Source organism: Bubalus bubalis, chromosome 6 (genome assembly GCF_019923935.1).
Source record: "Bubalus bubalis isolate 160015118507 breed Murrah chromosome 6, NDDB_SH_1, whole genome shotgun sequence".
Classification (NCBI taxonomy): domain Eukaryota; kingdom Metazoa; phylum Chordata; class Mammalia; order Artiodactyla; family Bovidae; genus Bubalus; species Bubalus bubalis.
This window is the reverse complement of record NC_059162.1, coordinates 59,601,694-59,838,325: the sequence shown is the minus strand read 5'-3', so window position 1 is coordinate 59,838,325 and position 236,632 is coordinate 59,601,694. Positions and strand designations below refer to the sequence as shown.

General features: G+C 37.7%; 1 protein-coding gene across 8 annotated transcripts; it reads left to right on the top strand.

The window, feature by feature from the left end:
- The first annotated feature begins 22,138 nt into the window (after positions 1-22,138).
- Positions 22,139-170,838, top strand: PRKACB (protein kinase cAMP-activated catalytic subunit beta). 8 transcript variants are annotated; one of them, XM_044944785.2, is made up of 12 exons: positions 22,142-22,419; positions 75,179-75,253; positions 75,362-75,505; positions 110,508-110,569; positions 112,942-113,070; positions 125,411-125,509; positions 126,503-126,585; positions 129,750-129,876; positions 130,771-130,866; positions 133,862-133,984; positions 155,851-156,015; positions 167,591-170,838. In XM_044944785.2, coding segments are annotated over exons 3-12 (1,011 nt in total). In that variant the 5' UTR covers positions 22,142-22,419; positions 75,179-75,253; positions 75,362-75,504; the 3' UTR covers positions 167,717-170,838. The 8 variants fall into 8 exon arrangements, with proteins under 8 accessions (XP_044800715.1, XP_044800720.1, XP_025144170.2 ...); XM_044944781.2 differs by lacking the exons at positions 22,142-22,419; positions 75,179-75,253; positions 75,362-75,505 and adding exons at positions 95,199-95,223; positions 103,702-103,725; positions 105,389-105,412; XM_044944780.2 differs by lacking the exons at positions 75,179-75,253; positions 75,362-75,505 and adding an exon at positions 49,529-49,624 and having other exon boundaries at positions 22,139-22,419.
- The last annotated feature ends 65,794 nt before the right edge of the window (positions 170,839-236,632 follow it).

Below are 236,632 nucleotides of genomic sequence, written 5' to 3'. Positions count from 1 at the left end.
TCCATCCTAAAGGAGATCAGTCCTGGGTGTTCATTGGAAGGGCTAATGTTGAAGTGGAAACTCCAATACTTTGGCCACCTGATGCGAAGAGCTGACTCATTTGAAAAGACCCTGATGCTGGGAAGGATAGAGGGCAGGAGGAAAAGGGGACAACAGAGGATGAAATGGTTGGATTGCATCACCGACTTGATGGACATGGGTTTGGGTGGACTCCGGGAGTTGGTAATGGACAGGGAGGCCTGGCATGCTGCAGTTCATAGGGTCACAAAGTGCTGGATACGACTGAGCGACTGAACTGAAGTGAACTGAGCAAGCTCTGGGAGCTGCTGATGGACAGGGAGACCTGGCGTGCTGCCGTCTGTGGGGTTGCAAAGAATTGGACACGACTGAGGGAGTGAACTGAACTGAACTATGGTAAATAGTTTGGAGGTTCTTTAAAAAGCTAAAAATGAAACTACTATATGATCCACCAATTTCACTCCTGGGTATATATCTGAAAAAAATGAAAACACTAAAATTCAAACTGAACCAGAAAGAAATAGAAAATCTTAACAGACCCATCACAAGCACAGAATTTGAAACTGTAATCAGAAATCTTCCAGCAAACAAAAGCCCAGGTCCAGACGGCTTCACAGCTGAATTCTACCAAAAATTTAGAGAAGAGCTAACACCTATCCTACTCCAAATCTTCCAGAAAATTGCAGAAGAAGGTAAACTTCCAAACTCATTCTATGAGGCCACCATCACCCTAATACAAAACCTGACAAAGATGTCACAAAACAAAGAAAACTACAAGCCAATATCATTGATGGACATAGATGCAAAAATCCTTAGCAAAATTCTAGCAATCAGAATCCAACAACACATTAAAAAGATCATACACCATGGCCAAGTGGGCTTTATCCCAGGGATGCAAGGATTCTTCAATATCTGCAAATCAATCAATGTAATACACCACATTAACAAATTAAAAATAAAAGCCATATGATTATCTCAACAGGTGCAGAGGAAGCCTTTGACAAAATTCAACATCCATTTATGATAAAAACTCTCCAGAAAGTTGGAATAGAAGGAACATACCTCAGCATAATAAAATATGACAAACCCACAGCAAACATTATCCTCAATGGTGAAAAATTGAAAGCATTTCCCCTAAAGTCAGGAACAAGACAAGGGTGCCCACTTTCACCACTACTATTCAACATAGTTTTGGAAGTTTTGGCCACAGCAATCAGAGCAGAAAAAGACATAAAAGGAATCCAAACTGGAAAAGAAGAAGTAGAACTCTCACTGTTTGCAGATGACATGATCCTCTACATAGACTCCACCAGAAAATTACTAGAGCTAATCAATGAATATAGTAAAGTTGCAGGATATAAAATCAACACACAGAAATCCCTTGCATTCCTATACACTTATAATGAGAAAATAGAAAGAGAAATTAAGGAAACAATTCCATTCACCATTGCAATGAAAAGAATAAAATACTTAGGAATATATCTATCTAAACAAACTAAAGACCTATATATAGAAAACTATAAAACACTGGTGAAAGCCACAATAAAGAGAACTCCACAAACTGCCAGAATACAGAAAGGACACCCCAAACTCAGCAATTTAAACAAGATGAAGAGACAGAGGAATACCCAGCAGATAAAGGAACAGGATAAATGCCCACCAAACCAAACAAAAGAGGAAGAGATAGGGAATCTACCTGATAAAGAATTCCGAATAATGATAGTGAAATTGATCCAAAATCTTGAAATTAAAATGGAATCACAGATAAATAGCCTGGAGGCAAGGATTGAGAAGATGCAAGAAAGGTTTAACAAGGACTTAGAAGAAATAAAAAAGAGTCAATATATAATGAATAATGCAATAAATGAAATTAAAAACACTCTGGAGGCAACAAATAGTAGAATAACAGAGACAGAAGATAGGATTAGTGAATTAGAAGATAGAATGGTAGAAATAAATGAATCAGAGAGGATAAAAGAAAAACGAATTAAAAGAAATGAGGACAATCTCAGAGACCTCCAGGACAATATTAAACGCTACAACATTCAAATCATAGGGGTCCCAGAAGAAGAAGACAAAAAGAAAGACCATGAGAAAATACTTGAGGAGATAATAGTTGAAAACTTCCCTAAAATGGGGAAGGAAATAATCACCCAAGTCCAAGAAACCCAGAGAGTCCCAAACAGGATAAACCCAAGGCAAAACACCCCAAGACACATATTAATCAAATTAACAAAGATCAAACACAAAGAACAAATATTAAAAGCAGCAAGGGAAAAGCAACAAATAACACACAAGGGGATTCCCATAAGGATAACAGCTGATCTTTCAATAGAAACTCTCCAAGCCAGGAGGGAATGGCAAGACATACTTAAAATGATTAAAGAAAATAACCTACAGCCTAGATTATTGTACCCAGCAAAGATCTCATTCAAGTATGAAGGAGAAATCAAAAGCTTTTCAGACAAGCAAAAGCTGAGAGAATTCTGCACCAACAAACCAGCTCTCCAACAAATACTAAAGGATATTCTATAGACAGGAAACACAAAAACGGTGTATAAATTCAAACCCAAAACAATAAAGTAAATGGCAACGGGGTCATACTTATCAGTAATTACCTTAAATGTAAATGGGTTGAATGCCCCAACCAAAAGACAAAGACTGGCTGAATGGATACAAAAACAAGACCCCTACATATGTTGTCTACAAGAGACCCACCTCAAAACAGGGGACACATACAGACTGAAAGTGAAGGGCTGGAAAAAGATTTTCCATGCAAATAGGGACCAAAAGAAAGCAAGAGTAGCAATACTCATATCAGAGAAAATAGACTTTAAAACAAAGGCTGTGAAAAGAGACAAAGAAGGTCACTACATAATGATCAAAGGATCAATCCAAGAAGAAGATATAACAATTATAAATATATATGCACCCAACACGGGAGCACCGCAGTATGTAAGACAAATGCTAACAAGTATGAAAGGAGAAATTAACAATAACACAATAATAGTGGGAGACTTTAATACCCCACTCACACCTATGGATAGATCAACTGAACAGAAAATTAACAAGGAAACACAAACTTTAAATGATACAATAGTCCAGTTAGACATAATTGATATCTATAGGACATTTCATCCCAAAACAATGAATTTCACCTTTTTCTCAAGCGCACATGGAACCTTCTCCAGGATAGATCACATCCTGGGCCATAAATCTAGCCTTGGTAAATTCAGAAAAGTTGAAATCATTCCAAGCATCTTTTCTGACCACAATGCAGTAAGATTAGATCTCAATTACAGGAGAAAAACTATTAAAAATTCCAACATATGGAGGCTGAACAACACGCTGCTGAATAACCAACAAATCACAGAAGAAATCAAAAAAGAAATCAAAATTTGCATAGAAACGAATGAAAATGAAAACACAACAACCCAAAACCTGTGGGACACGGTAAAAGCAGTCCTAAGGGGAAAGTTCATAGCAATACAGGCACACCTCAAGAAACAAGAAAAAAGTCAAATAAATAACCTAACTCTACACCTAAAGCAACTAGAAAAGGAAGAAATGAAGAACCCCAGGGTTAGTAGAAGGAAAGAAATCTTAAAACTTAGAGCAGAAATAAATGCAAAAGAAACAAAAGAGACCATAGCAAAAATCAAGAAAGCCAAAAGCTGGTTCTTTGAAAGGATAAATAAAATTGACAAACCATTGGCCAGACTCATCAAGAAACAAAGGGTGAAAAATCAAATCATAAAATTAGAAATGAAAATGGAGAGATCACAACAGGCAACACAGAAATATAAAGGATCATAAGAGACTACTATCAACAATTATATGCCAATAAAATGGACAACGTGGAAGAAATGGACAAATTCTTAGAAAAGTACAACTTTCCAAAACTGGACCAGGAAGAAATAGAAAATCTTAACAGACCCATCACAAGCACGGAAATTGAAACTGTAATCAAAAATCTTCCAGCAAACAAAAGCCCAGGTCCAGACGGCTTCACAGCTGAATTCTACCAAAAATTTAGAGAAGAGCTAACACCTATCCTGCTCAAACTCTTTCAGAAAATTGCAGAGGAAGGTAAACTTCCAAATTCATTCTATGAGGCCACCATCACCCTAATACCAAAACCTGACAAAGATCCTACAAAAAAAGAAAACTACAGGCCAATATCACTGATGAACATAGATGCAAAAATCCTTAACAAAATTCTAGCAATCAGAATCCAACAACACATTAAAAAGATCATACACCATGACCAAGTGGGCTTTATCCCAGGGATGCAAGGATTCTTCAATATCCGCAAATCAATCAATGTAATACACCACATTAACAAATTGAAAAATAAAAACCATATGATTATCTCAATAGATGCAGAGAAAGCCTTTGACAAAATTCAACATCCATTTATGATAAAAACTCTCCAGAAAGCAGGAATAGAAGGAACATACTTCAACATAGTAAAAGTTATATATGACAAACCCACAGCAAACATTATCCTCAATGGTGAAAAATTGAAAGCATTTCCTCTAAAGTCAGGAACAAGACAAGGGTGCCCACTTTCACCATTACTATTCAACATAGTTTTGGAAGTTTTGGCCACAGCAATCAGAGCAGAAAAAGAAATAAAAGGAATCCAAATTGGAAAAGAAGAAGTAGAACTCTCACTATTTGCAGATGACCATGATCCTCTACATAGAAAACCCTAAAGACTCCACCAGAAAATTACTAGAACTAATCAATGACTATAGTAAAGTTGCAGGATATAAAATCAACACCCAGAAATCCCTTGCATTCCTATACACTAATAATGAGAAAACAGAAAGAGAAATTAAGGAAACAATTCCATTCACCATTGCAACAGAAAGAATAAAATACTTAGGAATATATCTACCTAAAGAAACTAAAGACCTATATATAGAAAACTATAAAACACTGGTGAAAGAAATCAAAGAGCACATTAATAGATGGAGAAATATACCATGTTCATGAATTGGAAGAATCAATATAGTGAAAATGAGTATACTACCCAAAGCAATTTATAGATTCAATGCAATCCCTATCAAGCTACCAACAGTATTCTTCACAGAGTTAGAACAAATAATTTCACAATTTGTATGGAAAACCAAAAAAACCTCGAATAGCCAAAGCAATCTTGAGAAAGAAGAAAGGAACTGGAGGAATCAACCTACCTGACTTCAGGCTCTACTACAAAGCCACAGTTATCAAGACAGTATGGTACTGGCACAAAGACGGAAATATAGATCAATGAAACAAAATAGAAAGCCCAGAGATAAATCCAGGCACATATGGACACCTTATCTTTGACAAAGGAGGCAAGACTATACAATGGATTAAAGACAATCTCTTTAACAAGTGGTGCTGGGAAATCTGGTCAACCACTTGTAAAAGAATGAAACTAGAACACTTTCTAACACCATACACAAAAATAAACTCAAAATGGATTAAAGATCTAAATGTAAGACCAGAAACTATAAAACTCCTAAAGGAGAACACAGGCAAAACACTCTCCGACATAAATTACAGCAGGATCCTCTATGACCCACCTCCCAGAATATGGAAAATAAAAAGAAAAATAAACAAATGGGACCTAATTAAAATTAAAAGCTTCTGCACAACAAAGGAAACTATAAGCAAGGTGAAAAGACAGGTTTCAGAATGGGAGAAAATAATAGCAAATGAAGCAACTGACAAACAACTAATCTCAAAATATACAAGCAACTCCTACAGCTCAATTCCAGAAAAATAAATGACCTAATCAAAAAATGGGCCAAAGAACTAAATAGACATTTCCCCAAAGAAGACATACAGATGGCTAATAAACACATGAAAAGATGCTCAACATCACTCATTATCAGAGAAATGCAAATCAAAACCACAATGAGGTACCATTTCACGCCAGTCAGTGAAAAAGTCTACAAGCAATAAATACTGGAGAGGATGTAGAGAAAAGGGAACCCTTTTATACTGTTGGTGGGAATGCAAACTAGTACAGCCACTATGGAGAACAGTGTGGAGATTGCTTAGAAAACTGGAAATAGAATTGCCTTATGACCCAGGAATCCCACTGCTGGGCATACACACTGAGGAAACCAGAAGGGAAAGAGACACGTGTACCCCAATGTTCATCACAGCACTGTTATAATAGCCAGGACATGGAAGCAACCTAGATGTCCATCAGCAGATGAATGGATAAGAAAGCAGTGGTACATATACACAATGGAGTATTACTCAGCCATTAAAAAGAATACATTTGAATCAGTTCTGATGAGGTGGATGAAATGGGAGCCTATTACACAGAGTGAAGTAAGCCAGAAAGAAAAACACCAATACAGTATACTAACACATATATATATGGAATTTAGAAAGATGGTAATGATAACCCTGTATGTGAGACAGCAAAGGAGACACAGATGTATAGAACAGTCTTTTGTACTCTGTGGGAGAGGGAGAGGGTGGGATGATTTGGGAGAATGGCATTGAAACATGTATAATATCATATAAGAACTAATCACCAGTCCAGGTTCGATGCAGGATACAGGATGCTTGGGGCTGGTGCACTGGGATGACCCGGAGGGATGGTGCAGGGAGGGGGGTGGGAGGGGGGTTCAGGATGGGGAACATGTGTACACCCATGGTGGATTCATATTGATATATGGCAGAACCAATACAATATTGTAAAGTAATTAGCCTCCAATTAAAATAAATTTAAATTAAACAACAACAACAACAAATATATATATGTACCCCAGTGTTTTTAGCAGCACTGTTTATAATAGCCAAGATAGGGAAACAGTCTAAGTGTCTTTCAACAGACAAATGGATAAGTATTTAATTCATTCAGTGACCATCTCAGCTCTAGAATTTCTGTTTAGTTCTTATTGTGTGTGTGTGTGTGACTTAGCATCTCTTTGTTAATTTTCTCATTTTGTTGATATATTGTTTCTGTGATTTTGTTGAATCGTCCTTCTGTGTTTTCTTGTAGCTCATTGAGTTTCCTTCAAGGTATTTGGGATTTTTCATTGGGTAAACCACAGATCTACATGTCTTTTTGTTCAGTTACTGAAAGACTGTTGTGATCCTTTTTTGGTTATGTTTCCTTGATTGTTCATGTTCCTTAGAGTTTTGTGTTGCTGTCTTTGCATTTGAGTAGCAGGTCCGTCTTCCAGTCTTTACTAACTGCTTTTGGGTGAGAATTACCTTCCATCAGTCCTACTAGAGATTTTAAGGCCTTAGCAGACCTTCTGTGATTACACCTGCTCCCTCTTGTGGCAGAATTCTTAGTGAATTACATGATGTAATATATTTTCAGGGTTTAGTGCAGAGCCTGGTACACAAAGAATATTCTATGCATTTTAGTTATGATTATAATTGTTGGTGGTGGTAGTGATGGTGGTGGTGACGGTTGTTGAGCTATTTAATTCTCTATAAAACATTGATTTAAATTCCTGTTATGTGGATTTTAGTATCCAAAGCCCTCCTTATGATTTTGTACACACTTCTCCTGGGCTTATGTTTTCATGGACCACTCTGACTTTGATTTCCTGTCTCTGAGGAATTTTTGTTCCTTGCTCTAAAATAACTAATGACTCTTCACTTCTTATTGGGTGGGGTCCCCTTCCTTTTTGACCCACAAGAAGCCTTCCTATTCATGTGCAGACAGAGAAGTCTTCCTTGACCTCAGGAGTGGGCACCTTATCTCTTTATTTTAGTAGAACTCAGCTTTTGCCACTAGCTTTGTCCTTGGAGTGTCTGGGTGAGAACAAAGCTTGCATTTTACTCTGCTTGACAAAAATCAGGTGTCTAGCCCAGGGGCCCATCTATCTCCTACCTCACTCTGAAGGAAATGATGACAGACAATCTAGCCTTTGACCTAAAAGTATGATGGAAAAGTGAATAGCCATTAGTTATTTCAGAGCAAGGAACAAAAATTCCTCAGAGACAGGTCTCTGCAGTGGGATCCATCTTAGAAAACAGCTGTGCACGCATTTTGGAGAGGATCCAAAGACCAGTCAGATGTGAAGAAAGAAACAAGGTAATGGGCCCAAGGTAAACGAAGACCCAGAAGGATTCACCTCTTTACTGTGCTCTTCCTCACTCAGGACACCGGCACTCCTTTCTGGGTGTGTCTCTGCCTAACTTCTGACTTAAGAGGCTACTCCTTATTAAGGGGGATGCCCACACACTTTCTCTCTGGTTGTGTATTTCTGCCTAGCTTCTCTCTTAAATAAACAAACTGCCTTTCTGTGTGCTCTCCCATACATGTTAGGCTGTGTCTCTAATTATAAACTTTACACCTGTTTTTACAATTTTTGCCTCTTTGAAACATTCTTGCTTTCAAATGAGGGAAAGAGCCAGGGCCACATTGCTGCTAGTGCCTGGTGGTCTGGCAGCCAGAATACCTGGTTTTCATCTAGGTTACCCAGGTTCAGACCCTGGGCAGGGAACCAAGATCTCTTTACAGGACTGCTCACTGCTCTCCCTCCAAGATCAAGAGCAACCACTAATACAAAGCTGTTTCATGTAGCAGAAATCTAGTTGAAGATTTGGGGGCTATTTTATATGTTAAGACTCTATACATGGACATCACCAGAAGGTCAACACCGAAATCAGATTGGTTATATTCTTTGCAGCCAAAGATGGAGAAGCTCTATACAGTCAGCAAAAACAAGACCAGGAGCTGACTGTGGCTCAGATCATGAACTCCTTATTGCCAAATTCAGACTTAAATTGAAGAAAGTAGGGAAAACCACTAGACCATTCAGGTATGACCTAAATCAAATCCCTTATGATTATACAGTGGAAGTGAGAAATAGATTTAAGGGCCTAGATCTGATAGATAGAGTGCCTGATGAACTATGGAATGAGGTTCATAACATTGTATAGGAGACAGGGATCAAGATCATCCCCATGGAAAAGAAATGCAAAAAAGCAAAATGGCTGTCTGGGGAGGCCTTACAAATAGCTGTGAAAAGAAGAGAAGCAAAAAGCAAAGGAGAAAAGGAAAGATATAAGCATCTGAATGCAGAGTCCCAAAGAATAGCAAGAAGAGATAAGAAAGCCTTCTTCAGCAATCAATGCAAAGAAATAGAGGAAAACAACAGAATGGGAAAGACTAGAGATCTCTTCAAGAAAATTAGAGATACCAAGGGAACATTTCATGCAAAGATGGGCTCGATAAAGGACAGAAATGTTATGGACCTAACAGAAGCAGAAGATATTCAGAAGAGATGGCAAGAATACACAGAAGAACTGTACAAAAAATCACGACCCAGATAATCACAATGGTGTGATCACTGATCTAGAGCTAGACATCCTGGAATATGAAGTGAAGTGGGCCTTAGATAGCATCACTACGAACAAAGCTAGTGGAGGTGATGGAATTCCAGTTGAGATGTTTCATATCCTGAAAGATGATGCTGCGAAAGTGCTGCACTCAATATGCCAGCAATGTGGAAAACTCAGCAGTGGCCTGCTGCTAAGTCGCTTCAGTCGTGTCCGACTCTGTGCGACCCCATAGATGGCAGCCCACCAGGCTCTGCCGTCCCTGGGATTCTCCAGGCAAGAACACTGGAGTGGGTTGCCATTGCCTTCTCCATTGTGTGAAAGTGAAAAGTGAAAGTGAAGTCGCTCAGTCGTGTCCGACTTGTAGCGACCCCATGGACTGCAGCCTACCACGCTCCTCCATCCATGGGATTTTCTAGGCAAGAGTACTGGAGTGGCTTGCCATTGCCTTCTCCAAGTAGTGGCCACAGGACTGGAAAAGGTCAGTTTTCATTCCAATCCCAAAGAAAGGCAATGCCAAAGAATGCTCAAACTACTGCACAATTGCACTCATCTCACACGCTAGTAAAGTAATGCTCAAAATTCTCCAAGCCAGGCTTCAGCAATATGTGAACTGTGAACTTCCTGATGTTCAAGCTGGTTTTAGAAAAGGCAGAGGAACAAGAGATCAAATTGCCAACATGCACTGGATCATGGAAAAAGCAAGAGAGTTCCAGAAAAACATCTATTTCTGCTTTATTGACTATGCCAAAGCCTTTGACTGTGTGGATCACAATAAACTGTGGAAAATTCTGAAAGAGATGTGAATACCAGACCACCTGATCTGCCTCTTGAGAAACCTGTATGCAGGTCAGGAAGCAACAGTTAGAACTGGTCATGGAACAACAGACTGGTTCCAAATAGGAAAAGGAGTACGTCAAGGCTGTATATTGTCACCCTGCTTATTTAACTTATATGCAGAATACATCCTGAGAAACGCTGAACTGGAAGAAGCACAAGCTGGAATCAAGATTGCCAGGAGAAATATCAATAACCTCAGATATGCAGATGACACCACCCTTATGGCTGCTGCTGCTGCTAAGTCGCTTCAGTTGTGTCCAACTCTGTGCGACCCCATAGACGGCAGCCTACCAGGCTCCCCCGTCCCTGTGATTCTCCAGGCAAGAACACTGGAGTGGGTTGCCATTTCCTTCTCCAATGCATGAAAGGGAAAAGTGAAAGTGAAGTTGCTCTGTCGTGTCCGACTCTTCGCGACCCCATGGTCTGCAGCCTACCAGGCTCCTCTGTCCATGGGATTTTCCAGGCAAGAGTACTGGAGTGGGGTGCCATTGCATTCTCCAACCCTTATGGCAGAAAGTGAATAAGAACTAAAAAGCTTCTTGATGAAAGTGAAAGTGGAGAGTGAAAAACTTGGCTTAAAGTTCAACATTCAGAAAATGAAGATCATGGCATCTGGTCCCATCACTTCATGGGAAATAGATGGGGAAACAGTGGAAACAGTGTCAGACTTTATTTTTTTGGGGCTCCAAAATCACTGCAGTTGGTGACTGCAGCCATGAAATTAAAAGACGTTTACTCCTTGGAAGGAAAGTTATGTCCAACCTAGATAGCATATTCAAAAGCAGAGACATTACTTTGCCAACAAAGGTCCATCTAGTCAAGGCTATGGTTTTTCCAGTAGTCATGTATGGATGTAAGAGTTGGACTGTGAAGAAGGCTGAGTGCCGAAGAATTGATGCTTTTGAACTGTGGTGTTGGAGAAGACTCTTGAGAGTCCCTTGGACTGCAAGGAGATCCAACCAGTCTATTCTGAAGGAGATCAACCCTGGGATTTCTTTGGAAGGAATGATGCTAAAGCTCAAACTCCAGTACTTTGGCCACCTCGTGTGAAGAGTTGACTCATTGGAAAAGACTCTGATGCTGGGAGGGATTGGGGGCAGGAGGAGAAGGGGACGACAGAGGACGAGATGGCTGGATGGCATCACTGACTTGATGGATGTGAGTCTGGGTGAACTCCGGGAGTTGGTGATGGATAGGGAGGCCTGGCATGCTGCAATTCATGGGGTGGCAAAGAGTTGGACAGGACTGAGCGACTGAACTGAACTGAACTTACATGTTACATAGGAAACAACTTAGAGTTACAGTTAGAACTTTTAGCTGCCATTGTCTGCATCACTCCATATAAAAACTCATCTTCTGACATCTTGTTAATTCTTCCTTTCTAATCTCTCCTCTTCACTCCTTTCCTCTGGGATTACTCTGGACTTTTGAATTTTCTCTTAATTACACTGAGCAGCTCAGTTTCTCTAGCCATTCCTAAACTTGCACAATTATTCTTAAAAAGTAAATAGCACCTTTTATTTAACAAGAGTCAACATTTCTCAGAGAAATAAGTAGTACATTGTTGTTGTTGTTGAGTCATTAAGTCATGTCTCACTGTTTGAAACCCCATGGAACCCCATGGACTGCAGCACACCAGGCTTCCCTGTCCTTCACTATCTCCTGGAGTTTGCTCAAACTCATGTCCATTGAGTCAGTGATGCCATCCAATGATCATATCCTCTGTCTCCCCCTTCTCCCCTTGCCCTCAATTTTACCAAGCATTTAGGTCTTCTCCAATGAGTCAACTTCTACATAGTATAAGCTAAAACCTTTGGAAATAAATATTGAGAAGAGTGATTGCCAGATTTAAAGTAATAAACAAATAAATAAAAATCCTTAATTTTCAAACATGGTTCTGTCACATTCCACAGATGTTATTTAAATACCCTTTAAACTTCCAGATCAGAAAAACTAAATTTTATTTAAACTTCCTTCTCTTTAATAAGACACTCAATAGTCATTTAACAGGATCATTTAGGAGAAAATTAAACTTCCTTTTCCTTCTTTATTCTGTTTCCAGGAAATCAGTGTTTCCAAATAATGAGGTTCAATGGTAAGAATTTCTAATACTCTTGGGTGAAGTGCAATGAACTCTAGCTAGAATCTAGAGCCTGGGTTTCAGTCTGGATAATTTAGCAAATTTTTTAACCTAGCTCCCTCTATTTTAAAATAGTGTTGGGTGTATTAATTTTTTATTGCTGCTGTAACAAATTACCATAAAATTGGTAGTTTAAAACAACACAAAACTATTATCTCACAGTTCAAGAGGTCAGAAATCTGACTCCGATCTCACTGGGCTCAAGGTCTCAGGAAGACTGGGTTCCTTTCTGGAGACTCTGGGAGAGAATCTTTTTTTTTTTTTTTTTTTTAATTGACTGCACCAGGTCTTAGTTGAAGCACGTGGTATCATTAGTTGAGGCATGCAGGATCTTTAGTTTAGGTCTGCAGGATCTAGTTCTCTGACTAGAGGTTGAACTCTGGCCCCCTGCATTGGGAACGGAGAGTCTTAGCCACTGGACCACCAGGGAAGTCCTTCTAGGAGAGAATCTTACTCTTACCAACTCTATCGGCTGCCCACATTTCTTGACTTTTGGTTGACATCTTCTTCCCTCTTCCACTTTTTTACCTCTGTATCATTATTGCGCCCACAGGAATAGTCCAGAATAATGAGTTTTAGTGGTAAGAATTTTTTTCCAGCTAATTATCAACTTCAATTCCTTCTGCAACCTTAATTTTCCTTTGCCATTCCAGGTAACATATTCAGATTCTGTCAATTAGGACATGGACATCTTTTGGAAGGGCATTATTCTGCCTACCACATCAGGTAACAAAATATTTCTGGTATATTTAAATGAAGAAAGTCTATGATTTTTTTTTTTTTAACAAAATCCAGCACGTATTTTTGGAGGAGAGAAAGGGTAGTTCATTACACCTCTACTGAAGAGAAACATTTGTCTTTACTAACACTGTTTAATAAATCCTCTGCAGTGGATATTGCTATCTTACTGAGTGCTCAGTTTCTATTCCATCTTGTTTTGTTACTGAGAAACTTCTGCTTCTCCACTAATGAGTCCCATGGGACTGCAAGTCAGTTACCTTGTTCTGCAGAAGAAGCAGAAATTTAACCCAAGGTGGCAACTGAATTCTCTCCTTAGAAACTGAATTATGGGAAAGGAGCAAGACTGAAAATAGTGTATGTTTTGTTGTTCCATTAGCTATTTCAGGGGAAAATGTCCAAGCAATAACTACTATTTGGACTCTGTGGGGTTGCCTGGTTCTTGAGCATGCCAAGTCTGGTTTTTCAGTTTTCTTCTTCTTCCTATAAGCAACTGTATATTCTTTAAATAAATTTCTGTTTTGCTTATTTTAAATAGAGTCAATTTCTAGTATGCAGTCAATCTAAGTGATAGTCCACTTTCTTTCTTAACTTGTATAAGTACATTTGCTGGTTCTGTTTCAGCTTGTCTGACCACTCCAGGCTCTTACATCAGGATTGTTTTAGCATTCCTCTCTCTTCTCTGTTCTGTAAGTGTCTGTTCCTGTTGCTTTTTTCTCCACCTTTCTCTTTTCTCCCTACGTGATTTTTTTCAGAGCTGTGGCTTTGACTCTCATCTTTACACTGATTCATGACTCCTGAACTGATATAACTCTGCGTTTGCCCATTATTCATCATCCCCACATATTAATAGATGCTACACAACCAACTTTAGGATTGGAATGAAAACTGACCTTTTCCAGTCCTGTGGCCACTGCTGAGTTTTCCAAATTTGCTGGCATATTGAGTGCAGCACTTTCACAGCATCATCTTTCAGGATTTGAAACAGCTCAACTGGAATTTCATCACCTCCATTAGCTTTGTTCGTAGTGATGCTTTCTAAGGCCCACTTGACTTCACATTCCAGGATGTCTGGCTCTAGATCAGTGATCACACCATTGTGATTATCTGGGTCATGAAGATCTTCTTTGTATAGTTCTTCTGTGTATTCCTGCCACCTCTTCTTAATATCTTCTGCTTCTGTTAGGTCCATAACATTTCTGTCCTTTATCGAGCCCATCTTTGCATGAAATGTTCCCTTGGTATCTCTAATTTTCTTGAAGAGATCTCTAGTCTTTCCCATTCTATTGTTTTCCTCTACTTCTTTGCATTGATCTCTGAGGAGGCTTTCTTATCTCTTCTTGCTATTCTTTGGAACTCTGCATTCAGATGCTTATTATCTTTCTTTTTCTCCTTTGCGTTTCGCTACTCTTCTTTTCACAGCTATTTGTAAGTCCTCCTCAGACAGCCATTTTGTTTTTTTTGCATTTCTTTTCCATGGGGATGGTCTTGATCCCTGTCTCCTGTACAGTGTCACGAACCTCAGTCCATAGCTCATCAGGTACTCTGTCAATTTTTATTCCAATCCCAAAGAAAGGCAATGCCAAAGAATGCTCAAACTACCACACAATTGCACTCATCTCACACACTAGTAAAGTAATGCTCAAAATTCTCCAAGCCAGGCTTCAGCAATATGTGAACTGTGAACTTCCTGATGTTCAAGCTGGTTTTAGAAAAGGCAGAGGAACAAGAGATCAAATTGCCAACATGCACTGGATCATGGAAAAAGCAAGAGAGTTCCAGAAAAACATCTATTTCTGCTTTATTGACTATGCCAAAGTCTTTGTGTGGATCACCACAAACTGTGGAAAATTCTGAAAGAGATGGGAATACCAGACCACCTGATCTGCCTCTTGAGAAACCTGTATGCAGGTCAGGAAGCAACAGTTAGAACTGGTCATGGAACAACAGACTGGCTCCAAATAGGAAAAGGAGTACGTCAAGGCTGTATATTGTTACCCTGCTTATTTAACTTATATACAGAGTACATCATGAGAAATGCTGAACTGGAAGAAGCACAAGCTGGAATCAAGATTGCCAGGAGAAATATCAATAACCTCAGATAAGCAGATGACACCACCCTTATGGCAGAAAGTGAAGAGGAAGTAAAAAGCCTCTTGAAAGTGAAAGAGGAGAGTGAAAATGTTGGCTTAAAGCTCAACATTCAGAAAACGAAGATCATGGCATCTGATCCCATCACTACCTGGGAAACAGATGAGGAAACAGTGGAAACAGTGTCAGCCTTTATTTTTTGAGGCTCCAAAATCACTGCAGATGGTGACTGCAGCCATGAAATTAAAAGAGGCTTACTCCTTGGAAGGAAAGTTATGACCAACCTAGACAGAATATTAAAAAGCAGAGACATTACTTTACCAACAAAGGTCCATCTAGTCAAGGCTATGGTTTTTCCAGTGGTCATGTATGGATGTGAGAGTTGGACTGTGAAGAAAGCTGAGCACCGAAGAATTGATGCTTTTGAACTGTGGTGTTGGAGAAGACTCTTGAGAGTCCCTTGGACTGCAAGGAGACCCAACCAGTCCATCCTAAAGGAGATCAGTCCTGGGTGTTCATTGGAAGGACTGATGTTGAAGCTGAAACTCCAATTCTTTGGCCACCTCACGAGAAGAGTTGACTCATTGGAAAAGACCTTGATGCTGGGAGGGATTGGGGGCAGGAGGAGAAGGGTATGACAGAGGATGCGATCGCTGGATGGCATCACCGATTCAAGGGACATGAATTTGGGTAAACTCTGGAAATTGGTGATGGATGGGAGGCCTGGCGTGCTCTGATTCATGGAGCCGTAAAGAGTCGGACACGACTGAGCGACTGAACTGAACACAACCAACTTAAACACAGTACGACCCAAATCACGCATCTCTCACTGATTTACTAGTTTTCTCTCCTTCATTCCTGATATCTCTTATCCAATCTCCCAAGAAGGAAGATTGATTGAGAACTTTACATTTTTCTTATTTTCACTGTATTGAGTGTCTATTGCTTTTGTCTATCCTGTACAATAATTTCTTCCAGAAAATGCATTTCTTACATTCCATGCCAATCATAGTATCCTCCCTCCTCTCTTCACAGGAGTGGTCTTGTGATCCATACAGAACAAATATGTAGAATATATCTATAATAGATGGATACTGAGAAAGAAAAGGCATTGTTCTTTAAGTTGCTAAGCTGGAAGCATATAAATCTGTCATATGAAGAAAGCCTATTTAGCAGAATACACTCAATGTATAAGCAGAATTAAGGTGAATAGGTGGAGATACACAGCCTTGAATCTAATACTAAAGTCGAGTCCAATCTAGACTTTCCAGTTCTTTGTCGCAATACATTTTATTTGTCCTTAAGCTAGTTTGAATTGGGCTTCCATGACTTTTATTATGCTAAAGAGCATAGTATTTAGCAAGAGTATTATGCTAAAGAGCTTTCAGTTTCTAAATCCTCTTGCCCTTAAATTCAAATGCCTCACATGCATTCTTTCCTTCTCTTCTATTACTGCTATACCACCCAATGATTTCAAATCATTTTTCTATTACAACAGCTGCCATATGGCTCAGCTTGCTGCCAATCTATAGTTCATTCAATATATCCATCACATTGTTATCAGTTAGCTTACTAATAAAATGTGAATTATATTACTCTTTTCTTTAACTATCTTCAATGTTTCTCTATGACATACTGAACAAAGCCCTCACTTTTTAAAAGTCATGTAGTTGTTGTTCAGTCACCCAGTCATGTCAGACACTTTGTGATCCCATGGACTGCGGCACACCAGGCCTTCCTATCCTTCACCATCTCCCAAAGTTTGCCCAAGTTCATGTCCATTCCATCAGTGATGCCATCCAGCCATCTCATCCTCTGACGCCCTCTTCTGCCATCAATCCTCCCCAGCATCAGGGACTTTTCCAATGCATCGGCTGTTTGCATCAGAAGACCAAAATACTGGAGTTTCAGCTTCAGCATCAGTCCTTCCAATAAGTATTCAGGGTTGATTTCCCTTAAGATTGGTATGATTTCCTTGCTGTCCAAGGTACTCTCAGGAGTCTTCTCCAACACCATAATTTGAAGGCATCGTTTCTTCAGCATGTAAGGTTACCCCAAATGAGTATGATCTTGTCTGAGATTACCATTCATTCACTTATTCATTCATTCAACAAATGTTTATTGAGCTCCACTTTTTTTTTTCCAGACATCATTCTGGATAGAGTTGACATGGTGATGACAAAATAGCTTACATCCTGGCGGGAAGATTACGAGTCTTAACAACATCCTTCCATAATATATGATCTGGTGTGATCTAAGGATAGTTGTATAAGCCTCTGCTCTTAGTTTGCTGTTCTTAGTTTTCGTTGATCTTCCCCACCTGCTTAAGAGCAAAATCCAGTGCTAAATTCTCTATTTGGTTGATCATTTAATAGTACTTAAGTCTCCTTGGTGATTTATTTATTAGTCTTAATTAGTCTTATTTTACATAATTACTTCCAGGTCCTTCTTGCCATAAACAAAAACTTCTTGAGGGCAGGGAACAGATTGTATTCATCTTTGTACCCTTATCATGCTTAATGTAAAAGAAAAATTTTTTAATATTTATTTATTTCACTGCACTGGCTCTTAATTGCAGCATGAGGGATCTTTGATCTTTAGTTGCATCATGTGGGATCTAGTTCCCTAAGCAGGGATGGAACTCAGGCCCCCTGCATTAGGAGTGCAGGGTCTTAGCCACTGGAACACCAGGGATGTCCCCTCATCATGTTTTGAATATAATGCTCTTCAAATTTGCTTTAATCATATCTGTTGAACAATCACTGTTGAAACATAAATGCAAAGAATACACCGTTTTATTGGGTTATTGTACCTATTATATAACAAGTTACCATAGATGCTTTTCATAGATGATTTAATGTTAAATCATTAAAAATAATCATAATTTTATGATGGTTAAATAAATTCTCATTTGCACTTTTTGATGTAAAATACAATATAAAAACAACAAAATGACCTGGTCATATTTCCAACAATTATTTCAGCTTTTTCTGTCCTGGTGATTGTAAAGGAAAAACAAGTATTTATGACATACATTGCTTCTGAGGGTGCTTTACTTTAAAAGGTCTTGGAAATCTAGTTCATAATTAAGCAAAAACTACAAAATAAACAGGAATAACAATTTACTAATTTTCCCCCACTTTATCACTCCTTTCTGAAAAGGTGACTCTTAAGAAGAACAGGGGGCTCTTTGTTCCTAAGCCTTAGTTTTCTCATTTGCAAAATGTGGATAATAAAAACTAATCTTAATGAGATTGAGATTACATTTGTCTCTCACGGTAATGGTATATAATCTAGTACTCTGCTACTTACCATTTGAGTGACCTTGGCCTAGTTACGTCACTTCTTTGAACTTTTTTCTCATTTGTAAAGTGTAGCTAATATAATGTAGGTTTGTAGTGGGAATCAGATAAAAAATGACATGTGAAAACGTTTTTATAACTAGAAAATGTAAGGATAGTTATTTCCAAAGCAACTACCACTGGTTCAATTTTCCCTGTGACAGAGTGTTGCATGTTCTTAGATAAAATATTATATGGAAGGTAACTCAAAGTCTTTTCTCCATATCACTTCCTTCTCTCTGCATCTGCTTTCCTAGGGAAACAAGATATAGTTCTTCCTCTGTACTTGTCTAGGTTATAGAAAAGGCATTAGTGGCAAAGAATAGCAGTTGCCCTATGCTAGTCCCAATCATTCAAGAATAACAGTTAATGAAATTTCCAGCCCTTCTACAAGTAAAAAAACAAAACAAAACAATAACAATTCTTAAAACAAGTCTTTTAGATGCTATATAAACAATGGATTTCTAAAGAGAACTTTCTCTAATAGTGAAAAAGCAATTTTTATATAATTACAACTAGATGATCGTGAATGTTTACTAACTGAAAATCATTCATGAAACTAAACTCAACGTATAATCTTCCCTGAACAAAGTAGCAGTCTAATATAGCAGTTTTTATTATTAACATAAAAAACAGAAATAATAGTATACAGAAAAAAGAAAATAAGATATTTCCAATTGTTGATCATTTTTTCTTAATTAACAATTTCTTAACCAATGAATGATAAAGTTAAATTGAGAGAGAAAGGGAGAAATTTCTAAAGTTGAATTTTTGCTTATTAACTTTCCAGGATGTAGTTATTAGGTATCTTAACTCTGTAATCCCCGTCAACAGTCTCTTCTGCAAATTAATAATTTACTAAACAAATGGCTGTCCTCTTGTTAGAGACCTAGAATTCAAAATCATGTTAAGGATAGGGACAAGTTATGCACATAAACCTGTTTTATTATTAAAGTGGAAGTGTTAGTTGATCAGTCGTATCTGACTCTGCAAGCCCATGAACTGTAGCCTGCCAGGCTTCTTTGTCCATGGAATCTTCCAGGAAAGAATACTGGAGTGGGTAAGCCATTCCCTTCTCCAGGAGATCTTCCTGACCCAGGGATTGAACCCTGGTCTCCTGCATTGCAAGCAGATTCTTTACCATCTGAGTCACCAGGGAAGCCCATCAGCTCTGTTACTAAAGCTGGTCTCTGAAAAGGTATACATTTTAAAACTCATACCAATGAGGGCAGCATGAGCATTCCAGGATTCCAGAACAAAGTGTATCAAAAAGTTGTTCTTAATTTGGTATGTGGCTTAATGCTATTTGGGGGCTTCCCTAGTGGCTCAGTTAGAGAAGGAAATGGCAACCCACTCCAGTGTTCTTGCCTGGAGAATCCCAGGGACGGGGGAGCCTGGTGGGCTGCCGTCTATGGGGTCGCGCAGAGTCAGACACGACTGAAGCGACTTAGCAGCAGCAGCAGCTATGGCTCAGATGGTGAAGAGTCTGTCTGCAATGTAGGAGATCTGCATTCAGTCCCTGGGTCAGGAAGATCCCCTGGAGGAGGAAATGGCTAGCCACTCCAATATTCTTGCCTGGAGAACTCCATGGGCAGAGATGCCTGGTAGGCTACAGTCCATGGGGTCGAAAAGAGTCTGACACAACTGAGCAACTAAGACACTTCTAATGCTATTTACTGAACTTGCTGTGTGGGTATGGTGAAATATCACACCCACAACACAAAACTAAATGTGACTGGAAGGATGTGACATTGTTGCAGCACTGTTGCATGCTGACACAAACCTTACACCTAGTCCAAATCCTCCTCTACAATTTTTATATTACTTGGATTTAGTGGAAACCCAGAAAATGATATAATGAATTTCCCCAAGAAATAAACTCATTATGCATGCATCTTTTCAAGACAAGGGGATTTAAATGGAGAGAAAGCAATTTACCATAACATCCACATAACACTATGGATAAAAAGTCATACTTTGGAGCACCATTGCTGCTGCTGCTGCTGCTGCTGCTGCTGCGTCGCACCGTCCCTGGGATTCTCCAGGCAAGAACACTGGAGTGGGTTGCCATTTCCTTCTCCAATGCAGGAAAGTGAAAAGTGAAAGTGAAGTTGCTCAGTTGTGTCCGACTCTCAGCGACCCCATGGACTGCAGCCTACCAGGCTCCTCTGTCTATGGGATTTTACAGGCAAGAGTACTGGAGTGGGTTGCCATTGCCTTCTCCTGGAGCCCCATTACAGAGGTTCAAATCCTGCTTCCACAATATACTAGCTGTGTAATCTAGGGCAAACTGCTTAACATCTTTGTGCATTAGTTTGTTCATAAGTGAAATCATGATAGTAAAACTCCATCTCATAGAGTTCTTGAGGATCCAATGAGTTGCTATCTGCATGGTAGTACTTGGAATACAGTACCTGATATAAACCTTTGATAAATTAACAGAATTAGTTATAAGAAATAATGGGAAGAACTTACTGAGAAATTTCTACAGTTACCACTCTGCTTTTGTCAGTAATGAAAGCTATTTTAAAAAATTCTGAGAGATTTCCAATGCTGACTTTGAAATCTACAAGTATCCACTAAATATCTTCTGTGCCTGGTGTCTTGGGGACACAAAATAAATTTACGTAGTCTCTGTGCCTCCTGAAGTTATTCTACACTAAATTTAGAATAAGGACTTGCCTGGTGGTAGAATAAATGCTCACAGCGCAAAGTTCAAAGAAATATGCAACAAAAAACACTAGAGTGCCACATAAATTACTTGGTTTCAGTTCAGTTCAGTTTACTATTCACAATTCAAGTGCTCTAAGATGTATACTAAGGAAAACGCCACTACCAATTGGGAATGCATTTATTTTGACATCTACGCAGACAGTTGCTAAATACAATGACTCACATCAACAGACGTTCTGCAGAAACAGCAATACTTTCCGTTCTTTCCGCTTGGGGTATCTGACAAAACCTGAGAGCAATCCCGCAAAACCACAGCGGATGAAAGTTGCACGGGAAACATCAAAGGGATAGTGACCGACGATCTAAGAACCGGGAGGAAAGCGTGGTGGGCTCGGCGAATACCTGGATCTGGGACGCAAAGAGAGGCTCCGAACCACGATCGGAATTAGGGACGAGGTTGTTTCCATGGCTTGATACTGATCAGTCCGCAAAGCCCAGAGGCGAGAAACAAGGGGTTCCCCTCCTGTGCCATCTCCTCCCAGACCGTGCGATCCTCTCGGACCGGTGGGGCTATGGGGCCACGGAAGCTTCTGAGCGAGGAGCCGCCGCGATGCGGGGCACAAAGAATGCAATGCAAACCGCTTTAAGGCCTCCCGCGGCCCCGCTCCAGGGCATGACCAACGCCATCTAAGAGACGACAGGTTCCTGAAACCTAACGGTCCCGACGCCGCCTCCCATATCTCTGGGATGGGCATCCGAGAGTAAGCCCGGGCCACCACATGCCAGCCCCGTGGGCCGCTGAGGTGCCAGGCCGGGTTACCCGGACAGAGGCTCCCCTCAGCCCGCCGCCCGCGTCCCGGGCCGTCACGTCACTTCCGGCGCGCGCGCCCGCTGGCGAAGAGGGACAGGGTCCCGGGCCCGGGTGCGCGACTGCCCGGGGGCGCGCAGGGGGGGCGGGGCGGGGGAAGGGGGAGTGTCTGCCCTCCGCCGCCGCCGCCGCCACCGCCACCGCTGTTGCCGCCGGGGCTGAGTTCGCTGAAGCCCTGGCTTCAGAACCTGCCCAGTCTTCCCGCCCGCATTCTGGGCGCCAGCCCCGGGAGCACTGAGTGCTGTGACCGGTGTAGAAGTGGGAGCTGCCGTAGCCTGTGGAGCGGCGGGGACGGTGCCAGCCCCGCTTCCCTTCCCTTCCCTCACCCCTTCCTCCCATCGCCCCAGTCATGGGGAACGCGGCGACCGCCAAGAAAGGCAGCGAGGTGGAGAGCGGTGAGTCAAGGGCCGGGTCTGGGGGCCCGCTGGGCGGGCTGGCGCGGGGTCGGAGCCCGGAGGCCGCAGGCATGGTCCAGGCCTCAGCGGCCGCCGGGAACCACTCAAGGGGGCCCCAGGGACCAGCTGCCTTCCTCCTCCACTCCCTCCCCCCAGCTCCGGCGAGAGAGCTGAGCGTCGAGGGCCGGATGGAGAGGGCGAGGGAGGAGAGAGGTCCCCGTGACTCCCTTTTACACTAGAGCGGGGGGACTCCCGAGATTAGACACTTCCCCAAATATGGTCGGGATAAAGAAGTCTCGTGGACCATCCCAAGCCGTCTCTCCCTCCCCGCCCCCTGACCCCGTCCCCCGCTTTGGGAGCCACAGGTAGTGTTGACTCTCTTTCCTCCATCACTTGGGTCTAACCCAATTTTATCGTCAGGTGAGGGACTGCTGCTCTGGTTCTCCGCAGGTGAGGTTAATCCTAAATGGGTAACTGTTTTAGAGATCCTCCATCTCTTCAGGTTAGGAGTTGAATCATAAGAGTGAGCAGCAACTTTTCCCATTAGAGAAAAAAAGCAGGACAGATTTGCCTTCTCTTGAGACATGCAAAAATTTGCTACAATGTCTGTAAAACTTAAAGGTTACTCCGAGTTGAAGTGCTTCCAGAATACCATGGATTTCTTCTGAGAGCTGCAAGTGCAGGCTCTCTGCACTTTACTGTATGGCCATATGGTTTTGTTTATTTATCTGTGAGTCTGTCTGTTAGTCAGTCAGTAAATCTGGATGGTTTTTGCCTTTGCCCGGTACAACTCAGATCTTATAATTCAGAATGAACAGATAACAAGTATTTGTTTTGTCACTAGGAGTAAATGACATGTAAGCCCTTGAGGCAATGCCAGATGAATAGGGGATACCTGATGATTTATTCCAGTTTGTGTAAACAGTATTTTTTAATGTTTCTGTGTTTGTAACGTGTTTTAAGTTAATTTCATAATTTAGTCTCCCTCTCACCCCAATATCAGGGCTTCCCTTATGGCTCAGCTGGTGAAGAATCTGCCTGCAATGCGGGAGACCTGGGTTCGATCCCTGGGTTGGGAAGATCCCCTGGAGAAGGGAAAGGCTACCCAGTGTTCTGGCCTGGAGAATTCCATGGACAGTAAAGTCCATGGTGTTGCAGAGTCAGACACAACTGATAGACTTTCACTTCACTTCACTTCCCCCATAAGCAGGATCAATTTGGAAAGATCTAGTCATTCATTTTGTTTAATATGAATAGTTAGGTCAAATTATGTGGTTTGTGTTTCACCAATAAGATCTTGGTGTTAATTTTCAGGAGCTCCAGAAAAGTTCAATGTCTTCACTATGTGAGATGGACATTTTTAAAAAAATAATGTAGAGGTGGAACTTCAGTGGTCTTTTTTCTTATAATTGCACAAATGTAACTGTATAGAAAGTATTAAAAATGAGGGAAGTGTAAAGAATTGTTTCTGCTTTTTGTCATTTTCCTAATTTGAAGTTCTATTAACATAAAGATAAAATATGTACTAATGTATTACAAAGTGTGCTTGGTAATTGAATCATATCAGTGATTTTTTTTTTATTAACAAGTACTGGCCTGTACAATGTTTATATTTTTAATGGTGATAGTTGACTCTTTTGTGATCTATGTATTTCCGTTATTAAGGTTATCAAACAAATTCTCCCCTAGACATTTGAAGCTCCTAGCTATGAGATAATCTTAGAATATTTACTGGAAACAGAATGGAAACTTTAAAAATGTTTGAGTAAATTCTTTCATAAACTTTAACTGTTAGTGACAGCCTAGTTCTTAAGTATGTTAGCCAGCTTTTTATAGAAGTTTATTTATGGAAACTGAAGGTCATTATAGTAGTTTGAATACATATTCTGAAGTGATAAGAGAAAATAACTGTCTCACTGGACAATCATTTGAAATGTCACATGTTGATTAGTTTGTAATTTCATTTGGAGCAATGTTATCAGGTACATGTTGCTGCTGGTCTACCATGGTGAACAAAGACATTTTAATCTATGTATCTTAAAATTTAATGAAAGAATAACTTATACCATTATATAGCTAACTGATTTGTATAGTTTTAGAAAATTACTTTTGAAAATATATGGCTTTCAAATTTTGAATATTTAAACTTCAATATATGCCTTTCAGACTTTGAATGTAGTTATTTAAACCTGGCATGCTATCATCCATGGGCCAAAGGGTAGACACGACTGAGCAACTGAGTTGAATTTAAACTTCAACCAATACATAAAAGTATAAGCGTTTAGAAATGTAAGTGGTCCTAGAGATCAGCCTATGTAATCATTCCTTTTCAAAGCCAGAGAACTTGACCTTTGAAGAAGCAGGAGCTGAGATCATATTGTTAGTGATATCAGAGTAAGGAATTGAATCTGGTCCCCTGACCCATTCTGCATTACTAACTAATCAAGTAGCACAAATATTTTCAAAGTGTCTACCAAGCGTATTAGTTTCATATGGAGACCCTGTAAGTAAAAGCTCAAGAAGTTTTACTATCTAATGTGAAAGAGAAAATATACATGTAAAAGTTAACTGAAAAGCAAAATATGACAAATGCTAACATTATGGAATATGAGATTAAAACTCTGAAAACTACCAATAGGAAAGTGTTTGATTTGAAATGATTTAAAAATATCAGGTCAGTTAGGATTTGAGGTTTGGCTCATCCCTCATACAGGTGACTCTGGACCTTAGTTCTAAAAATATTCCAGAACAATAAAGTTGGGCATAAAAATATTTGAGAAGGGTCTTAGTTAGCTTGGACCATCTGGTGCTTATGTTGTATTGTACTGAAATCTGTACTCCAATGCTTGCTGTACTGCGCTCAGTCATGTCCAACTCTTTGTGACCCCATGGGCTGTAGGCCACCAGACTCCTCTGTCCATGGAATTTTCCAGGCAAGAATATTGGAGTGGGTTGCTATTTCCTTCTCCAGGCGATCTTCTCGACCCGGGGATTGAATGCATGTCTCTCTTGCGTCTTCCCCATTAGCAGGCGGGTCCTTTACCACTGTGCCACCTGGGAAGCCCAACATTAAGTTGGGTACCTATTCTACTGTGGTAAACTGAGAAATTGTATTGAGATGTCTTAAAACTTAATGAAAGAGCAACTCTTACTTTTACATACCTGCTTGTTTTGTATATTTAAAAAAAAGTTACTCTCATAAATATCAGTCAGTTCAGTTGCTCAGTTGTGTCCGGCTCTTTGTGACCCCATGGACTGTAGCACGCCAGGCTTCCCTGTCCATCACCAACTCCTGGAGCTTGGTCAAACACATGTCCATCGATTCGGTGATGCCATCCAACCATTTCATCCTCTGTCATCCCCTTCTCCTAAATATAGTAAATAAATATAGGAGTCTTCTCATAAATTTAGGGGTCTCAAAATTTGAATGTAGTTATTTAAACCTCAGCTAATAGGCAGAAGTATAAATTTTAGAAAAATAAGTGAACGTATAAAATTCTCTGAGAAATTTTAAACTTGTCATTCAAAATTGTTTCACTTATCCTGTCTTTCACTTTATTCACAGTCCCCAACATAAAAATCATGTCACCTATTTTAACCTGAAAGTGTTTTTTAATTTCATGAAAAAAAAAGAAAAACCACACACACACACAGTGGATTTCCGTTCCCCTCGCATGTTGCCTGTGGGCTTTATGTGTAACACTGTCAGAACCATGGTGCTGAGGCCTGTGGTTACAGTGTTGGTAGAGGTTTGGGTGCACATTCTTCTGTGACTACAAGTGCTAGAGCCACTAGTGTTCATACAATGATTTTTATTTTTATGTTTTCCAGAGTGTTTCTCTGTCTTAAGAACCTTTGAAGATGAATGGAAGCTAGTCACCCACTAGTAGACTAGATTCAACCAAAATGTAGGTTTCATAAAAACCAGCATTTTTTAAGGGTTTACTATGTGCCAGATTCTTTCAAGTTTGCATGCATAGTTTTCTTAATCTTTTCAGCTATATAACATAGTTCAGTTATTCTCCATTTTATATTATAGATGAGAAAAAGGAGGCTCAGAGAGCCTAAATGACTTGCCTAAGGTTGCACAGCTAGTTCAGTGAAAGGGTAACATTTGAACTAGGCAGGTTAACCTTAGAACCTGAAATCCTAACCACCGTGCAAACACCCTCTGTATGTAACAGAAAAGCTTATTCTGAGACACACAGAATAGCTTAGACTTCACTTTAATCAGTATTATTATAGGAAATTTTGGTTGTTTTCAATAGTGACTATTTGGATATAATAGATACCTTAAATGAAAGTTATTTTTTTTCCTTGTGCTTGTCTTCTAGATTCAATTTCTATAAAATGAGGATGAATGATTAAATTACCTTGAAAGTCTTTTCAGATTTAATATGGTATAATTTCAGAGTAAGCCATAGAGAATTGATTTTATATACTTAAACCTTCATTAATATTTGTATTTAATTTTTTCTTCTCATTCATATATGTATAGTTTCCCTTTCTCTGAAATAGCCAATTGAAAAATTACTTTTTGAACTTGTACTGCCATTTTAAAAGTATTTAGAAATTTGCATTTTATACCATGGTTTGCATGGTTTGGCACTATCTGATCAGACTTTCTGCTGTGATAGAAATGTTCCTATCTATATTGTCTTTTGTGGTTGCCACTAGCTGCCTGCAGCTATTGAGCACTTGAAATGTAACCAGGGCAACTGAGAAACTGAATTTTTAACTTACATGCGGCAGTTAGTGTTTGATATATTGGACAGCACAGGTTTAGAGCATAGCATAGTTTAGAGCATGGTGGTGGTGGTGATTTAGTCACTAAGTCGTGTCCGACTCTTGCGACCCCATGGACTATAGCCTGCCAGGCTCCTCTATCTATGGAATTCTCCAGGCAAGAATACTGGAATAGGTTGCCATTTCCTTCTCCAAGTTTAGAGCATAGCATGTAATAAAAACACCAACCTATCTTTCCATCATCTTTGTAATTTGTAGATCCTCACAAGTGTTCATAGATGAACAAAATGCTATATTTATCTTTTCTCATACTAGAAATTAACTTATTTCTTCAGTTTTTCCTCTAAATAAGCTTTTACAAACCTAGTGAACTAGTAATTTGTATATAATCTGTAGAGTTAGGTACAAAGTTAATTTCCTTATTGGACTCTACTAGAAGTAGAATTTTTTAGTTTTTAATACTAGAACTCAGTGAATATATTTCAATGAAAATTTTTATAGCTTTGAATAAGAACAAATTTAGTGATCTCATATCTTATTCATGTCTTTAAACTTTCAGTTAGTTTTTAAAGGAAAATTGGTAACATTCCATTTTGATAGATTCGCAGAAGAATTTTGGAATAGTCTTCATTAGTTTAAAAAATAAAAAAAATCAAAACAAACAGCCACACTATTTGGATGATAAATACTAATATCACATTCAGTTCCATGATTCTGTGATTCAATTTTATGCAGATTATTTACTGTATAAAATTACCTCCTGTTCATGAGCCATTTTTCTCATTCTCCTGGTCAGTGTCCTACACTTAGGATATTGTTGCTTTTCATTGCCAGCAACAGGATAATTAGAGCCATGAAAGCTAGTTTAGAAAAGTAAGCCATGGCTGAGTGGTAGAAGCAGCACATGAAAAGATCCTAGGTAAGTCAGCATATAGCTATTAAGATTCTTTCAGATAGTGTATGCTAAGTTACTTCAGTCATGTCCCACTCTTTGCGACCCCGTGGACTGTAGCCTGCCAGGCTCCTCTGTCCATGGGATTCTCCAGGCAAGAATACTGGAATGGGCTGCCATGCCCTCCTCCAGGGGTTGGAAAGGGATTGAACCTGCGTCTTTAACCTGTCCTGCATTGGCAGGTGGGTTCTTTCCCACTAGCCCCAGCTGGGAAGCCCAGATAGTCAGGAGTTGACCATAATCATTCTGATATTCCATTAAATTAATAAAATAAGTAATTAGTATAGTTTATAAAATTGTCTGTATATGTGATAATAAATGCTAGTATACATATATGTCCAAATTTCCTCAAAGGAATAAATCTTAAGGTTTTTAGTGGGGAAAGAAAAAAACTACGTTAAATAGAAAAATGTGGAATTTATGGGAGGTAAATATACCTAGGTCAGTACCATATTATATTGAGTATTTTTCTTAATTTAAAAAATATTCCTTCAAGAGTATCTTCTGTTGTTCTTTTCTTTGTTCATTCAGTCATGCTTTCATTTATTCAAACATATTGAGTGCCTAAAACGTGACAGATTTTATGCAAGTCTGTGGGAATAAAGATTGAATAGGACCCAGTACCTGCTCCAGAATGCCCGTATTTCAGAAGAGGGAGACAGACATGTCAACAACTTAATTAAAGAAAAAAAAAAACAACTGTTAAAAATGGCTTCTTGAGTTCACTGGGGGAACCAGTAGAAAGTATAGTCATTTCCACTGAGGTGGGTGGGGGTTGAAGTCCAAAAAGGCCTTCAAAGAAGAGGTGAGTCCTGGGTTGAGCATTGAAAACAGTAAGTGTTCAACAGTAGAATTACAGGAAGAAGAAGTGTGTTCTGAGAAGACGGAACACACAGAGTGAGCAGATCTAGAGGGTTGAAACAGCATGACATATTCCAGGAAGAAAGTAAGTTGTTCATTTTGACTAAAAAGGATGGGGTTGGTGGTAGGAAAGAGGGGAGATTGTACAATGAAAGATGAGACTCAAGAAATGGACAGAGACCATAAAATGCAGAGTCTGAATTTCATCCTATGGGATAAAACTATCAAAGCTACTGTGGACTCTGAAATAATAGAAAGATATGATAAAATTTGGATTTTAGAGAGATTATTTAGATGGTGATGTGAAAATGGCATATGGAACAAGTGAAGTGGAGGCAGGAAATCTATTAGAAGACTCTCTCTCTCAAGTGAGGGACTTTGAGGGTCTGGATCAAGATGGTAAAGGTAGGGGTACAGGAAGGACCTAAAATGTAAGAAATTTGGAAACTAAAAATGAGCAGACTATGCTTTACTGATTGCATTTGGGAAATGAAGTAAAGGAGAGATTGGGAATAACTCCCAAGTTTTTAGCTTCTTTGCCTTGGTGGGTGGGTTGTGATGCCAGTAATGGAGTCAGGAAATGAATATAAGGGAAGGAACAGATTTGGGGGCAGGGCATGTTGAACTTAGGGTGCCTATGGAATTTCTGAGAAATGATATCTGTTTGGTTATTTCATATGTGGATTGTATATAATTCTCTCAACTGTGGGGGAAAAATGACCTTGGATGATCGGATGCTCTTTTCCGATCATCTCAGGGGATCGGAGCATCTCAGTTTGCTCCCCTTCTAAGGCCAGCTGTTTAGAATCTATAGAACTGTGTATGACATCTGATGTAACTTCTATAAATTAAGAACTGTAGAAACTAAAAGTTTAGCTTTTTTTGAAAAAAGTAAAAGCCAGAGCACTGATGAGAACATTGTAACTTTTAAAGAAACAAAATTAAAGTCAGATAAAATGTGTTACTTTCATAATTAAAGTATGCATCCTGTAAGCTATTGAGCTTTGTAGAGTCATGTGGAGTAGCAGAAAAACATGTAAAATATTGTACCAACATATATTGTACTAAGTATCAATATTCTTCTCCCAGAGATCTTTAAAATAGATATTGAAAAGTTAAAGTGTGATTTAATAGTAAGAGTGTGAACTCAGAATAAGAAAAATCTAAATTCTATCTTCTAATTATTTCCATTAGTTCACTTTAGATAACTGTTTTAATACCTCCAAGCTGTACTATAAAATTAAGAAGGACAAATTTGTTACAGAGGTTATGGTCTTTTCTGGCCTTATAGTTCAGTGATTTCCATATATGTTTATTAAAAGAAAGAAGGTTTATTTTTAAAGTAGCAAGACTTGAGAATTAAAGACTATCACAAAATTATGTGGGTAGAGAATTGGCAAATGAGCCTCAGTGTAAGCAAATACACAGTAATATATTTAGGGGAAATTTTTTGATCTGTACTTAAAGAATTATAGTTTCTGAATTTTGGCCTAAGAAACAAATTTTGAATCACTATTGATCCTTGAAGATATTCTCATGTTCTACTGTAGGTAAAGAGACCATCTAAATATTGGTCATCAGGGGAGTAGATTTGAAACAAGACATAAAACGTTCTGTTCTTAGTGAAAAACCCTTAGGATGTTATGTGTAGTATTGATGTTTCGTGTATAGCAGAAGTGGAGAAAAGTTAAAATCAGGGAGAGCTAATAGGAGCAAGAGAATTGAACATCTGTTGTTTAAGGATAAACTAAAAAACGAAACAAACCTGGAAGTCTCTATTCTGTAATAGGTCTACATGATTGAAGTATATAAACCAAATAGTATAGGTAGAGAAAATTGTTCAGATCAGATCAGACAGATCAGTTGCTCAGTCGTGTCCGACTCTTTGCGACCCCATGAATCGCAGCACGCCAGGCCTCCCTGTCCATCACCAACTCCCGGAGTTCACTTAGACTCACATCCATCGAGTCAGTGATGCCATCCAGCCATCTCATCCTCTGTTGTCCCCTTCTCCTCCTGCCCCCAATCCCTCCCAGCATCAGAGTCTTTTCCAGTGAGTCAACTCTTCGCATGAGGTGGCCAAAGCACTGGAGTTTGAGCTTTAGCATCATTCCTTCCAAAGAAATCCCGGGGCTGATCTCCTTCAGAATGGACTGATTGGATCTCCTTGCAGTCCAAGGGACTCTCAAGAGTCTTCTCCAACACCACAGTTCAAAAGCATCAATTCTTCGGCACTCAGCCTTCTTCACAGTCCAACTCTCACATCCATACATGACCACAGGAAAAACCATAGCCTTGACTAGATGAACCTTTGTTGGCAAAGTAATGTCTCTGCTTTTGAATATGCTATCTAGGTTGGTCATAACTTTCCTTCCAAGGAGTAAGCGTCTTTTAATTTCATGGCTGCAGTCACCATCTTCACCTGAATTTAAAACATGAGAACTTACAAGCTATTCCTCAAAACTTATAAAAGCTAGTTGTACAGCAATAAAAGAAGTACAGTGAAACCTTCATAAACTTGGCTTCAGTTCAGTTCAGTTGCTCAGTCGTGTCCAACTCTTGGCGACCCCATGAATCGCAGCACGCCAGGCCTCCCTGTCCATCACCAACTCCCGGAGTTCACCCAGACTCACGTCCATCGAGTCAGTGATGCCATCCAGCCATCTCATCTTCTGTCGTCCCCTTCTCCTCCTGCCCCCAATCCCTCCCAGCATCAGAGTCTTTTCCAATGAGTCAGCTCTTCGCATGAGGAGGCCAGAGTACTGGAGTTTCAGCTTCAGCATCATTCCTTCCAAAGAAATCCCAGGGCTGATCTCCTTCAGAATAGACTGGGTGGATCTCCTTGCAGTCCAAGGGACTCTCAAGAGTCTTCTCCAACACCACAGTTCAAAAGAAAAAAAAAGAAAAAGTAAAAAAAAAGCATCAATGTTTTCCAGCAATTTTTAAGTTACTAAAGATACTAGCTGAATTTATAAAAACAAATGCTTTTACCTTTAAACACAAATAATCAGTTAAATATATTTATTCTTGGCTTAGAGAATAAATATATTTCCCTGATATGAGGTTATAACCATAATGCAAATAATAAATTATTTCCCTGATATGATAACTTAAATTGCTTAAATAGAAATGGAGATATAGCTTAAATTTTTATATTTTAATGTATTATAATTCATCTATTCATTTATACGTATTTTTTATTTTGGAGGAGGGTCATGAAGGAGATAGAGAGTTGCCTTCTTGTTGCTCATAGTATAGTGAAAGCTTTAAATAAGTAAATGTACAAACACAAGAATTTTGTTTGGAAGTACAGTATAGAGTATTTCCTGTGGTAATTTGGTTTTTCACTTTTTGATTATAATATAAATTAGATTCAGTAATGTTCTGTATCTTTGTGGATAGTTTTCAGAACCAAATTTGGGACTCCTTTAGAGAAATGAAATAATTGACAGTTCACAGTGAGGGCTGACTCTGTGGTACATTTGACATTAGGACTGCCTCACAAAATCCAATGTAAATTCCCTATCTTTAGCTGACTTGCTATTAAAAGGTATAAAGTCCCAGGCTTTATGGCCATTGTTTTAAGGTTGTATTCCCTGTTGCCTACTGTTCATATAATGTTAACTTTTCAATGACTTAAAACTTTTGTTTTTTAGTAAAACAACTATTGAATCTAAACCTGTAAGTCCTTGGCAAATCTGTATTACCCATCTGGACCTTGACTCAAAAAATTAAAGATATTGTGTTGAGATCTCATTATTTTGGGGTCCTACTTAATAAAATAAGTATTCAATTTCTGTAGCACTTATTCGAGTAGAAGACTATAGAGCATCAGCAGACCACTGTGGTATGTGAGCCACAAAGTTGAGAGAACATGTTTGTACAGATGTTACTTAGCTTCTTTTGTAAGAGTCGGTTCTGTTTATAATTTAGCTCCTCCTATTCTAGTTCAGCTTGCTAGATGTATCATGGATAGTAAGTAAGTAGTCAAGCTGGAATTTGAACTTAGGCAGTGTGGCTCTAGAGTCTGTGTTCTTAACCACCATGTTATATTAGCTACTTCATTAAAAATTTATAAATGCTTTAGTTATCTCTTTCATAATAATCTTACCAGTGCTAGAAAACTCAGTCCTATATTAGCAAGGGTTCTGCCAGAGAAACATTGTTAATAGGCTATATATTAAGAGCTATACTGCAAGTTGGGGGCTGGCTGGGCAAGTCTGAAATCCATGGGGTAGATTGTCAGGAAGAGCATGCTGGAACTCTCAGATATAGGCTGAAGCTGCAGCCCACAGGCTGACTTCAGGGAGACTTCAGTTCTGCTCTTCCAAGACCTTTCAGTTGATTGAATCAGACCCACTCAGTTTATCTAGGATAATCTTCTTTACTTCAAGTGACCTGATTATGGACTTTTCATCACATCTACAAAATACCTTCACAGCAACACCTAGATTAGTGTTTCATTATCTGAAGACTGTACCCTAGCCAGATTTATCTCAGACATCTTTTTCTTTTTTAACCCTGAGCTGGAGGATGGGGGAAGCTTTTCATTTTCCTAAGCCAGAAATGGAACTTTCTATTTTATTGTCAGTCTTCATTTATTTATTAATCACTCTTGGACCTCCTCAACATCAGCCCCCCCAGCCCCCCTTGCTATTACCACAGCTAAAGATTTCAAGTGTTTTGCTAGAGAAGGCATTTATATGAACCATGTTATCTTTAAAGTAAAATTAAAAAAAATAAACAGGAGTCTCAAAATAAAAGGCAGAGAAAGATTGAACCCGAAAACTGATAGTGAGATTAGTTACTATATTTGAGCATAAAATTTAGCACTTTTTACATAGCAAGGAAGTTACACAGTATAGAACCTCTTTTGAATTCACTGAAATTCTAACAGGAACTCAGTATTGAATTCTAACAGAAATTTAATCTATCTAAAAATAAGGAGCTTTGGTCTACATAATTCATAAGATAACTATTGTTTAATAAAAGAGAGAAATCTCTCTAGAATCCTAGATACAAGAAGGAGGGTTTCAGAAAGTTGCCTGCAGTTATTACTACTTTGGGGGGTGTAATTCTTATTTGGGGGTAATAATAATAGTGTAGTACTTAAGTATCATAAGTGCTTTAATCCCATTTATTTTATTTGATCCACCTCACAGCCCAATGTGGTCTGTAATTTCATTAACACCATTTGCAGGTGAAAAAACTGAAGCAGTTAAGTAATTTGCCCAATAGCATATAAACTGGGATTCAAATTCAAGTAGTCTTGGCTGCTCAGTCACTTCAGTTGTGTCTGACTCTTAATAATCCTATGTAGCCTGCCAGGTTCCTCTGTCTGTGGGATTTTCCAGGCAAGAATATTGAAGTGGGTTGCCGTGCCCTCCTCCAGGGGATCTTCCTGACTCAGGGATTGAACCCATATCTCTTATGGCTCCTGCATTGGCAGGTGGGTTCTTTACTATTAGTGCCACTTGGGAAGCCCAAGTAGTCTTTAGAACCTGCAATTTTAACCATTACCTAATCTGCCATCTATAGTATACATTGTACTTTTTTCATTTTTATGTCATGAATTTTCCCATACAGTCAGATGTCATTCTGTAGGGAATTTTTAACATTCAGTGTGTTAAATTTATTAAAATAATAACATTTATAGAACTAATTTTTTAACTCTTCACTTCAATAGTAACCATTCTCCCTACTTCCAATAGCTTTGATTAGTTTTGGTTACTTTATAAATGCAATCATACAGTGGGTAATCTTTTGTGTCTGATTCATCCCTACTGTTGAGTATAGTTAGAAACTATCCATTCTCTTGGCTGTATTGTATTCTATTGTTTGAGTATATCACAATTTACTCATTCTGTTGTTGCTATATGTTAAGTTTCTATTTGAAGGCTATTATAATGGTGCTCCTCTAAACATTCTGGTACATGTATACAGGTGAACATATGTATGAATTTCTATTGAGTATATACTTAGTTGTAGAATTCAGTTTTAATAGATATGGTTAATAGTTTTCTGAAGTTGTGGTGCCAATTTGCGTTACTATCAGCATTGTATGAGCCTTCTCAAGTTCTACAATCTCAACACCTTTTGGGTTTTCTTTCCTTTTTTACTGTAGCAAAATACTTGTGTTCCATTGTATGATTATGTACTATCTTTTTAAAAAGGCAGCTCCTGTTGTTGGGCATTTAAGTTGTTTCATTCTTTTTTGAAAAGTGTTGAGATTAGTATTATTGTAGATTTATTTTTTAAGACTCCTGATACATGTTTTCTATGTACATAAACATACAAAAACATGAGGGTTTGTTTCATTGAAATATAAGAATGTTACTGTAACTTTTAGATTTTTAGTTACTCAGCATGAAATAGCATCTCATACTTTTCAGTTGATTTTATTGCCAGCAAAAGTTGAACTTTCTGTTTTTTAGTAATTTTTGTATTTTTAATGAGTAACCTGTGCTTATATTTCAGTTGAAATATTTGAGTGTCTTTATTATCATTATTAACCTTTTTCTGGCTCTGTGTTATAAACTTTTCCTATTTATCTTTCAGCTTTACAAAAATTTAAATTTTTATGTAATCAAAAGTATGTTTTACAGTTTTTATCTTTGGTATCATGCTTTAAAAGACCTACTCATATTTTCGACTATTCAATTCCACACTCTCTTCTTCCCCTTTATGTATGTGTATGTGTACGTATATACATGTATTTGTACTGTAAACATATATATATGTATATTCAAGTTTTATCATTTGAAAAATAATATGAAAATGTAAACTTTCTTCCTCTGTGCTGTGTTCTCTCATTTTTATCAAATCTCCTTCAAAACCAAACTTCTTAATAGGCTGATTTCACAGTTTCTACTTTCTTTCCTTTTATACTTCACATCCTAAGGTTGATCTCTATTCCTGCCTGCTTTGGCAAGTATCATCAGTAATCCTCTTTTTGACCTTTTTTCTTTAGTTTCTCTGTTCGTGGTGTTTCCCCAGTGAGTCATCCACTCAAGTTACTTCAGGTACTGCCACTTCCTATTCCTATCTTTGTGCTAATAGATGTCTTTCTTCAGTTCTCCAGTCATGTTTAATTTTTACTTGGCTATGTTACCTGGAAAGTCAAGTTGAGGAAATTTTCTTTTCCCTAAATCTGTATCCCCTATTTTGGTGAAAATTGAGAAACAAGTCATGTAAGCCAGAAATCTGGGAGTCATTTTAGATTGTTTCATTTTCCTTTTCCCCTACCTCTCATTGGTAACTGGGTCTTGTCAGTAATTTGTCCTCTCATTTCTCCTTATAGTCCTCCTATCTTAGTTCAGTTATCATCCCTTTCCAGGATATCTAAAAATATTTGCTTCATCAGTTTCCTTACCTTTGGTTTTCTTATGTGTATGTGTGCGTTTGTGCTCAGTTGTGTCTGATTCTTTGTGACCCTATGTACTGAAGGCCGCCACACTACTCTGCCCGTGGAATTTTCCAGGCAAGAATACTGGAATAAGTCACCATTTCCTCCTCCAGGGGATCTTCCTGACCCAGGGATCGAGCCCTCATCTTTTGTTGCATCTCCTGCATTGACAGGTGGATTCTTTACCACTGTGCCACCTGGGAAGCCCTCAGTTTTCTTAGCTATCTCCCAAATCTGATCTGGTTGCTCCCTACGTAAATCATTTTTATTTTACTCCATTGAATGTACAATAGAATCTATTCTTAGCATGGCATATAACGCCTGTCATAATTTGACCCTAGTATCTTGTTTGACTTCCTTCCTATCACTTCTTATAGCGCATTTTAAGATACAATAAGACATTGTTATTACCATGATTACCTTGGCATTGTTACTGACTTTAACACCCAAAGCTGTAGTATTCAGAAGCATGCCCCAAATGCAAAAGGATTGTTTTGCTAGCTAATGTTTATTAATATATTACAAATAATTAGTTTGAGCAAAACAAATCAGTCTACTGTGGGAAAAATGTATTGGGTTAATTTGAAACTAAATCAAAATAATTTTGTCTGCTATTTCTTGTTTATCTATATTAATATCTCCCATTAGTGTGGATTATTGAAAATTTCCTTGCCAAATATCTTCTTCCATTTTCTGATTTTATATAAACCTCTCAAAAGAGAATTGTGCATGTCTCAGATGGTAAAGAATCTGCCTGCAATGAAGGAGACCTGGGTTCGATCCCTGAGTTGGAAAGATCCCCCGGAGAAGGGAGTGACAGCCCACCGCAGTATTCTTGCCGGGAGAGTTCTGTGGACAGAGGAGCCTCTCAAAGGAATTAACGAAAGATATAAATAGTACCTGTACATAATTACTGATTTCCTGATAATCAAAAATACCCTTTTTAAGCTATAATTTCTGAAATTCACCCGGATATTTTTCTTTTATAAGACCTTTACCCATACTGTTTCTTGTCTGAAAGTCTTTTTTTCTCTTTTCCTTTCACCTTATTAACCCTTTATCACATCCTTCATATTTTATTTCAATTATTATGCTTTCAGGAAGATGTTCTCTGATCTCCCCACACTAGATTAAGGTCTCCTGTTATATATTTTCATGGAATCATGCCATTTTGTTTTAATAGTACAATTTTCCCCACTAAATTATAATGTCAGTTTTTGCTGTTGACTGAAATCTATCACATGGTGATATGCTCAGCACATAGTAGAGACTCAGGAAATACTTGGTGAATAGAGGAATACAGTTTCTTGATAGACAGAAGAGGATAAACTGGCAGTGTTTTTTTCTGAGAGATGCTTGTTTTAAATATAGTCATAACAATCTTGATATATCTAAAAATTACTGTAAAAAATATCTACTGATCCTATAGAATGATGTGCCAACTGGTGCTTGTAGTTTTTATTTTGTATATATTTCTAATATAAGATTGGAGAGATAGCCATCAAAATACTTCTGCTGGGTGGTAGAGAAGACTAATTATGTTCCTTGAAATAATTATATCTTTGTACTTGAATCCGCCTGCAATGCAGGAGACCCTGGTTCGGTTCCTGGGTTGGGAAGGTCCCCTGCAGAAGGGAAAGGCCGCTCACTCCAGTATTATGGCCTGGAGAATTCCATGGACGGTATAATCCATGGTTGCAGAGTTGGACATGACTGAGCCACTTTCACTTTTACTTGAACTTCAGGCCTGGTTTACTTGTTATATTAGAAGCAAAGTCTTAACAAGAAACTAATATTGCAAATGAGTCTTGTGAGCTTGACTCAAAAACAGAAGATCAAATGGAGATTTATTTTGCAGAATTGAGAATATAGTGGTATAGAAATGAATATCCATTGATGGCATTGCCATCAGATTGGAGGTTGAGTATCTGTCTATTCATAAGAGACAATATATGTAGTGCTTCTTGTTGTTGTTCAGTCGCAAAGCTGTGTCTGACTCTTTGCAACCTCAGGAACTAACACACCAGGCTCCTCTGTCCTCCACTGTTACCTGGACTTTGCTCAGATTCATGTCCATTGCGTCTGTGATGCTATCTAACCATCTCATTCTCTGCTGTCCTCTTCTCCTTTTGCCTTCAGTCTTTCGTACCATCAGGGTCTTTTCCAATGAGTCAGCTCTTTGCATCAGGTAGCCAAAGTGTTGGAGCTTCAGCAACAGTCCTTCCAATGAATATTCAGGGTTGACTTCCTTTAGGATTAAGTGGTTTAATCTCCTTGCAGTCCAAGGGACTCTCAAGAATACTCTACAATACCAAAGTTTGAAAGCATCAGTTCTTCAGTGCTCAGCCTTCTTCACATCTGTATATGACTACTGGAAAAACCATAGCTTTGAATATACAGACCTTTGTCAGCAAAGTGATGTCTCTGGTTTTTAATATGCTGTCTTAGGTTTGTCATAGCTTTCCTTTCAAGGAGCAAGAGTCTTTTAATTTCATGGCTGCAGCCACCACCTGCAGGGATTTTGGAGCCCAAGAAAATAAGATCTGTCACTGCTTCCACTTTTTCTCCTTTTATTTTACATGAAGTGATGGGGCTGGATACCATGAGCTTAGCTTTTTTTTTTGATGTTGAGTTTCAAGCCAGTGTTTTCACTCTCCTCTTTCACCCTCATCAAGAGGCTCTTTAGTTCCTCTGCATGTTCTGTCTTTAGAGTGGTATCTGCATATTTGTGGTTGTTAATATTTCTCCTGGCAATCTTGATTCTAACATGTGTTTTATCTAGCCTGGCATTTTGTATCCATATACCCTGCTTATAAGTTAAATAAGTAGGGTGACAATATACAGCCTTGCCAAACACCTTTCCCAGTTTTGAGCCTGTCAATTCTATGTCCGATTCTAATCGTTCCTTCTTGACCTGCATACTGGTTTCTCAGGAGACAAGTTAAAGTGGTCTGGTTTTCCCATCTTTTCAAGAATTTTCCATAGTTTGTTGTGATCCACACAGTCAAAGTCTCTAGTATAGTCAATGAAATAGAAGTAGATATTTTTCTGACACTCCCTTGCTTTCTCCATGATCCAGCAAATGTTAGCAATTTGATCTTTGGTCCCTCTGCCTCTTTGAAACCCAGCTTGTACATCTGGAAGTTCTCAGTTCATATACTGCTGAAGTCTAGCTTGAAGGACTTTAAATATAACCTTGCTAGCATGTCAGAGAAGGCAATGGCAGCCCACTCCAGTACTCTTGCCTGGACAATCCCATGGACGGAGGAGCCTGGTGGGCTGCAGTCCTTGGTGGGGTCACGAAGAGTCGGACACGACTGAGCAACTTCACTTTCACTTTTCACTTTCACGCATTGGAGAAGGAAATGGCAGCCCACTCCAGTGTTCTTGCCTGGAGAATCCCAGGGACGGGGGAGCCTGGTGGGCTGCCATCTATGGGTTCACACAGAATCGGACACGACTAAAGTGACTTAGCAGTAGCAGTTGCTAGCATGTGAAATGAGCGCAATTGTACAGTAGTTTGAACGTTCTTTGACATTGACCTTCTTTGGGATTGGAATGAAAACTGGACCTTTTCCAGTTCTATGGCCACTGTTGAGTTTTCCAAATTTTCTGACATATTGAGTGCAGCACATCTTTTAGGATTTTAAATAGTTCAGCTGAAATTCCATCATTTTTGAGATTGTACCTAAATATTGCATTTTGGACCCTTTTGTTGACTATGAGGGCTGCTCTTCTTCTAAGTGATCCTTGCCCACAGTAGTAGTTACAGTGGTCATCTGAATTAAATTCACCCATTCCTGTTTATTTTAGTTCACTGATTCCTAAGATGTTGATGTTCAGTTGTGCCCTCTCCTGCTTGACCACATCCAGTTTACCTTGATTCATGGACCTAACATTTCAGGTTCCTATGGAATGTTGTTCTTTACAGCATCAGACTTTACTTTCACCACCAGATGCATCCACTGTTGGGCATCATTTCTGCTTTGGCCCAACCACTTCATTCTTTCTGGAGGTATTAGTAATTGCCCTCCACTCTTCCCCAGTAGCATATTGGACACCTTCTGACCTGGGGGGCCACTCTTCCAGTGTCATATCTTTCTGCCTTTTCATACTGACCCGTGGGGTTCTCCAGGCAAGAATATTGGAGTGGGTTGCCTTTTCCTCCTTCAGTGGACTGCATTTTGTCAGAACTCTTCACTATGACCCATCTTAGGTGGCCTTGCATGGCATGGCTCATAGCTTCATTGAGTTATGCAAGCCCCTTTGCCATAACACAGCTGTGATCCATGAAGAGGGTCTTAAATGCATTGCTTCTCAATTGTGGCTTACCTCCTTTGGTGCCTGCCTTAATCTGATGTTGTTTTCCTAACCATTCTATGTTCTACCCATTTAATGAATTCCTTTTTTTTTTTCCTTAAAATACTAATATCAGTTTTTATGTTGTTGTTTGCTTTTGTTTTTTAACAACTTGACTAGTACATGTCCAAAAGTAGCCTAATTCATTTGTCCTCCCAGGAAAGGCAGCTAGAGGTCTTACTTGTATGCATATTTCATAGGACACCTGGGGAAACAATGAAATGTACTCTTAGCATGGATAGTTAAGTTCTTAGTCACAGGAATCAAGGAGCATAAGACTGTAATTGATAGTAGTTGGGAGAAATGTTTTGCATAGAACTCTGAAAGATGTTACTCCAAATTTCTTAAGAGATTGAGAGGAAATATTTTTAATGCATAAAACTGACAGGATTAATATCCAGAATAAAAATCATTTTATAAGTCAACAAAAAGATATATAAATGAAAGAAAAATACAGTAAAGGATATGAATAGGTACATTACTAAAGATGAAATCAGGTGATCAATTGACATATGAAAGGTATTTGACTTTAGTAATAATCAGTGAAGTGTGATTTAAAATGAGATGTCTTTTTTTCACTCATCAGATTAGCAGAGATGAACAGGTCACACAGTATTATGTACGGCAAGCATGATGAGTGTAAATTGAGCTAGCCCCTTCTGAGATGATATGGTTCTAACTATTACAACTGAAATGGGTATAAACAATAATCCAGGAATTCCCCTTTTAGGTATCTTCTTGATGGAAACACTTACACATGTGCAAAAATAAATTTGTATTTTTAATAAAGACAAGTATTGGCAAAAGTGTGAAGAAATTGGACCCTCATACACTTCCAGTGGAAATGTAAGATGGTGCAGCCACTTTGGAAACTGTTTACCAGTTTCTCAAAATGTTAAGCACCAAACTGCCATACCCAGCAGTTTTTACTCTTAGAAATTTATCCAGGAGATTTAAAAACATATGTCTACCCAACAAGTTGTACATGAATGCTCATAGCAGCATTATTTATAATAGCCATGAAGTGGAAACAACTGGTGAAACAGAATGTGGTGTATCTGTACAATGGAATACTATTCAGCAATAAAACTTAGCAAAGTATTACATGCTACTACATGGATGAAACTCAAAAACATTATGCTAGGTGGAAGAAGTGAGACACAAAAGACTGTGTATTGTGTAATTTCGTTTATATGAAAGTGAAAAAAATCTATGGATAGAAAGTAGAATAGTCGTTGCTCAGGGCATGTGGTGGAAATGGAGAATGACTGCAAATGGGCATGAGGTTCCTTTTGGGGTGATGGATATCTAAAATTTAGTAGTGGAGTTGGTTGTACAACTATAAATTTACTTTAAAAACCCCACTGAACTGTACACTTAGTACTGGTTAATTTATGATATGTAAATTATATCATTAAAACTGTTAAAAATTATTATTGGCTGGGGACTTTATAAACATTGTAACCTAAGATGGTAGGCAAACACTTGCATGAAGGATTGTGGAAAAAATTAAGACCAGAGGTATAGCATGTCTTTTATTAGGAGAAATAAAATGAGAAACAGAGGGAAGAGATGAGGAGGAGAGGAAGATATAGAGAGAGGAGAGGGAAGAGGGAAGAATACAGATGTTCCTTACACTTTGTTTGTAACAATGGAAACTGAATAACCTAAAGGCATCAATAGAGAAACAGCTAAGTGAAATATGATGGATTTGAAATAAGTAACTTGCAAAAAGGTATGCAGATCATGATACCATTCAGGTATATTAAAAATTAGTATATATGATATTTGTGGAAATTACATATGTAAAAATATAAAAAAGAAACTTTAAGGCTACAAGAAAATTTAGAATAGTGGTTGCTTCTAGGGAGCAGAGCAGGAGAATCAGGATAGGGTGGAAATCAAGAGGGCCTTTAGTACTGTATATAATCTAATTTCTAAATAAATACTACATTCAAAATAGTATAATTTTTTACAGTATAAACAGAAAAAATTGACCTTAAGCAAATATTCTAAAATATAAATAGCAGTATTTCTGGATAGTCAAAACTATGGTTTTTGCAATAGTCATGAAACTCCAGTACTTTGGCCACCTCATGCGAAGAGTTGACTCATTGGAAAAGACTCTGATGCTGGGAGAGATTGGGGGCAGGAGGAGAAGGGGACTACAGAGGATGAGATGGCTGGATGGCATCACTGACTCGATGGATGTGAGTCTGAGTGAACTCCGGGAGTTGGTGATGGACAGGGAGGCCTGGCGTGCTGCGATTCATGGGGTTGCAAAGAGTCGGACACAGCTGAGCGACTGATCTGATCTGATCTGATCTGATGTAGAGATGTGAGAGTTGGACCATAATGAAGGCTGAGTACTGAAGAACTTATGCTTTGTAATTATGCTGGCGAAGACTCTGGAGAATTCCTTGGACTGCAGGGAGATCAAACCAGTCAATACTAAAGGATATCAACCCTGAGTATCCATTGGAAGAACTGATGCTGAAGCTCCAGTACTTTGGCCATTTGATGTGAAGAGCTGACTCATTGGAAAAGACCCTGATTCTCGGAAAGATTGAGGAGAGGAGAAGAAGTGGCAGAGGATGAGATGGTAGGGTAGTATCACCCAGTCAATGGACATGAATTTGAGTGAATTCCTGGAGATAGTGGAGGACAAAGGAGCCTGCTTTGCTGCAGTCCATGAGATCACAAAGAGTTGGGCACAACAACTGAACAACAATGTTTCTGGATGGTGGAAATAAGGATGAGGAGAGAACTAAATCTAAGAAACAAATATAAAAGAGCATCCTTCTTTTTAATTAGCTATTGTAGAGCTGTAGAAAAATACTGAAAATGTAAAAGTGAAAAAAAAGTCTGAGAAGTGGCACTGATAACCCTGCAAGCCCAAACAAAGGCAACCTGAGGAGGAGGAGAGGAGCAGAGCAACAGCTTACCATCAAGGTCAATGAGTTTTGGAACAGAACATCATTTCAGTTCAATTCAATCACTCCTTCGTGTCTGACTCTTTGTGACCCCATGAACCACAGCACTCCAGGCCTCCCTGTCCATCACCAACTCCTGGAGTCCACCCAAACCCATGTCCGTTAATTCACTGATGCCATCCAACCATCTCATCCTCTGTCGTCCCCTTCTCCTCCTGCCCTCAATCTTTCCCAGCATTAGGGTCTTCTCAAATGAGTCAGCTCTTTGCATCAGGTGGCCCAAGTATTGGAGCTTCAGCTTCAACATCAGTCCTTCCAATGAATACCCAGGACTGATCTCTTTAGGATGGACTGGTTGGATCTCCTTGCAGACCAAGGGACTCTCAAAAGTCTCCTCCAACACCACAGTTCAAAAGCATCAATTCTTCAGCATTCAGTTTTCTTTATAGTCCAACTCTCACATCCATACATGACCACTGGAAAAACCATAGCCTTGACTAGACGGACCTTTGTTGGCAAAGTAATGTCTCTGCTTTTTAATATGCTGTCTAGGTTGGTCATAACTTTCCTTCCAAGGAGTAAGGATCTTTTAATTTCATGGCTGCAATCGCCATCTGCAGTGATTTTGGAGCCCCGAAAAATAAAGTCAGCCACTGTTTCCCCATCTATCTGCCATGAAGTGATGGGACCGGATGCCATGATCTTCGTTTTCTCAATGTTGAGCTTTAAGCCAACTTTTTCACTCTCCACTTTCACTTTCATCAAGAGGCTCTTTAGTTCCTCTTCACTTTCTGCCATAAGGGTGGTGTCATCTGCATTTCTGAGGTTATTGATATTTCTCCCGGCAATCTTGATTCCAGCTTGTGCTTCATCCAGACCAGCGTTTCTCATGATGTACTCTGCATATAAGTTAAATAAGCAGGGTGACAATATACAGCCTTGATGTACTCCTTTTCCTATTTGGAACCAGTCTGTTGTTCCATGTCCAGTTCTAACTGTTGCTTGCTGACCTGCATATAGGTTTCTCAAGAGGCAGGTCAGGTGGTCTGATATTCCCATCTCTTTCAGAATTTTCCAGTTTATTGTGATCCACACAGTCAAAGGCTTTAGCATAGTCAGTAAACCAGAAATAGATGTTTTTCTGGAACTCCCTTGCTTTTTCGACGATCCAGTGGATGTTGGCAATTTGATCTATGGTTCCTCTACCTTTTCTAAAACTAGTTTGAACATTTGGAAGTTTTGGTTCATGTATTGCTGAAGCCTGGCTTGGAAAATTTTAAGCATCACTTTACTAGAGTGTGAGATGAGTGCAATTGTGTGGTAGTTTGAGTATTCTTTGGCATTGCCTTTCTTTGGGATTGGAATGAAAACTGACCTTTTCCATTTACCACAGCAGGAAAACCTAGGATTCTTTCTGGAAGCAGAGGGAATTTAGGGATCATGGTATTTTATTGGCAGGGGCCATTATAATCCATATTATAATACTTTGAACATTTATAGCCACATGTGACACACTTGCCATTCTCCTGTATTTTTTATTCAGCAATAATCTTGCTTATAAAATTTGACAGTGTTTTTCAAATCACTGTAACACTATTCACTTTTTCAGTTCAGGAAGTTGGGAACTCGCTTCTCATTACCTAGCTGCTCTTAAAAAGAGTTTATATATAGAAAATTGTTGATTTTTGTAAGAAGTGAGATAAAAAAATTATATTTATTTTCAGAATATGTATTAAATTAGTGTCTTTCAATTGCAAAAAGCAGAAACCAATTCAAACTGATTGAAACAAAGAATATTTTAAAGTAATTTGAAAGTTCAGATGATAATCTGGCTTTAGGTATTGCAGAATCTAGGACCTCAAATGATACTATTAGATTTTTCTTTCTCCCTGTCTTTTTATATGGTATAGTGTTGACAGGATCTTTTTCATGGGCAGAAGCTGGATGTCATGGAATCACTGCTTCTGGGAAACCTTATTTTCATGACCATGCTTGCCATCAGAAAAATACAAAAAAGGGGTTCCAGTTCTACCTTCCAAATATCTTAGAAGGACATCTAGTGGGAAAAATGTTATTTGCATCTCAAACTTTGGAATCGGAAGTCCGGGAGGTATATTTTATAGGCTTTCAACCTCTCCTACTATTATAAATAGAAGATAGAAAAAAGCTTATCCATTTTATAGCTTTTCAGCCTTGTCTGAATGGAAAGAATGTTACAAGAGCCAGTTTGCAATATGTAATAAAGTCCACTTTACTGTTTATCGCCTTACATATACCCTTCTACTGACATTCCCATACATAATGGCAATTGCAATATGCTACATCTAACTTAATGTTACTTTGCCAATAAAGGTCCATCTGGTCAAAGCTATGGTTTTTGTCTTAGGAGGGAGAGAGTCAAAATTCCATCAATCCTTGTGTCAGTCTCTGGATGATACTCATCTCAGTTAGCCATGATATCACTCCTCCCTGTGCTACATTGTAATTTTCTCCTCCCTGTGCTACATTGTAAAGTCCACCACCTCTATCATAACTTACATAAAATTACTAAGGAAAGGGGAGAAGGATATTGATGTGTTAGATATATGCACACGCACATATACATACACATAGCAGAGCAAGGTGGTATTTATAAGTAGCTGTTACTGTCATTATTCTGTCTAGAAATTGGGATGGGTGTGTGTGTAAATATATATATATATATATATATATATATATATATATATATGTAACATCTTCACAGCACCTTCACTGTTATTCCCTCTGCCAGCATATAAAGTAGAAGGGGTTCTATTTCAGAATAGTTGTTCAGAATTGTAGTTTAGACCATCATTCTTGAGTTATTGAGACCTTGATAGTGTTTCCTGTATTGGGCTGTGAAGTATCACCACTCATTATGGAAATTATAAGAATATACTCCCACAAGATCTCCAGTCTTGTTCTTCCCTGCATACAGTTTGTAACAAAAATGTATGTCTTATAGATAATCAAGATTAAATACCTAAACAATAATAACTCCCTTTTTTTGCCTCTTCTCTTAAATATAAAAATTGTAACAAAGCATAATGTTGTAATTTAATTGTTCCACTTTCTTAGTGGCACATAAAATAGTGATGAGTCTTACAATGGCAGTCTTAGATTCAGTGAAGTAAATGGTGAGGTCTGCCACTCTCAGCTCTATTCCAGTGGTTCCCACGTCTTTGTTTTCTGGTTGAAGAAGCACCACCACCATATACTGGTGACTGACATTTCTTTTGTATATGAGTTGTAAGATTTCAGGAAACTTCAGGTTTTCTTGGCAGTAATTTTTAAGTTTGAACTAACAGTGTTCATTTATCATTTTTTTCTTTGGTGTCCTAATGGTACTGGCTATTGGGAGTTTTATGTATCTCCATCAGTGTTAGAATTTTGTGTTAAATCAGCAAGAAACTTAAAAATATTTCATTCTGTTTGTTAATTTGATTATGAAATAATTCAGGTGCCTAATCATTATTTTACTTAGAATTAAAAAAATAATTTAGTTCTTTTGTTTGATCTAGAAAATTTTATGATTTACTTTTCTAAATAAGAATAATTTTTATTTATTCAAAGGTATTTTTCATCTTCTATTATGTTTGTATATTCCATTATGTTTTATCTAAGTTTTATCTTTTTTAAAAAATACATTAATTTAAAGATTAAAAAAGCCAAGGTACTTTTCAATATGTTCAAATCATGAGTCTGTAATTTCTTTTTTTATTGAAAAAGTCTCAAATTTCTTCCTAATTACAGTTAGAATGACATATTCTTATCTCAGTTTTACTTTAGCAAAGTTTCTAAAATGCTGTCAGTCATTCCTGACATAATAGGAAGTGTAAAGGAGGAATGGTTGGAATGAAAAGAACAATTTGAACAGATTGTAGTTAAAATATCTTTGCAAATTTTACAAAATCATATATCTTTGTGAGCACAATGCTAGAGTCTCTCCCAGGGTGTTAGAATTTCCCCTGCACCTGAGGGTTTCTGAATTTTAAGCTTCTTTAGCTTCACCGTATGTATACCTGCTGTGGATCTTGGGTTTTAGTTCTGTTGCAGGAAGGGAGACCCCTTCCAGGGCTTGGAAGTGGGCTCTTGTCTAACACTCGGAAATGAGTTGTCCAAGGAGATACATGTACTGACAATGCAAAAGATTTTATTGGGAAGGAGAGCCAGGCAGACAGCAGTAGGGTAAGGGAACCCAGGAGAACTGCTGAGACTGCTCTGGTCGCAGTCTCAGGTTTTATGGTGATGGGATTAGTTTCCGAGTTGTCTTTGGCCAATCATTCTGACTCAGAGTCCTTCCTGGTAGTGCACACATTGCTCCACCAAGATAGATCCCAGCGAGAAGGATTCTGGGAGGTGGTTGGACATGCGGTGTCACCTTTTAACCTTTCCTGAACTCCTCCGATTGGTGGTGGCTTATTAGTTCCATGTTCCTTACCAGGACATCATGTCGTAAAACAACTCATGCAAGTTGTTACTATGGTGTCTGGCCAGGGTGGGTGGTTTCAGTCAGTGTACTTCCCCTAACGGTTCCCTTTATGAGGGAATGCCTCTCCTCTGCTTGACCACTTATGACTGCCTTCCTCACTCTCCTTTTTCTGAGATCCAGAGGACAGAGATGCATTTTCCCTGCCATTGCAAAGGGTGTTCTGACAAGTCTTTAGTCTGCCACTGGGCTTAGGTGGCTCCATCCACCATTAAGTATCTATATTTAATACATTTGGTGAGTCTCTGTAACAGCCCCTAACTACTGTCAACTCTTGAGAATGTCAAATCTTTGAGTGGTTCCCTAGAAGCACCTCATTTGATTTGAGGTGAGGGTGAAACACCTCTTCTCCTAAATGATGTTGCCTATCTCACAACTTAATCCACTACAGTTGTCTCCCAGACTCTTCAGCATCTCTCTCTGATGTAAATTGGCTAATGTTAACATATCTGGTTTTATGATCTGTTGGTTTGTAAGTAGCCTAGTCCTTAATTGAGATGAATTAGTACCTATTATTTTGTGTTGTGTTTGAGGGCTGGTCACCTGATGGAAAAATAAAGAAAACAGATATCTGCTTCATTGCTTTTAGCCTTCTGTTTTCTCCTTGATACCCTGCTTATGTGTTCTAGGTCCTACAATAAGTACCATGAATGCAAAGGTAAACGATCTATTGCATGTGTGTTTAGTTGCTCAGTTGTGTCCAACTCTCTGCAGCCCCATGAACTGTAGGCCATCAGGCTCCTCTGTCCATGGGATTTCCAAGGCAAGAATACTGGAGCAGGTTTCCATTTCCTACTCCAGGGCTCTTCCCAACCCAGGGATTGAACCCATATCTTTTGTGTCTCCTGCAGTAGCAGGTGGATTGTTTACCACTGGCTCCACCTAGGAAACCCTTTGTGAGCATTCAAATACAATATGAAGAATAATGTGGTTAACCTGCCATATGTTAAACCATAGTGCTTAAACCCCATTTTAAAAACCCAATGTAAAAACAACTGTTTTATTTGAAGTTATATGAGATTTTACAGATGATTTCACTTTTCCACGTTGACTTAAAAATAGTCATAACCTAAAAGTTGAAAGTTATGTTTTATTTGGTGGGAATTTTTAGGACTTCAAGCCTGGGAGAAAGCATCTCAAGTAAGCCTGAGAGAACTGCTCCCAAGAGGCAAGGGGAGGAGCCCGATTATATAAAAGTTTTACAACAAAGGGCAGGTAGTCTGAGCATCAAAAGATTATTGTTAATTAAAAAAACCAGATAAGTTAAGGAATTTAGCACTTTTCTATGTATCGGAAGATTCAAGAGTCTGGGCTCCCAGAAATCATTCCTTTTATATGTTTCTCAGCTATCCTAGGGCCAATGTCCTGTCTTTTTCACATCCTGAGCTTCCTTGGGGCTCACCATAGGGAGTGGCTGAAGTCTGAAGGCTGCAAGATCACAGGTATTATTCTCCTTGCTGAGTGCCGCCAGGGCTCACCAGGCCACACTGGAGGCCTGCAAGCATTGATGACTATGACATCCTTGCTTACTGATGCACGAAATATTCCATTTCTTAGCAGCTGTTAGTAACTATGATTGAACTTATGAAATTAAATATATTACATAATAAAACATTTAGTAGTAGTTCTTCATCAGATTGTTAGTGAATTCAGATGTGATATTGGAATAACATGGGTGACTTTGAGAGTCAAAGTTGCTCAGTCGTGTCTGACTCTTTGCGACCCCATGGACTATACAGTCCATGGAATTCTCCAGGCCAGAATACTGGAGTGGGTAGCCTCCCTTCTCCAGAGGATCTTCCCAACCCAGGGATTGAACCCAGGTTTTGCACATTGCAGGTGGATTCTTTACCAGCTGAGCCACAAGGGAAGCATGGGTTACTTTGGAGGGCTTCATTTTTTCATAGTGTGAAAATAGGGAAAACCTGTCAAGGGGGGAGAATGAAGATTCATTTCTAATATGGTTGTCTATGTGGGAGATTTATAGTTTGCTTTCTATACATGAAATAATGCTTTTGCATATATCTAGTACATAAAATTCTTATTTATATAAGGATCTAAAATTGTGATTTTTGTGTGCTGTTAAAACCTAAGATAATGACAACAAAAGATTTTTCTGGATTTGTATGTGAAGCGTAAGTGGCCTCATTCTGCCACCTTCTGGCTGACTCCATATCTTATAGTGCTATGAATTTAGTGTCATCTAACTGTTTCTGCTATGACTGGCATCAGATCATCTATTTGGGGACCCAGAGATTTCAGTTATAGTCTAGTTAAGCTGTAATGTGGTTCTTGTGCCTTAGGCTCATGTTTATTTCTTAATTCTAAAACGTCAGAGCTTATTGAAATAGGGTACCACATGATGTTGGGTTATTTCCTCTAATGTTATATATTTACAACTACTATTGCTTTTCCATAGATACTAAAACTATATCAAGTTTGTTAGATGTTTCTCATGGTCAAAATAAGAAAAATACTTGGAGAATGAGAGAGAAATCAAAGTTGCTGAAATTGCTGCTAAGTTCTTATAGAAAAACTAATGTCACATTCAGTAATCACTCTAAAAGGAAAAATGTGTGTGTTAATGAAATCTTGGTATTTTATACACTAGGTTTTATTACTCTAAAGTCTACTTTGTTTATTACAAAAGATTTTGGTAAAGGCTTAAAACTTAAAAATGTAATTCATTTTCTTAAAGTATGATATTCTTTCTGGGGGAAGGTAGGAAGTAAGAATTAATAAAGAAGATTGCAGTCTTGTCACTTTTTACAACATGCTTTACCTCTCTGTACCTCTGGAAAATTAGATAATAAGACTCAGTTAGAGGTGAGTTTTGAGGAATAAATGTTATTTCATATAAAATGCTTAAGAACAATACCTAACATACTAAGAAGTTAACATTATCAACAATTTTACAAACATTCAGAATATATTACATATTTTATATAATTTATAAGTAAATAGATTCTAAAATATCCTAGACAGTAAATTTTGTATTTTCTTATAGTTTTATATCCAATATTTTTTTTTAATTAGAGAAATTGAAGATCGTGGAAATAGCGTAGAAATATATATGATGTACTGTAGCCTAATGAAGGCCCTCTATTTCCATGTACAGGGCTTCTCAAGTGGCACTAGTGGTAAAGAACCTTCCTGCCAATGCAGGAGACAAAAGCGACTCATGTTTGATCCCTGGGTCAGAAAGATCCCCTGGAGGAGGGCATGGCAACCCACTCCAGTATTCTTGCCTGGAGAATCCCATAGACAGAGGAGCCTAGTTGGCCACAGTCCATAGAGTCGCAAAGAGTCAGACATGACTGAAGCGAATTAGTACACACACATGCATTTCCATGTACAACTCATCTTTGACTTGAGAAACCTAAAATTATCCCCAAAAGAGCTATGGTGCTCTAAAAATTTAATCAATTCAAAAACATTTCTTAAATGTTTTTTATGTGGTTACTATTGTGTTAGATTCTAGAAGTAGAAAATTATGGAAGAAGCTCAAAAAAGAGAAGTATAAGCATATAATTATTGTACAATGTGTGAGTACAATAATGTGGGTGTTAATACATTTTAGGATCTAGAATAGAGGAAGTAATATTTAAATAGACTTTAAGTAACAGCTGAGAATTTGCTGGGAGAAAATCATCTTAAATAAAACTTTTAGGTTGATTTTTTTGGACTACTGGTTTTTCTGTACATTCTAAAATTTCATAATAGTGCTACTATACTTGGGGCTTCCCAGGTGGCTCACTGGTAAAGAATCTGCATGCTAATGCAGAAGACACAGGTTCGATCCCAGGGTTGGGAAGATCCCCTGGAGAAGGAAATAACAATCCATTCCAGTATCTTGCCTTGGAAATCCTATGGACAGAAGAGCCTGGCAGGCTATAGTCCATGAGATCTCAAAAGAGTCAAGCACAGCTTAGTGACTTAAAAACAATACTATAACTGCTTTTCATATCCATATTCCCTCAAGAATGAGGTTTTCAAGTATTTGTATTTTAATAGGGAAGACTGGACTTCCATCATAGTAATTCTAGGTGAAGGTGAACTGTATCTTTCTGGGCGGACATTTGCGGTGTGCTCTCTGAGCTAGTAGCTCCCTGCATTCACTCCCTGTTCTGTGGAGCCAGACCTACCATGCTATCAGTCAGGTGCCTGAGGCCTAGAACTTGCCCCTGTGTACACTGATGAGGACACTCATGTGGGTGAGAAGAGTGACTCCATTTGTATAGTGGTGGTGGGAGTTGAGAGGATAATTTTCATCTTCTTTATTTGTGTTCCAGGTATTTGAAAGTCCGTAAGTGGAAACTTAGGTATGGGGCTGCCTGTACTTTATCTTGGGTAATGTGTCAGTAGTGGCCAATGGTAAAGTGCTAATCACCATGAAGAACTAAAGGGCTAGAGGGAGAGAGTGCCTGTGTCAATCATGACTACAAGTTTTATATTTTCATACTTCATATAGTTTGGTACTCTGGAAATAGAATACCACTTTTGCAATCCTTGTCACCTCATTACATTTAGATCCGGTATTTTTCTATTGCTGCCATAACAAATTACCATAAATTTAAAAGTTAAAAGCAATACCCATTTATTATCTCACAATTCTATAAGTCAGAATTCTGACAGGCTCTTATCTAGGGTTTCTGGGGAAGAATCCACTTCCAAGCTCATTCATATTTTGGCAGAATTCAGTTTCTAGTGATTATAGGATCAAGGTCTCTGTTTCTTTGCTCTGTGTCACCTTGGGACTGCCCTTAACTCCTAGAGGCCTCTCTCTGGTCTTTACACATGGACCCTAATATTTTAGAGCCAGGAGTCGTGCAGTGAATCATTTTCATCCATGGAATCTGACAATTTCTTGCCTAGGCTCTTTTCTGCTTCAAGCTGGAGAAAGTTCTCCACTTTTAAGAGCATGTGTGATTAGATTGGGCCCACCTAGATAATCCACCAGGATTTATTTTAAAGTGTTTCATTAGTAACCTTACCAGTACCTGCAGCATTTATTTAGCCATGTATTGTAGCATATTTACAGGTTCCAGGCAATAGATAGGACAAATTGGGGGAGAGGAGGGGATTTTTGCATATCACAAGTCTGTTAGCTTTCAAGTATGGTTTTTGAACCAAATCGGAGATTGTTTATGCAAATGCACAGAGTTAAGGAAAGGGTAAGAAATGTTCTCAAGAAATGGCTGTTAATTTGGTACTATTATTGTTGAGATATAAACTGGTAAAATGGAGCTAAATGAAGATCTGTTGAAGATTCCCAAAGGTCCTGGATTAATATGCTAGGAATTTGGATTTTTTAGGCCATGGGAAGTCAATTTGAGTTTGTTTTCCTTGGGAATGACATGGAATCATGTATGACAAATATGATGAGAATCAGATCGAAGATGTTGGGAGTTTGGAGAGAAGAGGAAGTACAGAGAGACTGACCTTTGGAATGCATATCAGACTCAGTCACCTTGAAAGGAGGATTTATTTAGTAGTTAAAAGTAAAATTAAGCCATTCTTTATTTCCCTGAATAACCAGAAATATAGAACAGTTGATAACAGATATGCTGTAGGTAAAATAAAACTTAGAAAACAATGATGTATTCTAGACTCATATCCTGCTCTCTTTTTGGAATCTCCAATTTGATGTCTAATAAATGTGTTTAACAAAATCTTTCTTTATTAGAACATCCGTCCAACCTCTTCCTTCTTCATCCTTCCTCCTCTTAGTAATTGGCATCCCTGTTTACCCAGATACTCAAGCCAAAAACATAGGCAATTTTTTTTGATAACGTCCTTTTATTCATTCCATCTATCAGCAAATCCCCCTATTACTCCAAAATATATATATATAATGTGTCCATTTTTCTCTCTCCCACCAGTATCTCAGTTCAAGTGGCTACGATCTCTTATTTGGACTGTTAACAGTACTCTCAGTGGTTTTCTCTGCATCTACTCTTCCTCTCAACTTAGACTGTTTCACAGTCCATTCTAAGCCCAGTAGCTATACTGTTTCTGCCTCATTTTTCTTTCAAAATATTTAACTCATTGTTCCTTCTGCCTGATGTACTCTTTTTCCATCTTCCCTCAACTTTCTCCTTTTAATAATACTTCAGATCTTACAATGCAAAAAAAGTCATGTTATTCTGACATTTCTTCTCTTATTTTCTTTTATTTATTTATTTTTGGAATTTTCTTTTTTATGTTTCTTACTGTGAAAAAGAGAGTGAATGGGGAGAATATAGTGTGTCATTCTTGCCTTTATTCATATATTTTTATCTTCTTGAATTACACTTTTTACTTTTTCTGGCCTATCTAAATTTTACCTGTTCTACAAGATCCTTCTCAAATTTCATATATTCCATTGCATTTTCCTCAAAACCTAGTATACACGGAACTTACCTTTCTAAAGAAAGCTCCTTTCTTTGTGGAGCTTTAAAGTTTCCTTAGTCCTTTAAAGCCCCTTAAATTGAACATACTAATGGTCAGGGGTGTTAGACTTCTAAAATTACCAAACTTTATATTTGCTATAATGTCTTCCATACAGATCGAGTGGCTGGCGTTCCTTGATATGTCAGAAGTTATTTCACAAATGTGTTTGGATTAGTGTATCATTAGAGTTACTTTGTTAAAAATTCTTCAAGAATAAATGTTTAATTATCCCTTGAGCGACTTCACTTTCACTTTTCACTTCCATGCATTGGAGAAGGAAATGGCAACCCACTCCAGTGTTCTTGCCTGGAGAATCCCACCGACGGGGGAGCCTGGTGGGCTGCCGTCTATGGGGTCGCACAGAGTCGGACATGACTGAAGCGACTTAGCAGCAGCAGCAGCAGCAGCAGCAGCAGCAGCAGTATATTACTAGTGGACTGTATCTGACTGTGATATAAGTGAAAATTTTGTGTTTTTTTTTTCTTTTTCTTTTTTTCTTATATTTGATAGCCATACGCAGCAAATTTAGTCCCTGTTGGACTCTGACTCTTGAAGATATTTTAATAACACATTGAATTGTCTGTATTGGCTCTTTTTATCTGGGGATTTATTAGTTTTCAAAGTACTTCCAGTGAAAACATTTTGTGTTTTGAATAAAACATAAAATTTCCTATTTTTATATCATAGAATTGTATTAAAGATAAATATATATTCACTGAGAGTTTTTATTTTAAGAAAACTGATTTGCAAAGTTTTTCATTATGCAAACAAAAGGCTTTGCCCAGGACAGTTCAGAATCGAATCTATTTTTTATTACAATTATTTTCATAATATAGGTGCCTTACCTTCTAAAAAGCATGATTTTAAAAAGGATGTCTTGATATGTAAGATGTATTAGACAGTATGGGACACAGAAAATTGACACCTCTCATATATTAAGAGCAATTAGTTTGCCAACAAAGGTCTGTCTAGTCAAGGCTATGGTTTTCCCAGTAGTCATGTAGGGATGTGAGAGTTGGACCATAAAGAAAGTTGAGCGCTGAAGAATTGATGCTTAACTGTGTTGTTGGAGAAGACTCTTGAGAGTCCCTTGAACTGCAAGGAGATCCAACCAGTCCATCCTAAAGGAGATCAGTCCTGGGTATTCATTGGGAGGACTGATGTTGAAGCTGAAATTCCAGTACTTTGGCCACCTGATGCAAAGAGCTGACTCATTTGAAAAGACCCTGATGCTGGGAAAGATTGAGGGCAGGAGGAGAAGGGGACAACAGAGGATGAGATGGTTGGATGGCATCACCAACTCAATGGAAATGAGTTTGAGTAAACTCCTGGAGTTGGTGATGGACAGGGAGGCCTGGTGTGCTGTGGTCCATGGGGTTGCAAAGAGTCAGACATGACTGACTGACTGAACTGAACTGAACTGATTGTCTTGATGTCATTGGACTGTCTAGTCAGACCTACAGTGTTCTGTCCAGACTGCATAAATTGACTGCTATGGCACACCAACCGCTTTCTTATTTGTTGTGTTGTTCAGTTGGTAAATCGTGTCTGAATCTTTGCAACCCCCATAGATTGCTTGCAGCATGCCAGGCTTCCCTGTACTCCACTATGTCCTGGAGTTTGTTCAAACTTATGTCCATTGAATCGGTAATGCTATCCAACCATCTCATCTTTTGCAACCATCTTCTCTTTTTGCCTTCAAATCTTTCCCAGCATCAGGGTCTTTTCCAATAAGCTGGCCAAGCATTGGAGCTTCAACTTCAGCATTAGTCCCTCCAATGAGTATTCAGGGTTGATTTCTTTTAGGATTGACTGGTTTGATCTCCTTGCTGTCCAAGGGACTCTCAAGAGTCTTCTCTAGCACCACATTTCGAAAGCATCAGTTCTTCGGTACTCTGCCTTCTTTATTGTCCAACTCTCACATCTCTACATGACTACTGGAAAAACCATAGCTTTGACTAGACAGACATTTGTTGGCAAAGTAATCTCTGCTTTTTGATATGCTGTCTAGTTTTGTTCTAGTTCTCCTTCCAAGAAGCAAGCATCTTCTAATTTCATGGCTGCAGACCATCCTCAGTGATTTTGGAGCCCAAGAAAATAGTCTGTTACTGTTTCCATTGTTTCCCCATCTATTTGCCTTAAAGTGATGGGACTGGATTCCATGATCTTAGTTTTTAGAATGTTGAGTTTTAAGCTGACCTTTTCACTCTCCTCTTTCGCTCTCATCAAGAGGTTCTTTAATTCCTCTTTATTTTCTGCTATTACAATATTACAACACAATAGTTTCAAAAAAATCTTACTTGCACCTTTTGGTGTTTGAATGCTTCCAGCATCTAGACATTAAAAAATGATACTAAAATATAGTTTGACCTTCCTTAATCTAAGTTAATAATTGCCATATATTATTAACCAAATATGTTAATGTAATACCAGTCTGTATTTTTATAATATTACAAAGCCATTTCACTTACATCATCTTATTTGAGTCACACATAAAAGCAATGATATAGTCAGGTAAGGTATTAATGATCTTGTTTTGCGGAAGAGGAAACCAAGAATTGTAGAAAAAACTGACTAGTTTAAAATGTCATAAACCCATCTCTCAGCAAGCATAACAAATCCTAGGTTCTTTAAAATACTCAACGTGAAAGGAGTCAGTTAATTCATAGGAATAACTAATCCCAGTCTCCATAGTTCTTCCCATCTATAGTATTCTCTTCAAATATTCTATTCAGAATGCTTACAAAAGTAATATCTATCAGCGGTTTTTTAAAATTATCAAGATGTTTATGGTTATTCAGTGATTAAGTGGATAATCATTGCAGATAATACAACTTTCAACATCTTTTTTCCTATATAGTTTGATCCTGGGTATTTAATCAAATATGTTTTGTTATGTTTGTTTTTAATTCTAGTACAGATGGCCCCCCTGACTTATGATAGTTTGACTTAATAACTTTTTAGCTTTATGATGGTGTAAAAGCATTCATTAGAAACTGTACTTCCAAGTTTTCATATTTTCCCAGCATGGCAATATGCAAATACATATGCGAATACAATACTCTGTCATCATGCTGGCCACCAGCAAGCTGCAGCTGCCAATCAGCCACACTATTGTGAGGGAAAACAACGGATGCACTTACATCTATTTTGTGCCCATATAACCGTTCCGTTTTTTACTTTCAATACCGTATTCAAGAAATTACCTGAGATATTCAATACTTTATTATACAGTAGGCTTTGTGTTAGATTGTTTTGCTTAACTCGAAGTAAATGTAAGTTTTCTGAGCACCTTTAAGCACCTTTAAGCACCTAGACTATGATGGTTGGTAGGATAAGTGTATTGAATGCATTTTCAGCTTACAGTGGGTTTATTGGGGTGTAACCCTAGTTGGTTGAGGAAGATCTATTATAAAATTCTATTATAAAATTTAAGTGATTTTAATGTCATTTAATAATTTATTTGATTATTTAATAAGTCAAGCATTGACTCAAACATATGGCTTGATGAAATCACAGGTTTAAATAAATCATAATATGCAGTAAGTCCTGAAAATAATTCCAATGGGAAATTCAAAAATAAGTTTATATTTAAAGCATAATAGTTTAAAATTCTTCTCATCATAAGTGTAAACTAGTAAGGGCTCACAGAGTTCTGGCCTATGGATATCTCAGGAACTGTGCCTCCATAAAATTTTGAATGTTTCTATTGCCCAGTTCTGTCTAATAGAACTTTCTCAGATGATGAAAATGTTCTATATCTACATTATTTAAAAGGCAACCACTAACCAAATATGGCTATTCAGCATTTGATGTATAACTAGTGTAATTGAAAAACAGAGTTCAATTTTGGTGAATTTTGGTGAATTTTAATTTAGACAGCCACTTGTTGTGACTACCATATTGGACAGTGTATTCTAGACTCAAATGTCTGAATAAAGTAGTTTAAAATCTTGAAAAAGAAATTATAGAATATTTCTCTTTCAATGTAAAAATATGCTTTTTGAGCAATTATATGTTCTTACATTAATATTTCAAGATTCATATAATGTGGATTGTGGATTCAAATGTGGAATCAAATCCTCATTTGATGTAGATTAGTAAAATACTATCTTTGTTTCTTGTACTAATTTATCTTATTGCTTACCATTTAGCAGGATTATAAACTTCTTTAGATTGTTATACACTGGGATTTATGTGTTATCTTTAGGTGTTATGGATAGCTTAAGAATGAAAATATGGGATATGACCATGAAATTTTGTTTATTTCTTTTAATTTGTTAATTTTAATTGGAGGCTAATTACTTTACAATATTGTAATGGTTTTTGCCATACATTGACATGAATCAGCCATGGGTGTACATGTGTTCCCCATCCTGAACCCCCCTCCCACCTCCCTCCCTATCCCATCCCTCTGGGTCATCCCAGTGCACCAGCCCTGAGCACCCTGTCTCATGCATCAAACCTAGATTGGTGATCTGTTTCACATATGATAATATACATGTTTCAATGCTATTCCCTCAGATCATCCCACCCTCTCCCTCTCCCACAGAATCCAATAGACTGTTCTATACATCTGTGTCTCTTTTGCTATCTCGCATACAGGGTTATCGTTACCATCTTTCTAAATTCCATATATATGCGTTAGTATACTGTATTGGTGTTTTTCTTTCTGGCTTACTTCACTCTGTATAATAGGCTCCAGTTTCATCCACCTCATTAGAACTGATTCAAATGTATTCTTTTTAATGGCTGAGTAATATTCCATTGTGTATATGTACCACAGCTTTCTTATCCAGTGGTCTGCTGATGGACATCTAGGTTGCTTCCATGTCCTGGCTATTGTAAACAATGCTGCGATGAACATTGGGGTACACGTGTCTCTTTCCCTTCTGGTTTCCTCAGTATGTATGCCCAGCAGTGGGATTGCTGGGTCATATGGCAGTTCTGTTTCCAGCTTTTTAAGGAATCTCCACACTGTTCTCCATAGTGGCTGTACTAGTTTGCATTCCTACCAACAGTGTAAGAGGGTTCCCTTTTCTCCACACCCTCTCCAGCATTTATTGTTTGTAGATTTTTGCATAGCAGCCATTCTGACCAGCATGAGATGGTACCTCATTGTGGTTTTGATTTGGATTTCTCTGATAATGAGTGATATTGAGTATCTTTTCATGTGTTTGTTAGCCATCTGCATGTCTTCCTTGGAGAAATGTCTGTTTAGTTCTTTGGCTCGTTTTTTGATTGGGTCATTTATTTTTCTGGAATTGAGCTGCAGGAGTTGCTTGTATATTTTTGAGATTAATTCTTTGTCAGTTGCTTCATTTGCCTCTCTTTTCTCCATTCTGAAGGCTGTCTTTTCACCTTGCTTATAGTTTCCTTCTTTGTGCAAAAGCTTTTAAGTTTAATTAGGTCCCATTTCAGAGAAGGCAACGGCAACCCACTCCAGTACTCTTGCCTGGAAGAGGGCAAGACGGAGGAGCTGGTGGGCTGCAGTCCATGGGGTCTCTCAGAGTTGGGCACGACTGAGCGACTTCACTTTCACTTTTCACTTTCATGCACTGGAGAAGGAAATGGCAACCCACTCCAGTATTCTTGCCTGGAGAATCCCAGGGACAGAGGAGCATAGTGGGCTAGCGTCTATGGGGTCGCACAGAGTCGGACACGACTGAAGCGACTTAGCAGCAGCAGCAGCAGCAGGTCCCATTTGTTTATTTTTGCTTTTATTTCCATTACTCTGGGAGGTGGGTCATAGAGGTGATTTATCTCAGAGAGTGTTTTGCCTATGTTTTCCTCTAGGAGTTTTATAGTTTCTGGTCTTACATTTAGATCTTTAATCTATTTTGAGTTTATTTTTGTGTATGGTGTTAGGAAGTGTTCTAGTTTCATTCTTTTACAAGTGATTGACCAGTTTTCCCAGCACCACTTTTTAAAGAGATTGTCTTTTCTCCAGAAATTTTGTTTATATATTTGAAAATGAATCAGTTTTCCAGGCATGTAAGTTAATTCCATATTAATGATGGTACCATCTTTGTTATTAGTAAATTTTATATGCTATATTTTTCAAAGAAATGTGTGCATTTAACTTTTTTGTCACATGAAGTACAGTAGCAAAATACTACAGTGTTATTGTGGGTTTATTTAGAGGATATATTTGTTAATTGTACACTGATCAAGGTGGAGCATATTGAAAGTTCAATTGTATCCTTTAAATTACTATTGAAAAGTGGTGAAATTGCTTGATAGTTCTAATTAAAGTGGAATAAGCATATATAATGCTGTCTATCCTACTGATTACACCTAAAATCATTGAACATAACATGTTGTGTAGTTATGGGAAGATTTTGAAAATAGTAGTAAGCAGACGAGAATGGAAATCCAAATTTGAAGAAAGATACAGTAGTGAATTTCCTTGTTTTTCTGTTTCCTCTCACATATCACTGTTTAGATTCAAGGTAGTCTGCATCCCAGAACTGAAGCTTTTTCAGGAAGTAACATGTGAGGAAATTTTTTTTTCCATATCCTGTCTCTAAGTAACACTGCACTCCTGTGGCAGTGGTGGGAACAACAGCCACTGTACAGCTGCCTAAAGCTCTCAGAGAGAATGAGATGACAGAGAATTAGTATAGAAGGTCCAAAGAATTTTTTAAATGTAAATAACAGAAAATCAATAATTTTAAAAGAACAGAGCTTTAGAAACTGTGGTACAATAGAAAAATATCTAATATACATGTCATTTGGTGACTGAAAGATATGCACAACCTAAAAGTTGAGAATTATGTCTTATTTGGCAGACAAAACTGAGGACTTAAATCTGGGACAAGCCTCTCAGATAGCTCTGAGAGACTGCTCTGAAGAGGTAAGGGAGGAGCCAGGACATATAAGAATTTTTGCAACAAAGACCAGGCAGTAGGAACATCAAAAGATAAAAGAAAACCAGGCATCTCTAGTTAATGATGTAGTGCTTTTCTATGTATGTGAAGATGAAAAGTCTGGGCTTATTGAATCTTTCCTTTGACATACACCTCAGCTATCTGGGGCCTGTGCTGTCTTCTCAGGGTTCACCACTTGAGGGTGGTTATAGTGGCTCATGGCTTGGTGGCAGGCATCCTGTTTCTATCCGAGTTTCCTCAGGGCTCACTGGAGGGGCAGCTATATGTGATGGCTTGATGGCTGCAGTATCCTTTGTATACTGAGATGGCAGGCACAATATTTTCATTGACACATTAAAATTATAGTAGGAGAGGGAAAAGATTAATGCAGAAAAAAATGAAGAAATATGTCTTAAAATTCCCCAAATTTGGCAAAACATAATTTACAAATTTAAGAAGCTCAAGAAAATCACACCCAAATACATTGTAGTTAAATTACTAAAACCAAGGATAATTTTTCACCAGAAGTTTTGCTCTAAAAGAAATGGTAGATGAAGTTATTCAGGCAGAAAAGAAATGACACCAGAGAAAAATTTGGAACTTCATAAAAGGACAAGGAGCAACAGAAATGGTAAATATCTGGATAAATGTAACAGACTGTTTTTCTCTTGGGTTGATTGAAATATGGTTGAAATAAAAAATTATAATGTCTTATGGGATCTCCAATGTATGTTGATGTATAAACATGACAACTGCAATATAAAGGAAGAATTTAAAGGAAACCAAATGTTTATAAGGCTCATAAATTTCACTTGAAGTAAAATTTTAATCTAAGTAGACTATGAGAAGTGAAGTATGTATATTGTAATCTCTAGAAAAACACCAAAAAAAAAAAAAACCCAACTGTACAAATGTGCAGTATTCAAGTAAGAAAGAATGCAGGAACAAGGAAACAGGAATAAAAGAGGAAGGAAAGAGACTTCTAGTTTCAGCTCTGATGGTATAACAAAGCTAGAAGTCATCACTTCTTTTTTTTTTCTTTTTTTTTTTTAATTTTTAAAGAGCTTTTATTTATTTTTGGTTAGGCCACATGGCGTGTGAGATCTTAGTTCCTCAACCAGGGATCAAACCTATGCCCCCTGCAGTGGAAGCACAGAGTCTTAACCAGTGAACCATCACTCCTGATCTTACAAGAGCTGCCACCAACCTGAAATCTGGAGTGAGGCAAATCCAGAGACTTGCAGCAAAGATGAGCTTACGAAGTTGAGAGCAGAAGCCATTGGAGCCATACATCATTAGGACATTTAAATGATAATATTGTTAAGTTTCTGGAGGCTGAGTATGGACTTGCATGAGAGTGTAAAACTTGTGAGAGCAAGTATTAGGAATCAAAAGAAAATGGTAAACGTAAAAAAAAAAATACTGTAACAGAAATAAATGTTTTGATGGGTTCATCAACAGATTGGACAGAACACAGGAAGGTATCAATGAGGCTGAAGATTGGTCGATAGAAACAGTCTAAATTGAAGTACAATGAGAAAAAAGAATGGAAAGAAACCCAGAATAGAACATCCAAGGATTATGGGACAGTTTTGAAAAGTGTAACATACAGCATAATTGGAATACCAGAAGGAAAAGTAAAAGCAGCAAAAGAAATTTTTGAAGTGATAATGGCAGAGAAAGTGTTACAAAATTAATGATGAACATCAAAATACAGGCCCAGGAAGCCTAGTTTGAAAGTATCAAGCAAAGTAAATACCAAAATAACTACACTTGGGCACATCACTAAATACTGCAGGAAACCAAAGACTAAAAGAGTCTTGAAAGAAGTCAGAGGAGATGGAAAAAAACTTACTTGAAGAATCACAGAATAAGAATTATGGCAGGCTTCTCATCACTATGCAGGCAAGAAGAGAGGGCAGTAAAATATTTAAGAGGAGAAAGAAAAAAACCCACTAACCTATAATTAATTTTATATCCAGTGAAATTATCCTTCAAAAGTGAAGGACAGAGACTCTCTCAGACAAACAAAAATGAAGGCTATTCATTGCCAGCAGATCTGTCTTGCAAAAATTGTAAAAGTTCTTCATGGAGAACAAAAATTACATAGGTTAGAAATTTGAATGTACATAAAGAAAGGAAAAGTATTGGATAAAAAGTGAAGGTAAAATAAAAATCTTTTCTTATTCATCATTGCTCTAAAAGGTAACTGTATAATAATGGTAACAATATACAGGCTGATTATAGCATATGGCTAAGGGAGATGAATGACAGCAGTGTCAAAGGGCTAAGAGAAAGGACTTGGGAATACACTGTTATAACGTAGCTGCACTACAAATGAAGCAATATACTGTTATTTAAAGATGGACTTAATTCAGTTAAAAATGTATATTGCAAACTAGGACAACAACTAAAAAATTCTGAAAAGAAGTATAATTGATGTGTTGAGAGGAGATTAAAATTGTATAAAACATCAAATAAATTCAGAGGAAGCAGAAAAATAGGGGAAAAAAAGAAAAGTGCTACAAGAAGTAGGAAACAGTTACAAACAACAGTGAATATTAATCTATTTCAACAGTCACTTTAAATATGAATGGTATAAATACATCAAAAGAGATTGTCAGAGTGGATTAAAAAACAAGACCCTCATGTATAAAAAAAGAAGACCCAGCTATGTGTTGCTTGTAAGAAATTCACTTTAAATACAAGAAATCAGGTAAAAAAGTGTCAGGTTGTTATATTTCTCTCTCTTGGATCTTGTCTCCTCCTAACAAAGATTTGGAAGGCTGGACCACTTGTAGCTGAAAGAGGCAGGATTTTTATTAAGCAGGCAGCAGGCGGTGTTCCTAGGACAAGCTAGTTACAGCTTAGTTACAGGTCAACTGGGCAGCAGGCTACCACGAGGCAAGGGCACAGTGGCCCAGGAGGCAGCTCCATGTCTTCTTGGCTCCCCCTTTTATACTTTTTGTCTCCTCCCTATGGTTCCTGATTGGTTACACTGTATGCAAAATAGGGGATGGGTACCAGTGTTCACCTGATTGGTTACAGCCAGGACTAGTCACAGGAGAGGGTGTGTTTTCCCAGTTTAGGTCCTATGCAAGTAGGGGTTGGTACCAGCATTCACCTGACTGGTTATATCCATGACCACAGGTTCTCATTCAAGTTCTTGATTTCCCCTTTTATACGCTTGTTCTCCATTTGTGTGATTCCACTATCTTGGAATCCCTTTTTTTTTTTATCTACCTGACAAAAGAAAATGAAAGGAGAAAAGATATGCCATTTTATCGCTAACCATAAGTTACTTGGATTACCTATATTACCTTTAGGCAAAGATATTTTAGAACAATGAAAATTATGAGGAATACAAAGGGACATTATATAATGATTTGGTGGTCAGTTCTCCAAGTTTTAACAATTCTAAAAATTAGCTTTTAACAACAGAGTGTCAAAATACGTGAGGCAAAAGCAGATAGAATTGAAAGGAAAAATAGACAGATGCACTATTACAGTTGGAAACTTAGATCCCTGTTTTGATACTTGATACTTGATATGCCAAGCAGGCGTAAAATCAGTAAGTATGTTGATGACCTGAACAACACTATCAATTAGTCAACTTGATCTAATAACATGTATAGAATATGCCAACAACATATTTAACAGAATGTAGATTTTGTTATTTCAACAGAATCTACATTCTTCTCCAACTTGCATGGAAAATTCACCAAGATACAGCACATTATGGGCTGTATACCACACCTTGAAAGTTTAAAAAATAGTACTCATGCAAAGTATATTTGTAGATCACAATGGAACTGAATGAAAAACTGATTATAAAAAGTAAGCTAGAAAAATTTCCAAATACTTGGAAGTTAATTACAGACCATACGTCTAAGTAACACATGGGTCAAAAGACAAGGTCTTGAGAAATTAAAAAAAAACTTTTGAACTAATTTTTTATTATGAAAATACAACTTAACAAAATTTGGGGGATTTAGAAAAAGCAGTACTTAGAAGGCAATTTATAACCTTGAATGCATGCACTGGAAAAAGTAATCATCTACATTCACTAAAGATGGCATATAAGCATATGAAAAGATGCTTAACTTTATTTGTTACTAAGGATTTGAAAGTTAAACAACAATGAGATACCACTGTACATCTTTTAGAATAGAATGATTAAACACACACACACACACAGAAAATTCCTGACAAGAATGCAGAGCAATAGGAACTTTTTAGTGATTCAGTTCAGTTCAGTCGCTCAGTAGTGTCCAACTCTTTGCGACCCATGGACCGGAGCACGTCAGGCCTCCCTGTGCATCACCAACTCCCGGAGTTTACCCAAACTCATGTCCATTGAGTTGGTGATGCCATCCAACCATCTCATCCTCTGTTGTCCCTTTCTCCCCCTGCCCTCAGTCTTTCCCAGCATCAGGGTCTTTTCAAATGAGTCAGCTCTTCGCATCAGGTGGCCAAAGTATTGGAGTTTCAGCTTCAACATCAGTCCTTCCAATGAACACCCAGGACTGATCTCCTTTAGGATGGACTGGTTGGGTCTCCTTGCAGTCCAAGGAACTCTCAAGAGTCTTCTCCAACACCACAGTTCAAAAACATCAGTTCTTCAGTGCTCAGCTTTCTTTATAGTCCACCTCTCACATCCTTACATGACTACTGGAGAAACCATGGCCTTGACTAGACGGACTTTTGTTGGGAAAGTAATGTCTCTGCTTTTTAATATGCTGTCTAGGTTGGTCATAACTTTCCTTCCAAGGAGCAAGCCTCTTTCAATTTCATGGCTGCAGTCACCATCTGCAGTGATTTTGGAGCCCAAAAAAATGAAGTCAGCCACTGTTTCCCCATCTGTTTGCCATGAAGTGATAGGACCAGTTGCCATGATCTTCGTTTTCTGAATGTTGAGCTTTAAGCCAACTTTTTCACTCTCCTTTTTCGCTTTCATCAAGAGGCTCTTTAGTTCTTCTTCACTTTCTGCCATAAGGGTGGTATCATCTGAATATCTGAGGTTATTGATATTTCTCCCAGCAATCTTGATGCCAGCTTGTGGTTCTTCCAGCCAAGAGTTTCTCATGATGTACTCTGCATATAAGTTAAATAAGCAGAGTGACAATATACAGCCTTGATGTACTCCTTTTCCTATTTGGAATCAGTCTGTTGTTCCATGTCCACTTCTAACTGTTGCTTCTTGACCTGCATACAGATTTCTCAAGAGGCAGGTCAGGTGATCTGGTATTCCCATCTCTTTCAGAATTTTCCAGTCTATTGTGATCCACACAGTCAAAGGCTTTGGCATAGTCAATAAAGCAGAAATAGATGTTTTTTTGGACAGTTCTTGCTTTTTTGATGATCCAGTGGATTTTGGCAATTTGGCCTCTGGTTCCTCTGCCTTTTCTAAAACCAGCTTGATCATCTGGAAGTTCATTTTTATTGCTAGTAGTAATGAAAAGTGGTATAGCCATTTTGGCAATTTCTTGGAAAGCTAAACATAGTCGTTCTACAATCTAGCAGTCACACTCCTGGGAACTTATTACAGAGATTTAAATACTATGTTCACACAACAACCTGCACATGAAAGATGGTGGCAGTGTTATTCATGATTGCTGAAAACTAGAAGCAACCGAAATATCCTTCAGTAGGTAAATGTATAAACAAGCTGTGGTATATCCATATAATGGAAAATTATTCAATGATTATTAACAAATGAACTATAAAGGCACAAAAAGATATGTACAAATTTTAAATGCATATTGCTAAGTGATTACAGTCTGAGAGATTCTGTGGAGTATGATTTGAGTTAAATGACATTCTGGAAAAGGCAAATTTCTGGTAATTATAAAAAAAAAAGTCAGGAGGTGCCAAAGATAGGGATGCATTGGAGATTTATTAATACTAAGGTGGTAGTTTATTCTGTATGATGCATAATTGTGGATACATGACAGTATGTATTTATTCAAACCTATAGCTTTTGAAGTACAAAGAGTAAACTTTAATATATGCAAAATTAAAAAAAATCATTTAGTAGGTTGAGGAATCCAAGAATGAAAGGCAGAATGTGAGAAAACATTCTAACTGTATTACAAATGTGTGAAACAGCTTCACTAAACATGACACAGTAGGTGCTGACCTAAGTAAATTTGGAAGTAAGTAGAGTCTCTAATAGCAGAGGCTAAAGAAACTGTATAGTAGTGTACTCTAGTTGATAAAGTTGTTTCCCATGGGGATAACGTTTTTAACTGGATCAGATTCACAATGCTGGTGTTGCCATGTGTGTATACTGAAATTAAGTAAGTAAATGGATGGCACATGGTTGAAGCCAAGTTTCTCACTATTGGAGAGGGAGTTTTCAGGTAAGCAAGGGAAGAAGCTAAAATGAATTGTAGAGTAATGAATTAGAGTTAGCAGTACCAGGAAGAATTTATGTTTATCTTACTTTAGATGTAGGTGGTTACATATAGAAATATTTTTTAAAATGGATATACATATATGTTAGTATTCACATACATTTCTCTCTTTCACAGCTAAGAGGGCTTGGAAGCAACAACATCCCAGTAGCCGTAAGCGCACCTAGTTTGAAATTCTTGATTTCTAATACTCTTCTCCAGTAAAGGAAGTAGGGCTTATTGGAGAAATGACTGATTTGGGGACTGGAGCAGTAAGTACAGAAAATGAGCATGGCCCATTTTATAGTGACTTAGCAGCAGCGGCAGCATTTTATAGTGGTAGAAAATAAGTAAGTGCTCAAATACACATGCATGCACATGTGTGTATGCACACATGATTACGTATCAAAAGACATAGAGGCAATTGAGTTTCCAGTGCTCAAAGCTTGAGTAATTTTAACAACAAAATAATGTAGTATTGGATTAGGGCCCAAAATATAGAATAAATATCCATGAGTTCATGTTGATGTTAATAAATGATTAAATAAATAAATAGGCAGAAGAGATACATTTCCCAGGCAGAATTCCACTATGCCTTCAATGAGATAGTATAACTCCCTATTCTTGAAGTGCCCTGGGCATAGTGAGTTTATTTCAGAGAGTACAGTATGGAAAGAAACGGGGAAAAGTAATTATAAGTGAAGTCACCTGATAAGAACTACTTCAGCCAGGTGATCAATGCTTCCAGGTCAGTATCCACAGTGATAAGCCTTGTTGATAGTATATAGCTTTGATATGATATAAATGCAACTTTGCTTCTTTTGTCCTCTTCTTATTAAGAACCATAACCCTAGCTAATCATTAAAAAAAAAATCACACAAATACCAACAGAGGTATACTCTACAACATACCTGACCAAAACTGAAAATTGTCAAGGTCATCAAAGCAAGGAGAGTTTGAGAAACCATCACAGCCAAGAAGTGCCTAAAGAGACTTGAACACTAAATGTAATGCGGTATCCTAGAGGAGATCCTGGAACAGGAAAGGACATTAGGTGAAAACTGAAAAAGGAAATCTGAGTAAACTTTGGACTTTAGTAACAATAAGGTATTAATATTGGTTTATTAACTGTACAAATCTACCATGTTAATGTGAGATGTTAATAATAATGGAGACTGATGTTGGGTATATGGTATCTCTCTGTACTAGTATCTTAGCAATTTTTTCTGTAAATCTAAAATTATTCTAAAATAAGTTTCAGTTCGGTTCAGTTCAGTCACTCAGTCGTGTCCGACTCTTTGCAACCCCGTGAATTGCAGCACGCCAGGCCTCCCTGTCCATCACCAACTCCTGGAGTTCACTCAGACTCACGTCCATCGAGTCAGTGATGCCATCCAGCCATCTCATCCTCCATCGTCCCCTTCTCCTCCTGCCCCCAATCCCTCCCAGCATCAGAGTCTTTTCCAATGAGTCAACTCTTCCCATGAGATGGCCAAAGTACTGGAGTTTCAGCTTCAGCATCATTCCTTCCAAAGAAATCTCAGGGCTGATCTCCTTCAGAATGGACTGGTTGGATCTCCTTGCAGTCCAAGGGACTCTCAAGAGTCTTCTCCAACACCACAGTTCAAAAGCATCAATTCTTCGGCACTCAGCCGTCTTCACAGTCCAGCTCTCACATCCATACATGACCACAGGAAAACCAGAGCCTTGACTAGATGGACCTTTGTTGGCAAAGTAATGTCTCTGCTTTTGAATATGCTATCTAGGTTGGTCATAACTTTCCTTCCAAGGAGTAAGCGTCTTTTAATTTCATGGCTGCAGTCACCATCTGCAGTGATTTTGGAGCCCAGAAAAACAAAGTCTGACACTGTTTCCCTATCTATTTGCCATGAAGTGATGGGATCAGATGCCATGATCTTCATTTTCTGAATGTTTGAATATTAGTAACTGTGATCCACCATATTAGCAGACTAAAGAAGGCTAAAGCCATATGATCAAACCAACACATGTGAAAAACCATTTGATAAAATTATCCTTTTTATATAAAAGCACTCAGCTAACTAGGATTACAAGTGAAGTTCTTTATCTCAGTACGGAGCATGTACAAAAAATTTCTACAGTTGACATCAAAATTAATGATGAGAAACTGAACCCTTTGTTCCTAAGATTGGGAATAAAGCAAGAACGTTCAGTCTTACCACTTGTTTAATGTGTTCCTGGAAGTCCTAGCCAGTACAGTATGGCAAGAAAAGTAAATAACAAAGGAATTAAAAAGGAAAAATAAACCAAACTGTATCTGTTCAAAGGTAACAATTTTCTACAAAGAAAATCTCAAGCAATCTACAAAAGGAAAAGATTCCTAAAGCTTAATAAGTGAGTTTAGCCAGGTTCCAGTACACAAGGTTAGCATACAAAAATAAGTCATATTTCAATATACTAGCAATGAACAGTTGCAAACATCTTTCAAAGTACCACTTATAATAGCTCCAATTAAAGAGCAGTAAGTACTCAGGTATGCTGCTGCTGCTAAGGCGCTTCAGTCGTGTCCGACTCTGTGCAACCCCACAGATGGCAGCCCACCAGGCTCCGCCCTCCCTGGGATTCTCCAGGCAAGAACACTGGAGTGGGTTGCCATTTCCTTCTCCAATGCATGAAAAGTGAAAAGTGAAAGTGAAGTCGCTCAGTCGTGTTCAACTCTATGCGACCCCATAGACAGCAGCCTACCAGGCTCCTCTATTCCATGGGATTTTCCAGGCAAGAGTACTGGAGTGGGTTGCCATTGCTTTCTCCATACTTAGGTATAAGACTGACAAAATATGTACAGGGTGTGTATGCTGAAAAATATAAAACATTGATGAAGGAAACCAAAGGCCCTGAAAAATGAGATACGATATGATCATGGATTGAAAGACTCAACCTATTGTTATCATTTCTCTCAATAAACAATCTCAATTAAGTTCTAGCAACATTATTTTTGTAGACATGGACAAACTTTTAAAATTTATATAGAGAAGTTAAGAAATTATAATAGCCAAAACAATTTACAAAAAAATGTTGAAAGATTCATACAATCAGTTTGAAGACTTACTTAAAAGATACAGTACCCAACACAGTATCCCACTGATGAAAGAACTGGCACATAGGTCAGTAGAACAATGTAGAAAATCTAGAATAGACCTACACAGTTATGGGTAACTGATTTTTGACAAAGGTGCAAAGGCAATTTGATTGTACATGTATATATAAATTGTGGTAAATCCATACAGTGGAGTACTAGTCAATAAAAAATTAGTAAGCTATTGAAAAACACAACATGGATGAACCTCAGTTGTTATGCTGTGCTAAATGCAATCAGCCAGTCTTAAATAGTTGAATTCACTTATAAAAGGTATGAATCCATTTTGGGAAAGGCAAAACTATTACTCTAAAACCTTTATTTGTATAGCAGGGGTCATGGTCATATCATTTGCCCTCTGCCTGCAGCAGATATATTATTTACATATCAAATATGCTTCCATGTTTTTTTTTTTAAATTTAACCTTCAAACTCTAAAGTATATAGTTCTTCTTGGCCCCAACATGATTATAAACATAAATGTGGACAGTGAAATTGCATGGCTATAAGGTCACCATCTGAATGAACATTTTCTCGTAGCAGAATCTCAGACTCTGGAAACTATTTCCATCTCCTACTAGCCGTTAATCTCTACTTCCCTACCCTTGTTTGAAAAAGTCTTTACTGTGGAAATCATTTTGTCAGTACAGATAGCCTTGATGGGGTCTCTCAGAGTCAGACACGACTGAAACAACTTAGCAGCAGCAGCAGCAGGAAGCAGAGGACATAGGTGACTTTTGGCAAGTCACTTAATATTTATAAGTTTGTTTTCTAATCTTAAAATAAGGATAATAATACCTGTCCTGTTTGCTTCTTTTGAAATCAGTGGAAACCATTTTATATGTTGTAAAAGGTTTTTGTAAATGTAAGGTATCATCATTACTATTATTTAACATCAGAAATAAAGCAATATTTTGTGATATGGCAATCAAAGGAGGTTCAACTCTGAAAATTATTATGAATTTTAGAATTAACGCAGAATGAATAATAAAGATTTTATAACTTCTAGGTTGATTACTCACTAGTTTTATTATCGTAGTGAAAGGGTTAGTCGCTTAGTCATGTCAGACTCTTTGTGACCCCATGGTCTGTCCATGGGATTTTCCAGGTGAGAATGCTGGAGTGGTTTGCCTTCTATTCTCCAGGAGATCTTCCCGACCCAGGGATCAAACCCAAGTCTCCAGCAATGCAGGCAGATTCTTTACCATCTGAGCTACCAGGGAAGCCCTGGTATAGTTTATTATCATACATTATTTAAACTATTAATAGAATATAAGATATGTTGTTACAGCAAGTTTTGGGTAGATGGCTAGACATCTTAGCACAAATTCAGGTTATGAAGATACTATCAGGGTAACAAGCAAAATACTTCTTAAGATTAATTTAAATTATGAAGAAATTCAGTTTTAGTTAAAGCTGTAGTTATTTCCTTCTAGCAGTAGATGACAGTAGCGTTCTTTGTAGTAAGAATCAAATTGCCTAAGTACTTATATAACAACAGCTTCCTGGTCACATTACCATATATAGAAATACTGCTGGAAGGACTAAAGATTTTACTTTCTATAAGGACTTTTTAACAGATAAAAAAGAGTTTTATTGAAGAAAAAGGATAAATTTTAAATGTTGAAGATTACTCCTTTCTCTGCTTCCTCCACCTCCTCCCCCACTTTCCTATGGTAATTTTGTTATAAAGTTTATACATTGCTTTAAATAAATTAATCTGAGTGTTATAATTAGAAATCTGGAATATTTGTACGAAACTCCAGCAATGTTGGATATGTCTAAGCTAGACGTGTTAAAAACAGATATTTTGGGCTGAAATATTAGAATTAGCTTATACTTTTGGCAAGGGAATACTGTGAGTGTAATATTTTGGGGAGGTTCATATGTCAGAGATGAGTGATTGCAAGGAGTGGCTGGAAGAAGGGAAAAGAAGTTATTTTAGAAATCCACATTTGCACTAATAAAAATGAAACTCAAAGAATGAATAAAATTTTGTAACAGATTAAATAGAGAAGTTAAATGACATTACTTCCATTGCTGTTGTCTCTATATATGAACAGCTAGGTGGTTGTTGGATAATTTACAAATATGATCCTATCATAAGTAAAATATTTTCAAGTGTTTGATTCTACTTAGACCTTTAACTTATTAAAAATGAATGAATACTTTTATATGTATATTTATTATGTTTGAGACATAAATTTATAAACAAATTTTAACATAAAATCCCAAGATTATTGGAAACAGCAGGGAGAGCAGTTTATTTTTCCAGGAAATGTGTGGGAAACATTACCATGAAGAGGTGACATCTTTGCGGAGCCTTGAGGATGAATAGAATTTATCCCAAGAAAGCAAGTGAAAGATTCAGGAATTTTATCCACTTTACACCCATTAAGAGACAGCTCATAGTCTGCTAAGCTAAGTCACTTCTGTCGTGTCTGACTCTGTGCTACCCCATAGACGGCAGCCCACCAGGCTCCCCTGTCCCTGGGATTCTCAAGGCAAGAACACTGGAGTGGGTTTCCATTTTCTTCTCCAATGCATGAAAGTGAAAAGGGAAAGTGAAGTCGCTTAGTCGTGTCCGACTCTTCACTACCCCATGGACTGCAGCCTACCAGGCTCCTCCATCCATGGGATTTTCCAGGCAAGAGTACTGGAGTAGGGTGCCATTGCCTTCTCTGATAGTCTATAGATGTTTATTAAAGACTGTAGACACCTGTTGATGGTGTGTTTTGTGTTAAGTTGGTTGTTAATAAAGAAATTATCTATTATATACACACATTTCTCAGAAAGCTACAATTTAAGAAGTTTGGTCTTGTAGATATTGTTGCCTGTTTGTTTAAATTGATACTAATTTTATTGCACAAAATAAAATGTACACAAATGAGCTCTTACTTGGCAAAATGCATTAGTCAGTGTTTGCTTTGTATGCATGTGTGTGTGTGTGTGTGTGGTATCCTAATTTGATTACATATTATTCCTTTTTATTCTGCTTGTCATTATTGTTTCTATTTTGTTTGCTAAGCAGTAGGCAGGAAATCATAAGATTTTTTGATAGATTACTTTTTTATAATTTATTTTTTAATTGAAGAATAATTGCTTTACAGAATTTTGTTGTTTTCTGTCAAACCTCAACATGAATCAGCCATAAGTATACACATATTCCCTCCCTCTTGAGTCTCCCTCCCATCTCCCATTTGATTTTTTTTTTTTAAAGATCTTTCCTTTCGCTCCTTCCTCCCCCCTTATCATCCTTTAATAAAAATGTCACAAGGCAAGTACCCAGAATCATTTTTAAATGTCACAGGTTACTTTTTTGTGCAAATGGACAGTTTACTTTTAACTGAAGGAGCTGTTTCAAAGTGAGATCCCTAAATCAAGACATCAGGTAAAAGCAATCCTCAGTGTCAAGTCTAGAAATTAACATATCTCAGTCAACTAGAAGGATTTTTTTCCTCTCAATTGAAATTTCTTGCTGTGACTGATTTTATATATTTTAAATCAATATTTTTTCAAATCATAGAATGTTTTAAAATGTACTGCTGATGTCCACTTGTCAGCAAATTATGTTTGGTAAGCAAAGAATCCCAGGGACAGAGGAGCCTAGTGGGCTGCCGTCTATGGGGTCACACAGAGTCGGATATGACTGAAGCGACTTAGCAGCAGCAGCAGCAACTACCATACTAAGTTTTTGTAATTTCTGTATGTATTAGATTTAAGTCAGTGAGTTAGCAATGTTGAGGTTTTTTTAATTATAGTTCACATTTTTTTCATTAAAAGTTATGTTTGTTTTTTAATGTTTTGCAATATCTGTTCCATATCAGTTTTCAATGAAAAGTTAACTGTTTATAAGGATCTATAAAGTCTATACTAGTCTGTATTAGCTGATTTGCTGGGGGGAAAAAACCATACAACCTTTTAAACTTATTATATTCGGAGAGTGGTTTGACCTTCAGTTATTTGTATAGGGTTGTAATGTATGTTTAAATAGTTTTTCTTTAAAAAAAATTTTTCAGCTTATTATTTATATTTAAAGCTTTATATTTAATGTTCTCATTAACCTGTGTATTAGTATTAAAACACTCAAACATAGACCTTTTAGGATGATATTGCAAGTCTTTAAAATCTTCATCTCTAGTTGGACAGTTTTAAGGCTCAGTAATGTGCTGTTTTATATTAACAGGAAACAGAACAGCAGTAGTGGTTTGAATACCCTGCAAACAGGAAGTTTGACACATGCATAGCTCTTAGCTTCTGTGTAAGTAGTTGTTGAGCTCCTTCTGGAAATATTTTCAGTTACGATAAGTTAAGTGTAAATACACATGAATGGCAGCTTACAGAGAAGTACCCTGTAACCAATATACAGGTACTACTGCTCTTCAGAAATTGGAAGGTTTTGCTAGCCGATTATTTCATAGACACTCCAAAGGTACTGCACATGATCAGAAAACAGCTCTGGAAAATGACAGCCTTCATTTCTCTGAACATACTGCCTTATGGGACAGATCAAGTAAGTTTTGTTTTTGTTTTTTGATGATACATTGTAACTAGAAGCTAAAATACTAATTGGAGTTTTAGAATCACTCAGAGAACTATGGGGGTGTTTTTTAGTTGTCTTTTTTGTAATTTGCACAAATATATTTGGCAAGGTAAAGTTGAAAAAAATCCACAAAACTTGATTATAAATTGAGCTGAATCATATAGTTCATGGTTTCGTTTTAAATACAATCAGTTAAATTGAGTATCAGTGGGAAAATTTTCTGCAAGATTTTAATTTCTAGTGTGTATTATAGTTTTGTTTCTATTTTTTTGTTTTTATGTAAAAGTAAAATGCCTACATTTAAGAGAGATAGTTTATTTTTTTTAATGTCATACATTTTAAGCCTTAAAATTCAAAAGGGGATAAAAGACCCCTTGAATTTATAATTAAATTTTTATTATGTTTGCCATATTTTATTTTTAAATGCATGTGTAAAAGTTAGTTTAACAAGCAGGATTTATAATATGAAGGCATACTATGATTACTCTATGTATTCTATGTGAAATCTTACATTTATAACATTAAAAATATCAGAAGCTTTCTTAGTGGAGGGTACTTGTTTATGCATGCATCACATTCTTTCCAGACATGGTGAAGTGTTTGGACTTACTGCTTGGCTGAAATGGTGATACGTAATGATTTTTTTGTGACATGCAGTTTTTAAAGGATACATTTCAATTATAAACAATACCAGTGCTGCCTTTCCACATCTCACCTTGGACCTTCCTCAAAGTATTTTTGTCACTCTGATTAAAGGAACAATAGAATTACTCTTGGTACTTTTTAGTGTCTTTGATCACCAAATAGCACTAGGTTTTGCCTCTTTCTGTTTATATACTCCATAGCAGTTAAGGAGGAAAACTCAGCTAAAAAAGCAACAACAGAACAAGAATGGCTTGCAGAATCGATACCTTTGTTTATATAGTAGCTTCATAGTTCCATGGAAGCTTATTTGAATTTTTTTAATCACATCAGAATTTTTTTTACCTTTAAGTTATATTAGAGAGAAAGTAAAAAACATGTATTTGTACTTTTTTTTTGTCCTTCTAGAGATTTTGATGATTTATAATTAATCCTTACTATGTAGCAAGTTGGTAATGAGAAATTGCAAATATCTTCAAGGTAATGAACTGTTGAATATTGAAATAGGAGTACATTATTAAAATTTACCAAGCAACAAAAGTGTGCTGTTCATTCTACTTGCCCTATTCTTTTAAATTGCAGTCTCCTAAGGCCTTTTGGAAATCATTTTTATGCATTTCATGGATCTTTTAATTAAACATTCAATGAGGAATGAGGACAGCACTGGATTAGTACACTAGCCCCTATTTCTACAAATAGAGGGTATTTAGTAAATGTGTCACAAATAATGAATGTCATGGGCTTTTAATAATGAAAAGTTGTGTTTGAGCTGTACCCTCAACATTTAAAAAAATGTGTGGGGCTTATAACACTTTCTGAGACACATTTCAAAATCTAGCAATTGAAGGTAATATCAGGAACTATGATTTCTTTTGGAGAAACAAATAAAATGCTGTTAACATTTTTCTTTATTGTGATGTCACAAAATAATAGGATCATAGTGCACAGTGAGAAGGAAACAGCAACCCACTCCAGTATTCATGCCTGGAAAATCCCATGGACCGAGGAGCCTGGTGGGCGACAATCCATGGGGTCGCAAAGAGTCGGACATGACTGAGCGACTTCTGTGTGTGCACAGTGAAATGAAGTACAAACTTTGTAGCCATTCAAATAATAGATGTGATATAAGAAATACTTAAAGAGTTACTGTTCATTAATCAAGCATTCTTTCACTTTCTATTTCATATCCCAGAATATCATAGACAAAATAATTGTATATATGTAGTGATGAGTATGATAGGCATGGAGTTCTGGTTTCCTATTATGAAATGTTTTGATGTAGAGGAGAAAATAAGGATACAACAGAAACAGAGGAATCCTTTTGTTTCAAAATTCCAAGGTTTATTTTTGGTGGAAACACAGATTTTTATTCATTTATAGTGTGAGTTATGGAAGGCACTTTGACAGTATGCAGTTTTCGTGCAAACTACATTCTTCATGCTACTTAGAACAGTTTACTTGCATGATTTGTTTGATAAGAAAAAAGAATATAATATCTCCTGCTGATAAGCTCTCTGAATATGCTTGTTTCAAAAGTTCTATTTAGGAAATAAGATAAGCACAGAAACTACATTTAATTTTATTAAAAATTACGTTTCTGAACTATTGAGTAAAGATTATAATGATCAATTTAGGCATATATGAAATATAACAATTTTAATACAAGTTTCTTTATTCTTCAGTGACATTAAATTTAAGAAGAAACAAAAAATAAAGGCCATATAGTGGTTTCCAGGTGCCTTAAATGTGTTTTATCTTTTACTACTAAAGTAACAGGAATTCCTGTTTGATAACATAAATATTTAACAGCTGATTCCATGAACATATAAGTACATGAAGTTCAAAACAAAAACATAAAGGAATTCTTTTTATTCTGACTCAGAATGAAAGGGAATATTGACATTCCACTGAGTTTTCTTTCTAGCAAATTTGTTATGGTTAGCTTCTAAATCTTTCTTTGATCATAAATGGTGTGTTGAGTTATACAGTGCTGAACTTGATGGAAGTTTTGCACATTTTAAATGTTGGACTTTATATATTTAATGTCTAATTGCAACAGTTTAAGCACTGAATAGATGAATACCATCAAATACTTTACATATTCTTTCCTGTGAATTGATGGGTTATTTCTCTGGCAGATACAAATCCATATTAGTGAAGTTTAGATAAAAATACTGTATTGAACAAATGAGCAATTTTGTATATGGATTTTTTTCAGATAGAATCAGAGCTAAGTTCAATTCAGTTCAGTTGCTCAGTCATGTCCAACTCTTTGCGACCCCATGAACCACAGCACGCCAGGCCTCCCTGTCCATCACCAACTCCCAGGGTTTACCCAAATTCATGTCCATAGAGTTGGTGATACCATCCAACCATCTCATCCTCTGTCATCCCCTTCTCCTCCTGCCCTCAATCTTTCCCAGCATCAGGGTCTTTTCAAATGAGTCAGCTCTTTGCATCAGGTGGCTAAAGTATTGGAGTTTCAGCTTCAACATCAGTCCTTCCAGTGAACATTCAGGACTGATCTCCTTTAGGAGGACTGGTTGATATCCTTGCAGTTCAAGGGACTCTCAAGAGTCTTCTCCAACACCACAGTTCAAAAGCATCAATTCTTCAGCGCTCAGCCTTCTTTATAGTCCAACTCTCACATCCATACATGACTGCTGGAAAAACCATAGCCTTGACTAGACAGACCTTTGTTGGCAAAGTAATGTCTCTGCTTTTTAATATGCTGTCTAGATTGGTCATAACTTTCCTTCCAAGAAGTAAGTGTCTTTTAATTTCATGGCTGCAGTCACCTTTTCCTCCTCTGAGTCTCAAAATTCATTCTTCAATATACTTGAAGGCTCCATCTTCTTCTTAATGCTAATTTCTTCTTTAGTGCTAAACTCCCACAGAAAGTTACTTATACATTTTTAAGCTACTATTTCATTGTTCTTTGACTACTATGTTCTCTGTATGTTTGCCCTTTCTGCTCTTGTTTTTGAGGGTAATAATTTAATCTTATTTTTCCCATAGCCTAGTTTTCAGGCTATAATACTGTAAATCCTCAAAAAATTAACTACTACCAAGAGGCAGTGGAATATTGCAGATGAAAAAAAGTAGATGAAAAGATAATGTGGGAGGTCTTTTAGCTTAGAAGTTACAAAGATACAGATATAGTACACTAAAGCAGCTGTCTCCAACCTTTTAGGCACCAGGGAAGACAGTTTTTCCACAGACTGGGAGAAGGATGATTGAAGTGCATTACACTGACTGTGCACTTTATTTCTATTATTATTACATCAGCTCCACCTCAAATTATCATGCATTAGATCCCTGCACTAAAGCATGGGAGTAAACTGCCTTAAAGACTGAATGAACTTTGGAAAGTTAAAGCTGCATAAACTGGTCTATTATAACTGCTTTAGCTCTTTGTATATTCTATTCCATTATCAAGATAATGGGTATAATTCCCTGTGCTGTACATTAAATCCTTGTTGCTTCTGTACTTTATAAATAGTAATTTGCATATGTTAATCTCATACCATTAATTTGTGCCCACCCTTTCCCTCTCTACTTTGGTAACCACAAGTTTATTTTCAATGTCTGTGAGTTGGTTTTCTATGTCTGTGAGTCTGTTTCTGTCTGTGAGTCATATTTGTCTTTCTCTAACTTATTTCACTAAGCATAATATTCTCTAGGGCCATCCACGCTACTGAAAATGGCAGTATTTCATTATTTTTAGTAGCTGAGTATTATGTATGTATATATTTATATATATATTTATATACACATGTACACCTACATATATATACACACACACATACATATATACATTCACACATATATACACACATTCATATACCATACCTTCTAGTTGTCTATTGATGGACATTTGGGTTGCTTCCATGTCTTGGCTATTGTAAATAGTGCTGCTATGAAGGTTGGGGTGCATGTATCTTTTTGAATTATTATTTTAATTTTTTTGGATATATATACCCTAGAGTGGAATTGCTGGATCATATGGTAGTTACTGTTCCCCCTAGTGGCTGTACCAATTTACATGCCCATCAACAGTTTATGAGACTTTCCTTTTCTCCATATCTTCTCCAACATTTGTTATTTGTACATTTTGGATTATAGCCATTCTGTGAGGCATGAGGTGATAGCTTTGTGTGGTTTTGATTTTTGCATTTCTCTTAATAATTAGCTATGCAGAACTAACACTTTTGGGCACTATGTGAACATGATAACGAGTAGTCAGACAATGGAATCCCATTATAACAACAGTGTAAGGTGTTTCTTCTACTTGGAATTTCCTTTTCCTACTACTGCCAATGATGGGGATATATCCTACTTTAAGCCTCTGCTCACATACTATCTCTGTAACAAAATCACTGAAGCATTCTGTTCCTCTGACGTTTATCCTTTTTAGAATTCATGATCTCTTCATGTGTTCTATAACATCTATACTCACTTCTGTTATGCTTTATTATATAGTATTAAAATTATATTACATTAGTCCTCAAGTTTGATTTGATTTTAAACTCCTAAAAGGCATAGAATTTGTCAGTTTGTTTTTGTATTGCCAGCGTATTTCTCAGTTAATGTTGAATTGTTTGTTAGACCAACATTAAATATCACTACAGTCTTATAGTAACAAGCTTTCTCTAAAAAATTGTTCTATTGTGATCTTCGTAATCTACATGGTTATAGAAGGAAGACTGAGTATATAATATTATATAGTGTCTTGCTCAAGTTTCATCCCAGTCTAGTAGCATTAGCATCACCCAGGAGCCTGTTAAAAATCAGGCCCAGATCTAGATCTAGTGAGTCAGAATCTGAACTTTAATAAGATTACCTAGCTGATTGATATGCACATTAAAGTTTGAGAAACACTTTTTCCCTAATAACATTTTAATCTGATTACAAATATTATGCCTTCATTGGAGAAAATTTGCAAACTGTAGAAAAGAACAAAGTAAAAAATCACATGCAATCCCACCAAAAGATAACCTTGTTCTATGTATATCTGTTTTATGCATAGGTACACAAATTTCCACTGTAAATTGGAATCTCTCGATACATATGTCATAACATTTTGCCTTATCATAGAGATTGTTCTACAGTACAAATGACTTTTTTGTGTTCAGTCTTAAGGATGTACCACAATTTATACCATCACTAGCTATCTAAACTTTTTAATTTTTTGCTGTTTTATAAAAACTGCTGTGATAAACATCTTTGTAGCTAAATCTTTGTGCATATCATTATATTTATATTTTACAGAACAAATGTAGAGAACTGTTATAACCATTTTAAGACTTTTGTATTAAATTCTGTCCCAGATACACATGTACTGTATTCTTTCAGAATTAAATTTGTTTCAAATTGGTTGCATCCCAATACAAAATAAAAAGTTTGAAGTTTATAAAAAAAAGTGCTAAATGCAAAGAAAGATTATTAAAAGCAGCAAAGGAAAAGCAACAAGTAACATACAAGGGAAAACCCATATGATTAACAGTGGATCTTTCAGCAGAAACTCTGCAGGCCAGAAGGGAATGGCAACATATATTTAACGTACTGAAAGAGAAAAATCTACCACCAAGATTACTATACCTGGCAAAGATCTCATTCAAAATTGATGGAGAAATCAAAAGCTTTACAGACAAGCAAAAGTTAAGAAAACTTAGCACCACCAAACCAGCCTTGCAGCATATACTAAAGGGACTTACATAGCCAGTAAACACAAGAGAAAGGAAAGAACTGCAAAAGTAAACCCAAAACAATCGAGAAAATGCCAATAGTAACATATATCAATAATTATCTTAAATGTAAACAGATTAAATGCACCAACCAAAGATACAGACTGACTGGATATAAAAACAAGACCCATATATATATACATGCTGCCTACTGGAGACTCACTTCAGAACTAGAGACACATACAGACTGAAAGTAAAAGGATGGAAAAGATCTTACATGCAAATGGAAAGCAAAGGAAAGCTGGAGTGACAGTCCTTATTTCAGACAAAATAGACTTTAAAGAATATTATAAGAGACAAGGACAGTACATAATGATCAATCCAAGAAGAAGACATAACAATTGTAAATATTTATGTACCCAACAAAGGAGCACCTCAATACATAAGGGAAACACTAACAGGCATAAGAGGGGAAATTGACAGTAACAAAATAATAGTAGTGGACTTTAACACCCCACTTACACCATTGGACAGATAATCAAAACAAAGAATAAGGAAACAGAAACCTTAAATGAAACATTAGACCATATGGACCTAATGCATATCTTCAGGACTTTCCACCCAAATGCAGAAGAATACACTTTCTTCTGAAGTGCACATGGAACATTCTCCAGGAGAGACCACATCTTGGGCCACAAATCAAGCCTCAATAAATTTAAGAAAATTGAAATTGTATCATATATCTTCTCTGACCACAATGCTGTGAGACTAGATATCAACTGCATGAAAAAAAAAAGAAAACTGCAATAAATAAAAACTTATGGATATTAAACAATACATTACTAAAGGTTACTGAAGAAATAATACAGGAAATCAAAAGATTCCTAGAAACAAATGACAATGAAAACACGATGACCCAAAACTTAAGGGATTCAGCAAAAGCAGTTCTAAGAGGAAAGTTTATAGCAATACAGTAATTCATTAAGAAACAAGAAAAGCATTGAATAGACAACCTAACTCTACATCTAAAGCAGCTGGAAAAAGAAGAACAAAAAAATCCCAAAGTCAGCAGAAGGAAAGAAATCATAAAGATTAGAGCAGAAATAAATGAAAAACAAAAAAAAAAGAATACCTAAGATTAACAGATAGCAAAGATTAATAAAACTAAAAGCTGTTTCCATGAGAAGATAAACAAAATTAACAAACCACTAGTCAGACTCATCAAGAAAAAAAAAGGAGAAAGATCAAATCAACAAAATTAGAAATGAAAAAGGAGAGGTTACAACAGAAAACACAGAAGTATAATGGACCATAAGAGAATATGAGGCAACCTAGAGGACAATCTAGAGGAAATGGACAGATTCTTAAAATAGGTCAGCCTCCCAAGACTGAACTGGGAAGGAAATAGAAATTATGAACAACCCAGTTACAAACACTGAAATCGAAACAGTGATCAAAAATCTCCCAAAAAAACAAAAGGCCAGGGCCAGATGGCTTCCCAGGGAAATTCTATCAAACATTTAGAGAAGAGCTAATGCCTATTTTTCTGAAACTCTTCCAAAAAATTGCAGAGGAAGGAACATCTCCAAACTCATTCTATGAGGCCACCATCACCCTGATAACAAACCAGACAAAGACAACACAAAAAAAGAAAACTGCAGGCCAATATCACTGATGAACATAGACGCAAAAATCCTTAACAAAATTCTAGCAAGCAGAATTCAGCGACACATTAAAAAGCTCATATACCATGGTCAAGTCAGGTTTATTCCAAGGATGCAAGGATTCTTCAATATATACAAATCAATCAATGTGATACATCATATTAGCAAATTCAAAGATAAAAACCATATGATCATCTCAGTAGATGCAGGAAAGGCCTTCAACAGAATTCAGCATCCATTTATGATAAAAACACTTCAAAAATGGGCATAGAAGGAACCTACCTCAACATAGTAAGGCCATATATGAAAAGCCCACAGCAAACATTGTTCTCAGTGGTGAAAAACTGAAAACGTTCCCTCTGAGATCAGGAACAAGACAAGGGTGTCCAGTCTCACCACTATTATTCAACATAGTTTAGGAAGCCCTAGCTATGGCAATTAGAGAAGAAAAAGAAATAAAAGGAGTCCATATCAGAAAAGAAGAAGTAAAACTCTCACTGTTTGCAGATGACATGGTACTATAAATAGAAACCCAACAGAAACTATCAGAAAATTACTAGAGCTAATCAGTGAATTCAGCAAAGTTGCAGGATACAAGGTCAATACACAGAAATCACTTGCATTCCTATATACTAACAATGAAAAATCAGAGAAATTAAGGAATCAATCCCATTCATCATTGCAACAAAAAGAATAGAATACCTAGGAATAAACCTACCTAAGGAGACAAAAGACTGTATACAGAAAAATGATAAGACACTGATGAAAGAAATCAAAGATGACATAAACAGATGGAGAGATATTCCATGTTCCTGTGTGGGAAGAAACAACATTGTGAAAATGACTGCACTACCAAATGCAGTCTACAGACTCAACGTGATTCCTATCAAATTACCAATGGCATTTTTCACAGAACTAGAACAAAAAATTTCACAGTTCACATGGAAACACAAAAGATCCCGAATAGCCAAAGCAGTCTTGAGAAAGAAGAATGGAGCTGGAGGAATCAACTTTCTTGACTTTGGTCTATACTACAAAGCTATAGTCATCAAGACGGTATGGTACTGGCACAAAAACAGAAATATAGACCAATGGAACAAGATAGAGAACCCTGAGATAAACCCACGCACTTATGGGTACCTTATTTTTGACAAAGGAGACAAGAATATGCAATGAGGCAAAGACAGCAGCTTCAATAAGTGGTGCTGGGAAAACTGGACAGCTGTGTGCAAAAGAATGAAATTAGAACACTACCTAACATCACACACAAAGATAAACTCAAAATGGATTAAAGATCTGCATGTAAGACCAGAAACTATAAAACTCTTAGAGGAAAACATAGGTAGAACACTCGATGACATAAAGCAAGATCTTCTATGACCCACCTCCTACAGTAATGGAAATAAAAACAACAATAAACAAGTGGGACCTAATTAAACTTAAAAGCTTTTGCAAAGCAAAGGAAACTACAAACAAGGTGAAAAGACAGCCCTCATTATGGGAGAAAATAATAGCAAGGGAAGCAACTGACAAAGAATTAATTTCCAAAATATATAGCAAGCTCATACAACTCAATACCAGAAAAGCAAACAATCCAATCAAACAGTGGGAAAGGGACCCGAAGAGAAATTTCTCCAAAGAAGACCTGCAGATGGCTAACAAGCCCATGAAAAGATGCTCAGCATCACTCATTATTATAGAAATGCAAATTAAAACTACAATGAGATACCATCTCACACCAGTCAGAACAGCCATCATCAAAAAATCTACAAACAATAAATGCTGAAGAGGATGCAAAGAAAAGGGAACACTCTTGCATTTCTGGTGGGAATGTAAACTGAAACAGCCACTATGGAGGATGGTATAGAGATTCCTTAAAAAGCTAGGAATAAAACCACCATATGACCCAGCAATCCCACTCCTAGGCTTATACCCTGAGGAAATCAAAATTGAAAAAGACACATGTACCCCAGTGTTCATTGCAGCACTATTTACAACAGCTAGAACAGGGGAGCAACCTAGATGTCCATTGACAGATGAATGGATAAAAAAGCTGTGGTACATACATACAATGAAGTACTGCTGCTGCTGCTAAGGCGCTTCAGTCGTGTCCGACTCTGTGCTACCCCATAGACGGCAGCCCACCAGGCTCCCCCGTCCCTGGGATTCTCCAGGCAAGAACACTGGAGTGGGTTGCCATTTCCTTTTCCAATGCATGAAAGTGAAGTCGCTCAGTTGTGTCCGACTCTTCGCGACCCCATGGACTTCAGCCTACCAGGCTCCTCCGTCCATGGGATTTTCCAGGCAAGAGTAGTGGAGTGGGATGCCATTGCCTTCTCCACAATGAAGTACTACTCAGCCATAAAAAGGAACACATTTGAGTCAGTTCTAACAAGGTGGATGAACCTAGAGCCTATTACACAGAGTGAAGTATACTGACATATATATGGAATCTAGAAAGATGGTACTAATGAACTTATTTTCAGGGCAACAGTGGAGAAACATAGAGAACAGACCATGGACACGAGGGTAGGGGAGGAGGGAGAACAGGACATATGTGGAGAGAGTAACATGGAAATGTACAATACCATATGTAAAATAGATAGCCTGTGGGAATTTGCTGTATGACTTAGGGAGCTCAAACAGGGACTCTGGCAGGATGAAGGTTGGGATGAAGAGGGAGATGGGAGGGAGGTTCAGGAGGGAGAGGATATGAGTGTACCTATGGCTCATTTTTGTTGATGTATGACAGAAAACCACAAAATTCTGTAAAACAATAATCTTTCAATTAAAATTTTTTTAATGCTAAATGACTAATTTTTTTCAGTATTCAGAGAAGACATGTTTAAATTCTGTAGTATAATTTTCTGGTACATGGTGTGCTTTGTTTTCTTTTTTATGTTAGTGTTTTGTTTGTTTGTTTGTTTGTTTATTTATTTTAATTTTATTTTATTTTTTAAACTTTACATAATTGTATTAGTTTTGCCAAAAACTTTCCTCCTTTTCAAAACTGGTCAATTATTAGCAAATGGTCTGAGAGACATGATTTAGTTGTTGAATAGAGCATTATCTTTGGTAATCAACATATAATCTGCTTGGGTTGGAGATTCATTCGTATTATACAGTATATTTTCTAGTTCTGATTGTGCAAAATAGCGATTCATACCACTCCACTCCCACGTTTCCAGGGTAGAATATTGTCATATACATTATTACACGTGTATAATTACATGGATAATATATAATTACATGTATAATACATTATTACATGTATATGACAATATTATTATGACTAACAATACATTATTACATGTATACATGCAACATTTATTTACTATCTGTCAGGCATCATTCTAGGCACATTGCATATATTAGTTTATGTAATGCTTTAAAAAAAAAACCAATAAAATAGATTTTATTATTATTAACATCTTACAGATGAAGAGACTGAAATACATTGAGGTAAAGTAGTTTTCTCAAGGTAACATAACTAACAAGATAAAATCTGAACCCAGACAGTCTGAATCCAGGGCCCATATTCTTGATCACTGTTCTGTAAAATCTTTCTGTAAGTTTATAAGAAAAATGCAGCCATCATTACAGTTCAGCTTTAGAACATTTTCATTACTGCCAACAGTTCTTTTGTACTCTTTTGCAATCAATTGCACTTTCACCTCAGCCTCAGACAAACACTGATCATGGGCTTCCCTCATAACCCAGTTGGTAAAGAATCCGCCTGCAATGCGGGAGACCCCAGTTCAATTCCTGTGAAGATCTGCTGGAGAAGGGATAGGCTACCCCCTCCAGTATTCTTGGGCTTTCCTTGTGGCTCAGCTGGCAAGGAATCTGCCTGCAATGCGAGAGATGTGGGTTTGATCCCTGGTTGGAAGATCCCCTGGAGAAGGGAAAGGCTATCCACTCCAGTATTCTGGCCTGGAGAATTCCATGGACTGTATAGTCCATAGGGTCCCAAAGAGTCAGACACAACTGAGCGACTTTCACTTTCATGGATTTCCTTTTCTGACTGTTTTATAAAACTGGAATTAGACAGTATATATAATCTATTGTTTCTGGTTTCTTGAACTTATAATAATGCTTTTGAGGTTTGTCCATGTTATGGAATATATCAATAGTTGGTTCCTTTTTATTTATGATACTGTGTTGTGTGGATATAACATCTGTTTATCTGTTTTTCTGTTTATCTGTTCAGCAACTGATGAACATTAGGACTGTTTTCAGTTTGGGGTTTATTTGGATAGTGTTGCTGTATCTATCTGCATGCAAGACTGGGTGGACATATGCTTTCATTCCTCTTGTGTTGATATCTAGAAGCATTACTGGGTTATATGGTAAATTTATGTTTCTCTTTTTAAGAAAATTCTGAATTATTTTTCTAAGAAGCTTAATATTTTATATTCCCATCAACAATGTTAGGAGGGTTACAGTTTCTTCACATTATTATTAAAAACACTTGGTATCATCAGTCATTTTTGTTTTAGCTATTCTGTTGTGTGTGAATTAGCAGTTAATTATGGTTTCAGTTTGTATTTTTCCAAGGATTCATGATCATGAGCATTTTTTCATGTTCTTATAAACCACTGGTGTATCTACTTTGGAAAAATATATATTCAAATCTGTTGCCCAATTGAGGGTGTTTTTTCCTATTTCAACTCTTTAAAGTTCTTTATAAATTCTGAACACAAGTTCTTTGCCAAATAGATAACTTGCAATTATTTTCTCCTCATTGGTAGCATGTCTTAAAGTTGTGGTGCACAGGCTTAGTTGCTCTGAGGCATGTGGGACACAGTTCCCTGACCAGGGATCGAATCTACATCCCCTGCATTGCAAGGCAGATTCTTAACCACTGGCCCATCAGGGAAATCCCCTTGTCATCTTCTTAAAAGATATCCTTGAAGAGCAAAAGTTTGTAATTTTAATGAAGTACAGTTTATAATTTTTTCTCTTGATGGTACTGTTGGTACCAAATATTAAGAAATCTTTATCCAAAAAAAAAAAAAATCTGTCTCTAACCCAAGGTAATAGAGATATTTTTTCTATGCTTTCATTTGGAAATTCATTTTTTGAGTTGTTTTGTATATGGTGTGAGGTATGGAGTGGAGTTTGGGGTTTTGTTTTTATTTTTCTTTTTTTTACTCACATAGATATCCAATTTTTACTGCATTTGTTGAAAATACTTTTTTCTCCATTAGTCATCTTGGTACCTTTTATCAAAAGTCAATTGACCATAAATGGAGGGATTCACTTTTGAATTTTCAATGTTTTCCAAGTGATCAATATATATCTGTGCTATGCTGATATCACTGTCTTCGTTACTGTAACTTTAAACAATGTTTTGAAATCAAAAAGTGTAGGTCCTCAAGCTTTGTTTTTCCAAAAATTTTTGGCTGTTCTGGGTCCTTTACATTTGCATATAAATTTTAATGTCAGCCTGTCAGTTTCTAAAGACCTGCTGGGATTTTCATAGACATTTCATTCAGTCTGTGGATTAATTTGTGGAGAATCCTCTCTTAAAAATACTGAGTCTTACAACCTATGAAAATGAAATAACTATTTATTTAGAAGTTCTTTAATTTCTGTGAAATGTTTTCTTTTTAATTTTTTTTTTAGTGAACAAGTCATGTTAAAGTGGATTCCTGAATAGTTTTTTTCTGTTAATACCATTGTGAATGGAGCTGTTCTTTTAATTTCATTTTTGGATTATTTGTTCCTAGTATATTAAAATACTATTGATTTTTATATATTGTATCCTGTGATATCGATTACCTTATTTATTAGTTCTTTATAGATTCTAAAGAATTTTATACATATAGAATAATGTTATCCACAAAAACAGACAGTTTTCTTTCTTGTCTATTTGTATACCTTTATTATTTTTTTTCTTTAATATCTTTTTAAAATATCTTTTTCTTACCCTGTTGTACTGGGTAGAACCTTTAGTACAAAGTTGCATAGAAGTGGTGAGTTCAGACATCTTTGCTTTATTCCCGTTCTTAGGAAAAACATTCCATCTTTCACATTTATCTTTCTTTATATATAATCTAAGTCATAGGGTTCCCCTCCCCACCTCACCCCCACACTCACCCTTTATCAGCTTGAGGAAATTCCCTTCTAGTCACAGTTTGTTGAGAGGTTTTATCACAGGTATTGGATTTTGTGGAATGATTCTGCTATATACAATGAGATGTTATGTAGTTTTGTCTTTTATTCTATTATTATTTTATTCTATTCCATTAATTAATTTTCAGTATTGAAACAACCTTGTCTTCCTGGGATAAATCCTATATGGCCCTGGTGTATAGTCTTGTTTATATACTGCTGAATTAGGTTTGCTAAGTTTTTTCTTTTGATCTTTGTCTAGTTTTGGCATAAGGTCTCATAGAATAAGTTGGGAAGAGTTAGATTCTCCTTTATATTCTAAAAAAGTTTGGGTCAGGTTGGTATTATAGCTCTGAATGTTTCATAGAATTCCCCAGTAAAGCCATCTAGACCCAAGCTTTTCTTTGTGCGAAAATGTTTAATTACTGACAGTATTTTTATTTGTTTCTGGGTATTTTTATATTTTCTATTTCTTCTTGAGTTAGTTTTGGTAATTTGTTTCTTTCTGTGAATTTGTTCAGTTTGTCTAAATTATATAGTTTGCATAAAGTTGTTTATAGTATCCTCTTATAATCCTTTTAATTTCTCTGGCATCAATGGTGGTGTCATCTTTTCATTCCTGACCTTGGTAATTAAGTATTTTGTCTTGTTTTGTTTTATCTTTATTTTGGTCAGTCTAGGTAAAAGTTTATCAGTAAGACTTTTGGTCTCTTCATTTTCTCTGTTGTTTTTATGTTCCATTTCATTGAATTTTACTGTGATCTTTTTGGTTTTGGTTTAATTTGCTCACTCTAAGTTTCTTAAAGTGGAAGCTTAAATTGATTTGAGACCTTTCTTTTTTTTTTAATACAGGGGTTTAAAGTTGTGAATTTCCTTTTAAGCTATGCTTTATCTATATCCTAAGCACGTTGATTTCTTGTAGGTTTTTTCCATTCAGTTCAAAATATTTTCTAATTCCAAACATATATATATATATACACACACACACGCCATGTGTGTGTGTGTATTTCTGATTTCCTTTTAGATTTCTTTGTTATTTAAATCCAGTGTTGGTATTTCCAAAATTACTGTCGTTGATTCCTAATTTAATTCTGCTATAATGAAAGATCATATTTTCCATTCCAATTATTTTGAGATTTGTTATATTGCTTAGCATATGATTAAATGGAGAATTTTCATGTCTACCTGAAAAGAATGTATTCTGCTGATGTTAGAAGCTGTGTTTTATAAATGTCATTTTAATTATATAATTCGTTTTCTATATTCCATTGATTCTTTTTTTTCCATGAATTATTGAGAGGAATATTTAAATTTTCAACTGTAATTGTGGAATTACTCTGTTCTCCTTTCGATTCTGTCATTTTTGTTTTAGCATTTTGGAGACTCTTGTTCAGTGCATATACATTTTTAATTGTTAAATCTCCCAGAATTATTGGCCCTTTATTATGAAATTTCCTTTTTTTTTTTTTAACTTTAATAATATTTCTTGTCTTGAAGTCTATTTTGTCTGATACTGATACACGTATACCATCTGTCTTACGGTTACTCTTTATATGGTATATCTTTTTCTCTCCTACCTGCATCCTGTTTTTATATTAAAATCTAAAGTGTAACCATTGTAGACAGCATATATATCTTTTTTATACACTCTGATAATTTCTGCCTTTGATCTGTTTATTCCATTCACATTTAATGTAGTTACTGATATGATTGCATTTACATCTTCCATTGTGTTGTTTGTTTTCTATATGTCTTAGGGCTTTTTGTATTATTGGTCCTCTCTTCCTTCTTTTGTGTTAAACAGATACTTGTAGGGGGCCATTTTAATTCCTCTCTGATTTTTAAACTATATTTTTAAAAAACATTTTCTTAATAGTTGATTTAGGGGTTAAATTATGCATTTTGTCTTATCAGAATCTACCTAATTGGCTTAATTCTAGGAAAATATAGCTACTTTGATCCAATATAGCTCCATTTCTTCTCCAATATTGTATTAATGACTAATTCTAGTAAAATATTGACTTAATTCTAGTAAAATATAGCTGTGTGCTGTGCTTAGTCGCTCAGTCGTGTCCAATTCTTAGGACCCCATAAACTGTAGCCTGCCAGGCTTCTCTGTCAATGGGATTCTCCGGGCAAGAATACTAGAATGGGTTACCATTTCCTTCTCCAAGTAAAATATAGCTACTTTGATGCAGTATAGCTCCATTTTGTGGAGCTATAGTATTGACTTATTCTAGTAAAATATAGTTACTATATTATATGTAATATTAATAATTAATAAATATTAATAATATGTAATAATATGTATATTATATGATCCAGTATAGCTCCATTTCTTCTCCAGCTTTGTGTTATTATTTTCACATGTTGCATTTATATTTTTATGAACCTAGAAATGCAGTGTTACAATGATTGCTTCATACAATTGTAAGATCTTTAAAGAAATTAAGAAAGATAAATGTGTTTATATAGTTTTTTACTTATATATTTACCATTTCTAGTACTCCTTATTTCTTCCTGTCAATTTGAGTATTGTCCAGTGTCTTCTCCTTTCATCTGGGACAACTTCTGTTACCTATTTCTGCTAATAACACATATCTTCAATTGTTGTTTATCTGGAAATATCTTTATTTCACCTTTGTTTTTGTAAGATAGTGTTACTGAATAAAGAATTGTAAAAAGGTTTTTTCTTTTAGCACCTTGAATATGTTATTCCACTGCCTTGCGGCCTCTCTCATTTTTGTGAAGAAGTCAGCATTAATCATGTTGCTTTCCCTTGTATATGGTTAGTCATTTTATCTTGCTGCTTTCAAGATGTTTTCTTTGTCTTTTAACAACTTGAATATGAGGTGTCTCTGTATGAATTTCTTTGTGCTTACCATACTTGGCATTGTTTGAACTTCTTGAATTAAAGGTTAAAGTTTTTCATCAGATTGGGACATTGTCAACCATTATTTCTGCAAATATTTTTTCTTTGCCCTTTATCGCTCTCCTTCTAAGCTTCTTATTACATGTATGCTGATACTGTTTATATCCTACAGGATTCTGAGGCTCTGTTCATTTTTTTTTTTTTTCGTGTTTTTTGTTCTCTGTATTCTTCAGACTGGATAATCTCTATTGATTTATCTTCAAGTTCTGACTGAGTCTGAGTCTTTTGACCTCAACCTGTTCTTGGGCTTAAGGAGTGAGTTTTAAAGTCTGAGTTATTGTACTTTCCAAGTCTATAACTTTTATATTTTAAATAGTTTCTCTTTCTATATTGGAATTCTCCTTGTTGTGTCATTGCCATCATATTTTCCTTTAATTCTTTAAATATAATTTCCTTTTATTCTTTTGACATATTTATAATAGCTGTTTTGAAGTCTTGTCTGCTAAATCCTATATCTGGGCCCATTCAGAGACATTTTCTATCTTTTTTCCTTCATTATGTATTACATAATGTTTTTGTCAGAATTTTGACTTTTTAAAATAATATTTCAGAGCAACTCTGCTCTCTGATTATTTTTTCTTACTTGAGGATTGTTTTTATTTATATTGTTTTGTTTTAATACCTTTCTTGGTTGTAATCTATGGACTGTTTTTGCCATATTGTCCAGCTGCTGATTTCTTTACTAAGGATTACACTGTGTCTGCAGAAGTTGAGTTATTATTCAGTGATTAATCAGAGGTTGTGCACAAACACCATGATCCAGTCTATGCTGATGGGGCTGTTTGTGTGTTAAAGAGCATATTCAATATTCAGGCAGTTTTCAAGTCTTCTGCAGTGAGTTTTAAAGCTTGGGTTACCCCAATGTTCATCGCAGCACTGTTTATAATATCCAGGACATGGAAGCAACCTAGATGTCCATCAGCAGATGAATGGATAAGAAAGCTGTGGTACATATACACAATGGAGTATTACTCAGCCATTAAAAAGAATACATTTGAATCAGTTCTAATGAAGTGGATAAAACTGGAGCCTATTATACAGAGTAAAGTAAGCCAGAAAGAAAAACACCAATACAGTATACTAACGCATATATATGGAATTTAGAAAGATGGTAAGGATAACCCTGTATGCGAGACAGCAAAAGATGTATAGAACAGTCTTTTGGACTCTGTGGGAGAGGGAGAGGGTGGGATGATTTGGGAGAATGGCGTTGAAACATGTATAATATCATATATGAAATGAATTGCCAGTCCAGGTTCAATGCATGATACTGGATGCTTGGGGCTGGTGCACTGGGATGACCCAGAGGGATGGTACGGGGAGGGAGTGGGGTTCGGGATGGGGAACACGTGTATACCTGTGGTGGATTCATGTTGATGTATGCCAAAACCAATACAATATTGTAAAGTAATTAACCCCCAATTAAAATAAATAAATTTATATTAAAAAATAATAAATAAAAATAAAGCTTGGGTTATTGTACTTTCAAGTCTGTATCAGCTTAAACTTCCCTTTGGGCCCTCTTGGATCTCTCCTATGGAATAGTTTCCTTGCCAACCTGGGATATATGAAAAGCTTATCTGGGCCTTCTTTGCCTCTCTTGTTTACATTTTTTATATTCACTTTTTTGCTAGACCATCTGTCTACTTGTCACCCCTACTAAGGCCACAATTTCAGACTAGCAAAGCTGGATACTTTCCCTGCTCATTCCCTACAGTTGCTTTTTTTTTTTTAATAGACAGTATCACTTATATGGGTTTTTTTGGCTGCTTCTCCAAATCATGTCAACCCTCTCTGGCAGTAAAGCTCCTGCTTGTCATGGAGCCACACCCTGCACTGACTGAGCTGTGGGGGAACAGGAGCAGCACTAAACAAGAACACCACAGACTCCCACTGTGCTCATGCAGAATTTAGCAGTTTTCCGTGAAGAAATGCTTCTCAGATTGTTGTTTGTGATTATTAGATGTCCAGGACCATGAAGTTATTGCTTTTGATAATTTTGTCCAACTTCATAATTATTTCTTAGAAGATTTGCTGACTTACCTATTCTGTCATCACTAGAAGTCCTGTCTCCCTGGTAACTTTTAAAATGGCATGTTCACTTAAAAAGGAACCATTCTATAGAGCCTTTGTACCATGTTGGTACAAATTTTCAGTCTCTGGAAATCAGAACAGTTGTTAACCATACTATCCACCTTGCTGTACAATCTGTTATCTTAATCCTGTTTAAGGGATTTTATATTTCAACAATAATTTTTAGTAACTTTTTTGTGTACTCCCCTCTTTTGAAAACCATATAAGTGGCATCTGACTCTGATGCTGAATTTAATGGAAGTTTATAAATAAGTTGCTTTACAATTTTCCTTTAATAGTGAAGATATATATATATTATATTTTGTCTTTTCCATAATATAGAATGTTTAAATGGTTAACATTTGTGCTGCAGTATAGCTTTCTGGCTCATGAAAAATGAAAGCTATCAGCGATCTGGGCAATAAGATTCATCGCCAATAGTCACTAGCAACAGCACACAGCATTTTAATATCAGTGAGGTCCACAGCTAGCAGTAAGAGCTGGTGTAATTGAAAGACGTTTAGGTGCAATCATTCTGCTGTTTGTTCCTTGCCAGGTTCAACATGGGATTGTGTGAGTATTTGAAGAAAACAGTAATTTTAAAAAATCTTTGAAATGTAAAAAGGGTGGATGAGTGCTTAGATTTAAGAAACGTTGTAATTTTTAAATCATGTGGCTCTAAAATAAAAGGGATTTTATTTGTCTTGGTTGATTAAAGCTTTAGAAAAGCTACTCCTTGGTTACAAGTGAACCGATAATTCTGGTCTAATGTTGCCGTGGTAACAACTCATGCTGATATAATTGAGAACATCTTATACATCCTGGTTCGAACATTTTCTCCCTGCCATTTTGAGTTGTTCTAGCGGTATATGAAGGAGGCTAGAATAGCTTGAAAGAAATCAAATCTAGCTATACACATCTTTGGCATTAATCTGATGTTTACTAGTGATCTCTCACACTGAACAGTTAAGCTTTGCTTCTAGAGGCTTTTCTTTTTAAAACAAAAGAAAGCTCTTTTCATTTTCTCTGTGCTGCATGCTCTAGTGTATGTGTTTACACCATCGGTTCTTCTACCTCTAGAGATTAGCATAACTCCCTTTGCTGTTGGATTGTTGTTTTGAGCAATATGTTTTGGAAAGGTTGATTTTCATCATGAGTGGTAAGTATGTTCTCTGAGACTCTGTAACTTTGTATTTTTAAAAAATATTTAACTGTAAGAGAGGAAAAATGTTTTTTAGAGGGGTAATTGTAAAGCCAGAGCTACAATGAGTTACATTTTCTCTTGATGCTTTTTCATTTAGGGCTTACAGTAATTTGCCTTTTAAATCCATTAAGAACTGTGAACAATTAATACCACTATTAATAGTCAATACCAGGAATCAGTTTCTAGTCTATCTTATGGTTTAATTTATTATATTCACTAATATGTTGTTATTAATTGTATTATAAATTAGTGAGTAAAAGATCCACTATAGTAAAAGGAATTGTTTTTTAGTATCTAATCCTGAAAATAATTAAACTTCCCATTTATTGGCTTTGTCATTCTAATATTAATTTTTATCAATTTCTTTTTGGTTATATAAAAAATACTCAATCTTGAATAAGATGTTGCCAAAATTTTATTGATTTACTGGTTGCTTTTAACTGTAATTCATTGAGAAATAGGGATTTAATGATGAAATAAATATATGCCTTTTGGTTTTGGAGGCTTGGTTAAAATTTTTAGGATAATTTTTGGGGAAATAATTTGTTAGAATAAGTACTTTTGGGATTATTTCTTTACTGTTTTATAACATTTATTTTTTTCTAAACATTTCTAAAAAATGTTTTTTGAGAAAATATACTACAGTATATACTGCAGTTTATCAGAGGGTAAAAGCTGTTCACTTTAAGCCAAACCTGCAGCTAAAAATAGATACCCTGTTGTTAGAGTGAGTAATATTTGCTTAGAGCATAATTCATTAGCATCTTTTTGCTTAGCTAAAAAAAGAGGGTGTTTATTAGGTTAACCTTTGAATCAGATGCATGTTTAGGAAAGGTATTTTATGGTTATTCATAACTGTCTATAATTTATACTTAAAAGATTTGGATTGGAATTCAGAACCTGAGAGAGATGGATTTTTGCTGTATAGCGGTAGAATTCAAAATAAGTGAACCTTTTCTTCCATAATTGGAGACCACCTTATTGTTGCACATAAACATTTAGCTGTATAATATACACCTCTTCAGTGCTATTAGGTATTTATTTATAAAGTGATATTAGACATTAAAAGAACATTTTTTACATGCAGCATATTAAGAATTAATTGTTATTATTATCCTGTTATTTTTCTGTTAGATGTAGATGTTTCTGTTCTAGTGTGTTAAATTTGGGCTAATATTACAAAAGCAACATGTTAACATTTCTTAGGACTTCTTAGATATCAATCAAAACTGAATATACCTGGTTATCATACTTAAAATAATGGATTTCTTTGAATCTAGGCAGTGTGTTTTTCTCTTTGACAGTGTTTTAGAAGTTTTACAATTGAATGTGTTGGTTTTAGCTGAAGAAAATTGTTACTGCTTCTCTATTGCTTGATTTTTCTTTCAAGAAAGCTATGGATTTTTCAGATAGTTTGATATACTTGATCATATTGGTCTGCCTAGCCTTTTCTACCTCAGGAATTATAGTAGTGACAGCTAAACATTCTGACTTTTTCAGAATTGTCCAGTTTCAATTAATTTTGTTCATAAGTGGTTACATGCCTTAGCCATTTCAAAATATGGAAAATTTCAAGTGAAGCGTGGTTTTATTTGTAAAAATAAGCAAGTGCCAGACCCTATTACCTCAGTCTTTAGCAATATATATGTGTGATATTTATGTGTATGTAGTACTTTTCTAGTTAAAAAACGATTTCTTTTCTCCTTCCTTGCCTATCAAATATCAGCTTTGGGGGGAGGAATAGTTTTCTCTGGGAATCTATCTTTGGCCCTCTTTTAATGCTGCGTTCCCTCTGAAAGCTCTCATCCATGCCAGCATCTTCAGTAGTTACCTGAATGTTCAGTGCAAAGTGCGTTTTCTCTTTCCATCCCACGGATCTGCTCCTTTTTCATTCATTCTGGTTTTTATTAATGATCCCACTCCCCATGTAGGAACTTAAACAGAAACCTTGTAGTAACTCTGAACATGTTTCTTACTCCCCAGACCTGCACTCAGCCATTAATTTCTATTGGTTCTACATTAGAAATGTCTCAAAAATCACTCAAATTTTTCTATTATCACTGACACTAAGAATGCCTTTAGATCAGGAACTCTATATATTTTCAGTCTTATTGCAGTAACAACTTCACTGGTCTCAGCTCCAATTTTATATCTCTTCAGACCATTTTCCATACTGCCATTTTAAAATTGCAGATATGTCCATTTCTTAATCCAACATTTTCAGTTACTCCTTTTTGTCTCTCAGATAAAGGCTAAACTCCTTAGTGGGGCATACAAGATCAGTGACCTACCCTTCTAACTTTATCTGCATCATTCTCATAAAATTCAGATCTAGTTATATTATACTATATATTATTCCTTGCTACCTTTCCATATTTATATCTTTTATCATAAAAATTCTGAAAACCAGCTATGCTTTTCAGTGCCTCCATTATTGATTCTCTAGAGTTAGATGATTCCTCTGTACTCTCAAAGCAAACTTATAAACTATAACAATTACTTGTATTATACTGAATTTATGATTCCATAATTTCCAATATCCATCCTTTGAACTTCTTAAGTCAGGGTCAGTTCAGTGTTCATCCATGTGTTTCCAGCTGTTACCTTGGTACCCCAAACATAGCAATGAATTTTTAAATTCATGTGCAGTAAATGAATGATTAAAACTTATCCATTTTTTACATATTTGAACACTTGTATTACATTATTGGTGAAGAATATCAGTCATGTGTTTTTATTTTTTGGTTCATGTGCTTATAGGAACATAACTAGCATTATGATACCAAAATCTCAAATAAAAACTGTTTGCCCTGCTGTAGTTGAGGGCAAATCTCTGAAAAAAAATTTTTTGCTAGCTTTGAATTCCAGGAAAGTTACAGATTTGAGCAAAAGCATTTGATTAATTCCCTTTTTTAGATATATACTTTCTAGATTGAAAAGAACACAGTACTGGGGAAGCAGTATATCAGTGGTGTTAAAGAAGGGTACTTGCCTGGAAATAAACAGTATTGGATTGAAGATCAGACACCAAAGTGTAACAGTTTTATTTTGAGTGGCTTGCCTTCATGGAAAAGAAACAAAAATAGTTTCACCCTTATTAACTTGGATGGATAAGGCTTTTAAAAAGAAAGACTGTGGGAGAGAGGAGAGAAAGATCCAACACTGCTGATTTCTTTCATTCTAAAACAGTTAATAGTGGGACAACTAGAAATTTGTTAGTCTACTCAAGTTGAGAAAAGTGACTTTTCTTCTTCCAGGTGTAACAGGGCTCTTACCTGATGTAGTGGGCATCACTACCAGTGAAGAACCATATAGTCCTAGCTCCTTTCCCATTTTTGAAAGTTACTGGATTATTTAAATGATAATATAAATATGTATATGTATCAACTAAAAGATCTGAAAAGTTGATTTTAACATACCCAAATAGGAGACGGGAGGATCCAACTTTTTGGGGTGGGAGCATTTGTAAAGTTTTGAAAAGCTTCTCATTGTTCATGAATGAATAAATAAGAAATGCCACAGTGTGTAGCCTATAAAAGAGATAATGCTCAAGGATAAGTTCATAGCCTTCGAGAGGAAGAGAATGACCTTATGTTTAGAAAATGTTTGTGGGGAGGATTTAAAATAAGAATTTATAATAGCATCTATGTGGAGTTCTTAAAAATTTCAAGTGAACATGGACTCTATAAATAAGATGTGAAAGATAGAAAGATGAAACAAGAGACTAGGATGAGAGGAGAGCTGGGTGAGAGGCAGGAATAGAAAAGGAACAATAATGATATGGTAGGAGAAGATTATAAGAAAATAAACCTGGTATTTGTAGAATATAAAACTGCATTAGAAGCAGTAAAGAGTAAAATAATCACTGCACAAAGGTGAATTAATGATGTAAAGAACTAACTTGATAAAACTTACCAGAATGTAGGGAAAATGGATAGGATTAAAATTTCGAGGTGAGAAGTATGTTAGATAAAGTAGGAAACTCTACAAATTGGATGGATAGCATTCCCTCAGAACAGATAATGATGAATAGAACAAAAACAATAATAAAAATTAGGATTTAGGAAAACTTAGTTGAAGAAAAACTTAAATGTATAACTTGGAGCTCATTGTTTGTTGACAAAGTTTAACAAAAACACCAGCACCTAAATATATCCTGATGGAAGTTTTGAATTACATGGATAAAAATAAGGAATTCCACAAACATCCAGGTCTCTTTGCATCTTACAATGTAACACATAGTTTGTCTTATAAAGAAAAAATTTCATAATTGGAGACTGGATAATTTGAAAATTCTTCTAGACCAAAAATTGACAAAGATATAAGAGCACATAGAAGAAAGTACTAAATAAAATGTAACAAGCATCCCTTTCAATGAATACCTGAACTTACAGGAATATAATAGAAATCCCCAGTGTGCAAAAAGTCAAATGGTGAGTGAAAAATCAGAGCTGTAATGGAGAGCATACTTTGACTATCCTGAGGAAATTTTTATACCTTGGTCACCAAAGGGCTTTTGTTTTAAATAGCCTCACAGAGACAGAAGATGATTTCTTTGATCCATTCAACTTAGGATATCTTAGATTCCTATATAAAGCCAGGATGCACAAAGGATCATAACCTCAGTGAAAGCATAGACTAAAAAATAAAATGTCTCCTCTGACACAGGGTGAGAATACGGAAGCTTGCATTTCCTGGCTTTGGTTCCTGGGGAACTAGGAGGGCCGTGTGTGCATGTGTATGGGATTCTTCTCCTGAGAGTTTATAATCAACTGCTTCTCCTCCAGTAGATTTCATGTTTTAATCTGTATTAATTGTGTGGTTTAATAATTTTAAATAAAATACCTTATAGTAACAGTGTCAGGCTGGTAACATCTATCAGATGCCAGGCAGAAGCTAATATGAAGCATATCCTCAAATCAAACCCTGTGATTTTCTCACAGATAAAGGCCAACTAAACTTTGAACTCACAATCCAAAATCAAAGTAGATACACAACACACACACACACACACACACACACAATCTACAGCAAAAGATAGTCAGCAGGTACTACAGCATTAGATCCTACCAAGAATGTCAGAGAATAGAATTTTCATGTTCAGACTACTGTTCAAAATTAATAATCACATAAAAAAGAAATATGAGGAAAAAAGTATATATGCCTCCCACAGAGCTTCAAAATACATAAAATTGACCCATTTAGAAGGAAAAATTATAACTGTGTAATATTTATAGATATATATAAAGAATTGTTACCCAGTAATTGGAGAGTACACAGAAATATTTAGAACACTTACAAAATTTGACTACGTATATTTGAAATACTTTAAAGAATTGAGATATAGGCTTTGGTCTCTGGGCTTCCCTGTTGCTTCAGATGGGAAAGAATATACCTGCAATGCAGGAGACCTCGGTGAAATCCCTGGGTCAGGAAGATCCCCTGGAGAAGGGAATACCAACCCACTGCAGCCATTTATTATTATTATTATTATTATTATTGCCTGGAGAATTCCATAGGCAGAGGAGACTGGAGGACTACAGTTCATAGGGTTCTCAGTGGGTTGGACAATCCTAAGTGACTAACACTTTCACTTTTTCTTTCACTGTGGTCTCAGACTGCAAAGCAGTTAAGTTTAATCAATAATAAAAGACTAATTAAATAAGTAAACACAAATATTGTATTTGGGGATTTAAAAAATTCCAGTAACACACAGGTCAAGAAATAACTAATAAACTTAAAATTCAGTATGTATCAGAACTTGTAGAGTACAGCTAAAGTGGATTTAGAGACAAATTTTTAAATGTGTATATTAGGAAAAGGGAAAGATGTTTATGATATAAGTGTGCAAGTAAAGTTAGGGAAAACACAGCATGGTTAATCAAAAGAAGAAAACTAATAGGGACGTGAGCAAAAATCAGTGGAATAGAAAATAAAGATTCATCAGAGCCAAAGGTTAGTTCATGGAGAACACTTTTTAAAACTTTGATTACAAACTATTTAAAATTTAATCATAGTTAAAATAAAAACTTAACAAAATTAGGACTGGACAGTTTTATAGTCAAGTTCAAAAAGAACAAAAATTTTGATCTTGTGCAAAATTTCAAAGAATTAAAGAGGATATATTCTTAGTTTCTTAAATCTGTGTATTCTAGTATAACTTTACAAGTAAAGTATGGGAAAGAAATCAATTAGAAACATGTTCTCTGAAGTTAGTAACAGGAACAGGATTCTCATTGTCTGCACAGTATTACACTGTGACTCATAACTTGAACAGTAAGACAAGAAAATGTTGGAGGAAACCAAAATATCATTATTCATAGATATGTGATTATCTACATAGAAAATTCAAGAAACTCTACCAGTGTTATTTTAGAATTGATAAGAGAGTCTGCCATGTAATAAGACCAGTATATAAACATCATTTGTGTGTTATACATCAGCAACAAACAAATGGTAATTAAGAAAAAAATCTCCTTTTTACAATAGCCACCAGAGCTCTAAAGACCCTAGGAATAAATCTAATAAAAGAATAATAAGACCTTTAAGAGAAAAATTATAAAATTCTATTGAGATATTTATAATCTTTAACAAGCTGTTACAATTTCATACCCACTAGATTATCAAAAATTAGAAAAAACAGTAATGCATTTTGTTGAGGTATGGATCATCAAGAATATGGTGGTAATATAAACTGACACAACCATTTATTGAGCCATTTATTATTATCTAGTTTAGTTGAAAACGTACATACCGTTTCAGCAAGGGATCCACTCCTAGCTCTATATTGTCCAGCAACAAGACAAAATATTTGAATTCAGAACCAAATGTAAAATCTTTAGCATATATTGTGGTAGGTATAATATCCTCTGAGAAAAAGCCTCAGTGAACAGTTAAGCAAGTATAGTGCATTTCAAAGAGCATTTCAAAAATTTTCTGGGTCATTTGTTTTATGACTGTAAATTTAGTGATATTTATTATTATAAAATCCTATTGGGAACATCTTCAGTCAAACATGGTTTGGATGGTTAGAAAATCCACAGCATTCCTAGATAGAAAGTTGGGAGAGAAGGCATATGTGTGTGATTAGTAGTGAATTAGTACACTGTGTGGATTCCTAGTGTATCCATCTGCCCATGATTGATAAATAGATACTAATAAAGTAAGTTAGTGTGTGTTTCTATAGTTTGATCATTTACATACGTCTCACCGAAAGTTTTAAATTTTTTTAGCCGTGTAGTGAAAGAGTGAGTCAATTATGATGTTCACTTGTAACCAAGACTTGATAAAGAATTAACTAATAAAAATCATAAGGAGAGGACAGAACAGTAAAAATTAGTATTGCAACACAAAGTATAGCCTTTATTGCCTATTAAATTTCCAGCCACTCATACATGTGTGACTTTGTGCAAGACTAATTAATATCTTAGAAAACGAAAGTAGGCATGGTCTCATCCACTGAACTGCACAAATACAGTTGTAGTAGTTAGAGTTGTTTTTTATATCCATGCTCATTTTAAGGTTACAATGAATTTGCTTTGAATAAACATGTTTGAATATGTTGAAGCAACGTGTCTCTTCAACAAAGTGAACACAGTTGCTTTTCAGGTTAAAAGGATAGAAATATGGTATTTCGTTAACATATTTGCAGAGTAGAGTTTTAACTGGTTTTAAAAAATATGTATCCAAAGAATTCATTGTAATCATTGTATAAAACATTTTTGAATATGTGGTTTTCATTCTGTTCCTATTTGTGAATATCTAATGAACATACATGGATTGATAACTTCTTGTGTATATGTTATTTTATGTTATTTAATCTGTTCAATTTATTCTTTTTGATCAAGCACGCAAATCATCAGAAGCATCTGGTAGGAATCCAATTTTTACAGAATAATTCTGTTGGTTTATTGCTCTAAGTTAGATTTTTATGAGGTATTTTGTGACTAGAATATTTTATGTATTAGCTTACTGAAATTTTTTGTACAGCATGTATGTGTGTGTGGGGTATACTTAAAAATAACAGATACAGAGCTCTAAAGAGGTGGGTGTTTGAAGTAGTGATGGCAAAAGACAAACTATTACAATTTACTTGATTTATACTTCCTCGAGGTTTTGAAAGGGATTGTACTGTTATTTGTTGATAGAACTTGGTATTTTCATAGGTAATTTACCTTCATTCCCATCCTATTTTGTGCTTTCTGACATACACTGAATAAGTCAAATAGAATATGCTTTTATTTAGGTAAAGAATGAAAATGAAAATAATTTAATTACAAAGAGATTAGGGAGGGAGGTTCATGAATTATAATTTGCTCAGTAAAAAAATTTTTAACTTATTATAAGAAAAGATACTAGTAAGAAACAATTGCTTATAGTACCAAATACTTAGTCTTTCCCTAATAGAAAATTTTAGAGGGACAGCTCCTTCCCCTATTCCCTAAATGTATGCCATCAAGATTTAAAATATTCAGACCTGCAATCTCCACTGGTATTCCTGCTTACTCTATCTGGTTCCCCTCATTCTTCAGCAAGTTATCTTGCCTCCTGTTTCCCAGAAGTAGAGTATAGCAATTGGGAATAACAGTTTATTCCTGTTCCTTCCCACACATTGTAAAGTGTTGCTGTGGTAAACAGCTACCTGCCTGACTGGGCACTTTCTTGCTATGCATTCATTTGCCACTGCTGCTGTACACCTTTACCCTCTCCTCAAGTCTGTTGCCATTTCCTGAATAAACCATGCTCTTTCCTCCATGCCTTTTATTCAAGATCATCCCAGCCTGTCCTCCTCCTCAACTTTATCTGCCAGAGGAACTGTTTATCCTTCAGGATTCAGCACAAATGCCACATCATCTTTTATGACTTAACTTACTACCCAAGAATTTCCTCTTTTGCACTAGACTAGCACCTATAGATTTCTTAGTTGTAATCCTTGTCACATTCCATTACAGTGGTTCATCTATCTCCCCTTTAGCTTCTCATCTGCTTAATAGTAGCGATATGTTTATGCTTTATTGTGTTTCCCCAATTGTGACTCAGTTTCTGGTACCATTGAACAATGCTCTACAAATGTTAAGAAGATGGTTAAAACAGCACCAATGAAGACACTGTTTGTCTGGAAGACATTATTTGTCTCTCAGAAGGGACTTAACGAAGTATTACAGTTCAGTGTCTTTGCCTACAGTGAAGTTTTGAATAAAGAACAAAAGTCCAGAGATAGCACTGCAGTGGTTATAGGACGTATATTTAAATTTAGTATTATTAGTGCAATTGCTATGAGGAGTTAAACTTTTAGTTGTGATCTTAAGGAAAATTAGAAAATTAGTATTGATGTTGGCACTAAACAGCTATTATTGATTTTATTTCCTTACCATTTAATCCTAAAATATTCTATTTGAATATATTCAGTCAAATAATTGTTTCTACATTAATACTTTATTCTGTACAAAATTTTCTATGAAAATGTGTATAGGTGATTTCATGCTAATATGCTGTCCTGTGTCATTTAATCATTGTTTATTTTTCGGATACAAGCTTGCTCGTCTTCAGAAGTATCTGGTAGGCAACTACTTTTAATAAAACAAATGTTACCTTTCAAGACTTTTTATTTGGTTGTTTGCAAGTTGTTATGCTATTAATATAGTTATATTTTTATAAAATATTGAGTTAATAAAATATTTTAGTTGAAAGAAATGGCTTATTTAGTTTTGTGTTGAGTTTTATCTACAGAAATGATTTATATTATAGTTTCTTATATGATATTTTAGAAACAACATATAGTACTGTGAAATAGTGTACATGGTACACTTTATATAGAGGGTAGCACAAAACTGATAAGCACACACCACTTAAATAACCCAGGTTAATGAAAGGTTTTTGGAAGATAATTATGCTATTGTAAATTTTGAAAAAAAAAAAAAAGACAGCTAATATTTTAATTGGGTATTTACCCTAGGAAGTTTATATTCTATTTTGTCTTATTTTCTGTTTCTCTTCTATTTTCTGACACCCATTAAAAGAAGTTAAATAAAATTGTCTTTTTACTGTAAAAGAGGGAGGTGACATTTATCTCGTTACAAAGAAAACTGGAGAATTCACTATCTGGAGTAGTTGTAATTTGTACCATAAAAGATTTCTAAACATTTCTTATAAAACGTGAATGATAACCTCCTTTAAATGTTGCATAACGGCATACTGTAACTAACAACATGCTCTTTTTATAATGGGTAGCAATCTCGAATCTAGCAGCAACACAGAACCAAAAACTGCCTAATAAATAAATCTACTACCTATAATTAGTGAAACATTGCAGAATTATCTGAATAACATAAAATATTTCATACTTGATTTTCATAACATGGAATATTCCACACTTAAATTTTTAATAAATTTTCCTAATGTTTAAAATGAACTCAAATTTTTAACAATAGCCTATGTGTAAATATATTCAAAAATACTTTGAGGGTGGTAAGAATTAAGTTTCTTTTAATGTACTTGTGGATGTTCATAAAAATTATCACTTCCTTCATCTCATGAATAGGGGTAAATATTTCTACAAATCAACCCTAGGTGAACATATATATTCATTTGGTACGCTCACTTCTTAAACTGAGAAGAGAGAAAAAGCAAACTTTATTTGGAAAATAAATATAATTGAAGTATATACTTCTGGGAAGAAATTGAGTTAATTTTTGGTGTCTTCATTTTTTTTAGCACCTAGCTTGCTCCATTATTGACCATTCCCAGGTAGGTCAGGTGGTAAAAAAATCCACCTGCAATGCAGGAGGCCCCAGTTCAATTCCTGGGTCGGGAAGTTCCCCTGGAGAAGGGATAGGCTACCTACTCCAGTATTCTTGGGCTTCTCTGGTGGCTCAGACCATAAAGGATCCGCCTGCAATGCGAGAGGATTGGATTCAATCTTTCCATTGGGAAGATCCCCTGGAGGAGGGCCTGGCAACCCACTCCAGTATTCTTGCCTAGAGAATCCCCATGGACAGAGGAGCCTTGCTGGCTACTGTCCATGGGGTTGCAAAGAGTTGGACACGACTAAGCACAGCACACAGAACAAAATATATTTGCAGAAAAATCCTTTGTTGAGATGATTTTTCCTAAGGAGGGTTAGAAATCACTGTGTTTTTAAATAGGTATTTATGATTACTAAGAAGTATTAGAACCAATTTTACAGCACATATGTATGTCGTGTTAAGTCACTTCGGTTGTGTCTGACTCTTTGTGACCCTATGGACCTTAGCCCTCCAGGCTTCTCTGTCCATGGTGTTCTCCAGGTAAGAATACTGGAGTGGGGTGCCATGCCCACCTCCAAGGTATCTTTCCAACCCAGGGATTGAACCCATGTCTCTTGTGTCTCCTGTATTGGCAGGCAGATTCTTTACTACTGTGCCACCTGGGAAGCCCATAAGCCATATCTACATTTAAACTTAATTAAATCATTGTGATATCCTGCTACAGCCACAGGCTTTGGAGCTCAACACATGTGAGAACTTCCTGGGTGGAGCTAATGGTAAAGAATCTGCCTACCAATACCAGGAGACACAAGAAATATAGATTTGATCCTAGTGGTTGAGAAAATCTTTTGGGGTAGGAAATGGCAACCCATGCCAGTGTCCCCTGGAGAAGGATACACTGCCCACTCCAGTATTCTTGGTCTTCCCTTGTGGCTCAGCTGGTGAAGAATCTGCCTGCAATGCAGGAGTCCAGGGTTCAATCCCTAGGTTGGGAAGATCCCCTGGAGAAGGGAAAAGCTACCCACTCCAGTATTCTGGCCTGGAGAATTCCATGGACTGTATAGTCCATGGGGTAGCAAAGAGTCGGACACGACTGAGTGACTTTCACCTTCCATTATTCTTGCCTGTAAAGTCTCATGGACAGAGGAACCTGGCAGGCTGCAGTCCATAGGGTTGCAAACACTCTGAACGACTGAAGTGACTTAGCACACACACACCATCAGTGGTTATAAGCTTTAAAAATAACTGGAGATAAATATTTAGAAAGTTAAGTTTACCACTGTGTAAAAATAATAAAATGCAAAGCAAATATATGTGGCTCTAGATTACCTATTGTTTTAGAATTATTCCTAATCTAGCATGTTGTGAAATATTATTTGTTTATATTTATAAAATATATATTTTGGTTAACTAATACTTTTACAAAGAGTTAACTATGTCATCTTTGTATCTAAATAGTCCACACATAAACTAGAGATTTGTGTATGTGTATATATATATACTTATGTGACAAAAAGTGTTTCAGGAACAAGATTGTCTTTGTGGAACTATCTAATGACATTATAATTAAGGCTTATCCTTACTCTAAAAGGGAATCTCTTTTATGTTGAAATAATTTGTAAAATTCAACATCTTTAATTCACATAGTTTCTGATAATTTTCATATAAGGCCTTTATGAGAATTGTTATTTACTTTCTACAGTATTACTTGACAGTAAACTCAGAACACTGATGTATTTCAAAGATTTTCCTGAATATCCTATTAGAGCATGAAATTAAGCAGTACTTAAAATTTCTCCTTTAGTTTATTCACCAAGCAGGAAAAAGGAAATTTTCCTTCAACTTACCATCTTTGGCAAATACTGCCAGTCCTTCCTTTGACCAGTTACTTTTTTTAACTCAAGATCCAATTAGCAAAAAGTGACAGGAGAAGCTGAAACAGGATGTTAGGGATTCTTTTTTCTTTTCCTGATTTTCTTCCATGTCTCCAAATTATCTATACTCATGCAGGCATCTGGAGAGTTTATACTGCAATTTGATATGCAAAAAGTTCTATAGATAGAAGATAACTAAAAATATTTTTCAAAAGAAATCAGGGGTATATTTTGGGAATCACAAGTTGTTTCTTAAAAGCCACAGTTGCATTTAGCAATAAATTATGTTTTTAACTTATTTTGTAGCTGTCATTTCCAAGTCAATGCCATGTGCAGATATATCTGTTTTATGCAAAAAAGAAAAGAAAAATTTTTCAAAACCACTCTTCTTCCATTGTAACTAGTACATTAAGTTTTAGAAGTAGGATGACTTGAACCTTCCTAAAGTCAAAGAAAATGTAATAATTTCCCACGCCCCAAATCCACCCTTGGGAGAAATTAGATCATATGTGTATAATTAGGTGCAATTATTTGATTCATTGTTTTGGTGAATGAGATTTTTATACAATGTAAAGATTCTAATTTTAAAAATTATTTTTCTCATTTCCTAAAATAGGCATTTTGAGAGTATTTTACAGCAAAATACAAGTGACAGTTTATATAAAGTAGTAAAATACTATCTTCAGACATGCACACTAGTGAGTGTTACATAAAACTAATGTCTGCTTTTGGTGCCTCTTAACACCATTTTGAAATCTCAAAGCAAATGTCAACAGGCCTCTTGATGTTGGTGTTTTGCCAAAGGTACTTCATCAGGGGAATGTATATCTTAAATATCTTACTTAAATAGTAGTTTAATACCACTATATCAGTAGATGATCTTATTAAATTATTTGTGAACCCCTCACTTGAACTTTAATTTTGTCTGTTTATCATCCCTTTCATCATTCTTATAACTTCTGAAATAAATGCCAATGTGCCACTTTTTTGCCCTTTACTGTTTAAACACTATTTAAATACTATTTTCTTGTTTCTTTATAGATTCAGATATCAGAGGAATATTGGGAACTCTCCCTTCCCTAAAAAAGAAAGACTAAAAGATTTACTTCTTTTGTAGTTACGTTTTTATCTCAAACTTAACTATGGGAACAATGATAAATTTTGTTAATGCCATTTTATATCTCTGGAATTTCTTTCCTATTTGTTTCTAAAACCCTGAAGTTCTTTTGTAAACAGAAGTCACTGTTAATAGCTTTGTGGGAAGACTATGAAAAAGAATTCTTTTAAGTGTTTCATCATTTAGCAAATCTAAAACTTCAAACCACAGCTGAATAAAATAATGTGACTATTATTGATCACTATATAACCATCTGATTTTGAATTACTTTACTTTAGTTTACATTATGAATTAAGCATTCAGGCATTTAGTTTTGCTCCCAATTTAGAATGAGATTTTTAAGCTGTTTGGGTTTTTTGGTTGTTTTATTTTTAAGTCTTTGTGGCTATTCTTGTGTTAGTCTGTGGTTTTCCCTCTTTCTCTCTACCTTTAGTAGAGAGGATACAAATCTAATAATGTAAATCCTTATGCCTGAAAACAGCCCTTTATCAAAGTCAATTATTTTTGAAATTCCATAAATGAATAAATTCACATTCTATAGATGTTTTCACTTATATGTTTAAAGGCTCTGTTACTATCTGGTGGCATTTTTTTACAGTAAGTATTTTGCCCTGTATTCATTTCTAACATTTTTCATTATTTTCAGGTATGTTTTCAGGAACCATATTTTTATTATTAGATTATTATCAAAGTGACCTTCATATAGAACAGAATTAAATATTCTTAGAAACTTGAGAAAATGTTTACTTCTTCTTTAAAGAAACTAAATAGCTCTCTAATATACCATGGTTGTGAATATATGTTTCGTGACAACCATAGTTAACCTAAGTCTATGTTTTTTAAACAAGTATACTTATGTGTAATATATACGTAGTATGAATATTCTTACAAGTCAATTTTTTTTAATATATTTTCAGTGAAAGAGTTTCTAGCCAAAGCCAAAGAAGACTTTTTAAAAAAATGGGAAAATCCTGCTCCGGTAAGGAACATTTAAAATTTTCTGTGATTTAAAATCTCGCTTTAAGTAAAATCATGATACTTGCCTAAATAACTTACTATTTTGGAAAACTTAATTTCCAAGTAGCATCAATAAATATAAGCTGAATGTAAGAATTTTGTTATAACATTAGGTTTTGATTCATTACTAATTTTATGTATACCTAAATTGGAAAAGGAACTAATTTCCAATATAATACCCGATGGTACATTTTGAAACTAGTTCCAAGTTCCTACAAACTGTTTATAGTTTCTGATAGTAATTTTGATTTATGTCTTTGATAGAATATTTATTATTTTTATGAATTATGACAGGGATCATATTGTATAGTTTCAAATTCTTAATCACAAATACTTGGCTATTGACAACATACCAAGTACACAAAGATTCATAAATGTTTAGATGGGTTAAGTTCAATATAATTTAAGTACTTTAGATCTTAATTAAGATCTAAAAACTGTATATAAGAAGAACCATCTATACTTGACAAAAACTTTTTTGAATCTATTTTTATAAATAATTAATGACTTTTAGTAGCAGTTTAAATTTTAAAAACTTTTTTCCTAGCATAAAAATCCTTTTCAAATATTTTTTCACTAAAAAATATTTAATTCTAGGTAAAATGTTTTGTTTTAATAAGATGCTATCATTACCAAGATATAGAGCATGAGCCATAAAACACAGTCACTCTGATGATTAAAAGAAGTTAGACATTGTCTACTTTGAAACATTAAGGGAGGTGAGGCTGCTGCTGCTGCTAAGTCGCTTCAGTCGTGTCTGACTCTGTGCGACCCCATAAACGGCAGCCCACCAGGCTCCCCCGTCCCTGGGATTCTCCAGGCAAGAACACTGGAGTGGGTTGCCATTTCCTCCTGCAATGCATGAAAGTGAAAAGTCAAAGTGAAGTCACTCAGTCGTGTCCGACTCCTAGTGACCCCATGGACTGCAGCCTACCAGGCTCCTCCGTCCATGGGATTTTTCAGGCAAGAGTACTGGAGTGGGGTGCCATTGCCTTCTCCAGGGAGGTGAGGAAGATGTCATATTTGTATGAAAAGCAATGACTGGCAGAAAGAGATATTCTGTTTTCTATTAATAATGTTTATTTTCATTATTAATTTGGGAATTTTATTAAACATTTCAAACCATTGTTGATAAAACCAAAAATTAAATATTAATCCATAAAGTTAATTAATTCAAACAATTATAAGGACTTTTTTTCTGTATTGATACAGAATCTCATAGCAATTTAAAATTGAGAAATAGGAATGAATACAAGTTTTATAAATAAAAACTTAGAGTCACTTGCTTTCTCCTTAATGATTTACTAAGAAGCTCTGAACAAAGGCAAGGTTTGATTTGCAAAAGATTAAGTTCAACTACAGTGAATTCCAGTAGCAATTCAAATTCCTTACTTATAAAAGAACCATATTGCATCATATATTTCTCAAGCTTAATGCTATACAGACTGCTCCTTGGAATTATTTTTTCCAAGATTTTCATGAAGATATTTATAATGAAAACCTATTAAACAAATGGGTCAGCAGTTACTGTTTGATGCTATTAAGCGCATAATTTGTTCCCTGTAATCTTCATTCTGTTGTGGCAGCAACAAATTCAGTAGGTTGATGCCTCCAATTTTTTGCTTCTATGCTATAGTTAAAGCCAAACAAAGACATTTTGCTTGTAACAAAGCATCTATTCAAGGAGAAAAAGAGACTGATTATTGTTCTGGGATTCCAACTTTTGGTTATCTTTGTGGGAGTGAGGAATTCTTTTTACCTTATTGTTACTTTTTAAGGTAATACAGGGTTATTATCACATCAGAGAAAATTATTTGGATCTCTCATGCTGTTATTATCTAGTTATATAAGGATAGAAAGACATAGAAAGGATAGTAAGACAGGGCTTTCTTCAGAGGTAACTGGTGAAATGACTGATGCTCAGCTTATCTATTCGTTACAATTTTTTTTGCAAATGCACTGTGTGGCTTCCATGATTGCATACTTCTGGTCACTTTTTAATTATCAAAATATGTATCTAATTTATTATAAATCCAGTACTATGAATTCATATCGGAATGTGACCTTTTATATTTCAACTGAGGATCTTATTTCCTCACATTACTATTACTCTTTGTTTACGATATAAGTCTCTCCTCAAATGTAAGATCCTTTCTTATTCAAAGGGAAAAACAGAATCAATAAACTGGAATTTCTGTAGTCTTTTTATATTGTTTTTAAATGGATAGTTATAAATTATCTATTCTGATAATATATTATTAAGTCTATTATAGTTATCATATTCTTCTTATGAATCTTTCTAATTATAAAATTTATTTTTTCCTGTATATTTAGAATAATGCTGGGCTGGAGGATTTTGAAAGGAAAAAAACCCTTGGAACAGGTTCATTTGGAAGAGTCATGTTGGTGAAACACAAAGCCACTGAACAGTATTATGCCATGAAGATCTTAGATAAGCAGAAGGTTAGTGTATTCATTCGTCTGGTTTTCTTTTGGAATTTCTTAAAACGTTTTTAAATTTTAAATTGAAATACAATGCTGTTACAATGTTGTGTTAACTTCAGGTATACAGCAAAGTGATTCCGTTTTATATGTTATATATATATTTTTTCTCTTTTAGATTCTTTCCCATTACAGGTTATTACAAGATATTGAGTATAGTTCTTATACTATACAGGTTCTTGTTGGTAATCTATTTTATATTTATTAGTGTATATTTTTTAATCCCAAACTCTCAGTTTATCCCCCAGCTTTCCCCGTTGGTAACCATAAGTTTGTTTTCTATTTGCTTTCTATGTCTGTGAGCCTATTTCTGTGTTGTAAATAAATTCATTTGTATTATGTTTTTAGATTTCACAAGTAAGTGATATAATGTGATATTTGTCTTTATCTACCTTGCCTACTTCACTTAGTGTGATAACCTCTAGGCAGAACATAGGCAGAACACTCTTTAACATAAATTACATTAATATTTTTTGGCTCCATCTCTTGGAGTATTGGAAATAAAGACAAAAATAAACAAATGGGACTTATTTAAAGCTTTTATACAGCAAAGGAAACCATAAAATAAAAAGACAGCCTACAGAGTGGTATAAAATATTTGCAAATGATGTTTGACTGCCAAAAATTAATTTCCATAATATACAAATAGCTTATACAGCTCAATATATATGTATATAAAATCCGATCAAAAATAGGTGGAAATGTAAATAGATATTTCTGAAAAGAAGACATACAGATGGCCAATAGGCATGTGAAAGGATACTCAGTATTTATAATTACATATTCAGATCAGATCAGATCAGTCGCTCAGTCATGTCCGACTCTTTGTGACCCCATGAATCGTAGCACGCCAGGCCTCCCTGTCCATCACCAACTCCCGGAGTTCACTCAGACTCACGTCCATCAAGTCAGTGATGCCATCCAGCCATCTCATCCTCTGTCGTCCCCTTCTCCTCCTGACCCCAATCCCTCCCAGCATCAGAGTCAGAACAGTATTAAGGTTCCTTAAAAAACTAAAAATGGAGATTCCATATGATCCTGCAATCCTACTTCTGGGTATATATCCAGAGGAAACCATAATTTGAAAAGGCAGATGCACCCCAGTGTTCTTTGCAGCACTATTTACAGTAGCCAAGAAATGGAAGCAACGTAAATGTCCATCAGCAGATGAATAAAGATGTGGTATATATGTACATGATGGGGTATTTACTCAGCCATAAAAGTAATGAAATAATGCCATTTGCAGTATCTAAGTCTAGGATGGACCTAGAGATTATCATACTAGTGAAATAAGTCAAACAGAGAAAGAAATATTACGTGATATTGTTTATACATGGAATCTAAAGCAATGATATTAGTGTATTCATTGTTATTTACCTGAAGAGTAAATTTGCGTTTTATCAGCTGAATTATTAAACACATGCACTAGAATGACTTACATTGACACCAGGCTTCAACAGTACGTGAACCGTGAACTTCCAGATATTCAAACTGGACTTAGAAAAGGCAGAGGAACCAGAGATCAAATTGCCAACATCCGTTGGATCATCGAAAAAGCAAGAAAGTTCCAGAAAAATATCTACTTCTGCTTTAGTGACTAAAGCCAACGCCTTTGACTGTGTGGATCACAACAAACTGTGAAAAATGATTAAAGAGATGGGAGTACCAGACCACCTTACTTGCCTCCTGGGAAACCTGTATGCCGGTCAAGAAGCAACAGTTAGAACTGGACATGGAACAACAGGCTGTTTGCAAATCGGGAATGGAGGACATCAAAGTTGTATATTGTCACCCTGCTTATTTAACTTATATGCAGTACATCATGAGAAATGCTGGACTGGATAAAGCACAAGTTGGAATCATGATTGCAGGGAGAAATATCAATAACCTCAGATATGCAGATGACACCACCCTTATGGCAGAAAGTGAAGAACTAAAGAGCCTCTTGATGAAAGTGAAAGAGAGTGAAAAAGTTGGCTTAAAACTCAACATACAGAAAACTAAGATCATGGCATCTGGTCCCATCACTTCATGGCAAATAGATGGGGAAACAGTAGAAACAGTGACAGGCTTTATTTTGGGGGGCTCCAAAATCACTGCAGATGGTGACTGTGGTCATGAAATTAAGAGACACTTGCTCCTTTGAAGAAAAGTTATGACCAACTTAGACAGCATATTAAAAAGCAGAGACATTACTTTGCCAACAAAGGTCCATCTAGTCAAAGCTATGGCTTTTCCAGTAGTCGTGTATGGATGTGAAAGTTGAGCTATAAAGAAAGCTGAGCATCGAACAACTGTTGCTTTTGAACTGTGGTGTTGGAGAACCCTCTTGAGAGTCCCTTGGACAGCAAGGAAATTCAACCAGTCGATCCTAAAGGAAATCAGTCCTGAATATTCATTGCAAGGACTGATGCTGAAGCTGAAACTCCAATACTTTGGCCACCTGATGCAAAGAACTGACTCATTTGAAAGGACCCTGATGCTGGGAAGGATTGAAGGCAGGAGGAGAAGGGATCAACAGAGGATGAGATGCTTGGATGGCATCACCGACTCAGTGGACATGAGTTTGAGTAAGCTCTGGGAGTTGGTGATGGGCAGGGAGGCCTGGCGTGCTGCAGTCCTTGGGGTCACAAAGAGTTGGACACAACTGAGCAACTGATCTGAACTGACACCTTCAGATGATTTTATTGTCACATTTAACTTGCATTCCTATTTATTGTGACTATATGGCACACAAAGGTAATAGTTTGAGTGTATGCGGATTGTATCGCTGATCCTGTTCACACTGTTCACTGAACTCAGGGTAGGCAAGGCTTTAGCTAAGAGGCTGGAAGAAGACACGAGGAGCTGTAAGAATTGCAGACACATTTATTCTCTCCTGGCTCACACAGTGGCCATAACATAGCCTCTCCTCTGGCTGACGCAGCAGTCATAGCAGCAGCCACAACATAACCATAATGTAGCCAGAACATAATCTCACATAACATAATCATGATGCTGCCCAAGAGTAGCCCCAAAGCAGCAGAAGCCAGTGCTTTCATGTGAAGCTCATACAGGCATACCGCACAAAATTGCCAGTGACCAAGCAAGTATCTTATAACATGCATGAGTAGTGCTATAAGTGATCTCAGCTGTTATTTAATGGTGCAAAGTCATTGTTGACAGATCATAGGGTGAGAGGGCTAGAGAGCATGGGGTGAGAGAGCCTGACTGTTGCCATCTTGTTAATTTCCCCACGGGGATACATTATTATTTCAATAATAATTTATACATAATAGGTTTGTATATATTTTCTAACAAAATAGTGAATTCTGTACGTAAAGAACAAGCATCTCTATTACATTTTGTCTTGTGGAGAAATTCAGGGACCAATTACTAGATCCTTAGATTGAGGTAACAGAAATTTAGTGATTTATTTTATGACTTATTTTAATTGACAGTTGAAGCCTTGTTGTTTAACATGATTGAGTTGTTTAATTTAAAATGTAAGTTAAGCAGGGAAAAATTTGAAAACCTGCATACTGTAACAAATATCAAATGTTTATATTGTACACGTTAAACTAATAATGTTATATATCAGTTATAGCTAAAAAATAATTAAAAATTAAATTTGAATATTCATAATATATTGCTACTACCTAATGAATTAGAAGGTCTTCCAAGGTGGCTAAGTGGTAAAGAATCTGCCTGAGATGCAGGAGATGTTGGTTCGATCCCTAGTACAGGAATATCCCCTAGAGTAGGAAATAGCAACCTTCTGCAGTATTATTGCCTGGAAAATTCCATGGACAGAGGAGCCTAGTGGACCACAGTCCATGGGATTGCAAAGAGCTGGACATGACTGAGCACACACAAATGAATCAGAATGTCTGAATTATTCATGCTTTAAATATTAAGCTTCTATTTTTCTAGTAATCATGATTGAAGGAAAGTCAAAGAAAAATGGCAAATCTTGATTTATTATTATCTTACAGACGTTATGTACCCAAGAATGACATTTTGGCTTATTGGAGTAGATAGGAAAATATGGAGGAAACAGTACTTAGCTAGTAATCAGGGTTATAGATGGTGGATAAAACTAGTAGTATTCAACAGAAATACAATGTGAGGCACATATGTCATTTTAAGGTTTTTAGTAGCTCCATTTTTAAAAAAGTAAAAATTAATCTTAATTAATAGAACTTTATTTAGCCCGAGGTATCTAAAATACTATCATTGCCATATGTAATTAACATAAAAATTACTGAGGTGTTTTGTATTCTTTTTTTCATATCAAGTTCCAAAATCTGATGTTTATTTTACACTAACAGTACATTGCCCTTCAACTTGGCACCTTTCAAGCGTTAAATAACCTCATGTGGTTAGTGGCTACCATGTTGGACAACACAACATTAGACTGGTTTGAGGTTTCAGTCCAACCTCTACTTTAAAACAAAAACAAAACTAACTTCTAACATGAAAAGGAGTAATGACTTAAGTCTCTAAAATTAAATACACTCATACACACATTTGTGCATCTTTGTCTTCTGCCCTCTTTCACATATCTTTTCTAGCTATGCTTCTTGAAAAAATAGTTTAATCACCCTGCCCACTAACCCACTTCCTTTTAATCTTTAACCCACAACAATTTAGCTGCCTCCTTGTTTATCTCCTACTTCTTGCTACTCTACTGAAATAACATTACCATGGGTCACCAGTCCAGTGACTTAATCACCAAGTCCAGTGGACTGTTTTTGCTCATCTTATGTGACTTTTTTAGAACCTGTAACTGTACAGACTGCTCTCTTAAAACCGTCTTGTCCCTGGACTTCTGGAACCCTATGCTCCTGATTATACTGTTTTCTCTCTGGGCTCTTCTTTTTCATGTGCTTTTTCATATTTTGTTCTATTTTTTTTTCTTCTGTCTTATCTGTAAAGATTGCTAATCTCAATGTCTGGACTATCCACTCTTTCTACTTCATGTTCTGTATGCTTTCCCTGTGTATTCTTGTCCAAACTTCAACTCATCCTTGAACTTTCTGCTCCTGATTTGTACAATCTGAGCATGGAGCTCTTAGAGAGCCATCTCAACTAGTTCTTAACCTAATTATCTAGATGAGATAATTGGATCTGAGATAGGATAAGTGACTAGTATACTTGTTTTGCTAGCACAACAACAAAATGTTTCAAATCTGTTTGTTTGAAGCATAATAGACCTAAAATACTATATTAGTTACAGGTGTACAACATAATGATTTGATATTTGTATACATTACAAAATGATCACTACAATAAATCTAATTACCATCTGTCACTGCACAAAGTTATCATAATATTATTGATTACAGGTGGCTCAGTGGTAAAGAATCCACCTGCCAATGCAGGAGACGCAGGTTCAATCCCTGGCTCAGAAAGATCCCCTAGAGGAGGAAATGATAACCCGCTCCAATATTATTGCCTGGAAAATCCCATGGACAGAGGAGCCTGGTGGGCTACAGTCCATGGGGTCGCAAAGATCTGGACTTAATTGACCAACCAAGTACAGCACAATGAGCATATTTTCCCTATGGTGTACTTTATACCTGTGACTCATTTATTTTGTAACTCTTTCTTTTGTAAGCTCTTAAGGTTTGGATCAGAGAAGGCAATGGCAACCCACTCCAGTACTCTTGCCTGGAAAATCCCATGGATGGAGGAGCCTGGTAGGCTGCAGTCCATGGGGTCACTAAGAGTCGGACACGACTGGGTGACTTCACTTTCACTTTTCACTTTTATGCATTGGAGGAGGAAATGGCAACCCACTCCAGTGTTCTTGCCTGGAGAATCCCAGGGACGGTGGGGCCTGGTGGGCTGCCGTCTATGGGGTTGTACAGAGTCGGACACGACTTAAGCGACTTAGCAGCAGTAAAGTTTGTATCTCTTAATCTCCCTTACCTGTATCACTCATCCACCAAACCCCTTCCACTCTGAGTTCTCTGTATCTATGAGTTTGTTTCTATTTTGTTTTGTTTGTTCATATGTTTTTTAGATTCAACATATAAGAGACATCATAACGGTATTTTTCTTTGTCTGACTTATTTTACTTAGCATAATACCCTCATACCCTCTTAAGTCCACCTATGTTGTCACTAATGGCAAGATTTCCTTCTTTTTTATGGCTGAGTCAATCCCATTTTATTCCATCTTCTTTAACAATCCATCTATTAATGGACACTTAGGTTACTTCCATATTTTGGCTATTATAAATAACACTGCAGTTAGCATAGAGGTGCATATATCTTTTTGAATTAGTGTTTTTGTGTTCTTTAGAAAAATACTCTGAAGTGGAATTGCTGGATTATGTAATAGTTCTAATTTTTTGCAGAACCCCATTACTGGTTTCCATAGTGACTTTACCAATTTATCTTCCCATCAACAGTACAGGAGGGTTCCATTTTCTCCATGTCCTTGCCAACAGTTGTTATTTGTGTCTTTTTGATAATAGCCATTCTAATAGGTATATGGTGTTAGCTCATTGTGATTGTGATTTGCATTTCCCTTTTGGGGCTCCAAAATCACTGCAGATGGTGATTGCAGCCATGAAGTCGGAAGACGCTTACTCCTTGGAAGGAAAGTTATGACCAACCTAGATAACATATTCAAAAGCAGAGATATTACTTTGCCCACAAAGGTCCGTCTAGTCAAAGCTATGGCTTTTCCAGTGGTCATGTATGGATGTGAGAGTTGGACTGTGAAGAAAGCTGAGCGCCAAAGAATTGATGCTTTTGAACTGGTGTTGGAGAAGACTCTTGAGAGTCCCTTGGACTGCAAGGAGATCCAACCAGTCCATCCTAAAGGAGATCAGTCCTACGTGTTCACTGGAAGGACTGATGCTGAAGCTGAAACTCCAATACTTTGGCCCTCATTGGAAAAGACCCTGATGCTGGGAGGGATTGGGGGCAGGAGGAGAAGGGAGCGACAGAGGATGAGATGGCTGGATGGCATCACCCACTCAATGCACATGAGTTTGAGAGAACTCCAGGGGTTGGTGATGGACAGGGAGGCCTGGCGTGCTGTGATTCATGGGGTCACAAAGGGTTGGACACAACTGAGCAACTGAACTGTACTGAACTGATAATTACTGATATTGAACATTTTTTCATGTACCTGTTGACTTTCTGTATGTCATCTTTGGAAAAATGTGTTTTTGAGTCCTCTGCCCATTTTTCAATCTGATTGTTTTTTGATATTCAGTTGTATGAGTTTTTTGTATATTTTGGATATTAACCATTTATCAGATAATTGTTTGCAGATATTTTCCTCATCTAGTTGGCTGTCTTCTTGTTTTGTTCATAGCTTCCTTTACTCTGCACCAGCTTTTCAGTTTGATGTAGTCCCATATGTTTATTTTTGTTTCTGCTTCCCTTGCTTGAGGAGACATATCCAAAAAAATATTTCTGAGACAAGTATCAAGAGCATACTTTCTGTGTTTTCTTCTAGGTGTTTTATAGTTTCAGGTCTTACAATAGTCTTTAATCTATTTTGAGTTTATTTTGTATATGGTGTGAGAAAATAATCCACTTTGATTCTTTTGCTTATAGCTGTTCAATTTTCCCAACAGTATTTATTGAAGAGACTGTCTTTTTCCCCATTGTAGATTCTTGCCTTGTTCATTGGTAGATTAATTGACCATATAAGTATGGGTTTATTTCTGAGCTTTCTATTCTGTTTTGTTGGTCTGTTTGTCTTTCCTTATACCAGTACCATACTGCTTTGTTTACTATAGCTTTGTAGTATACTTTGAAATCAGGAAGCATACCTGCAGCTTTGTTCTTCTTTTGCAAGATTGTTTTGGCTATTCAGGGCTGTGTTTACAAATAAATTTTAGAATTATTTATTCTAGTTCTGTGAAAAACACCACTGGTATTTTGATAAGAGATTGCATTGAATCTGTAAATTACTGTGGGTAGTATGGCCATTTTAATAATATTAAGTCTTCCAATCCATGAGCACAGTGTGTCTTCCCATTTGTTTGTGTCATTTGTAATTTATTTCATCAATGTGTTTTCATTTTCCAAGTACAGGTTTTTATCTCCTTGGTTAGATTTATCTGGGTGTTTTACTTTTTTTTTTTTTTTGATGCAATTGTAAGTGGGACTGTTTTGATTTCTCTTTGTGATAGTTTGTTTTTAGTGTATTAAAACAAAATATTCGTATATATTTTATATTGTGAAACCTTACTGAAATAATTTATTAGTTTTAATAGGTCTTTTGTGGCATCTAAAAACATTAAATGTTTAGCTGCTGCTGCTAAGTCGCTTCAGTCGTGTCCGACTCTGTGCGACCGCATAGACGGCGGCCCACCAGGCTCCTCCATCCATGGGATTTTCCAGGCAAGAGTACTGGAGTGGGGTGCCATTGCCTTCTCCGTAAATGTTTAGCAGGGGGAAGTAAAAATGTGGGATTGTTAGAATGCATTAAAATTTAAGAGATGATTGATTTAAGTAACTATATATATATATATATTTCTATGTATAAACCTACTTGTGTCCACAAACCAAAAATCTGTAATACAGACACACAAAAAAGAGGAAAGAATCCAAACATAACATTAAAGATAGATATCAAATCACAAGGGAAGTTAGCAAAAGAAGAAAGGAACAAAATAAAACCTGAAAACAGTTACCCAAATGGCAATAAGTACATACCTATCAATAATTACGTTAAGTGTAAATGGACTAAAAGCTGAATGGATTAAAAGAGAAAACAAAACCTATGTATATGTTGCCTACAAGAGACTCACTACAAATCTAAAAGACACACACAGACTGTAAGTGAAAAGATGGTAAAAAAAAAAATATGCTATGCAAATGGAAATGAAAAGAAAACTGGAATAGGAATATTTATATTAAAACAAAATAGAGTATAAAACAATGACTATAATAAGAGGCAAAGAGGGAATTACAAAGGGGGTTAATCCAAGAAGAAGTAATGACAATTATAAATGTATATGCACCTACCATGGGAGTGGAGAAGAAAATGGCAACCCACTCCAATATTCTTGCCTGGGAAATCCCTTGGACAGAGGAGCCGCAGTCCATGGGGTTGCAAAGAGACAGACACAGCTGAGTGACTGAAGAACCATAGGAGCAGCCAAATACTTATAGCCAATATTAACAAACATAAAGGAAGAAATTGATTGTAACATATTAATAGTAGGGGACTTTAATATCTCACTTATATCACTCAATTGGAGTGAGACAAAATCAATAAAGAAACACTGGTGTGAACTGATACATTATACTAGATGAATTTAATACCTATATACAAAAAATTCCACTCCAAAGTAGCAGAATACACATTCTTTTCAAGCGCACATGGAAATTCTCCAGGATAGATTAATGCTGCTGCTGCTGCTAAGTCACTTTAGTTGTGTCCAACTCTGTGCGACCCCATAGATGGCAGCCCACCAGGCTCCCCCGTCCCTGGGATTCTCCAGGCAAGAACACTGGAGTGGGTTGCCATTTCCTTCTCCAATGCATGAAAGTGAAAAGTGAAAGTGAAGTCACTCAGTCGTGTCTGACTCTTAGTGACCCCATGGACTGCAGCCTACCAGGCTCCTCCGCCCATGGGATTTTCCAGGCAAGAGTACTGGAGTGGGGTGCCATTGCCTTCTCCAAGGATAGATTAATGCTAGGCTACAAAACAAATCTTAATAAATATAAGAATGTTGAAATCATATCAAGCACCTTTTCTGCCTACAATTATATGAAATCAGAAATCAACTACAAAAAAAGTGCAAAAAACACAAACAACATGGAAGCTAAACAGTGTGCTACTAAACAACCACTGGGTCACTGAAGAAATCAAAGTGGAAATGAGAAAATACCTGGAAACAATGAAAATGAAACACAATGATCCAGAATCTGTGGGACACAGCAGAAGCATTTCTAAGAAGGAGGTTTACAGTGATACAAGCCTGCCTCAGGAAACAAGAAAAAAATTTCAGACAACCTAATCTTACACCTAAAGGAACTAGAAAAAGAAAAATAAACAAATCCCAGACTTAGTAGAAGGAAAAGAATTCATAAAGATCAGAACAGAAATAAATGAAATAGAGACTAAAAAAAAAAAAAAAAACCACGGTAGAAAAGATTACTGAAAATTACTGAAACCAAGAACTGGTTCTTTAAAAGATAAATAAAATTAATAAGAACTTTTAACCAGACTCATCAAGTAAAAAAGAGAGAGGACTCAAATAAAATCAGAAATGAAAAAGAAGTTACAACTGACACCACAGAAATACAGAGTATCACAAGAGATTACGATGCTAATAAAATGGGCAAACTATAAGAAATGGATATTTCCTAGAAAAGTACACTCTCTCAAGCTTGAAATAGGAAGAAATAGAAAATATGAACATACCAATTACCAGTAATGAATCAGTAAAAAAAAAAAAAAAAAAAAAAAAACTTCCAACAAACAAAAGTTCAGGTCCAAATGTCCTCACAGATGAATTCTACCAAATATTCAAATAAGAGTTTTCATCCATCCTTCTCACACTATTCCAAAAAATTGCAGAGGAGGGAATGCTTGTGACTTCTTTGAATGAGGCCACCATCACCCTGATATCAAAACCAGTGAAACTACTCTGTATATTATAATGGTGGGTACATGTCATTACACATTTGTTCAAACCCATAGAATGTACAACACCAAGAGTGAACCCTGATCAAATTAATGGAGATAATAATGGGTCAGTATAGGTTCATTGATTGTAGCAAATGTCCACTCTGGTGAAGAATGTTGATAATAGGGGAGGCGAGGCATGTGTGGGGGCAAAAGATATATGGGAAATCTTGTACTTTATGTTTGATTCTGCTGTGAACCTGAAACTGCTTTAAAAAAAAATAAAATCAGTCCATGAATAAAAAGTAAACACAAAGCAACAATAATTCTCCAGCTAATGTTATATAATTTATTGTAATAAGTATGGACTAATAGTGATTCAGCCACTTCATATTTTCAGGTAGGAAAAAATAGTGAGTTGCAGTATTTCCAATGTCACAAAGCTGGTTGAATAGAAGGTCTAGACTAAAATACAGGTCTTCTGACTCTCAGTCAACTATTCTTTACTCAGCATTATTTTTATACTGTAATTTTATATCCTAATAATGGACAGTGTCTTTGATTACCTTTTTTTATACAAAGATTTTAAAGAATTTTTTATTTTTTGTTTTTGGCTGTGCTAGGTCTTTGCTGCTGCAGTCGGGCTTTCTCTAGTTGTAGAATTTGGGGCCTATTGTCTAGTTGTGATGCACGGGCTTCCCATTGCCATGACTTCTCATTTCGGAACACAGGCTCTAGAGTTGTGGGGCATGCGATTAGTTGCTCCAAGGCATGTGCAGTCTTCCTGGACCAGGGATCAGTGTGTCTCCTGCATTGCAAGGCAGATTCTTAACCACTGGACCACCAGGGAAGCCCTTTAATTACCTTTCGTATTAATGTTCAGTTCAGAATAGAACCTCTTTTGGTATAAAATAACAGTCTTCATGAGGTCAAGATAAGTTGCTTTCCCTGCTGTGGACCTGATTGATTAGACTATCCAGTGGAATTGATCAATTGAACAATCCTAAATGACCTATTTGTTATAAAGACAGTCATTTTTGTCAATAGTTTGTGGCTATGCAAATTGAAGTTTTAGAATTTGTTCTTGTATTTATTCAGATATAATGATATTAACAGATGTTCATTTTTACCCACTTTTTAAAAATCATTGACTTTTCCTTCATCTTTAATTTTCTTGCTTATCTTCTCAAGATTTAAAATCAATACCTACTTATTACAGTTATTTGTACCTGTTCTTTTAGTGGCCAATAAGTCATTAAGACCCAAGTATTGTCATATATTAACTTTTTAGGTAATTTATTATGAACCTCTTTCTTCATAGCTCTTGCTTCTTAACTGAAAATTATATTTGACATTCTGAAGACTAAATTTTAAATCTCTGTTAGGTATTTCATTTGAGTCTGATAATTCTCATTGGTAGTTATTATTCTTATTATCTGTATTTAAATTGGCAATCCTGCTTCTGCAAGTTCATTATTATATGGAAAACTTTCTTCTTTTAAATTATAGCAACTTTCCTGAAACCCCCTCCCACCTCCCTCCCCACCCCATCCTTCTGAGTTGTCCCAGACCTGTATTAATGTCAATGTATGGCAAAACCACCACAATATTGTAATTAATCTCCAATTAAAATAAATTAATTAATTTTTTAAATTATAGAAACTTTTAAATTTTGTTCAAATACATTAAATATATCTTTTCCTCTCAATTACAGGTTGTTAAACTGAAGCAAATAGAGCATACTTTGAATGAGAAAAGAATATTACAGGCAGTGAATTTTCCTTTTCTTGTTCGACTGGAATATGCTTTTAAGGTAAATTTTACTTCTATCAAAATAAAATATTTTCAACTTCACATTTTTTAAAATATGAAACTATAGTAGGATTCTAATCTATATGATAAAGCTGGAAAATATGGATAAACAAAAAAGTAATATATTTAGATTTTATGTAAGTCCTGTTGTGCTTAAAAATTTAGCTGACATTTGAAAAGGTTTTTATTGTTCTTAAGGAAATTGTTAAAGATAATGTGTAATTTTTCATGAAATGGTATTATAAGATCAAGTATTTCAGTTTATTAAAATTCATAGTGACATCTTATTAAGCATATCTTACACTCATACAAATGGATACACCCACATAGCTTCTCCTCTTAAACCTTTTCTGCTGCAGTCTCACCATCTTCTTTTACTTGTAATTTGTGTTCTAGCCTGTTCATTTATTTGAAGCAAAATAGTCTTTGGCCCTCTGCTCAAGCACTTTATAAAGTTGCAAAAGATTTATTCTTTAAGTTGGCAGCTTTTCAGCTATTTGGGATGATACTTGGCATCTCTCTACCAGTGGATTAATATGGAACATTTTAACCTTTCTCCTTTGTCCTCTTTTATTCGTTAAATCAAGTGAAGACCTGTGTATTTAGAATGATGTTCAAAATTATTAATCTCTCTGACCTTATTTAGTGCATAAAATGTAAATATTATTTTTCAAATTATTTTTAAACTTTTGCTTACACTATAGCATTAAGTCATTACCCCAGTGTTTAATTGTTCAAGAGTTAAGTATTTCCTGTAAGAGCAGGAAAAATCCCAGACCAATCTGTGGCAAGAGTACCAGGGAAAAAAATAAGTGCCCCAGTGTACAAAAGTGAGAGCATGTTCCATTTATTCTCTATTTCCTGATGTTAGTAATCTATCAGATTTTTAATTTGTCTTTTTCTAATTGTACATGGTGTCATCTTAAAATATTTTCATGAGAAATAATCTAAGTTTCATAGTTTTGATTTATTTATTCTTTTTACTTGTTAATAGGATAATTCTAATTTATACATGGTTATGGAATATGTTCCTGGTGGTGAAATGTTTTCACATCTAAGAAGAATTGGAAGGTTCAGGTAACTAATACTTTATGCTTCTCAAATACTTATATGCTGTGTGTTTGTTTTAAACCAAATAAGTTTTTGTCAATGCTAAAAATTTATTTCATTTAAATTAGTAATATTTTAGCTATACAAACATTACTGAGTTTTAAAAGTTAACTAAAAACACCATTATAGCAGTGTAAATATTCTAGCATTAGTAGGTATCATGAGGGCCCATTATTTGAAGAATTTCCAGATACTGTAAAAATTAATTGAATTTAAACTAATATTTAGTGAATAAATATTAATAATATATCTCTGAGGAAAAGGCTTATGTAAGTATGAAGACAAGTAAGAAATATATTAATAAATATATAGAAAAGATAATCATAGTATCATGGTGGTAAAATTATGAAAGTTCATTTTGCACAAATTTATTCTCCTAATGTTGCTATGTTGAGTTTTAAACACATGTATGTAACTTACACATATCTATATGTATAAATATGTAACAAACATATGTATGTACATAAACATATGTATGTTTTAAACATATGTATCAGTTTTAAACATATGTATATAATTTTTTTTAAAGCAGTAACATTAAGTTATTGCTAATAAGGTCACACAGCTATTAAAATAGTTTTTAGATTCTATTAGCTTTACCTGTGCATAATACTTTGTAAACTCCTACTATTCATTAATAATCACTTTTAGAATTAGGCTAAAACCAAGAGCAAGTTCAACTTCACTCAATATACTATATATTGATATAATTAAAACATCAGTATGAATTCAGATGACTGAAGATGATAATTCAATTCATATTATAAAAATGAATTGAGATTAGCATGAGATTATATTCATAATAGGCCAATATGAGACTTATTTTAGTTTCCTGAGGCCTAAACCACAATTCATTTATTAACCTAATGTATAGGGCATCCAATATGTGTCAAGCACTGAGCTAATGCAGAGTAACTTCTATTTAATGATTTTTGTTTTAACTCCCTGTTGTCCTGTCTTACACTCCTTGTCCAGGCAGTCCAGAATTGCCTATGATAATTACAAGTTTAACACTGAATTACCATACCTAAGCCTGTCTTCAAAAAATAGTTTATCCATTTTCTGTGACTACCCTTTCTTTACAACTCCCCACACTCTTCTTTCTTTAACACTTGATAAATAGGAAGGCAAGTGGTTAGCATAATTCGCACAGAGACACTATCTTTCTAACCTTTCACACATTATTTATACACTTGAAAGGTTGTTAACTCCAGCCTTAGAAACTTTGAGACAACAAGAAGACTGAATTACTGTTGAGCGTAGCATTAATCAGAATCAATGGAGTTGTTACGATTCTCTACTTAGATAGTAGCTGTCTAGACTTAAAGCTGCTACAGCATTAAACTATCCTTATAGAATATTTTGCTCTTACCTTTCAACAATTTGATTAAAAGTCTGTGTAATGTTTATGTACCTCCAATCAAATATTAATGTGGACATAAATACAAAATGCTGAGTGCATCTTATGTTTATGATGATAAATATAAGATAAAAGTACATCTTATACAAACAGGCATATAAATAAAATAGGAAGGGCTTCCTAGGTCAATCGTTTCCAGAATTGGGGATAAATGTTTCACTGACCAGGGTGATTCTTCCAGGCTCCTTTACAGTATTCTCATTTCTTGTCATAGGACATGTGTTGTAGCTTGTTACAGTGTTGTGATAGGGCTGGAAATGGAGGGATATTATAAAATAGTGCCACAGAAAAGTTTTTCTTCTCATATTCATTCATTAATTTAACAAATATTTGCTGAGCACTTGGTATATATCAGGCTAGGACCTTGGAAATGTAGTATGTGACAAGCAAAAGGAACAGCATATACAATCTTTTTTTAGAATTCCTATTTCTGGTGCTACCAAATCAAACTCATATGAACCATCTTGAGGGAAATTCTATTCATAGTTAAGGTTGTTCATTGAGGACACAAATCTGAAAGTCATTGCAATATACTAGGAAGATGAGCAGAATTCAAATGAAGATGAACCAGAAACTCAAACTGGAAAATCAGTACATCCTTTTGGAATAATACTTAGAATGTGGCATCAAGATTACCCTAATCTGTCAGTTAATCTGTGCTTCCCTGGCAGCTCAGTGGTTAAGAATTCACCTGCCAATGCAGGAGACTTCCCTGATAGCTCAGTTGGTAAAGAATCCACCTGCAATTCAGGAGACCCCTATTCGATCCCTGGGTTGGGAAGATCCCCTAGAGAAAGGAAAGGCTACCCACTCCAGTATTCTGGCCTGGAGTATAGTCCATGGGGTCGCAAAGAGTTGCCACATGACTGAGCAACTTTCACACACACACACACATCAGTTCAATCCCTGGGTCAGGGAGATCCCCTGGAGGGAGAAATGGCAACCCACGCCAGTATTCATGTCTGGAAAACCCCATGGACAGAGAAGCCTGGTGGGCTATAGTCCATGGAGTTGCAAAAGAGTTGGACATGACTGAGTGACTAAACAACAGAAGCAGCAACAAATCAATTAATCTAATCTGTGCATCCAGAATTGTGTGTATTTATGTAAATATACAGATTATACCTATGTATAGATATTTGTAGAAACATGCATAGTGAAAGATTTGGAAATTCAAACACCAGGATTGAATCTAGTTTCTGAATGAGATTATTAGTATCTTTATTCTTCATTAATATTTTATGGCTTTTTTTCTATAATGAGCATATATCCCTTTTGTAATAGTAACAGCATGGGTATAATGGCTTAAATCTGCAGATAAAAGCAGAAATTCTTTAAGTACTAGAAATTTATGGGAAAGGTATATGGAGCTTATCAACAACAGCAATGGCCCTGATAGACAATCTAACTGGTGCTTTTCATTCTTAGTATCTTGTAGTATGGCCAAAAATAATTTAAATTACAATGGCAATCTGAGAGTTATAGTTTTCTTCAACATATGCTGCTCACTAAGCATATAAAAGCATTATTTGAAGATGATTTATAGATTTAAAAATATTTGGAAACTAACAAGATTCTTTACATATGTTTAAAAGAAAAAAAGTATCTTTTGCTCCCAAAATGCCTCTACCTCATGTTATTTTTTGTGTAATCTACTAGTTACTATATGTTAACCCATTTTACCAAAAATCAATGTTTTGTTTCTTCGTAGTGAACCCCATGCACGGTTCTATGCAGCTCAGATAGTGCTAACATTCGAGTACCTCCATTCACTAGACCTCATCTACAGAGATCTAAAACCTGAAAATCTCTTAATTGACCACCAAGGTTATATCCAGGTATGACTTGAACACATTATGTGTAATTTATTTGAGAACATACTAGGTAAGAAGTTATATATATTTAACCACAACTACCAAAATTGGATTTTTTTCCTTTGAGGGAGACAGTTCTTCCTAATAGCTTAAATTGAGTTAACAGTTCTGTTGCTATTACAGAGGACCAAAAGTTCCATCAAAGATAGCACCTGTTTATATCTCCTTTCGTTGTGAGCTGTGCACAGGTTGTGTGCCTGTGCACACAATAGCCAAATTTGTGAGTACTCATTTAGTGCCAGGCATCGTTCCAAGTGTTTCACATGTGTCACCTCTTTTAATTTTGATAACAGTATGAAATGTAAATACTACTGTTATTCTCATTTTAAGATTAACGAAACTAAGATACTGCAAGGTCACACAGGTAGAGCATAATTTAAATCCCATCAGCTTGTCCTGAGATTATGCTTTTTAACTCTACAGTGCAGTTATCAGAGGAGCCCCAGCTACCAATACTGGACTGGTGGCAGTGTTTCCTTTCCGTTTCTACTCTCAATGCATCAGGAGCACTCCTTTTTACACAGTTATTAAGATTCTCCCAATGATGCTTTGCAACTTTTGATGATATAATTAAGGGCAGAAGACAATGTTGAACTTCAGGAACACTTCTAGCACTGCTTCATGTTTATTGAAACTTTTTGGTTCATTTGTTTTGTTGAGTCAGGGAACGGTTTTCCACATTGGTGTTGCTTTAATCTTTATTCAGTAAATAGTGGCCTTAATGGATGTCTCAATTACATTGACTTAATTTTTTTTCAAGGTGTTAATTTTAACCCTGATTTTTAACTTTCAACTTAGGTACAGTAAATATATTTATTATGAAATAACAAATGTTTACAGGCTTTTTATCTTTTATAGGTCACAGACTTTGGGTTTGCCAAAAGAGTTAAAGGCAGAACTTGGACATTATGTGGCACTCCAGAATATTTGGCTCCAGAAATAATTCTCAGCAAGGTATATTTATAGTATTATTATGTAAGAATTAAAAATATAAGGCATGCATCACTGTGGACTTTTATTTTTAAAAAAAAGTTATCTAATTTTACATGTTTATTTAATCTAAATATGAATTTAAATCTTTGTGCATAATTACTAAAAATCAGTTATTTAGAGTCTACCACTAATCTCATAAGCTGTTGATTTTAACTCTAAAGCTGAGAGAATTAGTTTAAATAAATATGGCCTTTAGATCCATGTTTTGAAACCAGAAGCTTAGCCTTTTCATAATTATTCCCAGTAACAGGAGGGCAGAGAGTCCTTGCTCTGGGTTACACCAAGAGGCAAACTAAAGATGATATATATGTACTAGTTGTCTATTCTTCCTTTTGTTAGGTAGTTAGAATGAGCGCTTTAACGTCCATTGCTTCAAATTTTTATTAAGAAGAGACAGAATGGAGGAGATTACACTCCCCTAACACATTGTTTCAATTTTACCACTTAAGTGGAAAAAAGTATGTGAATTACTTTTTAAAATTTTAGTTTAAAAATAGAAACATTATAGCAATTAAATAGTTATAATCTTATTGAAGACAGTTATAATCTTATTGAAGACAGTGCTACTTTTTCTAAACAGTGAAAATGTGGTAAGAGAAATTTTTAATCATTTCTAAAAGGGTAGTTTAACTTTCATTTTCCTTTCTACTTCCATCCCTTGGTGGTAAAAGCTAGAAAGGAGAAACTGATAGTAATGGCTCAGACAGGAGCCAGGAAAGAGAAAAGGACTGTGTTGATATTTATACATTGATTAACTACCCTCTGAATAATTGAAATTTGGCTAGCTACAGAAGTGTTAGAATAAGAGAATTCTTTCAGCTTGCCTTTCATTATATTTCATAATTTAAATCATCTATAACTTTTAATCTTTTATAATTAAATGTCATTGCCACTAACATTTCTTTTCTTTAAGTGCATTTAACAGATAATGTGAAGCCACTGTAAGCACCAAAACTTGAAAAAATGTGTGTGTGTGTAGAGAAATAGATATTCATTGTCTGAAATTTGGGAAATATAGAAAACTATAAAGAAAGAATCAAAAAACTGTCAATCTTACTACCCAGAGGTAGCCTTTTTAAAAAACATTTCAATATATTTTTCTATGCATGTTTCAGTGAATGTACAATTTTGTATTCAGCTTTTCTCACTTAAGTGATAATTATCCTGCAAACGTAATTTAATTGCTTGTTTTAAAATGCACCATTTTGTATTTTATCATTCTTCTGTTGTTGAATATTCAACTTGTTTCCCTTTTTTTCTTTTGTAAAAGACTGTGATAAATGTCTTTGTCCATAAAGCTTTTTTCTATATTTTAAATTATTTTTAAGATAGATTCCTAAAAGTGAAATTACAGGGTCAGAGAATATAAACATTTTTAAGGTTTTCAATACATATTGCCAAAGGACTTTCCAAAAAAATTGTAACATTTTACACTTCTCAGCAGTGTTTAAGGAGTATCTATTTCACCACACTTTCTCCAGCATTGGGTATTCTTGTTTTAAAAGATCATTAGTAATTTGATAGATAGTAACTGATAGCTAATTATTTTAAGTCTCATGACTTTGATTATTAGATTTTTTAATGCTTAATAACAATTTGGTATTGCTTTGTGTGTATGTATGAGTCCTTAGTTCATGTCCTTTGCCCATCTATCTATTATAATTTAGTTTTTCTTATTGATTTAATTTTCTTTAGGGTATTAAAAGCATCTGGCATACTTATTATAAACATTAGCACACAATCTAAAACATAGAAATCAGAACTTGCTAAAAGGGTCTATTTTAACAGTATATGCTTTTGTTATAGCAAAAAACATTGTAATTACATTATTAGTGAGTTGCATTTAAAGAAAAGCATAGTTAATGCCCATTTCTATTAGCAAAACAAAGTGTTATCCCTATTTTACTAGTCTCTCTCTCTTTAAAACATATAGAAGCAGGAAATAAAAAGAAAAATAGAATCTCTATATCATATTTTAACCAGTAATTTGAAAATAAAATTAAATGTAAAGCTAAAGTTTTAATGAAAAGTTGGAATAGTGGGGGTGGTGAAGGTAATTAAGTGGGTAGAGCAAAAGATCTGGCAAGAACTCAGCTCATTTCTATCCATGCTAAAGTTGTATTTTTTTCCCCCCATAATCTTTTGTGCCAATTGACACTGATTATGGTTTATCAAACTTTATATAAACATATTAATTTTTTTATTTTCTTATCAATACTTCTAGATCTTCATTTTAGTAAGTTTAACATGAAAAGAAAAACCCAATTAAGAATAACCTTAGAATTGTACATTTGGTTTATAACACACTTTTATATTAATTATTTCCTTTCACTTGATGTAGTCCCCATAAAACTCCATGAATTAGGTATCTTTCCCGTATACCTTTTAGAGATGAGAAACAAAAACAGTGGATGGATAAAGTTTACTTAAATATTTACATTCATTAGTTTCCACATTAAGCTTTTAGTTTTAATAAGATCTGATGGGAATATCCCTAATATATTCACCCTCCTAAACCCACCAATATATTTTGAAGTCAACTTTAGCATTTATCATGAAGTACAATATCTACTCTCATTTCAAAACTTTTAACCTTTCTTAAGTATTCTCTAGAAAATCTGATTCATAATATTACACAATAGATTAGGCTTTAAGAGGTAGTTTCATCCAATTCCCTTCCTATTGTTGAACAAAAACTAAATTATTCCAATTAAACAGGGCATATTTTATTGTCTCTAATACTCTTAATGATTTTAGGAAGAAGATTTAATAGTATTTCTTAATATTCAGTTTCAATATCTGGAATATATTTTCTTTTTTATTTTATCCTGAATAACTGCTCAGCAACTGCCTTTTTAAAAATTTCATATGCTTGAAGATCATTTTGAAATAAATTGACTTCATTCTCCTCTGAGTGAATTAAGTAATGATTGCCATTTGGTATGGTTTATCTTAGGGCTACAATAAGGCAGTGGATTGGTGGGCATTAGGAGTGTTAATCTATGAAATGGCGGCTGGCTACCCCCCATTCTTTGCAGACCAACCAATTCAGATTTATGAAAAAATTGTTTCTGGAAAGGTAAGTAATACATTTTATTATTCCTTAATTATTGATTATCTCTCTACATGAGTTTTAAGCATTATAGATTGAAACTATTTGATATCATCTGGATATTACCCTAAATTGGGAAAAATATAGAAATATCCATACAGTCTGCCTTTATATCTAGCACTCATTTAAGATACAGTAAATATTGAATCATTGAAGTCTTTGAGGTAAAAAAGGGCAATTTTACAAACAATGACAAAATAATAAAGCAATTTCCATCATTATTATCATTATCAGTTGTAAAATACAGGATCATAGCCATAGTTCTTCTATCTTTCTTCAAATAAATAAAAATTGTTAGTTACTTCATGTTGATATCTGCTTGGAGAGTAATTTTAGGGGCTGTTTTTATATGCCCTTGCTTTTTTAGGCGAGACTTGTTTAAATTATGTCAAACAACACAAAATTGAAAATAATTATAAAATGTGTGCGCTACATCGTTTCAGTCATGTCTGACTCTGCAACCCCATGGACGGTAGCCCTCCAGGCTCTTCTTGTCCATGGAATTCTCTAGGCAAGAATATTGGAGTAGGTTGCCATGCCCTTCTCCAGGGGATCTTCTGGGCCCAAACATCAAACCTGCATCTCTTATGTCTCCTGCAGTGGCAGTCAGGTTCTTTACCACTCGCTCCACCTGGGAAGCCCCAATTTTAGAATAGATGAGCCTTTTAAGATGAGAATTCAAAGAAATGATGTTAATGGTTTTTCACGTTAATATGATTATAATTACCATTGATCTTTAGCAAATATGGAAAAAACATTAGTTCTTCTTGAATATGAGTAGATCGAAGTCGGAGTATCTTACATTTTGAAGTACTATACTAACCTTTCTTCTTTTGCATTTATAATTCCTAATTTTGTTTTCCAAGAGTATTTTGTTTAAAGTCAGCCATAGACTCTTGTCTTAACTCATACCTCTGGTCCTTTTTAAAAATACTGCTGTCAGTTTAAGTAGAGATGAGCCTGATTCTTCCCACCACGAAGAAAAGAAACTAAGCTTTCAAAAATTCCTGGAAGACCTTTTATACATTTTTGACAGAATTCATGGGAAGGAAGTTTCCTCCTTTTTCTTATTCCTCCATGTGGTATGCTCTATTAGTTTTTGTTCATTTGCTTGCTTGCTTGCTTTTGATCATATAACATCAATCTTGACATGACATTACCTTGAGATGTGATTCAATTGGCTGTTTTGTATGTTGTGACTTTCTAAACTTCCCTGGTGGCTCAGATGGTAAAGAATCTGCCTGCAATGCTGGAGACCCAGGTTCTAATCCCTGGGCTTGGAAGATCCTCTGGAGAAGGGGATGGCTACCCACTCCAGTATTCTTGCCTGGGGAATCCCATGGACAGAAGAGCCTGGTGGGCTACAGTCCATGGGGTCACAGAGTTAGACATATCTAAGTGACTAAACAACAATATCAAGGCGGAAATTAATCTGATCAAACTTTTAAAGAATCTGGAAAGTGATATAAAAAAAAAAAATCTCTTTTTCTTTGTATCTCAACCAGATTCATCCTCTATATTTAGTATGAAAGTTGACCCTTAGCATTCATGAACTTAAAATTTATAATGTCAGCTATTCAAAAGGTACCCTGATTATTCATAATGTAGTTATTTTTTTACCAAGACTCAAATTTAAATTATGGATGCTGCATAGCTAGAGCTTTAGGGATAAGACACAGATAGGATGAGTCTCTCCAGCCACCTAGAACCCACATCTCAACACAGTATTGTCCCATATGTCATAGTGTATATGCAGTCTACAGAGATCACAAGGTTTTCAGTTCTATTTTACTGCGTTTTAAGGGGGAAAGTTCTATACTGTGGCAGTGTTCACAAAATAGGGGACTTACTAAAGAGCACATACTTAAACTATGTCGAAGCTAAACTATGTCGAAGCTAAAAAATGAATACCTCTTACAGATAATTAAGCTAGGTATTGAAAGATTTACACTAAAGTAATATAGAAAGGCAGAATGAAATATTTAGGTAGTTAAGTATTACTCCTGTCCTTGCTACACTTGTAGATCTCTAGGCTTCTGATTATTTATCTTTGTAATTGCTTTCACCCAAAAGAATATTAAAAGTCAAAAGAACTTTTGAGATTAACAAACAAAAAAATCAGGAAAAATTAATAGACAAAGCAGTGATTTATTTTTTTAAGAATTTGAGAAGTAATTATGTAACATCTCAAGAGAAAATAAAGACCAAAGGCTATATACTAAAATACTTTTAAATAACTGAATGGGAGAAGTATATTTTACTAATACAAAGACTAAGAGTGGAGAAGGCAATGGCACCCCACTCCAGTACTCTTGCCTGGAGAATCCCATGGGCGGAGGAGCCTGGTGGGCTGCAGTCCATGGGGTCGCGAAGAGTCAGACACGACTGAGCGACTTCCCTTTCACTTTTCCCTTTCATGCATTGGAGAAGGAAATGGCAACCCACTCCAGTGTTCTTGCCTGGAGAATCCCAGGGACGGGGGAGCCTGGTGGGCTGCCGTCTATGGGGTTGCACAGAGTCGGACACAACTGAAGCAACTTCGCAGCAAGAGTGCAGAATTTATAGTAATATTTCCAAATAATTTAATTACAGTTAATTACAAAGTTCCTGAATCTTTACTATATTGCTTAAACATCTTTAACTTCATAGTGAAAGTGGCTCAGTCATGTCTGACTCTTTGCAACCCCATGGACTGTAGCCTGTCAGGCTCCTCTGTCCATGGAATTCTCTAGGCAAGAATATTGGAGTGGGTAGCCATTCCCTTCTCCAGGGGATCTTCCCAACCCAGAGATCAAACCCAGGTCTCCCGCATTGCAGGCAGATTCTTTACCATCTGAGCCTCCAGGGAAACTTCATAGGAGAAGTCAAACTTTCTTACAAGGATGCTATTGTCATAACTAAATTTTATTCACTTAGGAAAACTACTTTCATTAAAACAAGTGTATCTTCATCTGTGTGAATAGGCCTCTATTTGTCAATCATTATACACTGTGTAAAATTTTTTGGCTATTTATGAATATGTTCATATCAAACTTTAACATTTAGGATCCAATGTTAGCGTAAAATTTAAATCTGCAGATATTCTAAAATTATAACAGTTTAAATCCTGGTCATCTTAGAAGAGAAGAGTAGGAACATAAAATTTTATATCACAATATCTGACTTTTATTCTTTTTTATTAGATATGATAGGGTGTTTGGTGTACTGCTGTTTTTAACTAAAGGTGCCAGATTATCTCTCCCCATAATGGATATAGAGTTGTTTTCATTTCTTATTATCTTTTCTTTTTTTTTTCTTTTTGTTTTTTTTTTAATTTTATTTTATTTTTAAACTTTACATAATTGTATTAGTTTTGCCAAATGTCAAAATGAATCCACCACAGGTATACATGTGTTCCCCATCCTGAACCCTCCTCCCTCCTCCCTCCCCATACCATCCCTCTGAGTCGTCCCAGTGCACCAGCCCCAAGCATCCAGTATCGTGCATCAAACCTGGACTGGCAACTCGTTTCATACATGATATTTTACATGTTTCAATGCCATTCTTGCAAATCTTCCCACCCTCTCCCTCTCTCACAGAGTCCATAAGACTGTTCTATACATCAGTGTCTCTTTTGCTGTCTCGTACACAGGGTTATTGTTACCATCTTTCTAAATTCCATATATATGCGTTAGTATACTGTATTGGTGTTTCTCTTTCTGGCTTACTTCACTCTGTATAATAGGCTCCCGTTTCATCCACCTCATTAGAACTGATTCAAATGTATTCTTTTTAATGGCTGAGTAATACTCCATTGTGTATATGTACCATAGCTTTCTTATCCATTCATCTGCTGATGGACATCTAGGTTGCTTCCATGTCCTGGCTATTATAAACAGTGCTGTGATGAACATTGGGGTACACGTGTCTCTTTCCCTTCTGGTTTCCTCAATGTGTATGCCCAGCAGTGGGATTGCTGGGTTGTATGGCAGGTCTATTTCCAGTTTTTTAAGGAATCTCCACACTGTTCTCCATAGTGGCTGTACTAGTTTGCATTCCCACCAACAGTGTAAGAGGGTTCCCTTTTCTCCACACCCTCTCCAGCATTTATTACTTGTAGACTTTTGGATCGCAGCCATTCTGACTGGTGTGAAATGGTACCTCATAGTGGTTTTGATTTGCATTTCTCTGATAATGAGTGGTGTTGAGCATCTTTTCATGTGTTTGTTAGCCATCTGTATGTCTTCTTTGGAGAAATGTCTATTTAGTTCTTTGGCCCATTTTTTGATTGGGTCATTTATTTTTCTGGAGTTGAGCTGTAGGAGTTGCTTGTATATTCTCAAGATTAGTTGTTTGTCAGTTGCTTCATTTGCTATTATCTTCTCCCATTCTGAAGGCTGTCTTTTCACCTTGCTAATAGTTTCCTTTGATGTGCAGAAGCTTTTAAGGTTAATTAGGTCCCATTTGTTTATTTTTGCTTTTATTTCCAATATTCTGGGAGGTGGGTCATAGAGGATCCTGCTGTGATGTATGTCAGAGAGTGTTTTGCCTGTGTTCTCCTCTAGGAGTTTTATAGTTTCTGGTCTTACATTTAGATCTTTAATCCATTTTGAGTTTATTTTTGTGTATGGTGTTAGAAAGTGTTCTAGTTTCATTCTTTTACAAGTGGTTGACCAGAGTTCCCAGCACCACTTGTTAAAGAGATTATCTTTAATACATTGTATAGTCTTGCCTTCTTTGTCAAAGATAAGGTGTCCATATGTGCGTGGATTTATCTCTGGGCTTTCTATTTTGTTCCATTGATCTATATTTCTGTCTTTGTGCCAGTACCATACTGTCTTGATAACTGTGGCTTTGTAGTAGAGCCTGAAGTCAGGTAGGTTGATTCCTCCAGTTCTATTCTTCTTTCTCAAGATAGCTTTGGCTATTCAAGTTTTTTGTATTTCCATACAAATTGTGAAATTATTTGTTCTAGCTCTGTGAAGAATACCATTGGTAGCTTGATAGGGATTGCATTGAATCTATAAATTGCTTTGGGTAGTATACTCATTTTCACTATATTGATTCTTCCAATCCATGAACATGGTATATTTCTCCATCTTTTAGTGTCCTCTTTGATTTCTTTCACCAGTGTTTTATAGTTTTCTATATATAGGTCTTTAGTTTCTTTAGGTAGATATATTCCTAAGTATTTTATTCTTTCCGTTGCAATGGTGAATGGAATTGTTTCCTTAATTTCTCTTTTCTGTTTTCTCGTTATTAGTGTATAGGAATGCAAGGGATTTCTGGGTGTTGATTTTATATCCTGCAACTTTACTATAGTCATTGATTAGTTCTAGTAATTTTCTGGTGGAGTCGTTAGGGTTTTCTATGTAGAGGATCATGTCATCTGCAAATAGTGAGAGCTTTACTTCTTCTTTTCCAATTTGGATTCCTTTTATTTCTTTTTCTGCTCTGATTGCTGTGGCCAAAACTTCCAAAACTATGTTGAATAGTAGTGGTGAAAGTGGGCACCCTTGTCTTGTTCCTGACTTTAGAGGAAATGCTTTCAATTTTTCACCATTGAGGATAATGTTTGCTGTGGGTTTGTCATATATAGCTTTTATTATGTTGAAGTATGTTCCTTCTATTCCTGCTTTCTGGAGAGTTTTTATCATAAATGGATGTTGAATTTTGTCAAAGGCTTTCTCTGCATCTATTGAGATAATCATATGGTTTTTATTTTTCAGTTTGTTAATGTGGTGTATTACATTGATTGATTTGCAGATATTGAAGAATCCTTGCATCCCTGGGATAAAGCCCACTTGGTCCTGGTGTATGATCTTTTTAATGTGTTGTTGGATTCTGATTGCTAAAATTTTGTTAAGGATTTTTGCATCTATGTTCGTCAGTGATATTGGCCTGTAGTTTTCTTTTTTTGTGGGATCTTTGTCAGGTTTTGGTATTAGGGTGATGGTGGCCTCATAGAATGAGTTTGGGAGTTTACCATCCTCTGCAATTTTCTGGAAGAGTTTGAGCAGGATAGGTGTTAGCTCTTCTCTAAATTTTTGGTAGAATTCAGCTGTGAAGCCGTCTGGACCCGGGCTTTTGTTTGCTTGAAGATTTTTGATTACAGTTTCAATTTCCGTGCTTGTGATGGGTCTGTTAAGATTTTCTATTTCTTCCTGGTCCAGTTTTGGAAAGTTGTACTTTTCTAAGAATTTGTCCATTTCTTCCACGTTGTCCATTTTATTGGCATATAATTGTTGATAGTAGTCTCTTATGATCCTTTGTATTTCTGTGTTGTCTGTTGTGATCTCTCCATTTTCATTTCTAATTTTATTGATTTGATTTTTCTCCCTTTGTTTCTTGATGAGTCTGGCTAATGGTTTGTCAATTTTATTTATCCTTTCAAAAAACCAGCTTTTGGTTTTGTTGATTTTTGCTATGATCTCTTTTGTTTCTTTTGCATTTATTTCTGCTCTAAGTTTTAAGATTTCTTTCCTTCTACTAACCCTGGGGTTCTTCATTTCTTCCTTTTCTAGTTGCTTTAGGTGTAGAGTTAGGTTATTTATTTGACTTTTTTCTTGTTTCTTGAGGTGTGCCTTTATTGCTATGAACTTTCCCCTTAGGACTGCTTTTACTGTGTCCCACAGGTTTTGGGTTGTTGTGTTTTCATTTTCATTCGTTTCTATGCAAATTTTGATTTCTTTTTTTATTTCTTCTGTGATTTGTTGGTTATTCAGCAGCGTGTTGTTCAGCCTCCATATGTTGGAATTTTTAAATAGTTTTTCTCCTGTAATTGAGATCTAATCTTACTGCATTGTGGTCAGAAAAGATGCTTGGAATGATTTCAATTTTTCTGAATTTACCAAAGCTAGATTTATGGCCCAGGATGTGATCTATCCTGGAGAAGGTTCGATGTGCGCTTGAGAAAAAGGTGAAATTCATTTTTTTGGGATGAAATGTCCTATAGATATCAATTAGGTCTAACTAGTCTATTGTATCGTTTAAAGTTTGTGTTCCCTTGTTAATTTTTTGTTCAGTTGATCTATCCATAGGTGTGAGTGGGGTATTAAAGTCTCCCACTATTATTGTGTTATTGTTAATTTCTCCTTTCATACTTGTTAGCATTTGTCTTACATACTGCGGTGCTCCCGTGTTGGGTGGATATATATTTATAATTGTTATATCTTCTTCTTGGATTGATCCTTTGATCATTATGTAGTGATCTTCTTTGTCTCTTTTCACAGCCTTTGTTTTAAAGTCTATTTTATCTGATATGAGTATTGCTACTCCTGCTTTCTTTTGGTCCCTATTTGCATGGAAAATCTTTTTCCAGCCCTTCACTTTCAGTCATATGTGTCCCCTGTTTTGAGGTGGGTCTCTTGTAGACAACATATGTAGGGGTCTTGTTTTTGTATCCATTCAGCCAGTCTTTGTCTTTTGGTTGGGGCATTCAACCCATTTACGTTTAAGGTAATTACTGATAAGTATGATCCCATTGCCATTTACTTTATTGTTTTGGGTTCGAATTTATACACCATTTTTGTGTTTCCTGTCTAGAGAATATCCTTTAGTATTTGTTGGAGAGCTGGTTTGGTGGTGCAGAATTCTCTCAGCTTTTGCTTGTCTGAAAAGCTTTTGATTTCTCCTTCATACTTGAATGAGATCCTTGCTGGGTACAATAATCTGGGCTGTAGATTATTTTCTTTCATCATTTTAAGTATGTCTTGCCATTCCCTCCTGGCTTGAAGAGTTTCTATTGAAAGATCAGCTGTTATCCTTATGGGTATTCCCTTGTGTGTTATTTGTTGTTTTTCCCTTGCTGCTTTTAATATTTGTTCTTTGTGTTTGATCTTTGTTAATTTGATTAATATGTGTCTTGGGGTGTTTCGCCTTGGGTTTATCCTGTTTGGGACTCTCTGGGTTTCTTGGACTTGGGTGATTATTTCCTTCCCCGTTTTAGGGAAGTTTTCAAGTATTATCTCCTCAAGTATTTTCTCATGGTCTTTCTTTTTGTCTTCTTCTTCTGGGACCCCTATGATTCGAATGTTGTAGCGTTTAATATTGTCCTGGAGGTCTCTGAGATTGTCCTCATTTCTTTTAATTCATTTTTCTTTTATCCTCTCTGATTCATTTATTTCTACCATTCTATCTTCTAATTCACTAATCCTATCTTCTGCCTCTGTTATTCTACTATTTGTTGCCTCCAGAGTGTTTTTAATTTTACTTATTGCATTATTCATTATATATTGACTCTTTTTTATTTCTTCTAAGTCCTTGTTAAACCTTTCTTGCATCTTCTCAATCCTTGCCTCCAGGCTATTTATCTGTGATTCCATTTTAATTTCAAGATTTTGGATCAATTTCACTATCATTATTCGGAATTCTTTATCAGGTAGATTCCCTATCTCTTCCTCTTTTGTTTGGTTTGGTGAGCATTTATCCTGTTCCTTTATCTGCTGGGTATTCCTCTGTCTCTTCATCTTGTTTAAATTGCTGAGTTTGGGGTGTCCTTTCTGTATTCTGGCAGTTCGTGGAGTTCTATTTATTGTGGCGTTTCCTCACTGTGTGTGGGTTTGTACAGGTGGCTTGTCAAGGTTTCCTGGTTAGGGAAGCTTGTGTCGATGTTCTGGTGGATGGAGCTGTATTTCTTCTCTCTGGAGTGTAATGAAATGTCCAGTAATGAGTTATGAGATGTCTATGGTTTTGGGGTGACTTTGGGCAGCCTGTATCTTGAAGCTCAGGGCTGTGTTCCTTTGTTGCTGGAGAATTTGCTTGGTATGTCTTGCCCTGGAACTTGTTGGCCCTTGTGTGGTGCTTGGTTTCAGTGTAGGTATGGAGGCGTTTGATGAGCTCCTGTCAGTTAACGTTCCTTGGAGTCAGGAGTTCCCTGGAGTCAGGGTTTGGACTTAAGCCTCCTACTTCCAGTTATCGGTCTTATTTTTACAGTAGTTTCAAAACTTCTCCTTCTATACAGCACCATTGATAAAACATCTACGTTAAAGATGAAAAGTTTCTCTACTGTGAGGGTCACTCAGAGAGGTTCACAGCGTTACATGGAGAAGAGAAGAGGGAGGAGGGAGTTAGAGGTGACCCAAATGAGATGAGGTGGAATCAATAGTGGAGAGAGTGGGCTAGCCAGTAGTCACTTCCTTATGTGCACTCCACAACTGGACTGCTCAGAGATGTTCACGGAGTTATACAGAGAAGAGAAGAAGGAGGCAGGAGACAGGTGGCCAGAAGGATAAAAGGGGGAAATGAAAAGGAGGGAGACAGATCCAGCCAGTAATCAGTTCCCTAAGTGTTCTCCACCATCTGAGACACACAGAAATTCACAGAATTGGGTAGAGTAGAGAGGGGTTAGGGAGGAGATACAGGCGACCTGGTGGAGAAAATGGAGAGTCCAAAGGGAGAGAGAGCAGTCAAGCCAGTAATCTCGTTCCCTAGTGAAAAATGGGTCCTGAAGATTGGGTTCTTAAAGGTACAAAATTGGTAACAAATACATAAAAGCAAAAATTAAAAATCTAGAGTAGAGTTTGGAGTTTCAAAAATACGATGTTAATGAAAAGAAGAAGGAAAAGAAAGAGAGAAAAAACGAACAAAGAAAAATAAACAAGGTCACGAAAATTATAAAGAAACTACAGGTACAAAATTGATAACTAATACCAAAAAGCAAAAATTAAAAATCTAGAGTAGAGTTTGGAATTTCAAAAATACAATGTAAAAAAAAACAAAAACAATGTCGCAAAAATTATAAAGAAAATACAGGTACAAAATTGATATCAAATACCAAAAAGCATAAGTTAAAAATCTTGAGTAGAGTTTGGAATTGCAGATATAGGATGTTATATAAAAGAAGAAGAGAAAGAAACAGAGGAAAAAAAAAAAAGTCACAGAAATTAAAAAAAAAAACTATAGGTACAAAATTGATAACATATACCAAAAGGCTAAAATTAAAAATCTAGAGTAGAGTTTGGAATTTCAAAAATACAATGTTGAAGAAAAAGAAAAAAAAACAAAACATGGTCAAAAAATTATAAAATATATATATGAAGTTTGCTGAAGAAGAAAAAAAAATAGGGTCTTTTTTTTTTTTTTGGCCAAGTAATAGGTTATAAAAGTCAAAATTAAAGGACAATAGAGGACTTAAAATTTTTTTCTTTTAAAAATTAAAAAAAAAAAAAAGAGAGATTCATCGTAAAAATAGTAAAAATATATCTAGGTCTTTCTCTGGTTTTGTTGTGAGTATTGTGGGTTCAGTTCATTTTTGGCTAGTTCCTTGGTCCGACTTATATTTCTCAAGATCTATAGACCCCTACCTATCTAGTCCGTAGTAACCACAGGGTTTTAATCTATGGCCTGTAGCTTCCAAGGCGTTTCCCTCTGTTATAGCTTCTTCTGTTTGCTGGTCTCTTCAGTGTCTGGTTTCCGCCCTGACACAAAGGGGATGGTGGAGGACACTTTTTTTTTTTTTTTTTTTAGGCTCACTTGTTCAGTCGCGCTGTGGGGAGGGAGGGAGGCATGCTGCAAACAAATAACACTGGCGTGCGCTTGCAGTGCCTCAGCCACACTGGGTCTGCCCCCGCTCACGGCGTGTGTAGCCTCCCTGCCCACACTGCTCGGGCTCTAGGTTGTTCCACCGGGAACAATCAGAGGCTGGCCCTGGGCTGACCTCCCAGGTCCAAGCCGCTCAGGTTCAGGCACTCGGGTAGTCCTCAGAGGCGCAGACTCGGTTGGGCCTGCGTTTTGTGCTCTTCCCAGGTCCGAGCAGCTCAGGTGATGAGGTGTTTGGCGAGCGCCAATGCTGCGACTTATCGCCTCCCCGCCACTCGGTTATCTGGGTGTAAAACCGGCACACCTTCTCAGGCAGATGTTGACCGTCCAGACCCCCAAGAAGTTTTAATTAGCAAAGAAGCCTGCTTACAGTTTTATAGATAGTGTCTCTCTGGGGCTGCGATTGCCCTCTTCCGGCTCTGGCTGCCTGTCACCAGAGGGGGAAGGTCTGCAGCCGGCTATCTCTGTTCAGTCCTTTGTTCCGTGTGCGGGCCTGACGGTGTCTTAGGTTAGGGCTGGCTTTTCGCGTGGTAGATATCCCACAGTCTGGTTTGCTAGCCCAGATTATTTCGCTCAGATCACGCTCAGGACATTCGGGCCAGATTCTTACTCTAAGCGACGCAGCCCGCGCCCCGCTTCCCTGCCCAGCCCCCGCTTGCTAATGGGGTGTGCAGGCGTCTGCGCTGCTTCTCCGCTGGGGGAGTTACCGTAGGGCTCACAATCTGTGATTTTTAATTGTTTATTTATTTTTTTCTCCCTTTTATGTTGCCCTCTGTGCTTCCAAAGCTCGGCACAGATTCAGCAGTGAGAAGGTTTCCTGGTGTTTGGAAACTTCTCTCTTCTTAAGACTCCCTTCCCGGGACGGAACTCCATCCCTCCCTCTTTTGTCTCTTTTTTTGTCTTTTATATTTTTTCCTACCTCCTTTCGAAGAGTTGGGTTGCTTTTCTGGGTGCCTGATGTCCTCTGCCGGCATTCAGAAGTTGTTTTGTGGAATTTACTCGACGTTTAAATGCTCTTTTGATGAATTTGTGGGGGAGAAAGTGTTCTCCCCGTCCTACTCCTCCGCCAACTTGGCTCCTCTCCTATCTTTTCTCATCTAAAGTAGAATTCATGAAAATATTATTATTGAGTGATCTCTAGGATCTGTATTATGTAAATATGAAATCATGTTCACATTTTCCACTAAAACCATCTGTTTCAGCACTCAGATTCAAACTAGAAGTTGTCTCTATCCACATTATAAAGCATTATTGTCTCTCTGTTTAGCAGCTAAAAGTCAAATTGGAGATTAACTTGTTTTCAAATTTTTTAATTGTTCAGATCATTGATAATCCAGTTTTGGTCTTACAGATCCTGTATTTGTATTTAAATTTTCTTAATGGTTTTATTGATGTCAAATATTTAAAAACATACTTTTCATTCAGAATTTATCTGATTTTTTAAAAAAACATGTTATTTTATACAACAGTATTTCATGATGAGTGTATTTTTGAAACCATGTTATTAATATAAAGATTATAGGAATCATTGACTTACCAAAGTTCAAATAAATAAGTTTAATAAAGTGATTAGTTCACTAACATATGTATATTTGAACATTAGATTGTTACATTCTTTCTCTATTTACAGTATTTTAGCTCAAACTAATATTTTTCAATGTACAGAAAGATGATCAATCAGCTTGTTAGATTCTCTCCTACACATATTTTGCCTTTAATAAAAAACAGAGTAGGTGGTATTTAAATGTCAAATTATTCATACAGTATTAAGATTCAGGTTTAGAAATGCCTAGTTAACAGAAAACTCTCATAATTCCCACATTGACTATGCCTCATCCTAGCAATACATATGCTGAGTTTCTGTATATAGTCTTTAAATTTAATACCTCAGTGCCTTATATTCTATAACAAGAATCAGTGATGGTTTCCACAGCAACTCTATCTGGCTTCATTACTCTTAGAAATGCAAAAGTTAACACTGTACTGAAAAATGATATTTGCAAATGAGGTAGCAAGCGAGTAATAGCTGTGTGAAAACCAAGAATTTTTTATTTATGTAATTAAAAAAAAATTCTTAGCTCCTAAAGTATGATTCCATTTTTAATGACCACCAGATATGTACAAGAAGACACTATACAAAATATCAAGTTATAAACCTAGGTACACACAGAATAACCAAAAGAATTGGTTAATTTTTTTTCCTGAAGGGCCATCCACATTCACATGAAGTGAAGTATGGTTGATTAGCAGCCAAATGACTATTCCCTTTTGTGTCTAGGGCCCCCAAGACGACCCCAAGGTTAGGTGATTCACTAGGAAGATTCACAAAGTTCATCATATAGGGATATTCAGGGAATGAATATCTTACATTGTAATAAGTACCTTCATTGTAAGGTATCTTACAAGAAAGTTTATAAAGTGAAATCAGCAAAGGGAAAAGGCATTTATGGTAATGTCCAGAGGAAAGTAGCATAAACTTTCAAGAGTCCTTGCCCAAAGAGGTCAGAAGGAAAACTTTATTTCTCCAGCAATGAATTTTGGCAACATGGATAAATTGTTGTCTACCAGGGAAGTACAGTAAAGACTCAAGGCTCAAGGATTTTATTGGAATCACATATACATCTTCTATCTGGCACATACCAGAATCTGAGATTCCCACAACAAAAGCAGATGTTCAGCATAAGCCATATCGTTTGTAGTAAATCTAGGTGCAGTGACCCACTTGTGTCACTTAGGGAAATTTTTCAGTTTCTTGAACTGTGACCATTCCAATTCCCAGATACCTGCCAAGGGCCAAACTGGCCGACAGGCCTTCCTCAAGGGTAGCAGTCTCAAGCCTGCTATATTATCTCTTTTCTGTATATTCCTAAATAACATACACATATGCAGATATACCACTACACTTTTTCGAAGGCCCCAGTGCTAATACTTTCTTGAGAAATTAAAATGCCATTTTCTATTTGGCCATGGCTACAGTCAAAGACACTTATAGTACTCAATAGTTATTTTCATAAAATACAAAAGCAGTTATACTATATCCATAAAATCCAAGGCAGTTTTTTAACACCTTGCTGTGAACATTTAAAATTCTTAATACCTGCTGTGAGACAGTCCTTACCTTAGAAGTCCTATGGGCAAATGATTGCAACTTGTTTTGCAGAGTATGGAATGAGAATGGGGTGGATAATAGCCTTCTGCAACCATCTGAATTCATTTTATCTATGCGCTGTTTCTGCATAGGTGAGAACAGATCAGAGAGCCCACAATCATGGTACTAATATAAGTATTTTGTTAATGTCCTAGATGTTTCCTTTTATGTATATAGGATCCAGCCCTATGAGACTGAGTCCTATGAGATAGTGTGGAACTTATCACCATATCTGCTAGAAAGTATGTATGAAAAGATGTGTTCTGAAAAGTTAACTAATGTATATGCTCAGTTTTGCTAGATAATTTTTTAACTAGGATCATAGATTTCTTAGAGCTATACTAATTTAGAGAGAGAATTTCTTAAAATATCCCAGTATGCAATGTGGGCAGAAGTTGACAGATTATTGACTGTGTACAAACTCTTTTGAGTCATCTAAGCCCAGTAAATTTTATCCTGATGCAGGATAAAATGTTACTAGTTGAACAGTCTTTTCCTCCATAACTGCAGAAGAATAGCAGTAAAAATTTTCTCCTCTTCAATCAGAGATCAACTTTGTAATTTCTGTGATTAAGCTAAAAGTAGACAAATTTGACTTCTGTCTCACTTTGTTTCTAAAATTAAAAAAGAGTGAATTTAAATCATCCTGTTTGGATGGATACTATAACAACATGCACTGATTTTCTTCTTGGATATAACTTTCTCTTAAATTTTTAAAAGGTAATAGTTATTCCTAAAACCAAAATGCACAAGACTTTAAAATTGATGTTACAGCCGAACAAATATTCGGTTGTTTGCTCAGTTCAAACTTAATTTCATAGTTATTTTAACATATTGATTAATATAATTTTACAGAGTTAAGAAGGTATCAGCTATATTCACAATTTTGTCCTTATAAAACAAGGCTTTAGTTGTCTATTTTCTCCCTCACTCTATCAAATTTAAGTGCTTTAAGAAGAGAATTTGTTTGTTGTACAAATTTAAAAGGTGGAGCATGAGAAAAGAAGAAAAGAGGAACTTATTATACTCTGCAATGACTTTTCTAGTACACTCTGTCCTTGAGTAGTCTGGAAACATAATGATAAATATTGCTGACTTCTAGGTTCCTTTTTTGAATCGGAAGTTCAGCTTCAGATCATTAAGATATTATTCTAAAATGAAACATGTATTGAATTAGTGCCTATAAGATACTAGGCCAGTTTCAGAGGGAATTCCCTGGCAGTCCACTGGGTAGGACTTGGTGATTTCACTGCTGTAGTACTCAGTCGCTCAGTCATGTCTGACTGTGTGATCACATGGACTGTAGTCCACCAGGCCCTTCTGCCCATGGGATTTCCTAGGCAAGAATACTGGAGCAGGTTGCCATTTCCATCTCCATCACTGCCATAGACCCAGGTTCAATTCCTGGTCAGGGAACTAAGATCTCACAAGACATATAGCGTGGCTGGAAAAAGAAAAGGCAGTTTCATAAAAGTTAACCTAATTTCTTTTCATACCCGCCAGATGAAATATACTTTTATCATTTTATGGATGAGATAAGTGAGATTATCTCACTTATCGGAAAGGTAAAAGTTTGCCTAAAGTATAAAGAACTAGAGTTGGGATTGGAACCCAGGTATTCTTTCTACCAAAGAAATAGCTTAGTAGAATTCTTGAGATGACAAGAATGTTCCATTTTATTTAGTTTAACTCCCTTATTCTATATGTAGGTAAATCAGGGCTCTGAAAAGCCCAAAGATAAAAGCTGCTGCTGCTGCTGCTAAGTCACTTCAGTCGTGTATGACTCTGTGCAATCCTATGGACAGCAGCCCACCAGGCTCCTCCGTCCACAGGATTCTCTAGGCAATAATACTGGAGTGGGTTGCCATTTCCTTCTCCAAGATAAAAGCCAGTTAGTGGCAAAGCAAGAAATAGAATCTAGTTCAGTGGTTTTTTCATTACTCCTTCATTTGGCTTCAGTGACTCTTCATGATCTTGGCTTTATTTCTGAATTACTCATGTTTCCTTTTTTTTTTTAATTGGCTTAAAAAACATATAATTCTCATGAAACTCTTTAAAAAGGGGATGCTAGAATGCTTGGATTTATATCTTCATTCTTTTTCTTTTTCTTTTTAAAATTTATTTTAATGGGAGTATAATTGCTTTGGCCACCTCATGCGAAGAGTTGACTCATTGGAAAAGACCCTGATGCTGGGAGGGATTGGGGGCAGGAGGAGAAGGGGACGACAGAGGATGAGATGGCTGGATGGCATCACTGACTCAATGGACATGAGTCTGAGTGAACTCCGGGAGTTGGTGATGGACAGGGAGGCCTGGTGTGCTGCGATTCACGGGGTTGCAAAGAGTTGGACACGACTGAGCGACTGAACTGAACTGACTGAATTGCTTTACAATGTTGTGTTAGTTTCTGCTGTCCACCAACATGAATCAGCTGTATATGTACATGTATCACTACCCTCTACTCATCTTTCCTTCTAAATCTCTTTGGCTCGATCTTCTTTTTTGCACATCTTTCATTGGTGGTCACATCCTCTGTATAACTTTTAATACTAGCTATAAAGAAAGAAAGTGAAGTCACTCAGTTGTATCTGACTCTTTGTGACCCCATGAACTGTAGCCTACCAGGCTCCTCCATCCATGGAATTTTCCAGGCAAGAGTACTGGAGTGGGTTGCCATTTCCTTCTCCAGGGGATCTTCCCAATGCAGGGATCGAACCCAGGTCTCCCTCATTGCGGGCAGACCATCTGAGCCACCAGGGAAGCTTAATACTAGCTATACGTGACTCGTAAGTTGCATAATTTTGTATCCAACTTCCTGAGATCTCCACTCGGAGGTCTAATGAAAAGTGAAAGTGAAAGTGAAGTTGCTCAGTCGTGTCCGACTCTTTGCGACCCCGTGGACTGTAGCCTATCAGGCTCCTCCGTCCATGGTATTTTCCAGGCAAGAGTGCTGGAGTGGATTGCCATTTCCTTCTCCAGGGGATCTTCCCAACCCAGGAATCGAACCCGGGTCTCCGGCATTGCAGGCAGATGCTTTACCATCTGAGCCACCAGGGAAGCCCAGAGGTCTAATAAATATCTCAAATTCAACCTGTCTAAAACTGACAGATTTTTGTTTTCCTTAGCAAATCTGTTCCTCTCACGATCTTTCCCATCTCATTTGATGGCAGCAGCATCCTTTCAGTTACTTTCAGCTACTCAAGCCAAAACACCCTGACGTTCTCAATCCATATTTGATGCATAGGAAAACCATATTGCCTCTATCTTTAGAATATGCACAGAATTCAGCTACTTCTTACCACCTCCACTGATACTGCTCTCTTTTGAGTCACTAGAGTGGTTCTTTAAAAAACATTGTCAGATCTTGTTACTCCTTTCAAAACCTTGCAGTGACCCCCATTTTGTTCAGAGTAAAAAATTAAAAACCTTACAAAGAAAGGTTTTGCCAGGAATGATGGATGACAACATTTTTAGAAGGTCACATTTGTTGCTAAGTTTCTTTCTCACTAGAATGTGAACACTGTGGAAGCAGGAATCTTTGTCTTACTTTGGTTTTTCTACTATACCCCAAGCACATCTGTGCCTAGCATATAGATGGTATTGAATCAGTGTTTATTGAATTTAAGTCCATGCATTTGTTAGATATTTATTAAGCTCATAGTATATGAGCAGTGCTAGATATAGCAAATCAGTTGCAGCCTCTGCCTTCATGAAGCTTTCATGAAATAGATGCCCACTCTCAGAGATACCAGTTCAATTGGTCTTCTGTATATTCCAATTATATGTATATTTTTAAAATTATTTCAGATGATTTTCATGCACATCATGTATTGAAAGCTTATGTGTGTGTACCTCACTACAGAAGTAGATTTATTCTTAAGAATATATCATTAGGAAACTCAGAACTAACTTGGTCTCTAAAGGTTGAAAAAGAATCCTAAACAGGAAATATTAGAGGATAAACATCCAGTAAACACTTCAGGGAGCACATACTGCACAAAGCCCTCTTTCATGTTAAATGATCCCAGTTTCCAATAACCTTACCACTTAGATCCACCGGTTTAATGGGGTTAAACTGTCTCTTTTCCAAATCTAGCTCTTTACAGCTGCTTTCACATTTTTTGCCCTATCACATATTTTGTGCTATCCTGGCCTGAAGAAAGATGTAGGAGTCAAGAAAATCAAGTTATTTTCCCAACAATGAAACTGAGTTGATAGTCTCACTGGAGCTCAGGTTCCTTATTTTTATTTCTTTAAAAAAAAAAGGTTCCTTATCTTTAAAATGAAGCTTTAGACTAAATTAAACTCCCTTTAGCTGCAGTATTCTAGAATTCTGATTTTACTTTCTATATCTACATATGTTAGAATTGATAATAGTTAAAGAAACAATCGGAGAAGGCAATGGCACCCCACTCCAGTACTCTTGCCTGGAAAATCCCATGGATGGAGGAGCATAGTGGGCTGCAGTCCATGGGGTTGCTAAGAGTCGGGCATGACTGAGCGACTTCACTTTCACTTTTCACTTTCATGCATTGGAGAAGGAAATGGCAACCCACTCCAGTGTTCTTGCCTGGAGAATCCCAGGGACGGGGGAGCCTGGTGGGCTGCCATCTTTGGGGTTGCACAGAGTCAGACACGACTGAAGCAACTTAGCAGCAGCAGCAGCAGCAAAGAAACAATGCATATCAGAATTTGATACAGTTTTGAAGGAAGAGTTCATCATTTTTCTCATTATAGAAGTCTTTGGTGTTTCCAGGTTAACATACTATAAATAAAATTCTTCCATTTAAAACATCAGTCAGTTCAGTTCAGTTCATTTCAGTCTCTCAGTCGTGTCCGACTCTTTGCGACCCCATGAACCGCAGCATGCCAGGCCTCCCTGTCTATCACCAACTCCCAGAGCCTACCCAAACTCATGTAAAGGATATGACAGATACCCATCATTAATATGGCTTACTGTGGGAGTGTGGGCTACCTATCATAATCTCTGGGGAAAAAGAAGGTGTGACGTGGAAGTGAGGAGGACATGGATAGAATTTCAGTTTCCCAAATGATTCTGATATCTATCATCACAACCCTCTACCACTACTTCCCACTTGAGAAACACTGTTCTGAGGATTAAACGAATAAACATACTCATTAACTAATTCAGGACCATCACTGTATTTGCATTCCAAGTAAGGAACTGTTTTATTTAGGTGTCTGTATTCTTTTTTCACTTCATTGCATATTACCTGAATTCAAAAGATTTATTTGTAGTACATCACTATCTACCATTCTGAACATCATAAAGGGGAGAATAACTGACACATTACATTGAACAGTTCATGAAACCTCTATTTTAAATGAAGATGTCTACTTCAAATAAGGTATTTCTTAAGAATCTAAACAAAATTAGAATATAATCATTTTATAAATAATTGTGGTATTTTTCAAGTGGATGTGGTGTCTTTGAATACCTTGTATTCTCTAGTTTTTACTCCAAGTAGGATAAAGAAATGTGCAGATATTTTTTAAGATAAAATTTCAGTCTTCTATAAGGTTCCTGACAGTAACCTGAAGTTAAAGTATATACCCTTAAGTCAGAGTCCTGATTTGCTATTATAGCTCTGCCACTTACTAGCTCTGTAATCTTGAGCAAATTGCTTAATCCCTGTAGGTCTTAATTACATCAGGTATAAAATGGGGGCAATCATACTTAGGTGTTATATTTTGGATTTTATGAACCAGTGCATGTAAAGTGTTTGGCACAGTGCCCAACTTCTAATAAGCCATTGTGTCAAAAGTAGGAACTAGAGAGGGTGGTAGTTCACATGTCTTTTTTTTTTTTTTTAACATATAACCTCTTATAATCTGTACTAATACAAGCTTTGCAAAAATGAGGTTTTTTAGTCACTAATATGAGTTGATGCCAAACCTTCAACTTTCAAATAGTCTTTGGTTACTTGACACAAGTACTAGTTTTCCTCTGTTATGATGGTGATTTTAGTTTATTATTTATACTAAAATTGTTTTTTGATCTGTCACTAGCAGAAAAAAAAAAAAAAGCTTCTGCTTAATGTAGTAAATAGCATTGCAAATAGTGTTTCCCAAGCTTTCATGTATAGATGAATTGTTTAGAGACAGAAGCTCAGATATTCAGGCCAGTACCATTATCACCTTTGAAGTAAGCCCCAGGAATCTGCATTGTTATCTTCGGCTTCCTAGTAGATGAAAGTGATCCCTGGAACCACACTTTGAGAAACGTTTGTTTACAGAATAGCTGTGAGTGGCAGTCAGAAGACTATGATGATGAACCTAGTGTTGCCATAGATTTCTAGCTCTGCATCCTCTTTTAACTTCTGTTTTGAGAATGTGAGAATCTGTGTCGAGCACATTGAACTTTCTCAAAGTCAGAATATAATAAAGTAAGAAGTTCTATACGTTTGAAGTGTAATAAAGAGTAAAATGCATGGGGCTGGGATTTGTAAGACTACGTTTCTAGTCTAGTTCTGCTGCTTTCTAGTGTGATGATTGGGTAAGGCATATAATGTCTCTGAATCTTAGTTTCTCTGTATTTATTAATAGAATATAGGTAATACTGTATTCATCGAGAATGTCATTATTGGATTAGGATATAAGTGCCAAGAAATCAGAGACTTGTTTTTGTTCACTGTTGTGCATCCAGCACCTAGAATAGTACCTGGCACATAGTAGGTACTCAACACACTATTGTCAGATGGGTGAACTGTCTTATTTGAAGTGATCTAATAAATCCTGGAACTACAAACACAAAAATGACACAGTATCTTCCCTCCAGAAGTTCACAGGCTGGGTGAGACATACATGCACGAATACTGCAGCGTAGTTAAATGAATGCGTGCATGGTGAAGATCACCTGAGGTAATGTCATGATACACAGTGCACGTTATAGGGGCTGGTGGCACTTGTAGAGAACCAAAGAAAGAATGCAGGTTCAGAAATGTATCTATTAACCCTTTAAAGCATTTCTTCAAGATTTATCGTCAGTTTGAAGTTAAGGCCATGATAATCCAGAGAATGGTGTTTGTGTTTAGTGAAGGTGGGAGCATGAAATTGGGCACACAACAGGAAAATGGGATTAAAATGAAAGTGCACGTGCTCACACACATGTAGCTATATGCATACATACGTGTGTGTGTGATGCGGAAAAGAGCAGTGGAAATGAGTGAACACAGTTCCATAGGACAATGGAGAAAAGGTAATAATGAAAGAAAATAGTAAGGAGGCATAGGTATAGCTATTCATTCTAAAATCATCCCTTAATAGTACCCATTTTAATTTTTCAGTACTCATAGTAATAATAGGGTGAGAACTGGGAGTTAGGTTGGAATAGAGAGTTAGAGGAGAAGAGTGTTTAAACAAAACAGAAAGTAGACCTAGGTCTCCAATGACTGGTACTTTCTTTTATTGATTACCTGATTTATAACATCTTCACTTATTTGGAGTTTTTTTCTTTGTTTTTAAGGCTGGAGGCCAATCAACTAATTATAAAATCTTCACAATATAGAAAGTGGAAACTGCTTTTAAACCAACCTAAATCATTTTTGTACTATTGCATAATAGCAGAATTATGCTTAAAAGTCACCCACTAGTGAAAGAAAAGTGGTTTCCTATGCTATGAAAGGCAGTGTGGGTTTTTATCATCATTTTTAGACTGCTTTTTTGATCATCTCTTTAAAAAATGTGCATACTGATATATTTCATATGCTGCTTTTTCTATTTAAATTACAAGTTTAAATTTGTTTCTAAGACAAAAGTTTATAATATGGGATCCAAGGGGCCTCTCTTGAAGATGGGTAAACCTTCTGACATTGCTGGAAAAGTTCTGTAATTATGCACATTTTTCTGAAGAGGGGTCCATTTTTCTGGAGTGAAGGTGAAAGTGTTAGTCACTCAGTCATGTCCCATTCTTTGCCACAAAGTTTATGACCAAAGCAAGATCTTAAAAGAACAGTTTTAATTCATTCACTTAAATAATTACCTTTTTTAAGGACTACTATGGAGACTGAAGTATGTAGTTAAAAGTATTTGAAACTCATCACTACATATTTTTGTTTATATAATGATCTATCACATTTAAAAAAATACCTTTCAGAAATATCTTGAATCTTAGAATGTGTGTCTTACCACATGGTCTGTTTTGCAGGTTCGATTCCCTTCTCACTTCAGTTCAGATCTCAAGGACCTTCTAAGGAACCTGCTGCAGGTAGACTTAACAAAGCGGTTTGGAAATCTAAAGAATGGTGTGAGTGATATAAAAACTCACAAGTGGTTTGCCACAACAGATTGGATTGCTATTTACCAGAGAAAGGTGAGCCTGTTCTTTCTTTAATTTAAAAGCTTTTTAAGTTACTATTTAAATTATATGTAGTAGAGGTATCTTCAACTTAGCACAAAGTTTTAATATTTTTTACCTTTTGAATTAATCTTATGTAGGACTTAAAGAACCTTTATAGGACTTCCTTGGTGGCTCAGTGGTAAAGAATATGCCTGCTAATGCAGGAAACGTGGGTTTGATCCCTGGGTCAGGAAGATCCCTGGAGAAGGAAATGGCAGTCCACTCCAATGTTCTTGCCTGGGAAATCCCATGGATAAAGGAGATTGGCCAAGTACAGTCCACTGGGATTGCAAAAGAGTCAGATATGACTTAGCAACTAAACCACAAAGAACCTTAGAGCTCACAACTTAAATGAGTTTTCTCCTTGATAGAAGGGAAAGCGTATAGTCTGTATAGATCATCATTTGGAAATATTTTCCTTGTCAAATTTTTCCTACCCATACCTTTTACTTTTCATATGCCATGGCAAGTACATATTAGTGTCCTAATAATCTGCACTTCAAAGCTGATGTAAAGTCACATTAGTAAGACAATATGTAAACAAATATACCCACCTACCCAGAAGTACACAGCCAGATTTAATAACATTTAATTGTTGGATTCATTAAGATATTTTTCAATCATCATTACTTTACCTTTGGGATAAATTGAGACATTTAAGAAAACTTTTGCTATGCTGAATTACCTTTATCTCTCCTTTTCCTTCTTAAATGCCCAGTTAAAGATAATTTATATGAATGAAGTGTTTTCATCTTGAATGTGTTAATTTTTTCTTTTTCTTTTCCTATAAAAGCAAAACACCTAATGTCTCCGAAATTTGCCATATCTAATAATGCCATGAAGCAAGCCATATGAGTGAATTTCCTTGGGAAAAAAAATGTAAATGCTCTAATTGTAAATAGTCATTTTTCTAATTTATATTCTTAAAAAAGATTTTTTTAACACTTAAAAAAAATTTTAATTCAGTAAATAAAAAACATAGCAAGACCAAAGCAATGTGAGTCCAGTACAGCCTTTGTATCTCAAAGAGGGACTCAGATAATCTCTAACCATTAAATTCATGAAACATTGCTGTTAGCATTATTATCTCAACTGAATGTGTTATGTAGTCAAGAACAAAGTCCAGAGCAACTTAAAATAGATTTTAGATGTAGTGAATAAATAATGTGCCTTCATGCTGTCATGTCTAGCTCTTTCCCACCTCATGGACTCCAGTCTCCTCTCTCCATGGGATTTTCCAGGCAAGGATACTGGAGTGGGTTGCCATTTCCTCCTCCAGAAATAAACAAACATATCATATTTTCCCTAAATTTTCCAGCACCAATGTAGTACCTTAAAATTTATAAAAGCAACACTGTAATGTCTCATTTTAATCTTTGAAGTAATTCTATGGGATAGGTGATGCCATTTTTCCCAATTAACTGATAAGAAAATCAGCTTAGAAAGGTTAAATGCTTTAAATTGTTTGAGCTGTTAAATAACATCTATATTAGCTTCCCTGGTGGCTCAGTGGTAAAAGAATCCACCTGTCAATACAGAAGACACAGGTTTAATCCCTGGGTTGGGAACATCCCCTGGAGAAGAAAATGGCAGCTCACTTCAGTATTCTTGCCTGGGAAATCCCATGGACTAAGGACCTTGGGGGGCCACATTCCTCGGATTTGCAAAGAGTTGGACTGGACTTAGCAACTAAATAACAACAACATATTTAATTCTTGATTCTTCAAATTCCCAATTCCAGGACCACATTAGTCCTTTCAGTTCAGTTCAGTTCAGTCACTCAGTCATGTCCGACTCTTTGCGACCCCATGAACCGCAGTATGCCAGGCCTCCCTGTCTACCACCAACTCCCAGAGTTTACCCAACTCATGTCCATCGAGTCAGTAATGCCATCCAGCCATCTCATCCTCTGTTGTCCCCTTCTCCTCTTACCCCCAATCCCTCCCAGCATCAGGGTCTTTTCAAATGAGTCAACTCTTCGCATCAGGTGGCCAAAGTATTGGAGTTTCAGATTCAACATCAGTCCGTCCGGTAAACACCCAGGACTGATTTCCTTTAGGTTGGACTGGTTGGACTCCTTGCAGTCCAAGGGACTCCTAAGAGTCTTCTCAACACCACAGTTCAAAAACATCAAATCTTCGGCGCTCAGCTTTCTTCACAGTCCACTCTCACATCCATACATGACTATTGGAAAAACCATAGCCTTGACTAGATGGACCTTTGTTGGCAAAGTTAATGTCTCTGCTTTTTAATATGCTATCTAGGTTGGTCATAACTTTCCTTCCAAGGAGTAGGCATCTTTTTAATTTCATGGCTGCAATCACCATCTGCAGTAATTTTGGAGCTTAAAAAAATAAAGTAAGCCACAGTTTCCACTTTTTCCCCATCTATTTGCCATGAAGTGATGGGACCGGAAGTGATGGGATCTTCGTTTTCTGAATGTTGAACTTTAAGTCAACTTTTTCACTCTGCTCCTTCACTTTCATCAAGAGGCTCTTAGTTCTTCTTCACTTTCTGCCATAAGGGTGGTGTCATCTGCATGTCTGAGGTTATTGATATTTCTCTTGGCAATCTTGATTCCACCATGTGCTTCATCCAGCCCAGCATTTCTCATGATGTACTTTGCATATAAATAAGCAGGATGACAATATACAGCCTTAATGTACTCCTTTTCCTATTTGAAACCAGTCTGTTGTTCCATGTCCAGTTCTAACTGTTGCTTCCTGACCTGCATACAGGTTTCTCAAGAGGCAGGTCAGGTAGTCTGGTATTCCCATCTCTTTCAGAATTTTCCACAGTTTATTGTGATCCACACAGTCAAAGCCTTTGGCATAGTCAATAAAGCAGAAATAGATGCTTTTCTGGAACTCTCTTGCTTTTTCCATGATCCAGCGGATGTTGGCAATTTGATCTCTGGTTCCTCTGCCTTTTCTAAAACCAGCTTGAACATCTGGAAGTTCACGGTTCACATATTGCTGAAGCCCGGCTTGGAGAATTTTGAGCATTACTTTACTAGCGTGTGAGATGAGTGCAATTGTGCGGTAGTTTGAGCATTCTTTGGCATTGCCTTTCTTTGGGATTGGAATGAAAACTGACCTTTTCCAGTCCTGTGGCTACTGCTGAGTTTTCCAGATTTGCTGGTATATTGAGTGCAGCACTTTCACAGCATCATCTTTCAGGATTTGAAAGAGCTCAACTGGAATTCCATCACCTCCACTAGCTTTGTTCATAGTGATGCTTTCTAAGGCCCACTTGACCTCACATTCCAGGATGTTTGGCTCTAGGTGAGTAATCACACCATCATGATTATCTTGGTTGTGAAGATCTTTTTTTGTACAGTTCTTCTGTGTATTCTTGCCACCTCTTCTTAATATCTTCTGCTTCTGTTAGGTCCATACCATTTCTGTCCTTTATCGAGCCCATCTTCGCATGAAATGTTCCCTTGGTATCTCTAGTTTTCTTGAACAGATCTCTAGTCTTTCCCATTCTGTTGTTTTCCTCTATTTCTTTGCATTGATTGCTGAGGAAGGCTTTCTTATCTCTTCTTGCTATTCTTTGGAACTCTGCATTCTGATGCTTATATCTTTCCTTTTCTCCTTTGCTTTTCGCTTCTCTTCTTTTCACAGCTATTTGTAAGGTCTGCCCAGACAGCCATTTTGCTTTTTTGCATTTCTTTTCCATGGGGATGGTCTTGATCCCTGTCTCCTGTACAGTGTCACAAACCTCATTCCATAGTTCATCAGGCACTCTATCTATCAGATCTAGTCCCTTAAATCTGTTTCTCACTTCCACTGTATAATCATAAGGGATGATTTAGGTCATGCCTGAATGCTCTAGTGGTTTTCCCTACTTTCTTCAATTTAAGTCTGAATTTGGCAATAAGGAGTTCATCATCTGAGCCACAGTCAGCTCCCGGTCTTGTTTTTGCTGACTGTATAGAACTTCTCCATCTTTGGCTGCAAAGAATATAATCAGTCTGATTTCGGTGTTGACCATCTGATGATGTCCATGTATCGAGTCTTCTCTTGTGTTGTTGGAAGAGGGTGTTTGCTATGACCAGTGTGTTCTCTTGGCAAAACTCTATTAGTCTTTGCCCTGCTTCATTCCGTATTCCAAGGCCAAATTTGCCTGTTACTCCAGGTGTTTCTTGACTTCCTACTTTTGCATTCCAGTCCCCTATAATGAAAAGGACATCTTTTTTGGATGTTAGTTCTAAAAGTTCTTGTAGGTCTTCATAGAACCGTTCAACTTCAGCTTCTTCAGCATTACTGGTTGGGGCATAGAATTGGATTACTGTGATATTGAATGGTTTGCCTTGGAAACGAACAGAGATCATTCTATCATTTTTGAGATTGCATCCAAGTACTGCATTTCAGACTCTTTTGTTGACCATGATGGCTACTCCATTTCTTTTAAGGGATTCCTGCCCGCAGTAGTAGATATAATGGTCATCTGAGTTAAATTCACCCATTCCAGTCCATTTTAGTTCACTGATTCCTAGAATGTGACATTCACTCTTGCCATCTCTTGTTTGACCACTTCCAATTTGCCTTGATTCATGGACCTAACATTCCAGGTTCCTATGCAATATTGCTCTTTACAGCATCGGACCTTACTTCTATCACCAGTCACATCCACAACTGGGTATTGTTTTTGCTTTGGCTCCATCCCTTCAGTCTTTCTGGAGTTACTTCTCCACTGATCTCCAGTAGCATATTGGGCACCTACTGACCTGGGGAGTTCCTCTTTCAGTATCCTATCATTTTGCCTTTTCAGACTGCCTCAGAAGGCAGTAAAGTGTGAGCGTGAACTTTGGGGTTATGTAGACATTGATTTTAATCCCAAATCAGCCAACCATTAGGAGTGAGAGCTCAAGGAAATTACTTAACTACTTTAAAGCATCAGATTTCTCATCCTCAACATTTAGGTTAAAGTAGAGAATGCAAAAGAAAGTAGTTTGGAGAGAAAAAGTAAATAGATTGGCTCTATTTTTCTTGCTGGTTGAGGTGTGTTTCATACAGTTGTCATGAGGTAATTTGTTAAGTAAATAGATTTTAAATCATCATAATCCCATCATTCAGATAGTACCTCTATCAACAGTTGGCATATTTCTTCCTTTTATTTCTGTACTTTTCCTTACTACAGTCCATTCCCATGACTTTAGTAACCACCTTCAATAGTAAATCTGCGTCCTTCAGGCCTTCACTTTCCCCTCAACTTCAGACTGTGCATGCATACTTAGTCATGTCCAACTCTTTGCAACCCCGTGAACTATGTAGCCTGCTAAGCTCCTCTGTCCATGGGACTTTTTAGGCACACTGGAGTAGATTGCCATTCCCGCCTCCAGGGGATCTTCCCTACTCAGGGATCAAACCTGAGTCTCCTGCAACTCTTGCATTGCAGGAAGATGCTTTACTCATTGAGCCATCAGGGAACCACCACATCATTTTATGTAGGTTTATAATGTGATTTTTTTCCATTTTCAAGATACTTATATATTTAATATGTGGAATTTTTATAAATATTTATGAAAAATACATATTTCAGTTTTCTCCAGTTTTATTTTAGTAAAGTACACATAACATAAAATTCAATATGTTAACCAAATGTAAGTGTTCTGTTCAGGGACATTCGTACATTCATACTACTGTGCCACCATCACTGCCATCCATCTCCAGAACTTCCTCCTGCAGAACTGAAACTCTGTACCCAACAAGCAGTAATTCCTTTGTTTTGTTGGTCTTCCCAAAGATTTATGTTGTATTGGGGGATCTTAATTGGGATTACGTGTATTAATTAGAAGAAAACCAAAATCTTAAAAATTCTTCATAATGAACATGTTATATTTGTGCAGTTATTCAAACATTTTCTGTTATTTGGTAAGGTTTTAGAAACCCCTTACTTCATACAAGTCCAATTTCTTTCTCAAAGTTTTTCCTTTATAAATAAAGGAATAAATATAAAATAAAGTCCAATTTCTTTCTCAAAGTTTTTCCTTTATAAATAAAGGAATAAATATAAAATAAATTTATATTTTGGTTGTTACTATGAGTATGTTTCTTTCCCATTAAGAGTATGGGGGAGAAAACATTTCTATGTTTATTATGATTGGCCACCTTACTAAGTAAATTCTGTTATTGATTTCCTTAGATTTTACTGGAAGATCATCACAGTGGGTAGAGGTGTCATTTGTCTTCTTTTTAATATCTTTTATTTCCATTTTGTTATATGCTAGAATGTCTAGAACAATATTTCAAAATAGTGGGCCTATTGAACAGTCTTATCTTGTCCTCTTTTGAATGGGAATGCTTTTTATGCTTTACCACCAGATATGATATTAGCCGTTTGTCTTGGATAAGTATTCTTGATCAGGTTAAGGAAATATCCTTGAGTGCCAGTATATTGTATTTTATCTTCTTTGACATGTTAGTATAAAGAGTTATATTGGTGAGATATCCTAACATTCCTGAAATGAATATCCTTTAATCATAGGGTATTATTATTTTAATACCTGCCTGAAATTAATTTGCTAAAGCTTTATTTAGGATTTTTACTTCTGTAGTCTTAAATTTTATCAACCTATAGTTTTTGTTTTTCTGGAGTTGAAATTATATAGATTCATAAAATTAAGTTGGAAATTTTCCATCTTCCTTTGGGAAATTTAAGAAAGATAGGAATTATATTTATACCTTGGAAATGAAAACAAATTAATTCTGTGGATATTGGCCTCTTCAAATTTTTGCCTCTTATTGAGTTAATTTTAGAATTTTATATTTTCCTATAAAATCATTTATATACCTTTGTAATTATCACTATACTGTCTTTATTGTTATAGTATTATTAATGCTATATTTAGATGAATTAATTAGATTTCCTTGAGGTTTGTCCTTATTAATATTCTAAAAATTTATGATGTATTTTGACTATTTTAAAACTTATATTTAGAAATAAACATTTCTGTTACTTAGCCAATATTTACTATTCTATACATACCATGTATTTTAAACAATTACTCTTAAAAGGGGTAGAACTGCTACTGCTCATCCAAATGATGAATCTTGGTTAAACAGCCTATCTGCTGAGAAGTAGCACAGTATAACTGGTTATTGTATTGGGCAAATTGATTGATAGTAAATCTTGATGATTAACAGAAATGAACTTGGGAATCTCTGAATAATTTACAAATAGAAATAATTCAGTACTTTAAAATAGCCATTTGTTTTAGTATCATGTCAGTGATAAGTATGTAGATAAGTACAAAAATGATAGTAAATTTGAATAGTTTTCATAGCCTTTATTCTTTGACCAAGTGCTCATGAACAACAAATAGTCAAAGTCACCTGGCAGAAAGAAATGGAAGAAAATGGCCTGGACACCTCACACTGTACAGTCATTTTCTAGAGATGATTATCTCAATAGGTGTGATCCTAAATTACTGCCTGGCTAGACATGAAGCGACTGTCTGCTTAGCTCATTCTTCTGTGTGGTGCAGACCTGCAGGCCCCCATACAGGGCACACAAGGCAACCAGTTAGACTTCCCATTCCTACTTATTTTTACCTTATTTTTTTAGATGTCTTGTTTGTGTGTATCTTGTAATAATTTAGCCATGTGTGTAACTTATTTATAAATAAAAAACTGTATATTTATTGGTGATATATACTCAAAGATGTTCAGTTCAGTTCAGTCGCTCAGTTGTGTCCGACTCTTTGCGACCCCATGAATCGCAGCACGCCAGGCCTCCCTGTCCATCACCAACTCCCGGAGTTCACCCAAACTCACGTCCATCGAGTCAGTGATGTCATCCAGCCATCTCATGCTCTGTCGTCCCCTTCTCCTCCTGCCCCCAATCCCTCCCAGCATCAGAGTTTTTTCCAGTGAGTCAACTCTTCGCATGAGATGGCCAAAGTACTGGAGTTTCAGCTTTAGCATCATTCCTTCCAAAGAAATCCCAGGGCTGATCTCCTTCAGAATGGACTGGTTGGATCTCCTTGCAGTCCAAGGGGCTCTCAAAAATCTTCCCCAACACCACAGTTCAAAAGCATCAATTCTTCGGCGCTCAGCCTTCTTCACAGTCCAACTCTCACATCCATACATGACCACAGGAAAAACCATAGCCTTGACTAGACGGACCTTTGTTGGCAAAGTAATGTCTCTGCTTTTCAATATGCTATCTAGGTTGGTCATAACCTTCCTTCCAAGGAGTAAGCGTCTTTTAATTTCATGGCTGCAGTCACCATCTGCAGTGATTTTGGAGCCCAAAAAAATAAAGTCTGACACTGTTTCCACATCTAGTTCCCATGAAGTGATGGGACCGGATGCCATGATCTTCATTTTCTGAATGTTGAGCTTTAAGCCAACTTTTTCACTCTCCTCTTTCACTTTCATCAAGAGGCTTTTTAGTTCCTCTTCACTTTCTGCCATAAGGGTGGTGTCATCTGCATATCTGAGGTTATTGATATTTCTCCCGACAGTCTTGATTCCAGCTTGTGCTTCTTCCAGTCCAGCGTTTCTTATGATGTACTCTGCATATAAGTTAAATAAGTAGGATGACAATATACACCCTTGACATACTCCTTTTCCTATTTGGAACCAGTCTGTTGTTCCATGTCCAGTTCTAACTGTTGCTTCCTGACCTGCATACAAATTTCTCAAGAGGCAAATCAGGTAAAATATGTAAAGGCATATTAATCAAAACTCGTTGAAAATCACTGGTATAAATATTAGAAACGGCTCTGGACTAAAAGTAAAGACTTATGAATTTGAAACCTACTTTAGCTACTTACTAGTCATATGAACTTGATCAACTTTCTGTTTTATAATCTGTAAAATGGGAATAAGGCTACCTGCCCTGCCTCTGTCGCGGTGTTATTTTGAGAAAGAAATGAAACCACATGCATATAATTATATATGCTGTGTAAATTGTGATGTTATTTTTTCAGCTTTTAAAATCTTTTCCTCAGACATATTCAACACACAACATAATCTTTATAAAGACTTATTTTAAATAATGGAAAGACATTTTATTTTAGGATCCAAAGAGAAAAATGTTCAGAATTTAACACTTTTGTAATTCTAAAGGACTTTTTTTTCAAATTTCCCAGAAAGTTTGATAGCCAGATATTTTAAACAAAATAATCTTGGGAATAAAAAAAAAAAAAATAAAGAGGAAGGAATTAAGGAAAGGAGGATAGAAAAATAGACTTCAGAAATAAGAAACTGATAAAGGAAAACTAGAGTTCTGTAACTTTCAGTTCAGTTCAGTTGCTCAGTTGTGTCCAACTCTTTATGACCCCATGAACCGCAACATGCCAGGCCTCCCTGTCCATCACCAACTCCCGGAGCTTGCTTAAACTCACATCCATCAAATCGGTGATGCCATCCAACCATCTCATCCTCTGTAACCTTAAGTACCAGCATTTTGATGGCAGCAGTGAATTATCCTAGAAATCTCAAGTTTGTTGGCCTGTACCATATTTTGAATGAAAATGTTAAGATTAATAGCAAACCTATAGTTAGTTTCTTCTTTTAATGCTCTTATCATTTAGGGACTTAAAGGCATTTAAGTATTGCCACTGCGTTACTAATAATAAGAATTTATTTTCCTTAGTGTTTGGAAATTCTCAGGCCTTTCTTTTTCCTCTTTTTCCATGCAACCAAGCAACTAACTCACTTCTGACACTTTCTGTCTGGAGATACCAACTGCAAGTCCAGTTTGTGCTTCTAACTAACAAGCTATAGATCAAGATTCCCCCAAAACCTTGGGGTTCAATTAATTTGCTAAACTGGCTCACAGAAATGAGAAAAGTTGTTTACTGGGTGACCAATTTATTATAAACGGTATAACTCAAGAATAGCCAGATGGGAGAGAGGCCTAGGACAAGGTGTGTAGAAAGGGGATCCTAGTTTCATGCTCTGTCCAGGAATGCCATTCTCCCCAAGTCCCCACTGGTTCATCACCCCAGAAGCTCTCCAAAATCCAAACTCTTTCCTTTTGGTGTTTCATGAAAACCTCATTATATAGGCATGATTGACTCAATTACTGCCCTTTGACTCAATTACTGCCCTTTGGTGTGAGTGTTCAGTTGCTCAGGCATGTCTGACTCTTTGCGACCCCAAGGACTACAGTCCTCCAGACTCCTCTGTCCATGGGATTTCCCAGGCAAGAACACTGGAATGGGTTGCCATTTCCTCCTCCAGTGGATCCTCTCAACCCAGGGATTGAACCGGTGTCTCCTGTGTCTCATGTATTGGCAGACAAATTGTTTACCACTGAGCCACCAGGAGAGTCTAATTGAACTCAATCTCCAGTCCCTCTTCCCTCTCAGATCAGGTTGTGGTTTTAGTCACTCAGTCCTGTCCAACCAACTCTTTACGACCCCAAGGACTGCAACACGCCAGGCTTCCCTGTCCTTCATTATCTCCCGGAGTTTGCTCAAACTCCTGTCCATTGAGTTGGTAAAGCCATCCAACCATCTCATCATCTGTCATCCCCTTCACCTCCTGCCTTCAGTTTTTCCCATCATCAGGGTCTTTTTCAATGAGTTGGCTCTTCGCATCAGGTAGCCAAAGTATTGGAGCTTCAGCTTCAGCATCAGTCCTTCCAATGAATATTCAGGACTGATTTCCTCTAGGATTAACTGGTTTGATTTCCTTGCTGTCCAAGGGACTCTCAAGAGCCTTCTCCAGCAACCCAGTTTGAAAGAATCAATTCTTCAGCACTCAGCCTTCTTTATGGTCCAGCTCTCACATCAGTGCATGACTGCTGGAAAAACCATAGCCTTGACTAGATGGACCTATGTCATCAAAGCAATATCTCTGCTTTTTCATGCGCTATCCAGGTTTGTCATAGCTTTTCTTCCAAGGAGCAAGCGTCTTTTAATTTCATGGCTGCAGTCACTGTCCACAGTGATTTTGGAGCCCAAGAAAATAAAGTCTGTCGCTGTTTCCATTGTTTGCCCATCTACTTGCCATGAAGTGATGGGACCAGATGCCATGATCTTAGTTTTCTGAATGTTGAGTTTTAAGCCAGCTTTTTCACTCTCCTCTTTCATCTTCATCAAGAGGCTCTTTAGTTCCTCTTCACTTTCTGCCATAACAGTCGTGTCATCTGCATATCTGAGGTTGTTGATATTTCTCCCAGCAATCTTGATTCTAGCTTATGCTTCATCCAGCATGGCATTTTGTATGATGTACTCTGCATATAAGTTAAATAAGTAGGGTGACAATATACAACCTTGATGTACTCCTTCCCCGGGTCAGGTAGTGAACTGAAAGTTCCAACCTTCTAATCACAGTGTTGGGTACCCTGGCAACCAGCCACCCTACTTAAGTTACCTATAGGCTTTCCCAAAGACACCTCATTAACATAAAAAAAGACACCTTTGCCATGCTCAACTCAGGAGATCCAAAGGCTTTAGGAGCTTGTGCCAAGAACTGACACTAAGACCAAATATATATATATATATATATATATATATATATATATATATATATTTCTTATGATAAGTCATAATATCACTCTTGTTTTCTCTGTTTCTCAATTACAGGTTGAAGCTCCATTCATACCAAAGTTCAGAGGCTCTGGAGATACCAGCAACTTTGATGACTATGAAGAAGAAGATATCCGTGTCTCTATAACAGAAAAATGTGGGAAAGAATTTTGTGAATTTTAGAGCAACAAGATGACATCGGAGCTCACACTCAGTCTTTGCACTCTGTTAAGAGATAAGGTAGAGCCGAGACCCTCCTTGTCAAAGCAGTTACCGAGTTCCTTCATTCCAGCGACTGAGTGAGGTCTCTATTCCCGTCATCCGTGTGTGCACTCTGCATCCACCTCTGTAACAAGGCACCGCTAAGCAAGCATTGTCTGTGCCATAACACAGAACTAGACACTCTCCTGCTTCCCTTTGGTTCTTCATTCTCTTCTTCCACATCCATTCCGTCCTGTTTCATTTCCATTAATTTTTCTGCAAATAGTGCTCATTTTATTTTCTTGGTGTTTCAAATGGGCAGTGTTATGGCTATGTGACTTTGGAAGGGAAGGATAAATGTTGCTTTTAGTAACTCTTAACCAATATTTGTGTTGGTCAGTTGCTTGAGGATATGCTTTCTAATAATTATTTTTACTTTGAATAGCTCATACTCAGTTTTTGCCAAAACGCTGGACCGTTTTTAAAGATAGAATGTCTTTTCACCAAGGATATTTACACAAATAAAACATTAACTTTCCTAGAACTCACTAATGCAGAGTAGCTAGACCCAGCAGTTTGGATTCATACAGATCAGAAGCTCTGTGTCACTTCACTGCCTTTTCTGTCATCCTCCCCTTGAGTAAATACGTGACCAACCTGTGCAGTGTGACAGTCTCATTTGCAGGAAAAGCTAATAACATGGATCATAATCATCCAGATTCTCTCACTTGGTACCAGCATTTATGTAGGTATCAAGAGAAGAGTTCTAAGATTTATAAACTTTAACTTTCCATAAGGATTTTAGACAGTATTTTAATAGAACATGACTAATGAAAGTGACAAATTTTTAAGTTTCTCAAAAAGTCCCCATTGTAAACTTTTTAAAGGAAGAGAAATGAACTAAAAAGAACATTGATGTGAACAAATACTCATCTAAGCCAAACAAATGGCTGGATTCTTGTAAATGATACAGAGGCACTTTTGTTTAGAGGTATTTTGTTTGTTTTGCTTTGCTTTGTTTTGTCACAGTTAAGAACAAAATTTGTTGCCAGGTGATTATGCTGGTGTACTGTATGCGTCAGCCTGAGATAGAGGCGCTGCTGCAACTTCAGCTTTCATCCTGTGCCTCGGCAATGAGGAAAGGGGACAAAACTGCCACAATTGTATTTTAATTTTGAGGTGTGGTATTTTTATATATGTCATAATTTCTAGCTTCTTTCAGTAAACGGAATTATGATCATGCAAATACAATTTTAGTATTTGTTTTTTTATATAATTTTTTTTGCCAGCTGACTTAATAACATTGCTATCATGTGGAAATTTCAAGCATTTTTGCCCATTTCGTTCACTGTTTGTTGAGAATCCATGGCTTAACTCAATTTTTTAATTTTTTTTTTCTTTGCTTTTAAATTTCCTGTCTGGTTTTATCTCTGTGTGTCAGTGACCTATCTTAAAACAACACACCAAAATAGTTGAAAATAAACTGTGTTCATTTTTATGATCAATTTACATGCATATAAGATGGGTTGTGTTTAATCAAACTGATCTTAATGTATATAAACACTCTGCTTCATTATCGGTGCAGGTAGGTCACTGATTCTACTTCTTTTCGTGTGTACCACACCTTTGTTAAAACCTTTGAAGATGCTGAAGAAATCTGTCTGAGATGTTCTCTGCATCAGTCTGTACATCTTTTGGTTGTCAAGTGTTTCTGCATGGTCATGTCACTTAAAGCTGATACTGATTTGTTGGTCCACTTATATTTAAAATGTGCAAGGAAAATATGAAATACTTTGCTGTAGCAAATTTTATGTAATAAATATCATGTTAATAAATCTAAAACATCATTTGTATAAAATAATTTAGGTTTTTTGTATTTCATTTAGACCCAAGAACATGCTGATCATGTATTCAATATGTATGCTATAAATGCTATGGTACCTATGTTGTATATTATTGTAAAATTATTACATAATAATTTTAGTAAATCATGGGGTGACAATTTGATTATTACATTTTTAGTTTTCAGTAATTAAAAAGATTTCTATGAATTCTTAAAAAAAAAGAAAACAAAAAGAAAATCATGAAATTACTATTGCCTGGCACAAATTTGCTCTAAAATCTGCCTGGGTGGATGACCCGTAGGCATGCATTGGTTTTGAGGGCTATTTAGCCATTCCATTGAACTTCCATTTGAAAGATATCAGCAAGCTTTGTCCCAATCCATCAAGGGAGTCTGTTTCCAACCACTCAAATACACTGGATTAGAATATCTTAGAATTATATAAAACTCCCAGTTTCAGCCACAATTTAGCCAAAAAGAAGATAAAAACTTGAATAAGAAATATGTGGAATGAATCAGTATTTAATCTCAGATTACATTATTTTAAACAGAAGACATAATAAGGAGATTACATTGTCAGGAAAGGAGCCATAGACTGAAAGTCAAGGCATCTGAGTGTCAAGCCTTGTCTGTCACTATCAGCCGTGATCTTGCCCTCAGTTCTCTTATCTGTAAAATGGACGAGTTCCATTAGGCAGTTTCTAAGGTCCCTTCTCACTTCCCCATGTTTGATGATTTTTGACATTCTGAGGGGATAACATGCTTTGAAGTAAGTCTCAGTAAGCCGATATTCTAGGGCATCTTTCTTCTCCTTAATTCTTGCAGTGTTCTTACAGTTCTTTGAATATCATGAGAACCTTGTGTCTGTTCTGATTCCTTCCTCCTTCACTGATGCTAATTGATATCAAACTGTCAACCTACCAAAATGATATTGTGGCTTGTGGGCATTGCTGTCTTGTTCTGATGTGTTCCTGTGGTGAGTGCCCATTGGCCTGAAAATACTCATTGTAAACCTAAAAAAATCATTTTTCTTTCCTACTGTTTTTTCTGCTTGTTGAAGAATCAAATGAAATAATGTATGTGAAAGCACCTTGTAAACTGTAACCTATCAATGTAAAATGTTAAGATGTGTTGTTATTTCATTAATTACTTCTTTATTTAGAATGGAATTTCCTATGCACTCCTGTAGCTAGGAAATGCTGAAAACAACTGTGTTTTTTAATTAATAACTGCAAAATTAAAGTATCTTGAAAGGATAGAACAATTTGAGTCTTGGATTCTATTTAGTACCCTTATTTCCTGATTTATTTTCTGTGTATACTTCAGATGCTTATGGATTCCTAGTTCTTATGTATTTGGGTGAGAACAGAGCAATAAAGGGTCAAATGGCCACTAGCCTATTCTAACTGGGTGTTTACTGAGAAACTACTAGACTTATTCCATAGTCTCTAAAGTGTTTCTACTTTTTCCTAATACTATTAGTCTAAATTACTCATAAAATAATGTTGAAAATATTCATATTTTAAAGATTAACACTAGAAGAGCCCTCACCCTTACTTGGTAATAGTGAACTATGAATTTCTATATTTTTTTCCTTTAGAGGTGTTTTTGAGCTTCACCATTACCTCTTCTGGTTTTAGCCAGATTAATTAATGTGTGATACTATAGTTGTCATTTACCTCAAGAAATACCTTTTTAGGTAATTAATAACTTACTATTTTTTGTTACTACAAACGTTTATAAACATTGATGCATTGTATAGCCAGTGACTGCTTCGTTTTATCATTGTTAAGCTTGTGTAAATTCTAGTTTCTTCATTTCTATATGTAACTGGTTCTAAAGATCTGGGCATATCTTCACTCCAGAACTATCATCATTTGAAATTCCCTCAACTTTTCTCTTACAAATATTGGATATGACGTTAAATACCTTCAGTTTAGCTCTGCTGAACATTTTCTATATGCCTTCTGATAAGGGTTGAGTTGTGTCCTACCAGAATTCCTATGTTGAAGTCCTAACCCACAGTACCTCAGAATATCGTATTTGAAGGTAGGCCCTTTAAAGGGATAATTAAGGTACAATTAGGTTATATGGTTGGGCCCTAATCCAATAAGACTGTGTCTTTATGAGAGGAGATTAGGACAGAGAACACACAAACTGAGGGAAGACCATGTGAGACCATAAGAGGAAGAGGACCACCTACAAGCCAAAGAGAAAGGCCTCAAAAGAAGCCAACCCTGCTGACACCTTGGTCTTGGACTTCTAGCCTCCAAGAATGTGAGGCAATACATTTCTATTGTTTAACCACCCAGTCTGTGGTACTTTGTAAAAGCAGTCCTAACAAACAAGTACACCCAATGAATATACTCCCATGGTGAATGGCTTCCAGTCATCTCCCCTCAAATGCTTTATACTTGGCTAATACTGGCTTCCCCCATGGCTCAGTGGTAAAGAAGCCATCTGCAATGCAGGAGACGCCAAGAAGCAACTTTGATTTCTGGGTTGGAAAGATCATGTGGAGGAAATGGCAATCCACTCCAGTATTCTAGCCTAGAGAATCCCATGGACAGAGGGGCCTGGCGGGCTACAGTCCATGGGGTCACAAGGAGTCAGACACAACTGAGTGACTAAATAACATCAAGACTCACCATAAACCAAAAAAAAAAAAAAAAAACTGTGGTCACAGACCTCACTTCACCTGCTGCTTGTTTCTATTCTTCCCTGGGGTATTGGCAGGAAACAGTAGCTAATGAGAGGGAGTGTAGTAACTGAAACCATGACTAACTCCTGGTCTGACTTACCCTTGGCATCAAACTATCCTCTTGATAATACAACATAAAATTGAACACACCAGACTCGTTGAGTTTAGAGTCTTTCAGTTCAGTTCAGTCGCTCAGTTGCATCTGACTCTGCAACCCCATGGACTGCAGCACGCCAGGCCTCCCTGTCCATCACCAACTCCCTGAGTTTACTCAAACTTATGTCCATTGAGTTTGTGATGCCATCCAACCCTCTCATCCTCTGTCGACCCCTTCTCCTTCCGCCTTCAATCTTACCCAGCATCAGGGTATTTTCTAATGAGTCAGTTCTTTGCATCAGGTGGCCAAAGTATTGGAGTTTCAGCTTCAGCATCAGTCCTTCCAATGAATATTCAGGACTGATCTCCTTTAGGATGGACTGGTTGGATCTCCTTGCCAGGGACTCCAAAGAGCCTTCTCCAACACCACAGTTCAAAAGCATCAATTCTTCAGTGCTAAGCTTTCTTTATAGTCCAACTGGCACATCCATACATGACTACTGGAAAAACCATAGCTTTGACTAGATAGACCTATGTCATCAAAGTAATGTCTGCTTTTCCATACACTATCCAGGTTTGTCATAGCTTTTCTTCCAAGGAGCAAGCCTCTTTTAATTTCATGGCTGCAGTCACTGTCCACAGTGGTTTTGGAGCCCAAGAAAATAAAGTCTGTCACTGTTTCCATTGTTTCCCCATCTCATGAAGTAATAGGACCAGACACAATGATCTTAGTTTTCTGAATGTTGAGTTTTAAGCCAGCTTTTTCACTCTCCTCTTTGTTTATTTCTTAATGCTGATGTTAATGCAACAGCCAAAAGGAAAGTGGGATGGGGATAAAGGGCTGGTGAGAGAAACCCCAGTTGGTTCATTGTCTGATTATTGATGGGGTAGTAATACTCACAGCCAATGATTACTTTAACGTGTTAGTTTTTCCTTGGCTCCTGTAACAAATTACCACAAAATTTGTGATTTAAAACAACACAAATTTATTATCTTAGAGCTGACATACAAAGTGAGTCTCTCTAGATTAAAAATCAAAGCATTAGCAGGCTTGTATTCCTTTCTAGAGGCTCTAGGTTTCCTTGCCTTTTCCAGCTTCTAGAGGCTGCTTACTTTCCACATAGAAATGATAGAATATATTTTCAAATATCTTTAAGGATACATTAATAGATTGCACTCAAAACAAGACAAAGACCTCCACAGACAGAAAAGATGAAAATCCACAGTGCTAAGTGGGGGCTAAAGCCACAGACATACTAACAGGTAAGATTTTTATTACAGTGAGATAATGATACTAAATGAAAATGATATTCAAATTCAGAGGTGGTCATGGACACTGTGAACAAAGATAATTCACAAGTGGCATCCTTGAATTAAGAAACTATAGATGAAATAGTGTGTGAAAAAATACCTTTTCAGGAAAAATTGACACACAGGTTTCAACACCAAACCATAGTCCAGTGAAGGTTTTTAACTACAAGGATTAAAATTTTTATGCATAAAATTAAGACCCTCAAGGTGATGGCAGAATCTGGCTTATCTCAGATGTCTCCTTAGTTTTCGTTGGTGCCATAGTTTTCGTTGGTGCCAAAAGACAGTGATGGTGTGAAATTCTAAGTGAAAGACAACGTGAGCCAAGAGTAGTATACCCAATCAAGTTGCATTTAAGTTAAAGGCACAAAGTCTCTGAGTAATTAAAACCTATGGCCCCTTCACATCCAACTGGATCTTTGAAAAAGAACTCAGTAATGAGGAAGCAGAGATACAAAACCCATGGTGAACACTGAATCTCTTTGTCATACTAACTACACACACAAGAGTGGGAATTAAAGTTACAGAACCAGATGTAAATGTTTTAAACCTTAGCAAAACTAGAAAAAGATAGCTAACAAAATTGGAAGGTAGGAAAAGGAACTAAGACTGGTCATTTCCTTATATTTTATGGCAGGAAGTCAACTAATAGAATCTAAAACTAGTGCATGTGGTAATATAAGATAATGACTCTAACATCTCAATGATTCTTTTTATAATTTCGTAATTATTTTGTGGGGAAAGAACATTTATCAGCAGCTTTCATTTTTACTTCAACTTCTTGTGTTGAATCCAATTACGCTTATTTTCATTTCAGTTTCTTCTACTAAATTGGATTTTATAAGTAAAATTAAATGGGAGATGTTCTATTAAAAAGTATGATATAATTTTTATTAAATAAGTGCTATCTAGTTAGTACCTCTCTGTGTCTCTAGCCTTCTATTTCTGTTCGCACCTAGAGGAAAGCCCAGCATGGTACTGCTGCTGCTGCTGCTGCTAAGTCACTTCAGTCGTATCTGACTCTGTGTGACCCCATAGCCGGCAGCCCACCAGGCTCCCCTGTCCCTGGGATTCTCCAGGCAAGAACACTGGAGTAGGTCAGCATGATACTAATGGTGTGGAATTTGGAGTGATTTTATAACTTCTCCTTTGCACTTCGCTGAATTGCTTGCATTCTTTATAATCATAGAGTAATTCTTCAAAAATAAACATGCCCCATGTCAGAGCATTCATATCTTCATCCATTTTAAAAATTCAAATATTATGATACTTACTCTTAGCAATTAAGCCAGTTCCATCAGAGTTCATCTTTCTAAAGAAATCCTGATCCATTGCTTTTAGGACTGAAAACAATACTTTTGAGCAAGCCATCTGATGTCACTGAAATGGCATCACCAGCAGTATCATTGCCATGAAGAAATATTTTCATCTCATTCCTCATTTCCCAAGCTCAGGAGCAACCTTCCTTTTAACATCCAGCATCATTGTCATGCGGAGAAAAAACTCTTGTCTTTGCTGCCCGTTTCTTCATACAGTATGCTAAAACTCATACTCAGTGACCACAAGCTCCCTGTTGTTAAATTTTTCACTATTTTCTGTAATAACTGTCAAAGTCAAGAAATACACAGTTAAGTGCAGAACATTCTCCGTGAATAAATATGGTTACTAGCATCCAGAAAAAAGCCTTTTTCATTCAAATAGCAATGTTCTTCTTTGTCACTTACTGATCTGCAGATAACCTCATTTCTATCTATACTGTGGCTAAGAAAACAATCACTAACCAAATATAAGTTTTCTTCCCTGGGATAAACAAATGAAAAAGTTGCTGAACCTTTTTCCTTCACATACAATTCAACACCCAAAGCCCAGTGTAGAATCTCTGGTCAATGGCTTTACCTACATTGTTCTAGATAGTATGCCACCAATTTTTTTTCTCACTTTGCTTTCCCTCCATACATACTTGTCATTTATTTGGGGCTGATTTTGCACAATTCTTAATTTAGTATGCTTAGTACAATTTTTTCTATAAGGCGGAAGACTGAATCTTGCTTTTATACTTTGGGAATTGATACTAGTCAAGGCTCTCAGCAAGTAACAGACCACTCAATGCAAAGTAGCTTTAACAAAAAAAGGAAGCAGTGGACTCACAGAACCAGGAAGTCCAAGGGTGGGTTTTTGTCACAATATAAGATCAAACTATATATCATTGGAACTCTGCCTCTCTCTCACTCCACCTCTTAACCCTGCTTTCCTCAGAATTGACTTCAGTTTCAGGAGACACTCTCCATGGGGCAGAAAATAAAACCACCAGCACTCTAGACTTGCACTTTCAGAAGAGTTCATAGTCCTTGATGAAGGAGAAGGTCCCGTGAATTATGTCAATACCTGAATGGGACTAGTGGTCCTGCCTGGGTCAGAACCTACCTCTGTGCCCAAGTAAGGGGATATACATGACAACAGCCTCACTAGAATTACATGGGTTGCGGGAGGTGTAGTTCTCGAAAGAAAGATGTGTCAGAAAGGGGGGAAAAAGCTGATATTCACTAAAACCTGTTCTACATCTTCACCAACAAAAACCAAAAAATTTGTATGGAAAAATAATTATTTTGTGCAATGTGGAAAAACTTTATAGGTCTACCAGAATGAGAGGCATAAAAACACTGGTACCATACCACTTATTAAGAAATTATCCTAGTAAACAACATCACTGGCTGTGGGCAAAGGACTGACCAATCCCACAAAATTCTATTCTCAGAGACATCTGAGTCTTCCCTCTTCTCATTTTCATTGTCCCACAGCTTTGCCACAATTATAATTTAGGAAACCATCAAACTCAAAGATTTACTTGTTCCAATACAATGATTCCCAATTAATATTCTCACTGAAATCTACTTCATTATTTAAGATATTAAAAGTATTATGAAGTACTTATTTTGTTGTTTTCTATTTTTATCCTTCAATAAACTTTTTGGAAACATTTAATATCTTTCTATAAAAACATGAAATGTAACAATAACATGTAAAATATTATTTAAAATAAACTACAGCCTGTTATGGCACCCCACTCCAGTACTCTTGCCTGGAAAATCCCATGGACAGAGGAGCTTCGTGGGCTGCAGTCCATGGGGTCGCTGAGAGTCGGACATGACTGAGCGACTTCCCTTTCCCTTTTCACTTTCATGCATTGGAGAAGGAAATGGCAACCCACTCCAGTGTTCTTGCCTGGAGAATCCCAGGGACGGGGAAGCCTGGTGGGCTGCCGTCTATGGGGTCGCACAGAGTCGGACACAACTGAAGCGACTTAGCAGCAGCAGCAGCAGCAGCACACTCTGTTAACTGAATGTTATTTTAGAGAAAATGACTGAACAGCACCTGTGGGGGGTGACAGCCATTCTAAACATGGTCACAAACTCTTTGATGTTCTTCCCATTGAGAAGCGAGGTCTGTGTCCCTTCCCAGTAAAGATGCTTTCAGGTGGCACCAGTCCCCTCCATTGAGATGCTTCCAGCCGCATAATATTCCCAGTTAATGCCCCAGACATCTTGATGGCGAGACAAACCATCTCTGCTCCTATCTGTTTGAATTTGTGACCCATGAAACATCTGTACTTAGTAAATGGGTTGCTTTAAGAGGCTAACTTTTGGGGTAATTTGTTATGCAGGAAAAGATATGTGTAGCAGGCATACCATCATAAAGTGTTAAGAATATACTGGCTAAAACCACAGTAAGACTATCACATGTCAGTTGGGCAAAAACTAGAAAGCTTACATATAATTGTAGCAAAAATGTGGAGAAATCAAAATTCTCTTATACTCCATTGGAGATATGAACTAGTCAACCATTTTGGAAAGCAAACCTAGAAAAGTCTAGTAAAATTGCCCATATACGTGCTCTGTGAGCCCCAGTTTCACCCATACAATAGAGCCTAGAGAAACGCATTTGTCCTGTAGGAGATATGTATTTAAAAAATCATTGCAACATTACTTGTAACAGCAAAAATTTGAAAATAATCTAAGTATCCATTGAAATGAGAATGAACAAATAAATAGAGGTAACTCCACAGGGTTGAGCTCTATATAGGAGATAAAATGAATAAACTAGAGCTACAAACCTTAATGTGGATGAAGCTCAGAAGTGTAAAGCTACAGACAGTTTCAAAAAATAAATAAATAAAGGAAAGAGCACAGTGCTAGAAAACAAGAGGAAGCTCAAAACCTGGCATGAGAAGGCACTAATGTCAGGGTGGCTCATGGAATATCAGACTAGCTCGAAGCTCTAGGACTGCCAATGGGGTTTTATTGCCCACTAAGGTCAGCAGAGAATACGCAGCCTTAGGCCACGTTAAAAAAACAAACAACCCAATCAAAAAATGGGCAGAGGACCTAAATAGACATTTTTCCAAAGAAGGCATACAGATACAGGCACAAGAAAAGATGCTCAATATCACTAATTATTAGAGAAATGCAATTCAGAACCACAATAAAGTATCACCTCACACCAGTCAGAATGGCTAACTTCAAAAAGTCTACAAACAACAAATGCTGGAGAGGGTGTGGAGAAAAGGGAACACTCATACACAGTTGGTGGGAATGCAAACTGGCGCAGCCACCATGAAAAACAGTATGGACGTTCCTTAAAAACTAAAAGCAAAGCTGCCGTATGGTATAGCAATTCTACTCCTGGATGTGTATCCAGAAAAAAAAAAAAATTGTAAGACAAAAGGGCTTCTTCAATGGTTCAGCAGGTAAAGAATCTGCCTGCAATGCAGGAGACACAGGAGACATGGGTTAGATCCCTGGGTTGGGAAGATCCCCTGGAGGAGAGCATGGCAACCCACTCTAGTATTCTTGCCTGGAGAATCCTCATGGACAGAGGAGCCTGGAGGGCTGCAGTCCATTCGGCCGCACAAAGCAGGACACCCCTGAAGTGACTTAACACAGCATGCGTACATGGAATGTAAAACAATGTAGTGAATATAACAAAGAAGAAACAGACTCACGGTTATAGAGAACAAACGTAGTGTTTACCAGTGGGAAGAGGGAAGGAGAAAATGTAGGGGGTTAAGAGGTACAAAGTATTATGTACAAAATAAATGCCTTGAGGATGTATTTTATAACACACAATATTTTATAATAAATAATGAAGTATTACCTTTAAAAATTGGGAGCCACTATGTTGGACATCTATAACTTATAAAATATTGTGCAACAAATATACCCAAATAAAGAAAAACTTTCATTAAAATATATATATATATCCATTGAGGAGAGGAACAGAAGATCATTGCATAGTAATCTACACACTGCTGAAGAAAGAATTTGAGAACTGGAAAGTAAAACTGAATGAATAACTCAGAATGTGGCACAGAGAGATAAAAGCATGTAAAAGTTTAAAGGAATTATAGGATAAAATGAGAGGATCCAAAATACATCAAAGGGAAAGTAATAGAGACTCAATTGTCATAGAAACAGTGAAAATTTTCTACAATCGAAGAAACATGAGATTTTAGATTGATAAGTACATCACGAAAGGTAAATAAAAGCAAATTCACACTAAGCAGCAGAGAAAACTGTAGAGCAACAAAGCATAGGAGAAAATCTTCAGAGTAAACAGAAAGAAAAAACAACCTACGAAAAAGGCAATTAGACAGACTTTTTTTTTATTAGCAAGTATACATGCTGGAAGATCACAGAGTAATATTTTCAAGAGCTGAGAATAAGTATCTGTCAGCCTAGACTCCCATTTCAAGCTAAGCTATCCTTGAAGAGAAGGAAAAACAGGGAAGACATTTTCAAAGTCAGAACTAATCACTCAGTCCTTCACTGACAGAAATCTTTTTTAAGTACTTCAGTAAGAAAGAAAGGAAATCCAGGAGTGGATGGATAGAAGAAGCAATAGTGAGCAAAGAAATTAGCAAATATCTTAGTAAGCATTAATAGATAAAAGGAAAATTTGTGAAATGAATATGAAGCAGATTATATCATAGATCTTTCCTTTTAAGCCATGAGCAATTTCTAAGTACACTTTGAAAAACACGCAAATAGGTTTTTCTCCAATAATTCAAAGGAAGTTCAACCTTAGTAAATTGATTATTCTATTATTATAATTCACTTCAACACCATTCACACCTAATTTAAAAAAAATATTTTTTTTTAGTGTTTTAAAAAGCAGCTTTATTGAGAGATACGATTCATATCCCATCCAATTCACCCATTTAAAGAATACAATTCCTGGGACTTCCTTGGTGGTCCAGTGGCTAAGATTCAGAGTCCCCAGTGCAGGGGGCGTGGGGGCAGTCCCTGGTCAGGACCTAAATCCCAAGGCCCTTCATGCCATGGCAAGGATCGAGGATCCCACGGGCCCCAGCTAAGACTCAGAACAGCCCAATAAATAAATATTAAGAAAAAGTAAAGTATGCAATCCATGGCTTTTTAGCATCACCATAATTTTAGTGCATTTTCATCACCTCAAAAAAGAATTCCTGTACCCTTTGTCACTAGTCTAATCTTCCAACCCTTCTCAACCTCAAGCAAGCACTCATCTCTTCTCTGACTCGAGAGAGTTCCCTGGGCTGGATGTGTCATGGGAATAGAGTCGTGGAAGAAGTGGTCGTGTTTGCCTGGCATCTTCATAATGTCTTCAAGGTTCATACACACACACTGTAGTTTGTATCAACACTTGGTCCTTTTTCTTGGTAGAATGTTATTCCATGGCATGGACAGACCGCACTTTGTTCATCCCTTTGCCCGTGGATGGGCATCTAGGTTGCTCCCACATTTCAGCCAGTTCAGTTCAGTTCAGTCACTCAGCCCTGTCCGACTTCTGGCAACCCCATGAATCGCAGCACGCCAGGCCTCCCTGTCCATCACCAACTCCCGGAGTTCACCCAAACTCACGTCCATCGAGTCGGTGATGCCATCCAGCCATCTCATCCTCTGTCGTCCCCTTCTCCTCCTGCCCCCAATCCCTCCCAGCATCAGGGTCTTTTCCAATGAGTCAACTCTTCACATGAGGTGGCCAAAGTACTGGAGTTTCAGCTTCAGCATCATTCCTTCCAAAGAAATCCCAGGGCTGATCTCCTTCAGAATGGACTGGTTGGATCTCCTTGCAGTCCATGGGACTCTCAAGAGTCTTCTCCAACACCACAGTTCAAAAGCATCAATTATTTGGTGCTCAGCTTTCTTCACAGTCCAACTCTCACATGCATACATGACCACTGGAAAAATCATAGCCTTGACTAGACAGACCTTTGTTGGCAAAGTAATGTCTCTGCTTTTCAATATGCTATCCAGGTTGGTCATAACTTTTCTTCCAAGGATCAAGCGTCTTTTAATTTCATGGCTGCAGTCACCATCTGCAGTGATTTTGGAGCCCAAAAAAATAAAGTCTGACACTGTTTCTACTGTTTCCCCATCTATTTCCCATGAAGTGATGGGACCAGATGCCATGATCTTCGTTTTCTGAATGTTGAGCTTTAAGCCAACTTTTTCACTCTCCTCTTGCACTTTCATCAAGAGGCTTTTTAGTTCCTATTCACTTTTTGCCATAAGGATGGTGTCATCTGCATATCTGAGGTTATCAATATTTCTCCCAGCAATCTTGATTCCAGCTTATGCTTCTTCCAGCCCAGCGTTTCTCATGATTTGCTTTGCATATAAGTTAAATAAGCAGGGTGACAATATACAGCCTTGTTGTACTCCTTTTCCTATTTGGAACCAGTCCGTTGTTCCATGTCCAGTTCTAACTGTTGCTTCCTGACCTGCATACAGGTTTCTCAAGAGGCAGGTCAGGTGGTCTGGTATTCCCATTCTTTCAGAATTTTCCACAGTTTATTGTGATCCACACAGTCAAAGGCTTTGGCACAGTCAATAAAGCAGAAATGGAACTCTCTTGCTTTTTTGATGATCCAGCGGATGTTGGCAATTTGATCTCTGGTTCCTCTGCCTTTTCTAAAACCAGCTTGAACATCTGGAAGTAAAAATTTTTTAAAAAATCTTATTATTAATAAGCTATGAATAGAAGGAAGCTATAGTAACATGATAGTGGTAACTACAGAAACCTATCACAAAACATTTACTTCACAGTGAAACAGTGGAAGCACTTACATTTAAGTGAAGAACAAAACACCATTTATTATTCAACCTTTTCCTGAGACCTTAACAAGACAATTCCAAAAAATAAACAGAGGTTTAAATATCAACACCAAAGTGGAAATTCATGACCCAGATAATCACGATGGTATGATCACTCAACTAGAGCCAGACATTCTGGTATGCGAAGTCAAGCGGACCTTAGGAAGCATCACTACGAACAAAGCTAGTGGAGGTGATGGAATTCCAGTTGAGCTCTTTCAAATTCGGAAAGATGATACAGTGAAAGTGCTGCACTCAATGTGTCAGCAAATTTGGAAAACTCAGCAGTGGCCACAGGACTGGAAAAGGTCAGTTTTCATTCCAATCCCAAAGAAAGGCAATGCCAAAGAATGCTCAAACTACTGCAAAATTGCACTCATCTCACATGCCAGCAAAGTAATGCTCAAAATTCTCCAAGCCAGGGTTCAACATTATGTGACCCATGAACCTCCAGATGTTCAAGCTGGTTTTAGAAAAGGCAGAGGAACCAGAGATCAAATTGCCAACATCCGCTGGATCATCGAAAAAGCAAGAGAGTTCCAGAAAAAAATCTACTTCTGCTTTATTGACTATGCCAAAGCCTTTGACTGTGTGGATCACAACAAACTGTGGAAATTCTTAAAGAGATGGGAATACCACACCACCTTACCTGCTTCCTGAGAAATATGTATGGAGGTCAAGAAGCAACAGTTAGAACTGGACATGGAACAACAGACTGGTTCCAAATAGAGAAGGAGTCTGTCAAGACTGCATATTGTCACCCCGCTTATTTAACTTATATGCAGAGTACATCATGAGAAATGCTGGGCTGGAAGAAGCACAAGCTGAAATCAAGATTACCAGGAGAAATATCAATAACCTCAGATATGCAGATGACACCACCCTTATGGCAGAAAGCTAAGAAGAACTAAAAAGCCTCTTGATGAAAGTGAAAGAGGAGAGTGAAAAAGTCAGCTTAAAACTCAACATTCAGAAAACTAAGATCATAGCATCCAGTCCCATCACTTCATGACAAACAGATGGGAAAACAATGGAAACAGTGAGAGACTTTATTTTGGGGGCTCCAAACCACTGCAGATGGTAACGGCAGCCATGAAATTAAGACTCTTGCTCCTTCGAAGAAAAACTATGACCAATCTAGGCAGCATATTAAAAAGCAGAGACATTACTTTGCCAACAAAAGTCCGTCCAGTCAAAGCTATGGTTTTTCCAGTAGTCAGGTTTGGATGTGAGAGTTGGACTATAAAGAAAGCTGAGCACCAAAGAATTGATGAATTTGAACTGTGGTGTTGAAGAAGCCTCTTGAGAGTCCCTTGGACTGCAAGGAAATCAAACCAGTCCATCCTAAAAGAAATCAATGAAGATCTTTTTTGTATGGTTCTGTGTATTCTTGCCACCTCTTCTTATCTTCTGCTTCTATTAGGTCCATACCATTTCTGTCCTTTATTTTTCTTTATTTCTGACCTGATGCTGGGAAAGATTGATGGCAGGAGGAGAAGGGGATGACAGAGGATAAGATGGTTGGATGGCATCACTGACTCAATGGACAGGAGTTTGAATAGGCTCTGGGAGTTGGTGATGGACAGGGAAGCTTGGCAAGCTGCTATCCATGGGGTCTCAAAGAGTCAGACACAACTGAGTTGGACTGAACTGAACTGAAGTGAAAGTGGAAAAACATGCTTAAAATTTAATACAATGAATTGAAAAATGACTAAACTTAATAAGATAGAAGTATAAAATGGCTAAACACAGAATCAACCTACAGAAATCAAGTTTTCCCATATGACTCAAATAAAAAATAGGAAATGTAATTTTTAAAGCGTCACTCACAATATTAACAAAAACTGTATCATACTAAAGAATAAATATTACAAAAAAGGAGTGAGTTCTGATTAAAAAAAACTGAATCTTTTTAGAAGTATATAGTATATAATATGAGTAATATAGAGAACCATTATGCTTCTGGATAGAAAGAGTGACAAAAACTCCCTCTGTGACCAAATTTTAGACCTTCTCCTCTGTGCCCTTTTTCACTCAGCCTTATCATTGGTACCTGTCTTTAGCCTGCTTTGCCCTGCATTAAAAGAAACTTGCAAAGTCAGTTTAGTGAGACTCCCCCCAACCAATGCTAGATATCTTATCACTATTACCTTCCTGCAGCAAGAATCCTGTTAAGCCAGTTTACAAGAACCCCTTCTCCCTCAGTGTCTCTTCTTAATAATTTTTCATCCACTGACACCCCTCATTCTGCTCACTGGCTGTAATCTTCACTTGTCTTTGTTGTGTTTAGAACTGAACCTGATCTCTCTCCCGTTTTTTGATAGTCTTAACACCTATTGCAGTAGTCCTGAATAAAGTCTTCATTACCATTTTAACAAGTGTCAGAATGATTTTTTCTTTCAGTTCAGTTCAATTCAGTCGCTCAGTCATGTCTGACTCTTTGCGACCCCATGAATCGCAGCACGCCAGGCCTCCCTGTCCATCACCAACTCCTGGAGTTCACTCAAACTCATGTCCATCAAGTCCATGATGCCATCCAGCCATCTCATCCTCTGTCATCCCCTTCTCCTCCTGCCCTAATCCCTCCCAGCATCAGAGCCTCTTCCAATGAGTCAACTCTTCGCATGAGGTGGCCAAAGTACTGGAGTTTCAGCGTTAGCATCATTCCTTCTAAAGAACACCCAGGACTGATCTCCTTCAGAATGGACTGGTTGGATCTCCTTGCAGTCCAAGGGACTCTCAAGAGTCTTCTCCAACACCACAGCTCAAAAGCATCAATTCTCCGGCGCTCAGCTTTCTTCACAGTCCAACTCTCACATCCATACATGACCACTGGAAAAACCATAGCCTTGACTAGACGAACCTTTGTTGACAAAGTAATGTCTCTGCTTTTCAATATGCTATCTAGATTGGTCATAACTTTCCTTCCAAGGAGTAAGTGTCTTTTAATTTCATGGCTGCAATCACCATCTGCAGTGATTTTGGAGCCCAAAAAAATAAACTGTGACACTGTTTCCACTGTTTCCCCATCTATTTCCCATGAAGTGATGGGACCAGATGCCATGATCTTCGTTTTCTGAATGTTGAGCTTTAAGCCAACTTTTTCATTTTCCTCTTTCACTTTCATCAAGAGGCTTTTGAGTTCCTCTTTCTTTCTGCCATAAGGGTGGTGTCATCTTCATATCTGAGGTTATTTATATTTCTCCCGGAAATCTTGATTCCAGCTTATGCTTCTTCCAGCCCAGCGTTACTCATGATGTACTCTGCATATAAGTTAAATAAGTAGGGTGACAATCTACAGCCTTGACGTACTCCTTTTCCTATTTGGAACCAGTCCGTTGTTCCATGTCCAGTTCTAACTGTTGCTTCCTGACCTGCATACAGGTTTCTCAAGAGGCAGGTCAGGTGGTCTGGTATTCCCATCTCTTTCAGAATTTTCCACAGTTTATTGTGATCCACACAGTCAAAGGCTTTGGCATAGTCAATAAAGCAGAAATAGATGTTTTTCTGGAACTCTCTTGCTTTTTCGGTTTTTTCTTTACATATGGTAATGTATATTTGTCAGTGTTACTTTCTCCATTTACTCCATTCACTCTTTCCTTCCCCTGCTGTGTCCACTCGTCCATTCTCTATATCTGCATTTCCCTGCAAATAGGTTCCTCAATACCGCTGCCGAAACCAACACAACATTGTAAAGCAATTTTCCTCCAATTAAAAAAAAAGTTTTAAAGTCAATATTGTTTGGTTTCTTCAAGTTAATCTATAAGTTCAATGTTATCCAATCAAAATCCTAGATAATTTTTATGGAGTTTATCAACCTTATTCTCAAGATTTTATAAGAATTCACATATACAATTCATTAAGATAATTCAGTAAAATAACAAGGAGAGGTTAAGTTGTCCTGAGTATCTAGAGTTTAAAACTATTGTAATTAAAACAACACAGTACAGCTGAGGAACCAGATCAACACAAAATAGTTCAGAAATAGTCCCGAGAACATACAAGCTAATAATCTAATGCAGATTGTATTTCAAACAGTGGAGGAAAAGATAACCTGAATATCTAAATGGTGTTGATTTGTTTGAAATTTGTAACAAATTATAATAAACAGAATCAAATTCAAGATGGATTAAAACTAAACAATAAAAGTACATATTTATTAGAAAAAAATCAGAATATTTGTATAACTTGGAATACATAAGTCTTTCTAAACAAAACCCCAAAAGCTGAAGTCATAAAAGATTGAACACTATAAATTTAAAAGATAAATTCTAAATATACAAAATAAAAAGATCCACAAAAATATTTTTTAATAACTGTTATTCTGGAAGAAAATTTTGCAGTATTTATTACAAAGGTTTAATCTTCACTACATATAAATATAGGTCTAGCAAAAGATAATCCAACTAAAATTTTGAAGAAAAAACACAAATAATTCACAGAAAAAATATAAATGATAATCTTCTTTTTAGAAAGCCAAATTATATTAGAAATCAGAATCAAGGGAATACAAGTGAATACAATAAAGCAATGCAAAAGATTCAGAGAGGTCATTTTTCACATCTAAGAACTCAGAGATGTTCTCTTCATTGTTTCATGAAAAGTTCCTTGGGAATTACAGTGAAAAACGACAAATATAAAAATGTAGAGTATAAGTAGTGGGCTTTACCAAGAATTCAAGGACAAGAAACCCAAGGTGAAGACAGAACAGTAGGCCTAGAGAGCAACTGGTCCAAACTAGAACAAGAATAAGGTGAGCTCAAAAAATAACTGTTTTTTTTTTTAAAAAAAGGAAAAAAAAAAAAAAAAGACTCAATCACACTTCAATCTTTAAAGAAATGAAAGATGTAGATGATTAATAATACAGAAAAAAGTAGGTAGGTATTATTAAGGATTTGATAAGGAGAAAATGTACTTCTAACAAAAGTCTTTACTAAAAATAATAATAATAAAAAAACCTAAGTAGGAAAATTGCAATCCACAAATGAAGCACATTAAAAATGTGGTGTGAATTTTGAGCAACTGATGAGGCCTAAAAAGTAGAATCTATTTTTTCTCAACATCAGGAACATTTCATTTTGGGTGGTAGGCAGGACAGTAACTCCTCAATGATGTCCATGCTCTAATCTCTGGAACCTGTGCTCATTTTACCTTACAGAGCAGAAGGGATTTTGCCCATGTGATTAAAATTATGGAATTTGAGATGGGCAGATTATCCTGGATTATCCAGGTAAACCCAAACAACTCATATAAATCTTTAGTAACAGAGGACTTTTACGGGCTATGGTCAGAGAGAAACGTGGTGAGTGAAGAAGGACCAGAGAAATACTGCGTTGAAAAAGGAGGAAGGTGCCACCAGCCAAGGAATTTTGGTGACCTTTAGTAGCTGGAAAAGGCAGGGAAACAAATTTTCTCCCTTGGAGCCCCCAGAAGAAACCAGCATTGCTGACACCTTGATTTTAGCCCAAGGAGACTCACGGAGGACTTCTGACTCCCGAAACTATAAATCTGCATTGTTCAGCAAGCCATTATGCAACCATGGTGCGTAGGAGGTGCTTAATTTGTTACACGGCAGCTGTGACCCTGAAGGTGCTGGCATCGTGATATTGACATGGCCCTGGAGTAAAAAGTATTTCATACTCAAAGTAACAACTTTATTTTTGATTCTTGACTATTTTGATCAACCTATATATAATGTATAATAAGACTCAAATACAGTTACAGAAGATAAACATTAATTATCCAAATGACAGAAATTAGAAGGTGGAAGATATGAAGTGCCCTTATCTTACATGATAGAAACTTGGGGCATCACTGGAAGTAGATGGGACAAGAAAGGGAGATTTAAGCATGTAATCCGATGTTTACATAAAGGTACCAAGAGAAAAACTAAAGATAGTGTTATTAACTCTCAGAAATTACAATGACAAGGGAGAAAATGCCATGGAGTGGTATAAGAGAATATCTAAAATTGAAAAACCAGAAAATAGCAATATACGTGTTACAAAGTCACAAAATTAATTTCACACTCCACTCACGGCAGAGAATATGTAGCTCCTTTATTTTATCCCTTTTTAATCTGACCTCCTACCACTCCACCCTGCCTCTGGCCCCTATTCTCTAGCTAAGGGAGGAATGAGTTTTCATGTTATTCAATTTAAAACATAGTCCAGTCTGATAAGTCATGCAGTTCCTTTAGAAAATTCAGTCTGCCTGATTCACTGAGATAATGAAGCTACAGGGAGGGAGGCGGGGGTGTTACCTGTCTGTCTGCATCAAAGGAAGCAAGTCCTGCCTTCTGCTGGACCTTGGATTTGACTGGCCAGGATTTGCAGGTCTTTGGTATTGTTGCCCTGCATTTTTCAGTTCAGCTCATTTGTGAGTCTCCACATGTCAGGAACAATGCTAGACTTGAGTCTGCTGCTAAGTCACTTCAGTTGTATCCGATTCTGTGCGAATCCATAGATGGCAGCCCACCAGACTCCCCCGTCCCTGGGATTCTCCAGGCAAGAACACTGGAGTGGGTTGCCATTTCCTTCTCCAATGCATGAAAGTGAAAAGGGAAAGTGAAGTCGCTCAGTTGTGTCCGACTCTCAGTGACCCCATGGACTGCAGCCTTCCAGGCTCCTCCGTCCATGGGATTTTCCAGGCAAGAGTACTGGAGTGGGGTGCCATTGCCTTCTCCGACTTGAGTCTATAGCATCTGCGATTTCCTACAAGACACCCTAGTGTGCTTCAGCCCCATCAAGGCCCCCCTCCTCTCATCTCACAGTGTGTTTGGTCCACATGAGACCGTTGGCAGTCCCCTGCAGTGATTCTTGGGCTCAGCAGCTCCACACACAAGGATGTCCTGTCATTCGTTGTGAGGTTGCAACTGATATTTAGTTACTAATAATTAAAATGCCAAAGATCCTTTCTGATTGGAGTGATCTGATTGGAGTTTTGACAAAACCCCCGCAATTATTTGCAGTCTAACACACTTTATATTACATTGAATTTAACATTCAAAAAACTAAGATTATGACATCTGCTCCCAACACTTCATGCCAAATAGATGGGGAAACAATGGAAACAGTGACAGACTTTATTTTCTTGGCCTCCAAAATCACTGCAGATGGTGACTGCAACCATGAAATTAAAAGACGCTTGTTCCTTGGAAGAAAACCTATGACCAACCTAGGCAGCATATTAAAAAGCAGAGACATTACTTTGTTGACAAAGGTCCATCTAGTCAAAGCTGTGGTTTTTCCAGTAGTCATGTTTAGATGTGAGAGTTGGACCATAAAGAAAGCTGAGTGCCGAAGAATTGATGCTTTTGAACTATGGTGTTGGAGAAGCCTCGTCAGACTCCCTTGGACTGCAAGGAGATCAAACCAGTTAATCCTTAAGAAAAATCAGTCCTGAATATTCATTGGAAGGACTGATACTGAAGCTCCAATACTTTGGCTGCCTGATGCAAAGAACTGACTCATTGGAAAAGACCCTGATGCTGGGAAAGAATGAAGGCAGGAGGAGAAGGGGACAACAGAGGATGAGATGGTTGGATGGCATCGCCAACCTGATGGATATGAGTTTGAGCAAGCTCCAGGCCTTGGTGATGGACAGGAAAGCCTGAGGTGCTGCAGTCCTTGGGGTCGCAAAGAGTCAGACACGACTGAGCAACTGAACTGAACACACTTTAAGTGGGCAAAAGAGGGGATGTGACAGCTACGACCCCACAAACACCCAGGAGAGTGTGTCACACATTGTGAGTGTCACATAGAAAGATCCAGAGTTGCTGACATGCGGACTTGCCACAGTTCCTATGCTATGACAGTGCTCTTGTGTTTCTCTTTACTTTCTTCATCTCTTCATACAGCCTGAAAGTACTGGCAAGCTAGGGTTGAGTCTTATGCCTCTTTGGATCAATCTGGTAGCCTCTTTACAGAATGTGTGTCAATTGATTGCCTGAATATTGGCCTGAGAATACTTTAGACATATTAGTCCAATAAAACCATAAGCTGGATGAGATAACATAAGCTGAAGTTTCTGGTACATAAGCACAAAAATTAGATTTTACAACTATTTTCCTGTATCAGCAGTATCATAAGTGGAATGAGCATGGGCTTTAAAATAACACCTACCGGGAATAAACCTCAGCCCTACCATCTCCTGGTTGTGTAGAATTGAGCGAGTTACTAGGCCTCACCTGTCCTGTCTCCTCACTAGTAAAATGGAGATTTAAGAATGCAAATAAAATTAAAATATGTTAAAAGAAGAAAGCTTCTATAGCATCTAATGCACTTCCTAGTTTGTGTTAGGTGTGCAATGGGTGTTAATTCTTCTTCCTCTTGTGCCTTTCCCTCAAGGAGCAGGGGGGCCTGATATACCAGGGAGATAGGAGAAGAGGAAAACCTCAAACAACAAAACAGTGATTGCTGTATGGCTCAGTTCAGTTGCTCAGTCATGTCTGACTCTTTGTGACCCCAAGGACTGCAACATGCCAGGCTTCCCTTCCATCACCGAGCCCCAGAGCTTGCTCAAACTCACATCCATCAAGTCGGTGATGCCATCCAACCATCTCAACATCTGTCGACCCCTTCTCCTCCTGCCTTCAATCTTTCCCAGCATCAGGGTCTTTTCAAATAAGTCAGTTCTTTGCATTAGGTGGCCAAAGTATTGGAGTGTCAGCTTCAGCATCAGTCCTTCCAATGAATATTCAGGACTGATTTCCTTAAGGATGGACTGGTTTGATCTCCTTGCAGTCCAAGAGACTCTCTAGATGCTTCTCCAACACCACAGTTCAAAAGCATCAATTCTTCGGTGCTCAGTTTTCTTTATGATCCAACTCTCACATCCAAACATGACTACTGGAAAAACCACAGCTTTGACTAGATGGACCTTTGTCAGCAATGTCTCTGCTTTTTAATATGCTGTCTAGATTGGTCATAGCTTTTCTTCCAAGGAACAAGCGTCTTTTAATTTCATGGCTCCACTCACCATCTACAGTGATTTTGGAGACCCCCATAATAAAGTCTTTCACTGTTTCCATTGTTTTCCCATCTATTTGCCATGAAGTGATGGGACCAGATGCCATGATCTTCGTTTTCTGAATGTTGAGTTTTAAGCCAGCTTTTTCACTCTCCTCTTTCACTTTCATCAAGAGGCTCTTTAGTTTCTCTTCACTTTCTGTCATAAGGGTGGTGTCATCTGCATATCTGACGTTATTGATATTTCTCCCTGCAATCTTTACCAGGCAATCTGTCTGGTAACTAACTGAAAAGTGCTGTGGGTCCAGGAGCTGAAATGTTCACTTTTGCCCCTGGAGTCTGCCCTGCTACACTTGGGCCAATGGTAATTGACTGTGAGACTGCCCTTAAGGCTGGTCTTCAGCCCAGCTCTTCCAGTCGGTCTACAAGGTTTGCTGGCCAGGCTCCCCAAGATGACAAGTGCCGCTTTGTGCCTGTCCTTCCATTTTTAGAAAACTAATCTGCTCCCTGTCTGAGAGAGAAACGCCTTGTAAATTGTCATTCTTGCCCAGATCTATGACTATATTGAAGGAGGCTGCAAGGTTCACAGGTCCCTGGCACTTCCTGAGGTGGCGTCACTGCACGATTAAATACCTGACGTGGTGTGGCTTTCCCCTGCACATCTAGACAGGAAAGAGTCTTCACACCTGGACAGGAACACCTACAGAAGACCAAGGAAATGAGAAAAACTAAAATTCACTCCCCTTAACCCTCCTTTTACCAAAAAAATCCCCTTTATATGAAACATTAGCCAAGGGTTGTTGCTTCGTCTGGGTCACGGGGGAAAATCACGTTATTTTAGAAAGGAAATGAAGTGGCATTTCTTGGCAGCCAATTTTGAATTCTGCATTTTAAATCATTCAAAGAGCTTCTGCAGCTGGCGGAAGATAGAAACTTATTTGAAGGGAGAAATGAGAAACTCATCAAAGAATTACAACTCCTTGGGGTAATTTTGATTATAAATAGGACAGATGCCATCTGTCTAGCATGGCTCCTTCATTCATTCGTTCATTCAGAAATATTATTAGGCACCTCTGTTGTGAGGCCCAGGGTTAAGTACTCGTGACAAAAAGATGATACAACACAAAGATGGGAGACGTATGTGTGAACAAATTCTTGAAGTCACATGAGACAAGTTCAATAAAAAATGCATAAGCAAAGCAGTGAAATCTGCAAGGAAGGGCTGTGAAAAGGCAGAGAGGAAAGAGGGGACATCTCACAGAGCAAGACCTGAGCTTGGGTTTAAGGATGAGTAGGTTTCCAGGTATATCAGTAGGGAAGGGCACTTCAGGCCAAGGGATGAGCAGGTGTTATACCACATCAAGTACAGAGGGGCCACAGTGACTTCTGTAATACAGAAATCCCAGCCAGCAATGAGAAAGCGGTAAGAGAGGAGGTTGGAGACGTAATGCAGGCTCTTATCATGACAGGCATGGAAGACCATACTGCGGACTCTGGACTACATCCTGTGGGATACTGGAAAGCACTGAGGATGTTAAGTAGATGTGAAAGTTCAGGTGGCCTGTTGCCTTTTAGAGCTTAGGCTGCAATCAGGTCAGAACGAAGAATGAAACCTACAGAGTGAGTATAAAGACTGTGACAATAATCCAGCAAAGGGACAATCAAGGACCCCTGTTAAGTGCAAAGGTGGAATGAATTATGGGGCCATTGAATCAGAAAGTAAGGGACCCCCAGGTTTCAAGCTTGAGAAGCAGATTTTTCCAGGGAGCTCATGAGTGGGTATGGCCCTGGGGAATGTAGTCATAGATGCTGTTCTCAGCTTATCAGAGAGGTCTAGATGGACTCAGAGGTTTGGGAGTCATCCCACATAGTGTCAGGAGTGGTTGAATGCTTGGGCTTAGTGAGATTGTTTCCGGTGATAACATACAGGGCAGAGGTTACAGATGGACAGCTCGAGGCTGCATATATCAGTAGATGTGTTTGGTTTGGCTTGTATGATACCTTTAAATATTTAAACTCTTAGCCAACATTTAAAAGTTGGAGGATATAACAAAGAAAGGAAATCTAAAATTCCAGATTAAAAAAAAAAAATCAGAAGATCTGGCAAATCTGGGACCACATTCTCACATAGTAACAAATGACTGGAGTGCATTAGCTGCTGCCCATTTAAAAGGGACATCCGGTTCACTCTGTCTCTCTGTCCTGCCTTACTCACTCATGTGGCCTGTTTAGCCTCTGAAAGTTGCAAAGAGAGGATAAACAACAACAACGAAGGGCCCCGCAGCTGCAGAGTGATGCCCTCCCCCAAAGACATCCACATCCAAACCCTCAGGAGGCTGCACACCAGCAGACCTTAAAATAGAGGACTGTAGATTACCCATGTGGGCCCAACATAATAACAGAAATCTTTCAAAGTGGAAGCAGGAAACAGAAGACAAGGTCAGAGTGACACAGTGTGAGAAGTGCCGGCTTTGAAGACAAAGGAAGGGAGGAGCCCCTTAAAGCAGAACAGGAAGGAAGGAGGAGCCCCAGAAACAGAGATGTGACTACAGATGCATGGTCAGAACAACGTGACATGAGAAAGACTCCACCAGCCATTACAGACTTTGAAGATGGAGAAGGGCCACGAGCCGCTAGAAGCTCAAAAGGCAAGGAAGTGGATCCTCCCCTAGAATCTCCAGAAAGAAACACAGCCCTGCTGATATTTTGGTCTTTGCCCACAGAGACACACATCGGACTTCTAACCTACAGAACTGTAAAATAATGAATCTGTTTTATTTCAAAACACTAAGTTTGAGGTTTTGACAGCCATAGAAAGCTAATATGTGGCTCATAGAAAAGAAGTAGCAGGGGAAAAGGCTGAGAAAAAGGGACAGGAGGGAACCAAAGGAAGTACGGTTAGAGAATCAAGCGAGGGAGTGTGAGCGTGTGGGCTTAGTTGCATCCAACCCCTTTGTGACCCCATGGTCTGTAGCCCACCAGGCTCCTTGTCCATGGGATTTTCCAGGCAAGAATACTGGAGTGAGTTGCTATTTCCTACTCCAGGGAATCTTCCTGACCCAGGAATCAAACCCCCATCTCTTATGTCTCCTGCATTGGGAAGCAGTTTCTTTACCACCGCACCACCTGGGAAGTCCAGAGAATCAAGAAATGACCCATTTTCAAGAAGGAGATACCATTAAACGACCCCTAGATATCAAGTCCAGTTCTGAAGGCAAAGGGCAAAATGGATCCATGATAAACTTAGGGGCACATCAGAATCACTCAGGGGCATTGTTAAAAATTCCAGGGTCCACCCCAAACGATGGCGCTAGACTCTGATATGGAACCAAGTTTAGTCATCATGGAATGAGATGACCTGGTTTACCAGATTAAATGAGTCCTTCACACTTGTTGACTTAACTCTTAAGTCTCCATGTGGCCTTTAACAGAAGGAAACCTATTTAAAATTTAATAGCACATTTTATTAAAGCTATTTATCTGCATGAGTTTTGTTTTTATATGGATAATAACCCCCTTGCAGGTGGTAGACACTTGCCAAATGTTTGCTGAATGGATAAATGAAAGAGATGGAGCCACGAGAGGATGTGGTGGTTTTCCAAAGCCAGCAGGATGAACAGAGATCATTTACCTCTTAAGCCTTTATAAATTATTCATTTGTGCACATTTACTTGTTGTATAGATGAAGTCATGCTTTTTGACTTAGATGCCTGGAATCCTCCACTACCTGTTAGGTCATCAGAACCAGCCAGGATTAACCTTCAGAGGGATTCCTGGATCAGGAAGACAAGGCACTTCCTTTTATAGTCTCACTCCTGAAATGGCCTTTGGTGGTTGTTGTCCCAGCTATTGCCTTAGGTAATAGTACAATAACCTGAATAAAATGAAACTTCACTCTAACCTAATCCAAGAGGTGGCAGAGAACACTCCCAGTTCAATACCTAAAGGGCTGACCTAGAAGACTGGCTTCCCCTGAAAATGATTGAGCTGAGAGTGCCAGCTGTGGTATAAGACTTGGCATAAGCCTGAAGGTCAATATGTGACATGAATGTGGGCCTTGAACACACTGGACGACTGAGGCCTGACCTACTTTGCCACCGGGGGAAAAATACAAAGGCCAAGGAGAAAGCTTGTGCCACGGCAATTCCAAGGCAGGAAGGAAATTTCAGATGCTCTAACGGAAGGCCAGACTTCAAGCAGAGCTTTCAGACAAAAGGAAGAGCTGTGAGCTGAGATTCAGTGGGAAGAGTCTGGGATTCTGAGGGATATCCTGCCTTTTAGAAAGAAGGGGGATCAGCCCGCTATGCAGATATAATGAGGGGCTGCAGAGTCTTGACTACATTCTCTCGTGTCGGTGATAAGCATGACATTGTTGAAGGAGTTGGGACAGAAGCCAGGTTGCTGTGAGTTAAGAATATGTTTCTGAAGAGCTCAGATGAGATGGAAAAGTAGGTCAGGGTGCTAGAAAGAAATGCCATAAGGAAGGAAGATTTTTTTATTTTGTTGTTATGTGCTTGGTTTTATTTTTAGGATTAAGGGCACATGAACATTTACAATGTCTGAGGAAGGGAGAGGCTCCAAACACAGGAAGGGAAACGATAAAGAAAGACGGAGGTGAGGTGAAGAGAAGGGATCATCGGTCCTAGTTACAGTCAGTTTAGTTAATATTATTTAATGAAATATTTACTGAGTACTGACTTATGTGCCAGGCACTACCCTGAGTGCTGGAATGAAAACACAGACAGAGATATAATCCTTTTCTAGTGACATTAGGGTTTAAAAGGGAGGGTGCTTTCTTTCAGGCCTCTTGACTTGAAAGTGCCAGTAACCCAACCCACTTAAGAGAAAAAGAGAACTAATTCATGTAACTGAAAAAAAATCCAGGCATGGTTGCCTCCAAAGACTCACCAAAACGTTGTCAGGCATCTCCCTCTCCGTCCACCTCCCCTTCCCAGCTCCACTTTGCTCAAGCATCTGCATCCATGTAGCAGCAAATATGGTGCCCCATCTCCATCATTATATGACCCATAAGCCTGATGGGCTCAGTAAAATAAACTACATCTCAGGGGCTCTGGACTGATTCTGAGGGGCCCAGGTTTCATTTATGTGCTCACTCTGACCTATTTCTGTGGCCAAAAAGTTGGAGTGTTTTGACTGGCTCTAAATTGGTTACCTGTCCTCGCTGGAACTGGGGTGGGGTCAATGCCAACTCAACCACGTGAACAAAGAAAGAAAGAGGATGGTTCCAAAGAGGCAACTGGGCTTCTTCACTAGAAGAAGAGACACAGAGGAGAAAAAAGAACACAAGTTCACTACAGAAGGAGTGCCCTTGAGTAGAAGGCAAGGCCTCCCATCTCTTCAGGCTGCAGAGGAGGAGGGAGGGCCTGCTGCCAGATGGACAGCTTTGAAGATGCAGGCTGCGAATGGGAAGGCAGCATCTAGCACCTGGTTTGCCTGGAACAGTGGAGGCCAGTGCATGCGCAAAGAGGCCGAGGGCAGAGGCAAGTTAGGAGACTTCCGGGCAAGGGTTAAGATTTGGAAGAGCAGCTGAGGGAACACAGGAGAAGGAGCTGGCCTGTGACAAAAGGATTGTTAAGGGTGGATTTTGAAAACCATGAAATTTGTCATGGCCCTAATCTGCAGTTACACGATTTTCTCCACAGGCTCAGCCCTGCATAATAACAGCTGTGGTCATTTATAGAGAAGCACACAGCGAGGAGCCCAATCTTCCGACTCATTCTGGGACAATCTGGCCATCAGGCAGACCCCCAGGAACTGTGATTGTACCAGGGCTCCTAAGCCTCCCAGGAGAAGTGGTGAAGGAGGACAGAGGATGGGCCTACAGGACACCGACTCGAGCTGCTACAGCCCTCCCACGCCCCAGGAAAACACCAAGGACAGGAGATTCGCTGGGTGGCAGGAGGGTGCCCAGTGCTTGGACCCCAGCTCCGTGGAGATGAAGAATGGACAGGCTGCTCCTCAGGCATGTGCCTGGAAAATGCCTCTCAGCCCTGCCCCTGGTACTTTTCTCCACCTCTAAGTTGAAGAACTAACTTTTTTAAGCTTACCCCGAATACCAGGCACTTTAAATTTGCTGTCTCTTTTAGCCCTCTCATATTGAATAGATATCACCACTCTGACTTTATAGAAGGGGACACTGAAGCTCAAGATGCTAATGAACTTGCCCAAGGTAACCCAGACAGCAGCTCTGTCCTAGCACAGCCTGGAAGCCGGGAGGGTCTGGGGCGTGGAAAGGCCATGCCTCCATCACTGGGTCTCCAAGAACACTGCTCCCTCCACCGAGACCCAAAGATTCCTGGAGGTCCTCAAGTGTATTCTCAGCATCTGTGAGAAGACTTTCTGTCTTTAGAGACTTTGACCTGGACAACTGTACTCACTTGTGGGGAGGTACCTCTGAGCCCTGAGCAGGGGTGGGAAGGAGTTTTAAGAGCAAGTACTGGGCTTGTCCTAGGGCGGGTCGCTGATGACCGGTGCTACCCTGGCAGCCCCCAGCAGTGCCTTTGCCAGGGTGTGATAGAGAGGGATGGCTGTAGCTTCCCAGCAGGTCAGGAGGATGCACGTAAGCTGCCAAGTGGAAAATGTCAAGGACAATAATGATAACAGCAGAAAAAAATCTGATTGACCTTCAAGAGGCAAGGTCCAGGGCGCTTGGTGCTCAGTGTTAACACTCAAGGAGGCTCAGACCATATTTCAGGTCAAGCATTCCCCACTCCCAAGCTTGTTCCCAGGACTAGGAGGATGTGGAAAAAGGACAGTTTGCATCTAAAGAGCACTTCCACTTAAAAGACCTTTCATACCTTCCACAAACCTCTCCAAGGAGGGGTTATTAAGCCCATCTTATCCGGGAAGAAATAGAAGTCAGTGAGGCAGGTCAGACAGCAAGACAGTAGCAGGGGGAGAAGTCAGCCCTGGGACCTTCCAGTCCAGGTCAGTTCCACTGAGCCCACTTACAGCACCTTTCCCAGCAGTGCTGGAAGACACCAGTGTCGGTCAGTTGCTGTCTCCTTGAGTTATCTCATTTAATATACTTTCATATAAATGTGCCATTTTCTCTTCCTGTAAACAGTGAATCAATACATGTTTTATAAAGGAATATTCTTCAGTGGAAAGTTGTACAATTAAACAAAGTCTTTAATACTTCACATTCTGTTGATGAGCTTTCTCTGACTCCTCACCAGGTAAAGCCCTTTATTAAATAAAGTTAAATACATCATTTGCTTTCATTGCCATGGTGAACACACGTGAGGCATATGGATTTCGGCTTTGGTAATAAAAAGGAAGAAATGGGGCTTTGGGAAACACTGTACTGTGCTGTGCTGAGTTGCTCAGTCGTGTCCAACTCTTTCCAACCCCGCCAGGTTGTAGCCCGCCAGGTTCCTCTGTCCATGGGGATTTTCCAGACAAGAATACTGAAGTAGGTTGCCATGCCCTCCTCCAGGGGATCTTCCCAACCCAGGGAGGGCTTCCCAGGTGGCTCAGATGAAAAACACAGCATGTTATAAACACTGAATGCTCTCCATTTAGTCCTTCCCACCAGGCTTTGCTTTCTGGACAATGCCCCTCAGAGCCATCCGCACTTAAGGCCAAGGCAGTGACCAGACAGGACTTGGGCAAGAGCCACCTGGCTAATGGAATTTGGCATCCATAGTTTTTTCCACAGTATTTTTTAAAATATTTATTTTGTAACTACTATTTAACATTTGGCTCAGATGGTAAAGCATCTGCCTACAATGCAGGAGACCTGGGTTCAATCCCTGAGTCGGGAGGATTCCCCTAGCAAAGGAAATGGCAATCCACTCTAGTACTCTTGCCTGGAAAATCTCATAGATAGAGAAGCCTGGTGGGCTACAGTCCATGAGGTTGCAAAGAGTCAGACACGACTGAGCGAGTTCATTTTCTTTTCTTTTTTTAAAGACCATTAAAAAAAAAATCAGATTTCTAACCCAACTCAAAAACCAATAAACTCATTAGAAAATGGACAAAAGACTTGAATAGACATTTCTCCAAAGATATACATATACAAATGGTCAATAAGCACATGAAATGATGTGGAATATCATGAGGAATCATGATGTGGAATATCATGAGGAATCATGAGGAAAATGCAAATCAAAACCACAATGAGATACCACTCTGCACCCATTAGGAGGGCTATTACTATTAAGGAAGGGAAGGAAGAAGAGAGTGAGAAAGAAAGACAGGGAGGAAGAGAAAGAAAGTATTGGTAGGAATGTGGAGAAATTGCTGTGGGGTAAAATGTAAAATGGGATAGCCATTGAGTGAAATAGCATAACAATTCCTCAGAAAAAACAAAGGTTACCATACAGTCCAGCAGTTCCAATTCTGGGTCTATACAGAAAATAACTGAAATCATGAATGTGAACATATTTGTACATCCATGTTCATAGAGCTTTATTTACAATAGCTAAAAGGTGGAAGCAACCTAAATGTTCAATGAGGGATGAATGGTTTAACAAAATGTGGTAGGAAGGAACTTCTGACACATGCTGTAACTTGGATGAACCTTGAGAACATTATGCTAGGAGGAACAGGTCAGTCACAAAACGACAAATACGGTGTGATTCCACCCATATGAGTTACCTATAGCAGTGAATTCACAGACAGAAATCAGAATGGTGGTTGCCAGGAGCTAGGGCTGGGAGGAATGAGGACTTAGTATTTAATTGGTATGAAGTTTCCATTTAGGAAAAGGAAAAAATTCTGAAGATGGATGGTGGTGAAGATCACACAACAGTGTGAATTAAGGTATTTAATGCCATTACATGGTTGCAATGATACCTTTTATGTTATACATATTTTACCACAATAAATAAGTAACCATTTTTCCATTTTTTCCTGGGAAAAAAATAGAATAAGAGTAGGCAGTGAAATTGGGCCCACATCCTCTTGGTCAGCATATTCACGACAATAAAGGAAGCATCTGAACAGAGTGGGTAACGTGAGCCCACACACCCAAGCAGCAGATTACTCTGTCAGCCAAGAAACCTACAGTGAGGTTTCAAAAGGATTAAAGGGACCTACGCAGTCAAAGTGGATATAGAAGACAAAGCCTGGGGACTCTAGGTGTTATTTCTGGGCATTTGAGTTTAATTCTCAAGGCTCACAGGATTGATGACTGGCCATGTGAGCATTCACTGTCTGGCCTACATTGTACAATCAGCTCTCTCTATCCACAGGTTCCACATCCACAAATTCAACCAGGACAAAAGAAAAATTTTTAATTAAATTCTAGAATGTTTCAGAAAGCAAACCTTGAATTTTCTGCACTCTAGCAATGATTTATATGTAGCATTTACAGAGGTGCTGGTGGTATAACGGTTAGCATAGCTGCCTTCCACAGCATTTACGTTGTATTTACAACTATTTACAATAGCATTTACATTGTATCTGGGGAAGGCGATGGCAACCCACTCCGTTACTCTTGTCTGGAAAATCCCATAGATGGAGGGGCCTGGTAGGCTGCAGTCCATGGGGTCGCTAAGAGTCGGACATGACTGAGAGACTTCACTTTCACTTTTCACTTTCCTGCATTGGAGAAGGAAATGGCAACCCTCTCCAGTGTTCTTGCCTGGAAAATCCCATGGACAGAGGAGCCTGGTAGGCTGCAGTCCATGGGGTCGCTAAGAGTCGGACACAACTGAGCGACTTCACTTTCACTTACATTGTATCAGGTATAAGTAATCTAGAGATGATTTAATGTATTCAAGAAGACATGTGTGCTATATGCCATTTTATATAAGGAACTTGTGTATCCTCAGATTTTTCACATCTGCAGGGAGTCCTAGAATCAGTCCCTCACAGATCCCAAGGGACTGCTGTATAGCCACAGGTCTTATCCCAGGCAGGATCCCATCTTATTTTCTGAGCAGGAAGACTCTCCTGTATGCAAATGTTTCTCCTGGGCCTGAACGGAAAAGCTTATAACACACAGTATGTCTCAGCTGGGACCCAGGTAGCCTAGAGACTCATAAATCCCTCCAGCTAGGGCAAGAAACCCACAAATACCATTTTCAGTCCTGAATATAAGGACCTTACAATCACCACTAATGGCTAACAAGTAAAAAGCTAAGTGGGAATTCCCCAGTGGTCCAGCAGTTAAGACTCCATGCTTCTACTACAGGAGGCCCGCAGTTCAATCCCTGGTGGGAAAAGTTCCACAGGCCACACAGCACGGCCAAAAAACAACAGCAACCAAAAAACTGAATGGACTGAAAAATAAGCAACTCTCTTGGATTCATAAGAGAGGGAGAACACAGAACAAACCACTGCTCCTAATAATGGGGAGAGAGACAGGCAAATAAAGGGAGTTACAGCTTACCTGAGCAGAGATTCTTGAGCAGAAGCTACCGTGGGAACCAGTGACGGGATAGAAAACCTGAAATGCACTCAATGAATTAAAGAAGGCTCAATGTGGACAAATCTGAAAGTTAAAAACTACAGGGGACCCAGTCTTAGGGGGAGCCCCAAATTTTTGGAAGTTTTACCTTCTAGAACTTAAGCAGGTTCTCACAGCAAACCTTGGAGAAAAACTCCTTTAGGCTTCCTGCAGGGGAGAGGCAAAAGGAACCATTTTGAACTACGTCAGAGCACAGCTGTTCTTAATAAGGCCAATCAGGAGATTGGATACAGGGGAAACTTGTTAACCAGAGCAAATGCGCTGAGGTCTTATCAGGAGCCTAACTGGACTTGGGGAAGGGGTGTACTCAACTCCATCCCATCCTGTCCTACCAAAGCGTGGAGAAAAATACTTGTGAAGTTCAAAGTCTAGACACACAGGCTCACCAAGAGACTGAGTCCTAAAGACAAGACAAGACTATAGAACTCTCCATCTCTTCCCACACCTCACTGCCATACTCCCAAAGTCCCATTTACAGAAGTTTCTTTTAACTCGTACATCAGGCCCAGTTATCAAGAAAAAACTGCAAGGCATACTAAAAAGGAAAAAAAAACCACACACTTTCTTTGAAGAGACAGATCAAACGTGTAAAACACAAAACTATGAAACTCCAGAAGATAACATAGGAGAAACTCTAGATGACTTTGGGTAAAGTGATGACTTTCCACATACAAATCACGTTCCATGAAAGAAATAATTGATAAGCTGTGACTTCATTAAAATTAAAAACTTCCATTCCGCAAAAGAAAATGTCAAGAGAGTGAGAAGATGACCAAAAGACAGGGAATATATCATGCAAAACATATATCTGATAATGAACTGTTATCCAAAATATACAAAGAACCCTTTCTGCTGCTAAGTCGCTTCAGTCGTGTCCGACTCTGTGAGACCCCATAGACGGCAGCCCACCAGGCTCCTCTGTCCCTGGGATTCTCCAGGCAAGAATACTGGAATGGGGTGCCATTGCCTTCTCCGAAAGAACCCTTAAAACCCAACAATAAGGAAGTAAACAAACCAGTGAAAAGTGGGCCAAAGACCTAACAAGACTCACCAAATAAGATACACACATGGCAATTAACCATATGAAGCCTTTCCACATCTACTGCAAGTATGAAGACCATTCTCAGCAGACTGTCCACATTTCAGAAAATGTTGACATCACGTCGAAGTGACACAGTTACTATGAAGGCCCCCAGAGGAGCCCTGCAGAAGGACGTCAATCATATCAGTGTAGAACTGTTTCCCTGGAAAGAAGCAGCTCCAGGCTGACAAACGGTAGGGAAATAGAAAAGCACTGGCTACTGTTCACACTAACTGTAGTCATGACCAAGAGTGTCATGCTGGGCTTCCGTCACAAGATGAGGTCTCTGTGTGCTCACTTCCTGTCAATGCCATTATTCAGGAGAACAGGTCTATTCTTGGAATACAAAATTTCTTAGGTGAAAAACAGATCCACAGGGTTTGGATGAGGCTGGGAGTTTCTTGCTCTGTATCTCAAGCCTTGAAAGAGTTAATTTTTGCAGGAAATATCACATGTCATCAGGGAAATGCAAATTAAAAACACAATGAGATTCCACTATACACGCAGAAAAATGACCAAGATCCACAACACTGGCAACAAATGCTGGTGGAGCAACAGTAACTCTCACACGCTGCTGGTGGGAATGAAAATGTATAGCTGTTTGGAACACAGGTTGGCAGTTTCTCACAAAACTAAACATAGTGTTAGTCATTCAGTCCTGTCTGACTCTTTGCAACCCCGTGGAGTGTAGTCTGCCAGGCTCCTCTGTCCATGGAATTCTCCAGGCAAGAATACTGGAGTGGGTAGCCGTTCCCTTCTCCAGGAGATCTTCCTGACCCAGGGAACAAACCCGGGTCTCCTGCATTTCAGGCAGATCCTTTACCATCTGAGCCCACCAGGGAAGCCCACACGTACCACATGATCCAGCAGTTGTGCTTCTCGGTATTTACCCAAGGGAACTGAAAACTTACATCTACACAAAAACTTGCATATGGAGGTTTATGGCAGCTTTTCTCATAATTGCCCAAACTTGGAAATAACCAAGATGTTGTTTCAGTAGATGAATGGATAAATAAACTGAAGTACATCCAGACAATGGACTATTATTCAACACTGAAAAGAAATGAGTTATTAAGTCATGAAAAAACACAGAGGAAACTTGAATGTATATCATTAAGTGAAAGAAGTCAATCTGAGAAGGATACATACTATTTGATTCCAACATGGCACCCCACTCCAGTACTCTTGCCTGGAAAATCCCATGGATGGCAGAGCCTAGTAGGCTGCAGTCCATGGGGTTGCTAAGAGTCGGACACGACTCAGTGACTTCACTTTCACTTTTCCCTTTCACGCATTGGAGAAGGAAATGGTGGCCCACTCCAGTGTTCTTGCCTAGAGAATCCCAGGGACGGGGGAGCCTGGTGGGCTTCCATCTGTGGGATCGCAGAGTCGGACACGACTGAAGCGACTTAGCAGCAGCAGCAGCAGCAGCATCTGACATACTAGAATAGCAAAACTATGGATAACCCATAACCAGGGACTAAGAGAGGGATGAATGGAAAGAAAGGGATGAATAGGTGAATCACAGCAAATTTTTAAGGCAATGAAAACACTATATGAAATATGTCATTATACATTTTTCTGAACTGGGAGGCTGTATAACACCAAGAATTAACCTTAATGGAAACCATGGACTTTGAGTGATTATGATGTGTCAGTGCAGATTTACCAGTCATAGCAACAGTATCTTCTGGCAGGGGATGTTGATGCTGGGGAGGCTACGCATGTATGGGGTCAGGAACGTATACGAAAAATCTCTGTGCCTCCCTCTCAATTTTGCTATAAACCCAAACTAATCTGATTTTAAAAAAGTCTTGAAAGAAACCCAGGAGCTGGTTGAGATCTCCCTGATACACTGAGATGGACCTCACAGGGTAGGGGCCAGGAGCCCCCTGCAGCAGCATCCAGGGGTGTATTGTGAAAGTGATCCTGGACTGAGCAGGAGAAGTTAGTTACAAAGACAGTATTGGACACAAGTGCCAGATCAAAGAATAGATCTGAGAAAACAGATAAAGGATATGGAAGAAGGAAGAAGAGGGAAGCCCATCAGTTGGAATAGTTAATATTGGACAAACTAACAAGACAACAATTGGGGGCAAAGGTAGAAGTTAAACTAGAGTCCGAGTCAGGTGCTGGGGCTACTAAACTGGTTCCATTTGTACCTCAGAAACAGCCCCAGTCTGAGTACTCTTGTCACATATGGGTCTGGGGCACTTCCTCTCCCTATAGATAGCTGCATGTGTCCCTGAAAAGGAGGAGAACATCAAACACGTCAGAGGCCAGCCAAAAATACATTTACAAAATTTTAGTTCTCTGGAAACCTCTCAGACAATGTCTATTTCAGTAATATTACTTCTTCAACAGGCATAGTTTATAACAGTAAAATTAGAAAGACAATTACAGGGACCAGTCATGCCCCTTAGGAACAGAATATTGTTCCTTAGGTCTCACGCAGTCAGCACTGACTAATATCCTGATCTTATGTCCAGTAGGCACTGACTCTACAGTGCCTGAAAGGTTTCTGTGATTGTGGCAGATGGAAAAGCTTCAACCCAAAGGCTGAATTTGTTCATAGACTGACTTCCTTCTGGCTCTGAACCAATTTCCCATGACTGACTTAGTGATATAATTTGTGGTAATAATCTGTTAACATGTCATATAAATCTTCATATATTCAGCACTGACTTCATTATTGTGGGCCTCCTGGGGTGTGGCTTCATTTCCTGTTAAGCAGTCTTTCCATGGTTTTTACTTTCCTTAGCCCATTTGTGTGAAATTGTGCATTTTTACAATGTTCATACAAAGAAGCGTATGGACAGGCATCATATTAAGGTAAACATCATATTAATTCTTAACTTGGACCAGAGAAGTTACATAGTTTTATTTCTTTTATTTAATATACATTTCATTGCACAGAAAAATAAAAATGAGAAGGAAAAAATCATTATGAGTTAAATTAGTTAGAAAACTCAGTGATGTTTTAGGTTGGTTTTTAAACATTTTTTTTTTTTTTTGGATGTGGACCATTTTTAAGATCTTTATTGAATTTGTTACACTATTGCTACTGTTTTATGTTTCGGTTTTATGGCTGTCAGGCATGTGGGATCTTAGTTCCCTGACCAGGGTTTGAACCCACACCCCCTGCATTGGAAGGTGAAGTCAACCACTGGATCATCACAGAGGTCCCTGTTTTAGGTTTTAATTAAATCAATTTTATTTAAGTGCCAGTATTTTAAAACCAAAACTAGAACTAGAAATTCTGTTAAGGCATATGGGCTAAACACAACTGGGAGAGCTGTGTTCTGGAATTTGAATAATGACTTAGGGCTCCCCCAGATTCTAAGTTGCTTTACTTACCTAACTGCTGCTGCTGCTGCTGCTAAGTTGCTTCAGTCGTGTCTGACTCTGTGTGACCCCAGAGACGGCAGCCCACCCGTCCCTGGGATTCTCCAGGCAAGAACACTGGAGTGGGTTGCCATTTCCTTCTCCAATGCATGAAAGTGAAAAGGGAAAGTGAAGTCGCTCAGTCGTGTCCGACTCCTAGCGACCCCATGGACTGCAGCCTACCAGGCTCCTCTGTCCATAGGATTTTCCAGGCAAGAGTACTAGAGTGGGGTGCCATCGCATTCTCCAACTTACCTAACAAATATCAAAAGAAATTAGGATAGAAGCCATATTCCTACTAACACTGATACCTGCTAGATAAACACAGAAAGTCTGATGTATGGTCAGGTATCAATAAAGGCAAAGGCCTGAGTCCTAACTGAACAGCTACTATGTGCTGGTTTCACCAGGTTCTGGGTATACTGTGCGGGGGGTGGGGTGGGGGGTGCATCAGGTCAGGGAGATGGGAAAAGTAGTTCTCTGATGTCCAGAGTTGTCTGGACATTTCTGTGGCTGAGTTCTCTGAACTCATTGCTCACTTCCCTTCTTCTCTAGTTTCAATAAGCTTGTTGCTTGGAAACTCACAGAAAATGTGAAGTGGGAGCATGGCAAAGGAACCTGTCATAACCCACCATGCCCTGTTTTATTACCTTTATGGCGTTTCAAGGTGAAAGTCTATATTTAGCCTTGTCTTCTGCTTTCTCGGGGGAAATTGCAGACGGCTGCAGAGAAGCTGTGAGACTTTCCCTGCCAGTCAGTGAGATCCTGTGCTCTCACACCCTGATCTGCGAGAAGCAGGTCTGGGGTCAGCTCTTCTCTAGGACAGGGAAGAGTCTAGGAGCCATTTGCAAAGCTGGGCACTACCACCAGTCCCTTTATTTGTTCTTAAATGTCACAGTACAATCTTAGATGTGAGAATATTTTTTTTTTCTTTTTTAATCTGAGTTTTACATAAAGAAATGGCTCGGAAGCTATTTCCAGACCAATTTATCTGCTGTTATGGGAACCTTCTTTAAGGAAAAGACATAATCTGTCTGCCATCCTTCATCCACCCACTCCCCTATCTCTTTTCTAATGAAAAATGTGCTGTGGTTAAACTCCCTCTGCATCCAAAGGCCATCTGGCTAACGCAGGATGCTATACTTTCCAGAAAATGAACAATTTTTTTTTAAATGAATGAAAGCAATTCCTCACATTTTTTCAGATAGAGCAAAAAACAAAAACAAAAAAACTGGAAGAGAGTCCCAAGAAAGAGCTAGCAAACATTGTCAATAGGCCCAAATCTCTCCATGTTGAACAGGAAGAGGGTGTCTGACCTTTCCTCCACAGCACTGCTATGTGGATTTCTGACTTGGCCCCTGCTTTCCTTATTTGCTATCTCTTGTATGGCGGGTGGTAAATCATCACTCCCTAACCCCACCCTGCTTGAAAGTGTCTCTGACTCTAGAAAGCACCGTGTAGGTGACTGTTCAATTAAAGGCCCAAGGTTTGCAATCAAAAGATCTCAGTTTGAGACCTGTGTCCATCAGCACTCCGTACATAACCTCGAGCCGATGTTACATATTCACAATGAATTGTATATTGTACAATGTATATTCCGCATCTGAAAAAAATGGGAATAGTTGCACCTGCTTCCTCATCTATTAAAAGGAAGTAATAACATTGTTGTTGTTTAGTCGTTAAGCTGTGTCTGACTCTTGTGACCCCATGGACTGTAGCCTACCAGTCCAATGGGATTTCCCAGGCAAGAATACTGGAGTTGGTGGCCATTTCCTTCTCCAGGGGATCTTCGCAACCTAGGGACTGAACCCGTGTCTCCTGCATTGACAGGCAGATCTTTACTGCTGAGCCAACAGGGAAGCCCATGATAACATTACATATCTCCATAACATTCATCTTAGTGTGAAGATGAAATAAAGAACACAAGGTGCATAGCACAGAGTGTGATATACAGCAGGCAATAAAAAACTGGTAGTTATAAGGATGATGACCTTATGAGGATGGCATCTAAAAAGTGACCTTCAGTTTAGTTTAGGATGTAATACCAACTCAGAGTGAGAAGAGCACTCCTCTGGCCAGAATACAGTTTCTCTTGGAAAATGCCCAGAAGGGCTTACTGTTGTTAGTCTAAACAAGGTTTATTCCTAACTAGCCATCAGTTGTGTTTATACCTGTAAGTCCTACAGGCAGCTCAGATTCAATACATTCAAATATAGGCAGGTTACGAAACTATTTTTGGCTCTCATGTCAACCATATCCTTCCTTCTGTACTATTTTAATGTTACCTAAGAGTCAGACATGACTGAGCGACTTCACTTTCACTTTTCCCTTTCATGCATTGGAGAAGGAAATGGCAACCCACTCCAGTGTTCTTGCCTGGAGAATCCCAGGGACAGGGGAGCCTGGTGGGCTGCCATCTATGGGGTCGCGCTGAGTCGGACATGACTGAAGTGACTTAGCAGTAGCAGCAGCATGCATCTTGAAAACCAGCAGCCTGAGAGTCACCCTGAGGCCTTCCCTGACCCTCTGCCTCCCTAATATTACACTTCCTGATATGCCTTGAATCTGTCATCCTCAGCTCTTCCATATTCTTGCCTTATATGAAGCCTCCTCCCCTCTCTCCTGCACTATTGTAATAACTCCTTAGCCACTCCTACTCTCTAATCTATTTGCTCTCTGCTTCACCCTCCATACATACCACACACATGATCATTCTAAAAAGCAATTTGATCACGTCACTTCTCTAAGCCCCTGCAATAATTCCCTATCAATAAAAGGATTATCTCCAAACCCCTGGCCAAGGGTATAGGTCCGCCATGCTCTAGCCCTCCCTTCCCACATCAACCTCATCCCCACCAATCCTTCATGATTGTCGAACATTCGAGCAATGAGAAACTCTTATCATCTCAAGAATATTCCAGGATCCAAACTTCAAGATGGTCCTCATGATCCCTACCTCCTGGTGTTCATGACCTTGTGTAGTCTTCTCCCACATTGTACCAGAGTGGGTCTGGGTGATCAACAGAATGGTCGAATGATGATAATCTAACCACTCCTGAAATTCAGTTATAATGACCAAGGCTTCTATCTTGAACTGTCTTTCTCTTGGATTACTTGCCCTCTGGGAAGACAGCTGCTGTGTCATGTGAGCAACCCTATGGAGCGGCCTCAGCCTCCTGAGGAACTGAAACCTCCTGCTGACAGTCACGTGAGTGACCTTGAAGACGGCTTCTCCAGCTCCTTCAGATGACCACAGTCCCTGCCAACACTTAAGAGCAACCTCACAAGACACTATAGGGCAGGAGCATCCAGATTCATGAACCTCAGAAGCTATGTGAGATCCCAGACATTTACTACTGTAAGCTGCCAAGTTTCAGAGTGATTTGTTATATAGTGATAGATCGTTATTGCAAAAATTATCTTCATTTAAACCTCCTTTCCCTTGTGCATTCTGTATACATCGTACATGCCACCCATCCATTGCCACCATGCAAGCCTCAATTAAAACATCACTTACTCTATAAAGCCGTCCCACTTCTCCTCCACATTCTGTCTGCAGTGTCATTTACACAGAATCTGGTACTTAACTCCACTGTGACCCTTGTCACATTGTCCTCTGTGGTATACACTGAATAATGTTACCTCCAAAATGTCAAGGTCCTAATCCCAAGAGCCTATAAATGTTACCTTATACGGCAAATGGGACTTTGCACATGTGATTAAGTTAAGGATCTTGAGATGAGGAGTTTTCCTGAATTATCTAGATTTCCTGGGTTACCTGGTTATCATCATAGAGACCATATAAGAGGGACCTAGGAGGAGTCAGAGTGAAGGGAGAAGGTGATGTGACCATGGAAGTAGACATTGGAGTGATGTGCTCTGATGGTAGAGGAAGGGACCACAAGCCAGGAAGACAAGCAGCCATTAAAACCTAAAAAAAAGGCAAGAAAACAGATACTTCCCTAGACCCCCCAGAAGGATGTGGCCTCCTGGCACCTTGATTTTAGCTAAACAAGATTCATTTTGGATTTCTGATCTCCAGAACTGTAAGAGAACAAATGGGCATTATTTTAAGCCTCTAAATTTGTTACAGCAGCTATAAAAACTAACACATCCTGTATTTGTTCATTTATCTTGCCCTCTGCCTCCCCCACCCTGCCCCCATATACAATAGACTGTTAACTCCTTGAAGATCATGTCACATTTATCTGTACCCAGGGCCTAAAATGATGCCTGGCACATATCCATAAATATGTACTGGTTAGTCAAATAAATGAACCAGTCTAAACTCTTCAGGTTATAGCAAGTATTTCATTATAGAATTTCCCCTCAGTATCCACAAGGGATTGGTTGCAGGATGCTTGCATATACCCAAAGTTCCTCAGATGCTCAAATTCCTTACATAAAATAGTGCAGGACAGCCACCCTCTATATCCACAGGTTCCTCATCTGCAAATTCAGAAAGCTGACTATATTATCAAAGGTAATGACTTCCTTCTAGCAATTTTTTTCCTGGTAAAATGTTACTAGTTTTCACATATCCACAGAGAAATATAATTATTGTCTAAAAAAAACCCCCAAAAACTCAAAGGTTTATCCTTAAAGTAAAAGAGAATGTTAGAGGTTATCTCCTGGATTTAGTAACTGAGGTAGAATATTTTTTCTGGAGTACATCCTTCTCTCAAGCACAAGTCCTAAAAGTGCCATGAAATTGTGGGCATAGTCCAATGAAGGAACACAAATGCAAGTAAAGGGCTGGGATCTAGCTGGTAGCACCTGCACTTCTGGTCATTAGCACTTGATCTACAGAGGGCGCTTCCACTCTGCCCTTCACTCTCCATGAGACCCTGAAAGAGCCACTCGTCCTCAGTTCTTGACCTGTATCATTAAGTGGTTGATTAAAACTCATTCAGCATTTCATTTGCCAAATATTTGTTGAGTACCTACTATGTCCTAAGCATAGTTCTCGATGCTAGGAGCACAGCTTTAACAAGATTCCCCCACCTGCATGGATTCTAGAGACTCAATTAGTTAATAAACAAAATAAATACAAAAAATATATACTATGCTGTGCTGCGTGCTTACTAAGTCACTTTAGTCATGTCTGACTCTGTGTGACCTCATGGACTGTAGCCTGCCAGGCTCCTCTGTCCTTGGGATTCTCCAAGCAAGAATACTGGAGTGGGTTACATGGCGACAAATGCTATGGAAGAAAATTAATTAGGGAAGGGGCTCAGTGAATACAGGAGTGGAGGTGGATGAGGAATTTAATTTCAGCAGGGTGGTCAGATAAGGCTTCATTGGAAAGGTGAAGCTTGAATCAAGTCCAGAGAAGGTTAAAGAATAAATCATCCAAATAATTCGAGGGAACATTTTCTAAGAGTGGAACTAGCAAGAGCAAAGGCCCTGAGGCAGGAGGATGCCTGATAGATTCCTATGTTTGAAGAACAGCAAGGAAGCCAGTGCAGTTGGATTGGACGGGAGTGAACAAGCACTGAAATGAGCAGTCGACAAGATGAGAAAAGTTTTTAGGGAGGGACCGGAGAGTGTAGACCAGTGCTGTCTGATATAAACTGTAAATATAATTCAAGCCAGAAATGTGAGCTACCTATGTCATTTTGTTTTCTCTTAGCCATACTAAAAAAGTAAAAAGAAACTGGTAAAATTATTTTAATAATAAATTTTGTTTATCAAATATATTAAAAATCGTATAATTTCAATATATAATATATGCATCCCAATGTTTATAGAGGACTACTTATAGTTCCCAAGATATGGGAGCAACCTAAGTTTCTATCAACAGATGAGTGGATTAAGAAAATGCATAATATATATAGAATGTGACTATGGAATACTGCTTAGCCATAAAAAGAATGAAATTCTGTCATTTGCCACAATACGGATGGACCTACAGAGTATTAATGCTTTAGTGAAATAAGTCAGATGGAGAAAGATGTGAGATCTCACTTACATGTCAGATCTAAAAGAAACAAACAAATGATATAACAATAGAAACAGATTCACAGATACAGAGAACCAACTAGTGGTTACCAGTGGGGAGAGAGAATTGGAAGGACAATATAGGGATAGGTACAAAGCATTGTGTATAAAATAAATAACTACAAGGATATATTGTACAGCACAGGAACATAGGCAATATTTTATAATATCTATAAAAATGTTGAATCACTAATTTGTACACCTGAAACTAATATTTGTAAATACTCGTACAACTAATAGTTGTAAATCAGCTATCAGTTCAGTCACTCAGTCGTGGCCAACTCTTTGCGACCCCATGAATTGCAGCATGCCAGGCCTCCCTGTCCATCACCAACTCCCGGAGTCAAAAGAAGAAAAGAAGAGAAGTGAAAAGCAAAGGAGAAAAGGAAAGATATAAGCATCTGAATGCAGAGTTCCAAAGAATAGCAAGGAGAGATAAGAAAGCTTTCCTCAGTGATCAATGCAAAGAAATAGAGGAAAACAACAGAATGGGAAAGACTAGAGATCTCTTCAAGAAAATTAGAGATACCAAGGGAACATTTCATGCAAAGATGGGCTCGCTAAAGGACAGAAATGGTATGGACCTAACAGAAGCAGAAGATATTAAGAAGAGGTGGCAAGAATATACAGAAGAACTGTACAAAAAAGATCTTCATGACCCAGATAATCATGATGGTGTGATCACTCACCTAGAGCCAGACATCCTGGAATGTGATGTCAAGTGGGCCTTAGAAAGCATCACTACGAACAAAGCTAGTGGAGGTGATGGAATTCCAGTTGAGCTCTTTCAAATCCTGGAAGATGATGCTGTGAAAGTGCTGCACTCAATATGCCAGCAAATCTGGAAAACTCAACAGTGGCCACAGGACTGGAAAAGGTCAATTTTCATTCCAATCCCAAAGAAAGGCAATGCCATAGAATGCTCAAACTACTGCACAATTGCACTCATCTCACACACTAGTAAAGTAATGCTCAAAATTCTCCAAGCCAGGCTTCAGCAATATGTGAACCGTGAACTTCCTGATGTTCAAGCTGGTTTTAGAAAAGGCAGAGGAACCAGAGATCAAATTGCCAACATCTGCTGGATCATCGAAAAAGCAAAAGAGTTCCAGAAAAACATCTATTTCTGCTTTATTGACTATGCCAAAGCCTTTGACTGTGCGGATCACAATAAACTGTGGAAAAAATCAACTATACTTCAATAAAAAAAAAAAAAAGCACGAGACCCTTGGAAAAACGTTATGGATGTTTTCATGGGCTTTAATCACTTGGTCAAAGTTCTGAGCTTTTCTGAACCCATGTGTCTTTTTCTGTAACATGGAGACACCATATCAGGAAGAGGAACCTCAAATGCAGAGGCCCCAGAGCAAGAGTGAGCCAGATTTACTCAGGGATGACCAGTGTGGTTGAAAAGGAGAAGCAAGGAGGAAAGTGGTAGGTGGTCAAAAAGTAATGGGAGGTGGGTGGTAAGGAGCCATGTTACTGTCACTGTTTCTCCAATTTCAAAGAAATGGAATAACAAGTAAACACCAACTAAGCCTAGGCCACTGTGCTGTGGCTAAAAACTCAGTTCCAGACTCTTCTGGGCCAAAACTATCTATTTCTGGAGGTTCCCCTTTACATTTCTACAAATTCATCTAGTAATATATATGGAACTCATAGACGATTTGAGTAACAGTGTTTTTTTGATTTGCTCCAGAAGGAGAAATCTGCTCAGAGGCAGAGCTGCTGTACAGGTGATAAAGTTTAAACTTTCAGGTTTTTCACAAGCAGAAGGCTCTTCCAAGGCTATCTTGAATGTTGTATTCATACTTTAATCTTTCTTTCCTTTAACAGTATCTCTAAAGTATAAGCTTCAGGACCAACAAAACCTAGATCTCTTGTACTTAGGAAGAACATTCCATCATAGACCTGTGTTAGAAATAAAAGTAACTGACTTGGGTAAAAGTTGTGGAGGGACTTGGACACACCTGTCTGCTAAGCATACCTGGGAAAGGCTGGTCATTTATGCTGCAGAAAAGGAGCTGCCCAGCAACCATCCTTCAGAAAGCAAAAGTTAAACAAAGAGAATTATGCAGGAAGAGCTCTGTTTGTCCTTCCCAAATCTGTTTGATCATAAAATCAGGTGTGTTGCTTCTAAAATGTATAGATTTCCAGGCCTTACTCCAGATCTCCTGATTCAGACTTAGTGGTAGAGCCTGGGAATCTTTAAGAAAACTCCACCCGCGGGCCCCAGTGTGTTAGGGTTTCTGAAGCATAATTTTGAAATAATGAGGCATAACCTGGAACATTTCTGGAAAGAAGAGCAGCCTCAGTCCCAGAAATGGGGTGGGAGAGTTCCTGCTTGTTGTGGACAGAGACACTTGATCAATGATTTACAATCTGGGTAGCTCTTCCCCTACACTCCAAAGTACATCCAGTTAAATGAAGGCCCAGCATCAGCTCCCTAAACCAGGCCCAGGTAAGAGGAGACAGACTCTAAGAGGCTGCCTTCAGGTGGCCTCCAAGAACATGGTCATGCACATCTCCAGGAGGAGTATTGCCCTCTACACCTACGAGGACCTGCGTCAGAGCAGTGGGAATTATTGCCTCCTGGACTCCGAGTTCCTGCACCTGTCATGAGCCTGGGGGCCACAGGGAGAGGCTGAGGAGAGCAAGCTTAAGGCGTCCACATACAGGACAGAGCTGCAGTTTAGAAAGGCAAAGTGATGCGCTCAGGGTTGCCCAACCAGTAGATGGTGGTAGATCTGGGATGATGTGAACCTGAAAGTGTCAGGAGAAACAGACAGACTTAGTTACATACAATGATGAGAGTTTGCATCACAGGGAATTAAACGCACAGAGCCTAACCAGTTGATGAAAATACAAAATGAGCTGAAAGCAGTCATCTCTGCTGAAGTCTCATAGTTTGATGGGGAGGAAGGTAGGTGGGAGATGGGGAAGCAGAAGCCTACTCATGGCTTCTCTCTAGAGGTGCAGAATGGAGAAGAGGGCCTGACTGGCTAGAACACAGAGCGAGCTGGTGCAGGTGCTGAGAACTTGCAGCCTTACCACTTCCGATCAGATAGGCGTGGAGAAGTCCTCGCTAACAGTTGCTTAAAGGGAAGACATTAAAGGAGAGAGGGTAGAGAGGTGCCTTTAAGAGGGCTCAGCAAGTCACAGAGAGCTGAGAAGGCTAATCCAGAGGCAGACCCTCATTCCCTGCTAACTGAGGTGGGATGGACCCCAAGGCAGAGGCTTTAACAAACGCCTTTACTTTATTCAAAAGAAGTACCATGAGGAATGCCCCATGACCTTGTATATCATTAGTGAGGTAACATAAAAAAGATACATATTTCCTTTGATTCACAAGACACCCAACTTCCAGGGATGAATTAAAGAAAGTTTAAATTTCTCTGTAATAACTCTCAAAGTTTGCAAATCTGACACATAGCAAGGAATCAGGTGGGTCAATACTTTTAGGACAAATGAACCAGAAAGAACATGAGGTGAAAGAGACTGAGTCAGAGGCAGTGTCAGCTTCTATTTTCAGACAACAGCAGCCTTGGACACAAACCAAAAGGCAGGCGATGTGCAAGCTCCGGCCCTGAGACCAAGCCCACATCAATCTCTGGTCACAGCTGCAGGCAGAGATAGCAAATCACTATTTCCCCATCTGAGGAACCAAGATAAAGACTGCGTGACATCACAATTCTTCTGCAAAGAAAACTAGCACTAATGCTACTCTGCCTCTGGGTTAAGACGCTTTTGGCCTCCCCATTGATCTGCAGCCTCTAGTGTGAAGTTCTTTCCCAACCAGAGAAGCCTGCTTGCCATACTAATAGCCTGTGGACATGCTCAGCATTTGGGAACTCGCCGATCTTAGCATCTAGGAAGAGGCAGAGGCAGAAACTAAGCAAGAGCCTTCACACTCTGACTTCAAATTTGCCTTTGTTTTTCTTTGCTTTTTCTTTCTTCTAGGGCTTCCATTGTGGCTCAGTTGGTAAAGAACCTGCCTGCAATGCGGGAGACCTGGGTTCAATCCCTGGGTTGGGAGGATCCCCTGGAGAAGGGAAAGGCTTCCCACTCCAGTATTCTGGCCTAGAGAATTCCGTGGACTGTGTAGTCCATGGGGTTACAAAGAATTGGACACGACTGAGCAACTTTCACTCACTCACTTCTTTCTTCTAAACCTGCATCTATGGCAACCCAGGCCATGCATCCATTCACCTTCATCTAACCAGGAAGGTGTCAGCACTCATGCCTGGTGCTGGGGAGAAAGACTCAAAGACATCGCAGAACCAGGTGTGAGTGTGATACTGCCATGATCATGATCTGACTACCTTACTCTCTAAGCCTCAGTTCCTCAACCTTCAAATGCAGCTGAAAATTGAGTTGGATCAAGAATGAGAAATAATATGTGAATTACCTATAACTGTTCCATAAATGACATTTATTACTATTATTACAGACTTAAAGGACGAAATATCTGAGTACACTGAAGTTTACAATGTAGTGCCATTACCACCATGAAATATTTATAGGATATTTCAGAAACCATGGAGTATTATGGTAGAGCAGAGGGGAGGCTTCTAAATCAATATTGGGCAAAGGTATAAAATGAAGTTTCAGAAATTGGAAGGATGGGTAGGAGTTAGCTAGGTCAAGAGGTTGGAAGAGTGTTTCTGGGGAGAAAAAGCAGCAGGCCTGAGGAACAGACACATGAAATACCATATGCGGTTTTGCAAGAGGGTCTGTGGAACTAAAGAAAGGGTTAAGGGAATGGTTGTGACCCGAAAAGGATGGTCAGCGCCAGAGAATGAAGGCCTGTATGCTGAGCCAGGAGGGTTGAACTGGAGTCCTGATGCCAGGGAGAAACACACAAGAATTTTAAGTACAGAAGTATGATCGTGTTTGTGGGAGGGTAAATTGGACAGGAGTCAAACTAGTGGTAAATGCTTAAGTGCCACCTGACAATGCAAATTCCAGTGCTCATTTCAAGACCTACTTCAGAGCAACTATGTCACAAGAACTGGCATTTTAATTTAGGGCATGGTGTGTGTGTGCTAAATCATTTTGGTCATGTCCAACTCTTCGTGATCCCATGGACTGTAGCCCACCAGGCTCCTCTGTCCATGGAATTCTCCAGGCAAGAATACTGGAGAGGGTTGCCATGCCCTCCTCCAGGGGATCTTGCCTCAGTGTAAATCTTATGACAATAAAGTTGAGATGCAGTATACAGTGGTGAATAAGAGTATAGGCTCTGGACTCAATCTGTCTGTGTTTGAAACAAGTTTCTGCCACTTCCTAGCTGGGTAGTCTTGAGCAGGGTATCTTTGGGTCTCATTTTGACCATTTGTAAAATAGAAATAATAATAGTACCTGCTTCAAAGAGTAGCTGTGTGAATTGTACATGGTTAGAAAAGTGCCTGGACAGAGCAAGCACGCATTAGTGTTGACCAATAATTAGGGATGGAGTTGGTGCTAGGAAGGCTGTTTGGTCTCCCAGTTCTCTCCGTGAACTGGTCACCTTCACTCGACTTCTTGGCTGTGACCCTATGGACAAAAATCAGCTGCCAGTTAAGCCACATGAGCCACAAAACTCCCACTTACTCAGTTTATGTAGGAGTAGTATTTCTAATACTCACTTGAGCATCAAGCAGATTGTAATGCCTCAGACACCTCAGTTAATTATTTCAAGCACCATAGGACAAAATCTATATTCTGTCATACTTAGGAATTCTTTATTCCCATCTATTTCTTAATATAGTAAATAGTGCTTACAAACCAACACATACAAAATGTATGTTACAAGGCATCATGACAAACCCAGTGAAATCAGGACTCTAGAACACTGCCAGTGCCACTGAAGCTCCCCGTGTGCCTGCTATGGTCTGAATGTTTGTGTCCCTTCTGCAAAATTCATCTGTTGAAATTCTAACTCCCAAAGTGATGGTATATGGGAGGTAGGCCCTTTGGAAGGTGTCATGATGGTGAACCCTCTTGGAAGGGATTAGAGTACTTGTAAAGAGGCTTCATGACATTGTACAGGAGACAGGCATCAAGACCATCTCTGTGGAAAAGAAATGCAAAAAAGCAAAATGGCTGTCTGAGGAAGCCTTACAAATAGCTGTTAAAAGAAGAGAAGCGAAAAGCAAACGAGAAAAGGAAAGATATAAGCATCTGAATGCAGAGTTCCAAAGAATAGCAAGAAGAGATAAGAAAGCCTTCCTCAGTGATCAATGCAAAGAAATAGAAGAAAACAACAGAATGGAAAAGACTGGAGATCTCTTCAGGAAAATTAGAGATACCAAGGGAATATTTCATGCAAAGATGGGCTCGATAAAGGACAGAAATGGCATGGACCTAACAGAAGCAGAAGATATTAAGAAGAGGTGGCAAGAATACACAGAAGAACTGTACAAAAAAGATCTTCATGAGACAGATAATCACGATGGTGTGATCACTCACCTAGAGCCAAACATCCTGGAATGTGAAGTCAAGTGGGCCTTAGAAAGCATCACTACGAACAAAGCTAGTGGAGGTGATGGAATTCCAGTTGAGCTCTTTCAAATCCTGGAAGATGATGCTGTGAAAGTGCTGCACTCAATATGCCAGCAAATCTGGAAAACTCAACAGTGGCCACAGGACTGGAAAAGGTCAGTTTTCATTCCAATCCCAAAGAAAGGCAATGCCAAAGAATGCTCAAACTACCGCACAATTGCACTCATCTCACACGCTAGTAAAGTAATGCTCAAAATTCTCCAAGCCAGGCTTCAGCAATATGTGAACCATGAACTTCCTGATGTTCAAGCTGGTTTTAGAAAAGGCAGAGGAACCAGAGATCAAACTGCCAACATCTGCTGGATCATCGAAAAAGCAAGAGAGTTCCAGAAAACATCTATTTCTGCTTTATTGACTATGCCAAAGCCTTTGACTGTGTGGATCACAATAAACTGTGGACAATTCTGAAAGAGATGGGAATACCAGAGCACATGACCTGCCTCTTGAGAAACCTGTATGCAGGTCAGGAAGCAACTGGACATGGAACAACAGACTGGTTCCAAATAGGAAAGGGAGTATGTCAAGGCTGTATATTGTCACTCTTCTTATTTAACTTATATGCAGAGTACATCATGAGAAATGCTGGGCTGGATGAAACACAAGCTGGAATCAAGATTGCTGGGAGAAATATCAATAACCTCATATATGCAGATGACACCACCGTTATGGCAGAAAGTGAAGAGGAACTCAAAAGCCTCTTGATGAAGGTGAAAGTGGAGAGTGAAAAAGTTGGCTTAAAGCTCAACATTCAGAAAACGAAGATCATGGCATCTAGTCCCATCACTTCATGGGAAATAGATGGGGAAACAGTGGAAACAGTGTCAGACTTTATTTTTTGGGGCTCCAAAATCACTGCAGATGGTGAATGCAGCCATGAAATTAAAAGACACTTACTCCTTGGAAGGAAAGTTATGACCAACCTAGGTAGCATATTGAAAAGCAGAGACATTACTTTGCCAACAAAGGTCCGTCTAGTCAAGGCTATGGTTTTTCCAGTGGTCATGTATGGATGTGAGAGTTGGACTGTGAAAAAAGCTGAGCACTGGAGAATTGATGCTTTTGAACTGTGGTGTTGGAGAAGACTCTTGAGAGTCCCTTGGACTGCAAGGAGATCCAACCAGTCCATTCTGAAGGAGATCAGCCCTGGGATTTCTTTGGAGGGAATGATGCTGAAGCTGAAACTCCAGGACTTTGTCCACCTCATGTGAAGAGTTGACTCACTGGAAAAGACTCTGATGCTGGGAGGGATTGGGGGCAGGAAGAAAAAGGGACGACAGAGGTTGAGATGGCTGGATGGCATCACTGACTCGATGGATGTAAGTTTGAGTGAACTCCGAGAGTTGGTGATGGTAGCATGGCCTGGCGTGCTGCGATTCATGGGGTCGCGAAGAGTCAGACACGACTGAGCGACTGAACTGAACTGAAGTGAAAGAGGCTTCCTGTCTCTTCCGCCATGTGAGAACATAGCGAAAAGACGGCTGCCTGTAAACAAGATACCAAATTTGCCAGCACATTGAACTTGAACTTCCAGCCTCCAGAACTGTTAAAAATAAATGTATGTTGTTTATAAGCTTTCCAATATATGGTATTTTGTTACAGAAGCCTGAATGATGAAGTGTATGTTCTTCACCAATCTGCAAGTCCCACCTTCACCACCAGAGGCAACCATTAACGCTGATTTGTATTTATAATTCCTTTGCTTTTATTTAGACAGTATGTATTTTACTATGTATATTTAAGCAACATATTGGACTTTTAATTTTTTTAATTTTATATAAATGACATTCTAACTTATGTATCTGTCTGTCACGTGCTTTTTCATTCAATATCATGTTGATATATGCCTGTGGTTTACTCATTTCACTGATATATATATTCCACAGTATTTATGGATCTACTCTCCTAACCATGAAGATCTGGATTATTTCCAATTGTTCATGACTTTGAACAATGCTGCTATATAAAGTTTGCCATCTATCTCCTGCTGCCATTGCACAAAAGTTACTCTAGACTACTGTACCAGTTTCCTATGGCTATAGTAACAAATTATCTCTAATTTAGATGTTCAGTGGCTTTGAACAACAGAAATGTATTACCCTTAATGATCTGGAGGTCAGAAATCTGAAATGGGTCTCTTTAGGATAAAAGCAGGGCTGCATTACTTTCTGGAAGTTCTAGACTTTTCTAGCCTCTAGAGACTGTTTGCGGATAAGGCAATGGCAACCCACTCCAGTACTCTTGCCTGGAGAATCCCATGGATGGCAGAGCCTGGTGGGCTGCAGTCCATGGGGTCCCGCAGAGTCGGACACAACTGAAGGGACTTAGCAGCAGCAGCAGCAGCAGCAGACAGAGACTGTTCACATTCCTTGGCTTACAGACCCTTCAAAGTCCACAATGACTGATCACTTTCTTCTGGTTTGACTCTTCTGCCTCATCTTCCACTGTTAAGTTTCCTTGTGATTATTGGGCTCACCTGGATAATCTAGGATAATCTCTTTATTTTGATATCAACTGATTGGCAACCTTAATTGTATCTGCACACTTAATTTTCCTTCGCCATGTGACCTAACATATTCACAGGTTCTGGGGATGAGGATGTGGACAGCTATCTGGGGGTGGAGGGTGTTACATTCTGTCTACCACAGTATAAGCCTAGATGTTGAATTACTGAATACTAGTTTATGGATCTTTCATTTTATATGATAATGTCAAATTATTTTCCAAAATAATTAGACTAATTTACATTCCAGCAAAATAAGAGTTCTGACTGTTCCATACCTCACAACACACTTCTTCAAACTATTAAAAGTTTGCCAAACCATTGGGGATGAAACTGCATCTCAGGATTTGAATTTCTATTTTTCTAATATTGAGGTTGACTATTTTAATTTTTTAGCCATATGGGTTTCCTCTTCTGTGAAATGCCTGTTTTTATCCATTTGATTGTGAGCTTTTTTCTTGAGATTTGGATATTCTTTCTTCTTCTGGATATTACTACTTTGTCAGTTAAATATGCTGCAAGTATCTTCTCATTTGTATTATGTTCTGATGTAGCTAAGTTTCTAAATAATAAAATTAATTACAATTTCTTCAATATTTTAATTTTATTTTTTAAAACTTTTTATATTGGAGTATCGCTAATTAACAATGTTGTGATAGTTTCAGATAGACAGCAAAGGAACTCAGCCATACATATACAAATATCCATTGTCCCACAAACTCCCTCCCATCCAGGCAATATTTTTCTTTATAAATTATATTTTTGTGTCTTTCTAAGAAAATTTTTTATCCTGCTGGCATAAAGTCTCCTATGTTATCAACTAAAAATTTTAAGGTTTTTTTTTCCTTTCATATTTATGCCTTCAATCCACCTAAAGTAGATGTTTTTTTATATGATGTGAGGCAAAGATCCAAGTGCATTGCATTTTTCCCCCAAGTGGATAACCCATTATCGCAATGCCAATTACACTTATCTGCACGGCCACTTCCATCATATATTAAGTTCTCTCATATGCCAGGTCTGTTTCAGGGCTCTCTAATATACTTTGCGTCCATTTATCTCTCCCTATGCTTATATCAGAGAAGGCAATGGCACCCCACTCCAGTACTCTTGCCTGGAAAATCCCATGGATAGAGGAGCCTGGTGGGCTGCAGTTCATGGGGTCACTAAGAGTTGGACACGACTGAGCAACTTCACTTTCACTTTTTCACTTTCATGCATTGGATAAGGAAATGGCAACCCACTCCAGTGTTCTTGCCTGGAGAATCCCAGGGACAGGAGAGCCTGGTGGGCTGATGTCTATGGGGTCACACAGAGTCGGACACGACTGAAGTGACTTAGCAGCAGCAGCAGCAGCAGCATGCTTATATCACAATGTCTTCAGTGCAATACCTTTGTAATACGTCTCATCATCTGATAAGACAAATGTCTATTACCCTTGATCTTCTTCCAGAGTACCTTAAATTTTACTTAACCTTTATATTTACCCAACACTTTGCTTTTTTCCTTTACTAGCTTCAGTTTTTTTGCTCAGACTTTCTCAGATTGTTTCCCTTCTTGAAGATGTCCTAAGAGGTTCCTTTATTAAGAGTTCAGTGATGTTAAACTTTCTCAGTGTTTGTTTTCCTAAACTACCTCTATTTCATCCCCATCTTGAAAAATAGTTGTGGCAGAGAAAATTAGTATTTCTCAAGTATCCACACAGTTCTCTTCATTTACCAATCTCTAGCAATTACTTTGGGACTTTGAGACTCATTCTGACCAAAGGACTGTGACTAGAAGTGACGTGTTTCACTTCCAGACAAAAGCAGATAGAACCTGTGCTCCTCCATGTCCCTCTTTCCCTCCTGAAATGAATGATGTTGTATGTTGTGTAGCTCTGAGTGATGCCACTACAGAAAGCAGAGCTTATGTCAGCCTGAGGCCCTGAGTGAGTGTGTGAAGCAGAAAGTCCTCTGACCTATACTGGATGCATAATATGAGCCAGAAACTTCTGTGTTAAGCCACAGAGGTTTCAGAGTTAATTTGTTACCATAGCATAATCTAACTTAATCTGGCCTATAGTTTTAAGGGGTGAAAGTGAAGGTGTTAGTCGCTCAGTCATGTCCAACTCTTTGCGACCCCATGGACTGTGGCCCACCAGGCTCCTCTATCCCTAGAATTCTCCAGGCAAGAATACTGGAATGGGTTACCATTCCCTTCTCCAGGGGATCTTCCCAACCCAAGGATTGAACTCAGGTCTCCTTCATTACAGGTACATTCTTTACCATCTGAACCACTAAGGAAATAATTCTATATGAGTGATGCTATCCCTCAGAACATTTAAAAATATTTTCCTACAATCTTGTCTTTTCCACCTCTGTTGCTGAGAATTTAGCTGTCTTATTTTCATTTCTTTACTGGTAATCTATATTTTTTTCTTTGACTAATTTTCATAGCTTCACTTTGTCTTAGACATTCTGAAGTTTTACAACAGTGTGTTTAGGTGTGTGTGTGTCTGCTTAAATTTATCTCACTGGGGATCCTTTGGGTGTTAGAATCTGTGGTTACTATCTTTCATCAATTGTAAAAATGTCTCATTGATGTGTTTTCACATATTGCCTTGTCTTTTCCTCTATTATCTCCTCTTGAAATTCTGGTTAGAGGCATTCTGAACCTTCTCACTCTATCCTCCATAATTCTTAACATCTCTGTCTAGCAATTATCCAGAAATTATCTCTCTGTGATGCATTCTGTGAAATGTCCTCCAATCCATACTTACCACCCGCCTCCCATTGTCTTTTCAGTTGCAGGATCTTCTGCTGTTAATTCTTCCATTAGCCTTTTAATTTTAATCATTTCATTTTTCATTTCTAGAAGTTTTATTTTGTTCTTTTAAAAATATGATAGATACTTTGATATAGTCTCTTTCTCCATCTTCACATTTTAATTTCCTTTATAATTTATTTTAACATATTAAGCACACTCACTTACTTTAAAATTTATCCATGCATTTAAACAATGACATATATTTCATCACTCATGTTCAGCACTTCAGAGTAAGAGAACTCCTCCACATATTTTAACTTAATATTATTATTATCTGTAATTGCAGACACCTTCCAATATAAGCAACTTACCACTGGATCCTTCCCTGCCCCTAGATATCGCATTCGCTGTGGACCCACATCTCACTGAACAACGTTCATTGTTGTAGGTAAGTCACTGTCACCCCACGTCTGCTGTTCAGTGTGTCTTTCCCCTGTTGCCGAGTCTGTCTCCAGTTAACCATGGTTCTGCTGCAAATATCACAATTTTAATTCAGGGATCTGTAATCATTTCTCAGAGACCTACCTCCTCCTTTTCATGTTTCTAGACAGCTGCTGGGTTTTGGAGAATGTCCAGAAGTTTGACCTTTGGATCAGGGGGTGAAATTGTACAAACTTTGCTTTCTTAATACCATCTGCCTGGGAATAAAATTCTCTGGATGGGAAGAAATAAAGGAAGGAAGGAAGGAAGACAATTTTTGGAAAATCTGTGTATATGTCCTTCCTACTATAGAGAATGTGAGACTGTATGCCAATGATGAGTTTCAATGATTATGGGTAGTTTCAACAGATAGCAGAGCTGCTATCCATTGTTATAAATCCTGGCTTATCAACTGTACTAAAATTAACCTGCATTTTTTAAAAAACTGATTTATGGCTTGTAATCATGTGTCAGTCCAATTCTTGCAGTGAGGGACAGGTATCACCTCTTTTGTAAACTTTCTAGACTAAATTATAGCAATGTTCTTTGATTTCATGTGACAAAACAGATCCCACACTGTTAAAAACAAAAAATCCTGGACTTGTTTTCATGTATACACTGGGTATTTCCTACAGGTGTGATGGCCAGCCGTTACAGATGTAAATCTTAGGTATGACAATGTTCACAAGCAATATTTAGCTGACACATATTTAGGGGTTTTTCATTTAAAGTATATGGATCCATTCTCAGTATCAGCACATAAAAACTACATTAGTCCCTTACCAAACCTTCTACTGTCCAACTGCTGGGTTGTACCCTGCAGGCCCGCAATTCTTGTACTTGCCCAGCTTCAAGACCAAACAAAGAGCCTGGAGTCAGCAACAGAGACATCAATGGTTCCATGGATAGCAGATCTTACATGTCTGAAGTGGCAGGGGAGAGAAGTTACCAATTATAGGCTGGCTCACCGGTTACCAGGGAAACCTGCAGAGGAACACACCCTCCACTGCCCTTTGATGAACTATCAATGTGGAGATAGTTCTAATCTAAAGATTAGAACAGTTAACATCTGGGGCCAGGAGCAAGTGTATAAGCATTTACTGATTAGGCTCCATGACTGAGAGGGAAGGTCAGCCTTGTGAGTAGGGCACAGGTAAAGTAGGAACCTGTCGAGCAGGGTACACAAGAGCAAGGGGACAGCCATCCTGAGTGATCTGGCCACAAAACAATGTATACCAAAACTTGATTGAGAGAATAAGCATTTATAAACCATTGTTGAACTTATCTACAAAACAATCTATCTACAAAACAGTTATTGTTGAACTTACCTACAAAACAAGCTTCCCTGATGGCTCAGTTGGTAAAGAGTCTGCCTGCAATGTGGGAGACCCAGGTTCGATCTCTGGATGGGGAAGATCCCTGGAGAAGGAAATGGCAATCCACTCCAGTATTCTTGCCTAGAGAATCCCATGGACAGAGGAGCCCATTGGGCTGCAGTCCATGGGGTTGCAAAGAGTCGGAAGCAACTGAGTAACTAACACTTCCACTTTCACAAAACAGTCAGATTCACAGATAGAGAGAACAGATTTGCAGTTGTCAAGGGTGGGAATGTGGGTGAGGGAAGAAAAGACTGGGAGTTCGGGATTAGCAGATGCAAACTATTGTATACAGGATGGATAAACAACAAGATCCTACTTCATAGTACATGGAACTATATTCAATATCCTATAATAATTCTTCAAGAGATGGGAATACCAGACCACCTGATCTGCCTCTTGAGAAATTTGTATGCAGGTCAGGAAGCAACAGTTAGAACTGGACATGGAACAACAGACTGGTTCCAAATAGGAAAAGGAGTTCGTCAAGGCTGTATATTGTCACCCTATTTATTTAACTTATATGCAGAGTACATCATGAGAAACGCTGGACTGGAAGAAACACAAGCTGGAATCAAGATTGCTGGGAGAAATATCAATAACCTCAGATATGCAGATGACACCACCCTTATAGCAGAAAGTGAAGAGGAACTCAAAAGCCTCTTGATGAAAGTGAAAGTGGAGACTGAAAAAGTTGGCTTCAAGCTCAACATTCAGAAAACGAAGATCATGGCATCCGGTCCCATCACTTCATGGGAAATAGATGGGGAAACAGTGGAAACAGTGTCAGACTTTATTTTTCTGGGCTCAAAAATCACTACGGATGGTGACTGCAGCCATGAAATTAAAAGACGCTTACTCCTTGGAAGGAAAGTTATGACCAACCTAGGTAGCATATTCAAAAGCAGAGACATTACTTTGCCAACAAAGGTTCGTCTAGTCAAGGCTATGGTTTTTCCTGTGGTCATGTATGGATGTGAGAGTTGGACTGTGAAGAAGGCTGAGCGCCGAAGAATTGATGCTTTTGAACTGTGGTGTTGGAGAAGACTCTTGAGAGTCCTTTGGACTGCAAGGAGATCCAACCAGTCCATTCTGAAGGAGATCAGCGCTGGGATTTCTTTGGAAGGAATGATGCTAAAGCTGAAACTCCAGTACTTTGGCCACCTCATGCAAAGAGTTGACTCATTGGAAAAGACTCTGATGCTGGGAGGGATTGGGGGCAGGAGGAGAAGGGGACGACAAAGGATGAGATGGCTGGATGGCATCACTGACTCGATGGACGTGAGTCTCAGTGAACTCCGGGAGTTGGTGATGGACAGGGAGGCCTGGCGTGCTGCGATTCATGGGGTCGCAAAGAGTCGGACACGACTGAGTGACTGATCTGATCTGATAATAAGCTATCATCAGCTCCTTATAGCAAAATTCAGGCTAAAAGAAAAGAAAGTGGGGAAAACCAGTAGGCCATTCAGGTATGACCTAAATCAAATCCCTCATGGTATACAGTGGAGATGATGAATAGATTCAAGGGATTAGATCTGGTAGACAGAGTGCCTGAAGAACTATGGACACAGGTAACACTGTACAAGAGTCAGTGAACAAACCATCCCAAAGAAAAAGAAATGCAAGAAGGCAGAGTCGTTGTCTGAGGAGGCTTTACAAACAGCTGAGAAAAGAAGAGAAGTAAAAAGCAAAGGACAAAGGGAAAGATATACCCAATGAATGCAGAGATCCGGAGAAAAGCTAGGAGAGATAAGAAGGCCTTCTTCCATGAATAATGCAAAGAAATAGAGAAAAACAATAGAATGGGAAAGACTAGAGATCTCTTCAAGAAAACTGGATATATCAAAGGAACATTTCACGCAAGGATGGGCATGATAAAGGACAGAAACAGTAAAGACTTAACAGAGGCAGAAGAAGATGCAGCAAGAATACATAGAAGAACTGTACAAAAAAAGGTGTTGATGACCTGGATAACCATGACGGTGTGGTCACTCACCTAGAGCCAGACATCCTGGAAATGAAGTCAAGTGGGCCTCAGGAAGTGTTACTATCAGTAAAGCTAGTGGAAGTGACAGAATTCCAGCTGAACAATTTAAAACACTAAAAGATAATGGTGTTAAAATGCTGCACTCAATATGTCAGGAACTTGGAAAACCCAGAGGTGGCCACAGGTCTAAAAAAAGATCAGTTTTCATACCAATTCTAAAGAAGGGCAGTGCTAAAGAATGTTCAAACTACTGGACAATTGGGCTTACTTCCCATGCTAGTAAGGTTATGTTCGAAATCCTTCAAGCTAGGTTTCAGCAGTACTTGAATTGAGAATTTTCAGATATACAAGCTAGGCTTAGAAAAAGCAGAGGAACCAGATCTGTTTGCAATCAAATTGCAAACATCAGCTGGATCATAGAAAAAGCAAGGGGATTCCAGAAAAATATTAATATCTGTTTCATCGACTATGCTAAAGCCTTTGACTGTGCTGATCACAAAAGAAAACCATGAAAAATTATTAAAGAGATGGGAATACCAGATCATCTTACCTGTCTCCTGAGATCCCGTATGCGGGTTAAGAAGCAACAGTTAGCACCTTACATGGAACAAATGACTGGTTCAAAATTGGGAAAGGAGTATGACAAGGCTGTATGTTGTCACCCTGTTTATTTAACTTACATGCAGAGTACATCACGTGAAATGCCAGGCTAGATGAGTTACAAACTGGATTTAAGATTGTTGAGAGAAATATCAACAACCTCAGATATGCAGATGATACCACTCTAATGGCAGAAAGTGAAGAGGAACTAAAGAGCCTCTTGATGAAAGTGAAAGAGGAGAGTGAAAAATCTGGCTTAAAACTCAACGTTCACAAAACTAAGATCATGGCATCTGGTCCCATCACTTCATGGCAAATAGAAAGGGAAAAAGTGGAAGCAGTGACAGATTTTCTCTTCTTGGGCTCCAAAATCACTGCAGATGGTGACTGCAGCCCTGAAATTAGAAGACTCTTGCTTCTTGGAAGGAAGGCTATGACAAACCTAGACTGCATTATTAAAAAGCAAAGGCATCACTTTGCTGAAAAATGTCTGTATAGTCAAAGCAATTGTCTTTCCAGTAGCCATGAATGGATGTGAGAGTTGGACCATAAAGAAGGCTGAGCACCGAAGAATTAATGCTTTTAAATTGTAGTGCTGGAGAAGACTCTTGAGACTTCTTACCAAAGAATATCAAACCAGTCAATCCTAAGGGAAGTCAACCCTGAATACTCACTGGTAAGACTGATGTTGAAAATGAAGCTCTAATACTTTGGCCACCTGATACAAATAGCCAACTCATTGGAAAAGACCTTGATGTTGGTAAAAGGAGAACAGCGGGACACAGGATGAGACAGTTGGATAGGATCACTGATTCAGTGGACATGAACTTGGGAAAACTCTGGGAGATTGTGAGGGACAGGGAGGCCTGACATGCTGCAGTCCATGGGCTCACAAAGAGTCAGACATGACTTAGAGACTGAACAACAACAACAACAATAAAACATAAAGGAAATGAATATGAAAAAGAATATATATATCCATGTATAACAATTACTTTGTTGTACAGCAAAAATTAACACAATGTAAATCAATTATACTTCAATAAAATAAATTAAATAAATTAAATATTGTTAAAAGAAATACAGTTTATCATATTAGTGTCTTAAGGCAGTCATAATAAAGGACCACAAACTTTATGAAAACAAGAGAAATAAATTCTTTCACAATCTGGAGGCCAGGGGTCTGACATCAAGTTGTAACAGAGTCAAGTTCCCTTTGGAGTGTCTAGAGGAGTTTCCTGCCTTGCCCCTCCCAGCTTCTTGTAGCCCTAGATGGTCCTTGGCTTGAGGCAGCACAACTCCCATCTTCAACACCCTCTTTCCCTCTGTGTCTCTGTGTCTTCACATAGTCTCTCCTTTCTCTGTGTCTTGCTTTAGGTGCTCAGTCGCTCAGTCATGTCCGACTCTTTGTAACCCCATGGACTGTAGCCCACCAGGCTCCTCTGTCATGGGATTCTCCAGAGAAGAATACTGGAGTAGGTTGCCATGACCTCCTCCAGGGGATCTTTCTGACCGAGAGATCAAGCCCAAGTCTCCTGCATTGACAGACAGATTCTCTACCAATGAGCCACTCAGGAAGGCCTTTCTCTGTGTCTTACTTCTTCTTATGAGAACACCAGTCTTACAGAAGTAGGGCCCTCCTCCTACTCCAGGATGACTTCATCTTAACTAATTATACCTGAGATTACTCTATTTCCAAATAAGTCACATTCTATGATGCTGGGGATTAGGACTTCAACATACCCTTCACAAGGACACAATTCAGTCCAGGAAGACCATTTATTCCTCCAAAGAGGAATATCTTTCAACAAGCCTGGTTTATGTTGTCTTAGAGCCACTGGGATTTGTTTTCTCTGGACTATTTTAGATGCCAGGTTTTCAGTTTTCATTAAGCAATGCTGTAAGAAATGGCTTAAAGAACAACACAGTTGTACTTACTAATCAAAGTCATTAGGAACACTGCTCCATTTAATTTTTTTTTCAGAACTCAGTGTGACAAAATATTTCCATCTCACTGACTTATTGGTTTTCTTTTAGAGTCAATGGGAATCATATATTTAATTATGTGGATTATTTTTTTCTTGCTTTGGTTGCCAGGAAACTTAAAGATTCGGTCATAACTTAATTTTAATAACTTTGTAGGATGCTGCATCTACCTATCTGTATTTTTATTTCTCCTCTGGTGTTGATATTTTATTTACATTTGGATGTTAAATTATTTTTAAAATTACTTTTTATATTATTAAAAGTTACTTGAATACTTTGTTTAAAAATGTAGGTAATAGGTAGAAAAAAAAAGTAAATTCCTTTTTATCTCTCTCTGCCTCTCTTTCTTTGTCATCCACAGTAGATTTCCCTGTTGTTCAGCTGATCCATCACTGAATGGCTAATCAAAGATTATAAGCCATCAACATTCTATATTCCAGTTTACTTTTTAAGTGGATGATTCACAGGTAAACAGGGAGAGGGGACAAGACAATGACTCACTTTATTTTTGAGCAATAATTTAGATCTCACTGACGTCATTCAAAGATTTTTTTGAAAGCCCCCCCCCAAAAAAAGCATCAGACGTATCACTGAAAATCACACTAAAAACACCAAGAAGTAAACTTAAACTGAAGACAATCGAACTTGGAGGATAAGTTATTGAAAAAAAAATCACACAGAATTTAGCAGAATATGATTTAGAAAGAAAGTAATCACCAGTAAGATGAAAAATGTGGACAAGAAACAATGGAGAACTGACATATGAATGACTCTTGTCTTTGAAGATGTGAATGAATAAATGGAACTGTAAAAATTTACATAATAGAAGAATTTTCTGAAATAAAGAAGATCTTGAAATTACACTTTGAAAGGGTTCACCACATTCCAAGAAAATTTAATAAAAGCTTTTTTCTGAAACTTCAGGGATTGAAGAAAAAATCCTACAGTAATCTAGGCAGAGGGAAAAAGGTCACCTTCAAAAAAAAGAGAAATCATATGCTTAGAAGAAAAAAATGTAGAAAACATATACCAAACATTTAATATAAATTACTCTAGAAATGGATTTATTAGGAATTTTTACTTTCTATTATTAATTTCTGATTGTTTTATTTTTACCACATAGTTTGTTTTCATAATGAATAAAAATTTTAAACATTTCTTTCTTTAGAATCTTCCTGATTATTTCCATTGTCTTTCTTGCCTTTCTTAGGGAAAGAACTGTTCCACCTTCCTTCCAAGAATAAACATCTCATAGTTCCATCACTCTATAAACACAGTTGTCTCCTGTCCCTAAGCCTAGAGCAGACTCCCAGTTCCCACCTGAAGTCTCATTACAACAAAGCTCCAACCATCCCCTAATCTGTCTCGATCTTCCAGCTTCCCCAATCCTGAAACTCTTCTACAGTGTCCTGGAATTCAAGAGTCCTCGCTCACATCACTTTTCATTGCTACCACTCTGGTTCAAGCCACTATTATTTCTTGCCTCCATTACTGCAATAGCTTCTGGCCTATCCACCATTGTTCTGTGATTTATCCTAGAGAGAGAAGCCAGAGTAACCCTTTAAAAATATGCCTGACCATATTATTCTTCCACCCAAAAGTCTACAGTAGCTTCCCATTCCATTCAGCATGAAAAGCAAAGCGCTTGTAAAGTCCTCCGCCCTACACCCCTGTCCCAACTCAGTGGTCATCCTCAGTTCTCCTGCTTCTCACCCACAACTCTCTCTAACCCACATAGACTGGCATCCTTGCTATGTCTTGAAAACTCCAGACACATACTCACCCTGTTGTTCAGTCACTCAGTAATGTCTGACTCTGCAACCCCATGGACTGCAGATTGCCAGACCTCCCTATCCCTCACAATCTCCTGGAGCTTGCTCAAACTCATGCCCATTGAGTTGGTGATGCCATCCAACCATCTCATCCTCTGTTGCTGCCCCTTCTCCTCCTGCCTTCAATCTTTCCCAGCATCAGGGTCTTTTCAAATGAGTTGGCTCTTCGCATCAGGTGGCCAAAGTATTGGAGTTTCAGCTTCAGCATCAGTCCTTCCAATGAATATTTAGGACTGATTTCCTTTAGGATGGAGTGTTTTGAGCTCCTTGCAATCCAATGGACTCTCCAGAGCCTTCTCCAGCACCACAGTTCAAAAGTATCAATTATTTGGTGCTCAGCTTTCTTTATGATCCAACTCTCACATCAATACATGACTACTGGAAAAACCATAGCTTTGACTAGACGGACTTTTGTTGGCAAAGTAATGTCTCTGCTTTTTAACATGCTGTCTAGGTTTGTCATAGTTTTTCTTCCAAGGAGCAAGTGTCTTTTAATTTCATGGTTGCAGTCACCATCTACAGTTATTTTGGAGCCCAAGAAAATAAAGTCTGTCACTGTGTCCATTGTTTCCCCATTTATTTGCGTGAAGTAATAGGACCAGATGCCATGATCTTAGTTTTTTAATGTTTTCTAAAGATTTTTAGTTTTTTAAACCAGTTTTTTCACTCTCCTCTTTCACCTTCATCAAGAGGCTCTTTAATTCCTCTTCTCTTTCTGCCATAAGACTGGTATCATCTGCATATCTGAAGTTATTGACAGCTCTCCCAGCAATCTTGACTCCAGCTTTGCTTCATCCAGCCCTGCATTTCGCATGATGTACTCTACATAAAAATTAAGCAAGCAGGGTGACAGTATACAGCCTGATGTACTCCTTTCCCAATTTTGAACCAGTCTGTTGTTCCATGTCCAGTTCTAGCTGTTGCTTCTTGACCTGCATACAGGTTTCACAGGAGGCAGGAAAGGTGGTCTGGTATTCCTATCTTTATGCCTCACTCTTCTCTCTCCCTGAAGTGTTTTTCCCTTAAAAATCCACAAGGCCACTCTTTTACCAACACCCATTCTTCCTTTGAAAGTCACTTTCTCAATAAAATTTACTATACGTAACATTTCAACTGACATTCTCTCCTGTATTCTCAGTCTCCTTTGTGTGCATGCTAGGTCACTTCAGTCATGTCTGACTCTGCGACTCTATGGACTGTAGCCCATGGGGCTCCTCTGTCCATGGGATTCTCCAGGCAAGAATACTGGAGTGGGTTACCATGCTACCATGCCCTCCTCCTAGGGATCTTCCAGACCCAGGGATTCAACCCAAGTCTCTTATGTCTCCTGCATTGACAGGTGGATTCTTCACTACTAGAGCCACCTGGGAGCTCCTAGCTGCTTTATCCTGCTTATTTTTTAATAACATTTGTCACTTTCTAATATATAGAATTTACTTATTTAGTTTATATTTATCAACTATTGTCTATCTCTCCCCCAGACACATTAGAATGTAAGCTCCACAAGGCAGTAAACTTTTTATGTTTTATTTATTGATGTATCTCAAGTATCTATTAATAGAATGATGCCTAGTACACAGCAGTCACTCAAAAGATATCTGTTGACTGAAAAAAATGGTTCACAGCCTTGTCAAACCTAATGTACCCTTTAACAAGAAATATGGGTTAATATCCTCTAACATTGTGAAAGGGAAGTCATAAGCTACCTACATATGTAGTTTTTTAAAAATTCAAATACTGAAAGGAAAATATAAACATGTGATTCAATGTGGAATGACTCAGGTATCCCTAAACTAAAAGAACCAATGAAGCAGTCAGATGCTTGCATCCATCCGTAGAATCTTCATGAAATGGATAGCACAAAATGAACTGTATTGCTGATTCTAAGTCCAGGAATGGCAATGTCATTTCACTATGTGAAAAACAGTTTATGTTTATATATAAAATAGATTCTAGACTCACATAAATATAAACAGCTTTTTCATCTACACGAATGAGCAGCGGGACAATCAATTCACACAGGATGTGGGACAATTCTTTGCTGAGCAGGACTGTCCTGGGCATTGCAAGATATCCAGTGTCATTGTCCAACCAACTACGTTCCAGTAGTTCCCTACCTACAATCACCGGAACAAGCAAAATCACTCTGGTGAATTTCCAAACCAACTCCTGGAGGTACTTTCATCCCAAGAGATCTTGATCTGTAAGTCCAGTGGCCTTTGACAAGCTCCTCCTCACTTCTCTTTCCTGCATCTTTCCCTTTCCCCTCCCCAGTTCCTGCCTGTGTCATAGTCTCACTCCTCCCCTCCCCTTGCCCTCCTCTACTGACCTTTTTCCTCTCCACGTGATCTTCAACCAAGTCTCAGAGTTCTGTTTCTACACATGGTATCCAAAGTCACACTTCCAACTGCCACTTTGTCACTGAGACACAGAAAGCCTCCAGTTATGTGTGTCTAAAATCAGTTATCTTCCTACAAAACCTGTTATTCCATCAGTTGTACCTATTTATATGAATGACATCATCCACTTAATCTAGAAAGGACAACCATCTTTGTCTCCTACTCCTCACTCCTGAATCCAGTTGATCGTACCATTCTGTCCATTTGCCCCCTGAGGTGCCCCATATTTGCTTCCTTTTTTATCACTAGTTCAAACTCTCATCACCTATAACTTAGAATATTGTCACAGCCTCCTAACTAGTACTTCTATGCCAATTTATCTTTTGATACATCCACAAAAGGAGTTTCTCCAGACAATATTAATATCTATTAATAATATTATTTATACTTAGCTTTAGGAACTTCTCTGGCAGCTTCAGATCAGATCAGTCGCTCAGTTGCGTCCGACTCTTTGCGACCCCATGAATCACAGTACCCCAGGCCTCCCTGTCCATCAACAACTCCCGGAGTTCACTCAGACTCACGTCCATCAAGTCAGTGATGCCATCCAGCCATCTCATCCTCTGTCGTCCCCTTCTCCTCCTGCCCCCAATCCCTCCCAGCATCAGAGTCTTTTCCAATGGGTCAACTCTTTGCATGAGGTGGGCAAAGTACTGGAGTTTCAGCTTTAGCATCAGTCCTTCCAAAGAAATCCCAGGGCTGATCTCCTTCAGAATGGACTGGTTGGATTTCCTGGCACTCCAAGAGACTCTCAAGAGTCTTCTCCAACACCACAGTTCAAAAGCATCAATTCTTCGGTGCTCAGCATTCTTCACAGTCCAACTCTCACATCCCTACATGACCACAGGAAAAACCATAGCCTTGACTAGACAAATCTTTGTTGACAAAAGAAATGTCTCTGCTTTAAAGAATTAGCCTGCAATGTAGGAGATGTGGATCAGGAAGATTCCCTGGAGTAGGAAATGGCAACCCACTCCAGTATTCTTGCCTGGAAAGTCCCATGGACAGAGGAGACTGACCAGCTACAGTCCATGGGGACACAAAGAGTTGGACATGACTGAAGAAGGCTGAGCACTGAAGAATTGATGCTTTTGAACTGTAGTGTTGGAGAAGACTCTTGAGAGCCCCTTGGACTGCCAGGAGATCCAACCAGTCCATTCTGAAGAAGATCAGCGCTGGGATTTCTTTGGAAGGAATGATGCTCAAGCTGAAACTCCAGTACTTTGGCCACCTCATGCAAAGAGTTGACTCATTGGAAAAGACTCTGATGCTGGGAGGGATTGGGGGCAGGAGGGGAAGGGGATGACAGAGGATGAGATGGCTGGATGGCATCACTGACTCGATGGACGTGAGTCTGAGTGAACTCCGGGAGTTGTTGATGGACAGGGAGGCCTGGCGTGCTGCGATTCATGGGGTCGCAAAGAGTCGGACATGACTGAGCAACTGATCTGATCTGATCTGAGCAACTAAGCGCGTGCGCGCGCACACACACACACACACACACACACACACACACAGTACTTGGCATATCATAAGCATTCAATTATAATGTTTAATTGAGTGTTCATTATATGCCAGGCATTATACTAAATGCTTCTCACTTTTAGTCTGCACAGCCACATGACAAGGTAGGAATGATTCATTATTCATAGTAGGAATTATTATTATTTAAAATTTAAAGATGAAAAAGAGGCTTGGAGAGGTTAAACAACTTACCTAAGGTCACAGAACTAGCTCCAAAGGGACAACAGCAAGATTCTAGGTCTACCTGGCTTCTAAAAAATCCCTGATTTTGCTTTTTTTTAATTTTCATTTTAATTTTTTGGATACAACGTTCTCATATTGTCTCTAGCCTAATCACTACCTCCTAGTCAGTCTCTGCATCTGTGCCACCTGCCTTTTCCTTCCCCCTCCATTCTTCCAGTCCATAGGTTCTTCTTTTGGTTTAACTTATTTCCATATTTAGTAAAGATTTATTATCAGCTCTTTCAAGGAAGTCCTTCACAGCAGGCTTCCCTCTTTCACTGCGCCCACCACATCTGACACAGCCCTCCTCCCTACGCTCTCTTCCTAGCTGCTCAGAAAAGGGGTGGAGGAAAAAAAGTATTGTGCTGGGGGGTCGGGGTGGGGGCGGTGAGGGCGAAAGGTGGGAGGGCGAGGACGAAGGGTGGGGGGACCCCCAACCTCCGGAAGTGCGAATACAAAAGACTCCTTGCTTTTTTGAGTTTTCCTCCGCGTATCTGTGTTGCTTTCTGGTTCTAATAAAATGAACTATGTCAGTAAAAAGTGCTTTGTAAACTGTAAAGTGCTCTCCAAATGTAATGGGCAATTATTCACTCTCCCTTTGCATGCCCAGGGCTTCAACTGAGTGAGCCACACAATAGGTGTTCCAAGCACAGGATGCCACTTGTGTGTTTGGGTAAAAGGAGTAACGCTCTAATGTGGACTTGGCCCGAGGAAATCTCTGCTTGTCATAACTGCCAAACCCCAGC

Excerpts from the sequence above, each read along its gene's own strand:
- PRKACB (XM_044944779.2), top strand. The coding sequence starts at position 75,322 with ATGGCAGCTTACAGAGAAGTACCCTGTAACCAATATACAGGTACTACT. Across the intron at positions 133,985-155,850 it reads AAAAAATTGTTTCTGGAAAG|GTTCGATTCCCTTCTCACTT; the intron begins GTAAGTAATACA and ends TCTGTTTTGCAG. Across the intron at positions 156,016-167,590 it reads TTGCTATTTACCAGAGAAAG|GTTGAAGCTCCATTCATACC; the intron begins GTGAGCCTGTTC and ends TCTCAATTACAG.